Source organism: Agelaius phoeniceus, chromosome 2 (genome assembly GCF_051311805.1).
Source record: "Agelaius phoeniceus isolate bAgePho1 chromosome 2, bAgePho1.hap1, whole genome shotgun sequence".
In the NCBI taxonomy this organism is placed as follows: domain Eukaryota; kingdom Metazoa; phylum Chordata; class Aves; order Passeriformes; family Icteridae; genus Agelaius; species Agelaius phoeniceus.
Genome location: NC_135266.1, coordinates 21,222,940 through 21,511,297, shown reverse-complemented (window position 1 = coordinate 21,511,297; position 288,358 = coordinate 21,222,940). Strand labels below are relative to the sequence as shown.

Below are 288,358 nucleotides of genomic sequence, written 5' to 3'. Positions count from 1 at the left end.
TGTTGCCTCTGCCTGAGCTACTGACATACTATGTCTAGTTTTTCTTTTTTGCTATTAAGTTAAATCTGTAATGGATATGTTCATAGCTGTCAACATCTATAGAAAAAGATGGTTTATTCCTTTCTCTGCGTGTGTGTGCGTGTCTGAGTGGAGATATGTCTTCTAACGTTTTTAAATAATTCTTACAAGTGCTTTCTTCATCAGTTATTAATCAGTCTGACAATCAGTAAACTCATCTGTTGTTCTTCCTTACACTCCCAGAATTACAGAATTAATACATTCACTGAAGGAAGAGAAAAATTGGGAAATTCATTTTAATTGATTACTTTATGACTGAAATAAATAAAGGAAATAAATGCATTCAAATTTATTTATTTATTTATTTATTTGCCATGTAATCACCTCATTGTTGCCCATGTCTGGTTGGATCAGCAGCAGAATATTTCCCTAAATTAAATAAAACTACTCTGAGTTATATACTCTCCTTGCTGCCCATTTGAACATATCTGCACACCAGATTACCTTTCCTACTTTTATGACTCTCTCCTAGTCAAACTGATTAGGCAATGTGACTGCTAATCTTTGGAGGCACCAGAAGCCAATAATTCTTTCAACAGTGTAGTGGTAAGTATTGCAATTGGAAATTTGCTATTCATAATGCATACAACTCTCTCAGAATGATAAGTTTATATTAAACTTATAAAATCCCATCTTCTCCCATTTTGTAGTTCAGCTGAGGAGTGAAAATACTTCAGCCAAATATTTCAAGCTTGTCTCCGAAGCCTTAAATCCACAAGTTAGAAAAAAAACTGCTGAATACACAAAGCTCATAATGACTTCAATAATATTCTGGATTCCTGATAGTTCTTAAGATTTATTTGCAATTCAAAACTTAATTTCAGGCAACTATATATTTTTTAAAAGTCTGTTTTCATAGAGCAGAGTCTGCCAGACTGGCTTGTGACTAAGGTATTTCCCAAAAGGCTGCACAGCATTTGTGCACCAGAAAAAGTTACAAAGCACTTAGGAAAACATGAATCACTATATTTTCACTCTCTTATTTATTAAATCCCATTTCAAAGTTACTGTAAGTCAAACATTTTCTCCCTCATTCTTGACATCTTCCCCTTTCCACCCAATAAAATATTTCCTCTTAACAAGCTTTTTTGTCCTTCTGTCCATATACACTTCTGATTTTTGAGATTCTACTTTTCATTCAGTTTTCAGTTCTCCATGCTGAACTTTCTATGGCAAGAGAAAAATAGTATTTAATATTTTTTTAATTATTCAGGTGGTGGACAGGCTTTTGTTCCATTACTCGCAGTTGTTACAATCTCTATTGCTTTATTACTCTTTTATACAAGATTCTCCAAACTACTTCAGCTTTGTTTCAAAATAGTTTCTACTTACAGTGGGAGCCAGTGCTGCTGGCTCAATAAATCATCAGTCCTATTTTTATAAAATTCCTTAGGCCACTAGATCATGAGTTATTGCTCATATTTATAATATATATGGTTAAAAATTGGACCCAGACTCATTGGGACACCCTAGACATCAGTCATTTATATCGCCAAAAAATTGATGCAGACTCATATACTTTCATATCATAAGAAAAAAAAAAGTTGTTGTTATTGTGTCTTCATCTTATACACTCAAAAGTGTCTATAAAGAGAAAATCAGATTAGATAAATACCTAGTAAATAACTTTACTACTACTACTACTACTACTATTAATAATAATAATAATAATAATAAACATCTCCAGAATCTCCATCCAAATTCAACTGATCAAGTTGTGCTCTTATTTAAAATTGTCTCATTATCATATTGATTGGCTGCTATCCTACAGTTTGGTTTACATGGTTATAAATGAAATTAAAATAAAACTTATATTTCATAGAAACTTTTAAATAGAAATTAAAAAGAGGAATGGTATGTTCATCAGCACAAGAGTAATGATGACATTTGCTTTTACCACATAATACATTGCACATGGATAATAAATGATGTTACTAAAAAAATACACTCTATTTCATACAATCCTTCTCCTATTGTAGATATGTGTATGGCTGCAGTGGAGAAATAGGATATCCAAGAATAACCATATAAGTGAGCCATCTGGAATGGTTAATCTTAAAAAAATCTCTTTTCACGTGGAGTTCGGTAGAAAGCATCAGAAATGTGAAAAAGCCAAAACTTCAATTTCTAAGTTTTTAATTAAAACTTCTTTTGATCAATTATGAGAAATAGAAATCTTAGGAAAACAGCACCTACAGTCAGTCTTTCAATGTCTGTAATATTTTTTTAAATAATTTACTTATTTTTTTCTTTTTTGACCACCATACAATTTTTAGCCAGTATCAAGTACTTTCTGTCATTTTAGATTAATTACCTCACTAATCTGACTGATGTACCTCAGAATATTAAAAGCTTCTTAGAATCAAGTTGTGGTTTATCCTGAGATTCCATTTTAAATCTCCAGTGTACTTTTTCTGTAAGACCTCTGACTCCAGAGAGAAAAGCACAGAAGGATTATAAGTGACAGTTAATCTGATAAATATTTTGGTTTTAATATGATCACATATTTAATATCCATGTGTTTAATTCTGAATTATATTAATATGTAACTTTACTTTCCATAGTGATGTTATTTACTAAAAAATAGTAAATGACATTATCTAGGTAATGTATTTTCTTCTTCATGTCCCCTGGGCTTATGTAAAAATCTAGTAGTAAAGGATTAATTTCATTTCTTACTTTCTGATTTAAAACTGATATTTCACTAAATGGTAAATTTATAGATGTCCCAATTGCATCATTTTCAGCCTCAGATTGCTTATTTTGACTACCTCCCAGTTTCCCAAATGAAGCCATGCTGAACCTGATCTAAAGCCTATTGAAATCAATGTGAAATATGTAATTTATTTTGATGAATTTATTTATAGTAATACGTAGAATGAAAAATACACTAAGCAAAATTTTTCAGTAAAACAAACCCTTCTATGATTCTATGCTTAGGGTTGAGGTTTGGGTTTTTCTTAAAGAAGGAATTAAAATTTTCCCGTTTTTCTAATTATTTGAGAATCACTAGACTGAATAACTTTAAGATTATTTAAATGTTATGACTGTAAAGTTAATCTTTGAAGTAGGGATGTACCCTCCTAGTGAATTAAAAAAAATATTCTAAACCATGTTTTGCATATATATGTAATTTTTCTACTCTGCATATGAGTATTAAAATTTATATTAGGGAATCATGTTAACATATCAGTCCAACAACTGTATACCACAATACCAAATAAAAGCCACTTTATCAACAAACAACACATTATCTGTAATGCATTCATGTGATGTGTATTTATGTCTTCAAGATCAAATAAAAAGTCAGTTTAATACATTTTGCTTTCTATTTCTTCCTGCAGTTTGAACTTGCCAGATGGTTTACACTGGAATAATATCTACTTTAGAATTCCAAATAAAACTTTTACTTATGATTCCATCTTTTCAAATATCAAATATGATGGGTAATTTAATAATTTTCTTGTTTATATCTGCTAGACTAAAGTTGTTTCTATGTCTTTCAGATCTTTATATTAACAGATTAAATTTAGATCTTGTCACTACATGGGCAATGATAGAAAAATGTCATGCACTAGAAAAAAATTAATTTAAAAAATTCTAATTCATGAATGGCATAACTAGTAAGTTATTTCAGTAAGTCACAGAAAGGGAGCAGTGATTTTTCAGATGAGGTGTATAAGCATAGCTTATACATGTTTGCATCACATACAGGATAAATTCTAATTTTTATAGTTATATCCAATGAATTTCATTCTATCAAACATTTTACAGATTGAGTAATAATGAATAACTTGTGTCTTAGCCATGTCTCCTCCCACCTACTGCAAAAATCAACCCTGCTCTGGCTGGAAGCAGAACACCTGCATGTTGTCTTTTCAGTAGCTTAATTTACATGAGTAAGAGGAAGGATTGGAGTTACCAGGGCTAAGAACCAATCCACCATAATATTCTATCACAAATAAGAAAGAACAATTTATCTTTGCCATGAAGACCATTTAGTTTTTCATTAATGTAGCAGTCCAGTAATTATAGATTAGTTGAGTATAGACTGGAATATGTTAACTTATAAACTTGAAGATACTTAATGGAAGATATATGTCTAAATATAGATAAACTATTAAATCAATGGAATTTGCTGCCTCAGTTTACTCTGGGATCGTGCATAACATGTATAGTTAATACATTAAATAGCAGATTTTCTAATTTAAAAATGAAATTTTATTGAAGAATACCTTTTCAGAGCTGTCTTCCAAGATGACAGTGAAATACTCATTTCACCCTGTAGGACACTATTTCTTTTGTGGTGAATTAACTGATTAATTACCCTGTGGTTTGTCATTTCAGCTCTACTCAAACCTAGCTCACTGCTAGAACTTCATGCATGCTTTTAAAGGGAAAGTTCCAGTTCTGAGATGCTTGCAATTTGACAGATATATTAGAAGCTTAGCAAGTCATACCACAAGGCTAAGTTGTCATGGGCTGGATGTTGAATATGTGATCAAGCTATGTCAGTAACAGGATAAACAAAACACATTTTCAGTAAATTAGGAAGTTCTTCCTCTTTGAAAAAGATCTTTCAGGATGATCCCAGTTGTCACTGATAACATCTTTGCTGCATTGTGTAGATATTTTCAGACAACATGGAGATTTGAATTCCCTTATATGTTCATTTTATTGGATATCTGACTCTACATTACCTAATGTTGCATTTTAATTAATGTTGACTACTTTTTCATTGTCTAATGATGGAGCTACTTAGGCTGCAGCTGGGACTGCAGTCTTGCTGCTGCTGCTGGAAGTGGCTTTGGGTTCTCTTCTAAGCTTCAAAGGCACAGGCACAGCAGAGAATTCAGAATTAGTTCTTCTCATTGCAATTACACAGCACTTCAGTAAACATTGCAATTTTTTTATTCTATATTCCATATTAAATAATAAGAAATGCATGTGCATTATTCCCTTGAACAAGATTACATTTCATACACTAGTAAGGTTTTTTTCATTTTCATTTAGGTTTTTTATCATCCTTTATACTGGAACTTTTTTTCACTTGATTTCAACCATAGTTCTTAATTGATTTTAAAGGCGATATGGTATTTTTAGTCTTACTATATTATAGAAAGAGGGGGAAATAAAGAGGGGAAATCTGACAATCTGAGACAGCTGTATAAAGAAAGATTAGTACAGGACAAAAAGTAAAAATATCCTAAAAGGGAGCACAGGTGAATAGCTGCATGAGCATGCATATACTTATACCTCCTTAACACAGGCTAACTCTGTTGCACTGGAATATGTAATAGTTGATATATTTATTCACCTTAGTTGATATATTTATTCACTTCTGTGAGTAAACATCCTGTCACTGAAGTTTATAAATTAAGTTGTTGGTTTTCCTTTTTGTGTTGAAAAGATCTGTGGAATACTGTTTGAACCTCCTATCTTGTGAATATCTTCCACTTGCAGATGAAATGTGATCCTCGATCCTCTAGCAAGTATTAGCAACATTGCTGATCTTGCTTTAATATGTTGGCTATTTTCTTATCATAGTACAACCAGTGTGCAGCTGCAGATATCTCACTGTCTTTGTCTGACACCATTTCTCATGATGCTCCATCCGTGAAATCTCATCCCACATCTCTGGCAAATGGGTCACTTATCTTATGATAAGACACTGCTGTTCCTAACTCTTGGAGAGCTTTGAATCAGTGATGAGTGCAACTTCAATATAAATTGCAGTGTCCATAAACAGTTTATCTTGCCATGATAAAATATGTCCCTGCAAAATTAAAGAATATCACAAGTCAGAACATGATTAGATTTCCATTTTTATGATACCATCTGCAAGTACTCCAGAGTTTTGAAGCAGGGGAAAAAAGAAAATTTATTTCGTTCCTGAAAGTGACTGATTTTTCAAATGCTACAAAACCTGCATGTTACAGGATCATACAATTTAGGTTTCTGCTGCATTCTTTTAGGTATTTCATCTTCTAAAGCCTTGCTTACCTCTTTGGCCTTTGATTCAGAGAATCTTGTGACTTACTACAGCTGGAACTAAGCACATACCATTACTTTGTCTATGATAAAAACTCATTTATATTTCTCTGTTTACTTCTGGAAATGAACACCTTAATACGGTGAAAAATGTGAGCATTGTAAAAGGAGGTATTAGTGCTGCATGAATTAAGCTGAAATATGTGTGTTTCTCGTGAATAATTAAAAGACAGCATCTTGCCCAGACATATCCAAATACTGGAGCTTTTCCACACAAGACCAGACATGGTTGTTAAATCACAGTTTATTTTTCTATTCATCTATCTCATCCCTTGGGCTATTCATGCTACAGTCAGTTAATATTCACCTTTGAAGACTAAACCTTATGTTTCTAGTATGTAATAAAAAGGTTAAGGAAACTGATGATGTTCTGCTGTTTTGGTGGAAAGAGGGTGTTGAACTTTTAAATTTCTTTCAATAATAAATACACAATGACTCCTCATGTGGCTATCTACACAGAATATTGGACAATGTATTATCTCATGTTGGAATTAGACAGTGGAATTAGAAGCCAAGAATTCTTAAAATTTATGTATTGATCAGATAAAATTTACTCCACCTTCACCTCTAAGTCACTTAACTGTTGAATGTTTTTTTAATGTACATCCCCTAAAGTATGGGCAATGGTAATTATTTTCTTCACAAAGTACTAAGATACTGAAAGAGTGTGTTTATTACTTGTTTGCTCATTTTTGTTTTTGCACCCTGTCTATAAATCTACAGGGGTATTTTGAGTGTGATATCAGTGAGCTAAAATTTCTTAAGTTATTCCTTGCTGAGAGAATTGATAGCATGAATGGGATTTTCTAGCAGAAGAGATGCTTTGGGGAAAAGTCCCATAGGAATCAGCACAACAAACCTGTTTAATTCATATTTGAATAAAAAGGAGACAACCTGTGAACTTTTGGTTTCCTATCTCAAAAATTTTGAAGTTGCCCTTTTTTGTTGCTCTTGTTTCTGTATAATCCTTCCATCTTCTGCATCTTGTTTATTTGAAGAAGAGAGTGTTACCCACTTGCTATAAGCTCAAAGTATTTTAAGCCAATATTCCCTCTTTGCCACAGGAAGAACAGTTTAAAGACCAGAATTAATTACAAATCTTGTGTGCAGCATGGATCATGGTAATCATTGTACTACTAAGAAGATTTTTTCACATCCCTTCTTCATTTTTTAATATGTCTATATCTTCAATTGAGACACCTGGACACTTTCATAATAATACTAGGCAAAAATGTCTCTTTTTCCTCTGTACAAATATTCAGTACATCTTCTCTGGGTTTTGTTGTTATTTTCTGCTTACTTTCACCATTTCCCCCTTCATTTTATTACACTTTTATTGTTATCTCCCTTTACTCTTACGTTCTTTCAAATCCTCTTCTTTATTTTTAATATTTTATATTAATATTAATATTAATATTAATCAATATTAAATATTTTTTCTTCTTTCATACTCACAGCTCTGCCTATGGGAGTAATGAACTGAAATATTGAATATTACATTCATCTTGAGGCTGCAGAGTCTGAAAATATCTAGTTATTTTTCCTCTTGTAAGGCTTCAGAGCCCAGGATTTGTTTTTCAGGTGGCCCTGTCCCACGAAGCTATGATTTCACCTTTTAAGCAGATGATTTTATCAAGTTCACCTGGCTCCTTCCAAAATTGTGGAACACAATTTTGAGAAAAGCTGCTTGCATTTCAAAACTCACGAAATCCTATTCATGAGCAGAGCCACCCTGTGAAAAGTCCAAAGATGAATGGAAGAATCTGAGAAATAGTACATCAGTACATGGTAAAAAAGAGAATTTAATAATAGGACCAGGTGGAACAACTTTGAACAGAAAGGGGGCAGATTTAGGTTAGATATTGTGAGGAAAATCATTACTGTGAGGGTGGTGAGGCACTGGAGTGCATTTCCAGGAGAAGTCATGTTTGTCCCATCCCTGGAAGTGCTCATGGCCAGGTTGGATGGGGCTTGGAGTAACCTGGTCCAGTGAGAGGTGTCCCTGCCCCGGCAGGGGGGTTAGAACAAGGTGATCTTTAAGGTCCCTTCCAATCCAAACTATTCTATGATTCTATAATTCTATGAAAACAACACTACTACTGGTTTCTGTACTTACTGAAATATTTTTAAGGATTGTGAGCTCAGACACAAGATATAAGGAATTACAGAAGTCCAGACAGGAATTCGAATGACTGGATCACCACAACCAAAAAACCATCTGGTTTATGTGGTTTGGCTCTTTAATTAATCTCTTCTCTAGTTGAGAAATCCTGGGGGAGTAAAAAGTTTTAAGGTGATGTCATTTTATTTGCTAAGCTGTTTTTGTAATCTTGACCTGTTCTCTAAGACTACACTGAAAGGGTCAGGTTTTTTGGGTTTTTTTAAATCAATTTCTGTCTAATATCTACATTTTAAAGAGAAAAGCTGGAAAAGAAAACATTCATGGTATGAAATAGAGTCCTTCGTTTGGTCAGGAGAAAGTTATTTTTCAGCATGTCCATTGCTCTCCATAGTTAGGACTATGAGCCACCTAGACATTTTGAAATCCAGTGGACCTGGAGATTGTTAGCATTAGGAGGTAATTTGGAAGTAGTTTCTTGTAAACTATCCAGATTCTGATTTTTTTTAAGACAGATTAAAGATTTTCTGCAACAGTTGAGTAGGAGTTACTCCTGCTGTAAACTATAAGCACATTAATTCAACAAATTTTATTGAATAGTCAGTAAAGATCATAAATATACAAATCCTTCAAGGAAGTATTTATATGACCAATCATTTGACAGACAGATTGCTGCAGGATCCTTTCTGTTCCAGTCAGGAAATATGTTTGCTTCAGGAATTGATACAGAGCAAGAACACAGTTTTATACACCCCAATCATAATTTGCAAGCTTAAATTATATAGCTCTGCAGAAATATCTAAAACCTACTTGTTTGTTTTACAAACAGGCAGACAAAAAAACCACAGCTACAGATAACCAGTTCACTATTGTCTGAGATTCTTCAAAGATGAATTATAATGCAAGTCTCCTGTCCCACCACAAAACCTAAATGTCTGTTACATGAATAAGAACCAGCTATTAAAGAAAATAAACCAAAAAGTGCCAAAACCCCCAAACCAAGCTAAACTCAAACTGGAGCAATAGTTCAATCTTCTAAACCCAACATAAGAGGACACAAGCCCTATGAAATTTGGGTACACAGTCCATCAAAATATGAACGAGACCACCCTAAATTAATGTAAGGGCTTGTATAGGACACAAAGCCTATAGAACTCTTTCATATAAAGCTACCTAAAAGATACAAAACTGTCACAAAGTTTAGAGGCATTTGTTAGAGGGTGAAATGGGCAGAGAATGTTGAGTCCTGAATAGCAGAATATTTAAACATGATTGAGCATGCATTTAGATTCAATTGCTACACAGATTGCATTTGCTCATGGTCTTTAGTGGGTAAGGGAAAGTGCACTCAGAGCACCTCCACTCAGGCCAGCTGCTGCAGGAACCTCTCTTCCCCAAGTGCCTGCCCTCCCCCAGCACTTGTGGGCAAGAGGGAATGTCAGGCACTACCTGACATTGCAGCTGAGCTCGTGAACACACCTGAGAGTAATTCTGTCTTTTGCATCTCAAGCAAAAGGGAATAAGTGTCCTGGGAGGTGGAACTGCAGTCCTTTGCAGGTGGGACTACAGCCAAATGCCACAGTTAGGAAAAGGCCATGGTTTGTAAATTCAAAGGATATCCATGCAAAGCACTTCAATTAGTTAACATTTTTGACTGTTTTTTTCTTCTTAAAAATAATGCTGTAAAATCATTCATTTGAATAAATAATTTTTTTCTAATGCATATAAAATTACGTATATATTATGACACCACATTTAATTTAAATTTTATTAATAACTGTTGTGATTTTAAGTTATTTGTTACTGGAACAGCTCTGAAACTAAAAAAATACCAGAACACTTTTAAATTTTTTTTTTACTTTCTTTGTGATTTAATATGTACTGTGAAAAACTATATTAACAGTATGATTTCCAAGATTGTATAGAGTACAACAATATTTAGCTAACATAGCAGTAATTAACAGAGAACAAAACATTGACAGATTCTTGACACATATAGTGCTACTGCTAATGACAATTAGGGATCTGCCAAAAATTACAAGCAGAGGCAGCAGAAAATACTGAATATTTTCTTGGTTCTCTCTTAAATCCACTATGTGGGAGGAGAAAAGCGTAGAGGGACTTTCCAAACTTTGGAATTCGTATGAGGGAGTTTTGTTTGATTATGCACTCTACTTTATCTCAAATTCTTACAGGAGATACTTCTGGAGGATATTTAGAAACACATATTTTTAATGAGCTCTAATCTGTGTTAATAACCATGGTTTTAGGCAAAAAAAAAAATCAAAAAAACAAATCCTTCAAGCTGTGCAGTGAGCATCCAGTATTCTACAGCTCAGGAGAAGGCAAATGGCACTCTTATTACAACTTAAAATATAATCATAAGTACCTGAAATGGTCCAAGGCTTGAAAAGTACTGCGGCAAATTTCTTTACCCACATCTAAATAATCAGCAGGATTATTTCATTAATTATAATTCAAGCATCTGATTGCAATATGCATGCTGAAAAGCTAGTGAACTATGATGAATTTCACTTTAAAATATGCTGATAAGGAAATTTTTTAAATTCATCTCTGAAGGTAGTTTACTGAAAAGACCAAAAAACAGACATCTGTGAAGTGAATCATATCTCCAAGTATAAATGTCTGTAGGATCAGAATAATACAAAACTTACTGGGAGCAGCAGTATAACAGTAAAAGATAGGCCTTCCATATCATAATAGAATGGTCAGAGATAAAACAGTCAGTTCTGAAACAGCCTGGCCTGCCTCTTTGTGTGTATATTATTGCAAATACTGCAATTTTCAAGCTGTTGTCCCAGATATTATGTTTACTTTTAAAATAATTTTTTATGTTTGTGAAATGTCTCTTGTATTTTTAGATCCTGGCTAATTTGCATTATGCTGAAACTTGTCCTCTGCTTAGGATGCAGGGAGGCCTGACCAGTTGACAGGTCCATGGGCTGATGATCAATTTGTGCTCTTTGAGGTGGTAAACAGAAATAAACTTTTAATACTTTCTCTGGAAATCATTACTTTATGTGCTACTTGAAGTGCTCATAAGCCAGGATATGACAGGACAAAAATAATCTGCTGCTACAGAAGAAAAGATTCTGATATATTTTTCTGGGGTAGTAGGGTTCCTCCAACCTTGTTTTAGGCATTAGCAATATAGTTGCCTAGGCCCAAGCATTAAATCTAGCTGACTTGAAAGCCAGCTGAGAGAAACCCTTGTTTGTAAGGCATGATTTATCTGACTTATTTTAGCTCTGTGTGTTGAGATGATTTAAATTTTACATTCCAAGAGGTTTGCCTCTATTTAATGCCATTATATTACCCTGTCATTTTTTCTGTAACAAGAAAGCTCGTAACAAAGCAACAAATATAATATTTCCCATTTGATAGTAAATCAAAATGTTAAAATATTATTTTTATTTGCTGTTTTAGATTGCATGCATATGAACTAACAAATTAGGTTTTCATTGCTAAGAAAACCAGCCCTTGGTTAATCATATGCTCACAAACCTAATTTTGTTTTCTGTCTGGCTCTTCAGTACTGTGGTTTGGTGTGATGAAAGAGAAGTGTGGAAAGAAAATCTTAAAGACTTCTTTTGATGGAACAACAACATTTAACCTACATGCCATGAAATCAAGCTCTATTTTATTCAGAACTGGAATATGTTTGAATATCTGATGAGCTTCGTCACACCTGGTCTTGTTTTCTGCACTCTGCAGACACACATATTTAAATTTCTTTTTTTTCTCTCTCTTTTAAGAAAATGAGAAGCACAAATGCAGCACAAAGTAAAATTAAGGTCCATAGTAAATAAATAAGACATTATGAACTAAAGCTACATTATTGAGGGAAAAGAAGACACAGAAGGCAGGAATACACCTTGAAAGATGCCCCATACCTAACTGATTGCTTTAAGCTCTTAAGTATAACTTTCTCAGACTTTAGGGCATGTATGTAAGTTCCCCAAATCTGTTCTCTCTGAACTGTTAAATAAACTCATGAAATTTACCATCTTAAACAGCTGCAGATGTCAGCTTGCTTTGTTTTTCAGGTTGAGTTGTGACAGCAATGTCTATTTTCTTTGTGATTTGGATCTTCATATGTTAAAGTTAACAATTGTTGGGGTAGAGATATTTAACCATAAATTATTGTATTTCCATTTAAGCCAGTAGAGCTAGCACAACTTAATTTATCTGAGGATTCCCAAAAGTTCATAACAAATTATTACAGCAAATCTGGGGACTGAATTAAGTCTCCAAAGCGTGTGATGAATAGCTATAATCAACTCAATATATAAATTTCCAGGCAAATCAGTTATGAACAGTTTCATATTGATAAAAAAAGAAATGAATATTCAAACATTGCAGAAGCAAAATGAACACAATGAACCAGTAGAATAAAATTAGAATTACACACTGGTTTCCTGTCAAACATCCAGTTGGTAATGGCATCAGAGGGGACAGAATTTTTTCCCTTGGTTTTCAGTACCAAATATCAGCTAAACTTTTACTCTAAACTTTCACATTCTGCGTTGCAGAAGTGTAAAACTTCTTTTGTCAATGTCAATGAAATGTCACAGCAATGAAGCAGTTAAAACACTGCTGGGAATATATCAGTCAGATGGAGCATTTAGAAAAATATAAATTTTGGGGTTTTTTTATATTCTCTCCAGGATCTATTTTACAAGAAATTCTGTTTGTTGATAAAACCACTCCATCCAAGGGACAAATTGAAGCCACATTTCTCTCAGAGTGTAGTTTTGATCTCTGGAAATTGAGTTTTGTAAATAAAGAATAACTGAAAACTTGTCATTCTTCAACAGTAGAATTTAAACAGTTGAATTTCCCTGACAGTGAAACCAAATATTTAAGTTGCCTGAGTTGTCTCTACTCATAAAAATCTCAAAACAACTATTTCCTATTTTCTAACAATGACACCTGGAAAAGTTGTTATTTTGGCACTAAGACCAGAAGTATTACTGCCCTCTTCTAAGTCATGTACCAGAAGCCCAGACATTTTATTTATCCATCAACGAAAACTGATTATGCTCTGGATTAAAAAATGTGAAATGTGCATGTGGTTATCCTGTAACACAAATCATCTACCACATATTGTCATGAACAGTGGCAATTACTTGTCATTCTGTTGAAAAATCTTCCCCTACTATAGAGAGAGAGGGTGAATGAAAGCTAATTAGGGGGTTGATGATGACAGAAACAAAACTGCAGAAGTCATGGCTGCAGACCTTTATTTTCAGGCACAACATTCCCTGGTCAAGTGACTTAAGGATTCAGGTTGCTTTTTTTGTGCTCTTCTTTTTAAGCACAATAGAGATTCTCTGAAATTCAATAAACAGACAGGATAGAATGTTTGTCCAATTTTTAGAACTAATATTCTTTTATGAAATTGGGTCCTTCATCCTTAACCCAATGAATTACAAATCAAAAGATGTGCCTCAATTTAAGCAGATGTGTCAGCTTTAAGCCTTCAGAATTCATACATGTGTGCATGCTTAAACTTACATTAACAGTTAAAATCAGTTGTATGATTCAGAATTTAAAATTTTGGGTGTGGATTCTTCTTTTTCACTAAAGAATTTTTTTCAGATGCCCATCAATACTTGTACCACTGAAAACTAGACAACCCAAGTGAGAAAACCACTTTGTTGTTGTTTGTGAGAAAACCACTAAGCTCCCTTTTCTGTTTAAATATGTTTTCCTGAGAAGAAATGTTAAGCAATACTAAAAAATCCAAACCTAGGAGGCAAATATTTTCCATTCATTCTTTCAAAGAGCCAGGAAAATTAAATTCTCTGTCTTAATGTATGGGGTTCATGTGGCAAGGCTTTTGCAGTGAGGGGCTGGAAGAGTGACTTCTGTGAGCAGCTGCCAGAAGCTTCCCCCACTTCCAACAGATCCAGTGCCAGCTAGATCCATGACAGAGAGACCCATCAGTGGTGGTGTATCTCTGGGATAATGCATTTAGGAAAGCAAAGAGGTTACTGCAGAGAAACAGTAAACTGGAGACCAAGACAGAAGTGAGAACATATGAGTGAAAGAGTCCTGTAGATTCCGAGGTGAAGAAGGCAGAGGAGCTGCCCCAGTGCTGGAACAGGGATCCCTCTGCAGCCCATGGAGCAGGCATCCCCTGGAGAGCCACACTGGAGCAGAGAGCCACCTGCAGCCTGTGGAGAGCCCTATGCCCTCACCACGGTAGGTTAATGCTTGGACTCAAAGATCTTGTCTTTTCCAACCTAAACAATTCCAGGATTCTATTGTACAGACCCAGTTGTGCGGCAGGTGTGATTTAGAAATGGTAGCAATCAGGAGCACTCAATAATGGTAAGATATTTATCAGGTTCAACACTATGTATAAAACTGTGCATTCCAAATAACACTGTGATATGTGACTTGAGATATCTGAAGACATAATAGGGAGGATATGCTTTCATTTCAACAATAACCACTTCCAAGTTCCAGTCAGCAAGAAAAACAGGGAGTTTACCTTTACCACCATACATTATAGTATTCCACTTGTTAAAACAAATGGGCTAAAGGCAAATTATCTAGCTGGAATAACTAAGTTCCACTAAATAAAAAACAAAAGAAAGTACTATCTTTCTTTTTTTTTTTTTTGCAAAATAATAGACCAAGTACACACATTGAAATTTTTGGTACCCAAAAGATGTCAAATTTTTCAACCCCCTGAATGCTAAAAAATGCATGGAGAAGGGGAATTGGTGTGGTAGCATTTAATGGACTTCTCAGCCATAAAACCTGAGTCAGGCCACATTACAAACTAAGATATTTATCCACAGCTGTCAGTCACAAATCCAGTGTAATTGGTCAGGCAGTATAAAGGGGATTTATGTCAGTAGCCCTGAGATCTCTATTGCACTGTATTGTGACTGTTCATTAAACAATCATTTTGAATACCTACCTATGTTATTTGGTTTAGGTTGTTACTATAAGAAGCTGTTCACCCAAATGAAATAAAGCTCATGTAAGAAGATTGTTCTTATTTGTAAGTTCAGCAACCCAATGAGTCTCTCCTTCAGAAAGGCACTTCTCTAGGACATTAAAGAGGAAGAATACAAAAACATTTGCATGGATTCATCTTCTAAAAGAGACAAAATGCCTCCCCACCTTTGCAGCCATAAGGTCACTTCTGGGTTTGGTAAGAATTTGTGTCAAATTTAGCATGATGATAATTCTGTAGGAATCTGGCACCTGTTGCATTATTCTGGAAAGGGTCAAATTGCCTTAAAATAGCCAATTATTACCTTCTATTTAACACTACATCCCCATCAATGCCATTGACTCCTCATGTTTCTAACATCAAAGCAAACAATGAAGTTCGTATTTTCTTTATGACATGTAAGGTCATGAAAACTTAATAATAAGGTTCTGAGGAGGAATTCTTTCTCAACATCACATTTTAGTGTTTTTGAAAGTGTCTCTTTATACAAAACAATGTTCTTTTTTTCTTATTACAGGAAATCAAAAGCTGTAACTACTAAGCTGTGGTCCAATAACAACATCTACTATTTTCAGACACGTATGTTACAGTAAGAGTAATATGCACAAAGAATTGAGAAACTTTAGGTGTTCTGAGCTTTGAAAGGATTCAGTGAGTTATTCTCTGGCAATGTTACAGAATACTTGTTTTTTCTTGGAGCCTTTGAAGTACTCAGACTCTAAACAGGTTACTGTTAAGTCAGAATACAACCTGAATCCTGTCTAAAACACTTTTATGTTTTGCCCACATTCTAACAGCCAGAATAACATCAGTTTAAAACAATCTTTAGTCACAGTTAGTAAAGAAAAGCTAGTCTATTTCACTTACCAAAGCTAGTGAGATTTTTCTTAGATTTATTTTTCTCTTTTACTAATGCTTTAATAAATCAAGTTTAATTTTTTTCCTAAAAATACACACACAAAAATCACTTGAATGCCTCCTTCTTTGCCAAAAGAGAGTCAAGTTTTTAGGGGGAGATTTTAAATCTGTTTTGAGATTTTGAGAATGTCATCAGTAATTTCAGAAATACGTGATCTTCAGAGCATATTAAAGTTGTTTTGTCAGCAGTCCACTCCCACAGAATTTTTCAGATGAGAAGAAAAGGAGAAAATAAAAGTTAAGTGACAGACACAGTAAATCACAGATAAATTTAATATGCAATATCAGTTTGGGGCAAGAACTGAGAAGCAGGAAAACATGATACATTGTGCTGGCGGGATCAATTTATGTGACATAAAGTTTCAGCAGAGTGAAAAAGGACCAAGCAAGGAAAAAGGTTAGAAAGCCAGCTGGAAAGAAATCATAGTCAGTGCTCAAAGAGATAAGGAGTTAAGGAGTTTCACAGGAGTAAAGGAGCAACTGCCCAGTAAAGGAGTTTGAGGATGTCTTCCAGCCTTCCTCCTGACCTTCCTCCTGTGGCGGCTCATTGTGTGGGCAGCAGCAGGAAAATCAAATGTTCTGTGAGTACGGGTCTTATCACTTATTCTCCCTGGCAACAGGAGCAAGTCTTTGACTTAAATTATCAGTGTCATCTTAAACTGATTTCTGGCTAAATGATGCAATGCACTGAACTTTGCTGAGAAGTATTGCAGAAGGAAAGAAACTACTGAAATAAAGAAGTGGGGAGAGAAAATGGAGGAAAAGAATGAAAACAGGTGTAGAAAGGAGGAAAATATAGTTCTGCTATACTTCTAGACAAACAAAACTATAAAAAGGCATTAAGAGAGAAAAGACTCTCCTAAAATGTGCAGTGTATGTCTCCATATCACAGAGAAAGCTTTTTTTCTTACTTGTTTAGGACACCACAACTTTCTAGTGAAAAGTGCTCCAAAAAACATAAATTCTTTTGTGGTTTGCTGCCTCACAAAAGCTTCCACTGAGCAATGATCATAAAGCTGGTGTAAAGCCAGAAATTATACTTTTGTCTGCACAAGGAACAGAAATAAATGAGAAAGAAAAGCGTAAAAGATGTTTCATTGGAGGTAGTATCAGGAGAGAAAAATAACCTGCAAGAAAGGTATGGCTGAAAAGAAACAAAAGTTGTTGTCATGGTGAGAAAGAAAGAGGTAAACACAAGTCAATGTTTTTCCATATGGACTCTGAATGATGACAGTAAAAATTTGGCTAAGCCCATGAAACTTTGGCATGTCCCTATTGTATATCTCAAACATTTTTATTATTTTCCTTTAATTTTTCAGCAGCACTTTTAGTATATTTGTTTGAAGGCAAACATGTAAAATTATTCATAATAGGCAGGATTTTCTTCCTAAGGAAATTCCTTATGTATAACCTATATAATATTTTCAGATTCCTCATTTTCCTCCATTATATTTACCCAGCCCCTCTTTGTACCACCCAGTTTCTTTGTGCTCTCTCACTACTATTAAAACCATTATTTAATGGTTTTAATACATCTTCATATATAAATCCTTTCTGCCCTTCCTCCTTCAGGTGCACTCATCAAATGGTTCCTAGAAAATTCATACTTTCTCATACTGTGTTATGTAAGTTCCATGTGATGCCATCAGCTGGGAAAAAGAGATGGTTTCTATCTCTTCTGAAAAGCACATGTTCTGAGTATAGCAGGATAAATGTAACACATTATCATCAGAGAAACAGAGAAGGGAAATATTAACTTTTCATTGCCATGTCTTTAAGATGGTCCAGCATAATCCAAAGAAGTGGAAAGGTCAACATTCATATTATTCTACCACTGCTATTCTTAGGATAGCTCCTCTTACAGGTTCAAGAACACCAAAACATCTTTTGTGTGATATGTAAATATATCTTCTTACTCTACAGGAAGAGGATAGGACAGGTTGCACTGTAGCAAATTTTTGAATATGCTGATAGTAGGAGAAGAGAGGAAACATAAATGTTAAGCTGTAGTTTGGGGCAAGATTTTTTATTTCTTTAAGAGGTGAATGCATCAAGCCAGTTGTCTTTTTTTTTAAATTTTATTGACATATATATGTTATGTTCAAATTATAACCTTGATTCCTAAGTCTCCGGTCTCAGTTGCAAAGAAAATCAGTGCAAGAAAAGATATCACTAGCTGTTTGGTATGAACTCATCTCTAATCTCATACTTTCTAAGCAGATCTGGGCACCTCGTGGTGCACCTAGAAGAAGGAAGCTCAGATTTCATTATGTTGTGGGTTGTAGAAACAGAGATCAGTTGTTCCAGTCTGGACAAGTAGAGGTGTCATGGGAAAGGTCTTTGGGACACTACAACTTTTTTAGGATTTTCTTGCAGAGCAGTGGGTTTTCTGTGTGTCTGTCTCACAAACTGTGTCCCCAGCACTTCATTTTCCCAGCCTTGGGTAAGAAGAAAGACACCCATTCTTGGGGTATGCATTTTCAGGCTTGTATCCTATTTGTATAGGACCCAAATTTAAAAAGGCATCATGTTACTCAAAATTTCACTCTGTTGCTCTTCTATTTTCAAACTTAGGCAGCTGAAAATCTGTCATTACCTAGCACAATTCACTCTAAAATGAGTGATGGATGCTGTAAGTAATACAGCTATGACTGAATATAGCTCACTGTGCAGCCAAACTTGGCTGATAAACTAGGTAAGAAATCAGGCAGCAAGTCTGAACTGAGCTTCAAACCATCCTAGCGAATTCTGGGGACTGTGACATGGCTCTGCTTTATCTATCACAGCCTCAGGGCTGTACAATAGCTCCCAACCCTGCTCAAAATCTCAACTGTCCTCTCTCTTGTCAGCTGCTGCTGCCTCACTGAATTCCTGCCTCACCTGAGTGCTTCTCTTGCTTCAGCCAGGCACATGACATTAAGAGATTGTAGGAATTCATGTCTCAGAGTGGAAAATTTAAGTGGCTCTCAAGCACACTCAAATATCAAAAGCAGACATTAGATTCCATGAGTGGAACAATGAGTGAATTTGCACTGGGCCATGGAAACTTACAATCACATTTAATGCCTGGAGTTTTTTATGTTGTGACAGCATATAAGCTATGTTGGCACCCTTTTTTTCTTTTCCTAACCTAGATGCTAGAAAGAGACAACACACAAAGAAACAAAGATTAGTGCAGAGACATAAAAAAAAGGTTCTCTAAATCTAAAATATGGCAAGGTTTGAACCCAATCTCTGTTATCATGTGCTTTGTATTCATCAGCTTTCCTTGCATTTACAGTGTCCTTCTGAAAGCATAATTTCCTGAAGAATTTGTTCCTCTTTAAAGGTCAGACAGCTGGGTTGCTCTCACACAAAGAACATTTGCAGAATAAGCTCTAACATTAATACATTCAAATGTCTTGTACATGTGTAGTCAGTTCTTTTTCACAAAAGAGGTCAAAGTAAAGCAAGCTTTCATGAAAAGATAGAAACATTTTATGGAAATATAATTTATTCTATACAATATAATTTATATAATACTCCCACCTGTAATACTGCTTCCCACCTGGATTACTGCATCCAGCTGTGGGGTTCACCAGCACAGGAAGGACATGAATCTGTTGGAGTGGTCCTCCAGAGGAAGGCCACCAAGATGATTAGAGAGGTGGAGAACCTTTCCCATGAGAAAATACTTTGGGAATTGGGATGGTTCAGCCCAGAGAAGTGAACGCTCTGTGGAGACCTTACAGAAACCTTCCCATAAATAAAGGCAGCCTAAATTAGGCTGGAGAGGGACTTTTCTACAACAGCATGGAAGGACAAGAATTATGGGCTTTAAACTGAAAGAGATTGGGTTTAGATTAGATACTAGGAACAAATTCTTTGCTGGAACAGGTTATCCAGAGAAGCTGTGGTTGCCACATTCCTGGCAGTGCTCATGGCCAGGTTGGATGGGGCTTTAAGCAAGGTGTTCTAGTGAAAGGTGTCCCTGCTCGTGGCAGGGGGCTTGGAACCAGATGATTTTAAAGGTCCAGTCAATCCATGCCATTCTATGATTCTATGATAATTATACATATACACTGCCATTAAAGTAGAAACCAGATACAGCTTTGGAATGATCACTACCAAAGCTAACAGTAAATTTAGAAAATGTTAGGAAGAGGGACAGGGGACTACATATCCCACTACTGATTTCATACAAAAGTAGCAGTGATGAGCATTAGTGGGGACGGGGCTAGCATGAAAATGATCTGCAGGAAGAGAAGTAATTATTAAGAAGTAGAGCAATCAAGTTATAAAGCAGGAATGAGCTGGCCTGTTAGGAGTGTGCTGCTGAAAGCCTTGAAGAAAGCTGACAAAGGGAGGAAAAGATGATACATCTCAGTGTGGTATAAAAGTTCATACCTGAACATGTGAGCTGTTCATGCACACTTCTATTTAGCAGCTTTCTGTCTTAATCAAAACAGTCTCCAAAACTGGAATAATTATTTTAGAAATATATCTGTCCACTTAAAAACAGAAGTAGCAAAAAGAACAATAAAACTTCCACTGTCTTTTGTAAACACATACCTAGGAAATTCTCTTGCCAATAAACCAGTCTAGAAAAACAAAAAAGTTTATCATAGGGTACTTTTTATTAGCTTTGAAACAATGAGAAATAAAACTGATAGCAAACCAATATGCATTCTTAGGAAGATGCATAATAAAAAAGATAACCACATGAAAAAAGCATGAAATAGTGTGGATTTATTCCCTGCTTCAGGGAAAAGTTTTCCATCTAAACAATAAAAACCTCATTCACAGAGAAAATACTGCTTTCAATATGCTTTATTTGAGCATATTCCCATTTCATGGTAAATGAATAATGCAAAATATAAATGGGAGTAGTGCTATTGGTTGTTGAAGCTAATTAATTTTTGTACCTTTTGCAGACATCAAGACTATTAGTCTGCACAACTGCATCTACTCTTAAAACTGGGGGGGCTGGGAGGTGGAGTCCCATACCTGTAGTGCTGACTTCCAAGTAAATTCAACTCTTTCTGACACCATCAAAATAATATTTTATACTTTGTACATTTCCAGTTCTGCTGAAAAACTGTTGTTCCTGACTTAAATCCAAATCTGAACCTTTTTTTTTTAACAGCTGGATACCCTTGTGACTAACTACTCAGGAGTGCTATTATTGTGTTCAGTGCCAAACTCCTACAACATGCAGATAGAAGTGGTTTTTATTTCCTTCAGTTTCTGTTAAACTGACATGCATTCCACTCTCCTGAGGCCTTTTCAAGTGGTAATTTCTTTAACAGCAAAGAAAAATCAATTCAAATTAAGATAGGAGTATGAGATCAAACTTTCTCATCATGTATTGCAAGCAATAAATCATTAAAAAGTTAATAACCCTAAATGGCATGGTATTTGGTGATCACCATGGTGGCATTATATTCAAAAGTGTGATAGCATAATCTGTACTCATAGTGCAGGCTTTCATGTTCTGTCTTAGCCTAACCTTGAAACACCTGAGAAGTCTCCAGCACCTGCATGACTGCCTACCTGTCTTCCTGGGCTTTAGGTAGACCTCTCTGTTGGAGCAGGCTTAATCTGCTGCTCCAGAAAATCCTCAAATCTCCTTTATAAACAGATCACAGGTAGCATAGATACAAGATGTGAAGTCTGTCATCTAAGTTAAATGTCTTCTTTTACTGCTACTTCATGACCACTTCAACTGTGCTACAACACATACAGTGAGGAAAGAAATGGATAACAATCAGCAACATGAAATTATTCACAGTGGTGAATACAAATTTTGAATGAATCACCATAGAAACTAAATTTAAAGGACATGAATTCCACAGATTTTAAATAACCATTCTGTGATATCTAAATAAGTACGGGATTCGCTGGAACACAGGTCAGGAAAGGTCTCCAAGTGCAGCTATTAAGCATAAACACAAAGTTCTTCCTAACTAGCACACACAAAGGTCATAGTGAAAGGTGAGTAAGGATGGGCCTCTTATGTTTTTGAGAAAAAGTTCCTGTGTCTTTTTGAAGTGGGAAAACTTGCATCAGCCAAAGTGAAAAAGACAAGCTGTACAGAATATAGACAGTTTCAACATTGCTATCCCTCTGTTATACCTCTGTTAAAAGGTCCCATGTGACTTGGAGATTTCTCTGAATTACCAAGCAGTAGGTTTATGCACACAAATTTCCCATGTGGTCAAAAACATGTCTTTAAATTCTGAGTGAAAGAAAGATTTCTGGAGATAGAATTAGCATACAGTTGTGCTCAGTAAGAAAGACTTCTTTCTTATCAAAGGTATGAATACAACTAAAAAGAGCAAGCTTAGCTGTGGTTGTGGGTTGACCCTGGCTGCACTCCAGGTGCCCACCAAAGCTGCTCTGTCACTCCCCATCTCAGCTGTAAAGGGAAGAGAAAATATAGCAAAAGGCTTGTGGTTGTGATAGAGTCATGGATTTACCCTCACACACCAATTACCCTCATGGGCAAAACAGACTCAGCTTGGGAAAGTTGGTTTAGTTTATTACAACCAAATCAGAGTAGGGAGATGATGAATAAAACCAAACCTTAAAACACCTTCCAACCACCCTTCCCTTCTTTCCACATTCAGCTTTATTTCCTATTGCTCTACCTTCTCCCCGACATCTGCATAGGAGAGGGGGCTGTGGTCAGTTCATCACATATTAATTCTGCTGCTCCTTCCTCCTCAGCAGGAGGACTCCTCACACTCTTCCCCTACTCCAGCATGGGGTCTCTCCCACTGGAAACAGTCCCCCATGAACTTCTCCAATGTAAGCAATTCCCACAGGCTGCAGTTCTTCACCCAGTACTCCTGCACTGGTCCCTTCCACAGGGTGCATTCCTCCAGGAACCAGCTGCTCCAGCTTGGGTCCTCACAGGGTCACACCCAGCAAACGTGATCCAGCATGGAGTTCTCCCTCCACAGACCCACAGGTCCTGCCAGAAGCCTGCTCCAGCACATGCTTTCCATGGGGTCACACACTCCTCTGGGCATCCATCTGCTCTGGCATAGGGCTGTCCATGGATTGCAGGTGGATCTCAATGTCAACTTCCATGGGCTTCAGGGGCACACCAGCCTCACAATGGGCTGCACCATGGGCTGCAGGGGAATCTCTGTTACAACATCTGGAGCAACTCCTCTCCTCTCCTCTCCTCTCCTCTCCTCTCCTCTCCTCTCCTCTCCTCTCCTCTCCTCTCCTCTCCTCTCCTCTCCTCTCCTCTCCTCTCCTCTCCTCTCCTCTCCTCTCCTCTCCTCTCCTCTCCTCTCCTCTCCTCTCCTCTCCTCTCCTCTCCTCTCCTCTCCTCTCCTCTCCTCTCCCAGAGCAGTCAGCCACATGAAATACTTCAAATATTTCTGATAAGCATCTTGTGCAGTATAACTCCACAGTATAAACCTCAAAGACCTTTCACATGTCTTTATAATGTTCAAAGTCACCAATATTTCAGAAATATTTTTTTTTACTTTGTTTAAAAACACTACAGATGAATGGAATGAGGCACATACCTTTTTTAGTAAAATGCTTAAAGGCTTTCGTTTTAATTTTTTTTTTTTACATTAATCTTTATTGCTACGAAGAATGATGGGTACATGATCACAACTGCTGACATGCTGCTTCATTTTTTTTGAAAAGAAAAAAAATGAGGGTTTTCCTAGAATTTTAGTGGGAACATGAATTCTCTAAGTATCTCATAAAAGGCTATACTCAAGCATGTGAGTTTGATGGGACTTAGGCTGAGTTCATTGGCAGGTCCAAAGGCAAATTATTCATGAAAGTACAGCTTTCTAGGTAATTTGGAAGTTTTCAAGGCCATATTTGTCACTGTGCACAAATTTAAAATCTCCAAAGTTTTAAGATCAGATTTATTCTGCTGAGAAATTAATAGACTTCTAATGTGAAGAAAGATTATGTATTTTATAGCCTTTTCAAAGTTACTGTAGCTATTTGGAGTCACTTAGAATCTTGTACATTAGAATAATCTCCTTGGAGAAAGATTAGTAAATGGCATGCCAGAGATACACTCAAGGGCTCCTCTCCAGATCAAGTGATTCTAATGATAATCATCCAGATGTAAAAAAAAAAGGCACAGATATTACCATTATGGAACTATGGACTAATTTCAAGATATTCAATAAACTAGAAAGTTTAGATTATTTTGCTATAGAAACATTTCACCAATGAGTCGTATGGTTCAAAGACTGCATCCTTGACTTTCTTTAATCTGTATGAGTTTGAACTAGCTGAAAATCAGATTCATCAGATTTGATTTCCTGTGCATTCTTGTTCTTGGTTTTAATTTAATTGCTCAGCCATAACATTACAATAAAATAGCTGATCTATAGTAAACCCATTTCTTTTAGATGTGTAGTTTAAATTTTGTTTCCTCTAAATAGAGGCAGCCTTCTCATATAACGAATTCTCATTTACCTCCAATAACAACTAAAATCCATTAACTTCATTGACTTCATTAACTTCATTGACAACTAAACTCCATTAACTTCATAGTCATGTGTAGAACATTAAGCATGTGTATATGATTTTTGCAGAATGTATCCAATTTTATTCTCATTAAAATATAAGAGTGCATTTTTAGAAAAAGTGAAATTGGAACAAGTTTTTTAAACTGCTCATTTTCAGCTGGGATAGAGTTAATTTTCTTCACAGAGGCTGGTATGGGGCTATGTTTTGGATTCATGCTGACACAGGGTTGATAATATAGAGATTTTTGATAATATAGAGGTTTTGATTTTGCTGAGCAGGGCTGGCAGAGCCAAGGCCTTTTCTGCTTTTCCTACTGCCACAATGGGAAGGAGACTGGGAGTGCACGGGAGACTGGGAGGAGACCCAGCCAGGACAGGTGACCCCAACTGACCAAATGATATCCCAGGCCATCTGACATCATGCTCAGTATATAAAGTGGGTGGAAGCAGGAGGAAGGGGGGACATTTGGAATGATGGTGTTTGTCTGCTCAAGTCACAGCTATGCACGACGGGTGCCTGCTCTCCTGGAGATGGCTGAACACTTGCCTGCCCATGGGAGGCAGTGAATTCTTTGTTTTGCCTTGCTTGTATGTGTGGCTTCTGCTTTCCCTATTAAACTGTCTGTATCTCAATCCACAAGTTTTCCTGCTTTTACCCTTCCAATTCTCTCCCCAGTCTCTCTGGTGGGGCAGTGAGTGAGTGGCTACATGGGGCTCAGCTGCTGGCTTGAGGTTAAACCACAACAGTCCTTTTTGGCATCCAACATGATGCTCAAAGGGTTGAAGAGAATAACAGATTCAACTGGGATACTCTAGTTTGTATTTATAGCTGTTAGTGTTGTTTAGCCAGTAACGAGCAGGCTCCTGTCCTTGCCATGGGGCTCACTTTTCTTACTGCATATTCGAGTCTAGGGCTTGTTAGTGGACACTTTTTGCTTTTGCTGCTTGCTGTAGGGCTGTACTGCTGATCACTTACTGAACTGTGCCTGGGAATGTTTTGATAACAGCCATGGCAATGTTTCTGGGCTGGCAGGTGGCCAGGGTGTTGCTGTTCTCTGTGCTGCTTTGCCAGACAGGCTGGAACTCCAGTGTGAACTTGAGCTGAAGGGACTGTGACGTGTGAAGGAGTCCGCATTGGACCAGAGATCCACCTGAAGGCCATGCAGGGTCCCACACCAGAGCAGGTGGATGCCTGAAGGAGGATGGGATTTGTGATCCTGTGGGAAGCCTGTGTTGGGGCAGGTTTGCTGGCAGGCCTTGTTTCACCACAGGGAAAAGTTCGTGAAGAACTCTGCCCATGGGAAGGACCCACGTTGGAGAAGTTCAAGGAGGACTGTGTCCTGTGGGTGGCACCCCACAAGGGAGCAGGGGAAGCAGAGATTCCCCTCAAGCCTGTGGTGCAGACCATGGTGAAGCAGCTGTCCCCCCAGAGCCCAGGGAGGATGAGGATGAGGACCATACAAATGGTGGGCTCCAGCAGGAATTCCCCATTGTTAGTCAGCCTGGGAACAAGGGAGGAGCTCATTTCAATGTTAAACCAGATAATCTGGTCCAAAAGGACTAGGGTGGAGATTGCAATGGAGGGGCCTTTAAATTAAATAAGCCGTGATTTGAGTTGTGTGTTACAGGAATTACCTAATGCACTTAGATATACAACTCATAAAGCACTTGTAGTTTTTAATTTCAGAGTATTTGAACTGTACTGGGAGACAGGATTAGGAGTCAGGACTATCCTACGTGAATTGAATTACCACTGCACTGTGCAGTCTGCTATGCTGTTCAAGACCAAAGGACCTGCACTATTTTAACAATTAGTGCGCTGACAAGGCGGTGTCTTGCTCTCAGTGAGCATGATAACTTGAGATCCAGGGGTGCTCGTGAGTGCCTTAGCCAAAAGTTCTCTTGAATCAACAGGAGGGAAAGCATGTGAATTCTCAGATGCATTGCTGAAATGTAGCAGGATATTGGTGTGGGCAAAGAGGAAAAAAAAAAGACTATTTTTTGACTTGATCCAGATTTGCTTCCAATGTTTTGGGTGTTAATATTGCGTAACAAAATCTTTTCATCTCTCTGGCAAATTACAAAATTTTTAAGTTTTTTTCTGATTCTTCACTGAGTAAGACTGTTTTACCATTGAATCAACAATTCAAAGCTTTTCTCCAGCTCAGAGGTTCAGAGAGAAGTTGAAAAAAAACATTTTTTACCATACAATGACAATGAAAGAAATTGTATTTCAGAACATGGCTTTAAATTACAGAAATACCGTATTTACTGCAGTAAAAATAAATCAGGAAGGAGAGGAGGGAGGAAATTTTCAGTTGCTGATTTGTGCATTACACAAAGGTATGAGTATATTTTAATTCTGTGTATTTTTTATTAAGGGGAGAGAATTAAAATCTCCTTTTATCCAAAGTAATATTATGGTGTCTATGAAAATACAGCCCGAAGGCCAGATAATGCTAAATGAGGATCAGACTTCTCCTTCAACCTCAGTACAGAAAGGTAGCTAGCTTTGATCTTCCAATTATTTACTCAAACTGCCAAGGTTTTTTAGCTCCTTGAAGATGGAGCAGATTTCAGTTACATTTGTGTCAGGGGCCAAGGCTGAGCCTTAACCCCAGATGAGGATTGAACTCCCAACCTTCCAGTGCAAGGATATGTTTGACTCCGGGTCACAAAATTTATCTACTCATCTAGTTTATGCTCCTCAGTCAAGCCCACACAAACTGTAAGATCCAACCCACCTGAAGCTATTTTCACTTTTACAAGACACTTTCTTCCTCAACAGGTATTTTGACTGCTGTATTTTAGAGAAGCCATTCTTTGTAAAAGTTCTCTTATATTTGAAAGCACCCATCAGATGCTCTTCATAAGAGAAGCATAATTTGTTTGGGTTTAAACATTTTTAAAAGGAATCCTCCATTTAATTCCCTGTTCATCATTCTGAATTTATTTCCTGACTAGTCCACCTTAGAAATTATTTATGCAAATCACTTGCTCACTTGTGTGCCTCCTGCTACGATCTCTGGTCAAATGCCATTTCTAATGCCAGACCTTTACGTATCCCAACAATCTCATATTATTCTGGTCTTGCCTGCACTTCCCATACCAGCATATCTTCTGGAGTATACAGGTTTCCAGTTTAGTCTCCATCCTCAAATTCATGCTTCATAGAACCTCTCCACAAAGTCCTGCTGTGTTTTCAAATAATCCAAGTGTCAGGGCCACAAGCTCATGCCAGTGAATAAAATCTCACATTTGCCAGAGTCCAGAAGAGGAGAGTTTGACCCTTGAGGGCTTTGCAACAAGATCAGCAAGAACTCACCCTGACTCAGGAAGGGATTTGGGATGAGTCCCTCAGCCATGTGCATAGCTGAGATGTGTCATGCACTGCCACTCTCAGCAATACTGTGGACTTGGCTCAGTTCTGTTCAAGGAGAAAGGGAATTAATTTTTGGGAGAAAATAGAGTGAAGATACTTAAATGCCTGTGATCAAGTTGATAAATTATATCTGTAAGTATGGATTTCATGGAGCTATTCAGACAAATGGCTATTACTTAGCCATTATATTTTTCTACAAAAAACTCTTGAAAAGCAGTGTTTTGCATTTTTATAAACTGTGAGCCACATTCTGCTATCTTCTTAATTATTTAATTAATGTAATATAAATTAAGGTTTTTCATAATGACAGACCAAAATATAACCTTATATAGCCTTAACTTTCCCATGAACAAGTTTCATTTTTAAGGAAAAATAAATAGAATAAATCCTTTGATCAGTGAAGTGTTTTCCTAAGCTCAGAAAAAGCATTAAGTTACACTTCAAACTCTTACTTTCATGTGGGAGATATGAATGTGAAGAAAAATTGTACTGATCCTTTTTATTAAAAGGAACTATTCATCTAAGCACTGTGTTGCAGTGTCTGAGCGCTGTAAAGAGTAACATTCTTCCCTGTTCAGCTGTAAGTCACAAGCAATGAGGAAAACCTCCAAAGATACACAAAAGATGTTGGTCAGACTGAGTAGGATCATTATACCAACTCATACTTGGTTCAACTGGCAAAACAGAATACTGGCCAAGTCCCACAGATGCCAAGAACTCAGAAAGAAGGCTTTGATGCACAGTCTACTTTTATGATTTTAATTTGTATTTATTTAGGAAATGTATTGCAGTCAGATATGTAGAACACTTTCACAATACTCTATTTCATTAGAGCTGTGTTCTGAAGCTGATGCAATCTGGGCATGAGCTAAAAAGACCATGAAATAAATAATTCGATCGGTAGAGCAAAATGCAAAATGTGCTTATTCAGGGGTTTCTTAAATGGACAAACAAACCATATTTTGGTTGGAAGTAGTGTGTAAATTTCACTTCTTATTAAAAGAATTTTTTTGGTCTTTTTAATCTTTACGAAGCAGTAGAATGGAATACTGTTTTAATTCCATCCATGTGGAAAATACAAATTCATATTTAGAGCAGATGATTCTTGGGATGTTGCAGGAAATGCGTGGCATGTATTCACACACTCAGAATAGATACTTGAATACTTTAATATCAAAACAGGTGAGCAATTTTCAAGTTATTTAAATGTAGCTGGCAATCATCAGAGAGAATACAGCAAGATTCTGTTGGTGCATACTGTGGGAACAGCACAATCACTGGCACAGGATGTAAAACCTCCTCTGAATTTGAGAGCAGACTCTAAGTGGCAGCTATATATATCTGTACTATTAGTACCATTCTGCATCATTCCACAGTACATGGGGATTTCCTACAGTGTTTTCAGATATTAAGAAACTCACCACAGAACAGCAGAACTGAATGCTTCAGAGATTCAGACAAAAATAAATCATATAAAACATCCCTTTGAAAATATCTGTGAATGTGCCATTTTCCCCTAAAAGGATAGTGCTGATGGAACTCATCTAAATATCTGGGCTAGTCCCTTCACAATACTAGGCTTCTGTACAACTGACAGAGAGAAACAACTCACCTAAGATGTGCTCCTTTAAAATAAAAAAAACCAAACCTTAAAAAAACCCATTGAGTCAGATACAATCTCTCCTGAGAGCTTTCTTCAGTTGCAGGTTTGTTTGTTGACTGATTCAAATTTAGAACCAGGTTAAGGTGAGATAAATTTCTGTATGTGTGAAAAACATCAGATACAAGCTCACTGATCAAGAATTATGGTTGTAATGAAAGCCTATTTTTCTGCAGAAATTTTCTGAGAAGGATCAGACAAACTTTTCATGAAATCAGACCCGATACTCAAGATATAAATCAGCTGAGTCTTTAGTTGTTATGAAAACTGACTGTTAAAACACAGTTCCACTGTCTATGTTTCTGATAGTCTAAATCAGCTTTTTCTTTGAAGAAAATCTTTATTCCCAGTTGTTCTCAGTCTGGGACTATTTGGATAGTTTTAAATTTTTCCAGTCCTCTGAATCTCTCACTGGCAATGATAGAAACAGTGATGTGGTCAGAGAGTCTGAAGCTCTTATGGAAGACAACTAATTTTTATTTGTTGTTTCAGCCACCAGTAAGTAAAGCATATTAAGAGGCATTTCTATTACACTTTGATGGTTCAGTAATTTTGTGTTCCTGATGGTCATGTTAGCAGAATGACAAACATCTATGGCAGAAAAGTTTCTGGGTGATATCAACCAAAATGAGTAATTTCTTTTTTGGATTGCTCATGAGAGTTTCACTCATGGGCAATAAAAATAAATATTATCTAAAAAGATAAATTAAGTAATGGCTACTTTGCAATGCTGCTATGCAAAACAATAAGGGCCCTTTCTTCTTGGGAGGCTGGAAAGACACAGCCATTAGTGTTTAAGGTTACCTCATTACATTTCACAGGCAAGTGCATATTAAAATGTGTAGGTAGCAGCAGATCTAGCTGTTCAGAAGAACACGAACAGCACAATTTTGGTCAGAGTTCAAGTTCACTTAAAAAGTTGTCTTTGAATAACAATATAAGTCATAGGCCGATTTCTTAAGGGAAGTGGTTTACCATAATAACTTGATAGCAGTGTCACATCAGGAACATTTGGAAAATGTAACATTAACCAAGAATGTAATTCTGAGATGTCAAAGAATGTTTTGCCTAAGAATGTTTCAAACATCACAGTTGAAACTACAAGAAAAGTGAAAGAAAAGCCTTAGCAAGACTGCTGTCTCATATGAGAAAATGTTGGGGTTTTCCCATTGGTTTTAGCATCAAATGAAATAAGGAATAAATCTCTCATTTATCCTAACCTTGATCCAAAATCTGTTGAAGTCTGAGGGGAGATTGCTGTTATTTTCATGGGTGTTACCCTGGGATTAGGAATCAGGACCTATAGATCACTGCTTGTGTTTGGGAAATCCCCTTCCCATTGCCTGTGTACCAGCCCCTGTAGAATAAAGAAAAGAGAAAAAAATGTGAAGAGCTGGGTGTCATGGCATGCTACAAGGATTGAAAGGTATTTTTCCTAGTGTCAGCTAGCAGATCTCAAATCCTGGAAGAATTGAACCACTCTGTTCTTTGTTTGCTTTTCCTGATGAACACTCTAGTGACTAGAGTGATTAGATGGTCTCATCAAATGATAACAAATTCAGCTGTCTAGCTGTCTAACTGGGACCCTCTGTATATTACATTACTTACAGTATTTACATTGGATATTTTTCCCTGACCACAAAAAGCATAAAGCATTATTACCATTAAACAGAAAACCAGGGAAAAGTAATATAACTCAAAAGAAAGAAATACCCCCATAAAATTCTGATTCTCATTTCAGCAGTGGCCCATAGCTGGGCCACAGAGTCTTTTTTAATGCAATTCTAAACCTACAGCCCTGGAGACAGACCTGGCTGTTCAGGTCTTGCACTAGTCAGGGGTTGAAACTCTCTAAGGACAGAGACAGTACAGCCTCTCAGGGTGACCTTCTCCACTGCCTCACTCCCCATGGAAACACTGAAGAAAAAATTATTTTTATGCCCAGCATGAACCCCTTACAATCTGTATTTGTTTTCTCTTGCCCTCCCACCCCACACCACTGTGAGGCACCCAGCTCCATGTCCTGGATGACCCCTTGTAGATAAGCAGGGGCTATCAGTTGCCCTTGAAGCCATCACTTTTCCTGGATGATCCAGCCAAGCTCTACAGGCCTGTCTTCACAGGAAAAGTGGTCCAGTCCCACTGCCTTGGGGACCATCCTCCAGACCTCATAATTTCTGCTGATTAAAACATTCTCTTAAGGATATTGAATCTCTCCTTGCCCTAGAAGTTATAATATAATTTAGGAAAATCCTTTCATAAATTGTCTAAATTTCTGTGAGTGCTGTTTAATTCACTTAATCCACTTTAATCCACTTAAACTCAACACTGTATTTGTACAAAGAATATTTAAATACCAGACTAAAACACACAAAATTTTTAAGCTATAACATTTAAATATCAAAGTAAAATACAAAAAAAAACCTTAAAGCTTTAATTTATAAACAATTATAAACTTCAAAACTATATCCATCCCATTCCAGGCACAAAGCTTCATCGGAAAATGGCTGCAACTGCCAGTTACACACTATTCCTACACTGTACACTCCCTCAAAATACCTTAAGTTGCTACATTATTTCATTTGCACGTTTTAGAGTAAACCCTACCCTGAAGCTCTTTCATTCAGTTCCAAACCTTCTGAGAAATTTTGCCACTCAACTATAAATAGCTGGCAATTTAGCTAACTGTGAAAATGCTGACATAACGTCAATGTTTGTGGGATAGAGTTAAAATGAGAAAGACCCTGGATAGTGCAATCAGTGCCACTTGAGTAAATTAATTCAGTCCCTGAAGAGCTATATGGTAGCATGTAACTGTGGATTATATTTAAAGACCCAGAAGACAAATCTCACTTGAGAAAAATGGAAAATTCAGGTAATTATAAAAATAGTTAAGGAAAGTTAATTATTTCTACAATTAATGGAGGAAAAATCCCTTCTTGTCGCTGAAAATAAAATTTTTCAATTATTAGGGCTAGGAAGAAATGATAGCAAAAACATCTTTTCTGCTGCCAAAATGTGAAAATTCCCATGGTTGGGTGTATTCCACAGGCTGGAGAGGTGGGTGCATGGGAACCTCATGCAGTTTAACAAGACCAAGTGCAAGGTGCTTCACCTGGTATCAACACAGGCTGGGGATGAAGGGTTCAAGAGCAATCCTGCCAAGAGGGAAAAGGGGGTGCTGGTGCATGAGAGGCTGAATATGGGCTGGCAGTATTCCCTTACATCCCAGAAAGCCAATTGTACCCTGGGCTGCCTCCAAAGCAGCGTGGCCTGCAGGGTGGGGAGGGGATTCTGCCCCTCTGCTCCCCTCTTGTGAGATCCCACCTGGAATGCTGCATCCAGCTCTGGCGCTCCCAACACACAAAGGACATGGACCTGTTGGAGCAGGTCCAGAGGTGGGCACCAAGTTCATCAAAGGGATGGAGCACCTCTCCTGTGAGGAAAGACTGAGAGAATTGGGATTGTCAACCTGGAAAAGAGAAATCTTCAGGGTGACCCAATTTGGCCTTCCAGTACCTGAACGGAACTTACATGGAAGATGGGGCATGACTATTTGCAATGGTCTGTAGTGACAAGACAAGGGAAAATGGGTTTAAAAGGAAAGAGGGTGGTTTAGATTAGGTATTAGGAAAAGAATTTTTCGCTGTGAGGGTGGTGAGGCACTGGAACACGTCGTCCAGAGAAGATGTGGATGCTCCATCCCTGGAGGTGTTCAAAGCCAGGTTGGGTGGGGCTCTGAGCAACCTGGTCAACTGGAAGGTGTCCCTGCCTGTGGCAGGAGAGTTGGAACGAGATGATCTTTAAGGTCCCCTTCCAACCCAAATCATTCTATGAATCTATGGTTCTATGAAATATTGATTAATCCAGCAATCTTTTTTGTAAGGGGGATACCTATTGCAAGCATTAATGATTCTACAGGATAAAAATTTAACCCTGATTTATCACCAGAGGTTAAGGAACACTGGTGTTAATGGAAACAATTACAAGGAGGGTCAGAGGATTTGGTGTTGTTCCAAGAGTAGAAGTCTTTTCCACAGTGGATCTGCAGGTCTTTACTGTTGTGTTGAGCTCAGCAGGTCAGGGTGTTTCCTGTATGTGTTTTTGATCCTCCTCCAAGACCAATTAGTAGAAACATGTTGAAGGGAGATAAACCACTGGTTTTTGTTCCTAAGATGACAATTGAACATGGAAATACTAGGAAATCTATGAACAGCCTTACCTCTCTTGAAAATTCTCTGGCTGTCTTTAAACTGTGTAGACATTGAGCTTCAGTCCTCAGCATTTGCCCTGAAAAGTCCACATTACCTGACCTTGAGAGGGAGCCAGTACCATCTTTTAGAGTTTCCTTTCCTGAGAAATTAGTCACATGGTGGGAAATGTGGGAAATTAAGAAGTCTAGGCTGAAGCATGGAGTTGCAAAGCTCTGGGACAACATGGCCATTAATCACTTTTGCAATTCAAGGAGGAAAGAGCAGAGAATCTATGCTAATCTTCCCTCCAGTCCATGTAACTGGTGATAAATGTGGAAAACTGTCTTCAGAAAGCAGCAAAAATCTCAAGGGATCTTTCAAATCAGTGTCCCGGAGACGGTAAATTCTGCAGCTTAGCCAAGTTTCAACATCAGGAAGTGACTAACAACAACAGATGGCTCAGTTTCTAATAATCAACTTCAGAAATTTCAGCTAGATCTAGACATTTTGTGCAATAAGTATTCAAGTACAAGAATATCTCAGATCTTATCAAAGAGAAGCTGTGAGAAACAGAATCAGTAAGAGGAATATGAAACACTCTCTCTATTCCAGCACAGTATTATAAAAATATTTTCAGAAAATTTTACCAGTAGCATTAGCCTAAATTATATAATTAAAGATATCTAGATAATAAAAATACTTGATTTTAATGTTAAAAGCACTTGAATAGATAAAGCTACTCTTTTATTCTAGATGGGCAAATTAGAAGATGCCATAAAAACATGATATTATGGTCACTATATATAATGCTATAATGTTTTGAAACACTTTTAAAAAAGGCTTCTCACTACTATCTATTTGTCATACAATGGCTAATTATTTTTTGCTCCTATTTCAAGTTCTTGAGATGAAGACGTAGAATGTATCATTCAGTTTCAGCTTGTTTGAAGGAACTTGTTCTTTCCTGAAAAATATGGAGCAATTCAACCAATTTTAAAGGAATAACTTGTATTTAAATTGAAGTTCTCAGGATAAGATTGTATTCAGGAAAAAAAGGTAGTCTTTGCCTTTGAAATGCCCTCAGAACTATCATAGATTTGCTGAAAGTTCATTCCTGTAATATATACAACAGCTATTTGTTTATTTTTTCTTCTTCCTCAAGCGTATTTGTGGGGGGGAAAAAGTAGTGACATTTGTGTGAATGTAGATTTAGATGCACTGTTCCCACTGTTTCTTAGAATCAGAAAAATAAATCCTAAAAGTGTTCTGAGAGATTGTCTTCCCTGTTCCTCTTCTCCAGGTCAGGATAACCAGAATGCACACAATTTCTGCTACGGTGATCGCACTGCTGACAATGTAGAGGTCACTTTAGGATGCCAGAATTCTCACTCAGCACTGATCTGTGTGTCACCAACACTGTCACAGATGGCTTTTCGAGCCATCCTCACTGAAGACACCTCAGATCACAAACTTCAAGAATAAGCTTCAGAACAGACTGAGAATATGAAATATTGACACCAATTATCACAATGAAGAGTTCTCAAATAACTGTAGGTTGAAAGGTATTTGCAAAGCGTTTTGGTCAATGCATTTGTAAACACTTTAGTCTGTTCTCAGCTTAGGTGAGGCGATAAACCTTGGTGTAGTCATTGCTGCTGTGTTCATAGTGCACTACTGGGATGGCAAGATTGATGCTTTAGCTTTATTAAAAAATTCTATTAAAATATTACATCACATTTTTCATGAAAAGTTAGCTGTTGAATCAAATCATGTTTTGTTAGATTTGTTCTTAATGGAATTGTATGATAAAACAATTTGGTGTTCATAAAGAATCTGAGAGTTTTATTTCTTCAGGATGCCCTGATGAAAAAGTTAAGACACAGAAATGACTTCCAAAAATGGACAAAGGTGGTTCATTCTTTATAGAGATAAATAAGGTATGCAGAGAAAAATATCTTTCTCCTATATGTTAAAACAACACAGTAAAATATACTATACAACACTACAAATATTCACAATATTCTCTCTCATTAATAGTATTGTAAATCTGGAACAAGCTTATGCCAAGGACCTTAAAAACCAATAACTGCTTCCAAATGTTTCTATAAAACTATCATTATGTATTATGTCAAAATCAAGGTTAGAAAAGGCAATTTTCTATAATAAAATTGTAAATTGTTAAGTGTTTAAGGAAAAAAAAGAACCACTGGCTATTAGCAAGTCACTGAATATCACACATTCTATGACAACCTTAGGTTAAACTGTGGCACATACCCTCTTGCAAGCTTTAGGCTGTAGCTGTAACTTGCTAAATTGGTGTGATTCTAATAGAAGTTATAATCCTTAGATTCATTAACAGAAATAATGATAACAAATGTGTCAATTGTTGCATTTAAATGCTGTAAACAATGTTTGTATAGGTTCAAAACTTATTTCCTATTTTAGGAAAAAACATAATAGAGATAGAATTTAAACTATTCATAGAATTCTTTAGTAAAACATAGTGGGATGAAGAGTTATTGAATTAAATAGATAAAAAGAAAATCTGGGAAATTTATCCTACAATATATCCTCCTATGTCCCAGTTGAAATCTGGAAGGAAAATTTTACTGGATGATTAATATATAGAAATGGCATTAAATAATAAAAGAGATTATGAAGAAATTTAGCAAGTTTTAATTAAAATAAACCTCTGAAAAATATGAAAATAATGGACACAGAAAAACATAATTTATTTGACAATTGTGAACACAGTCTTTCTCATACACTCTTGAAAGTTCTACCTCAAAAATATATTTTCATTCCCCAAAGAGGTCAGCTTTAATGTTTATAAGGAAAACCCACCAGATATAGCCTATTTAAGTGTCCAAAAGTTATCTATCAGGCTTTTATTATAGGTCATTAGGGAAACTGAGCACTCATTAAATGAGAACCCATTTTATGCATTGATTTATGAATAGTTATATTGGAGGAAAATTACCATCAAAATTTTGTATGCACCTATTCTGTGATACCTGTTATCTATTCTGTTTTGAATAAATTTTAAATGCAAGTGTGGCAGAAGCTTGTATTTCCCAGAAAAATCTTGTTCATAACCACAAGGAATGATATCTAAGCACAGAGTAGTAACAATACATACCTTCTTTGATAAGGTTAGTATACAGTAGTACTTGACCTAAATTTTTGGGGTTTTTTTGTTTTGTTTTGTTTTTTTGTTTGTTTGTTTTTATTTTTAATCTGATGAGCTTTTAAACTGCCATTGTTATTCACAATGTTTGTCTTGGAATGCATGGAAATAAAGCCCCAGTATTCCACAACAAGTATGTGAAGGAGAGTTCACAGCGATCTCCTGTGTCACAGTTACTGTGTTGCTGAGGGTCTGGGCATTAGTGATAACAAACTCCCTCTGCTACCACGTTGAAATGGTATTCAAACATCTTTTATTGTGACCCTCCATCTCCTTTTATTTTACTTCCTTTTTTTCCTTAATACCTCATTTTTTCTGTCCCACTATTACTGTCCCACTTCTCCCTGAATATTCATTTCTGTTCTACAGAGGATCAATTTTTTTTTCCAGTATTTCTTTGCCTGAAAAATAACCCAAATCCCAGATTAAGAAGTACATGTATTGTAGAAACACATGCCAAAAAGCTCTAGTTGCTTCCTCAATTTCCTGACAGTACTGAAAGCTTGGCACTCTGTAGATACAAAATGAGAATAGCAGAGATAATAAAATAGTTATAATTGTTGTAGCTGGTCACTCTTAAGGTCATAGTTCAAGACATCAGCAGTGGAAAATAATTTATAGATTTGTCTGCAGTTTTCATTTTTCTGTTTTACTTAAGCTTTATGGGAAAACACAATACAAATAAGGCTTAACAAAGCATACTAGTAATCCACCAAGGGCTGGAAAAGTAGTAAGTCCTAGCAACATATTAATCTCACAGAAGGGAAAAAAAAAAAAGAAATAAACAGTATCTGTGAAGTTCCAGAACTTACCTTGACATTTTAGGTTTGTACCATACACTTTAGCAATATTGTTTGATTGGACTTTGTCATGCATTTGAGATTTCTTGTTGCCTGAATTTATAATCTTAAATAAAGACTTAATTCTGACTGAGTTGTCATTGTTGCATACAAATTCTGCCATGATTTATAAACTAGCTTTAAAAACTGATTTCCCGTGGATATATCTGTGTTGAATCTCTTCTTGCTATTCAGCATCTAAGTGGATGTAGAAAAAGATGACTTCCAAGACAAAAGAGTGGTACTTCAGAGACAACGATTCAGAAATTGTGGAATTATTTGCTTGTTTATTTTTCTAGTATTATTTTAGGCCTTTTAACTATTGCAGTTAAGGTGTGTAAGCTTCTTAGGAGCTTTTATTTTTATTTTGAGTAAATTCTATGCCTAGTTTCTAAGACAGAGCTTGATACAATCAGTAGCCATCTCATCATTGACTCCTCCATCCAGAAATTCCACATGAGATTTCCTTTCCTTCAGGATACCTTGGACTAAAATAATGTCTCACAAACAAGCTGGACTTCAATTTCTAGTGAGTTCTCTGTCTTCCAAGGCTATTTTACTGGCTATTTGACTCTCAATTTGTTCTGCCAAGTTGAGTACCACATCTGTGCTCTAGAAAGTTGCTTTACTACTCTTGAGTATGGCAAGAGCAAATTATTTTGTCTGCATCTGCTGCTCCTTGCCATTCCTTCCCAGAGCACTCCTAGGCTGTGTTTCTGCTGCTCCTCCTGAGATGATGCTGCATTGGTACCCATGGCACTGCTCTTCAGAAGGCAAGCACTGCTCTGGCAGAACTTATTTAAGCTGCAACATCTGAAGGAGCTAGTCACCTAAAATCTCAGTTAGGTCATTAGGATATCTATCCAGCAAGCCAGCTGTATTCAGCAAAATTTAATTTAAGACTAATCAGATGTTTAAATTTTGATCTTTAAATGAGGTGAAATTCTTATCTGTAATTGGAGCTTAAAAACTATTTTTGTGCACCAGTCAGCATTTTAAATACATATGAAATTCAGAAGAGTTAGGTCAGCATTTATCTAAATTGAGTAAAATTGAGACAGAATTACACAATTGTGATACACTTTTACCTTCCCAAATTACCCTCCCAGGTGGTTACAAGTACAGATATACTCAAACTAGCTCATTTCAAGCTTCAAATTAGGGGGCAGTCAACCGGTGCTCAACCTAAACTGAAAAATCCACTTCTGCAGGATGATTTATTCACCTCTGAGCTCTGCTCTGCTGTGAAATCAGCAGTTCAGAACCAAGGAGACAAGTCAGACAAAGAGACAGATGCTGCAGAGGGGTAAGCAGAAATCCTAGGGAACAGGGTGCCTTTGAAATCTTGCAGCAATCCTTGCTCTGTCTCACTCTTAATCTTTACATGCACAGGTTATAAATGCCCCTGACTGCCAGATGTACACCTCAAATGGGTTTCCTCATTCCCGCACCTCTGCAAAACCTGACAAGGATGGGAATTGCACAATCTGCTTCTGTTCCCAGTTTACCAGAGGTTTAGAGGCAGTGGGGGCTGGATGAGCAGCAGGGAGCCCTGCAGAGAGCCTTGCTGGTCAGATGGAAGGACCCTCCTCACTCACTCTGGGCTCTGTGGGGCTGCTGCCCCAGTGTGGAACTGCACCCAGGGCCACAGGGCTACATGTCTCCAGACTCTTGCTGTGATACCTCCTCTCACAGCCATTTCACTGGGCAGGAATCACTTCTGCTCCCACCTTCCCACACACCTTCCCAGCTAGACCCACCTGTTGCTGAGATACTTGTCCGGTCCGGCTGTCTGTCTCTGCCCCGACACGGGTACGGTGGTTCTTGGGTGGCACGCGTTTCAAAGGACGAGTCTGGACTCTTCAGCTTTTCAATCTTCAGATTGTTTATTGTTTCTTATCTACAAAATTTTCTGTCTGCCCAGCAGAGGTCTGACCTGCAAGGCAGCCAAAGGCACTCTGCCCACCCATGGGGCGGTCATGTCTTTTTATACTAAAATCTACGTACACAATATTTACCTTTATTTCCCAATGCTTTTCACCCATGTTAGCAAGTGCACCTTCACCATGAACCAATCCCCAAGTGCCAACATCATCACAGGAGATGGAGGACAAGAAGAAGAAAGAAGAAGGATGAGACGCCCTGATCCCTCCATCTTGTCTCCATAACCCCCCTGTACCAAGAACCTTAAAGTTTATATTTCACCCTATAAATGTGTCCCTTTTACACCCTTCACTCTAAAGTGATTCTCATGTCCTCAAACTGCTGTCACTTCTGTGGATGGATCAAAATCAAGCCACCAAACACTCCTGCAACATTCCAGGATTTCCGAGACCCCCAAGGGTTCTCTCAGTAACTCTGGACATCCGGAGTGATGTGCTGAGTTCCCACAGATACTGACTCAGCAACTTTCACAGCAGTTTCCAAAGAGGGCATCTGCTCCACTTTTTCAAAATTTGCTGTCTTCACACACCCTCAATATGAGGTTTAAACACTCTTTTATGTCTTTGTCTTTGATCTTGAAGGAGCAAGTTTATTTCTTTATAATGCTCATAATTGAATTAGGTGTTAGGGAAAAAAAAAGGAAAAAGAAAAAAAAGCACAGGTTTTTTTTTCCCCACACTAAGAAATTTTCCCTATATCAACAACTGGGGGACATTGTGAGGCATTTTCAGAGCTGATTTAGAACTGCACAATACTCTATCTTTGAACTTAAAAATTAATCTGACCTGGGTTTTTTTTGCTTCAATGTTGGATGAGCTTGTCCTGTAGGATGTTTACAGGAAGTAAACTTGAAATTCCCCTAATAGCTCCCGATGACTGGAAACGTTAAAGTTTTGACTGCAAAGATTTGCACAAAGATGCTACAGATTGAATCAAATGGGTTGTTAAGCACTGTACCCAAAATACTTTCTTAGTGCACTACTTCAAAGACAATTTCTAGCTCAGAAAGATCTGACTTAGTTCAGAGGCACAGCTGCAAATGAATGCATTCTTACCTTGTGTGAATGTGCAGAGAATATTAACACTAACCTTTGCACTTGACACACAAATATCATGAAATACAACCTATATTAGTTATTCCCCAGCTAAGATGTTAATTATGACCCAGTTGTCATAGGATAGAATTGTTTTAAATATGCTAAAATACTCTTTTATATCTTTCTTGAAATTTCAAGTTTAGCCCAAGAAGTTTAAATTACTATAATATATAGCAAGAATGTTGAAATTTAATGTTTTCTATGATTTTTTCTAGGTAGAATAATCCCTCATTATATGTTTGCATATTGCTCTATATAAGTAAGGCCTGATTTCAATTAGAGTCCTAGTCACTACTCTAATTACTCATAATGGAATCAGGTAAAACACATGCTTTTTGGTGTTTCTATGGGTTTCATTAATGGTATACATTAAATATTTATGTGGGTTCCTTTCCATATCCACATAGATAACACCACCACAAATGAGTACCATATGACTCACCAAATCTTTTCACTAATTGCTGTAATACAATATCCCAAATTCTGCCTGTTTCCAGGTGAATCTTTGTGCTGGAATACACTTGTCATTCTCAAGAAGTGAGCATGTGGAGGGCTTGGATGTCTCTGATGCAGGACAGCAATCCCTTTTACTGAACTGATGCATACATATTTAGGAAGTTATGTTGTACTGATTTTTAACAGAACCAGGAATCTTCAATCTTTAGCCCTCAGAGGTAGTTGAGGACTTGATGGAAACTAATCAAGTGTAATTGGGCTCCTAGTCACATGAGAAGCTGTGCCCAGGTGTTTCAGCTGCTCCTGAGGACAGATGTTTAAGGGATTGTAAAAGTGAACAAATAAAATAAAACTGTATTTATTTTTGTCTCCCTCACTTAAAATGTTATATACTAGTTTGAACCTTTTGTCCAGAAAGTAAATAATCTGGGTTTAGTTCCTGTTTCAGTCTAAGGATATTCAGATCTCCCATCTACTTGAATTAGACATTGCATTAGTTTAAAAAGATAACCACTCTAAAAGAAAAGAAAAAAAAAACAAAAAACAAACCCAGAACCCAACACCACACAAGCCCTCCACCAAGCCAAGCCCCACAGTCTTGGTGGCAGAAACCATGCTGAAGCAGCTTTGTACCTCAGATGAGCACTAATACCCAGCTGTGTCTTCTGGGAGCCCCAGCTCTGTGAGAGTGCCCAGACTGGATGGGGCATCATATCCCATCCTGCATGCTGAGCATCTAGCAGCAGCTCTCCAGTACAGACTGTTCAATGGGGTACATTTCCCTCTCTTTTGGAATTTGCCAAGAACTCATTTGCTCTGTGAACTTTTAATTGCGCATAATGTCATGTATATTGATGATGTTATTTCAAGTGATCAAATTTAATTTGATCTAGAGGCTTTAATTTAGACCTAGCCAGATTTAGGTGAGTGGAAGGGAAACCAGCTTTTGAGGCCAGGCAGCCCTGCTAATGTGTATAGAGAGCTGCAGGCACAGGAGAACTCACTTGCCAGAGAGCTTCCAGTGTCAGAGAGCTACTGGGGAAAGTTTCTCTAGATCATAATTTTCAATGAAAAAGCTTAAAACCATTTTGCAATTGACTATAAGTCACGAAGATATTATTACCAGAGTTACTGTATCAGACTCAGAGGTGCTCTCATTTTTCTAAATGAAAAAAAAAGTGCTTTTATTTCTCCTCTGGAGTGCACATATAATTGCCTTTATTCAGTCTGGTGTCTTTATGCTAGCACAGCATATTTTTTCATTCCTATTTACTCCCAGATGCTTTGTTAATTAAATTTTCTTTGGAACTTATGAAAAACATTCTCCATATTTGCCGAGTCCTTTAGTAGGAGTATTCTCTCTTCCTTTGCCAAAGTATGCATAGCTTAACAGGTTTGAAGTAAGCAATTCATAGTGTTAGCATGTGGTGGAGTATATGATATGTTTGGTACACAAAACAAACAGCAATAAAAAACTGTAGTTTGAAAGTTGACAACAAATAAATAACTTGTTTTAGTAGAAATTCTCATCCTTAATAAAAAACCATAATCTGCTTAAGACACCAAGAAATCAAGTTCACTTTATAATCTCATCTATCTGAATGTTTGTATTTCATATTTTGCTGTTCTTTTTCTGTATAGCCTTGCTAGAAAATGTATTTAAAGTCAAATATTACATAAATATAGCTGAAAGTCTTTTTATATGTTTTAAACCACTTGAGGTTATACTGTTAACAATTCCGTTTTTCTGGATTTTGAAACCAGTCTGACTTTTAGATGCATAATATGAATGGAAGTGTATACTAATTTACATGTAATTAGCATTGACATTTTATAAGATGCTTCTTTTGGTTGTCTGTTGTAAACAATCTTATAAAGAGAGCATTCTGACCTAGCACAGAACATACTGTGCTCCTGGTTTTCACAAATCACATAACTATTTTTTGCCTTGAATCTGCTGCCATCAAAGAAGCACGAACAGAAACAGACACTGCTTTGCTTCAGTTCTACTGGGGCTTTGTACTTCTATCATATGTTGCCCCCTATCCTTTTTGTCATTTAGACTTGGATGAAATGAATACCAAATGCCACTAAATACGAGTGGAAACCTTTCACATTTATTCTGAAGTGGCTACAAAGGGTACTGAACAGTAGAGAATCAGACTGAGATTAAGCTTCTGTTTAACTTGCTATATAAATTCAAATGAAGTATAACTTTTTGAATTGAGAGTGAAAAGGACATTAAAATAGACTTCAAAGAGGGAAAAAGTGAAGAAAAGTTAACTCCCAACTGGAATTTCTGTTATGGCAATCGGTCTTTCTCACTGTGAATCACACCATGAGCATATGTCTCTCAGAACAGCCCTGCTGATTGCTATGGAGCTGTAAGATTTGCATCAGCTTAGGATGTAACCCAGTATTTCAGTGTGGTATCTGCTAACAATTAGCCATGAATTATTTTACACAAACAAAGCCAAAGACATATTATTTTCATTTCCTCCATAAAGCTCCTTTTGGTTGCCTAATAACAGATGCCATTTATTTCCTCTGCCAAAATTGATGTTATATTGGCAATAGAGCAGGGAATCACACGTTCAAATTTTATGTAAAAACACTACTTTAATTAACATCTGGCCACTCCCAGAGACAAAATACTAGACAATATAGACCTCTAGCCAGACTTAGTATGGCAAACCCTACATTTCTAAATACTTCTCTTCATTTTTTGTATTTCACAAGTATACTGAGGACTGTTGGCAATTAATTTTTGTGTTCCACAAAACTAAAACTTGTCCAGTACAGCTAAAAGTCTTCAGCTAAAAGTCTTATTTGCTTTCCTCTAGCTTTTAGTGGGCATCAGAATAAAACTTAAAAAACACAGTTCTGTGGAGAGAGATTGAACACCCAATACATGCAAAAGATGAAATAAAGAAGATACCCAATTCTATCACTACTGAGATCAAATAACAAACACCTGGTTAAGACATGGAAAAGGAGTGTCTCTTGTGATTTCTTCCTTTACACCAGAAAAATGCTGAGGCCTGTCAGGCACACTGACACCAGCCAATCTGGCTATTAGCATAACTGTTATAGTGAAATCATAAGTCTCTTGTGTTTCTTTCTTTTCCAGCCATAAAAAGGTGAGGCTTGGCTCACACTTATATCAAACACTACATTTAAATATTGTAGTTTATTTTCTCTTTAGGGAAATCACCCACCAGGGTCACCAGGCTAATCACAGACCACTTTAAATCTTTGGAAATGGGAAGAAAGTAGGCGTGAGAGAGGGAAAACAGACAGATATATTGTTAGTGACATTTCTCAGCCTTGCAACTTTTTTCCCCCTGAGACCTCTATGAGCTTCCCAGCATCTTAGAAGGAATGATTCTGTGTCCCCTGAGGTCCCATATCCAAAAAATTGAGCCAAAATTTTCTGAAGAAGTTTAGCAATTTCTCCTTCCCTTTTATCCCTGCAGTTCATTTCTGCCTTTCTTTTCTTTCTTTTGTTCCAAGTGGTGTCTCACTGTCTGATCCATGAAAGCCTCCCCTCCCACCTTTTGGCAGTGGGAGCATAGCAACTGAGAGACACTCTATTAATAATCATTCTGGCTGCTAGAAGAACTTGCTTGTTTCTTCCCAGTTGGCAAGAGTAGGAATGTACCCAAAGAGTTTACATCTGACTAGAAGTTTATATGAGATACTGCAAGAAACAGCTAAATAAAAGCATTGTTCAACTGAGACAACAGTTTCTTACAGCATCTGCTATTTTTACTGAACCCAGGTATCAAAACAGCATTGCTCCAAAATCTTCTGAATTGCTTAATGGCCTGGATGAAAATAATCTTTCTAAAAACACACTCTGATTTCCATCCTAATAATTGCAGTTACAGTTTTTACTTTTTCTTGTAGATAATTACTAATTATTGTCTTGGTCTAGAAACACAAATGACTCTTGAGTTCAGTCTCTTTCAGTCACCCATAAGTTTATCCACCTCAAGCAGTATCATAGTCCTTGTCTCAGATCCCACCCTCAATCATCCTGCTGCTAGGAGAGCTAACCAACAGCTACTCCTCCTTTGTAGGGTGCAGCATCACAGTCAGTCTTGAGGCTGTGAATCAAGGTCTCATCGTCAAAGCAGACAAGAGACCAGCCCACAAACCAAAGCAGAAGATTATGCTGTTATTTTGAATGAGGAGCCTCTCAATAACTGCAGTTGGATTTAAATATATGATCCATTAAATTTACATTCTTTAACACAGAGTACCCTTTGATGTTTAACTGGAAGGGATTTTTATGACTGAAATATGACATAATGCGTAAGGGTAATCTACAAAAATGAAAAATGGCATAAACTTAACAAAGAAAAGAATGTAGGAAATCTGAACCCACTTTGAGTCTGGATTTACTTCTATTATCACTATCCTCTGTTTGCATGATCAGGCTAAGATAAAAGCAAAGCTGAATGTTCTTCAGACTTAAAAGATTTGTTCCTCATTTGAAGAAGGAATGATACAAAGTGAGAGATTTTTCTCATGATTAATCTCTGTAGAGGTTTTACTTCTTTGAAGCAAGACAGCAACAAACTTCATGCTATCAGCTTTCTCGAGAAGAATGGTAATACACATTATACCCTGCCTTTGAATGTACCTTCTGATGAATTTCTGACCTGTCTGTGTCCCAGACAATGCCTGTGTACATGGGGTTTGCTTTAGATAGGCAATTCCAATGCTTCTACAATGTTCTGGAAGAGATTTTAGGTGTGTGGCTGTAAATCATGGTTTGCCACTTAGACCCATATTCAGAGAATGATTAATGGCCTGTCTCATTTTGCAGAAAAGATGTAGCCTTCCTCTCTTCGAGATCTGAGAAAAATCTAATTAATTTAAGTATTTTCTTATTCTCGGTCATGTGACTTTTATATTTTGGGAAATTCCTACCCCAGGTCTTTTTCTCCAAGGCAATATGATCTAGAAAGTTTATTCCAGACATCTGCCACACTTGAATGAGCTTAAATCCCTTTACTGGTCTGTTACACCACCTGACTCCAAACAGCTCTCTCTGTATTTGCTGTGTATAGGTAAGTCAGAGAAGTTCTGGCTCCTGCTTCTTTGCATCTTCAAGAGCCAGGTGCCATCTCACTGCTATCAACAGCTCAAGGGTAATTCTTTGCAGATTGTTTTACTGACAATGTCTTGACCTTGACACAGCAGAGAGCTTCATTCTCCTCAAAAGAGAGGTGGTCAGCTCTCACCTCAGAAGTCACCAGAAGCTGTGTGATCCCATTTTCTTGAATGCAAGTTATAATCTAGTACAATAAATGGCGATATTTGAAATGAAATGGCACCGTACAGGAAAAAAAAAGTCTCCCCTTAGTGTATTTCAAATTTGTATATCATAAGTGCCCATTTTTACTTCCAATAACATTATACTTCAATTTTCACAACCTTCAGCTTTGTTTTGAAAATTATACTAAAGTTAATATATTCCAATATATTTTATCATTAATTTATAAAACTCAATATACACAATTGCTACAAATAACTTCACTGAATTATGAGTACTATAAAGGAAAGGCAATTATTTTTTTTCATTCCAGCACATTTTGTTAACTGCAAGTAAGGAAGCAAGCAAAATTATGGCAATAGTAAGAAAAAACATAATTAAATTGACTTGAAGCTAAACCTTAGTAGAACTGATATTTAACAAGCTTCTGTAATCTGAAAAAGTGTGTTTATTTACTATTTCAAATGTTGTATTTAAAGTAATAATAATAAAAAATGTACAAAATTCTTTAAATGTAATGGTATTTAGAGAAGCTGGATTAGGACGTAGACCTAAACTCAATTTCCCATGTATATTTCTGAACCACACAAACATGAGTGTATGTACACATATGTGCACACACATGCAAAATCTCAGCATGTACCAATTCCTCATATAAATTATTCAAACCTCACCTTTTGTCAAGACTCAACTCTTCAGTAGTGCTTATGACCTCTTGTAAAGTTAACATTTTATTCAGAGATACAGCTTAATCTGGTTACACTAATTATGCCTGCTGAAATCCCTGAACGTGAGAATGAATACCTGGCATATCTTTTCATACATATTGCTTCCTTTGCCTTGACAGTTTCAGTAAGGTTTACATTCACTAGCTTTCAATTATTTTTTTTATTATTTTTCACCCTTACACTCTTACACATTCTGTGTTAAACATTGACATGCATGAGATCAAGTAATTCAAATTTTTTGCCAATATCGTGGGAAAAAATATAACACACCTTTCTTTCTAACACTGTTCTGAGACAAATTCAAGCATTCACTGAAAAACACCTTCCCAATCATGAAAATTTTTATTCAGCATCTCAAGTCAGTTTTATCTTAATAAATCTTAGAAAACATCTGTTATTCTCCTGTGTGGATGTTTCTATGTATAAACAGAAAATAGAATGAAGCTTTCTATTTTTTCTTCGTGAAAGTTAAACTCTACTTGCAGTCATGATTTTTCCATTGGCATGCCCTTTTGCATATTGCAGTCTTCTGCATATGGCTGTCCTTATAGCCAATCAGAGCAAGTCAACCACATGCATCCTGAAAAACTTTTTATGATGCTTTAGTCAGTCATTCTGAATTGCTGATGAACTGTCACCATTGCATTCACTGCCATGAAGTTCCCAATCTATGCAGAGATACACTTTGCCTGCATAAAAACATAATTGTTCTCTGTCTCATGACCACCTTGCCAGCTCTGTACCTGTTATACCTGTTATATTTTAAGTAATAAAAAACAAATAATGTCCTTGTATAGAAAGCTAATGGAACAGATCATCCTAAGTGCCATCACATACTTTTCAGGACAGCCAGGAAATCAGGTCCAGACAACACAGGGTTACAAAAGGCAGGGACTGCTTGACCAACCTGATCCTGTGATAAAGTGACCCTCTCTGTGGATGACAAAAAAGCTGTGTACACTGTCTACCTAGGCTTCAGTAAAGCATTTGACACTACCTCCCACAGCACTGTCCTGGCAAAAATGGCTGCTCATGGCTTGGACAGGTGTGCTCTTCACTGGGTGAAAAAACTGGCTGGGTGGCTGGGCCAAGAGAATGGTGATGGGTGCAAGTAAATCAGGTTCTAGTCCAGTCGCTGGTGCTGGGCTCAGTAATGGGGTCAGTCCTTTTTAATACCTTTGTCAATGATTTGGACAAGGAGTTTGAGTGCATCCTCAGTAAGTCGGCAGATGACCAATTTAGGTGGAAGTGTTGATCTGCTGGAGGACAGGAAGGCTCTGGCAGAGGGGCCTGGATAGGCTGGATCAATAGTAAGAGTAGAGCAGCATAAGGACCAACAAAGCAAAGTAACAGGTCCTTTTTCTGAGTTACAACAACCCCATGTGCCATTTCAGGTTTGGAGAACAGTGGCTGGAGAGCTTCTCAGCTGAAAGGGACTTGGGGGTACCGTTTAAAAGCTAGCAGGATAGGAGCCAGCATGTGCCCAGGTGGCCATGAAACCCAGCAAATCAGCGGCATCTTGGCCTGTATCAAGAATACTGTAGCCAGTAGGACTAGGGGAGCGATTGTGTCACTGTATCCAGCATTGGTTTAAACCACACCTTAAGAAATGTGTCCATTTCTGAGGCCCTCGCTTCAAAAAGTACATTGAGGTGCTGGGGCATGTTCAGACAAGGGCAGTGAAGCTGATGAAGGGTCTAGAAAGATTATCCCCTGAGGATCAACTGAGAAAACTGAGCAATTTTATCTGGAGAAGAGGAGGGGAGACTCCACTGCTCTCTACAGTTACCTGAGAGGAGGCTGTAGTGGCCTGGGGGTTGGTCATTTCTCTGTGTCTCAAAGGAAAGAACGAGAGGAAATGACCTTAAGTTGTGCCATGGCAGGTTCAGACTGGGTATTAAAAAAACAGCTTTCACTGGAAGAGTGGTTTCGCATTGGAATAATTTTCCCAGGGAGGTAGTGGAGTGATCTTCTCCAGAGGTGTTCAAAAGGCTCTGGATGTGACACTTGGGGTTTAGGGGTGATTATGATGATGCTGGGTTGTTGGTTGAACTAGGTATCTTGAAGGTATCTTCCTACCTTAATTATGTGATTCTGTGTTTCTATGATTCTGTGAAAGTGTTAAGACTAGAGAAAATGGGATAAACTCATTACATTTGAAATTAACTGAGTAGTATTTGCAGCATTTCTATGGATAGACTACATTAAACTGAAAAAACTGAAAATACTTCCAATTTATTTCAATTTTTTAGTGGTTGAAGCCATTTCTTTGTAGAACTTATTCAGATTCTCTGACTTTTTACTTTACAAGTCCTCTATAAATGCAAACTGTGTTTTTGTGAAGAACTGAGCAAAGTAAACTTTGTTTAAATGAATGAAAAGACCTTTCAGTGACTCACTGTGCCTTCCAGATTTTTCCTTTGTTCTGGCCAGGTTTTCTGAAGAAATCCCTATCCCTACTATCCACAAGAGTTTACTGCACAGCTTTAGATGAGAAAGTACTATTGAATTTTAATAGGAGGTCATATCTTTTTCCAATTATTCAGCACCATCTCTGAAACCATTTTTCTAGATCTTTCTCCAGTTTCTTAGCATTCACAAGCAATGCAAGACCCAGAATACATTCTCAGGGCTCGACTTCTGCCCTAAATGTAGGTTGATGAAGACAGGAAAATCCATCAAAAGTTTTCAGAGGTAGCTATAGGGTAAAGAAATTGAGCTTGTTATCCCTTAGGATCTTCAGTTAAGAATTAGAAAACTGACTGTATCTTTCAGAATGGGAGAAATAATCACAATACAAATTAACATTCATAGTGCTTCCACTAGTGTAATTCAGTTTCTCACTGGAAATAACCATAATCTCATAAAGTAGTCTGAGCTGGGAGGGATCTTAAAAGTCATCTAGTCCAATCCCCCTGTGATGAGTGGGAACACCTCCAGTGAGATAACATTGCTCAGAGCCCCATCCAGTCTGACCTTGAATGCTTCTACAGGTGAAGCAACTACAATGTTCCACCATCCTCATGGTAAAAGTTTCTTCCTTATGAAAAAGTTATTAATAATATCTAGTCTGAATGAAACCCTGGAATCTTCCATAGTGTTCTGTCTCAAATCTGATAAATATATAACAGAAATTTTCTTAAGCCTTTGAGGTCTGATGAGTAATGGATAGGTAAAAAGGAGATACATGAATTCTAGCAGTGATCCAAAATAATCTGGGATAGTGAATTTTTTTTGTAGGTTTGCAGGCTGGCTGATCCAGGAGCGTCATCCCCTTTTGTAATAAGAAACACATCTCTTTAGGGATGGTTTCAATATTATCCAGTGGTTTTTGAAGTGCTTAGTAGATGTCCACATCATTTGGCTTATTAATAATGACACCTTAGAGTATTCCTGCTAGAACATGTCACTTCAGTTCCAAAGAATTCTAGGAATGTTATCTTCTTCATTTCAATTTTCCTGCCTCTGTCATATACAGTTCCAAAAATTACTTCCAATTGCTTGACCTCAGCAAAAAATAACATTTCAGAAGAATATCATGCACAGTTTACTGCTCTGTTTTGTCTTTACATTAATTTTTTCCACACATCTGTGTTGTTTCCCAAGGTGTCTAGAGCCAGCTGGATATACACTTGTTAAAATATATTCATCATTCTGTAAGTATTAACAATCATCAAGATCCCAAGACAAAGCAGTATTTCTTCTGTATTGGCTAACAGTTAAAAACTGCAAGGACCCAGACTGTAAAGAATGATACACAAGGATAAAATTTACAAAAATATTCTCTTTTGAGTCCAGATTTAAAAATTTTAGATGGTATCAATAAAGTGCACGTCGCTGGAAGAGACACAGTGTGCCATCAACCAAACACATGGATGTTTATCCCACGCCTAAATCCAAAACACACTATTGTATACCAGTGACATCCTCAGTACATCCTCAACCCCCAAAGTAACTGTGCACTTGAGTAGAAAGCCAGTCCTTTGTGGAAAGGAATATTTACATCACCTACCGTTATCAAACTGATTAACGGGTCTCAGTCAGGAGGATAGTCTTTCCAGTATCCATACAAAGACACTGAAAAGACATAGACTATTCCAAATATGTTCCTGCCCTGAATCACCATATTTAGAGGAAGGAAAGGGAGAAACCAAGTTAGGTGCCTAAAATTAGGCTGTGGAGATTCCTCATAGCAATCAAAAGGAACTTAGCCTGAATATGCAAACAAACATGGTGAAGTTTCCAATTTAAGGAAAAATTAGATTGGATGAAACTCAAAAAACAAACAGTCTTGAATAATGTTATGATTGAATATGTACCTCTGCTCTTAAAATTGGCCAAATTTTGATGAGGAACATAACAACTCACCTTCTTGCCCTGATTGCATAGTTCCTGCATTTTCTGTAAATTTTGCCTTTAAAATCAAAATGGGAGACAACAATGCAAACTATGGAAAAAGGTGAAGAGGGTTAATTGACTAAAGAAGAACTGAATTCGTAATAGCTGTTCCTTAAAGCTCTTCCAGCTCTGCTTTCAGTCTCCTTAATGAAATAATAAACATATATTTACAGATGTGCAATAGCACAAAATATAGAAATTAAAACATCATCTAAAGCATTGTGGCTTATTCACAAGGAGACATTTGGTGAAATAAGTGTCTAGGTTATAGGAGCGTTAGAAAGAAGAGTCAATAGGGTTTACAAAACCCTGGTGTGTGCAATAATTCAGCATGGGTAATCAGTAAAATCTCTACCTCATTAAATGAAAAACTTCAATGTGTAGTGTTTATAGTGGCTGGTGAAGGAAGAATAAGCCTATTGGACATATATTTTCTTTGTACTCTGTATTTTTGTCATAGGCTTATGTGGTGCTATACTTCTAACTGTAGAAAAATGTTTTAAGGGTTTTCCTAGCTGCTGATAAGGTTTACACGGCAGGTCAAATTATCTCTTAAAACACACAAATGTCCTTCACTCAAGGAGATCTGTAGGTCCTGGCAATCCTAGGCACATCTACAGGCTGAGTGGAGGTGACTGAGAGCAGCGCTGTGGAGAAGAACTTGGGGATGATGGTAGATGAAAACCTCAATATGAGCTGGCAGTGTTTGCTCACAGCCCAGAGAGCCTGAGCTGCACCAAAAGCAGCCTGGCCAGCAGGGCAGAGGAGGGGATTCTCATGGAGGGGCTTGACAGCTGGCCTGCAAGCAAAGCTGAGTAAATAGAAGAAATAACAATTGATGATTTTTGAGTGTATCCATAACAAGGAAGAAGACAAGGCCATCAGCGTGGAAACTGATTAGAAAAGATACATGAAAAGTTTTGTAAGCTAGACTAGGTGCCTAAGTAGATGTGTATACATGTGCATTAAATTTCTGTAAAACTTTTGCCAATTATATTGATGTGAATTGCTTTGCACCAGTGAATATAATAAGTTATTGTGATGTAGTTAATGACTTAATATCATGCTTTCTTAAGAGTATATAAGTTGGAGAACACGCAAAATAAAAAACTTTTTTCTTCTTGGACCCTGATCACACATGTATGTCATGTCCTGCCTAACGGTGACAGATTCTCCTCCTCTACTCTGCTCTGCTGAGATCACACTTGGAGTTCTTCATTCAGCTCTGGTGCCCCCAGCACAGGAAGGGCATGGAAGTGCTGGAGCAAGGCCAGAGGAGGGCCATGAAGTTGCTAAGGGGACTGAGCACCTCCTCTATAATGACAGGCTGAGAAAGTTGAGTCTGTTCAGCCTGGAGAAGAGAAGGTTGTGTGGAGACCTCAAAGCACTTTCTACTATCTGGAGGGGGCCAAGTGGGAAGCCAGAGAGGCTTCTCTTTATCAGGAACTGTAGTCATAGGACAAGTAGTCATGGGTATAAGTTGAAAGAGGGGAAATTCAGGTTAGATATTAGGAAGATTTTTTTACTGTGAGGGTGGTGAGGCACTGGAACACGTGACAGCATTCACAGGGGTTTTCGGATTGGGGAAGAGACGAGGACCTGACTCCATGTTTCAGAAGGCTTGATTTATTATTTTATAATATATACTACAGTAAAACTATACTAAAACAATAGAAGAAAGGATTTCATCAGAAGGCTAGCTAAGAATAGAATAGGAAAGAATGATAACAAGGGTTTGTGGCTTGGCTCTCTGCCTGAGCCAGCTGGGCTGTGATTGGCCATTAATTACAAACATCCAAGATGGGCCAATCACAGATCCACCTGTTGCATTCCACAGCAGCAGATAATCAATGTTTGTATTTTGTTCCTGAGGCCTCTCAGCTTCTCAGGAGGAAAAATCCTAAGCAAAGAATTTTTCATAAAAGATGTCTGCAACAGGAACAGGTTGCCCAGGGAGGCTGTGAATGTCCCAACCCTGGCAGTGTTCAAGGCAGGTTGGATAAGCAACCTTTGAGCAACCTGGTCTAGTGGGAAGTGTCCCTGCCCTTGGCAGGGAAGGCTGAGACCAGATAATCTATAAGATCCCTTCAAAGCTGTAAAATTCAATGATTCTATGATTTGGCACCATTATCCTGGCACAGACTTAGCAGAAAGAGATCTTCTGAATACCTGTTGGATGAAGTAATTTGAAAATTACCCTTTAACTTGCTTTAGAGGCTACTAAGCAAGTTCTTTCATAGGGATACAGGAAAGAAAGACATGTAATTCACTGTTGGGCTAAGAGCTGGGTTGATTTAAGAAATTCAAAATCTGTGGATTGTGGAGAATATCTTTTGTAGATGGGATCAAAAATACCTGATGTGCCTGTTAACACATAAGTACAGATTAGGGAGGGGTTTGAAAAGTAATGTAACTTCCTATAAATAATTCCCTGCACTATGTATGAATGACTTTAGATGCTGTAGCTCTGGGGATAAGAAACATGTTGCTGATGCTGGTCAAAATGCTGCCAGGATGACCATCATCATCTCTACACATTCCCATTTCTACCCTGTATGAAATCTAAACTTTAATTATTCTACCTCTTCTGTGTATCACATTTAATGCATGCTTATTACATAGGATTCCCATATTAATTTTACAGGCATTTTTAATTTTCCTATATTGTTGAAAATCAATTAAAAAAGGAAAAAAGAAAGAAGGATATGTAGTTCTTAGTCCCTTCCTGCAATTTCTGTGGACACTGTTTATTCTGCTAGCATCAAGCAGATCCCAGTGATCTGTGTTGTACAGCAGGTCTTCCCATCCCTTCTCTCTCTCCATTTTTCCTGAGGCATTTATAGCTATTAAGACCAAACAATATCAAGTTCTAGCTTCTGGAGAATACAGTCTCCCAGATTTTCATGTGGCTGTGAGCTCTATATGTTTCCAATGCTCTCTTACCTCTTTCCAAGACAAACCCAAGCTATTTTTTTCTTTGTATTTTGCCTTTCAGATTTCTGTTTGCAGAGAGAAACATACCAACATTTAAACTGTCTCTATGTCTGCATTAATTTCTGTCAGCTGCCAGTAGTTTTAGAGCAGTTTTGGAAACATTACTGTCTGTGTTTGGCATGCTTTACCAACAGAATGCATGGAGACAGCCAGAGCTCTTTGACATGATGGATAGTAGGATGAAATTGAGAAGTGAAATGATTAATTATTCATCAAAATAAAAGAAAAACAGGTCTCCAAATGAAATGACAGGTTTAAAATGAAACATAACTCAGTTGCTGAATTCAGTGTCACAGGATACCATATGGCTGACATGGTGAACAGTTTCAAAGAGTAAAATCCTAAGATAAGCTTCAGCAGAGGCATCCAAATCGAGTAAACAGAATGTCACCTCCACTTCAGAAGATTTTAATCTTGTAATAATCAGAATCTGGGTTATATGATTTGTTGAACAGAGTCAGCAATTCAGGGTACTGAGCTAACAGAGCTTCAGTCTGAACCATGTAGACCAGTTTCATCTTTTTACTTTGCATGCTGTAATGCAAGCAAGTAGTGTATTCTTCTTTTAGAACCACTGTGCTGGGCACTGATCTTTAGCTAAACAAGTCTCCTTTTACCCTGAAAAATGCTTAATGTTTGTATCAAATGGAGAATGTGCTGTGCAGAAGTACAGTTTGTAGCTGTCACTGAGCACTCCTCTCTGTGTGGTACTATGAGCAACCAGCTCACATTTTTGGACCGTCTTCTGAGTCTCCTGTTTGCAAGCTGTGAACACTTTGCACAGACATCAGAAGACAATTCTGTAGGCTTCTACATTTATTAAGAGCAATTTAGGTTTACTAAATTTTTTTTAAGTACCCTCACCTTATTTCCCTATTTATTGCAAAACATCTCCTCTGCAGCTGATTTGTTTCTGAATCCACCTCTATCTGCCTGTTATATTTTCAGTAATTTCTTGTAAGGTTTTTGCTCTGCTCTCTCACACATTTTTAAGTAAGCATATGTTGTTCTGAGTAGGACATAAAATGTTTCTGCACTATGACCTCTGCTGTCAATCTACATCTACGGTAAAAGCAATCTCTTATTTTCTAATCTAAAAATCAAGGGTGCCTTTCTTTGTTCACAGTATAGCAAGAAAAAAAAAACCAAAATGGAATATATTTCAAGTGTTTCACTGAATAAGCCATTACCTTGAATAAGGCTTTTGTAATGCCAATGCACTGTGACTCATGTAATTCAGATGTGAAGCTAATATGCTGTTTGAAAATGTACCCGCTGCTGAGATGATTCCTAAACAGGGAGGCAAAGAAGTGATTATTAGATAGGACAAGACATGAGCTGAATTACTGAAATGTGTGATAAAGAAATCTAAGCCTCTACAATTTGCCTGTCAAAAATGAATCTTTTAATCAATTTAATCAGTGTAACAATATATTAGCTCAGCAGCCTGCCATCTCAGCATGTAATTTTAACTATAAAGAACATTCTGCAAACACTATAAAGCGCCAAAGTGCTCTTTAAAAAGTCTCTACAACAAAAACAAGGTTTTTAATAGCCTGTGTCAGCAGGACTAGAACAAATCACAGGAAGGTAATGAAGAAGGTTTTTCCATTTCCCTTAAAAAAGGATTCTACAGCCCTTGCTAGATACTTTGACTACACCCTCATTCTTCTTTGGAGGCAAAATTTAACCTTGATTTGTCATCTTCTCTCCAAAATCTCCCTATTTTCATGCCTCATCGAGCTACTTATACTAATCTTCATTAGTTCTCTCAGGGTACTGAAGTCATCCATTCTTAATTCCAACAGTATCCTGGCATACACACTAAAACACAAAGGAATGTTATAAAACAGTATTAAGGGCAGTAAAAAAACTCACCTTAAACTGCATTGAAGTGCAGAATGAAATGTCATAGGAAAGTATTACTGTGTATTATCAGTAAGCTGAAAGAACATGAAATCATCAAATGATATTATTTTGTTGTTTTAAAACATTTTAATGATGGAATTACAGTAATTAACTTTCCCTCATGTTTTCAGTTTGCCAGTGTCTCATGGTGAAAAATGCCTCCCCAAGCCTCCCACACACACAAGTCACCATGTATTTGAAAGTGAAGAAAACTAAAGGATCAGACACATACACATGATGGCTTGAGACAAAAAATGGCATATATGAACACATTTCGCTGTGTGACCATGAAAGCCTGCAGTAGTATTTTAATGCACTTGGTCTGCAAAATGAACTTTGGGTTCGTTTCTGTATCATAAATATACCGTTTTCTGTGTCCAGAAAAACTATTTTCTGTTCTTCCACCTTCCAACAGAATAATTATGGGAAAAGGTGTCTTTGGCTTTAAACTTCTGTGATGAATTCTCTCTATTGGAAATTAAACAAGGGAGCAGTGATAGAACCTTCCACAGGAATGGAAAAGTGTTTTAAGAATTGCCCTTCATTCAAGCTGAGTGTGAGAAGAGCCTCATGAAAACTTGCCCCCAAAGAAAAGTATTTGTATCTTTGTTCTGTAAAAGGAGAAAATTAATTCTCAGTTCCCAAAGAAGGAGACAGCATGTGCAAAAGGGCAGCAGCTGCACCATCACATTTAAACCTTAGAAGTTTATCCAACTGGAGAAACAGATGTGAATTTGGAATAAATGTAAGGATACCTCCTCCTCAGTGCACTAGTAATAGGGACAAAAGGAAGCAGTAGATTAAATCCCAGGACTGCCATTTATGCCTAGGCAAAGCATTTATGTGAACCACCACATTAAAGAAGAGGCACTGTAGGACTCTGTGAATCTGTCTAATCAGCAACAGATTTCCTCCCAAATCAGGAGTTTTCAAGTTTAATAGAAATGTTCAAAAAATAAAAATAAGCTTGTAGAGATAAAGCACACATGACCATACATCATAGTCAGTGCACAGGTCACAGTGAAAAAGTATTCCCCTATCAAGATGTAGCAACTGCTCTACCTGTGAAGTGCAGGGGGATCCTGGCATGTTTACTGCCTCATATTTGTTGTGTAACTCAGTAAGTTGCTTTGAGAAACCTCTGATCTTGTCATCTATTTTATAAAATGGGTTTTTCTGGGGTTCCATGAATCCCTGAAGTTTGCTGCTCTCTTGCAAGCAGCTACTAAGAAGTATGGCTTTCATTTTGTTCCTTCTTTCTTATCATGTGAGTACATATGAGAACATCTGTCAACATTGGTGAAAACAGCCAGAGTGCATTTACTTCCATTATATGTATAACCCTTTTAGAGCAACTCACATGTGCCTATTTCATAAATTTTAACAAGGCTGTTTAACCTTGAGCATAATTCACTTCAAGGAGTTTGCATGGTCTACTCTTGTTTCAGAGCTTCGCATTGTACAGCAACAAATACACGAGTAAAGTTCTTATAATAGCCATTATTATGCCATTGAATTGGGTAGTCAAACCAAACAAGATATTTCCTATTTACATGTTGTATTAATTTGATTGACCATAAACAATGTGTTAGCTCTGTCAAAATAGATCCCATAGCATAAAAAAAACACATCTGGTAGGGATTCTAACATTCTAGGCACTATATCTCTTGCAAAATAATCCTTCTATATATCTATCAACAGCTAATTATTTTAGACAGTTAATTAATTCAATTATTAGCCAAATTTTTAAAATCCTTGGCTTAGTAAATCTTTTTTCTCTAACAAGGGGTGCAGTTACACAATGTTTTCTCTCCAGTAGATGAGTTAGCTGAAGTATAGTTCCCCCTCCCTATTTTAGTGTTCATTCTCATGTTAATGCTATATTCATCATCCTTAATATAATCTCTTATGAGACTACAGTGTAAAGCAGGTCACTTAGATGATTTTGAGTTCAAAACACAAACATTGAAAAACATTACTGCATTTCTGCTTATGGTGCAGAACAAGTGAGAATACAAAAGATTCTGGTGGAGGGCAGGAAAGCATTCAGAAAAAAAAAGCACTTCAAGATCCTGGACTACAAACAGACTAAGGAGCTTTAAATATATGTGGCTCATTTCTCAGGAGAATGTTTTTATTACCTGCATGCAGAATATCTGAAAGGAGCCAGAACTCAACCTGGTAAACCATTAGACAAGAGCACAGTGCCAACATGATTGGCAGTGGCAGGTTAGTTCTCTGCTGGGAACTCTGTCCTAAACTGACACAGATTTTTCCACTTTTTCATTCCAGTCACAAAACATAAACAAAGGCAAACTTGGCAACACAGATCTGAAAACACAAATCTTCTTGTTTAACTCAATGTCTAGTCATGAAAGAGTGGGTTTGCATTTTTTTTTCTTCTGGTGTCCCAGAATGGACAGAAAAACAAACACATTTGGGTTTAATGCTCCTTATAAGCACTAATGGCTCCCTACTCATGAGCTAACTTTTTGGAAACTGCCTATCTGAGGAAAAATTCTGTCTTTATCTGTGGTGATTAGGCCCTAGACTAAGTTTCCATTGGACACTTTGCTAGGGCCAGGTCAGTAACTTTTAGATATTTTCTGTTCAAGCATCTGAGTTGCCTTCCTGACTCTTTCTCTATTCTTGTGATCTTTGAACAGCTCAAGTGGAATGAGTTCTAAAAAGAAAGGTCTGAGAGATCTGTTGTTCCCTGAATCCTCTTTCTGGCCATTCTTTGTTGTTATTCTATTTCTAGAGTCCCATACTGTTGTTATCAGATTTGTAAAGTCCATACCTCCTTGGTGTAATCTCATGGCTGTAGATCTTCACAGCACAGACTCCTTCTTCTGTATTCTGTTCTTTCTCAGCTCAGGGCTCCTCCAAGGCTCTCCCTGACTGGCTGACCTGCCCCCTTTTATCCCAGTTATCTTCATTGGTCACAGCTGCAGCCCAATTAAGGACATCGCAGCTGCAGCCCATCAAGGGCAACCAGGACCTCCCGGGGCAAAGCCTCTATACACATATTCAAGTACAATACATGCATTTTTCCATGACTCAAAGGCCACCTCTACTATAATTCTTGTAGGTGGGCATCACATTTAGTAATCTCCAGTCAACTGAAACCTTACCAGTTTACCAGGACTGATGATAAATGATGGAAAGAGCTCTGTGAGAAGTTCCACCAGCTCCCTCAGTGTACTTGGGTGAATCACACCTGGCCTCATAAACTTGTATACATCTAAACCTATTATTTGCTTCTTTTTTACTGACTGTGGAGACATTCTAGAAAACAAGCTCAGATGTAGAGGTAAAATACACTTTTACCTGGTCAAATGAAACCTATTCTCATGACACAGCTTCTATGCCATGTACATTCCTCATTTTCTTTGGTATGTCTTACTATTTTATAGCAACTATTGAGCAGCTACATGACAATTAACCTTGTAAAATTTTTTGACAGGAGCAAAAAAAGAAAGAGAACAAACCCATTTTTCACTTTACACTTGACTGAATTCTTCATTTTGAACTCATGGAGAGTTCAACACTCTAGGCTAATTGGTAGATTGTTAACATATATGTATTTGAAGAACTATATGTCTTTCTATGGAGAGGATTAGACAGATTTAATATGTATTTATATTATATGCCTTAACATACTGTCTTTAAATGCACAAAATCCTATGCATAAGCAATTGAGGTCTTTAAGATTTTTCAAATTACACTATACTGCAGCAAAAATTTAAACCTCTATTAGGCTAATTTGTGTGCTTGCTTTTAAAGAAGGGCCTAAATTCTAATAGGTTGCAGGAAAGCTAATCAATGTTCTTTAGCCATTTAGCATTTCAAAATTTATATATTCTAAATATATTTCTAGCTTTTTTTCCTACAGGTATTCATGGGAATACTAATACAAAAGATTCTATAAGCTAAATAGGAGCCTGGTAATTATTGTCTAAATGCTAGAATCACTGGATTTTGAAAATAGAAATTACAGCTACAGACAAATATGATGTGAGTTACCTGTCAGGGGCATCATGATATAAACAAAGACAAATCTTCAAATTAAGAATCAGAACAGTACTATTCTAAAAGCTAGTAGTTTTTCATAGGTTCTTATGAATCCCTTTAAAACATATCTAGTGGCTTTGGTTTCAATCAATCACATGCACAGCAGTCAGTCAGATTCTTAGTTTTATATGAAAAAGGCAAAAATAAATGGAAAAGCATTACTTTGTCTTAAAATCCACTGTTTATCACAGCTTCTGCAGCCTTGCCATTTAATGCTGTTCCTACAACTTCTGACCATTTTATGACGTGACGCATTTATTCCATCTTCCATTCTATTGAGGCTTCTGAGCAGAGATCCCTCCTCCTCACTGGAATGTGGAGACATCTGTTTTCTAGTGTCCTGCAAAACATTACACAGAGCTCTCCTTGGATCTCTGACTCTATCAAAGTGGCCTGACATTCACTCTCTGACCACGAGGCTCCAGGTCATTTAATTTATAACTGTTCTTTCAGTTCAGGACTTCCTTCTCATGTCAAATCTTTCCTTAGTATAATCTGTCAAAGATGATTCTTGGTTAACAGTTTTGATGAATGTACCAACTGTGTGTATTTTAATGTAATAACAAGAATTGAAGGTTTTCTGTTACGGGGTAAGAAAAACCTAAAAGCACAAACCCCACAATGTCTAGACATTCCTGTATATTTTTCTTGCAGAAACTGCAAATAATGATGGCTGAGCAGCATCTCAGTTAAAATCAGCAATTCTTCAGAATCAGCAATGCAGAGAAAATGTCATTTTCCTTTTACAACAGATACATTACATTTAGCTGCATGTTCATTCATACAGTAGCATGTTCATACATTCTCTGATTATTAATGAAGTTCTATTTCTACTGACATAGTCAATAATTTTTTCATTGACTGATTTAGGAGAAAGGGAAGGAAAGCTTCAGAAAAAAGAAGCAAAGTGATGCCACACATGGAATGTTCCAGCCCCTGGCTGCCCTGCTCCTGGCTGGGCTGGGATGACTCCTGGCTCTCAGGCCCTGCCCTGATTCCTTCCATGGAGGGTCCCATGAGCCCTGAGGTGTCCTGGCAAACTAAATTAATGTGCAAAGAAAATTATTATACTTCTTGAATATAAAGTTTTCAAGTAAATCTTGTTTATATATAAGTGATTAAATCTCAATATATTCGCTCTTGGGGTTTTTTTGGAGGGGGGGCGGTTTGGTTGGTTGGTTTGTTTTGAGGGGGTGGGTTTTGTTGGTTGGTTGGGTTTTTTTGGTTTTTTATTTTGGTTTTTTTTCTTTGGTTGGTTGGTTTTTTGGGGTTTTTTTTGTTTTTGTTGTTGTTGTTGGTTTTTTTTGGTTTGGTTTGGGGTTTTTTGTTATTGTTGTTGCTTATGTTTCAGATGGCAATAAAGCAGAGGAGGTTGCATTGAGAGTTAGGGTTTTTTTCCCAGGCTGGAAATATTTGTGTCTTTTTCTAACAAACTACTTCTACCTTTGTCTTTGTATACTCATGGACATAATGAAATAAGTAATGCATCCATAAATTGAAAAGGATGCATTTAAAAAATTCAAATACATTTTTTTATAAATTTCCATCAAACAGTAAAGTGCATTAAAAATAACGGTTTAAGGATTTCAACTAGAATGAAACCATGAAAATTGCAGGACAAATAAAGCATTCTTGCCAGAATATTAATCAAAAACAACTAAAACACCAAGTTTACCATCACATATAAATTGAACTAAGGATCATGAAAAAGCTTGTGACAGAACTATAATGAAAGCAACCAAAATAATAAATAAAAATATGTTGATATGAATTTTTAATAGACCAATGGAAATATACAATGGACAATGAAGATATACAATTCAATCTGCAACTTGGTCTTCCAGTAGAGAGAAAAATATCCTCTGCAAGCAGGTGTCTGTATGGTGATTCCCAGCCAGCATTATAGGAAATATATATGGATATAAATATATTTAAAGATAACATAATTATGATGCAGTATTTTAGACTTTGCCTTAATGTTTGTCATATGGAATATCACATTATATTTGAGAAAGTATAAACTCATTCAAAAAACCATAAGCTCACTCAAAATCCCAAGTGTGCTTTCTCTTCTGGATTTCCTTTCTAGCAGGACTGCAACCTAATCACATCATATTAAGTAGAAGCATATATGAATCATATTTATCTCTAATTAATATCAAAAATTATTCCCAAACCATCATTCATCACCGACATAAACCACAGACATACATTCTCATCTTAGTTATACATGTAGTCCCAATGTTCTGAGAGGACTCAGAAGGAGGATTCAGAACAAGGACTCCTGTAGCTGTAGGAGAAACTGGCATGACTGTTCAAACTGAGCCTCCTCTAAAACAACCATGGGCACAGGAATTGCCCAGGACTTGTGCAGAGCAGTGACAGCTTTAAACATATTACACACGGAGAGAAAAATGTATATAGTGTCCTTTCATTTTGGCCCCAGCACAATTTATGCAATAAAGAAGTAATGAGCCATGTAAAACTTCCACACCCTCTGTCCTTTCTGGCTTCTTTTTCCCAGACAGACCCATATCTTCCATAAAGACATCCACACAGTTCTAGTGCAAAGCTTAGGTTGCTATTCATATTCAACCCTGTTTACAGAATTTACATCCTAGGCAAAATAGCCATTTGCTTTTTTTTTTTTTTTTTGTTATAAAATAAACACATTTACTTTCCATATTGGATTATCCAAATCCATACTTTCTCCATATGAGAAAGTAGTTAATATGGTTCATAGTATGCTAACAGGAGTCTAGTTAATACATCATGTAATAACTGAGGCATTTACTTTCCTCATGTCTAAATTATTGTAAACTAATTCTGCTGGCAAAATAATAGATTTAAAGAATTCTGTTATGTTTGTTTCAGTATAAATCAAAATAACTATGATGAAATGAAATTAGTTTTGCTGAAGTGAGATGGGTGTGAGTGAACACACAGAGATGAAAACCAAAAGTTCACTTTAAGTAACAAAAGCCTTTCTTTGATGCACATATTTGGAGATAGATAGATAGATAGATAGATAGATAGATAGATAGATAGATAGATAGGCAGATACAAACATATGCATATGTAGGAGATTTTTTACATATATATATGTATACATATGCACATGTACTGATAGGTGAAATTTTTGGCCCAGACTTCTTGCTGGCCAACTACTTCTGATTCTGTTTGAGGAAGTTAAACAACTGAGGAGCAAAGGTTCTTGTAAGAAAATTAAACCTATAGGTCAAATGGGCACACTTGGAGAGCAAAGAATGTTAACAAAAGGAGCACATACGAAGAACTGCTTGCTTTCAGGCTGATGAACCCAAAAGCTCACCAACCAATCCAAACAGTGGGTTTGGAGAGTTTTGGGGAGTAATGTTTATATATATATATTTATTGTTTTATTGTCCCTTATGTATACAGAGCATGTAAAGATATAAAGTTCATCATGGGTTAAAATTACTACCAATTGGCATACAAAATTATATTTTCCAGACTTCAAAAAAGACAGATTACCCTAGAAATTGCACTAACATTTTAAGCATACTTACTGTATACATATTGCAGCAATTAATATGAATGCACCAGTACTATATTAAAATGCATTCCATCAGGCTGGAATAAAGAAATCCCATTGTAACAAAATGGCCATTAAGTTTAAGGGTTTACACACACTCTGAGAGTACAGCCCTCAGAATTGAGGCCAGTCGTGGAGAAAGGCAACAGAGAGTCTCTGCAACAGATAGATCTGGAAAAGTTTGATACATGTCCAAATGGTATAGACTTTTCCTTGGAGACATGCATGGATAACACGTGGGACAGTGTAATAAAAAATTAAAACTTAAGTGCCATGGATAATGAAGCATAACTTATTTTGAACTATTCAGATATGTATACACTGTAGGCTGTTGCAATCATCTGCTAATGGGGCCTAAAGGGAAAAGTATTGAGAGAGGAAATCTGAAGATCTGTCTTTCAGGTAGACAAAATTGAGATGAGTTCTATTCTGAGAAAGGAGCTCTGCTTCAAGTATGTGTCCCATAAAACTGCTAATGAAAGCATGAGCTGGTATTTTTCTCATTGTTATAAACTTAATAGGAAACAGATAGTTTTTGTTAGTTCATTTCAGTAACAACAGTCACCAGAAAGCTACAGATTGTAATGACTTTGAATGACCTAGTCATTTAGTTGAGACTTAAAGAACTGACTAGACCAGGATTTAAGAAATTAAAATTACAATGCACATCTTAGTCACTCATTTTTTCTGATGACTCCTCTGTCTTTAGAACCAGGCTTCAGCTAAAACTGGCATATTACCCACTAGGGAAACATTTGTTGTACCATTTAGGCTGTTTTCTGAAAAAGAACAATTCATGTCTGGCTGATTGGACCACTCTTAGCTACTAATGTTTGGCAATACTCAAAGAATTACATTAAAATAAACATTTTGATAAGTGCTAAGAGGCAGTCATGAAATTTCTTCCAAACTCCTTATCTGGTGCACACATCTGGTCATGAAGAGAGCATTATGCAGGGATAGTTTTGTTAACATTTTACATCTACATGTAACAGTGTCTGACAGATGATATTGGTAAAGCTGTACAAACACTTAAAACATAGCCCAGCTGCAGCAACTATCTCTGTGAAAACTGAAAAAAGACCTGATCAAAATACAGGGGAAAGCCAGCAGCAGCTGAGAGGAGCGAGCTTGAAAGACAGCAGAGATGTACTTGCAGTCCAGAAAGCCAATCATGTCCCAGGCTGCATCTAAAGAAACACAGACACAGAGGGTTGAGGGAGGTGATGTCCCCCCTCTGCCATACTCCCATAAGACCCCACCTGGAGTCCTGCATCTAGCTCAGGAGCTCCCAACATAGGGAAATCAGGGACCTGGTGGAATGAGTTCAGAGGAGGAACACAAAAATGATCAGACTGGAGTCCTTCTTCTATGAGGAAAGGCTGAGCTGAGGTTGTTCAGACTGGAGAAGAGAAGGCTCTGGGGAGACCTTATTGCAGCTTTTCAGTACTTAAAGAGGGCTTAGGGAAAGATGGGGACAAAATTTTTAGCAAGGTTTATTGCAATAGGACAAGGGGTAATAGATTTAAACCAAAGAGTTGATTTAGACAAGAAATTTGAAAAAAAATTTCACAATGAGGAGATTAGAGAAGGTTACCCAGGAAGGTGATAGATACCCCAACCCTGGAAACAGTCAGGGTCAAGTTGGATGAGGCTTTGTGATCTGGTGGAAAATGTCTACACTGATTGTGGACTGAATAAGCTAGATGTCCTTTAAGGGTTTCTCCCAGCTCAAATTATTCTATGCTTCTATGACGATTCTATGATGAAAATGGATTCGTTTACTCCACAGATCAAGAGTTTGCTAAATGAAAAGCCAGTTTCCAAGTCTTACAAACTGTAAAATCTTCCACCAAGAGGTACTGATGATGTGAGATGGAAAATGAAGATTGTATCAAGGGAAAAGTTATTTAATTTCAGCAGTTCCAGGCCTGTCTGTTCCTTCATGCATGAAATTTTATATGTACACTTTTATTATTTTAAAATTGTGATTTCAATTAGATTGGTATCTTAGGGTTCTCGTTTTACTGATCAGAATTTTCAAAAGTCCTGAAATATTTCAGCAAAATATGACCAATTTTCAAACGTAACCAACTCACCTAAGAAGTATTTCCCACTAGAAGTCAAAATGCCATTAATTTATACATTTTATGCAGCACAATTTTATGTGTGTGTCTATGTGTATTTTTCCTACTATCAGATACTTCACCATGAAGTTGCACAAAAAGATTATGTATGTACTATCTTTGATGGTAAAAGTATTGATTTATGTTGTAAAGATATAAGAAACCAAACAGTCATTGCCAAATTCTTTCAAAACCTAAAAAAAATATCATGAAGAAGACAGCTAATATCTTGCAATTGTGTCTTGAAGCAAACATTCCTTCATGCAGATGCTATTGTTATTTTCCCATGACATGACATGATTAAAAGCACAGAAACATTTAAGTGGAATTTATATTTCATATATTAAATGTATTGCCATCACTTGCTAGACTCTGACCAAATCAAAATACAAGATAAATTGTCCTTAGCCATGAATCATTTACAAAGATTACAAAAGTTATTCATGATTGTATCACTTCATGCTTGCAGAGACCTTACTCACATGGATCACTGGGAAAGAAAACTACAACAGAAACTGTGTCAGTGAATATATGTCATCCTTAATCTGCAACTCTGCAAATGAACCAAGTCCACATACTGGTTACAAGCATGTTTTTCAACACTGGCAGGGCTGATGATTTAAAAAAAAAGTTAATTAACATTAAGGAGTACTAATATAAATTACTTCTCTTCTAATATACTGACCGTAGTAAACAAGATTTCCCACAGTGGAGATTTTAAAGCTGAATAGTTGAAGTATTTCTTTCCCACTTTAATCTAGGAGAAGGAGCATGCAGTCAGCTAAAGCAGAGACCTAAAGGCTGGGGTCTGGTAGGGACCACTCAGCTCTGTCCTGAAGCATTTAATTCCCCTGATCTCTCTCCTCAGAGTACCTTTGGTTTGAATTCACCCCAGCAGTCCCTTTCTGACCAATTTTTGCCCTACAACTTCTTCAATAATTTGCTTACCCTTTTTCTCCTTTTACTTTTTTTAAGCACTTAGACAGTTGCATCCTAAAATTTCCCTTCCTGAAATTATACCTGTAGAATGGTGTTGTATGCCACAAAACTAACCTTTCAGTGTGTTTTGCTTCTGGTTCTTTGATCTTTCTTTCACTATTTTTTGGACTTCAATAAGGTTATGAGAGGCATTATAATACCTAATGCAATGCGCCCCAGTTCCTGCGAGTTTACAAGTCATCAGGACTCAATAGTAAAAACTGTGCCCATTAATAAAAATGTATCAAATTTATTATTTTCAAGACTAGGAAATAAAATCCTGGCTTTAAAGGGCTAGCTTTGCAATACATGCTTACAATCAGCTTGACACTGTTGGTCCTATAAAGCACAGCTCTTCAGGGGAAATGCTGGAAAGGTTGTTTCACCAGAGGGAGAACACTGGTAAAAAAAGATTCTTTGAGGAGAAATAAAAAAAAAATAGAAGAAAGAAAAATTACTGAATCACCAAAGTCTTAAAGAAATTGTGTATTTTCCCATATATAAGAATATGTGTAAGAAAAATGCATCTGCTAAATTATGTATGAAACATGTAGGTTTCATACAGAGATCCAAATTCTAGTCTGTATGTTAAAACTGATCATTTTCTTCCCCACCCTTTGATTATGGGGCTTTAGAAATGTATTATGCTGCCAAAGAGGATTAAACTGGATTTGAGATGCCCGATGGTCCTATTATTTCAAACATTTAGAAACAGCCTTTTGTTTTCGTTCAGCATTAAGAAAACTGACAACCTTCAACTTACCCTTCCTGCTGTGGTACACTGTGTAATGTCTGTAGCCTGCTTAGCTGGGGCTGATTTTCATTTTCAACATTACAGAGAAAGACTATGAACGTTCAGTTAAAGCTCATGTAAAATATAGCTTAGTCTATCCAGCAATGTTAATCTTGGCCCCAATCCAGCAAAGCTCTTAATATTTCTTAATATTCTCATTACATTCAGCAGAAGAATTCAAAATCAAATATATAACTAAGCATGGAGCCAGTTCAAGGTTTTCAATATAATCTTTGTTATAACATTGAAAAGAGTAAAAACAAAATAAACCAGAACATTATAAATCAGGAAGAACATAAAAAACATTTCTGATAATAGGTTAAAAAAAAGAATGCATGAGTTTAATTTTTACTCTAATTGATATAAGTTGGATATGGATTCTTAAACTGGAATTAGTCATACACTATTAATACTGATCTCCATTTGAAATGTCCTTCTCTCATCTGGAGAATCAGATGGCTTCCAGTGGATAATGCCAGGCTAAAGTTCTCTCTGGATACCTCTGTACTGCATTTAGAAAAGGGCCAGAGGCTGAGGTCAGCGCTGGACCACATGACCTTTAATGCCTAATTGTTCACAGCACTTCCTGGCTCCTTTTCCTTTTTGGAATAATCCAGCTTGCTCTCTCCAAGACAAATTTCTTACAGAGGTGGCTAGCCCTCAGCATTGTGGACCACAGCCAGCTGGCAGCAGTCAGCCTTTCAGCAAAAGATCAATCCCTGGACTTTTCTTAGTAATATAGATGGAACTTCAGCTTCCACAGTTGGGAAATAGCTCAGTAAATTAAGCTCCCTTTGCAAGGTGCCTTGCTAAAGATCATTCCTTCCCCTGCTTTTTGTCTTCATGATCTCTCTTCCATTGTAAAGGTTATGAAATCTTTGTAGCTCTATTCATGGATTTCTCAGTCTCTCTGTCTTTCTACAGCTAAAATAGGCTATCATTCCTCTGCCTCAGGTTTGATAGAACTCCTGAAAACCTGGCAAAAAAATTACTTTGAAAAGGACCAGTTTAGGTTTTAAGTAGCTCTCTAATTTAAAGGGGTTGATAACCAAAACATAAAATTAGAATCTTTATGCTATCACCAAGTTCAGAAGTTATTTTCATTCTTCCTGTCTTTTTCTTGACTGAGTCCCAAAAGCAGATATCAGATCATGAAACCAGACAAATATTTCAGTCTGGTGAATATTTTGTGTGATATATTCTACAGTCCCAAATAAGTCTTATCTAATAGTTAATGACAAACAAAATTACAATAAATTTTCACATTCTTGATATGAAACACATAAAACATGGTTAAACAATAAGGAAGGAAAAAAATTCCAAAACAAGAAGATAAACTTCCTTGGATGTCTTCCTGATGAGATGCAACATAATTTCCTTAAAGGTATTTCCAACAGTTATATACTAGCTACCTCAGCCTGTTAGGAATTCCTATATGCAGTATATACAGTCAATTTGTGTCTTGCACAGAAAATAAAGCTACTCTCCACATCCAGTTGTGCTCTAAGCTGCATAGTTATGAAATTTGTGAAAGTTTTGCTGTAGTTTTGGATATAAATTATTCTTGACTGTGCACAGGGAGCAAATATCTTCTTCAACTGATTATAATTTGCAAAATAGTTTTAAGGGCAGTGAGTGTACTGAGGAACAGCTGACACATGTCAAAAAAAAAAAAGATAACCCAAAGTTATGGTTCTTGCAAAAGAAAAAAAAGAAAACAAGGACTTTTTATACCTATCACCTTATTAAAAAGGACTTGAAATGCAAGATGGTGTCTTAAATAAATGGAAAATATCTCAGTAAAAGAACTCAGCTATTACTTCATTCTATTGATTGTTTTGTAAGCAGAATAAAATGTTTATCTTTCTCTCACATCAAAGCAAATGAAAGAAAGCCAATATAAATTCTTGCCATTCAAAATGACATAATGGTAACAGTAGCTCTGAAAAATCATGAGAGATTATTCTTGAGCAATTGCTAGAAAATGATGCATGTAATTATGGCAGGTTAAATAAACCAGATTAACACAAGGAGAAGAGTTATATGGGTATCATATGTGAGTGATGACATTACTTTTCCTTAATTTATTGACTTATATAAGATAGCTTGTATTTTATCAAAAGTATACCAATCATGAATGATGTAATATTGACTTTAAATATGTCTATCAACAATTATTAAGAAAACTATTATATAGTACAACTATTGGTGATAGTCTTGAGAGACAAATATTACCCAAAAAAATGCAGTTAAATGAATCAAAAGCTAAATATTCTCATTGCCATGAATTTTGCATGCCAGGAATCTAGCAAAAATAGCATTGTGTATGCATATTCAGGAATTGTTCATGAAGTATCCAAATGAAAGTTTATATGTCAGGACATAAAATGTGAAATGTCAGTCACATCACTGGATGTGAGTTTTGTCTTGCTTAACTGAATGGACAAGTAGAAGCACTGCTTTCAGTTTCTGGCATTAGATACAATTTGCCATGTTGCTGAGGATCTTGGAATATGATATGCAATGTTCTGGACAGTAACTTCCAGAGAAATATTTTATTTTTCCAAGGCACTAAGTCAAAAGGACATAAACACAGCTTATCTACCCTAGCGTCTCAAACTGAAAAGGCACAGCAATTTCATTCAGCCCAGCTGATCAGATAGGAACCACGATTCCTTCTGCAAGGAAGATCATCAGAGAAGTTTAAGGTCAGATACAGTGAGAAAGCCAAACTTCTCAAGGAAAACAAAAGTTTCTAAGCAACATAAAGGGATACTGATTAATCAAGCCGCCTAAACTCATCACACGAAAGTAATCCTACATATACTACCTCAAAGTAATAAATCATGAAATGTCTGGTATTCATAAGATCAAACCATATACTAGTCTTGGAACTCTACCAAAGAAGCAAATATAAGACATAAGTTCAAAATGTTCCTTCAAAATGTTTATACTCTCAATCAAGATGAAATGAAATGATGGCTCCATCTCAGCTCTGTTAGACAAATGTCATCTTGCAGAAAGAACGCTGAATTTTTTCAGGAATGCCTCTGTTGAGCCAAATGCAGTATCATTGTTTTTTCAAAGCAATCAAGATGACAAAGAAAGATTCTGATGGCACAACAGAAAGCAAGGCTGTTGCTGTGGTTAGTTAACTCCTTCTGTGATATTCTGTAACAAACAGAATAACGCCTAAGCACATGGTGTGGGACCAATGACCTGCAGCTTCTATGTGTCAGAACATATGCCCAGTAATCCAGAGCTGAGATTATTGAAATAAAATAGTTTCAGGTTTGTAAATTGTTGGTTTTACATATTAATTTTTAAGAAATTTTTTCACCCATGTTCGCACAACCACTATAATAAACTGAACACGTTTCTTAATTCCTCTTCTGTATTATGATGATTCCTTGTGGGGAGGGGAGAAGGTCAAAGTTCCCTTACCCATCCCCCTCTAGCTGTCTTTTACCTTCCTGATATAGTTGTCAAGCCACCACAAAACAAAAATAAACAGAGGATGAGGGTAGAATGAGAATGGAGCAGATGAAAATGCTTTACTTTATGAAGAAAAGTTGATAACCTAGGAAAACAGATTATGACTTCCCAAGCTCATTTTAGCAAAGCAGATACATAACATATATATAGCAATGCATTTAAATATAAATGCATTTGCCACATGTACAGATTTTCAGAGTTACTGCAGTTTCATATTTCAGAGTTAGGGAAGTTACATATTTCACTTGTGAACAGAAATACCAAAATGGCTGTGTGCAGTTCATACAGACAGGGGCTTTCTCTGGCCCTAAGCATATGAGAAAAACATCTTTAGCCCCTTTAAGAGCTCTTTTTTCCTTTGGTTAGCTTTTTGGACATTGGACCTCTAACCTAAACCTTTCTGCAGAAAGATGCTGTCAAACCCTTCCTGAGTTATGAAACAAACAAGGAAAAAAATTCTTTCTTTAGATTCTGTAATACTTCATTCATCCTATCATTGTTTTCACTCTGCAAAGATATGTTAAGCTTCTTCCAAGGCCCCCAGGCAGCACAACATTATTACAATAACATTTGCTGAAAGGTCTCAGAAAGACCTCCTATACTGCAATTCCTAGTTGCCTGGCACATCCATGAGTCAGTTCTTTTAAATCATGTGTCTCAGCAAGTATTACACACATACTCATTCATAACAAGTGAGCTTATTGGGTTTGGGGGCTCACTTACTTTTATCACAGGTTGACATGTTGTTGAAATTAATCACAAGCTGTTTTCCCTAACAGCTGCTGCAGGGAAGTTGGGTATGTTGGAAATCCTATTGAGATTTGGTATAAAATATTAATGTCAATAGCAGCTGCTTTGTCTTATAATGCTGTGTAGAGTTAAATAGTAAGGCAGTTAGTCACATTAGGAGGTTACCTGGCAAATAAACATCTGATTTGTTATATTGTGATACATTGTATGGATGAGCCTAAATTATGATTTTATTTATCTTTCAAATGCCGGTTTTATTTCAATACGCTTAATTGTTTTTCAGGACAAGCAACTATCTGTGGCTCATGGTTCCTTCAAGGTCCCATGTCCATCCTTATGACCTTTATAGAACCTCATACCAGTAAATCAAACACGGGCTGTTCTGAACTACATTCAGAGCAAGAACATTTACACTTCATGACACATCATTGGACTATTCTGTGAACCAAACTAAACTATTAGGTGGGTTCACACACTAGTCTGATGTATGAAACCTGAATTCTGTCCTCCAGCTGCAGAAACACAACAGCATAGAGCTTCAAGCAGAAATCATCTGGTGGTGTTTGTGTTCATTTACTTTGGTCCAGATGACCTGCTCATACTTGCTGAAGGCTATCTAATGTGGAGAGGAGTGTTAAGAAAGAAACCTAAAATTGGTGTGTCTTTAGAATGCTGTTCTCATCAATAGCTTCCCTAAGCTACCAACGGTTTAAATGGAAAATAGCTCATGCTCCAAGTGAATTAGGGATTCATTTGTTGCATGAAGCTTGGCAAGCCATAATGGTCAGACAATGAGTATTATAACTGATGAATATTTAAAACCTAGCAGGGACCAAGGAAAATAAGAATTATTACAGAGACAAGGAGATGGAAAGTGAGCTGCTAACTTAGAAGTTGAAATTCATGTAAATGGGGCTTTACACACATCAGAATTAATCTGCAGAACAGGGTGCTCTATATACATCTTACTGTTGTTTCCAACACTGAGAAAGAGCAGTCTTTCATAGATCTCAAGCAATTTATAAAGAAACAGTTCTTCCCTGAGAAAAAAACTGAAAAATATCAATCAGACTCCCATTTTTGGAACAATCAAGGAACAGCTTCACCTGACAATGTGTAAGAAGTCACCTATGCTGTACAAAGTGATTATACTTAATATATTTTCCTCATTAAAAATTTCCCTTTTTATGGTTAGTTTTGGGGGAGGGGGACCTGGTCTTTTGCTTGTTTTTTGTTTGTTTGTTTGTTTGCTTTCTTGATTAGATTTTGGGAGAGGTTGCATTTACTTAGCAGGGTAAAAGCCTTACTTTACCATCACATTTTCTCAGCTGAAGAAATCCACCTGCAGAATTAGTAAAATAAAATAACCTGGCAATATATTTTATTGTTACATCATATGACTGCATTTTCTTCTAAACAGGAAGAAACAGCATAGTATAATGTAATGTACTAAGACCCCCAAACGATATTTCTCTACATTGGGAAATTAGAAAAGCAGAAAGCTTCTTGTTGCTTGAAATGTTGCATATTCCAGTTCAAATTAAAACAGCTGAGACTTAAAAAAGTAACCTTTATAACATTCAGATTCATAGTGCAAGTGATGACAGATTTATACTTGGGCTTCTGTGTGTGTCCAAATGTGAGACTCAGATGATTGAGCAATCCGAGCAAAGTACACAAAATGGGCAACATAAAAAGATGTTCCCTAAAACAGACTTTATATGATCCACAATAAAGCATTAGCATCATAATGACAATAATAAGTAGGGCCTAGCAAACTAACTGAAGAATTTATGCCTGCAAATGTGTCCCACATGTCTAATTTTGAAATTGTGAACACAAAATTCCTACTTTGCTTTTTAACAGGATAAGTTAATACCTTGTTCTTTAATGCAAGGGATACAAACGTGGTCAAAGTCTGTGTTAGGTCTCTCACCTCAGTGGCAGAACATTCCATTTTGTCTCTATCTTATCCTGCTTATCCATTCTGACTCTTATCAGACCATAAATCTAAAAAACTGATTTTCAACTCTGCTCCTATTCCATAACAGGCTTATATGCAATGGAGGACTTGAGAAAACAGGTGTCTGTAGTTGCTTTGATAAAACAGAGTTTCAACAGAAAAAGGGGCTTGTCAGAATGGAAATTGTGAACATTCGCCACTGTTAACATGGTGGAGAGAGATATTCACCAGAGGAAAAATATAAGACTGGCTAAACCTGCTGTCACTCATAGCCATTGAAATTATTCAAATCTATAAAGCAAATTATTTTAAGATATAACACAAATGAGAATGATAGTGAGAAAGGTGGGAGTGAATTTTTCAGATAGAAAAGGAACTAAAATTTAGTTTCCCAAATCCTAGATGAGTGCTACAAATATAAATACAGTTAAAAAACTAAACTCCGTTTCTCTATTCTTGTCTGGAAAAATGTTATCTGTAAAATCCCCCAATACTGTTTAATTTTTAAAAAGCATCCCAGTTGGAGAAGGTTCATTGTTGTAAACTCAAAAGAGAAGTTATTAAAAGAAATAGTGTTAAAAAGTATCTCCTATTCTTGATGTTTGCTGCTAGATTAGTTTAGATGACTCCTGACTCACCATGCTGCCAGCTCTGAATCTGGTTCTGCACCACACTGCCCTCATACTCTACTCAGAGATAATATTGGTGCAGGATTTTTTCCTCCATCAATAACCACATTGCAGATAATGTCAAGCCTCATAGGGTTCCTTGTTGTCCTTTGGTAAATACGAGTGTAGAAGTCTTGATAACCTTCAACAGTACACTGCTGATGGGTATAAAAATATTTCATAAAGAGCTGAATGAAATGCTGTTCAGTGCTGTTTCTCCATCAGGGCTTCGTGGTTGGCAGAAGGTCATAATTTGTGAGAACAGAATGCAGCTGCAGCGAATATTAAGTGTTCTGAAAAACATCATTCCAATTATATATACTCTTAGCTGTTTTTCTTGCCAAATATACCAGCCAGCTTCATTGGCCCTATTAATTGCCAGTTGAAAAAAATTATCTCATTACTAGTACTTAAAATGAATTTCTGGATATGACTATGTAGGTTCACTGGAAGACCTGTAATGTTCCTCCCAACACCAATCATTCTATGATTCTAATGTTTATACCTGACTAATATAACACAAACTGACCAAAACTTGTTTGATGGGGGCTATTTCTAGCAAGAACAAAACATTTTTTTACCCAGTAAACCTACAATGGGTTTCTAAAGCAGAAGATTCTCTAATACGGGTGGTCCATTTTACAGGATTTCCAACATCTAGAAGAATCTAACTTTGCTCTTTCCATTTGGAAAGTTACAAAGCCAACATACAGGTGGCCAGGAAAGACTGGACTAACCTTTTCTAATTATGAACTAGCTGGGTCATTGGGAATGCCTGCTGGCATACATTATATTAGGCAACTGTTGGATGGTAACACAACACTGGCCACAGTTGATCTTTAAACACATGTGGATTTGCACAAATCCCTAAGCATATGACAAAAACATACACTTTGTACCAGAACTGTGTGCTATTGGAATCATGAATCATTTAAGTATCTCTGGTCTAATACTGATCATTTGGAGTTCCTGCATATTCTCAACAGGAACTACAGAGTAGCATTTTATATTTCTTCCAACAGCCACCACGTGTTTCCAATAAGAGCAGCAGTCTGCAGGTGCAGTTATCTTTTGCAGTACATAAATTTTAAGGAGACTGAATTCTTTTTCTCCCTTAACAAACACCTCTGAGACTTGCCATGCAGTTGAGGCCTTGCCATTGAGGTGTCACCTCTGACCTGCAGTGCAACACGCTGCAGAAGAAAGCAAACTCCCTGGTCTGCACAGAACACCTGCCTGAAACATCTGCAAGCAGCCAAGTCAGCAATTTAATGAACTGGCCTCCTCACAGCCCTGTGATTGCAATCACTCTGCAAGGATTCTTAAGGAAGCCAAAACTAAAACTGCTCAGACAGTATGATTTATAACACCAAAATGTTGACCTTTTGCCGACTCAGTATGATCAAACCTTATATTTCAGTTTGATGTAGACTGTTAAAAACACTAGTGCACTTGCCTGTTACATGCTAATGCTTCATGTGCTTAGTGGCTTCATTCACCTTTTTACCTACGGACTTGCACCCATTTGGAATACCCAGTGGAGGAAAAGCCCATTGTAAACTCTTGGAAAGAAAACCTCTGTCCACCTGTGACAGTAATACTTCTGTGTGCTCATACAGTGATTTGAGATCCCAGGATAAAACTATTTCTTCTTAAAAGTTTGCATAATCTAGGGCACTGTAAGGATGTAATATGTAAGCTCCAATAAAAACCCACAGATCCGTGTTTTCTATCAAGCTTCCAAGGAAATCCCCTGAGAATAGCATCTTCAGGGGGTTTTTGGCAGGGGAGGTGTTGGTTTGTTGGAGAGGGGGATGGTTCCTGAAAGGTAAACAGAATTCAGTGACACACATTTTGACATTTCAGAAGCATAGTCTACTTGGGAAAGTGTTCTGCTGTGGGAGCACACAAAGCTGCTTTGATATGCTCGTGGGTCACCTCTCCCTGTGTACTGGGGACTATGTACCTACCCCATGTACCACTGTGTGTGCACAATGAAGGAAATGGCACATGTCTCACAGCCCTTCACCACCTGTCTGTGCCTTGGGACAATCTTGGCAGAGATGAGCTCAGTAAATGTGGCAATCACACCATATTCTGAGCAGTACATCTCCTTCTGAAGTTAGTAGTTCTCACTTGCTAAGGACCTGAAGTCACACTGAAATTAAGGAGCAATTCTGGTAAGCAAAGAAGACTGCCCAGGATAAGGTCCAACAGGCCTTTGCTATAAACACAGCATAATTATTCTTCCACTGCATAACGAGTAAAATTTTCTGCTGAGCCTTTGCCAAATCATAGATCTTACTCAGTTATCTAGAGCATCCTAATTGAGTCATTAGCTCTTCCCACTTATCTGATCATTGCTCATCTTATCTTTCCTATTTAGGCACAATTTTTTCTTTACTTCTTTCTACTGCAAGAGTGCATGACATAGTCCATGCCTTTCAACATACTAAGACTGATAAGCCCCTAAGGTTCCCAGGATTTTAAATGTGGCAAGCTTGCCCTTTGTAAGCCTTAGTGTTTGGAGGTCAGGCTCTTTATGTCCTGCAAACTGTAATGTTGCAGAATATAAATTGAATGCCCAGCATTATTTTCTTAGATAAAACATTTTATCTGAATCTTTTAAAAACTGTAATTTTTCCAGTCATCCTCTATGGTAACACCTGTAATGCTGATAACCTGACTGTTCCAGACAAGTCAATCTGCTGAAGAAACTGATGTTTCCTCTCTGTTAACTCTTGAAATTCATTCCAAGTAATCTAAGGTACAGGGGTGGCATAGCTCAGGTAAGAGGCTCAAAATACAAGTTCATTTTAACATGTTGCAATGTCATGGTATGACAAAAGATCACTATTTGTGCTGGCAGGTTCTCGAGATATCCCACTCTATATAATTTGAAAATTATATAGAAATTTGAAAGTTTGCATACTGAAAAACTCTTTAATATCATGGAAGAAGAAAAATCCATTTAAAAAAAATCTGTTATTTACATAATCTGCAAGAGTTCCTTTCCACCTCAGTTTTTAATGTGCCAAACCGTCATGGTTTCTTGTAAGTGTCCCTACATTTTTATTCCTATTGTTCTGTTGTAAGGATGAGTCTAACTTACAACTAAGTAGGAACCCCTTTACTCTGATGGAAAAAATGTGGACATCTAGGGACAGAGATGTCTGAGAATGAGCAAATTTATAGTTTCCCAGTTAATTTCACTGCAGGATAGGTCTCTGCTAATGCCTCTCTTACCCACCCCAGTATTGGGTCTGGTGAAAATTATATCTGATAAATATCCCTAAGAAAAATAACAGAAGGACTGTCTTTCTCAAGTGAATCTCTAGAAAAGCAGTCATTTACAAGAGTAAATAATTAAGATGGTCTGCAGAATGTGTGTCCACTACAAATTATCTAAATAAACATCAAGTACTTCAAAAGAATATAACTGACTTTATCCATATCCATGTCATATCCCCTAAAGGATTTTTTTTCTTCTTTTGAATGGAGGAGTTGTCCATTTTCTAGGACTGAAAAATCCTAATCCTGTCATTAGGACCCTAGCTCAAGGACCACTGCTGGCTCCTATAGTGTTCAACATTCTCTACAGTGTCCAACATCAATGATCTGAATAATGGGACAGTGTGTGCCCTCAGCAAGTTTGCAGATGATTCAAAGCTGGGAGGAGTCCTTCATACCAGATGGCTGTGCCATCATTCGGAGGAGCCTCAAAGGGATGGAGAAAGGAGCAGAAAAGAATGCCTGAAGTTCAGCAAAGGGAAATGCAAAGTCCTCCACCTTTGCATTGTACAGGCTGATTGCAGAATGGCTTGAAAGAACCTTGACAAAAGAAGACCTTTCAATCCAGGTGGACAACGTGTTGACCATGAATCTGTAGTGTGCTCTTGTGGCAATGAAAGCCAGTAGCAGCCTAGACTGCATTAGGCAAAACATGGCCAGCAGGTCCAGGAAAGTGATCTTTCCTCTTTGCTCAGCACTGCTGAGACTTATCTGGAGTGGTGGGATCACTTCTGGCCTCCCCATAAAAAAATATGTAAACATAAAAAAATATGTGGACATAGTGGAGTGAGTGTAGCAAAAGACCACAAATGTATAGTATGTTCCATTAAATGAATGGAACATCCTATACATAAGGAGAGGCTGAGAGAATTGGAATTATTCAGCCTGGAGAAGAGAATGTTCAGGGAGGATGTTACCCATGAGTGTGAATATGCAATGGGGAAATAAAGAGTGGGACAGACATTTCTCAGTAGTATCCACTGAAAGGACAAAGGCATGAACATGAATCTATGAACATCAGTAAACTTTTTAACTGTGAGGGTGATTCAGCACTGTAACAGCTGCCCAGGATGTTGGTGGAGCCCCTGTCTTTGGAGATACTCAAATCTGACTGCACACAGGACCTGCTGTAATGGACTCTGCTTGAGCAGGAAAACTGGACTAAACAATCCCAAGAGACTCTACAATCCAAATTCATCTATTCAGTGAAATTCTGAGTAACCCAGCCTTTTTATGTTAAAATTAAATGTCAGTTCTGGGATCCATTTTCAAATTACATGGGACAAATGGCCAAGATGGCTGATCTCAGTCAGTATACTCTGACCTCAGTATTAAAATCACTGACTCAGAAATGTTAATAGCAATGTAATTTCTCTCTCTGTGCAATAAATTATCTGACTACTTGAAGTATAGCAAGCCAGGTGGAGAAAACACCTCTGTCAGGTTGCCATTTATCCACTCTACTTCAGATGTACTGTAGGGAAATGAGGAAAACAGAATCTATTCTTCAGTTAGTTGAGGCTCATATCAAACCAAGTAGAATTTTTTAAAAGGGCTTTAATATAAAAATTTAAAAATTGAGCAATAGTAGTCTAGCTTCTAGGACTCATATGACCAGAGACATAAGAACTTTTTGGAGCAAGTACTGACATGATAAAGTAGTAAAGCTCTTCTTCCTCTCCAGGCAGCCAGGAGACAATTAAGTCTCCTTGAACACAAACTGAGGCAGAATAACTATGTTGGCTGTCCAAGCTGGTTCTGGATGTACATGCAAGTTTCATATCAGCTTCCTGATCATCAGTTATTAACAAAGTAACAAAGTACCCCTGCCACACCAGTAAGGGAAGTGATACTTCCTTTGGTGTTATTTTAAAAATATATACTTGTTTATAAAAGTTCAGCACGTTAAATTCTCTCTTTACATTTTTAGAAAATTTACAGGTTAAAAGAGACTTTTACTGATGGCAAAGGCTGTGTTTCATTAACCATTATTGTCATGATAAAATGAAACAAAACCCTTTCATAAGATTCATTTCATCCAGTTTACCTTCTTCAGCTTGCAAGTTCTTCAGTTCTTTTAAAATTATACTACATAAAGCAGAAAGAAATAGTCATTGGAAACTAAAAGTATTTCACTGTACAGAATACAGAAATGAAAGACCATATTGTGAAAAGTGTATGAAGTAATTAGCACATTGAGCTGTTCTAAAAGCTGCTGGCACTGTTTAGAGATTAAGTCAGTCTCTGGCATTGCTGATCATTATTATTTCAGAGTTGCACTTTTAAAGAAGTATTTTAATGAAAGGCTATGGGATTAGTAGTTGGGAAAGAAACAGTTTGTATTATTAAGTAGGTTTATAATGAAAGTCCATGTTGTTTGCAATGGCAACAAAAGCAGCATCGCTCTGGTAATGCAAATTGCTGGCTTTGCTTTATTCTGAGCTTTTACCTGAAAGTATGACTTTGAACAGCAGCCAGTTCAGCTGCGAAATGGGAAAAAATGAATCTTTTTCTTTGCAAAAGAACAGAACAAAATAATCCCAATTCAGGTTCAAGATGTAGCTCCAAGAAAGTTGGCAATCTTCTCTTGAAAAGGAGTTTCAGAAAAATGTGTTGATTCCTGGAGACATGCCTCAATCCTTTCCCCGATTCCTCAGTATTTTTTTTCTCTTTGGAATTTGAATGAACTGTTGACATTGTTCTCACCGAAAATGGAATTTTTAATTTTTCCCTTCTTAGTTTAGATATATATGAAATATTCAGCAATCAGTGAGCCTGTTAAAGGCAAAGGTGTGAGTTACCAGGTACAGATTTTATCAGGACAATAACCATTAATATTTGTGAAGCAGTTCATGAGAACAATGTAAGTAAACCACACTCAGAATCAGCAAATTTTCCCTTCTGTTTTCTATGTTTTTTTAGGTTAACATTTTATGCAGCTGTCTAAACACAAATACATATTGAAAAATAGATATTAAAAATCAATTAAACTTGCATAACACAATTTCTGACTTTAGATGTGATGTACTAATTCCCCAGAGTGTATTGCTGCATATTCTTTGTATATCTAGGAAATACTAAGAAATCCCTAACTTAAGGATATTAAGAAATTCCAGATCATCAGAAACTAGAGAATAAACATTAGAAAAAAAATGTTTGTCATTGCCTCATTCTGTCTGGTCATGTTAAAACCAAAAGTTAGCTTTTGGAACACTTTTTTAAATTTTTTTACAGGAAAGTATACAGATTCCTATCAACACAAAAAATCTGTTTCTATGTGGATAGAATTAAATGCTGCTCAACTTTTGCTATTTAAAGAATTCTCTCCTTGTTTTATTCTTCAGATTCCAATAGAGACCATTATAATAATTTGAAATAATGACAGATCTCAGTGTCACCCAACCAGATATTGCAAATGCAATAAGAACTATTTTCCTTTGGGACAAGAAACATTCATTCTGGAGGTATCTTGCAAAGAAATTATTTTCAGGATACAAAATTAAAGATGAAAACAAAGGCTATGTTTTTTCTCTGTTTGATATGTTGCTGTAGGCAATCCTGCAAACCTTGATAATTTTGTAATATTTCTATCACTTTGTTCTCATACCTTTTATAATCTGGTGGGTAGTAAAGCAATTTGGAGTAAGCAAATGCTTTCTGTTTGCTTCTTTATGCCATCAACACACAAAAAACCTCATTCATTAGAGAATTTTATTTCTTATTCAGATGAAGTCTGAGATTTACCATTTTAAAAAAACATATTCTGTATCCTCTGCGAGAATGAGGCAACAGTTTTATCTCTGAACATAAGGTGAGCAGTTCCTTAAAATGCAAATATATGTAAAGAAACACTTCATACAGATTTAAGCCATAAACAAAACTTTTCTATTCATGACTTTATATTAAATCCTTATTAATATGGTAATGTCTTTTTAGGTACAAATGCAGCGCTTAGAATCAAAGTAAAGATTAAATAAAAGTAAATTACTCTGTCACAGCCTCAATCTTTTATAGATACTTTCCAGGTGACTAGTATGCCTGAATGTTAAACAGGGCAAATTTGAACCATTTGGAACTACTTGGAAATCCTTTCATCATTTTCTTAAAAGAAATGTGTCCCAAATAGTTCAGCACATCATTCTCTGGAAACCATTTAACTAATTTATAGAAACAAGACCACTGTTGAGAGTGTGGCCTGCATCTAACAGACATAATGATGCTGCCTTATGTTTTGTTCCTTCTGGAAACAATCAGTAACACACGTGCCAGGGATAATATTTACTACATGTTCAAAAAGTACCCAAACACCAGAGACACATGCATCTCATTGACTAGGTGGGGAGCATATATATAAATCTACAACAACAAGAGAGAATCATATCCTGATATACATAAGATTTTATTTCAGAGGCTGGCAGTTTCAGATTATTTTTATGTCTAATGCATCATAGTTCAAAAATACCATGGAGATAAAACACATAAGAGAGGGCTGAGAAGAATTGAAAAGAGAAAGCTACAGATAAAAACAAAAGACAAATAGAAGACAAATTAAGAGTTTTCTGTGACAAATTTTCAGAGCTGCTAGAGATATTGAGCAGATATCAGTTATGAAATACCCCATTTCTACAAATTCAGTGTAATACGCAGCCAAATTATACCTGTTAGAAGATAAAACCAGAATATCTGAGATGCACAAACTACTTTCCTGGGACTACTCATGGGATTAAGTGTACAGTTTTGGGAAATTAAACAAAATCAATTTCATAACAATTTTTTTTCATAAATATGGTTGGCAAGAACTTGCTTCCCTAAAATCTCCAATAAGCAGTTTAGAAAACCAGCCATTTTTTCTACCTACTTCTAAAGCTTTTTCATCTCAATTAACAGAGGGAGCTAGGTAACATTGGTCTATACAAAAGAAAAATAATACTGAAGGCTATATCAGTTGTACCTGATTATAAATATTTTGTTAGTGCCTTGTCAACTGTTATATGTGCCTGTGTACTACAAAATGTCTTTTGCTCTTTAATTTATTCTGCTTGCAAAGAATCTCAGCTCTTGTTGGAACTGGAAGATACTTTCCATTTGTCAGTGATGGACAGGCACAACACACAACATTATTGATAACACTCTCTTTTTCTCCTATCTGATTCACAAGATGTTTATGGGGATACATCTTCCAGTGACAGGACTGGCAGCCCAGCCTGCCTTCTAGCCCTTTGATGTAAGAAAATACATCCCTTTAGTAATGTGATTTACTTTAGTATACATTCAGAATAACTACACATAGGCCAATAGGTTGAAGCAATTGCAAATCAGCATTTTGAGTCAGATTAAGTAGGTGAATTAAACAGCAAAATGTACTTTTACATTCAGGAAATAGACAGAAACCACAACTGACCAAATACAGGCAGGGAACAGAAGTTACAGTCTAAGGGGCCCATGGGTTTTCTTAGCATAAAATCAATGAGGGCTCAGATTTGATCACACCAGATGAAAGGATTAGTCCATCTGAGAAATGTCAGAGAAAACAAGATTACAGTGCATGTGATACATAAAGAACTGAGGGTTAAGTATGCAGAGGGTCTCTGCCAGGTCAGTTTGCTGTATCTGCTCTTTTTTACTCTAGGCAGAGTAACCTACTAGCAAATCTTCACTGACAACGCACTAATAACTCTGTGCACTATGGTTCATCTTAGAAGCATTATAAATGTTATATTGACAGCTGCAGCTTTAAAGTGTGATTAACACAGAATTAGATGTAGGTAAGCTAACAGAGGACTGGATGGCTGTGATAAGATGAGCCCCACATGGCCTAGGAGTGGTTGATCCATTGGGATGATTGTAACTGGCTGCTGCTGGGACTGGAGGATACCACCACTCACCTGGGCTCCCCCACCTTTCCCAGGGCCAGACCAGGGAGGCTGACTCAGCCATGCTGCTGGGAGTCCATCACAGCACTTGCTCTCCCTGCTTCCTGCATCATCATTACTGTCGTGTGGTTTTTGTCCAAAACTCTGAGGAACAGTGAGAGGATTGTGCTGTATCCCACTAGAGTGTTTTTACTGTAAAATGAGGCTGGGGATAAGTGACACTGCTGGAGTTGCTATGTGGAGGGGCACTAGGGTGAGCCAGCAGGGGGACCTAAACAGTGTGGTTTAACAGAGCACCCTCATTCCTTCTTTCTCTTGCCTCCGGAGAGACCTGTCACGGGAAACTTACCCGAACTCTGGGCTTTGTCCCAGGCCTTGCTAGTTGGAGTGATCCTACCTAGGGTAAGAAATAAACCAACAATTAAGTTATGTGACTGGTCAAGCACCTGGCACTGGAACTCCCTACCTGGATGTCTTTCACAGCCATGGAGCCAGCATATGCATCTTCATTGCAAAGCAATTCTGAGCATATCCTGCCAGAGAGCTTAAGATGGTTTTCTTACCCATCACAGAATGGTTTGGGTTGGAAGGGACCTCTGGAGGTCACCTGGGCAAAGCCCCCTGCTCAAGTAGGACCATCTAGAGCTGGTCATGCAGACTGTGTGCAGAGGCTTTTAAATATCTCCAAGTATGGAGATTTCAAAAACTCCCCAGGCAACCTGAGCCACTGCTTCATCACTCTCACCATGAAAAAGTATTTTCTGATATTCAGAAGGAAATAGAGTTTAATAAGTTTGGGAGATATAATGGAATATATATTTCCCTCCATTTACAACACAGCATAAAATTCAAGCAGTATCTCAATCTTGCACCCTTCTAACAGGTGCATCAGTCACTAAGAACTGTTTAACATTAAAGAGGACTTAGTTTAATATATTAGCACTTAAAAACCTTATGTCAGATGAATTCTTTTCTCAGAAATATTTGTGATAACATAAGCAACAATAAGTTTGCTCTAGTTTCACCTGGAAAATCTGCTTTGGTAGCATATTTTAGCTACATACAAAAGTAAGACAGTCTTCACTTTTCAATTTACATTATTTCTATATTACTTAAAAAGAAAAATAAAATTTCAAAATCAATGGCACAAACACTTAATATTATATTTAGCAGTTATTGCGTGCATATGTATATCCCTTATGGTATGCATGTGTACACACATCCATAGATATAGATGTATATATACTCCTGCTGTTTCTAGATAAAGTAAGGCTTTATTGATAAACAACAAACATTGTCAGGGGGAATCTCTGACCTGGGTCAAGCTGATGAGGTAAAACTGACAGGTCATGAATGTCAAGACCTCTTTCAATTAACCCCACACCATGTGAGTGGTATTAGGTAATTACTGGTTTAGATGTGTCAGGGGGGATTAATCGTGTCTCTATTAGCATTTAGGCACTGAAGTAGTTGTGATACTTACAGTATACTACTACACTCTATGATCTGTAACATGGTAAATACTGATACTAGAAATATTTTTAAGTATGTAAATTTTGGCTTTCAGGCAATAAATTACCATGATGGCCAAAACACTGTAATCAGTCAAATGAACATCCCTTCAAGGCTTCAGAGCTAGGGATAAGCACACTACCATTTAATTAAAGACTGTCTACAGACCCTTCTCCAAAGAGAATGGAATTCAATGACTGATGAGAACATTACCTGATGAAAAAAATATGCGTAGCCTTTGAAATTATTTACAGACAATAAACTTTCAACAAATGCATATTATTCATGTAAAAATATAAATTTATTCAATCTAACATCATAACTAGTTTTTTGTGGCTAATTTGTCTACCATTTCAGAATCCATCAGCATCTTGATTTTACTTAAGAGAGAAAACTTATGTTCATAATTCCAACATTTACATAAGCTTTATGAGCAAGACTACAAAGGTAATTTCACTGAATTAGGGCTCAGATTTGTTTTACTTCTTTCTCTACTAATATTCATTGGTTAAAAAATTTTAATTTGCCTATATTAAAAAGTGTGTGTGGGGGGGAATAAACATGAGAACTGGAAAATGGGAATGTTTCAAAAGTTTTGCATCTTCTTGGTGCTCATAGACTTTGGAGGCACAGTAGCTGGGTAAACACAGAAATGTAGTTGCCAAACATTCAGGAGCATGACATTTACTACTGGCTTTTACTACTTTTTTACTACTACTTGATCAGAAAATTGTACTTCTATTAGCAACTACCATCTAGACCAAAAGGTTATTTTTGTATCCCATTTTCAATATTAAGTTATAAAATATCAAGGCTATTTATAACTACAACAAAATTCAACAGTCTGTATTATCACACACAAAGACTACCGTCTTGATTTTGGCTCATTTTCTTCCTAGTAGCTGGTACAGTGCTGTGTTTTGGATTCAGTATAAGAGTATGTTCGTAACACAGTGATGTTTTAGTTGTTGCTGAGCTGGGCTTACATGAAGTTCTGGACTTTCCAGTTTCCCATGCACAGACAGTGAGCAGGTGCACAAGAGGCCAGGAGGAAGCATGGTCAGGACAGCTGACCCAGACTGGCCAAAGGGATATTCCAAAATTCCAAACCATAGAACATCAAGCCAGTACATAAAGTGGGGTAGTTGGATGGGAGCTGCCCATCACAGCTTGAGAATGGGTGGGACATTTGGCACTGGGAGGTTTAGCAATTGTATTGGGCACCACTTGTCTGTCTTGGGGGTTGTCTCCCTCTCTTTTTTATTACAATTATTATAAGTAGTTGTAGCAGTAGCATTAGTGTTGTCATTATTATCTGCTTGTACTTTGTTTCAATTCTTAACCTGTTCTTATTTTGACCCACAAGTTCTATTTTCTCTTCTTCTGTGATTCTCGTCCTTATCCTTTCAGTGTTGGGGATGGAGAAATGAGTTCAGTTTAATGTGGCACTTAGCTGCCAGCTGGGGTTAAGCCACTAAATTGCTATAAGCAGATCCCTTTTGTATGATGGCTTTCTCCCAGTTATGACCTCTGAATAGTAGATTTCAGCCTCTTCAGCTGTCCCTGCCTCTGCTCAGGAAAAGGAAAGCTGGAGTTCATCTTTCCCTGCGAGTAAGTTCCTGGTCCAGAAGCAAGCCCAGTTGTGGTATGACACACCAGTCAGAAATAGGCTTTCTTTCACAGGACAAAGGAGAACCCCAGTTAGAAGGGGTAGCAAAAGTACCCTACTGATGGTTGTGTGCTTTGATAACAGCAAAGGATTTATAGCCTAAGACCTGGAAAATGAAATGCGAGAGAAGAAAATTCACAGTGGGTGAAAAGATGGTACCTCTGGAAGAGAAGAGAAGTGGTTTTGTGCAGGTACCCAGAAGAAATCTGAAATTCAAAGCTCCACTACATTTTGGAGCAGGTCTTCCCCTCTGAGCAGCACAGGGCAGAGGCCACAGAAAGGGATCACTTGTAAACTACTACTTCTTTGAAAAAGAGAATGGAGGTTTTCATCAGTTTCACTAACGTCACTGAAGTTACATCCGTGACATTAGCATCCCTTAGTAGATGTGTCCTCACGAAAGAGTTTACCAGTTTGTAGGAGGAGAAGAGTATTCGTCACCTGGAGCAGACTTAATGCTTTGAGTTTTTATAACACAATAAATTAGATTGAAAGACTCGATTGTTCAGAGCACAACAAAAAGCTTCTGCTTGGGTTAGCTCCCATTCAGTTTCTCATCTATATGCAAACACCTAGTGCAGAAAAGAAACAAAAGCAGAAGCATGAAAAAGCCTCACAAGACACCTCCATATCCATCCCATTCTGATTTTCTGGGTTTTTATCCTGTACATCAGGAGGTCGCTCTCAATGGGAATTCAGGTAATATGTTTTGCCTAAAAAGGGTTCTACATCTAACATTTTTGCACCTGAAAACACCAGTTAATAGAAACAAAAATCTTTTCCTCTGAAAGTTTGAATTTCTATGTATCTATAATAAAACTGTTTATCAAAACCAGAATAAAATTGCCAGTAAAAGAAACAAGGTGAAGGATTACATCACAGAGCAGACTTACAGCTGGGTCTCTATCATTGCAAGGAAGTATTTGAACAATAAAATTTTCTTTTTTATGGGCTGGATGTCTGCTTTTCCATGGCCAGGCTTGTTCCCTTGTAGAATAAAGTATGGAAGTTCTCCAAACAATCCTTATTTTTTCTGGGTAGAGGATTTGATGGAGTGAGAGAGAAATTGTGTTCCCAGTTTGAGCTGTGCTTTACTAGCTACACTGAAGTAAAAAATAATCTCTTTCCCAAAACACGTGAAGAGAAACAAAGTGGCTTATAACAATCCTTGCCAATGTTTTATTGGAAACACTAATGCAGCAGCATTATTGACCTCTTTTGACCTTTTGACCTTGGTTAACTACATTTTTAAAAAATACCATTTGCTCCATGAATTTTTCTCCATTAATGGCAGTAATTTTTAACCTTGTGGTATTTGTTCAGCATAGTTCAAACAGGAGTAAGGAGGAAATAAATGTTGTAAGCATTGCTGGTGGCATTATGAATACTGAGCTTTATCATTGAAAAAGATGTTTACAGACAGTATTCTTTCCTTTTTTTTAACTTTATATTATAAAAAAATATTATTCTATCAGTTTGAGAAGAGAATAAAAGATTGTTATTTCTAATTTTAAATCATCACAATTTTCAAACAAAATTGTAATCAGAAGTATCATTAAAGTATATAAACAATTAGTCCATGTTTTTTGCTAATCACCTAAAATGAAAACAGTATGTATGTCATTAAGTATGTGACCTTTAGGAACACAATCTCTTCTTTCACCTAATGTCCCAGCTTCTTGCTTAGGTGTTGGCTTTAGTGACAGAAAGCACAAATTTGATGACAGAATGAAAGGCTGAAAGTACCTAATTAATTATAGCCATAAAAAGGTTCATATTTGTCCCTGCACACAGTGCATATACTTATATTTTAACGGAGACAGGATCAACACTTCCATGTACTTTTAGACATCAGAATTATTTTAGGAAGCAAGTTTCCATTTCAAAGCTTTTCCTTTTTTCTTCTAAGAGCATGTCACAAGGATACATTTCTCCCTGTCCAGTTCTTTACACTAACACTGACTTTATCCACATTCAATCACATGGGGGGGTTGCCCCTTTTTTCAAAGCCAGAGAAACAATACTCTGCTTTGGTTGCACTGCTCCTCACAGAAATTCTTCTTTATAATAACACAATATAATATTCCATTAATCTAGGTCTTAATTTTTGCATGTAAATATGTTGTCTTTGCAGCCTCAGAGCTACAGTATCCTGAAAGGCAGAAGTGATAGAACGTGGACAGTGCTAGAGAAACATCTCCATTCCAGTCCCATTGATTCACTAAGCTGTAAGGGGTACTAAGTGTCCCAAGTACAAGATTAGTTGCAGAAGATATTAAAGTTATAAGGCTATATTAAGTGTTTATTAAGGTTATAATGTTATATTAAGTGCTTTGTTCTAAGAGCAGTACCAACAGAAGGCTCAGATGCATTTGTGTCGTTAGAAACCACAGATTTTCTGCTTTCATTACAGTACTGATAACATCAGAGCTACCAGGGCCTATGAAGAGCAATATAGTTAATAGTTAAAGATTTTTTTATCTGTAGCAAATGATGTACATGGCCCTAATAAAATGTACTGCTTCAGAAATGGGAAATAATCCATCACATATTTCAGTGTAAAACAAAGCCTCAGGTAATTTGAGATTTTACATCAATCTAATGGCATTCATGAGCTAAACAGATATTTAACTAGAGGAAAGAGTTTAAGAAGGGATAACACACCCACATTTGGAGGTTTTTTCAGTCAAAATTGTCTTTCAGATGTAAAGCGAGATAGAAGATACTGTATACGGTGGTACTTTAACAACTGATGGACCAAAACATTCTTCAAACAGATATTTATCTACCTGATAAGACTGAGGCAGTTTTGGAAAAGTATTCAATTCTTCTATAGACAAAAGTGTTTGCTCTATCATGAATTAATATTAATTAAATCACTCAGTATCTCCTAAACATTGGTTGCCTTTTCAAAAAGGAAGGGGGGAAAAAAACCATTGTTTTGCATTAACTAAAATGTAATATGATTTGCCTGATATTTATGAATTGTATTGCAATGTGATCAATCCATTCCTTCCAAAAATATTCCAAAACTCCACATGTCTATTCCTTGGATTAATAATTGTGTAGGAAAATAGAGGACAAAAAGGTAGACATTTGAGAAACTAAACTAATCAAAGTGGTTTCTTTCAAAATTAACTTGATTTTTCTATACCAGACCTTAAAAAAATTAACTCCCATCTACCAGGTGTGCACATTTAATGCTGTCTAGCTTTTTTACTGAGATACCAACAAGCAAGACATGCAACCTTAGTAATTACAAAGTACAGTGCAGCAGTTTCTTGTTCTGATTAATCCTGCTGTATTGGTATGTTGCTATTTGAATCCACAGGCCATGCCTTGCACTGAAATTCAGGTGGATTCCTTAACTTTTTTTCTAAAATACTGCAATGCAGAAATACTGAGATTTTGTAAGAAAATCTTAAGCTCCTTCAATGCCATTCGAATCATTAAATCCTAACCTCTGCGTGGCCTTTTTTTACCAGTTTGAGAAGTGGAACTAGACACCTTCATTAGCCTCTCAGCTAAGTATGCAAAACCTGAGTTTTAGCCAGTCTTCCCAGTACAGAGCACCCTTTATGAATAACCTGGGAAATATTCACAGAGAAAGTGGGCCTTGCTCTCAAATCATTCCAAAAATCTTCCCTTGCACCATAAAACCCCTGGGTTCCTCCTCAGGCTGCTGCAATTTAGAGGCTGCTTCAAGGATTCAGGGGAGAACAGTTATTGATTACTGCTTTCTTCTTTTATTTTATTTTCCTTTTGCCCCTCCCTTGGGCTACGCAAAGCAATAATTTATAAGAGAATCTGGATTAAACAGCTCTGGAAAATATCCAGTTCACAAAGTGCAATAGCTATGAGAAACCATCATATCATTAATGGCCAGGAATAGCTATGTTATATGTTTATTTTGAAATAGCAGCAGCAAGTTACATAAATGTTTTCTTACACGATTAATACATTAATCTATTATGTAATGAATGTCTGTGCTCACACTCCAATAGTAAATATCCTTATAGTAACCTCTAAAAGTGGTTATAATGCACATTAATATCATTTGAGCATGTTTAACTCCTTATGTTATGGAAATATCCTGAAATATCACTACAGTCAATACAATGATTGTAATTCTAGAATGATTTATAGTAGTTAAAATACTGTTTTTTATTTTATTAATATAGTGAACAGGGGTTGTGATATTGCTCAAAGATAGCACCTGAAGTCCTGCAAATATCTGTGCCGTTTTTTGCAACCACCTGAGTACCACTTTCATGATAGCAAAACTGACTTCCAGCCTCACTAGGTTGATTTGACCAATGAGCACACCTTTAGCATTTAGCACACCGCTTTTGCTTAGATTCTGCTGAATAAACACTTGGCAACAACCTTAACTGGAAGGGGATGTTTCTCACTTCTACAGTTAGTTTGCCTACTGAAGGTAAGCTTCTTATTTAATACTCAGTGATGTGTATTTTAAGAAATTCAGTCTCTAGTCCACCAAAATCTTACAGAATGCACACTTAGAAAGGGGGGAGGGCATTGTCACAGGCCTGGAAGCTTACTTTAGATAGTAGTTCAAAGCATTTACATCAAAGCCCTAAATTTGTGCCATTTAACATTGTGGAGCTGAGTTTGGCAGACACAACATCTTCAGTTCGAAGCCAAAGGAAAATGTATATATCTGTAGGCATGTTCCATTCATGTTTTCATTAGTTCCAAAATAAATCTATTGCTTTATGCTTACTTTATATTATAGGTAATAGAATCACTTCAGAAGAAGTAAGAATTCTTTAAATCATCCACAGAACTATCTTAAATAAGACAGAAAAATGTTGTGGTCCCCATTTTTTCATTAAAAAGCCCTTCAAATGTCTCTTTGTCTTTTAGAAGGAGAGCAGTGCAGCAATGCCCTCACTGGTAGAAGATAGTTTGCTCAGCAAACTAATTTCTACTATTGTGCTCAGCAGTGCTGATGGTACTAATTCTCCAAACTGTTCTGTGATGGGTGTAGGAGTTATGGAAATGGAAGGGGAAAACTGCATGGAGATGAAGTGATTTTAAAAAGAAAAATATTTCAGCATTTCTATGGCTCTAGACTATAGTGATTTTTTTTTTTTTTAATAATTTCTATGTTTGAACCAGACACACCTGCAGGGACCCATATGGCCTCCATTAACAGTACTGGACTGTCAGTGTCTCTGTTGGCTCCTCAGCTCTTTGTGAGAAAGGACAACAAAAAGAAAGACATTGGTGTTTGTTAATGTGGGAGCTGCAGTGACAAATATAAAGGAATTAAGAAAATAAGAAAAAATAGCAAGGAAAAATAATCTATATATAAACAACTATTTGAACATTCAGGGTAACAATATTCATTTCTTCAGGAGGAAAGGAAAATCATAGATTTAGACAGCCTTATTTTCATATGTTTCTTATACACCATTTGTAGAATACATTCTAACCAACCAAACTTTGGTTCTGGTAGAGAGGTGCCTGTTAAAGACTGGGAAGTGAGGAAAAAGAGAAAAAGTAAATAAGGAAAAATCCTCTCCTGGGTTACCTTTAGCATAAAAACCTTTAGCATTTGGGGTCCCAGATGATGTGGGTGTCAGCTTTGGAGAATCATGCAGCATGAAACCACCTTTTCAGAAAAAACCCTCTTCCAAAACCCTAGCATAACTGGGAAACCTCCTTATCCAACATGTAAACAGAGCTGCTGTGCAACATTTGTTGGGGCAGCAGTCCCTCCAGCTGGAATGGAATCAACATGCAGTCACTTCAAAATGCACGGAGCACTGATGTGGTATTTACTATTTGTGCTAATAGTACAACTTGTAAGTGAAGTCTGAGGTACCTGGAATCATACGTGGTTGCAAAAGTTTTGTTCACTGGGTTTTCAAAAAGCTTGGTGTGTGCATATGTAACAAATCAATGAGTTTAACCTACTCAATTATTTATATCTCTACAAAAGGTAGACACCCAGACCAATACTCTTCCTTCAACTTGAATGGAAAGATAACAGGGAAGCCAAATTTTTTGGTCATTTCACAAGCATTAAATTATCACTGCGGTTTCTCAAGTTCCAAGGCCATCTTTGCCTTTACTAAAGGCTGCTCTGTTTCACATATACACAAATTCTCAAAGGATGAAATCTCTGCTTGTGCTTCTGGCAAAAAGGAAAAGCTTGTTCATTTGTGGTGATATAAAAGCTTAGGCCAGAGTTTCTAAGCACACAGGACAATACTCTCAGTAGTATTGTTAACCACAGAAAAATCACAACAACAAAGAAGAAGCAACTCAGTAGGGTAATGTAAACACATGCTGGGGAAGAAAGGGATGCTTTTAAGAAATGAAAGAAGTTAATGTTTTGGGTTAATGATATTTTTCTGTAAATTCTTGGGAGGTCTAACTGTATTCTGAGATCTTTGGTTTCTCATGATTGCAAAGCTTCTGAATCCCCACACATACACACAAAAAGCTGGTGGTATGTACTATATAGCTGTGCAAAGAAGTGAAACTCTCTGTAGGAATAGCTCACAGTTTTCTCTGCATTCCAGTGAAGCCACCATTGGAATGCCATTGAGGTGCTGGCATCTGTGTTTTTAGTAGGTGGTTGGATGGAAAAAAAGCCTTTTTGGAGGCTCTACCCAGAAGACAGCTGTAGCAACACAGGGATTATCACTGTCAGCATTGCACATTTGCCTCACTCCACCCATGCATGTGCATTTACTAATGGAGTAATTAATTATTTTTTTTAAAGATGCACTCATTGCTTGGTTGGTTTCATAATCAAAGATCTGAAAAACAGAAGTTTTTATATGATAGGGTTTAGATTATCTGCCTTTATGCTTGTTTTCAGTGCTCTCCCTTCTCAATATCCTATTAATCCTGTTTGAATCCCTCACCTCCTCTGCCCTGCTTTTGGTGCTGTTCTCCTCCCATCTTTCACCATCCTTTGTTTGTTACAAATAAAACATGATCATAGTTACACACCTGCTGCTCTCATTTAATGATAACATCAGAATACTCCTTTCCCAGCAATGTGAAACCAACAGCAGTCAGAGCTTTTTGTTGCATTTTTCTTCTTTTTTTGCACATCTTTTTGAATATTTGACAGCAAGTGAAAAGCAGTCTCTTACTTGTACATTACCACTGTTTTGAACAAGCAAGGTTTCTATTCCTTTGAAGATAAGAACAAAAAAATCTACTCTTTGGGTGCATCTTTGCTATTCTGCTCTATAATGATAGTATTGACTCTTCTCATGTCATTAGATAATCTACCTTGAGGCCAGGGCAATAAAGATGCTTAATTTGCCTCTCACCTAGCCTTGACATTTATCTTAAAATATGTGATGTGTTATAGCAGAAATACATATACCATCATCACCTCCCTTCATTTCAGATTATCCAAAATGCATATCCCTGCTCATGCTACCTTTACCCCTCTTTTCAGTAAGTTATTTCAGAGTTGCTTCCTCTATTTAATTCCTGACTACTGGAAGCTGATACTTTCTTTGCTTTTAGTTTTGTTTGCTCAGCTCTACTCTAATTCCTTGAATATACCCCATGACCATCCCCTTCACCTTGTTTGCGCAGTTAACAGTGTCAACTCTCTATTTATTCCCCTTTCTTCAACCCATTTTTCCAACTGTTGCCATGCATTTGTTGTTGCCTGCTACAATTACATCTCACTTAAAAAACTCTCTGTGCACACCTGAGCTGTAGATTGAGAGTCCTTTTTTTGGTTTGTTCATAAGTTTATTTACTTTCCAAGAAAATGGAAAAATTTCCCGATTACTTCCTCTTAGTCTCCATTTTGCAAGGTGGGAGAGGTAAATTAGTCTTGGGTAGAAATATAGAACCAATTATGTTATTGGTGCTAAACAACTTTTGCATATATATTTATTAACTTTCACAGAGATACATATTTAAGTGTAACAACCATAAAAGATTTTCACAGTTCCTTACTTTGCTTTGAATTAGGCTTTCATGTTATCAGCTATCATGTTATCAGTATCTGAGTCAGAAGTTAACCTGTTGCAGCTTTGGGGTAACTGCATAATGCTAAGATTACAGGGAATGCTATTACCATTTGCATGCCCCTCACATCAATTAAATAAATGAAGCCAATGAAACAACAAGCTAAGTAAAATGTTATAATCACAGCAGATTTTAGTCACGATTACATACATAAAAATCTGAAATACACTGCTTGGACCCTGAAATAATCTAATTGCCTTTGAATTTGCATTGGTAAACCTCAAGCTGTAAATTAATTAATTCTCCATGCAAGGAGAATTATATCATATCTTGGCAAACATGAGTGCTGTTTATAATAATTTTATGAATGGAAATTAATTCTATTGTGCATTTGGCAAATGCATTAGAATATAAGATGGCTAAATATGTGATAACTTCACCACCACATACTAGAGAATTATTAGAGTGTAAAATATTTTTGAATATGCAGTCTTCAATACTGAGAGTATTTTCTATTATTGATATTGTAATGCTAAATATGTACAAATTCATTTGAAAAATTAAAACTCTATGATCACACTTTTACTATATATATTATAAATAAATATACATATCCTCAAGTCCAATATTGTACACTTTCCCCTTTCCTGAAAAGTTTTTTTTTTTTTAATTAAAATTCTGGTGTAACCTACTTTGGTCCTATCCAGGGAAGAATTTATCCCAAGAATCTCTAATGTGGAAATAATTCAGACCTGTAAAAACATACATGATGGAAAAGACTTCTTATCTATCCATTGACTATAAAGAAAAATTGGGAAATTCTGAATAATTTTTTTTCTTTAACCATCTGTCATCAAATTTCATTCTTTTTTTGTCCTGTGACCTAAGTTGTCTGTTTGCTCTAATGAAGCTGAGCCATTCTGGGACACTGCAAGGACTGAAATGAAAGAACATGATGTCGTCAAAGGTTCTTATTTAATAAACCTTCATTAACCTCCTTCATGTTCCTTCTCATTACATTGATTCAAGTCTTAGGAAAGATTTAATACTATATTCAGAGAAACTGCCTGCTGTGGAAAGGTTTGGTTTGTGAGCAATGTGGTGGTATGCCAACTCTTTCAGCATGGAAAGAGAAAAACTAAGAATACTTACCAATTAAGGTAAAGTAATTCAGCAAGCCAGAGCCAACTGCAAAATAATCCTGCTAAGAGTGAAATCATGTAACAGCAACATAGGAGTGCAATCCTAGCAAGGATTTATGAGAATCAGTTCCTATAAAGCAACTTTACAATAAAATTAATTTGTGGCTGAAGACTTTCACCAAGGAAAGGAATACCTGGGAGGAAAAGAACTGTCTCACTCTTTATGGTGTGACCAGATAGCATAAACCAGTAGAGACTAAATAAAACACTACTAAAGTCACTATTGAGCAAGAGGACAATGGAGTCTTGCAAAAATACACTTTAATTGGTAGCACCTTAGAGTCAAAATAGCCATGTTGATTTACGGTAGCTGAGAAGGTAGAGTTTTATCTTCAAAGAACTCCAGTTGAAGGAGCTTTGAATTATATAGGACTAAAGTAATATTATTTCCCTCAAGACAGCTTCTTAGTATAGGGACACTGCTACAGGGTGAATTTATTGATTGCATCTTTGGTGCTACAGGCTAAAAGGAAATGGCACTGTATTTTCTTATTTTAAGCTCAATTTTAAGGACTTCAACATCAGTGCTCTTGCCTTATGGAATGAAAGATGAACTTGTTAACTTGCTCTTGACCTTGAGGGATAATGGTCATAAAAAACATTGTCCCCCATACATAGATTAATATTTCTCCTGCCTTTCTGATTTCTAATGAGAATGCAAACTCTTTCCCAAACAGGTCATGGCAGGAAAGATGTGTCCTTTTCTACCTTTAGCATTCAGTTCAGCTACAGTTTTAGATGTTTAACCCAGGTATGCTTGCATTCCTCTTTGGCTGAACCCAGTCTGTGAGAAACTCAGATATAAAAACACAGTTCTGTCTTAATAACATTACTGTAGGTGACAGTGAATATTATGAGCATTATTGAAGGAAAAATGTCTACACAGACTCTGAGAAGCTCTAGTAGCTGTGGAAAGGTTAATAATATTCCTGGCCTCCCAAATATTGGACTTCCACATCAAGCAACAGAACTGAAAGAGTTGAAAATACCTGTGACATGATGAAAATGTTAATCAGGGCTCAGAACAAAATTTTGCTGACCAGCTACATGTCTATTGAATTTCTGAATAAACAATACTCTTATTGTCTTTTACTTTCATGTTTCAAACACAGCTCTAATCAATCCAAGGTCCTCAAACATGCTATGTTCCCTCTGTATTGATTTTTCTTACTGTTGCCTGTTCAGAGAAAACAGTTTGGGATTGTACATTTGCTTCATACATATATAATTTTGTGAGAACATGTACTTCTTTCTCCTCCTGAACATATGCAAAGGGGGAGGACACCAGCTGTACTGTATCCATAATAGTAGGATTGGTGAAGAAACTTGGGAGGGGAATCAGCAAGCAGAAGAGAGAAAAGATGACCAGAAGGGAATAATTTATCATGTACTATAGATTACTTGTCCTAGTAGCAGGCTTTAATTATCTTATTAAACAAATTAAATTTGGATTTTTTTAAAATATCCTATAAAGTAAAAAATTCTAGAGTACAGAGTGAATACTTTTGAAATTTCCTGTCTTTATTTTCTACTAAAGAAACACCTAAGAGCTTGTGAATATATTTATTGATGCATTATAGGATTTTAGGTAAAAATAAATCTCTAGTCAGACAAACTTCTACCTAAATAATAACCAAGAAATTGCTGTTATCTATATATTCAGTAGGGCAAAAATCAGGAAACAGCAAAATTCAGTGATTTATTTGCCAAAGTTTATACAGTACATTAATGCTTTGAATGAAGCCCAGATTCCTGTGTCTCTACCCTCAGAAAGAGGTGAGCTTTGCCTGCTGACAGGGCCAGTGTCTGGCAGCACTTCTGGTTTTACCCTCTGCAGTAGGACTGTGCTGGGCTGCAGTCCTTTGACTACACCCATTTCTGCAGTGCAGCCTAAGGGACACAGCACTGCACAGCCAGGTGCTCGCTGCTTTTTCCATCCAGTCAACAGCATTAAGGCAAAGGTCATATGAAATAAATTGCACAAAAGTGGTGAAGCATCAAGTGGAGAATTATCTAGTAATAGTGGAAACTCCTAGTCAGTACTGACCTTTCCTCAAGTGGCAATATTTCTAGGTGATGAATAACTGCAAACATACAGTGCATATATATACACATGACCAAATCTTTGACTTTCTACATGCTTTTTGTCTATTTAATCATTTTTCCTCTTCCACTGCATTTTTCTATTAAAAGATACAAACTGAAATCAGTCTTTTTTCCCAAAGCTTTACTTAATTTACAAGAAATTTTAAAACATTTTTTACATAAGGCAAATAATAATATACGACCTCCTGAAACATCAACTTTACATTCTGAGGTGATAAACAGTTTCTAAAATACATCTGGTATCTTTCATCTCTCAGTCATAACTTTGCTTCAAAACCAGTGAAAATATACCATGACCTGCTTAGATAACATTCCTGAAAAAGTATGGTAAAAATGAGAGTTGACTAAGGCTAGGATTTCTCAATTTAACAATAAAATTACTCATGGACATAAGAAACTCATGACTAGATATCTATATATGTAAAAATTATCTTTCCATGCAATCAAAAACACCAAAGAAGCTTTTAAGTCTTGTACTCTAACACATCTGTTACACCAGTGCAATAATGATGCAGACAAAATTCAGTTTAAAAAAGCTACCATACATAGGACAGGTTCCTCTCGAGATCTCCATTTCATACTATGATGCAGTTTTACATAAGTACTCTATATCACTAAAGTCAAAGGAGCTGCTTTTAAAAGTAATGTGATCCTATGACCCCTTTCAATTTTAACAGCAGTCCTCTTAAAAATAAGACCCTTTATAAAAGTAATCAATAGCAATCTTGCACCAGTAACAGTATTGTTAGAATTATATACACTGCTTCACCTATTTTCTGAGAAGTATAATAGTGTACCCAGAGCTAGGAATTCAAGTTCTAAATAGAATAAAAATTCATGTAGGAAGTCAGTAATTTTTGATTTAGCAGTAAGAATTTCTTTGTTTCAAATAGTAATAAATATTGAAAATTGAAGAGAATAATTTATTTTAATCCTTAAAGAAGGGCTAATTCCGCAGTCACCTACTTCAGTAATATATGAGTTATTCTTTTTCCCTCTGCATTTGATATTCATTCTAAAAACTTCAATTTTCAGAATTTGTTTGACATTGCATTCCAATCCTGCCCATGTCAATTTCCATATAAAGTTACCTATCATCATTTTGCATTGAATAACTACAATCAGTTCAAACTTGGCAAATTGTGCTCTCCATCCTGCCATTTTTCCTTCAAGTCCTTTGGGAACAAATGAGAATAGCTTTGCAGTTTCTTGAAGAACGCTCTAAAACATTGCGGAAAAGATACGGAGGCATTTATGAGAAGAACTCGGAAAGCTTTTTTCAGACAGGGTGTTAACCTGCTTTCAATTTTCTTTCTAAGTGAAGAAGACACAGTGATTTCCTTGGATACTGGACTGAGAACTGGTGCTCCACTGGCCAGGAGCACCAGATGCAAGAGGTAATGGCCACACTCAGGCTTCAGCTGGGAACTGGAACAGGTCTGGGAATGCTCTTCAAGGACACTAAGTTTGAACAGTGAAACAGATTCCTAAACTTTGAAACATGCAGCACAATTATTGAATGAAGAGCAATGTGTCATGGATGGGACAGAGAAAGAGCACGCGTAGCAATCACAAAGCGTGTGCAACTGATAGCTTTGCTGCTTTACACTGAAAACCAAAACTGGATGGAAAATGAAAGTCACTGCTCTAAGGTTAAACAAAAAAAAGAGATGATTAATGCAATAAAAGCATTTTCATCCTTTTAGGAATGATACACGTAGCAACCACTGCATGACTATTAGGGAAAGTGTAATAGACTGGCAAAAAAAATTCCCTTGAAATATCTGATCACATTTCTCGGGGACTTTCTCACTGTCCATTTCACTTGTGCTGCATCTACCCAGATATCCACCTCTCCTGAAAAAAAGTCTTTCAGGAATGAAGTAGGAACCTAGTCCACATATTTAATGCTGGCTGAGACTTTCTAGCATTCCTTTTAACATTCACTTTCCTGAAAAAAAAATGAAATTAATAAAAATGGCTGTAGTTTCTTTCAGTGCCTCTTAAGCCCTGGAGACCACATAGAATTGCTTCAAGGCAGGTTCCCTAGTGCTGTATTTTCTCCACTAATATAAAATACTTCTCAAATACTTTGAGTCCATTAGGTATTCATTATCCTGCTTCTGCATTAGTCTTCAGCTTGCCTGTTCTGAGCAAACTTGGGTTTGCTATCCTTCAATTATTAATGCTGCAACATATGTCAAACACCCAAGAAATTTTTAATCAACTAAATGTCATCTACAGCAAAATGTTGCCCACGTAATCAAGCTTCTGCTTCCTCCTAGTTAATCCCTATACTATCAAATATATTCGTTAACCAACCCATCCTTCTCTTTTTTTGTCCCTTCTCTGACCTTAAGGTAAATGCTTCTTTTTTGCCAATATTTAGAATTTTTTTAAGGGCAGAGTATCTCTCACCAATCTGGTGAGTTTTGTGAACCTGTCTCAATAAATCAGTAAACTAGAGAGAGAGGTGCAGTTCTTCTTTGTATCATAGGGTTTATGGAACATTATTCCATGGTCAAGGCAGCTGACATTCTGCTGGCAGCACCATCTGTTCGCAGACATATTTATCTCCATGTCACATCTGTCCCTAACACTCAACCTTTGATCAGCAGAATTAACAAAAAAGCCACCTGAGCTCTTGACCCCTTCACCTCCCCATTCCAGATCCTTACAGTAGCTTCTATTCTGTGTAAGCCCATTCCCAGTAGTGTTATAAACACCCACATGGAACACAAGCAAGGAGGAGTGTCCAGAGGGTTGGAGGAGTCATGGTGTTATTTCAGTATCAGCAAAGATTTGGGCTCCTCAGAGAGAACATGTCTCCTACAATGTCAAGCCACATCATCAGATGGGTCACATTGTCAGGCTCATCACCACTGCCATTGGCAAGTCCTATAATTTCACAACAAAAGTGGTGTTAATTGGTGCTCCTCATTCAACCTAATCCTTTACATTCTAACTTCATGAGAATTTCACATTCCTCTCTTCCAACCTCTCTCTCCCCATTTCTCTCACTCTTTTAAAATTATAACTTCTCTATTTACAGGGAAAAAAAAGCTCAAAAACATAAATATTGACTGTCAATAAACCAGAAGGTAAATTAAACTGGGAAAAAAAACCAAACAAACAAAACGTAACCTCATGTTTTCTCTCTTTAGTACTATTTAAAGCATATATGAGTTTGGTTATTCATTTGATTATTTCACCAATGACAAATAAAAGTACCATAGAATAAAAGGATCCAAACTCATCTATCCTTGGGGGTAAGAGGTTGAAGAGAAGATAAAAGTCTTTAGTTATAATCTTTTGCTTTAGCAAAACCTCTGGTTGAATTCCTATTTTCTGAAATAGACTCTTTTAATAGACTCTTTCAAAAAGTCCAAGTTTACAGTGAAATGAACTATACACATGGAGTGCAGTCCATACACAGTGTCATCCTTCAGAAACACTTTGAGGGAAACCTAGTATAATATCAAGTCAATCTTTTTGTGACATACTGATTAGCTGCTGTGAATATGTTTCTTTCTTTAATTCTAGCATAAAAAATGTAGTGGTGTATAAACAAGAAATTGAAAACTTTGTGACTGAGGTATACATGACAGCATATTTTGTAACTGGAATTTTAAAAAACATTTTGCAGCTACTAATTTGTACTTTGTCTTAAATGAGTAATGGAGAAGCATCACTGTCCAATCCAGGCAAAGTTCAAGATATTCAAGGAAAAAAAAATAGAGGAACAGCAGTCAACAAAAAGAAAAGCAAGCTCCCTAAAGAAACAAGGAACCTATAAAAATGCTTTTTAGAAGAGTGGACATCCCATGGCAGAATTATGGCTCTTGGGGGCAAGGCAGAACACAGAGAGAGGACAGAGGCTCAGAAAACAGAAGCCGTCAACATCCAGGATGTGCAAAGGAGAAGTCAGAAGGATTGTCTCTCAAAAAGAAAGAATTAGAAAAATTACCAAATAAAGGGTAAGTGGTTCACAGAACCAAGGATCTGTTTTCAAAGTCAACAATGATAAGCAGGTTTTGTTTGTTGGTTTCAAATCTGGCAGTGCTACTATTAAATTTAAAATGGATTTAAGGGCAGAGGCAACTGTGATTTGTAAAGAGACTTTGCAAGAGATGATCTCTGGAACCAGATGGAGTGGTTACAGACAGTACTCAGTAGCCCTGGGGACACAGGACCTGCCTTGTTCAGTGCAGAGTCTACCTCAGTGACACAGGGAAGGCCTGTGCCTTCAACAAACTCAGCACTAATAGGATTCCAGACACTGAAGCCCTTAACTAAATCATTGTCATTGAGGAGATTAAAAGCAATTGGAAGAAGCTTGGCCTAAATCTGGAAATAATGGCCTAAAATCATGAAACAAGGGACCTTTTTTCATGCCTTTTGCTTATGCATTTTTGCCATTCTTTCTGCTCATCTGGCTAAAGAACATGGAAAGACCAAAGCAGCAATCATTACTAAGCTGACAATGTAGTGGGCCTGCCAGAGCTGATGTTAGTCGTCACTTAGCCAAGCCATATATACATTTCTTAACAGCATTAAAATGTGTTAACAGTAATACAGTGTTGGTAAATAGCTGCAGTACTCCAAAATGTCCAACCTCACTGAAATGCTGCAAATAATTGCTTCCAAACATTGTACAGCTGTTTTTCTCATTCCCATGACACATTAGAAACATATTTCACAAACTGACAGTATAGAATTTGCAGAAATGTTCTCTCCAAGTTTCTGACAGATTTTGTCACTTCATTCTTTATATATTTCCATAATTTCCTGATGTCTAAGTAATATCTTAAAGAAAAATAAGGCTCTTTGAATCATATGATTTCACTTTTTACCTCATTAAAATATTTCTTGCTCCCCTTTAAGTCATTTTAATATAAGTATCTTCCTACAGTGACTTCAGAAATTATCTTTTCTCAAGATACAGATCTGTTCATTTAAAAGATAGCTAAGTACTCCATGGGAATATATGCTTATTCCATATGTATACCACCAGAGAGGGTATTACAATAATGATGGCAGCTTGACATAGACCAGAAGCAGCTTTTTTTGTTCTTTGCACAGCACTGTCCTATGTCAGTGGCACAATTATTGTATTTGTGGGCAGCCTAGCTATACCTCGAGCAGTCCAAATGCACAGCAAAGAGGTGTGCAAGGAGACCAAAATTCAGACTTGTCTTGCTTTGACTTTAGTCCCATTTAGTACCCCAGCCATGGTGATACTCTGCACTGAGGTCCCAGAGTTGCAGCTCTGCATCTGCAGGTGGCTGGGCTAATAGCAAACAGGTATTTCAATGAAACTTCCATGGCAAAAAGCCTGCATGGATTCCAGCATGATGGGATTTGTGCCAGTCTTCCTTGCATTGTGTCCACCCTCCCTCTCTGAGTCTCCTCAGAAAGGCACTGTAGGGGGTGTGGGGGGCTCCTCTCTGCCCTCACTGTGGACACACTCTGCTCCAACAGCAGGGGCACCTCCCCGGGACCAGGATGGCTTCACAACCTCCCTGCTCCTTTTGTCAAGGCTGTGCTCATGCAGTCATTGCACCTCTCCCAGCCTGGGTTAGTGGGCACCTCTGGGCTGAATCTCTCTCCCCTTCTCACTCTATAGCTCTGCAGCAGGACAAGCGGCCTTTCCACAGCATTCTCACTGAAGGCACTCTCTTTCTGTTCCCAGACAACCTCCCCTGCCTCTCTAACATCCCCAAGCTTGGGGACACCTGTGACACAGGCAGAGCCAGCTGGGTGCTCAGCACACTCTTGTTGCCATTATATTACAAAGGCTCCATATTGTTGTCTCCTTATTGCTAGAGTTTAGTACCTCCTTGATGTTTCACATAGGCAGCTCCTCTAGGCACTGACTCTTCCTCCTTCTCACAGCACCCAACTGGCTCCAGTTCCTCTCAACCAACCAATCCACTCTTTTATAACACTCTTCTCATTAGCTACAGATGTGGCCTGTTAAAGTCAAGCCTGTTCCTAATCTCTAATAATTGGCTCAGCTGCAACTCCTTAGGGGGTAAGGAGTTTCTATACTACCTTTATTTTCTTATATTCTATCCCCCTACACACTCTGCCACAGCAACCTGATGCACTCCCTCCAGCTGAGCTGTCCTGAGCCCTCAGTGGTCTCCTCAGAAGCTCATACACTGCTAAGAGAAATGTGCTACCTGACCAAGGAGTACAAATTTTGGTAGCTGCAGTTCCTCAAACCAACATTAGGTATATAAAAGAGGCAACACAAAAGGGCCATTGCCATCATCAGTTTAATATTAAAAAACTCATTGAATGTTGATGTGGTCAAATACCACATGAATCCTAATTCACACAGTTTTGCAAATTAAGGAACCAGTAAATTCTCTAGAAACATGGCTGATCAATTCTCATTTCTCAAGATTTGAGAGATAACTAATGTCTGACAAAATAAAAATATGTTGAGAAGTTGCAGGTTTCATTTTCTTTTAGCTTTGCATTCCCAGGAACTGTGTGCAAAGGGTTTAATCACAAACCTATTGAAAATAAAAGAATGTATAATCTTTTTCTTTAAAAGAATATTCTTTTTTTTTTTTTTTGTAATGACAGGCCCATAAGACAATTGAATTTGTTTATGCCACAGTTGTTTTTTTGTTCCATACAATTTCCTTGATATTTAAGATGTCACTGCTTGCCTTACTGTTGGTTCACAAGTAATTAATGAGAGGATGTGGAATCCCCATTCTTCATTATTTCCAAAACATGAAAGGACAAGTCTCTGAGCAACCCATCATCTGTGACAGAGATGTTCTAGAGATTTTGAGATTAGCTGAGATAAAAGAACAAGCCTCCTAGATAAAGTCTGGAGCTAATGAAAACACTGATTATGTTGTTTGACTCATAGTTTCGCAACGACTGTATATAAAATTCTGAAATAATTTTTTTTCACATATTTTACAAAGTTACTAACAAATGTTACAAAATCACCTACAAAATAAATAGGGGATCACCTTAGGATTTCATCAAAGTTTTTCAAATGAACTAGGATCCATTTTAATCAGTGTGACATATTTAGTTAACCTGAACATAAATTATTCTTAATGGCCTTTATTAATGCAAATGTGATTTACATCTATGCATTTAATATTTAGGTATATGTGCTCACCACAATTTCTTATGGCCAGCATGGCCGATGTGTAGAAAGATAGGCTTTCTATTCTACAAACAAAACCATATTGTGTACATAATAATTTAAATGAGATACAGCTGCAAAATTTCTTTATATCGAAAAACAAATATTGCATTGCTAACAAGGAACCTTTTACTGAAATCTGCTCTAAATACATTAATATATATTATCTTAATGGATTTCTTTTCTATTGGAAAGGTATAATAAACTTAAATCTTCACAGCATTAGGCAGTGAAGAGAAACATGCTTGCAGTGTGCCATGTAGGACTAAGAATAGTAACAGAGGCAAATCCTTCACAACAAAAGTAATGCACACAGATCCACTATAGAGCAAAACTAAAACGCCCTTCAAGTTTAGGTTAAAAGAAAACAGAAATTAACACCATCTTCAATCAAATAAAAAAATACAGGGTTCATTCACTAGTGTAAATCTTCTGTAAGCCTCTGGTGACTCAGCCATTCATGAACACTTTCACCAATTAAATGCTGTCCTTTGTGACAAGAGGTATTTCCCTCAAAGCACGGGAAAAATGTGTACGGATCTTCTTTGTCTACAGTACAATTCAATAAACACCAAGCAAAAATAACAGTTGTCAGTAACTGCTCTGAGATGCCAACTAGCCCTCACCAGATTATTTATTTCTTGAAAATTCCTGTTTCATGGTTACATTCTAGCAGATCTTGCAGGCGCGTTCACTGAAAATCTGAAATATTTACATTTCAAGCAAGTATTGCAGCATGTCTCAGAAAAGAAATTTAAAATATTAATTTGAATGTTTGCAGATGACTATAAATACTGATATTGATACTAGAAATTGGATGTTGGCACAGAAATTAATACATCAGGTGAGCAGAATCTTTTTGTGCCACCAATGCTCTTCTGTTCCCAGTGCCTCCTCTACCTTTCACTTACATAAAATGACAGCATGGAAATTCCAGCTCATCACTCTGCATCTACTCACAACTGTGCAGTCTAAATCAGGCAACATTTTCTAAATAAAATATAAAATTATGACAAATATGTTGACTAATCATTACTAATCAGCCAACTCAGAGCTACTGTGAAAGACTGAAAATCTTTAACCTCTTGCACACATATTAATGCTGAACAGCTTGTGCAAAAGACAAGCAAGCTCTATTTGCTGTACAAATACATTTGCACACAAATATAAGGGGATATTTGTATGCAGCATATTTGCCTAACTCTCCTGAAAAATGACAGTCCACTGCTTCCAAAGTTGATCTTCCATTGAGAAGAAACAGACCTGCTGAATGCAGCTCATTATTAAGTAACATGAATAAATCACCAGCATAGGTAAGGAACTGGGTACAGAAAGCATTCATAAATTCTTTAGTTGCTGTGCCTCACAGCACTCAGTAAATGCTTATAGCAAGGTGTGTATTAAATATTCATCTACACTCCTGCCAGCACCTTGAACAGGAGCAAGAAGGAAATTAAGCACAGTGCGAAGGGGACACAGCAATTCCCTCCTTGCACACTGGCTCTGTTTCAAAGCTTTCATCCTCACTGCTCTCCCTGGTGCTTCTTCACCCTCCAGGTGCTGCACTGCCACCGAGGGCTGCAGCCACTGTTTTGGCCCAAGGCCTTGCTCAAGGAGGCTGGCATAGATCCAGACAATGACAATACAACACCTGTAATCAGAAAATAGAAATGTGGAGGATTGGTTTTGTACTGGAACAAGCTTTATTGTATGCAATTTTTTTTATGAAATGGAATCTTTTGAGTGTATTCTGGTTTTAGGTGCACAAAAGCCAGGTTGTAACACCCCCAAAATGATGAATGCTGTTCAATATATAGTAAATTTGCTTTATTTCATATGCTTTATTTAATCCAGTCATTGTGTCCTTTAATCCAATGTAGAATAAAATATTTCTTTGAGGACATTGAAAGAAAAAATGAATTGCTATTCTGAAGTATAGTGTATAGAACAGCTCAACCATTTATTTTGACAACTTACCAATTCACCTATTCAGGTGATATATCATTCTTATCTGGATTTACTGAACCACAACAGCAAATATTATAGAAATAGTCCTACTTGCAGAAAAATTTAAAAATAGGAGTGTTTCTAAGTATTATTTATTTATGTAAGAAGAAAATCAAAACTAGAAATGTAAGCAGTTATTCTAATGAGATAGAAATACCAGGAAATTTTGGAGGTTTTCATCAAGTTAACAAAAAAGAAATGTTTATTAGGTAAGTCAAGAGGTACTCAAAGGTGCATCTCCAAACTAAGGATATTGCACCTGAGATTAACAGTGCATCTATGAGAATTTGAAACAGTTAAATATTTGTACCAAGACAGATATTTATATTTGTTAAAAATACAAAATTTAAACCATGGGATACTGCACTTTAGTACAGAAAACACTCCAAATCTAGTGCATACACAGACTCACCATGAGTTTCACTCATTAAAATCTTGGTTTGCAGGATCAAGCCACTGGCAAAGATCCAACAACTTAATTAATTTAAGTTAGAATAACAAAAGTATCAACAAATCTTCACTGTGAAGTATCCAGTTAGGCTAGAGAAAGGGCAAGCCTATATGCATGACTTTTTACTTCTTCTAGTATTGGTTTAAATGTAAATTACTCAAATCATATTTAATTTTATTTTCACAATATTTTGAAGACTATCTAAAGAAAACAAAATGTAGTAAAGAGAGGGTAAAATGGTATGACTTCAGACACAATGAAATTTAGATGAAGCAGAGGTACTTGGTATGACACTGATTTTTCTTAGATGGCTCTATCTCTTCGACTCAAGAAAAGCAAAATTCTAAATTCTGTATGGAGGAGATAATGTACCAATATTTTGATGTAGGATAGTTTATTACATAAACAGTATGTACAAATTCTAAACATGAAAATAGTGAGTAAAAGAAATCAGACTCTATTTACATTTGTATTTTTTTACAAAATGTTTTTACAAGTGTATATTTTTTCTCTAAATAACAGGACAAACACATAAGACCAATCTTTTTGTATTACATACATAAATAAATATTGACTTTAAATGACTGTTATAGGAACATAATTTCTACAGCCAATTTGGGTAACAGAGAAGCGTTTGTTACCTTTACTACAATATAATTAAGTAAAAAGGAAAAAATTTACATATAGAGCTCTGTTAATTACTTTGTAAATAGTACCTTACTAATATATCAGTAGAGGTGATACAGTCGTTACATTTCATGCCCACAACTGAACAATGAGTTTTGGCATGCAAACCCACATATAATCATCAACATCTGCAGGTATCCATTTACATTTTTTTAAATAAAGGGTTTTCTTAATCATTGAAAACTACATGCAACAGATTATTAGTAGCATATTCCTGGTTAAAATGCACAAGTTTTGCATAACATTATTTTTAGTAATTGATGTTCACAGGTACTGATCAAAAGGGTAGGAACATACTTGGCACATAGTATAACAAAATGAATTAATAAATAAGTCAATATCACTATGACATTTACATATACACAAAAATAAAAATTTTTATGGTGTTTTACACAGAATTTAGAACTGTCTGGTTACCCCACTTTGTTTTACAAGGCCCTGATTTAAGACATTATTCAAACAAACTCTGACATCCATGCTTGATGCTCGATGTGGAGCATCACTAAAGCTCTTTCTTAACTGCACAGGTTTATTTCCACACCACTGACTCCCCTTGTGCCAACCTTCCTGAATCAGGACCTGCTTATTAGAAACTCCCCCTGACTGCAGGTGGAAGCATGGAGATGAAAGTATTGTGAAATAAATTGACTCAGTATTAAGGTTTCTATACAGTTCTGCTAATAACAATTAGGAGAATTGCCAAATTCTCACTCACAGTAGAAATGACTTCGTGTGTGACCATGCCAAATATCAATGTCAATGTCAGCATTGCCACATCAGGTCCTCAGCTCCTTCTGAAGCCACTAAGTTGAGGATGTTCAGCATTTAAAGAATCAGACTTCTTACTTATCTGTGTGCTATATTCTTAATGAATATTCAAGTTGATACATATGGATGACACAGCACAAGTTCTGTCTTATTTTCTCCTGCTCTATAAAATACTCAAAGAATGGTCAAAAAAAAAAAGATATAACAAGAACAAACCAGTTTCTTCTTATACAAAAATCACCAACAAACAAAAAAAATCACTTCACAAAGCAGTTAGCAAAAATAGCATAATCTTATAACTCTCCATTAAGAAATAAAGATAAAAAAACCGCATCCTGAATTCAACTGACAAATCCATCAGAATCGTACACAGTAAATAATACATTAGTGTAAAGGTGCAGAGTATCTTAAAACATCCCAATATCTCTAATATCCTCCCAATATTAACTCTGAATTACACAACATCATTAGAGAAAATAAATCTTTAACTAGGGAATTAAGTAGCAAATTGCAACTCTATTGCTGAATTAAATGTTTAATGTGGCTTAGTCTAGTAAATTAGGACAATACCCAGTGTGATTCAGCAAACAAAGCTTTAGAATTAGGCACTGAAAACTTCAAACCTGTACTGCTAATTAAAAAAAAAAATCAGAAAATCACTCAGAGCTGGGAATTTAACATCCATGCATGAGCTTTGTTGACTTTGTATTTCTCATTTTTGATTTGGAGGGTGACTTAAAAGGTGAGTTGATAAGATCATTTGTAGAAGGAAAAAAATAATTTACATCTTAGTGGACTCAATATAATACACTTGATCACTAGATTTCTACTTTCAACTTTTGGTTTTGATCAACCTAGTTCAGAAGGGGAAACCTCTCAGTGTTCTTCAAAAATACTGTTACTTTGAACAGAAGAATGCCTGAGAGAGAATGGCATCAGCAAACAGTAACCATTTTGATTCTTCTCAGAAGGATGATGACTCAGGGGGCTTCTAACTTACTGCTTATCACCAATGAATTGGCATCATTGTACCAAAGAGCAACAGCTATGCTTTACAGTGTCACTATGAATGAAATGTAATTTCATTAACATTACTCAAGTCACTGTCAATTTGATCCAGCACAAGTAGAACAGACTGTGATTGAAAGGTTTGGACAGAATTCTTCAGAGAAGACTGAGGTAATGACTTTCCCTGATGCTGCTGGTCCAGCAAACACCACAAAGATCACTTCTAGACTCTATCTATGCCCTATGCAATCCCTATGCAATGTGAAAGCAGTGCTGCACACCAGTCCCAATGCAAATTTTGTTTTCTTTGTAAAAACATACACTGAAACACTCTCATCCTTACAAAAATATCTCAGGCTCTGGCATTCTAAAAAAAAAAACTGAAAAGAAACCTTTATACTACAGATTTTTGGAAGAAGAGCTCATCTGCTGATTTGCTAATGTATTTTGGAAAATAGAGGAAGAAATTCAAAGCACCATAGCCTTCAATATATTTTAAGCTATTGTTAAAAGCCTTTGCAAATCATGTAGCAATAGAAAAAGTCTGGGAAAATTCTTGGTCACTAAGTGTATATCTAAAAAGACAGCAACCAAAATAGAAAAAGAATTCAAAAGAGCCCTTTAAAACCGAAGGTAAAATTGTAAAAAAATTGTAATGAGCAAATGATCAGAAATTAATGTCGTTTCCTTCCCCCCGGTGGTATAAATGCTGTAAACTTCAGTACAGACAAACTGAATATTTTGTGAACATTCTACTATGATAAACACAGCTCTGATCTCCTGTGTCAGATAGATATTTCTTCATATTTGCTTTTTCACAAAACAGTTTGTCATCAAGACAAGGGAAATAAATGTACCACTAATGTCCAAGCTCCTCTTATTGAATATCTGAGAAAAATATGAAGCACAGATGAGTCTGTATCATCTGCTGGTAGGAAAAGTGGCCACTTTGTCCAGTTGGAGTCAAGTTTTGAGGTACATTAGTCTGATGTGATGATTCAAGGAGCAATGGAAACGGTGCCGAAGAATTCAGGAGCACTTTGAACATCTTGAACATTAAGAGCTGATTATGGGTACTTGTATGGATGTTTATTGGCAGATACTTTCCACCCTCTCAATAATAAATCCAAGCAGTTTCTGTTTACTATTGAGACATGTGTCTCTGTGTGACAAATTATTCTAGACAGTTTATATTGCACAATAAGGCAATATGAATTCCCTTATGGTTAAAAAGGGCACCCTTCTGTCTAAATTTGAGAAATGAATTCAAATAAACTATAAGCCAATGTTTTCCAGATGCCAGAATATTGTCACATAATTCTTTCTGTAAGCAGAACAGCAAAATAGAGCCAGTACTTCCATCCTTCTGTTCTAAAGATCCACAGGGAAAAGAAATATGTGCGTCAAAATTCAAAGCCAAAAAGTAGCTATACAGCTACTATAATAATAAATGTGCCCCAGAATTTTAGTTTCTAAAACTTTAATGTTAACTATTCAGATTTTTAGAAAATTGGTGTTTGTATTCAAGATAATATTATACCCTGAAATATTATGTATCAAAAAATTTTAAGCAAGATTTTAAAAGTTATTTTTCTAGGACCTATTAATTAACTGCATTCATTGCCATAAGTTTTAAACAATTCTATTAATTGTCATTTGTTTCTCTACAATGGTGTTTCTACCCTGTATATCCTTTAACTATTAACTATATTAATAGAAGATCTACATGATAGAACATTACCACTTTAGACCAGATGGGTAATACATATATATCATCATCCTCCTCCATGGTGGCACTAAAATTATTAAAAATTGGGTATTTCAAGGTTTCTGCTACTGTAATCTATTTTACTTATGTGCTTATTTCAGACAAATTGATATATTCTTTAATAGCAAGACACACTAGACCTTAAATTGGTGACAGGCAGGGCTTTAAGTAAAAATTGATAGTTTAGATCCATTAATGAGAACATCTTTCAAAAGTATGTATACATCACAGGACCTTGCAAATAGTAATATTGAATTCAAGAAGAGAAAAAGCTGTATACACTGCACCGTTTTAAGCTAGTTTAAACACAGGATATGAAAACATTTTAATGAACAATATAATGAATACTTTCTCACAGGTGTTGAGTTGGATATGGTCTTCAGTTTGTTGAATAGTGCTGGTACTGAAATGATACTTGCTGTATGATTCATCCTGGTCATGGTGCAAACATAATTCTTCATGTCTAAACTACAGAGAAGTAGATACAGATCGTACAGGATGGCAACTTCCATTGGAAAACTGGGTTCACTGCTCCAACAGATGTGCTATTACCCAGCCCTCAGTTTTTTCCTCTCAGTTATTTGTATAATCATCTGAAACAGTCTAATATTTCTCTGGGGATGGCTTGTAGTGATGTGGATGATGCTGCTTCAGATGAGGTCCTAAACAAAAGAACGGGAAATTATGCACATATAAAAACCCTGAATATGTAATGCCAACATTTATCCATCTGAAAAGGCTTTGTGAGACCTTCAGCTTTCAATCCTTCAGCTTATAAGTGCTGAGTTTGTGCTGGCAACTATGTGTATGTTCAGTCCAGGCAACTTTAGTGGGCCTTTAAAAGGACAAAAATATTCAAGCAGACAGATTTTGAACTACTTGTATTTTTTACTTGGCTTTGCAACACTGAGCTGTATTTTTCAGAAACACATGAAGTGCTGGAAATGGCCATTAGGAGGTTTGCCTTGCTTTAGAAATATGTTTAAGCTCTAGATATGCTGGACTGAGTGAACCCAGAAAAATCTAATCTTGAAAGCTATGTAATCCTCCAGGCTGCACCTGGAGGACAGACCAACTTTGAATCCCAAGTGCTATAGGCATAAGCCAAAGATCCGTGGCTGCAACAAATGGCAAATGCTAGACCACAGAAACTGAGTGAGAGAAAGACTGGATTTGCTGATGAACAGTCATCAGGGGAAAAAAAGCCAGTATTTTCACACATCTTAAGTTTATGGAATGCTACTGGAACCAGTAAAAGCTCTAAGGCTCGAGAAAGGCTTCCACTCTTTACATGTGGAAAACTGAAATTCTGTAACATGTCACAAGCATATTTCAGAAGAGTGCAGTGCTTACTGTGGGGTGCAAATGGAGGAAGGTCGGGCGTGCGGAAGGATTTAATCGTGGCTGGCCCTTCCCCACCAGTCGTCAGCACCTGAACTTCCAAGCGGTACAGCATGGAGGGCCTCAGGTTGGGCACGGTGAGTATGTAGTGATCCTAAAAATAAGCACATCCCTTCAATTCCCAGACCATTGAAAAATAAAACATAGCTGCTCTGCTCACACACATCAGTGGTTTAAAGAGGTTCTAGCACTGTCAGCAGCCACAAATTATTTTCATAGAGTTCCGTTAAAAGGATTTAACTTATGCATAGCTTTGTTGAGTGAGCATGTTTTGAATTTTTTGCCTGCCAGTCCCTTTGAACAGACACATTTTTAACCATAATACTATGGTTTCATGTGTACAAGGTCCAAGTTGTTACAGACTTATATGGAAATTGTGATGATCACTAAAAATGTGCTCATCACTAAAAAACGAATCAAAATGTATTTTCCTAACCATTCCTTTTAACAAACATGTTCATTACATAAACTTGTTTTTATTTTGGATTTGAAAGTGGATTCTACTAATTGGTAATTAAAGTAGTGGCTGGCCTGGGTCCACTTCTGCAGCTTGTGGGAAAAAAAGGGTGACCACACTAATTTCAGATTTGTCCCAATTGCACCATAAGAATTTGCCTTTTGCTCTTAAGGCATCATTTACGGCATGATGGATTCACTTTTCACTGTTTCACTGCTCCACACCTTTTGTGGTCACTTAGACATGTGCTAAATAATTTCAAAGTAATTTCATAGAAACTTTCACATGGGAATACATCTAACTAAAGATTCACAGACATTAAGGAATCAGAAGTCATTCATCTAAAACAAAATCAAAACTATATATCATCTGCATTAAGTTGGAACAAATCACTCTTCTTATTCCAAGCTGTAAAGGCCCAGGCCCGGGAAGGGGATGGCTGGAGAAGTGACGCTGGACAGTGAGGACAGCAGGGTGTTCCTGCCACCAGCCAGGCTGGTCTGGCCAGGAATGCACAGGACAGGTGATTCTGCTTGGCACTGTACCCACCCCATGTGGGGAAGCCAAAGCACATTGTGGGAATGACTTTGGTCATTCCTGTGGGATAATTTGCTGCTACTGCCAGAGCAGACAGTAAAAGGGAAAGGAGAGAGAGGAAAAGTGGGGGGAAACATGTTTTCCTGGCAAATTAGCACATATTCTGGGATGGGATTGCCTTTAACAGACCTGGCTGAAGCTGTTCCAAATCATATAAATTCCTGCATGGGTAGGGCAGAGAGAGGAGTGCATTCATTGCACTTGTACTCTCACTCTGCTCATTCAGCAGCTCCAGCAGTTGGGCCCTGTGCATTTCAGCCTTGATTGTGTAAATACTACATTTTCAGTCAGAGTGAATGGTCCTTGGTATAAATGCCCTAAATCTTGGTGGTTTCTGAGGGACAGAAGACACTATTTCAGCTCAAATCAGAGCCTTCTGCAAGTTAACCAGATGCTAAAAATAGACAGATACATACAGTGATAGATAATTAAAGGCATCTCCAGGCTCTACAGTTTAAAATGTTTGATGTATCATCAAGAGGAGTAACTATGCTTTGTTATCTCCATCAAGGAGGAAAAATTAAGTACTTCCTGCTCCAGCTTACCTGCAGAACCAGTGTTTGACATCTGTATCACCACTAAACGTTACAAATGAGGCACAGACACACAAACTTAGGGAGCCACTGGCAAAAGAAAGTAACAAACAACTTACTGCTGGCAGTATCTGTGACTGGGAAATGATGCTGTTGGGTAAACTGTTCTGCCGGCTCTCTGTGGTCACTTCTGCCCAAGTGACCTGAAACCCTGTCATGGGCTGCTGAAGGTCTGCCTTAGATATCTTCCAGGAAAAATGACCAGTGATGTTACCTTCCTGAACAATGAAAGACGCAGACAGATTCTCGGGTTTGGCCAACACTTTGGGTAGAACGGGCACTACAAATTTGGAAAGCAAAAAAAGATAAGCTGAACTTTTACAGATTATCTTCAGTAATATTCATTTAATTTCAGAAATCGAGGCCAGGCAAAGTTTTATTTCTACTGTTACACATGATGCAGTCAGCTTTCTACCACATTTTCAGTGTTAACCAAAATCCTATGTTTGATATATTCCACTGACATTTGGGGCCAAACTTAAACTTCAGATAAAATGCTCTCAGCTGCAGGTACAGAAAAGAAAGCTATGGCTTATAAAGACCTAAGTGCCTCATTCACAGGGAGCCATTCTCCTGATCCTCATATTTCTGAATAGCTGAACTCAGACTGGAAGTTCTGGGGCCACAAGAAAATGCACAGGGTAGCACAGAACTCCATAGTTCAGCCAATGAGTAAAAGTCACGCACTAAAACTGTAGTACAAGTTAATAGGGGCACTCTGATTAGGGCAAAGTTATACCTGAGTTACAGTTGCCCAGGAAGGCTGTAATGCTGGAATCTGTCAGGACAGCATTGAGGAAAAGGCAGTGAAGGCCAGCAGGGTTCTGGGTGACTTATGGAGCATGGGAGTACCCTTAGGAACAGGAGGGACTCAAGGTGAGAGGGCTTCCCTCCAACCAGAGAGAGAGGTATCCACACTTGGCAGTGCAAAGCCATGGCTGACCTGAGCCAGGACCAGCTGACCACAGAGGTCCTCTCCAACTAATGTCTCCATAATTCTGCAACTTCCATAACCCTCTAGTTACACATTGTGACAATGCTGGAAAAGATATGAGGGCTTGTATTTCTTATTTGAGAGCAGAATTAACCTAAACAAAATCAAACTGAAAAAGCAGCTTGCATCTGCAGCAAAACATTAAAAAGATGGGTCACACCACCATAAGCATGTTTACAGTTATCTTCCATCATTATAATAAATACAATGGGAACCATTCTTCCTTAAAAAAAAAAAGGTCAACCATGCCATTACAGATATTATTGCATGTCCACTAGGATTACTCTTAATTGACAAAACAGTAATAATGTACTAGCCAAAATCAATGCTGTTGTGTATGTCTGTTGATTTTCACATAAGCATTAGTGATATTTTTATTTGTTTTAAATCTCTCATTTTCTATCCTAAAACTGCTTTTTAAGACTCTCATTTGGTGATTATAAATGCTTTTGGAACTATTCTCCAGATCATGCCTTACCTCCTTCAGCAGGACAATTAATGCGCTTGTGTTTTTTTTCTTTAAATGCAGAGCAAGGTGGGGTAACAAAGAAGGTACTCTCAGCCTTAAAACGACCTTTAGATTTTGCAGGCAGAACAGTTACTTTGTATTTGCATGAAAATGACAGGTCCTTCAGAATAATGTAGTTTTCCTACAATAAGAAAAACAAAAAGATCACATGCTGCAAATAGAGCCCAAAGGAAAAAAAAATATGAACAAATTGAAAAATAACTTTGGCAAAAGATGAAAAGTTCTCTCCACAAAAATATTTTCCTGGATGCTTAACACATGCCAATGTGGTTTTAACTCAGAGAAGAAAGCAAGTATTGTCAATGTCATGATTATTTTCAGTAGTAAAATATATTAGCATGGTATTTGAATATGTCCTTCAATTCTACAGAGTTCCTTCGACACACGGCATCAAAGCAACTGACTTCTAATATTTAGAACAGTCTCTGTGAATGATGGCAGTGGGGGTAGCAATGGGATGATATAAATGCTAATCGAATTAAATAAATGTAAGACAGCTGAGTTAAGCTGCTGCAAATGACAGGCTTCATCTATGTTTAACTTTTTAAAAGCACATTTAAAGTCAGCATAGCATTATGGATGCATTTTTTTCCACTTGAGTACATTAAGTACCTCTATATTCTTATCAGGAAGAAAAACTCCACAGCTAAATACAAAGCAGAAGTCTCTATTTAAGGACAATGAGTGGAGAAGAAAACTTTACACAAAGTGTAAGTGTCCTTCTAAATTCTTGCCATTGTCTGAAGTACTTTTGAAAATTACAGTCTGAAAGCTTTAACACAAATCATATACGGAAAAAAATGTTTGATTGGCTGGCTTTTATCCCCAAAAAAATCTCTAATAATATGTTACTGGCTAAGGTCAAAAGTCTTTCACTACCTTTTAGATCCCTAATTCCCTTCAGAATCGCTAATTTCCCAGGTTCTTCTGCATAACTCCCTCTTTTGTCTAATTGCAAATTAGTCTAACCTTTACTTGGAAGGTCATTTTCACGGGACATACAAATTGGGCTGAGACTGAACTCCCTGCCTTCCACCTGCTGGGAAAGTGCCCCAATAGGTTTGATATCTCCTTAAAATTTTGACAGGACTATTTTTATTTATCATGACAGATTGGATGAATGACCATAAAATGACTGGAAATAAGGAAAAAAAGGAAATAAGTTCATTAATCCCACAATGCACTTGGATAGATGTCCAAAGAGTCTTTCCTGACCTCTAGTGGAAATGAACTTCTTTAATGCTGTTTCTCCTATCTCCATAAGATTATGTCAAAATCATTTTTTAAATCCACCTCTAATTTGTGCTTTGCTGATCCCATGAAGCAGTAAATCTCACAAGCTAACACCATCCTGTGTGAGAAATCATGTCTTTTGATTCCCTCTTTTACATGACATTAACACCCCTGAACTGATGGGTGGTGTTAATGGGGCAGTACCGATCAGGGTAAGAAGGAAAGGTGAATTGTGATTTTGTCCATTCTGCATAACAGACTAAACCAATTCTGATGCACCAATCACATTACTCTGTTGTTCAAATAATGTGTTATAGCGACAGATGACACTAGAAATTTGCCATCAAATTGAGTAGGAAGTACTGGCACTGAAATGTATATTTTCTCCCCATCTGATATCTGTCCAACTTCCAGATTTAATATCCAGTATTTGTCACCTACAGTTCTTCTTTTCTTATCTATTATTCTCCTCAGGGAGAATAATCACCTGAAACTCATCGGCATGTCTAAAAGAAAACATGGTTTATTAATTACTAGTATTTCTTTTCAGTATTTGCACTGTGCTAAAGTCTTACATTATTAATTGCAGATAAAGCTCCCATATTCTATATCCTGCAGAGTTATAGAAGTACTTAGTTAAGAAGTTTATCTGGTCTCATTGTCTAAATAACAACAAAAACCAAATAAAATATTTTAGCCTAGTGTGGATTTAGGAAATCCAAGAAATCCAAAACCAGCCCAGATACATAATTTTTATCTTTTGCCAAAGAGGGACATAAAAAAGGAAGCATCCTTACTGATCTATGAAACATAGGGGTATAACACATATTGTGTTATGTTACAGAACCATCCTTCCTCTTGCTGCCTAGGAAATACTCAGTCAAGCAGAGGGCTGAAAGGAGACTTACATAAGTCAGCTCTGTTACTTTCCTAAGTCCTTTGGTGTCATTGTGTGCACAGGACTCCAGTAACCAGTGCACCTGGAATTGATTCATGCTGATATCTACATGATATAAAAAGAGAGGAAAAGACATATAAGTTTGTTTTCACCAAAAGGCATAAAAGTACATTTTCACCATTGCAACTTTTCTCGCTTCTCCGGATAAAAACAGAAGGAATTTTAAGTATTGTAGAGTTGGTAATTCCTCACTAAGGAATCTTTAATGTAATGGAGAAAATATGGTACACCAATGAAATTTAAACCTTGTATCAGCTAAAGGAGATAAACAGTGACATTTCATTTTCAGATTTGTTACCATATACTGCTTACATTAAAAAAAAAAAAAGAATTAAAACTGAGCATTAAAAAAAAATAATCTCAATGCTGCTACTTCTAATCATCCTGCAAGTAATGAGACAGACTTGGTGTCAACTGCCTGACTGTTTATATTGTTAGAGCATTGCAATACTGCTGCCTGGCACTGCTTGAGAAATCTGTGCCTGAAAATATGAGAAAATGCCTGTAAATCCTCAAGCTTTCTTCTTTCAGGATATGCCATAAAACCTTTAGTTCAGTATCTCTCCAAATAAAATTCTAGTCTTGACTCTTATGAATAATACTGAAGTCTTAAGTTTACTCCCATTTAAATCAATGACATAACTTGCTGCAGTACCAACAGTATAAGCTTTCAACTTATTTTCAGCTCTTCTAGCTTTTTGTCTAATAATGCCTGATTAAGGAAGCAAAACAAAGAGCAAAAAAGAATTGACAAAAGAAAGAAAACATTAGGTAGTGCAAGTAGCTCCTGACATTTTTCTGGATTTCATTGTCTATATAGGGAATGCAAAATTATGTCTGTTATTATTAATTAGCTGGGTATGACAGAATCACTAATGTGCCTGACTATGGGTTTCAGGAGGGAAAACAAATATCTCTGATGCCTTAAGGGCTGATCTGGTATTAGACTGCTATGAGCAGTTTGGATTCAGAAGAAAAGGATTGTAAACTAAAGAGAAAATTACTACTGTAGGAAACTAGCTGAAATGGCCCCTTGAAATAGATTTTTGCAGTAGCTGTTCTTCATAACAACATATATGCTAATTATTTTTGCAATTTCTTTGGAAACAATACTTCTTTCAAAAAGAAATCCATTAAAAAGTACATTTCCTGCTTTGTGATTTTCCCTCTCATTTAAAATAAATAAAGAAATGGATGTGCTTTTGCATATCTCTTAAAGTTTTCCCACCTCATGTGCCTATTGGATAAAGACAAAAACTCACAGTGCATTTGTAAGAAGGTTTCATCTGATTTCATCTCTTCCAGTTGACTCCATTATCAAATATCACATGCTCAAAGATCCTTAAGATCTCTTTTGACCCAAACCATTCTATCATTCTCTGATTATTTTAAACTATCTTCTTGGGTGGACTGCTCTTTGCAAAGCTACAAAATGTGTATTTTTGCTTGTAATACTTTTCACTTGAAATCTATAAATAAATCACTCTCCTTTGGCTAAACATTTATCCAATCCAATTAAATCTTGTAATTGTCCAGCAGTCAGGGATTGGACAAAACACATCCCTAAGGCAGGTCACAAAATACCACTACATGGGCAATTGGGAAAAGACAAATCCCAAGCACAAGACCTTAGAAGAGCTCAGCATTCAGATATATTGGTGTAGAGGTTTACTGGGCCTCTGCTCAGAAATGTAATTCAAGGTAGAATCACAGAATCATCAGAGGGTTTGGGTTGGAAGAGACTTTAAGGATCCTTCAGTTCCAAGCCCCCTGCCATGGGCAGGGACATCTCCCATTGGCCAGGTTGCTCAATGCCCCATATAACCTGGTCCTGTACACTGCCTGGGATGGGAAAAATATGTATTTCCAGCCACTGGCACATGTATTTTCAGGCAGGTCCACATCCATTAATTAGATGAGCTTCTACTCCTAGACAGTTCTTCTCTTCCTTCCTTCCTACTTTTCTGCATTAGCAAACCCTCAGTAACCCATCTGTAAATACCTGTGGGTTTCTGATAACTTCTCTACTTGAAGAAAACAGAAATAGGTCAAAGAAGAATATAGAAAATTAGAAATACATTTTAAAAACCTATCAGCTTCTACTGTATATGTAGGGTGAAGTTTTTCTTAATTCTTTTTCTAATTTTATTTGAGCTAATGAATCTTAAATTTGATAGTATTCTGGTAGTCTGATAACAACATACACTGAAATAAGGGATTTTTTAAATTTTCAGTATGTAAACCTTATTTGAAAAAGGTTTTTGTATCACATCTACAAGTACATCAGCTGTTATAAACTGGAAGGCATCATGTCAGCCAGCAAGACTAAAACTTCTTCAGTTCTCACCTCTATATTTATGATTGCTGCTATTTAAAAAACCAGAAGATACACAGGTTAAATAACATGTGTTAAAGAGAATGTAAAATGTAAAAATAATTCACAACAAACACCCTCCAATCTTCTTCTTTTAAAAAATCTGTCCTGTCAGTGTCTAAAACCTGACTAATACCATGCAATATAACAGAATAAAGTATGAAATACAATAAGGAAATAGCTACTACTTGAGACAGAAACTTTTTAAAAATAGGGAAAGGTGGGAACTTTTGTGATTAAATAAAGCTAGAAGCCTGAAAAAGTCAAAATGTATATGCATGCATGAAGTATGCAGATGAAATGACAAGATTGTTTAAGAAATTAACTTTAATATTTTTAAAAGCAAAAGAAGATGAAATGCATGAAATTATATAAAAATCCCAATAAGAAGCTGAGAAAAATTATGAAAATATGCCTTTGTCTTATAAAGTTGCTCATCAAGATCATGACTCTAAAGTTTTATGAAACATTAAACAGCTGATTTTGTATTTACCACAAGTGCAAAAGAAAAGCCTCTCCCAGTCCTCCTTTCAGCAATGCACACTGTCTTAGTGAGATCACTACTATAAATTTTACTGAGATTTTTGGGTTTAGCTGTCCAGTGCACACTGAGGGATGGGTACTGGATGAGCTCAAGCTGCATCCAGCTGAATGTCAGCCACTGCCTCCAGAGCCAAGGGTTCTGGATCAAGCTCAGCTAAGGTTCACACACTGAGCCCACAGCCACATCTTTTCCCAAAAAGCCATTTGAGTAGCTAATATTAACAGAATATTCATTACCTAATGGGACTGATTTTGGAGAGTTTTACCAGAAAACTCAGCCATTCCTGCTATAATAAGTACAAAACACTGTCAAGAAATTGCCAGACTGCTTCCGTCTGCCTCCCTGGTATTTCAGATGTCACAGTATCAACCTCCTTCTGAATATCTGGAGTTTTCTTGATTCTAAATTTTCAATTATGAGTCTTTAGAGAGCTTTTTAACTTCATTGTTCTCATGGTTAGAATGTCTATCATTTGATACTAGAAATAGTGATGCTTGCACAAACAGCAAGCATTTGCATTTCCCAGAACTCAAAATATTTGTATAGAAACAGTGAACCTGAAGGACACAGTAAGTGCTAGCACTCATTTCAGCAGCTCTAAGATTGTGAAATTAGTCAACAAAATAGCCACTTAAGTACAAACAGCTGACAGCTTATTCAAATAATTACTTTATTTTAAATTTATATAAAGAAAAAAAAAAGGCAATCCAGGACAATTGCTTTAAAAACCTCTTAATGATACTGACATGGAAACTATCTCCAGATGCCCAAGCTAAAGGTTTTTAGGTCTGTAAGACAAATGCACATAACTAATCTTTTCAAATAAATTAATAGTTGATGTTAATTACTTTGACTGTGATTTTTAAAGTAGATTTTCTGAAGGATAAATTGACTTTCTAGACTTAAGAAAAATGGCTGTACAGACGCCACATGATCATGTTCTTAAAATCCCATGCACTCTTAGCTCTTTTGCTCAACAAGGGTATGCAGCGAACTTTGTTGGACATAAATCTGACATCTCTAATAAGAAATGTATGGATCAGAGAATGCTCTAAAGCATGGGGCTTTTTTAAATTTACCCCAAACTGCCTTTATTTTCACACGAGTATCTCCACTAAGCTCTCTATTAATAGTGTTTGCAAAGATGTTCTTCATCAGATTTTTGTGCTTTCTCCCCCTCCCTAATTTAAATGCTTTAGTTCAATTTTAATAAAAACAAATAAACTTCTGATTTTTCTGGATGGAAAATGTGCATTATTCTATATCTTCAAGCTGTAAAAACAGCTCAGAATTCTAATGCCAATGCCAACTACATGTGTTTGCCACTTGAAAAACTTCAGGTTCATATGCAAAATTTAAGCATCTTAAATTGATAGACCTCAACATAGCCTAAGCCAAGGATGCACAATAGTTACTAGGAATACTAAATCACCTCCCCACAGAATTTAAAGCTCTGAGTATCATTCACAAAAATAATCCAACAAAATTTCAGGTAATTCTGCAAGTTCTCCTAAATGGAACTTCTGGTTTAAATGGTTCTACAGTTTATTTAAAATAAACTACACATTTTAAAGGGTTTTTTTTTCTTTTTCTCATCTTTTTCAACCTCTTCCATGTTTGTTTATTACAAATACACTGCTGCCAGTTATATGAATAATTTCATCTAATGTGGTTTCTTTTTTTTTACCATTCTATTGCAGACAGCTACTTTCTCTGCCTCAAATACTTTTTCTCCTTTATATTGCAGTTACTGTTCCAGGAGGGTGGAAATTGACTCTCATAAGGAGTTGAAGCTTTGTAGCTGAAAAACTGGCAGAGGAGGGGCATTTCAGCAGTGAAATTTGCTCATGCAGCCCAACACCATCAATATGGAGCTACCCCAGAAAACCAGATAAACAGAGATTTTATTTATTTCTTTGTATCCTGTGATCCACAGCAAGAAAATTGAAGCAGACTGTGTCAGGAACTGGGGAGAGTTCTGCCACTGGTTTGCTTGAGGTCTTTAGGCAAAGTACTGCATGGCTCCTTATCTCTGCTCCACCCCTGTCAAGTATCAGTAACAGTGTGTGTTGTAAAAGTATTTCAGCTCTTGCATGTTATTCTGATGTGGGTCTCTGCTATTTGTTACAAAAATGCCAATTAATACCAGCTGTGACAGCACTATTATGCAGGCAACCAAATTACAAAAAGTTATTAGAAGGAAAATCAAATGGGATTTGCTGGAAAACAAGGTTTCACAGCAGAATTGTTCAGCAACAGCAGCTCAAATTAAGGTTTAATTACAATAAAAATATCTGGCATCAATAAACATGGTAACATCAAGTCAATTTCTGCGTCATGACAGGATTGAAAGTAATTAACATGCAGTGTCTGATAGATTTTCCCATTAGAATAAAATAAGGTATAAAAGTAAATATTATAAAATAAGACATATGGAAACCTTTACCTGCTAGCATAAAATCAGTAATTTAATACAAATAACTAGAAGCTTTGATATAAGTATTTCATTAAAAAAAAAAAAAAGTTCTGTATTTTTTGTCACAATACCGCAACAGAGTCTCTCCAAAATATATACACATAATTAATATGCTAACTGTATGTCAAAAGGAGTTGTTATCAAAGCTTGGAAGATAATGAGCCATATGTAAACCTGTTGTCTTCATTCAAATTTCTTCAAACAGAATGCCATAAGGAGGATGAAATATCTCTGAACCTATTGAGTAAGAAAATTATTGAAATAATTTGTTCTGTGTGCAGCTAAAACTTTATTATATTTTGTTAGATTTGATACTTCATCTAGCAAACCACAATGATTTTTTGTGACTGGCCACACGTTTTCTGTTTTTCTTTGGTGGGATTGTTCTTACAAGCTTCTGAGCACAGGGGCCATTATTCAACAAAGCACTTGGGCATATGAACAGTTGTGTTAACTTCAATAGTTAAGGGTAGCTAAAGGATCAGGCCAGAAAGTTTAGAACCTAGCAAGAACAAGACACTAATGACCATCAAAACTATGGTTAAAAGACGGTCTTGAACATGTCTTTGATGGTCTTAGACTAACAGGAAGAAGGAAATATAAAAAAATTAAGTAATTTCCCTTCTGGATTATGTGTCCTGCATCATTACTGCTCTAAAAATAGGCTAGAGCAAGGGGAAAATATTTTATATTTAATATCACAACACAGGGCAGAATCTGCTCAGGGCACATGAAGTACATGTGTCAGTATCTACAAGCTTGATTAATTGATTCTACTGTAAAGTCATAGTGTGATTTTTCAAAGTTCTGTATAAATCCTGTGTCAGAACCATCCAGGAAAAAATATTTACCTCACTGTATTGAATGGCAAAGCTGTAGCAATGGTAAATGGTGAAATTAATGATGCCTTGCATAAATCAAAAGATATCATCAACTCTGAAGTGCTCAAACACTTGTACAAATCAAAGCCTTCCTGAAGAAATGTTCCTGCTCTTTCTCCTCCCTGTAAACTTCTTTACAGATGGGCATCTATTACAACCCAGCCCTTATTCCAACCCACCACTCCAGCAGAAGGATGAGCAGCAGTGTCTGCCCTGCAGCAGCAATTGCCTGCATTTCCACACCACAAACTAGAAAGGAAATATTTGAGATGAATGTGATGAAATGTCTGCTGCTCTCTCAGCCTCATGTTCATCTGTTTATTGGACAAATATTGTTTTCCATGTCTACACAGACAACTAATATATGCAGTTTTCCATCAATGCTTTTTCTCATGAAATTCATTTGCTGGAGAGGTGCTGAAAAATATGCAGGGAAGGCTGAAATATGGTCAAAATCCAAGTGAACAAATGAAGCAGTGTTATTTACTACTAGTTCCTTCAGTTTTGAAGACATGATTAGTGTGAAGTGATTCACATTGTATTTTTTACATTTAAATAACAGCATGATGGAAGACCAGTTTGGGAAGAGATATCTCAGTGTACTGCAGAGAAGCAAAATATGATCTCAGTCAGTACTAGATCATAACACTTATTCATTACTTCATATACTGGTTCATGAGCCATTGTATTACTCTGATTCATGGTGTCCAACATTTGCAATCTGAATCTAATGATAGGACAAGAAGAAATAATATAATAAGAAGTACTATTTTACTCATGGTACTTTAGCAAATGCAAAATGAGGTAAACACAATTTACCTCCAACTAATGTTAAAATGCTGCATTGATGTGCTAATGTATTGCAAGTCTCTCTGCACTCCCCTTTTCCTTGTAAAAACCACTTGTTTTGTCACAGGCGTTTTAGGTAAATTCTCTTGAAAAAAATTAAATTATAACAGCTCTGTGTTTTTTGCTTTCTCGCATTGATTCACCCAATGGTGTAAAAAAAAGAAAATCCAAAGTTTTGTTTGGTTATGAAATTCACAGTACTCACGACACCTCTTGAGAAAAAAAGCTTTTTAATAATCACCTATTCAAGCAGTATGTTTAAAAATAACACCAAAACCTTCAGCTGACATTTAAACTTCACTCAACAAACAATTCTTAGCAAGACAAACTATACTGTTTCCTGCTTTAACATGGAATATAAGCAGTTTCGATTAAATTACAAATATTTTGTTTCTCACGTTATGCCATTTAAAACAAACTTTCTTTCTACAGAACACATTCTTTGTATAATAGAATAGTAAGCCTTTCCAAAAATGATATTAACAATTACTGTGTAATTTAAAGACAGGCCTGAGACACAGTATTTTTGTCCATATCTAGACCTAGGAAGCCTCAAGGTTTGAAGATGTTTATATTGAGGGATTTAAGCCTGGGATCATCTCTAAGCCGGATTACCTCTACCCTTACTTATTTTCCCACACACAACATCCTATACAAAGCAAGTTCAACAGTATCTCATTCTGGTTTTCCATTACAAGGAAATTTGCCTCTTGTAAGCTCCAAGTCTCACAATAGCTGCTTGTAGCCTGAATAGAGGCTTTCTACATTATTCCCTCATAGCTAGATTTTCAAAGCTAGCTAAGCATCCCAGACCTGAATTTAATGGAAAAGAAAAAAACCCAAACAAACAAGTCCAAGGCTCACCAAGGTTATACATACACTGAAAATGTCACCAGGTACTTTACCATTAACTTTAGCCTTCTGTGTAACTTTGAAAAATGTGGACAATAATTTAGACAAGCAGACTGTGAGGGTAAGTTCACTATATTGAGGGTAAGTAATCTTGGAATCTCTCCCGATTCCAGAGTCAAAGTACAGACTCATTTTGCCCCTAATTCCACAGTGGGAAGAGAGGCAGTGACGGACCAGCTATTCCCTTCTCTTTCAGACCTCATGCAAAAGCCATACATGGGTAGGTTTGCATGCAGTGATCCATGGAGTTCCAAAACTGGACTCTCCTGATACTCATTGTGGAACATCATACCAGGATGTTGCTTTGCTGAACTGGTATTCAAAAAATTTATGGCATTAATTTGCAGTTTCTACATCTGCAGTTTAAGATTCATGTATCTACGAGAAATAGAACACAGCAAAACCAGGTTAAATATCTATAAAATCATGTGCATACAGACAAGGTAAACAGAGCAAGAATTAGGATTCATATAAATGTGGAAGAGTTGGCTTCAAGACAAAAAAAAGTGTTTCTGCATAGAATGAGCACTTAAAACTCAGGAACTCCATTGTTCAGGATGTTTCAGACACCCTGAAACTTGGTGACCCTCATAGGACACTGGATATTATTGTGAAGATAAATGCATGAGAAGTGAATAAATACAGTGAAATAACAGTGGGCTCAGGAATTTTGACTAACTAGAAGTTGTCTGAAGCTGGGACAATTATATGCAAAAATATGGTTACACTCTGGATTTGCTTTTGGCCACTGCCAAGGACAGAACACCTGTTGTGTAGGATTTTTGGTCTAGACTACTGTGGATGTTTTTGCATCTAATTTATGGTCCCAGGAGCAAAAGAAACTGATATTAACAACTCATTATCATCAGCAGCTGTATATATGGGTCATCTTAAAAATTAAATTATCATTTCAGAAACCCTTTGTTTTTGTTTCTTTCCCTCCAACTCCAGCTATTCCTTCAAATAGTCCAGTTTCCTTCTCCTATTTGTAGTGTTTATGCGACTGGTTTTATGGCCACCTTATAAACCAGCTAATTAAAAATACATTTAAAAGATGCACATGGAGGAAAATTGACCCAGTTTACAAGAGGACACTCATTAGTTTAAACCACCTTCACCATAAGCATGATGACTCCCTGCTGACAGGTTAACCTCCCCTGGATCATAAGATCAATGCTTCATCTGCTTCATCCAGAATTTAGGCAGGCTAAGAGAGCACTCATGAGCAGTTATTAGCCCACAGCTCACGAGAAGCATCCTGCAAACTGCTGAACCTCAGTACCTTTTACCTACAGTAGGAATGGTAGGATTGCTCCAGGTATGAGAGTATAAACCTGTGAGACAGAGCTTTGACTTAATCTGACCTAGTGATACAGTTTGGGGAAAGGAGAGGAAGGCTCAGCTGGTCAGAGCATGGTGCTAACAGTGCCAGGGTTGTGGGTCTGATCCCCATAAGGGCCATTCACTCAAGAGTTGGACTCAATGATCCTTCTGGGTCTCTTCCTACCCAGAATATTCTGTGATTCCATATTTGGATTGTAAAAAGTTTGCCATTTTACCCCTCAGTTATTGAGATTGACTCACATCAGACATTGCCATTGCCAAGTTTAGTGATACTATATATGTATGCATATATATATATATATATATAGATATAGATATAGATATAGATATAGATATAGATATAGATATAGATATAGTACTGTGTTTGTTGTTGAAATAATTAGCTTTATACGCTGTGTTAATACTCAGGAAGTAATTAGAATTTGAGAAAACTGTACTAGTCAGACATAGACATATTGAAGGCACATAAAGATGCTGAAAATGCATTTTGAAAAGGCATTTTTTCCTGGAGAATTAAAAATCAGGCGAGAGTTTATTAATTAGTTGGCCAGTTAATTTCTTCCGCGCCTTCAAGTGGATTAAGTCTTGATAAATGATTTTGCAATGGAACCTTGAAAGTGTATCTGCAATCTGACTGTAGGTATGCATTTCAGCTAATATGGTCTATCTTTGGATTGAACTCATGAACCAGATAATTTGCAATTACATTTCTATTTAAACTTTTAATGTAAGTTCAAAAGAAATCAGGCTTCAGTTTCTACCAGTTACTAAATTTAAGAATAAAAATAAGACTCCTTTTAAATGCATAAATTAAGTCAAATTAAAAGCACTTTCACAGTGACTAAAGATGTTCTCGATTATGATTCAGGTCATACTGAGGACTTGTGCACAGCTCACACTACATAAATTTTAAAATTAAGCAATAATTTAAAAATTGTACAAATGTACAAACCAGTCCAGTACCGCCTTCAGCAAACATCAGCGGGTGCCTGTTAAGTAAAATCAGTGTCTGTGCTCTGGGAACACAGTGTGTAGTTCTGATTTGACTTGTGATTATTTGATTTCCTGGCAGACTTTGAATCAATTCCAATTACATTTCTGAGACTAGCAGTTGGACAAACTTGCTTCTAAATCTCTCATACCAAGAGCTTTAACCACCCTACCCAGAAAGGTCTGGAGGTTTGGAAGCAAGTACAAGGCAACAAGTAATGGTTTTCTGTTCTGCCTGTGAAATCATGAAGAAATGCACTGAACTGTCCCTTTGAAAAGACTTTCCAATATTGTCCCATTTTCAGGGGAGATGCCACTGAGGTTGCCATCATTCTAAATGTAATTTTAAAACTTTTTAACTGGCCCCACTAATCAATTGCAGACTATTTGAGAATTTGAAAACCATCTGCTCTACCAAATTCTGTTATTTGTGGTTGATGTTTTTTATGACTCCCACCAGTAACATTTTAAGTATTGTAAGTATTTCACATTTGGACAGAAACCAGGGTCCTATAGGCACTTCATAAAGTAAAGCAAGCAGAACTGGAGATGGTCAGATGTTACCCTTTACATCCTTTTAAAAAAGGCAGAGAGATTTTTTTCCTGAAACTACATTAGGACAAAGTAAAGGAGAAAGGCAAAGTTAGGGAGGGGTAGGAACCACACAGATACTTCTGACAGGATGTTCTTTTAACTCCAGAATAATTTCCCATGATAAATAAAGCTTACAGCACTACCTATCTCCCCAGGCTCAATGCTGTGGAAGCCATAAGATACAGACATCTGAGTCAGGAGTGGCACATATGGAAAAGCAAATTCTCTAATATCTACCAGTGCATTTCTAAAGAGGTGATTTAGTTGAAGAGTTCTGTGCTTAGAGCCAGCTTTACTAATTAAATCCCTAAGAACTAATGCACATTATGCATACCCACACAATCAACCACTGCTGAGACAAAGTCCCTGTATTCTCCTGGAAGTCTGAGGGCAATATATTAGTTTATACTTCACTATAATTAACAGCCAGGTCATTTTGTTGAAAGAACCATCTGGACCATAGCGATATCTTGAAGTACAAGTATTTTACTGCTACAATATCAATAATTAGAATAGCTGCTCAAACACCAATCTGCCCAATGCAACAGCTAGTACCAAAATAAATAAGGCTTTAGTGTTCAGCAAGTACTGCAGAATTCTTTACAGTAGGAGCTGGAAACTCCAACTGCATCTGAAGGATTTCTTTACTTTCAATGGCCCTAGTGCCATGAGAAAGGACCATTTGACATGTGTTATCAATGGGAAAGCTTTCACTTCAAAACCTGCCATATGAAATACCTTATTACAAACAAAGAGTCAGCGCACACAGTCACTTCATTTATGTCCCTAAACTAAGTGAAAGTTAATTTTGTTTTCCTAAGATCTGGGCTTAAAAGCATTTGTGTTAGCTCTCTGTTTGCTTTGCCATGCCTTGTATTTTATTCTTTTCTGTAATTTAATTCATTATTCTTGTTTGGTTGATTTATCAGACAATGGTAGATTTTCTGCCTCTTCCTGCCTTAAGTATTCTTTTTTCTTCTGCTTTAGCATTTACAGAAACACAAAGAAAGAAGCCTGAAGCCAAGTCTTAATGCATTTTAAATATTTGTCTTTTTAAGCAAAACCAAGAGGCAGATATATTGATTTTGAATATCTAGAAGTACTTAAAATGTTTAATTTAAACAGGGGGAAGTAAATGCACATAGACTTAATTCAAAGAAAAGGAAGCTAAAGCTTTACCTGAGCAAGGAGAGTTGTATTACACTCAAATAACAGGCACTGAGAAAATGGTAGCAAAGGCAGAGTAATGACTTAGAAAATATTGTTGCGACAAGCGCTTTGGAAAGAAATGACATTCTGATATTTTAGTGCATTATAATTATTGCAGCAAGTGATGAAAATTGATGCAGAGAGTTCATAAAAGGTGGGATTTTTTTCCTTCTGTCTGGACAAAATTTTATTTTCATACACAAATTTGCAGCAACTTGAAGGATTTTCAGCTGAGTCCAATACTCAGCTCTCTAGTTGCCCAACCACAGAAAAACAGAGAAAACTTCAGCATTTTTTATTTTCACACTTTCAGTCTTGACTACTGCACAATACACTGAGGTTCTTAATCATCCCCAGTATCTAATCCCTTTAAACAGGGGTTTCAGAGTGCATCCATTTTTGGTAACAGATGGTACTCTGTGACCTCAGCACCAAGGAGTTAAAAGTGATTTGTTTAATTTGATTCCACTACTTGGTGATTTCTAATTTCACACATCAAGATGGCCAAAATATCTGGCCATGGAACACATTCTACTTTTCATTTACAAAAGGGGGATTCATGCTGCTTAAGGAATGCGCTGTTTCTCTAATCCCAGGCCTAAGTGAAAGGCAGCAAGGAAAAGACTTTTTTTCCTTCAAAAAGAAGCTATTGTATTCATATATAACATGCTTTTGGATGACTCTGTCTAGCAACATCATGTGCACTTGCTAAGTACCTTGTACTGCTTGAAGTGTGGAGGTATTTTTGCTAGCATACATCCTGAAGTGATTATTGTCATCATACCAAAGCATGCAAACTGAAAGATTATTTCAGAAAGAGCAATGTAAAGTCCAGATTCTACATTCCATTCATGCCTTATGCTTACTAAAGTTAATGGGACTTGAGAAATGACACTTGAAGAACAGGCCCAGATAAGTCTTTCCTTCTTACCAAATTGTGGCACATTATGATGCATATATATGGAAATCAATCCCCTTACTTGGACTTTTATTCAAACACTGTGTTCAGTTTCTGAGTACTGATATGCAGTCACTCCTTTGCTGTATAACAAACTCAGCAATAGTTTAGTTTAATAATAGTTTGCAACCCTCCCTCTGATGCAGTTGTTGCACAGGACAGAGGTCTGATGAATTCTGTTCAGAAGGATGATATAAAACTGAGAGCTTCAGCCCTGATGGCATCACTGTGGTCTTTTCACTGCCTTCCCAGAGGCTCATCTGCAAAGTTCACTGAGGAAAACATCCTCAGTGGAACTATCTTTGAATAGTCAAGAGACATCACCATACCTTCTGTAAATCCTGCACATTGCAATAAACCTGGATGGCCTCTGCAGGCTTGTATTGATGGAGGATGAATTGAAAAAACAGTGACAATATCTGTTCCAGGGCCTTACAGACAGAACTGAATAACTTGATTTAACTTCACAGTTAGTTTGACTTTGAGCAGATGGTTGCACCAGCTGCCCTCCAGAAGTCCCTCCTGCCCATTTAAACTCTTCTATGACTCTGACCTATATTTAGCTCCTTAGACTGAGTAAAATGATTCAAATTCAAAAGCAAAATAGCTTCTCAGCAAAAATGGGACGAATAAAAATAAAGAAATCATCTAAAATAACCTTGTTTGTGTTTCTTTAAATGGTATAAGTGATCCACACAGGTCTTTCCTTCTGTTTCTGTAATCTGTGGTATCCTGTGAGGCTACAGTGTTGAGACACAGTAAAAAAACTCTTCTAGAGAACCATCTTAGTTTAGGAGGAAATTTTAAAAAATTTTAGAAAATCTCTGGTCTGCACAGAATAGTATGACCACTGAATTAGGAATACAATAAAAAACTGAGAAGTTATTAATATAGAAAAGTAATAACTGTTTTTACTAAGAGAAAGACTGCTGTTATAGCAGCTATTAAAGTTTTCATTACAGCTAAAAGAAACTATTTCAACATAACAAGGGCAACTGTAGGGTTGAACAAAGTTCTGTAGATTTCAGCAAAGGCAGGGTCCTGCACCTGGGGAAGAACAGCCCCCTGTGCCAGGACAGGCTGGGAGTGACCTGCTGGAAAGCAGCTCTGTGGAGCAGGACCTGGGGGTGCCGGTGGACAACCATCTGTCCATGAGCCAGCAGTGGATGCTGGGGGCCAAGAAGGCCAGTGGGATCCTGGGGGGCATTAGGGAGAGCATTGCCAGCAGGAACGTGATCCTGCCCTCTGCTCAGCCCTGGTGAGGCCACATCTGGAGTGTCCAGTTCTGGGATCCTCAGCACAGGAGAGATATGGAGCTCCTGGAGCTGGTCCAGTGGAGGGCAACAAAGATGACTGAGGGACTGGAGCCTCTCATGAAGAAAGGCTGAGGTAGCTGGGCCCATTCAGCCTAGAGAAGGGAGACTGAGAAGGAATCTTATCAATGCTTACAATTGTCTTAAGGATGGGTATCAAGAAGATGGGGCCACAGTCTTTTCAGCTGTGCCCAGTGGCAGGACAAGGGACAATGTGCAAAAATTGAAACAGAGTAAATCTAAGTTCATCTAAGTGATGGTGACAAAACAGTGTAACAGGATGCCCAAAAGGGTTGTGGAGTCTCTTTCTCTGGAGATACTTGAAACCTGCCTGGATGTGATCCTGTGCAATCTACTCCAAGTGAACGGACTTTAGCAGAGAGGTTGGACTAGATCATCTCCAGAGGTCTCTTCAAAACCCAGCCATTCTGTAATTCTGGGATAATAGACTGGTTTAAATCTTCATATTAATAAAAACCCCATCCAAAATCTAAATAACATTTTTTTATTTCATCATCTCTGCAGCCATCTCCTGTTCATGTTATGAAGTCTAACACAGAAAGTCCAAAAATACTTGAAAACTATACAAGACAAAGCAAAGACTACTACAACCAATTGAAATTTGATCAATTTACAAATGCCCAACGTGTTTAATCTTGAGACATTTATTTCTTTAATTATTTTTTTATCATGGCAAATCTTATGCTTATCAACCTACTTATTTCACATGTTTCCTGCTGGCGTCTTAATTTTTCTGTTTTAAAGTTATACATTCTAATTTAGGACTATAGAATGGTTGTGTTTCTCCACCAAAAAAGGTTTTGATTTTTAATAGCAAACTACACAAAAATGATAACATCAGTGCAAACAACAGAGACTTAAATGTTCACCCACTATGTAGGAGACAAACACATCAATTTTTTTGTCAGGAGCTATTTGAACTCTAATTGCTTACCTGCAATAAAAATAGATGCCATGCCACTGAGCAGGCTCAGGTAAGGTCTCTCTCAGTATTTCCTATTATGGTTGCTGCACTCTACTACCTCCTACAACTCCCTAAACACAATCTAGTGCAGTTCATAAAGGTGAAAGATGCATGGGTTCAGTTCCCAGCACAGCTGTCTCAGTAACTAATGTTTTTCATGAAGACAATGTGATTTTCCTGCTGTGTTCCTTGCACAGCCACACAGACCTGCTCTGCAGTAAATTGTTACTAGCAAATTTACAGTACCTCATCCATGCACTGCATAATCTCCAAACCCTTGCAAGAGCTTATAAAAGCTGCTGGCTCCTATATTTCAGTTCCACACAAGGCAATGTTCCTGCTGAGTTACTGCCTGTGCTGTCACTAAGAATACTGATATTTTCTTTTTTAAAAAGACAAAAAGGAAGGTAAGAGTGATGAACTGCCATATTCTGCCTCTCTTCACACACCTTTGCTATCGCTGCTTATTCTGCAGGAAAAAGGAAGGCATCTTCCACTGCAGGGCTGGGGCATGTACCCCAGTGCACCTCACAGAATTTGCCCCCTGCCCAGGGCCAAAATGGGTTTCTGGGTGTCCCCTTTTGCCACTGGATGCACACAGCTCCACACAAGATGAGTCACCATACACTCAGCAACTCAGTAACTCAGCTAGTACACCCCTGGCACAGGGCAACAGCATGAAAATCCATGCCATTTTTGACAGGTCTGTGACATAGCTGTCTATGACATTCTCCAATTCTGGAAATTACACCACTTTGAAATTCCCTTATTTCCAAACTTTGAGTCACTATAAGGATGCTGACTGCATTATTTCTTTTTATAGACATTTATAGCCTTTAATACAAATATTACCTCCAGGTATATAGCAGACAGTAAGATTCTGCTCCAGATTTAGATGGAAACATTTAGGTTTCTATGGTGCAATGCCTCCAAGTTCAATAACTATAATACCATTATAAATTGTGGCCACCTAGTTCAAGATATCTGTGTTGGAACAAGATTATTGCTGTTCTGCCCAGGATTTTCTCTCCATTAAGTATAACTAACTTTGGCAAACTATCCACAAGGTGAATGTCAGTAGGGGTGCTGGCATTCTGGTCACAGGACACATGCTCTTTCTTCTGGCAGCAGGCTGGCAGGAAAACAGCTGCAGCAGGATTGATTGTTCCACTGGGCTGAATCTGCAGACTGTGAGTTGCACAACCCTGTCTGATGCCTCTGGGAGACATCATTGTCTCCTCATCTTTGAATCCTGCCCCTCATTTTTTTCAGCACAGACTGCCAAGAATAGAACCTCAGCTCACAGAGAGACATGAGGCATCTCTAAGCTTTCTACAAATGAGCTGTCTAGGCTCCCCTCTGTTCTCAGTGAAGAAGAGAGGCATCTCCAGAGAGCAATTCTGCTGCTGTGGGGGATGAAGTGCTACAGAAGTCACCTGCTTTTCTTTTCTAGCAATAAAAGAAGCTTGGACAATGAGTTGACATCTCACTTGCAGAGGCTAAAGTTCAAGGTGATCAGTCCTGACAAAGCTCAGAATATATAAATCTCACTTTGGGTAACAAAAACCACATTTTTTTTGTAAACTGAACATTCCTGATTAAAATTGACTCAACTTTTATTTAAACTTTAAATTGTTCCAGCTTTCCATGAAGCAACCCAAAAATGAAATAAAATGGGGAGAGGAAGAAAAAAAAAAACTAGCATAGCCAAGACAGGGACAAATATGCAAAATGTGCACGTACTCAGCTGAAACAAAGCTTGCAGGTTTTAGGGAGGAATAAGGATGGATTTGAAAGTAATTGGCACAGCAGGACCTGGAAGGTCACCATTTAAAAAGGCAGGCAAAGGATAAGAAGCAAAGGACACCTCTCACAATCCACAATATCCAGTGTGACATACTCCTGTGTTACATAGCATAATTGAACATTTATAAAGCCTGTCCTCTTTCAGGGTGCTGCCACACACATCTAAACCCAAAAGCACTTAAATATTTCTGAAATTCTTTGAAAAATTCAAGATGACAACATGACTATCCACTTTGTAGCCCTTGATTTCAAGCACAAGAACTGAATGGATTTAATTTAGTGGTATTGCTACACATGTAGATTGATCCAAGTTAAAAAATGAACAGTGTGAGCACATTTTGAAATAACAGCATATGAGCCTTTATGGCTGAACTGGAGCAGCCTATATGCTCTTAGACGACAAGAAAGGAAAATCCCTTTTTTGATTTCTGAATATGAATAGACACTATAAATTTGTGTCATTTTCCTTTTGACTGACTGGAGAACTAAACCATAAAATTGTTGTTAAGACTTTTCTGAAAACCAGAAGGATGCAGCCTAGAAGAAAACCAACTTCAAAATGTTTTCTAGCTGTGACCAACTATCCATTCTGTTCTAAATCAAGGTGACTGATAAAGTTTGGCATAAAGCTAAACATTCATATGTTCCTCAGAACTTTTGTGGGTAATGTCAAATTCTGCAATTTAAAACTTTACAAAGGTAATTCCTACCAAAATAAAATTTGTCTCAGCTCTGTGAAGATTCAGTGTCCCAGCATGACTGACTATAATTTTTGGATAGCTGACCCATGTCATTTCCTCCTGTAAGACATATACACAGACATAGCACAAAGAGGAGAGGCAATGTTTCCCTCCAATGTGAAGATGAAGGGATGAAAGGATGGGTGTAGGATTCAACTATTAATTACTTATAATATTGTGATAATGTTCTACAACTCTGAGATGGACGGGAAGAGTCCTCCTTAGGAGAAAATAGTAAAGCAAAATTTGACAAACCTGTCTTCTTCCAGTAAACTTTGACCTGAAGTTGATTGTCCTGATAGAAGGGAGTTCCAATTTTAAGAAAACGAGTGGTTTTCCTTCTTTGAAAGGCTGGGTAAGGATCTACCAGTCCTTTCTGTGGTTTCCCAGCAGGTGTCCGTTCCTCTGCAATACACAGAACAATCAGGAAACTATTTAGTTAACTACAGGGCTGTATAATGGCTGTACTAAATTTGGTGTAATTGAGAAAATAATAGTATCTTTATTCCAAATGATCTTATTTCCATTTCTTACCTAAATGAAATAAATATAAAGAATTAACTGTCCATAATGGTTGAAAAATCGCTCATTTGAAATTCAGTCAAATTTAGAAAGTAACCAAAAAAATAAATATGTTTTCATAGGGAAATGTCTGTAAATTTTCTGAAGAGTAATGAGGAAATGGACTGTATTTATATCCCAAAGAACAGGAAATGTTAACACAATGATTTTTTAAACAGTCACAGTATCTACCAGTAGTTCTCCCCAATACTTCACAGTCTTTATATTCATGCAGTGTTTGAACATGCACAAAATCCAAGGACAGCACTGAACGTAACACACAGAGTGCCACATGTGGTTACTACATCAAAGTAAATATAGCCCTCTGGTATGCTATATATGAACATTGTGGTCAGATTAAAGATCTGTCTTGCCCACTTTCCTGTTCCCAACAGTGAATGGTGAAGGCTTAGGAAAACATTGCAAGAGCAGAATTTTCTGTCAGCAATTCCCTTGGTGCTATGTGCCTTGCTTCCAACAAGCAATTGCAATTGGATGTCCTTCATCAAGCGTTTTGTTTGGTATAAATTTATCATCATTTAGCAGGGTTGACAGTACTTACAGATATTTTCAGTTGAAAAGAAAGAAATGTTCATTCAAACTGCACTTTTCATTGCACACTTGCAAATGTATCTGATCTAATTAGAAGGATCAGATTATAACCAACAAAAAAAGCTGTATTTAATTCAATATTACACCTAAATTAAACTAAAGAGTCCAATAATAAGGAAGTGGCAAATTATTAACTACAAACTTGAGAGAAAGAGGGAAAGATTCAGGTTTCAATAATTGCCAGGAGTAATATATAAACTTGAACATTTTGCCTTATATGCAGCTTCAGTTAACACTGACTTGCTTTATGGCCAAGTTTTACTTTCTCAGCCCTTTGCTGAATCTGATAAGATTGTTTGTTTTCTTTGTTTGTTTTAAATTAAACTACCAAACTTAACTGAATTCTTTCTTAAGGTAACCATAAAGTTACTACTACCCAAATGAAAATGAAAAAGTTATAGAGAGAAGTACAAATTAAAATCTATTAGGTATTCCTCAATTTAAATTAGTTTAGTTTTATTAAATCTCTCCTTTGCTATCCTCTGTCTGCTCCACTTCAACAAAAAACCAGGACACCAATTTATAATATTTCTATATAAAGATCAAGCAAGAATCTTGTACATTTCCCTGAAGTGAAGCACACAAATATAGTGAGGCAATGCCTTTCTGAGTGTGGGGAAATGGAATGCCAGAGGGCTGAGGTCAAAGCTCACAGAAGTGTGTAGGACTAAATTACTTCAGAGGGGTACAGGCTATCTCTATTCTGACAATAGGACCTGACACCTAAAAACCAGAGCTTAATTCCACACAGAGCTGAGTATCTGACAGTGGGACTTCAGCAAAATTGTCATGTTGCTTCTGGAATTATTTCCCAAAGTCCATGGAAGTCCCAAAATAAAGACAAGCCAAAGATGTCATGTCCTAGATAATATTTCAGGCAATTTTTTTTGTTTCTTTTTCATATGTCTCCATCTGCTTCTGAGTATTCTCAAAATTACATCAAGCAGGACTGGCTATGTACCTAACTAACCTGAGTGAGATATAGAAGATGAACTTGCATCTCCTCCAGGAGAAGTTTTTACTTGCTTTTCTATGTAAAATATCATCTAGCCATTTAAAAAAATGTCCAAAAAGTCCTAAATACATCTCTCATTGATAGAGTGCTCTATCAATTAAAGTGAGTGATATCAGTGGTTTAGGTTCAAAGAATCTTGACTCCTTTACCTCATGGCTTTAAGAGAAGGGATGTTCAAATATTTTCTATAAATTTATTACTGAAATACTCAAACAAATATGTGTTTTACTTGGTACAACAAGCACTGATTTGCAGTTAAATAGAAAATACTGCTCATTAAATAAATGGATGTTCATAATTTGAACAGTCAAAATTCTTGAAGTAAACAAGATCAAAAAGATATTGTTCCCAATGTAGTTTTACTCTAGTTTAAAATACAATACAACAATTAATGAACCTTTTAGTACAAAAAGCAAAATAAAGCAGAAGGCATTAGAAAGTCTGTACTGATTAGACATAAGTAGGTAGCAGATCTTCACAAAAATACTGATGGTCTGTTTTCTGAAGCAAAACAACCATGGAGAGGGCAGGGTATCCAAGCAAAATCGTGGAAGGAATTTAAATCTAGTTGTGACAATGAAATGAACGAGGTTCCACTGCAGTGGACAGAAAATGATGAAGCAGTGGAGTCACATATGAGGTATAGCATGTGATGATTCCCCACCAAATGAACTCCATTTGGTGGGGAATTTATAAGCATTAACTCAGATGTGACCTGTATCAGATTCTGAAAACACAATGGCTTGAAGAAGGAAAACTGAAACAAAGATTTTCTCCCAACACAAACCCAGAGGAGATATAGACCAAGAGAGTCAGAACATTAGTGAGGCCACAGAGAGCTAATACAGACCTACCAGTGAAAGGATTTCTCACAGTAAATATGAAATGACATGCAAAAATGACATGCTCGTATCTCAGTTACTCACCTTCAGTTTAGAAGGCTTTTGTTATATGGAAAGTCTTTATTACTATCATGTTTAAAGATTATGATGGTCTGACCTAATGTCAGGAGTACCAATAACGCGTGACAAAGGTCAGTTGATTAATTATCTCTGCCCCCAAGATGGAAACACTTATAAAGCTATACTAATAATAAAATGAGACAAAGAACTTAAAAAGTTTGCCCATTTTCTCTTTGGCTACTTGTATCCAATAGCATCTAGAATTTTCTCCCACTTAGCAGGGCACAGACCAACCTCAGACAGATAAAACCCCACGATCAGGATTCTTTGATTTAACATAAACTCAGCTGTGAGTTGAGTTCTTATTTAAAGCTGGGATGTCGTGGTGATATGACAGTCAAAATGACTGCACTGAAAACTAAAAACCTTAAAGTTAGCACCAAGAGCCAAACTTCACAGAAACATTATTAAAATGAGCAGGAAATTGGGTAGGGGGACAGTGTGTAAAAAAAATTTTGCTTCTTTATCTATTGAATTTTGGGGTGGAGAAGAAAAAAAAAAAGCAGCAAAACCCACAAATAATTCTTAGAAAAATAAACAGCAAAATTTGAAATCTCTCAAACACCAATGACACACTCCTAGCAGATCTCAATGGCTCACTGTATGCAATTAAACAGCCAGTTCCCACAGCTATTTTTCCCTCTATTACATCTCCTGTGTGCATATAGGAAAAGATGGAGAACTTAATGTGATAACTGCACTATTTTGATACCATGCACAGTCCTGCAAACGAACAGACAGTGGAGATTCAAGCTGATATTCTGGTATGGATTTGAAGTACAGACTCAGTGCATGGAAGAGATGAAAACTGGACCTTCTGCTGTCTCTCAAGATGACCCAAAAGAGTAGTAAAGATTAGTTCAATATAGGAAAAAGAGGGATGCTTCAGCTTATTTTTTCTTCTTGGTCCATTAATACCAACCACAGACAAGAAGGTCTGTGATAGCTAACAATCACATTACAATATTTTATGTAAGCCCAAACAGAATATGGCAACAACAGCAGTTGATTAGTGAGGTTGAAAGTAATTACAGATCTCTTATGAAAATGGCTACAAGTTTAAACTGTGAGTGTACTTTAAAGAAAAAATGTAAATGAATACAAAATGAAATGGAGTCAGGGCAGAATAATTAAAATCATATTCTTTAACATCTTATTTTCAGAACTCTGCTGTATTAGTTAATCAGCAATTGGGGCAGTAACTCAGTATTGTACTGTAATTGTATAAATAGCATTTGAACAAGGCTAAGAATCATGGTGCTCTGCCAGATTCAGATACAGTTTGCAATTACATTACTTAGGATGTGAGGTTCTAAAGACCTATCATCTGAACACCTTGAGATTTTAATTTGAATGTGGGTCCCATGTGTGCAATATTTTGAGAAAGCATGGTTGACAGACATGGAATGTTTCAGATTCCCTAAAAGAAGAGCCAGTGTTTTATATATCAACTCATAGTAGACACAAGCTTTTGTGTTCCAAGAATCTGACTTAAAGGGCTACTAAAAATAGACAGGATTTTGGAAAACATTGCAGGTTAATAGTGTCCAGTTAAGACACACAAAAATGGTTTTATTCCATCCATTTCAAAACACAGTCAGTATCTATAGCTGTATTGAATCTAAAAAATATTAACACAACAGTTATGCAAAGGCTTCCATTTTCTTTGCAACTGTTTATTTTAGGTGAGTAGAGTCTAAGTCAAAGAATTAGGCAAAAATTGTCACCAATTTTTAAATAAGAAATTTAACAAGAAAAGGTTACTCAACTTGACCAGGAGATGATCACTGTGCTGTGGAACAGCCTACTTAAAGAATTTATTTTTTTTTTAAGATATCATTATATAAAACATTCAAATTCCAGATAAAGGAGAGAGAAAGCATTCAGGTGTTTGATTACTCACTATTATTCCTGATGTCCTGAGTTGTGCTAAAATGGAGAGACACCTTAGCACTTTTTAGGCGTATCTGACCCCAACGTGTCACTGCCTGCAGCTCCACATTGTAGTTGCTGTTGGGTTGGAGCCCCTCCAGGACCACATAATTTTGGGCCTATAATAGAATAAATATACAAAGCAATTATAATATTGCTGAAACACATGCCTTTATTAAAAGCAGGCTTGTTATCTTAGGCACACTACCTTTCTGAAGTTAGAAAACTCATATATAAATTTCAGAGCAAAATTTCCTTTCTGCAAAAGATTTCTTTAATTGGACTCTGTTTTTCTGTGTCATTTTAAAAATACTAACCTACTTGATGTTTGCATAATTTTGGCAGTTTCTTGGCAATTCCAAACCTATTGTTTAGGCAAAACCAATGGGGCTTTCTTCTATAAAACAAGGTTTTTCTCTTATGCCAAAATCATTTTAGCAAAAGGAATTTAAGCACTTAATTCCACAATTTCTGTGTTAGTAAAGCAATTGAAAACTTTTTTCTAGAGACAGTCAGTCTGAAGATAGCTAAAGTCCAACATTTAATAAATTTTTCAATTCATTCTATTTGTTTATACTCTTGAAAATAAAAATTTAAAAAACACGCATCACCCAAAAATACCCCCTTATTGGAAAGAACACTTTTTCTTCTGTAGAATGGAAAATAGAACAGAAAAAAACCAATTTCCAATGTCATGGAAGTGTACAAAATGGGGAAACAACAGATCAGGTTTATCATTCTCCAGTCAAAAACCCATTCATTAAGGCAAGGCACATGATATTGTAAAGAAGAGTCCAGCCTTCTCAGTCTTATATTTTATTTCACTAGATTTAATTATAAAAATATCCTTCTAGTCCATATGCCAGGTTGAAGATATTTTTTCTCCATGTTTTTGTTAGAATTTCTTGTGCCCTTCAAGTTTGACAGTCCATATAGAGTAAAAAAGATAACCATGTACCAAGGTAACCACCCTATATTTAACATTTAGGATGATAAAAGGAGATTGCCAAAAAGTATTTAGTATTAATTATCTTTACTTGTTTAGTGCTGACATATTGATTATAACTTTTGATTAACAGTCTCAATATTGTAGTCAAACTAATTCAATGTCTACCTGGAGTGAGCTCATATGGAAATCAGTAAGAAATTATTTGGGTTGGGCTACATCTAAAGGTAAGAACTGGACAAAAATAATCTTCAGTGATCTTTAACAATTAAGAATTTTCCACCTTTCCTTTTTTTGCTTTTTTAAATGTTTGTGTATTTGCCATTCTTTAGCCTAAGAGTTGCTACAATATTCAAATGACCATTGATTAGCAACATCATCTGGAATGTCCTGAATCTCACTGGCAGTGCTGTGCAGTTTCATGACATGCTGCAGAAGAAAAAGCACAAGTCAGGAGTAATATGAGACATATTGTAAGAACCTGCCTTTTCTATAAAATACACCTTGTATTTCCCTATACTCAAGGTCAGAACTCCATCCCAATTACCCTAATGTTCTCATGAACCTAGTTTAGTATTATTTGTATGTAGGAAGTACTCTACAGAAAGGTCTTAAAGACCCAGCTCAATTTTAAAATTCTCTGGGGTTTCTGATGTCCTGAGAGAGAGAAGCTCTCTGTACTTGTAGAGAGAAAGCTCTCTGTTATCTTTAAGCTGAAGCCTCTTTCCTGAAGGTCTTTACCCAATGTAAGGTTCCTTGAGGAACACAAACTTTTCTATGGAGCACAGTCCAACCCTACTCCTATCCTGCCACAATTATTTTTTTAAACAACAATAAAGAACTAACCTTCCTTTCTGTGCAAATTGACTTGCATGATTTCATCACACAGCCTTCACTGCCTTTATTTCTGTCAGGGTTTGGTGACTGAGGGACAGAGGGGGAATTGTGTCCCTCTGACTGTCACTCATCACAGTGGAATGGGCAGCCAGAGCCAAAACACTGTGTTAACATTGACATGGGGCCAAAGTGTCACTGTCAAAAGCACTGAGAATCAAGTCATGTCTAACTGATTTCTGTAATTGCTATCGATTTCTATTAATTGCTTTAAAATAATATGCAATATCCTTAAGGATATCACAACAAAAAGTTTCCCAGTAAAGCAATATTTAACATATTACTCAAGAAACCCATAGGAACTTGCTGCTAAGGAAATATTGCCAGATCTTTGGTACAGCAGTTTATTTAAAGAGTTTTGTGTGGTTTTCCCTCAGACCTACACTGACTGTTTAACGATTACTCTATGACTGTGTCACAAGTTTTACTTGCATAGTGAAAGAACAATGTGACAGACAATGACAGGCTTTCAAATAAAATAAACACTTTAAGAAGCACTAACTGAATAAGCCTAAATTTAGACAGCTAACAGCATTTAACTTTTCATTCATCTTTCCTGAAAAATCTTATTGTATTTACCTGTATTCTAAGGCAGAAGTTTATTTCTCTCCCTGACTTCAATGTAAGAAAAGGATTAAGAGATCAAAATATTCTATGGGCTTCGTGATACTAAAAATTAGGACCATTACTTTACCAGTGGCTGAAATCACTGGAACTTATCACATATTTTATACTTACACTCTATTTTGCATAAACATAAACCATACTTCTGTCCCAGTTACTGACTTCTTTCTTACCCCATCAGTAATCTTCCTTCTCTTTTTTTTTGCTGGAATTACATATTTGCTGTATGTCCAGCTCCAGAAGACTTTGTAGTGGTGCACTGGGATATCAGGCTCTTCTGGAAGATCCCAAGTAATCATTGCATTTACACTCCCATCATTGTTTGCACTGATATTGGCAATCCTGATATTAGATGGAGCTGGTGGAGCAGATGGATCTAGAATTTAGAAAAAAATGAAAATATTCTAAGGGAAAAATTATCTTCATTAAAGTAAAGATTATCTTCCCCTCATGATTTTATGAGGCATTCATAAACTGGATTAAATACTCTAAATACATTGAGGAAAATCCAGGCAAAGACATCCTGTAACTGATATGGCTTCTTGTAAATTCTAGAAATTCAAACTCTACTGACATAAAAATTATTGGTTAGCATCTAGTTTGTCATTATTCTGTGGTTTTAGTAGTTCACAAACATTATGAAGCTTTTATCAAAATGTACCAGATTATCAGTTTTCTTTCTGTCACTCACTTTAAATATTCAGTGAGTGTAAAACATTCAGGTTCTACAAGTGGCCTTGTAGAGTCACCACAGAGCTGCATGGATGAAACACTGAATATTTTTTCATTGCTAGATAATTCTCAGATGATGAAATTATGCTTTGACACATTGAATCTTTCTTCAAAATTCTAATATTGATATCTACCACCATGGGACACAAACACTTCCTTGGACTAAATGTAATTAAAGCATAATGATATATTACACTGTGGTAGAAATCTATAGGGGTTTTTTTTTAGAATGTCAAAAAGCAATTAGCTACCCCTTTGATTTATTTCACTATTCTGGTTCAATTCCTGGTCAATATCAACTGAGATAGTATTCCTTGAGTTGTCTTTGTGCTGACTCTAGAGTCAAGGACACACAATAGTCAGAGTTTGAATAAGATTAAATATTGAATCTTTTCCAATATTAAATTTAAGACCTCCTTGTGGATTCACTATATAATATCCTGGTCCCAAGTAATGTGAATCAATGAAGATTTTGCAACAATGCTTCTGAAAGACCAATTTGTTGTTTACCAATTCCTACCTTTTAATTCCTACCCTTTTTTAAATGTCTCTGTCAGCAAAAAATTGATGACAAAATACAAGGAAATTGCAAAAACAAAATTTACATAGAAGTAAGCAGTGAGACTAAAAAAAATTAAAAGCGTATCAGAAGAATAAAGGAAATTCATAGCAATTAAGACAGGTTATCAATATATAGCCACATGAGCCATCACTTATTTGCCAGAAATAAAACTGGAGGTGTGAGGAGGGGATATCATTCATTCATTTACTGTATGGTTTACCTGCATTATTTTAAATTGGTAAATGAGCTGTTAAATAAACATTCCAGACATACTTAATTCATCAGATAATCCCTATGACAAATGGTCTCACTGAAAAATTGTATCATTTACTTTATAAAAAAGACACATTCAGAATTAATAGACAGCATTTCCCTTTTAAACATCAGCATATGTGAAAAAATTACTTATTCTTGTTATTAAACAGGACTTTTGCTGCAATAACAATGGATACTCCTGTTTCCTCACACATTCCATTTTAGTTAAACAGTAATGGGTGTCCCTCTTTCCTCACACATATAATTCAATCTAACTTTTGGCCATAAAAGTTCCAAAGCATACTTAAGAATTCTGGAAATTGAACATAATTTCCAAATAGTAATAATGCCTCACTTCTCACTTGGGTTTTTTAATCCACTAGCAAGTCAGTTGTGTGTATTTTTTCTGGCTTTGGAGAAGCACTGCTATTACGCTTATTCCCTCACCTGTGAAGCTGACAACCACTCCATCTTAAAGTACAATAAACTATTCATTCCAGAATTAAAGAAAAATTTAGCCAAATAGTTTGTACTATTCTCTCATACAATTTTTCATTTACTTCTGTTATTTAAAAGGTAAGTATAAAATGTAATTTAGGTAAACTAAATATAAACAGAATCATGATTCACATATATAAGACATTTATTAAGCATTCATCTCAATTGATTTAAAATGTTAGGGGCTTTTATATGTTATATGACATTATATTAGGGCTATAAAACATTTATAACCTGAAGTGCAACATGATCATATTACTGTAGGTGAATTATTCAGGTTATCTCCCAGAAGTGCTATGCATCATCTATTATGTATACAAAACATATGGGATAAAATAAAAGTGTTTCAGAGAATATATCTTCCCAAATGGTCAGATATAAGCAAAAATAATTCAACTTATAAAACATGCTTGTCCTCATTCTGCATCTACAAGAGATAGAGAGTAATTTCAAAAAAGATTTAAAAAAATGAAATAGCTCCTTGGGACAAAGTGTATTACATGATTAAAAACATTTTGAAGTTCTCTTCACCAATTTTTTGTAGGTCTAAAAACTAATGACCAAATTTAGGGTTTTTTTCTTTTCAAATGTTTATATGTCCATTCCAGCAAAAGAAAGCAGTTAGAAAGAACTATGTGTGTACTGAAACCAATAGATAATTTCTTCTAAATTCTACACCACCAGTGTATCTGTACTTTCTATAATTGCACAGATTATTGAAAACATTATCAGTAGAATTTCTTCTGTGCTCACGAGACACAGTCCAGGCAGCAGACAAAATGCTGATCCACATTTGAAAGAAAATCTATGAATGTTTCTACTTTGCTGTGTGAGAATAAAAACATTGCATTAAAAATCATTGGGTAATTACAGTTAAGGATAGAAAAAATGTCCTCTTAGAAGGAATATGTATGTGATATAATACAGCAATAGCAGATATTTTCCTGAGTGCCCTCTTTCTTCAAAGACTCTTTTGCAAGCCTCTCAAATGACATCTATAAAAATGCCTTTGAACAAGAACAGTGGTGGTGGTAGAAGACAGAAAGGAGGAGATGTGCAGCTAACAGACATGAAAAGGTGAGACACTGAAAGTAACTCATTTTCTGTGAGAGCTTTATTAAAACTAGTAGACAGATTAAGAAAATAATTAGCTCTAAAGATATAAAATATCAAAGATAAACAAACTTATTACAGTTTTGCATTTAATCAACTGAAAAAAAAAATCCTGTCTTTTTGTATGGATGCAACAGTAAAATATTTAATGGCTTTGAGGTGTATTACCTGAAATATTAAGACGCTCAGTGAGCATTTTATATCAGATTAGGATCCATTTCATATCAAGTATTTCAATACCACTATGTAATTTATTAATCTACTTTGATATATTTCTGTGACACTCATCACTATTACAAGTGACACAATTATCATTTTGTAAGTTAAGAACCCAAGAGTATTAATTATTTCTTCATCTGAAAGAATTTAGTTTCACCAGCAAAGCAGACAAGTGAAAAGGAACAGCAGGGTAAAATAATGTGATCTCTGTTTACAGGAAGAAAAACCCAACAAACCAAAAAGCCCACATTAAACAAAGAACTCAAAAAACCCCAACACCCTTTAGGCCTCCCAAAAAAACAAGAACCCAGAAAAAAAAAACCTGTGACATGTTTATGAGCATGTTCCTCTACAATGCATGCCTGCCAGTTACCACATAACAGATTAGTTGTTTTTTCTGCATTATTGAATGGAAAAGTCATGCTTCTACAAGGTGGTCTGTTATGCTTATGTCCTTGTAGACATTAAAAGCACTATACAATTCGTGCTAAAATACTTCAAGGTCTAATAACTGGTACTGAATCACAAAGCTGACTACATAAGGTGTTTGTTAACCTAACTATAAAGCTAAAGTGACCTTCTGCTGACTATAAAGCCATCCTACTGTTAGTCTTCATATACCTGTGATCCCTTTGACTGACTGCCCACATGTAGAATTCAGGTACACAGATGTAAAATTACTGGAATGAAAACTGCTGCCAGTTTTTCAAATGCAAAGTACTGGTAGTTTATATACATGAATTTATCTTGAGTGTTAAATCAAATTCTTTGGTTTGCAGAAAGAGTGATGCTAGTTGCAGCTTTTCCTTTGCAGTTTATACAAATAAACTACAAGCCATTCTATATATCCTAGAATTTGGCACAGACAGCTGTCCTCAACTCCTAAAAAATTCAGGTCTCAGCAGCCTGACAAGTAAATCGCTTCTCACTGCTAGAAATGATAGCTTCATTAGGTCAAGGCTGAAGCTGCTGTTCCAGCACATGGGATAAGTACTCCACTTGTCTGGATTGTGTTTGGCTTGAGTATACCCAAAGGACTTAAATTCCTGTCTTGCTGGCTACTCAGCCATCACAAGCAAAATTCTGTCTCCAGTCCCCAAAAGGGAGGATCTCTTGCTGCAAATAAAGGAAAGAAAGAAAACACTCACATCATCACCATTTCAAAATTAACATCTCATATTTGTGAACATAGTAATAGTTTATATTTTCCAAAATTCTTTAAATCAATAGCATTTTCAAACACCTTTGCAAAACCTTAGAAAACAGTGTGGACAAGCTAAACACATGAATACACTGCTTCAGTGCATCCACTTTGTCTTTCAATGTGGCAACTGGAGTGAAAACAGTAAATGATTTGGAATAGGTGTCAGAGAGGGGAATAATGGCATTGGAATCAGAATTCTCATTCTGAGCTGTAAAAGTGAGAGCAAGTGTGATAGCAATTTAAAGCATTTTTTGGAGCATTTTTCTTGACTTAAAATAGATCTCCCACTGCTATCTTTCAAACATGAGACCTTCTAACTCTAAAAGTCTGCTGAAGCTGCTCTACAGACAAGTTTCCAGCCATTAAACAGTTCCAGGGTGTAAGCAGGAGGACTGGCTCTGCCCGATGGAAATGGCACACATAAACCAGCTGTGCAACAGCATAAAAAAATCATTGGTCTCAAAGGAGCAACAGAAAGAATTTTAGTGCCATGAGTGGATGTCTGTTCTGGTTTTTCTAACACTCAGTAATGTATGCATGAAATCACATCCAGCCTGGTACTTATGTGCTGTGAAAACAATGTTGTCTGCTTCCTTTTGCTTGACAATCTATCCAGTGTATGCTGGCAATTGCCTTCATGGTGAAGATAAAAACCTTCAGCAGAGGTGGAAGGGTCAGATGGTTTGGGCTCATTGTGTTGATCTTCTTGTCTCTGGAAAAGGCACAGTACCTACCTACAGACCAGTGAGGTAATATATGACACAGAAATGCCTAACACTGAGTCCCAGAGTTAACTGAAGTCTCTGGTACTGAGAGTTCATTCTCATCAAAAATTATAAAAAGCTAGGGAAAAAAAAGACTAGGGACTCTGAACCAAATGCAACAAATTAAAAATTGTATTACTAGTGCCAAGCAGCTTCTGACCAGTTAGGTTAAGCTATCCAGTGCCTGCTTACTGGAAGAAAAACACAGGTAGTTTTCATCCAAGGAGACTAATTTATGGATTCTAGGAACACTTCTCTCCTGCTTCCAGAAGAAAGGAAACAGCTTGGAAAGAGCCAGTCTAAATATGAATAGAAGGATATTTGTATCTTCATGGATCAAAAATGTTCTGTCAGGTATTCAGTTACCTTTATTTACTGCTGTTATTGGAAATTGTTGCCACTCAATTAAAGATAAAAGGAAAGCACACAAAATTAAAAAACCCTGAAAAAAGAAGTGGAAACCACAGCCAAAATAGCAGAAAATTTTGATCAATTTTAGTTGACAGTATCAATGTAAAAGTCCATCTGCACAGTCCCAGTCATATGAAAGAATCCACTCTCTAGGTGCAATATTCACTTAATTTTCCAGCCACTCCACCACAGACTATTCCAACCTGTGTTTCTTGTAATTTTGTAGTCACATTTTGGCAAAACAAAGCTTCACTTGTGAAGGGTCATGTCAGACCAGTACATGGAAACCCTTTGTTTCCTTTATAAAAAATAAATAAACAGAGTTAAAAAAGGAGCTCTGCCTAAGCTTTGAATATTCCAGTAATTCTCAGCCATGTCACTTTATTTACTATTTACAAATTAATGCCAACAAATTAATGTTCATCCTAGATGAACACACGAGGCAGTGTAAAACAGCTAATAAACCTTCACCTCAAATGTTTATGGCATAAAAGCATCCAAAGGTGCAGTAGATCAGACCTCAAAACAAAACACAATTAGATGAAGAATGGCAAGTTGAAATGCTTGATGAAATATTCGTGTTTTTCTGGTTTTGTCTTTTTCATGACTGAGAAATTAAATTACTTTGGAAAATGAGGAGTGTTATTTAGTGATAAATAAGTTAATGGTAATTACCTCAGAAAACTTAACATCATTTTGAATAAAACAAAACCTTATTTTGCTGTGTCTACTTAGAGAGCATGTTTTTTGCATTTTCAAAAAGACAAAACAGTATAAAAAGTATTGTGGTAACCAGACAAAAATTCTTTCTCTGAGTAATTACAGCACGTTTTTGAATATTCCTCTTAACATCTTAAAATATTTAGTGACAGAGACTTTGTGGTGCCATATTCTTCCTAGAAGAAGATTAAATATCATATTTGTCCCCCTTTAGAGGAAAAAACAAACCCAAATGATTTTCTATTCATTACTATTTATGAGCAATTGGTAAAAGTTCAGTATCTTGTGTGAGAAACTGTCTTAGGAATTACTGTCATGTTTCCTGATCAAAGGGTTTATTTTTGAAGAAACCTACTGCTAAGTTTGACCAAGATAATAATCTTCTCTTAGTCTTGGCACAACAGGGTGAAGTGAAACACTGATGTGAAATTCTGTCCACACTTCACACAAACATAGCACAGACAGGCAGCAAACTTCCAGAGGTGATGTGCCAAAATCCACTTTTCTTTTCCAAACTGGAGGTTAAATGTGCCTGTAGGAGCTCAGCAGGGGCCAGTAGATGCTGGCACTCAAAAAACTAGGCACATCTGAGCAGCAGTTTCTTGCCTCTCTACCAAGCAGGAGCTGTCATTTCCCACTGAGCTCCAAAGCAGTAATTAAATGTTCGTGTGACACTAACTGCTACCACTCCGATGGCTCACCTGGGGATATAGAGGCTCAAAGACACCAACAGGAGCATCCCAGTATCTCTCCCAGCAGTCAGCACCCAGCAGCACCTTCATGTGAGTCACCTGGAGTGACTGCACATTTCATCTGGCAAACTCACATCTTTATCACAGCCACTGGCAGTTCCACAGCCCCTAGAATGGCCAAATGAGCTGCCAGCATAGGCTGATCTGGGCTAACTGAACTCCCTGCTGCTTGTCTGTCAATTCACAATCCTCTGCCAAGGGCTAGAGTTCAGATGTGAAAACAGTTATTTTGAGAGTTACAGAAGCCTTTTGAAGAATGCTGGCTACATGCTGCCATTATCAAACTTTTGGTTTATTAGGTAAGAGCATGCAGAGGTACTGCTGACTCCCACTGCCCTCATCACAAACTCTAAAAGTGCTCTCCATCTCCACTAGACAGCCATGAGCAGTTCTCAAGGAGAGCAAGTGCTTCAGGGGTAGCTGCAGAGACCACAAGAGGACTCTGGTATTCATGTAATGATTTCAAAACCACAAGTTCCTGAAACACAAATTACTGCCAGCTGGGAGACTATTCTGAAAAAATACCCCTATTTGCTTATCCTGATCTTACATTGTTATCCAGAAACCCACCTCTGGCTGGGGTCAGATTCTGGGCTAAAGAGACCTTCAGGATGATTTACCATGGATATTCTTATATTCATTACCAAGGATGGTGTTTTGAGCATGGCTAGCACACTCAGTAGGGGGCCAATTTTTCTGAAAGTTATACAAATCCTGCCTGAAAATGTCATGTTCAAGCCAAAACCTCAGTGCTACCATGACATACCTTTCTGTAATTGTAGTAATAGTGGTTTCAAGCAGAATAGCTGGAAAATATTTACAAACCCAATAAAACAACTGTCAATGATCTCAATTTAAAAGAAAGTTGGTGCCAGATCCAGCAACAAACTGCTGTATCTGCTGAAGTGCTGTTCAAGAAGTAAAGAGAAAGGTACTGCTGCTGAAGAGTTCTTACAGTAAACTCACAGCTCGAAGGAACTGTATTATTTTATGTTTCTGAAATTGTATGCTACTTAAGTATTATAGTTCTTAAAATAATACTTCTTCTATGCATGAAAAGGTGGGTGGTCACAGAAGTAACAGGACAGCTATGCCAGCCAACCTTCCCACCACAAGTACAGCTAGGGCACCAAAAAAATTATTAAAGCTAACATATAGTTATTCAGTAAGAGATTAAAACTTCCATACCAGCAAAAGTATTTGCATGCCTCTATAAATGCACCACCAAAAAGATTCTTTTCTAGGACCGACTATGGCCAAACAATAAGCTAAAAGCCAGCACAGGAACTCAAAGATGGCAACTGTTTGTACTGCAAGATAATTCAGTCTGCAGAAAGAGGAGGAAATACAATCCTCAAAGTATGTAGAGTTATACCAGTGTAAAGATTCTGCCACTGCTAAAATAACAACAAGTCTTTCTATTAGGAACTGCTTCTATTAGTAGAGTGAAGAGTGCTGGATCTCATTCTTTGGCACTAAAATCGACTAGTGTGGTCTGGATATGCCCACATTATTGACTGCCTTTAAGAGAGGGTGACCACATCCAGATCATCTGTCTAATGGGAATAGTTTCTGGCCTGTGCTAACCCCTATGCTATGCCTAAGAGTCATCTGGGAAAATTCTTCTCCATGTTGGTGAAAAGCACACCACGGAGAATGCCGGGAACTTTACAGGATGGGAGAACTGTTTCCATCTCCTCCATCCCTCATGTACCATTTACTGGTACAGAAATACTTCTCAAAGTTGTTTTATTGCCCTAACAGTTGCAAAACCAGAACTATCAACAAAAATTCCTTCAATACTTTGTGGATCATCAGGCATGCCTTTGTAATGAACAGAAACATGCTGCTTTGCATTTATGCTCTTTTTTATTCTTAAGCACTTACAATTAGTGCTATGAAGAGGAAATTATATTAAGAGGGTACAAAGTTCCATCAAAACAATGCTGCTACAATTATTTAGATACAGGCCATAAAATATTCCAGTACTCTACTAAACTTATGACAGTAACATATTTACCATAACTAAAAAGAAAAAAGATAAACCTCTTGGATTAACACACTGAAACCCAAGTTCTTCCGTATTTCATGGTCAGGGTCGTGTAGTTTGATACCAATCATGTGGAAAATGTTTCAAAGGAGTTTTATTCATAGACACCCTTGCTGATAAAAGAATAATGACAGTTCAACTTTTAATTTGTTTGCTGTCTTCAAATAAATCTCCATTTCTAAAGTCAGTGGCAAAACTACTCAAAAACCCACCCACTGAAAACCCTCTGCCACAAAAGCAGGCAGGTGAGGCTGTGCTGCAGGTGGGAGTGAGAGGAAGGCGAGTGGCAGACAGGAACACTCACCTCTGGAGGAGCGGAAGTGCTTGCTGGGTGCAGTGAAGCCCCGGGTGCCGTGCACGTTCACAGCAGCCACGCGGAACTGGTACCAGCGGCTGGCGCGGGTGTCCGGCAGCCGAACGCGCTCCTCCGTGGTCTGGTGGGGAAAATGTCACACTTACTTACACTGCTTGTTCTGACAAGGTCACCTGCCATCTGCTGTGCAACACCCATCGGTCTGCCTGAGCACACACCAGCATCATGCATGCAGCCACCTCACCTGACCCATCACTCTGCACTGCAAAGCATTTACAGCTGTGAACATAATGATAAAACCATCCAATTTTACAGTGCATTGCAGGTTTCTTCTGGAAAAAGTAGCCTTTAGAAAATAGGTGAAGTGCTGTTAAATTCACACAATTAGTTCTGCAGTTATCACAACCTTCACCAGTGTTTAGGGTCTCACTGTTCAGGTGATATTTCAGGGAACTCGTTGCCCCAGGTGACGGGACTGATTTCCTCAATTCTCAATTCTCAGAGAATTAGGGGTCCAAAATAGCTTAATGAAATCCAGTGCTGTGAGAACCCACTTTTTCTAGTTCATAGGAAATTCAAAACTCTCAGATAATGAATGTAAGCCTTCTTCACATCTTTGGCACTTAGGTCAAAAAGACACTTACAGCCTTAACTCTTCCCTGAAGACTTTTCTCAGGTCATAGGAGCTGACCTTTTCTCCAACAACACCTACTGAGATTGCCAGTGTCATGAGTTCAATTTCCAAATCCTAAGGGGAGAACCACTGAAATATGGTATAAGCATAGATACAATCTGAACCCTTTCAGTAGGAAGTGCTTTGCACATTCTTATTCTGAGCCCTGTTTTCTTCCTTTTTTTTTTACCCCATTAAACTTTTGAAGAACTATCTTTTGCATTCTTTCTTTTTTTTTCTCTAAGGTACAAACACCAGAACTGAACACAGCCTCCTGGTAACCACTGAATCACTTCCAGCTACAGAAGATGTGGCATTTTTGCAGAACTCATCAAAAACATATCCACTTGGAAATTTTACTTTTTTTAATTACCTCTCAATTATCCAGTTTTCAATTTACTTTAGTATGTCATGTTTGCTACATTTTGGTTTAATTCTTTCATCAAAGTAACACAAGAACCTGAACCAGATATCATATATATGTCTAAGTATATTATACAATCACCACTGATTACCATTACTGACCAAACATGCAAGCTCATTAAAAATGTAGTTACACCAATTTATTTTTACAAGCTCTGTTTTATACAAGTTCAAGAAGTCACCTTTCCTGTATATGATTCAACATTACTTGTAATGATACTAAGTAGCTCCCAAAAAAAGGCAAAACATAATTTCCGCTTCTGCTCCCTTACTTCTTTCTGTGTAAGAAACCAGAAGTTGCTGACATAACTCAGATAATCAGAAACTGAGGAATTTGCTTCAGCTCTTCAGCAATGGCCTTTTAAAGCCCTGATAAATAAAATTTGTAGGTGTTATTCTCCACTTGTCTCTTCATTTGATGACAAACAAAATTTAGGGAAACAAATATCTCATTTGTGTGTGCATGTAAGGAAAGGAGACTTTTTCTAAACCATATTATTGACTCTCTCAGACTGCTAAGCATTGCAGACTCTGAGTCCATCACATATTGCTGCTCCTCAGAGTCCCTCTCCATTCAGACCACTCTCTTCTCAACTTAAGCAGGGCTAACTGTCCTGACAGTCTACCTCATCTCCTTTCCCTTTTTAACCTTTATGCTACTTGTAGAGGGAATTATCCAAGGTTTGCCCCAGGGAAGAAAGAGCCTACCTGAATCAACTTTTGCAATTATTTTTATTTTATGGAGTACTCAAATATCCTATTTTTTTCCAACAGCCAGCTCCCCTATTGCGGCAACTGAAAACAGGTTCGGGTATTTAATCATAAATAACTAAGTACAGTCTTCTGGGCTTTTAAAAATATGTTTTCTGAACTTTGTAACAAGGCAAGCATAATCTGAATAAACTTAATCCCAAATTCCTCAAAGGAGTTATTTGTCACTGGCATCAGCTCATATTCTGTTGATTAAAAGAAAGTATTTCAGAAAAGAAAGAAGTGTCAGTTTCCCATGGCAACCACGAAATAATGTAAAATCAAATAAACTGTCAATCCATAATGCCAAAATTATTTCAACTTATGAACATGCCTTGGGCCTATTACTTTCATAATTCATTTTGTATGCCAAGCTCCTGCTAAGCTCAATGGCATGCAGGAGGTCTACCTCCAACTACCATGATATAAACCACTCTGGCACCTCTAAGTACCTTTTACATAGAATTAATAAATTTCTAGAAATAACTAAGTATTGCTGAGATATCTTACACTACCTTAATGCTATAACTATTTTTTTTTTTGTTTAATTGCTTTAGTTTAGTTAGTTCTCACTTCTTAAGTATTTTTGGAGCTGCAGTCATAATATTCAGAGTCCTTTCAATATCTTTCACATTAATTTAAACCCACTAAAAGCTATGCTGAGTAGTACCAAATAACTAATGGTTAAATTTCATCACACACCTAAAATTCTGTCTGAATATGAAAGAAAAAACCAACACTTTTAAAGAATTTTTAAGAATCATAAATAAAAGACAAAAACAAAAGATCACCACTCAAATCATTACAGAATCATAATTACCATTTATTTGGCATTGTTTAGTTATAAGATGAATGTTTGGAAGGTAGCTTCAAATTCTAACAGGTGTTTTATTTGGAATAAAATAATAAATTAGTCTCCTCAAACAAAATAACTGGCCAACATGTCTGCCCTCAGTATCATGCAAAGTTCAATGAAGACAAGGGAAAATCCCTATTAACTACATTAGGATACAACTTCATATAAGAGCAGCATGTAATCTTAATGACATAAGCTGGACAATACACATAATACCTTGGCATTACTTCTCAAGAGCTCATTTTAGGTCCAAGGGACAACAGGCCACCTCCAGTAGCCAGAAAGCAGAACAAGGTTGGGCTTTCTGTGAGAATTTGGCCAAGACTTGCCCAGAGCTGCTCCATTTAGGAAGCACTAACAATTCTACTCCTCTTCCAGCAGCTCTTAACTGTTTAAACCCTGAGCCCTTTCCTGTAAGTAGTCTCCTCATCCTGTCCTTCAAAAGGTGATTATCTGTTATTGTCTTCAACATGGCTACAGAAATCTTCCTCTGCTGCTCCTACAACTGAGCAATGATCAAGAGCATCCCAGAGCATGGATGACCTATCTTCAATTCCATCCTTTGTGTGAGAGACAAGGGCAAGATATTCCCTAGCACCCTGGATGTTGCATGCTATCTAGAACTGTAACATGTTATATATATTTACATGCAAAACTGTTCCTTGGAGAAAGAAAGGCTGAAAGTCAGAATTTCTTGTAAGGGAAAGGTGGGATTTACTACAACTGGGAGGAAGAAGAAAGAGAATATCTGGCCCAGCAGCATAGCAGTTGGACCATTCAGGTGGGATTCTTGTGTCAACACTCCAAACAGTGAATATATGTTATGTATGTATGTTAAAAATTGGTGCAAAGAACTCTTCACAGCAAAGACTTGTACAGAGGACTCTATCCAAGGATTACAGTAATCAATGGACTGTTTCACTGTGCTCATTCCCCACTATGAATCTTGGACTCCTCTCTGTAGCACAAATGTTTAATAGAAATAGGAGAGTACAGCCTTACCCTGCTGAGTTCACAGCTCTACACCTTTGGAAACAACACAATGATAAAAGAATTTGCATTTCAAAAAGTGAAGGGATACCACCTAGGGTATCAGAAAAGCTGAGTTTCTATTTCCTCTGATAGAAAAGAAATTCTGAGTATTGTATCCACTACTCTAACAAAGGACAGCAGACCTGCCCTACTTCATGTGAATACAATCCCACACAAGGTGGGCTCATTTCCCTGCTTACCAAAGCAAGCCCCCCCCGGGAGATGGAGAAAGAAACCTTTAGTGTACAGGACTGGTGGTTAGGTCCAGCAGGTATTTCTCACTGTCATGGGCTGAGAACTTCCTTGTGATCCTCAGAACCAGAATTTTAGGTGTTTCAGAAGCTTCATTTTCGAAGATTAGCTGTCCACAGAGTTTAGACAATTGCAAGGTGAAGCACTAAGGTCAGTCACAATCAATCTATCAGTAAATACGTCCCTTATTTGTTTTAGTAATGGACTAGACTAATAAATGTACTTCATCACTGTCTGCCCATATGTATATATATGTATATATGTGTGTGTGTACACATTACATCCATTCACACAACACAGACATGCTCTGTCTGAAAATAACTGGTCTGGTATATTTTAATCAACTTTATTATATTATAGTAATATGATTAAATAGCTGAATTTCCAATGTAAACAATAATGCTACTATTTTTAGAGAGAATTAGTACCAAATGGAATGGTAAGTCTGTTCACATGACATGCTGTATTTCCATAGGATAATGCAGCAGGTCCTGCTCAGCTGGCTGAATCTTAAGTTACAGTACTGTAGGAAACTTCACATAACACTTAGGACAATCTACATCACAGCCAGCTTGGCCAACTAGCATCTTAGTTACCATAGTTTTTATATTCACCAATGGAAATTAGTCAAATGGTTAATCATATCAAATTTTCCCCAAAATACGCAGTAAAAAAACTACATTAAAATCCCTTCCTCCAGAAGTGAGAAATAACTAGAATTGTTTTCAATGTGTTTGCTTTCCTATATAATTGGAGAGCAAAATAGTATACTAATAGATTGTGCCTTCTTCCTTAAAAAGAAAACATAAAGATGACACAAAAAACATGGCACAAAAATCACCAAACTTTTTCAAAATTATTGTTTCAATACAAAGTAAAAATTTTGTGTCAAAAATGAGAAATTACTTGTGAATTAGCTCTTCTGAGGGCAATAGAATACAGCAAGTTTTTTTTAAAAGTTAAGCCCCTTAAATTTATCGAAAATTATAACCCCATTTGTTCTTGGACATACAAAAAATATTAGAGAGTAACTCTGATGAAATATTATGAAATTTCTTATAAGAAGATGCAAACAATAACTTTGTTTATGCTACATACGGGTACAAACATAGAGAAATTCAGATCCTCACCCACAGCTTTTTTGATCTTTGATTACTCTTTACATGGTCTCTACCTTAAGTTGCAGAGTAAAACAACAGCCAGAATCATCTCCTCTGGACAGAGATGCTCTAGGAATTTCTAGCTAAATGGCTCAGCTCTTCTCAGCCTTTGCCTATAATTAAGGGCTCATACCTCAATGTTTTGGAATCATACAAGAAAAACATCTCAGTTACACAGACAAGGAAAGCCTGGAGGCTGTGCACACAATCACTGGAGTCAAACTGGATATCCATCCTCGCTGCTGATATTGAAAAATAAATTCTATCACATTTGGCCAAACAAATTTGATTGCCTGGTGGGATGTCTAAAACTACAAACACCATAGGAGGAGGTACACTACTCTCTAAAGACACAAATTCTGGTTGCTAGCACCCCTCAAGGGTGCCCAGCCTGCATGTCCCATAAGGTCTACACAGTTCACAAAGCCAGTCAGGCATCCTGAAGCGTGCTTTGAACTGACATTCCCAGTGGGGTCCACCACACAATCAAATTCGTGTGTCCTGTGATGCAGAAGGGACAGTGAAGTTGTCAGAAAGATGTCAGTCTGAGGAGGCTTCTCCTGCCACAGTGATTAACTCAGCCCCTTCTGCCTGCATTCACCAGACCCCAGGAAAGGCAGCTGTCAGGCTTCTAATTGCTCTTATTGCACAGGAACAGTGTTTCTGAAACACTCTCCTGCAGATCCACTGCAAGGCAAGGGCTCATGTATGTTCAGCTACTGTGGAGCATCTATAGTGCATGTTCCCAGAAATGTGCATGAGGTCTGGGATGAGAAATAGCAGAGCACTGTGCTCCCTTTGCAGCCTGGATTCACCAGCCACAGCGCTGAGCTTCTACAGTCTATCACAGACACGTGGTTCAGTAACAGTGAGGAGTAATTCAGATCTGGCACGTTTTTACTACTTGCTATTTTCCTTGCAACAAAGGCAGGAGGTTGTTTCCTGGAATGGAGAATGCAGGTTCAGGACCTGCACCTCAACTGAGAGATCATAAGCCACTGTAACTTGATCAGTTTTGGACATGCTCTCATGGGCTTGCACAAGCAAAGTTTCCTGCCAGGGTCTGCTGCAGGGGGCTTTTCTTGAGCAAGATTACAACATAGTGACAGTTCCCTCTAGCACCATGCTGAAACTAAGAAATTCACTTCTGAGTGTTCAGCCTCACAAGCTTCATGTTTTTGTAAGACAGCATTTTCCAACACAATCTGAATTGAGAATGAGCACAAATTGTCACAGAATTTAAATCCCTTACTCTATTTTGTGGATGGTTCTACTTATTCTCTCTTTCCTTTTTTTTCCTAGCTATAATGATATTTTGCAGATCTTTTCAAAATCAGCATTTTATTTTTCTTGTCAGCAGGGATAAGGGTGAAGCAGTAAGATAAACGATTGGAACTCTGCCATCCAGGTGGACTGTCAGCATGGTAAAAAACAGATTGAAACTGGGAAGAAACTAAGTGAAAATTTATGCTCTGTTGGCTGCTTCTCATTAAGAAACATTCGCTCATGAATCTTACATTTTTAGTCTGGATTGCACTGAGTGATAAGAGCATGACATCATAGACTTTTCTGAATTGGGAGGGTCACACCTGAGAAAAACAAGTTTACAAAGAATAAAGGTTTTAGTAAATTTTTTATACTCTGGTGTTTTTTTTTTTGTTTTGTTTTGTTTTTGGTAAGTTTTTTTGGTTTTTTTTTTTTAATAAATAGCCTTTTCACCAGCTGGGTTTTTTAACTTTTGACAAGAATCAAGCCACGCCTTGGACACTGTGCAGTGAGTCCCTAAACTCAGAAGGACTATGTCCCTAATGTACTTCCTTGAATGGATTTTGCTCTCTAATTCTACATTTTTCAAGAGATTTGTGACATTCTGAGACCAAATCCACATTGCTTACAAAGAACTAACCTGTGCCACAGTTTGCCAGTTTGTAGCATCATCCTCACTTGGATGGATCCCTTGATTCCACCTCCTCTGAACAACATAGATCACAGGCTCAATGGAAATATTGAATTTTGAAGACCACTTCACCTCCAGGTCTCCAGACTGATGTTCTATGAATTTTAATTCTTTTCGGGGTTTCAGTGGAACACCTGTAGTAGGAATGCACAGATAAAAATATATGAGTAATTTACAATATATGCTTAAGCCATTTGTAGATGAAGCTGTATAAAAAATAATTGAAAAAAGATTGTTTGCAAGAGAAAATGCCAAAAAGGGAGGAATGATAAGCATGGAAGTTTCAGGACTGTTTCTAGCTAACCCATCTCTGTTAACATGAAAATTTGTTTAAAAAAAAAAAATCTTCAAAATTATTTCTTTATTTCATTAAAAAACTGAAGGACATGAAAGATGTAAACTAAAACTGACTTTACAGAGAACATTTGCCCAATATAACTGGGAGAAAGACCCCTTTGTTCCCAAGCAGATTCAGCTGTACCTAATGTTCAGTTTTTCACCCAATTTATCCTTAAACACATTTAATACCAAAATTTCCATAGCATCACATAGCAGTCTATTTCACTACTTGTCTATCCTTGCTACAAGAAAGCTTTCTCACTGCCTTGTTTAGTCTCCTCAGCGCATCATAAACTCAGAAGTGGTCCAAGATGTTTGTGGATCATGGGGAGATTCTCTCTGTTATCTTTGGAGAAGCTTTCCATGTACCACAAGACTTTTATCATGCTTCTGAATGCTTTCTTCTTCAATCTAATAACCACAGTGCACTCCATTTCCCTTTAATTTCAGTATTCCTAGACCTCTGTTTACTCTTGCAGTTGCCTCTGGAGATTCTCCAGCTTTGAGCCCTTCTCCAGAGTCAAACCTAAAACTGGACACAGACTGTGTCTAAGCTCTTAGCAGTGCAGACCAGTGAAGTGTGATTATTTCATACATCTTACATTAGTCTGATGTACTTTAAAAAGCTGTTTGCTTCTCTGTGGCTGCATGATCTTACTGACTCACATGTGGCAGCTTTACTACATGATCTGTCCCTCCACTCTTCCCTAAAGAGCTAGGAAAGGTAATTCCAAGACATCTTGGAATAGATATGTTACTTATATTGTCAAATTGTTGCATTTCAGAGAAAAAAGATATATTTCTAAAATATTACCTTAATTTCTTATTACACAGTGACACCAGAAGATGCTTATTTATGTTGTTATACTGCCAGTAATATCACCTTTTTGAAAACATCTGCAGTAGCTTGAAGGAAAAAACAACTCTTCAAATTGGACATCTTTTGATTAAATCAACAAATCAAGTGTTATCTACATTTCTCTAGACACACATCAGGAATATTTGTATTTTAGTGTGCAGCCTTTTTTATTCACTTGAGGATATGTCACAAATAAGATCTCTGTGTGTTTACATATAAACCTTCTTAGCAAGCTATCATATGCACTTTAGTTATTTTGTTGTTTCAATGACTGTCCACATAAGGCCACCTGCATGTATTGGTTAGAGAAATTGTTTGCTACTCAGTCTGCCACAGATGACTTAGTACCAAAATTTCCTCAAGTGAACAAACCACTTTTACATTTTAAGGGGTGTTCTTATAAACCTGAGTATACAAGGACCTAAAAGTAAATGAAAATCATCTTGTAGATCTTCAAGAAACCTAAAATCCACCTGAAAAAAAATACAGTACCTAAATGTGGCTATCATAGCAGCTTAGACCCTGGATATCCTTCAATAGCCTAATGTCTTAGTCTAACATAATGAACATGACTTTGGATTTTCACATTTGCAAATCCTTCTTTAGTTATGATACACAATAATCCCACAATTTGCATGTTCAGAAAACTTCCATCTGCTTTGCATTAGGGGCAGTTGGATTCACTTGATTTCAAGGATCTCAGTGTTATGTAATCGTGTGCAGATGGAGCACGGCAGCACAAACAATGAGAGCACGGCACAAGTGCACTTTAAAATACTTCTGTGGAACCAGCACCATCAGTTTAATATCCAGATGTGAAGATTCAATTACTCTTCAATGTGTCTTTTACTATGTAAATGGTCAGCCCCTTTTTTCGTGCTGGAACAAATTAGCTCTCAGTCTGCAGTGCTCCAAAGTTTGCATTAGTCCAAAGTCTGCAGTGCTTAACCAAATAATTCAAATCACTGATCACTGTATGTGTGCCATAGCAGAGTCCAGGAAAAAATAGTTCTAAAGGTGTCTTTCAAACAGCACATGCATCTCAGTGCCATGAAAATTAGCTGCACATTGGTCTGTCATGAAAAGCTGTATCTTAAACATTGGTTCCCCCAGAATTCAAAATGTTTCCATTGGAGTGCCTTGTAAAGGGTACATCCATGGCATCAACACAATTGGAAACACAGTTCTGCAAGCACTCAGAAATGAGCACATTTAAAACTGTACACTATGTTTATAATACAAAACTATTTTGCTTTAAGCATGAAGAGTCATAAAACTGTGGGTGATCATCTGACCCCAGTTATCCTACTATAATCTTGCCTCATCGTCAGACCCTGTGAATTTCCGAATCTTCCCTTCACAATTTACCTTTTTCTACACAGATTTGCAGAGACACTTTCTCAAGTCCTTCAGTAGTTGAGACAGTGTAAAGATGGGGGATGAGGCCAGTGATAGAAGAGTAGGAGAGAACAAATGGTATCTACACTAAAGGGATATAAATATGTGAAGATTACATAACCAATTAGTAATATTCCCAAAAGAGATGCAAATGTACTTGTTACATTAATCCAAAAACATTTGTAATGTGTCTTTGGTGGCAGTGTACTTGCATTAACATTTTTTTTTAGGATTGGACTTTAGCACTCAGTACTAGATGGGAAATTCAGTTTGGTAATCCAGCAAATCGGACGGGAATTTTACATCTACTGTTGTAACTAATCTCCAGCAATTGATCAACAGTAAAACTATGGAAACTTCTGCAGACTCTTAGATTCAATCTGAGTTCATTTTCAAGCTGTGAGTGCTGTCAAAATGATAAGAATAAGTACTGAACTTATTCACTAGATCTTAGTCATGCTTGCAGAGTTTGCTCTTCCTTAGTGACAGGAAGGTCATTTACCCCTGGAGGAAATGAATAGCGAGGCTGCTCCACTTCTATTTGTCTTTTGTTGCAGTAAGACAGGTTGAAGAGGCTAATTAGCTGAATTCATCAGCTGAGAAGGCAGTAGGGTATTGAGCTTGCCCTTCCTCTGCAAGACATATATGCTCTTACAAGGCAGCACCTCCTGCAGATCTGTGATAAGATGTTAGGGAAGGTTAGTTCTGCTCCCATTTAATCAGGCCAAAGAGAGGAGACCTTCCAGTGTGTGCTTACAGAATGTATCATAGCCTGTCATAGGCTGTGTCAGCTCCAGGAGCATCTAACCGTGCTTTATTTGCTTGCTTGTTTTTAGCTTTCCCAGTTGTTATATTTACTGGAATGCTTTGCAGTTGTGGCATGGAGCTTGAACGTGTAAATCATTACACACACACCATGAATGCCTCTTTACCACTCTGGTCATTTGTCTTAGTAAGACAAAAAAAAACACAAATAAGTGATCCATTTTAATAACTTTCATTTTGAAAGGTGCTATGTGCTGGTGTGTACTAATTCCTTATAGTTTTTAAGAGGCTGCTCTAAAGCATCCTGCAAACAAGACAGTTTCCCTTCTGAACACACTGAAAAAGATTTATAATATTTTAGTTAAAATAATGAACTTGAAAATAAATTCACCATCTTCTTAACCCATTTTATATGTTTCCATCCACATTTGGAAATAAGCATGGATTCAAACCTAAGCCTGGAGCTTAGATCAGGGTTCTGCTGATTAGGCTCCCACAGAGAGCCCATGCTATCTGATTAATAAGTGAATTACTGAATAATATTTATTTTTTATGACTGACATAAGAATAATTGATTCTTTTACAAAAACACCAACCGTGTGGTAAAAGAATATTCTCTTCACAAATGCTTATTTTTCTGCATTAGGAGAATATTTTTCAAATATTTAAGTGTATAAAGCTTTTTTAAATTCCAGTAAATTAAACTCTGGAATTTGTCTAAGTAAAAATTTTCTTAGCTTATATGTTCTTTTTGAAGGATGTCAAAGAAAAGGCTTATTCACAGAATCTCAAGACTCAATTAAAAATTTCTGAATAAGATTGCCTTAGATTCAAATAATGAATTAATATATATCTGTATGGAGATATTATAATCTTTTCACTATGTTGTTCCGTGTTGATTTTTCTTTTATTAGATTATTTCACAGTTCCTACTTGGTAGTCCCATCCACTTGGCTTGTAGACATAAATGTTAATTCTGATTAACAGGACCTGAACTGTTTATCATTAAATATTTTCCTGCTGCATTCTCTCTTATTGGCACCAAATTAAGAGAGATTTCACCTAAACTGGCAAAGTTTGATCTGCTTAAGGTGACTCATAATAGCCACAAATGTACATTCCACAGATTTCCAGACATGATCTTCACAAGGGGGGGAAAAAAATCAGAAATTTAAGCAACATTTCTCACTGGTTTTCCACCCTTTCACTATGCAGCCACATCTCTACAGGTACCTCTCCTTTTTCTTCCCATCCATACAAACTCCCAGCAAATAGGAGTCCTGGTTTACTAGGAGACTTCACTATGGCCTGAAGTTGTTAGCCCAGTATGAGTACATATTAATAATCTCTACCTTTATAGAGATTTTTTGGAATTTGGCACGTGTGACCACATCCATTGGAACAGCATTTCTTCACTCCAGAACATTCAATATCAGCTTCACAGCTTTCAACACAGGCAGCTGCAAAACCACTGGCCTTCTCAGGTGCTGGGCAGTCCCCTTGCTTCACAGACAGGATGTACTTAAGGAATTCACAGCTAGTTAGGCATTCATAATTCTTCTTGGGGAAAAGAGGCTAAAAGGAAAACAGAAGAAGGGTATGTTTTCAACAGGAAAAATAAAAAAAAAAAACAACCCAACCAAAAAACCCAACCAAACTCCATAAAAAAAAAGTTATAAATTTCCCAAGACCTCCTAAAGGATTATACAGATTTCCAGCTTTTGCAAGACTTGCAAGACTATCCCTGAATATTTATATATACAAGCCACTTCTGAAAAAGAATTCCAAGTACAGAATGATGAATTCCCTCAAGTAAGACCACCATATTTAATGGAACTGTGTTGTTTATATCTGCCAGCTTTCCCTTGTTTTCCTCACATTGACTGGCTATAAAGTTGCTCAATGACAGATTAAAAACACTCCCAAAACAAAGGGGAAGCAATGGTCAGACAGTCTGCTGTTTTTGGACTACCCCACATTCTTTCCTCTGTACTTTGCAACACTTTCCCCACAATATCTGATGTAATGCCATTCTAGATAAATAAGAGAAATCTTGTTTCATTATACTGTTTGAACTAAGTTGGCTAAGAGAAGATTTGGCAGCATCTTTATGTTCTTGCCAGCATATTAGTAATTGTATAATTTTTCATGGAACTGGAACTGCATTTATGATAAAATTATCAGCAGAAAATAAAAATTAAAATAAGCTTTAAAGATATTGATTAAATATCAAAGTGAATGCTACTTACTTGAGAAATCTAGTCCTAGATATTTAAGAAGATGCTTCAATGCACAGACATTTTACAGCATATGTTACACCCAGAGGTTGGCAAGGTCCACTTTAAACAGTATTTAAAATAGCTTCTACAACCCTGGGAGAATATTACAACCCACTCTCTATATCCAGCTAGCCACGTAACTTCTGAAACTTCTTCCATATTCAAATGTTTTACTTTCTTTTTTTTTACTCTTCTCATATCTCTGATGGAATGAGGAAGCCTTGGCTATTGCAGAGGCCCAGGTGTTTCACAGACTCTTCTCTAAAGTTGCTGCAGCACAAGAATGTAGCCCTACATTACCTCTCCCATTTTTCATACAGAACAGTCCAGGATTTTGAACCAAGCTTTCAGGCATGGATTTGGGTGTTACAGGCTTTAACCAGCCTAAATGCTGCAAAAATGAGCAGTCTCTTTGCCTCCTACAGACCCCAATGACTCTTGGACATGCACTCCTGCTGTTCCCCACATTGGAATGCACCTGATGCCATGATTAACCAATTAAAAAGCTAAATGAGTAGGAAACTAAGTTAAAGCCAAAAACAGAAACAGGGAATCAGATAAACTGTCCTTCAGACATAAGGTTCCCTTTACCATTGAGTAATACACTCATTTGGTAAATAAGAAGTAACACATGAAGCAGGAACTTTGAGAAACACAAAGCTAAATTGTTCCTTCCAGATTTTTTACAAAACGAAAAAAGATTGAAAACACTCTCACAGCAAAACAGCCTCCTTTCACTCAATCAATGTCTATGGAGTATGCATGAGTCTGAGATAAAGGAAAGTGGTCCCGGGCTTTTGTGTTTGAAGCTAATTTCAAATCCTAAAACATCACAAATTTGCAGCTACTTAATTAAAAATGTTATAGCTCCCTGAGGCATAATACGTCCTCAAGGCTTCTCCTCCTCACCCTATTTCACAGCTCATTTTTCAGTTAGCTGCTAAATGTGCTGCTCCTCATTATGGGCCTTTGAAGTTCTAAATTTAGCTTTAACCACAAAACACTAATCAAAGAAGGATGCTCACTGTTTTTAACTACAATAGAACAGTGTTCTACAAATGTTTTCCTTTTAAACCAATTTTATACAAATTTTCACCCATATCTGCAAACATATAGTCTGAGTGAAGAGAGATATACAAGAACAACACAAATTAGATCCACTGAAACTGCTTTTTTACAGTACTCTAGAATTTTGTATATTCGAAAATAGCAAATAATCTGAGATAAAAAATTCTTGCAAGGCTTGGTTTTCATGAGAAACTTTTATTTTGTCGTCTGTGGTAACTACATAGATCAGTAATTTAGTAATCCCTATTAACACATTGCTGCTTCTAACATTTTTTTAGTTGAAATTACAGCTTTTTCTAATCATCTCCATGATGCTTAAAATAATTTAAATGTAGGACATTCTCTTATACCAGAAAAAAAGTGTCCACAGTAAAGAGAAGGAGTTAAATCTGTGTACCAGTAAGATCAATATATCAAGTAAGGTAATTAAGGTAATTTCTGTTTTTTTATAGGAAAAGATTAAAATCTTCCTAAGAACTCACTTCCATAGACTTGAATATATTTGAACCTTTTTTATGATAAGGCAAGTTTCTATTGAGCTGATACTTCCATTTTGAACTAAAAACCACTTAAGAACTGCAACAGATCACTTCCACCAACTCAGAGCCATATTTCAAATCCAATAAAAAATCTCCTTCTTTGTTCTAGTTTGACTGATTCAGGTTTGCTTCTTCACAGATTATACTGATAGATGGTTCAAAAATAGTTTTCAAAACATTTGCTCTTGAATAATTCCATATTTTGATATTAGTCTTCTGAACTTCAATCCAGTTACTCCTGGGGAACTACTCTTCTATAAATCAGACTGACTTACACATAATCATCTGTTCTAGCTATCCTGCACAAGGATTTTTCACACAGTAACATTTTATCTTTTAAACAAAGATTGTCTTCCTTACAGATGGTAAGAAAAGATAGAAGGACAAGTGGTAGAAATAGCATCTTAGAGGAGGGATGTCAGAGCACCTCCTAAGAGATGCTGTGTGACTGGATTGAGTCTTTACAAGTCCAGATAAATCATTTGGTCAGAAAAAACCTCTTTTTTAACTCAAAATTAATATGGCTACATTCTTAAATGTGTATCCTTTCAAATAAAGGCAAATGCTGCAAAAACACAATGGTTTTCACTGTCTCCTTGAAGCCAATAATTTAAATTAAAGAGGCTGCTAGAACAAAGTGAGAAAGCGTGCCCTTGGGCTGACCTACCTCACAGAAGCTTTGGCAATGGTTTTTCTTCAGGTCCCAGGACTCTTTGCAGGGCTCCAGGCACTAGGAAGAATCATCAGGCAGAAAAGTGTCAGAAAGAGAATGAAATAAACAACCACAAATAACCTTATTTCTTCTCCAGTTTTTCAGCCCACAGGAAGTTAATAATCCACTTCTCATGGGGATAAAATTGTGTCATTGAGTCATGGTGTCAAAACAAGGTCATGAGAAGTCATGGTTAGATCACAAGAAATATTTTCAGTATTTCTTACAGTACAAGGCAATTGACTCACTTGTCTTTTATGCCATCCTACTTTCCAACTTACTGGATGTAGGTCTTAATACCATCTAACACCATGTTCCTGGATCACAGAGACAATGCCAAAAGCACTACTCTAAGCTACAGAAAGTGAAATCTTTTCCTCACTGACCAGCCTAAAGTAGACAGGCACATTTCTTTCCCAAGCAAGAAACTATTTCATCAAGCTATGGAGTAAACTCAGCAGAAGTTAAAATACTATTTCTGTATAAATGGATAATGTTCACTGGTGTGTTAGCAAAATCACTTTATTTCAAGTACCATATTATCATTATTTCATCTTCAACCTCTGTTGCAATGGTTATACAACGAGCTGAGATACAGAGCTAAGCTTCACACAGCATAAAGAAAAATCACACTGTTAAGAGCATTTACAACAGCTGAAACGTAAGTTCAGATTCACATCCAGAAACCTTTTCTCTTCCTTTGTGGAACCTAAAATGTTGAAAAATACTAGCATTGTTGGGAGCTAATACCTACTCCTCCTGGTAATAGTGGAAAGATACTTATTATACCAAAACTAAAGGCCTTTGACATGCAATGCAATATTTATGTAGTTTCCTGTTATGCACAGTATTTGATTGGATATATTTATGCTATTCAAAATCAAACATGAATACATATAGGCTGCACCTCAGTGGTGCACCTGTATCATCAATAAAAACAATAGTGTTTTAAAATTAAGCATTTTTCTTACTAGCAACAAAGCCTAAAAATGTAATAAAACCGTTAGTCACAGAGGCTAAATATTTCAGAAAAAAAGATACCACCTAAGTATTTTCTTTATATATATATTAATATTTTAGACTCAGTTTCTAGCTCTTCAAAATTCATGTGTTGTATACAGATTAATTAGAAGGATACATTATAAAATGTCACTGAAGTCAGTAAATTCAATTAATTCCATAGTGTTGTTCCTCCTGTGGTATAGATACTGCATATTTGAGCTCAATTCCCTGTCATGTCATTTTACAGTTCTCCTGTTCAATGAATTTAGTCTAAAAATTACTGAGGTATAAGTGGTTTAAACAGAAAATGAGAGACATTTTGACCATTCTGTGACTTTGTCAGTGATGCCCGAGACTGCCAGGTTTGTTCAAGATGTTTCTACCAGTCTGTATCTCCAGTGCAAGTCAGGCTCCAGCACCTGACACCTCCTCTGGCTGTCACTGTTTCAAAAGCCACTCAGGACAGCCCAGGCTGATTTCACTGGGCCCCAGCAGCTCCTGCCTCAGGGCAGGCAGAGACAATGGGCATCCTCAAGGGAAGATGGACAAGATGAACCAGGGCTGAGCAGCACCCTGCAGTCCAACTGCTCTCAGAATATGTCTAGGAAAAGAGATGATGGAGCCTGTCATAAGGCCTGCATAGACTCTTACAGACTCTGGTTAGGGTACACACTTACCTAAACACTTACATAAACAAAAATAATGTCCCTACTCCTGCTGTATGAGGAGTCCCCAGAGCACTGGGCTAGCCTGGCACCATGGGCGGCTGCAGAAGCCGGCTGCCTGCCTTTAGTGCAGCTGTACCACTGCACCATGTTGGGATGAAGATAGGGGAGCTGTACCACTGCACCATGCTGGGTGAGGATAGTGGAGCTGAACCACTGCACCATGCTGGGTGAGGATAGTGGAGCTGTACCACTGCACCACATTGGGGTGAAGACAGGGGAGCTGTACCACTGCACCACATTGGGGTGAAGACAGGGGAGCTGAACCACTGCACCATGTTGGGGTGAAGATAGGGGAGCTGTACCACTGCACCACGTTGGGTGAGGATAGGGGAGCTGTACCACTGCACCATGTTGGGTGAGGATAGTGCAGCTGTACCACTGCACCATGTTGGGTGAGGATAGGGGAGCTGTACCACTGCACCATGTTGGGTGAGGATAGGGGAGCTGTACCACTGCACCACGTTGGGTGAAGAGTAGCTGCTAGCAGACAAAAAAGGTGCCAAAATCTGGAAATGTCTTGCTGATGAGATAGCTATTAACCTTGCAATAGCAGAGGTGAGGACACATCACAAACACAGGTTTGTAGGGGGATAGAACATAAGTAAATAAAGGTAGTATAGAAAGTAATCTTGCCCCCTAAAGAGTTGCAGCTGAGCCACTTATTAAGGATTAGGAGCAGGCCTGATGTTAACAGGCCGCAGCTGTAGCCAATAAGAAGAGTGTTATAAAAGAGTGGATTGGTTGGCTGAGGGGACCTGGAGTCAGTTGGCTGCTGTAAGGATAAGGAAGAGTCAGAGCCTAGAGGAGCTGCCTACGAGAAACATCAAGGAGGTATGAACCTCTAGCAATATGGAACCCTTGTAATGCAATGACAATAGAACTCTTGCACTATAATGACAACACAGGTTTGTGCATTTATCCTCTTGACTAACCCGTTATGAGGCTTCCCTGAAGTGGGAAGTAGAAACTTTGAAAGCTTGGCTCCAGGTCTCACCTTTGAGTCCTTGACTTAAAATGTAAATGAACTGGGATCCCTCCCACTGCCTGGTGATCTGATTCAGGATAAGGAGCAATCTGGGCAGAGAGCAGCTGGCAGCTGGTTTGGGCTCTACTTTATCTAATACAAAATACCTTGCAGACATAGGCACCTGGCCACAGAAGCTAAGCTTAGGCATGAAGATGGCAGGCCTCCAGCAGACAGCAGGGCTGTGGCACAGGGAGCATCCCAGCCATCCATTTGGCAGGTGCCACTGGTCTCTTGGAGCACCACCCACCCTGCCCTGGCACCACACCTGGGCTCTGCACTGCTGAGACAGGGTGAGATGTGGGACAGTGGCGCTGGTCAGAAGATCATGGGGGTCAATCACAGCGGCCTTGATAACTCAGATCCTCCTAAAGAACTTGTTTCATCAAACCCAGTGCTTAAACCTGGAACTTGGAAGCTTTATTTCCTCATCCAGACTGCTGCAGAGAGATTATTTCATACTAAGCAATTGTATCAAAAGCCAAAACAATTGCTAACAGAAAGCACCCCAGTATTTGTCATCCCTCAGAATTTGGGGGGGGTGGGAGGGTGAGCACACACTCTCACAGGTACAAAACTATGCATAATATGACCTGCTGATATTTAGACTGCATAAAGTTAGAAAAAAAGAGCAAAATACTTTCATTCCAAGAAAAAGGATGGTGATTGCTTTAAAATATTTTGGATTGTGTTTTTTATTTCATCTTTCAAAAAAAATGTATATTTAAGGGCCATGTTAGATAATTCTTTTCTGTTCTAATTTTTAATCTATAAATAAAGCAACCAGGAGATTAGCATATGATGCATGTCATTTACATTAGTTACTAAAGGGGTTTTCAAAATAAGTCTACTAACACATTTGCTTAGGAAATGATGCCTTTGATCTGAATGGAAGAGAACTACACCAACAGAGCACTTTTCAGGATCTAATGAATTGCAAAACATCATTTAAGTACTGAAATACATATGTATTCAATTACTATATATTTATTAAAATATCAAATTTAAATTAAATGGCTGCAAATTGCATATTTTAACTATTTATACAGCAAAAAAAATATTTATGTCAGAGTAGAAGAAACTATCCACAATATTTTTGTCTAATAAGACTTTTTCCTTCATCAGAGTAGAAACTAAGACATATGCAATCTGTTGTAAAAACAATGCAATCTAAGTATTACAGCTGGAATATAATTATCCTTTTCATTATCATTCACAATTGCCACTGCAGCCAACAGCAAGGTCAGAAATTAATGGCTTATGTTTACAATATACAATGTAAGTGCTTTTCTGTCCTCTGGAACTTAAATATATGGAACTTAGATGGTTGGGAGAAAAAAAAAGACACAAAACAGTTTTCACTGAACAATCTCCTAATAGCTGGCCATGCATGAGAACAAGTATCTGAAAAATGCATTTGCTCACTATCAGACACTACATAGAGAACAGAGTCAGGAATTTACCCAGAGTCAAAGGAGAATATAGTGTTCATCAGTCCTAGAGAGAATTATTTTGTGATGGGTACATTTAAATATACAATTGCAGTCAATGGAACCACGAGAAAAGTGATTTTTGAATATGGAAATCTTAGCACAGCGGAAGTAAACAGAACATAAAACAGAAACAGGCAGCAAGTGAGAAATAACTACTTTGATATTTGGGGGTTTTTACACATCTTTAATGTTTTAAAGATGCTTTTTAAACATCCGTTTCTCAAAAATCAGATTGTGAGATGTCTGAAGAACAGTAAATGGACATTTACCTAGTTCAATCCAATGAACAGCATGGTAGCTTGGTGAAAAATATTAGGAGTCTGGATGCCCATTTGAGGAATGTATATCATTTTTTGTCAATTCATTTTATTAAAGTCTATTTACACATTTGTCTCTCCTGTCCTCCTAAACTTTTAGATGGGTATAAGATGAACAGCAAATTACTTGTATTCGGCATATTAAAAAGAAAGAAGTGTTTGGTTCTGAAGGTGAAGTTAGACACACTTTATATTAAAGATCCCTGTACTGTTTTTTATAATCTGCAGTTTAAATCTCTTCCTCAAAAAACATAGGTGTGGCTGTATGTAATAAAATTAAAAGCTCAACAAAAGGTCAACAGGACTATATGCAGTGAGAATTTGAAGAGTGAAGAATCCTACACAGGCAGGCAGGTGAATCTCATTGCCCCAGTGGATCATTCCCAGTGCTCTCCAAAACCCACTCTCTTGGGCAGCTCAAGTGATTCAAAGGCTGCACATGAGCACTGCTCCATGTGAGTGGCTCATGGTGTTGCACTCACCTTGTGAGCACATTTCTTTGAGACCAAGTGCCAAAGATGAGGCATTGCAGCACTTCAGCTATTTCAGCAATTTCAGGTGCTCATACACCCTATCAGGTCAGGCACCTCCTAAACACATAAACGATTAGAAGTAAAGCTGACCTAAAAAATCAGCCAGTTGCTCAGGTTGAAAAAAAATCCATGAACCCAGAGAGAAGGGTTCAACTGCAGAATCAGTAGGTGCCATATTAGCTTGCAGGTTGATGTATGCTGTTCAAGAAGCCTCTGAGCATTTTGTGAGATCCATTTTAGGCCGAGTCAGCCTCTTGCTTCTCTCTTTTCGCTCTCCTCCCTCATAAGCCAAATGAATCATCAGAGCACTAGTCCTCAGCTTTCTAGAGCTCAGTGTGACATTGTGTCATTTTAACTCTGAGCTGGTTTAAGCTGGGACAGAGTTAATGTTCTTTACAGTACTAATATGGGATATGCTTTGGATTTGTGCTGGAAGCAGTGTTGATAACAGGGGCATGTTTCTGATGCTGCTGAGCAGTGCTTAGAAATGCTTACAGCATCAAGGCCTTTTCTGCTCCTCACCCCATCCCAGCAGAGAGGGCTGGGGGGTGCAGGGGTTGGGAGGGGACACAGCAGGAACAGTTGATCCCAACAAACCCAAGGGGTATCTATCCTAGGCCACAGGGCATTGTGCTGGGCACATAACGATGAGGGAGGAAGGAAGGGCAGGGCATTCAGAGGGATGGCCTCTGTCCTCCCAGCTGTTACATGTGATGGAGCCTGGCTTTCCTGAAGGTGGCTGAGCACCTGCCTGTTTATGGGAAGCACTGAATGAAATGTTTTGCTTTGCTCAGATGCACAACTTCTACAATTTTACCTATAAAACTCTGTTTATCTCAAACCACAAGTTTTATCACTTTTACTCTTCTGAATCTCTACTGCCATCCCATCATGGGGAGAACTGACTGAGAGGCTGTATGGGGCTTAGTTGTCAGCTCAGTTTAAAACACAATCAACTCCTAAACTTCAGTTATACAATGTAGACTGGGAGAGGTCTACATATCTTTGAAACTTTGAAAGCCTAATGGAAACAACTGTGAAACATAATCTTTTTGTGTAAAATAGTAGTTTCATGTGGCTACCTGGAGTTACTCCTCTGTTTATGTTAAAAAGGTTCTCATGAGAATTACACTAGTAATATATTTCCCTTGTAGCTGAATAAACAAAAGGGTTAAATGACAGAGAATGGTTCCCTGTCTGTGTTGCCTGTTTTCTCTCCTGTAGGTCAGTGAGCATCACGATTTGGTGAAAAGGAGTGATTTTGTATTCAAGGATCAAGTCTTAATTAAATTAGTTACAGTTGGGGTTATTCTGTGACATTATCATGTACACTGGGAATCCAGCTGATACTGTCTAAAAGTATTGCTAATTGTAGAGCTGGTTTTGAATGAAAGCCAGGTCCTAAGTTTTAAATAGTTGGGGGGGTTCAGATTTCTTGAAATGTGGTTTTTGTTGTTCTGTATCGATGACATCCTGATGTGGATTCTGGTAGGATAGATGATAAGGAACAGGTTGCTAATGTGGAATTTATCATCTGCAAATACTACTTTACTCTTATTAATAAATCTTTATATACATATATAAAGAAAAGGAAAAATCCTTCATTAGTAACCAACATTTAGACAGTCTAATCTTATGTTTTAGGGCTAATAGTGATTGTGTTGTACTTTTTAGAAGTCGACTGCTCAGAATAAGGAAACAATAAAATGGCTGGCACAGAAATGAAGGGAATGGTGTCTCAGTTGGAGGTGCAGTTACAGCTACCTTAACTATTCTGAATCCTCAACGACTGTAAGGTAAAACAATGAAGCACAAACCTCCAGGGTCCTAGAGCAGCAATTACGAACTGACAGGGACAAGGAACAGCAGCCACATGGCCACCATCACATCAGATTGTAACACACCACACAAGGGTGCACCTGCAGGTTGGGATTCAGCTGAGATGAACACCCCAAAAAACTTCCCTGGTTAATTCACATGGGACCTCATGCAAAGCAACTTGGCGTTAGAAGTACCCAGGGTTAGGTTGTAGGAATACAGCATTTTGTCTTGAGTTCTAACATCAAAACATAAGAGGGAGTATAAGCTATTCAGCACTGACCTTAGTCAAGAGGGTATTTCCTGGCAGATTTTGCTACGTCCCTTATGAAAAGAATAACAAAACTGTATAACAGAGACACAAAACATATTATACATCCAAATGAGATTTATTTTTAATAATTCTTATCTAAGGAGGATGACATATACAATCTGCAGGTGAAATACAGAACTTAAGACATACCACTTGGATAAGAAATACTCTTTAAAATTGCATTTCTAAACCAGCATTAAAAAGTTTAACTCCTGTTTTCACATCCAAGAAGTGTGCTCTCAACAAACAGGAAAGGGTTTCTGCAGATGGGACTGTCAGTGTCTCATAGCAGTCCACTACAACCTTCACCTCACCAAGCCATGCAGAACATACCTATTTGTATTTTCCAATTACAAAATTCTGAAGGACCTAGGAAAAAAAAATGTTCAAAATAATATCCAGATAAGTAAGAGAAGGACAATGTACTGACACATTTCTTTGAAGCTCTATTTTACTACTTTAGCAGAGATGTAGTCAAAACCTGGAGTACAGCTCTGCTCACTCAGCCTCATACAAGGCTTAGAAACACAGCTAGTGAAACAACCTACAGCAGTTTTAGGTGCAACTGTCTCCTGTCTGTTACCAGCAATTTAGAGAGTGGCCTGGTAATTCAAATGATTATTTCAGAGCAGAATGGAGCATTTCTGAGAAATTCAACTGGGTACAAAGCTGAGCAGCATAGTTTAAACTTCTATAGCAAATAGCTGCATTTGGTGTGTATTTATTTTACTTGGGTGTGGAGGGACTGAAAGCATACACAGAGACAGGCATTACCACTCTCCACAGTTATGCAAACTTACTAGTATCAAGTTAGGACTTAGAGTAAGGGAAATATTCAGAAGAGCCAATTGTTGGTTATCTAACAAAAACATGAGCTTGCAACATTTATTTTTCTTAATTGCCCAGTTCATTTCAGTACACAACATCAGGGTGCCAGTCCCACAATATTAATTGTTAGCAATTTGAGTTACTGAATACCTTCAATACCCTAAGCAAATAAAGGAAGCCTTATGACCTATAGGATCCGACTAGGAACAGTACCAGTATTTCCTGGAACAGAGATAGGGAAAGGGCTAGTCACAGTATATCAGTTAAGTCTGTCAGACCTTTAAATATACAAAGTAGCATTACAGGCTTTGTTCCTAAAATTATGGCACCAGAAAGACCAAGACCATTGCCAAGAACTTCAGGTCAAATATTCTAGAAGTCCATGTAGCCTTTGTTGTTAATTCCCAAAATTAAACAGAAAGTAAAAGGTGCCAGAAAAGTTGTACACATACTAAAGGCAAGAATCACTGAAAGTGTTGAAAAAGGAACTGTTTTGACATTAAATATTTGAGAAGTAAATTACTACTAAAAAAATAAATTAAAAAATAGAAAAAGAAAGAGGGGAAGTCATACCATCACACTTCAGCTGAAATGCAGCACTTTCAACCATAATCCTTTTAGAATGAAAAAAACTTTCAACTCCGACAGCTTGGTATCTATCTGTATAGCTCAGTTGTCTGGCATGTCAAATTTTGCCAGCAGAAGTGTTTGTTTGAAAAGACAGAATAATCCTAAGACTCATTTCTATGTTTCTATTCTTTGTTACCAAGTCAAAATCATGGCCATCGATGTCAACAGAAAGTTGGCTCCCAAACATTTGTTCATTCCTGACCAGTTCTTGTCAAAATTTGTTTACAAGGTTTTGTTCTGCCTCATAACCTGAAGTTTAACAGTCAGCAAAGAACAATTTCAGCTCTTATTTTGCCTGATTTTGAAACATGGAATTCAACTCAAATCTCCTACATTCAAGATTAATCTTCTAAACATAGAATATTTGATGGAGCCTTCTCTCCCCTGTTGAAGTTGTTTCCTCTTGTAGAAGCAATGAGTTCTTCTCTAGAAGAGAGACTTAAATGTCAACCTTTCACCATGAAGAGGTATGACCTAGCAGCATTCCTGATCCTCCTGGAGTTCTTTTGATATGCAGTAGAATAGGTACAAATATTTTGGCTCTTTCTCAGGGCCATAGCTGTTCCACCACCACTTCTTTCCTACAGAGATAATACTCTCTTACCCTCTCTTCTTTTTTTCACATCTTTGCTTCATCTACCAACCTACTATGGACTTAAAACTGTTTTTCTAATTACCCCTACTCAAACTGTTGCTTCAAAGACAGTTCCCTATCCTTCTGTTACCTTGCTTCTATGTGCTGCCAGCTAATTCAGGGGTTTTTTTCAACCCTTTCCTAGCCCTTATTCTAAGTCTCCACATTCTGAGTTTTCACCTATCAAGATATAAGGCACAGTATTGGCAAAATGCTATGAAGCAGCAAGTCAAGCCTGGAATACAAGTGCACACACAAAATACATACTGCAGCCAAGTGCATAACTTAATCTAAATCCAACTAAGAGTGATACACTTTAAAAACATTAAGAAGCTCTCTGTAACAGACTCCTTCTGATAGTGTTAATAGCTTTAACTGCTTAGTGCCTTCCTGCTTCTTTCTGTGCTATTGCTTACATACAGACTACTTTGGCAGTGTGGCTACTGTATTAATGAACAATGAATTGAGCTCCCTGAATTAACAATATTAGCAGTTTTGCTTCTCTGTCCGAATTTTCTTCAGGCTGCAGTCCTGCAGTGCAGTTTACCAATAAACTGATTTGCCATCTTTGCATCTGTTCCACCAATCTGTCATAGATCAGTCAACCTTTCCCTTTCTGCTTTTAAAGCTTCTCCGAGATTACATCTGGAACTAACGCAGTAAGCAACACAACAGAAACTTTCCACCTGTATGTCCCTACTGTTTCTAGGCCACTGTTCCCTGCCACCCTCCCATACAGACAGAATAAAAATAACAGTAAGATTTACTGCTACAAACAACACAAGGCTGCAGAATGTAACAGCTTTTCCATTCCAGACATTAGAATTGTGGATGGACTTTCACCAGTTTTTTCCAGCAGCAGTGATGGTGCTCAGATCACAGATAACTTCACGGTTGCATTTGATGATCTTAAAGGTCTATTCCAACATAAATGATTCTATGATTCTATAAAAAGTAAGCTCATCTTATGTACTAAAATGTCTCTCTAATAAACTGCCTTTTCATTTTCTAATAGTTGACCATTTGCTTTAGTGATTACATAATACTTTTAAAGTAAAAGTGAGCATAAATATTTTGACATTTTATATATGTAAAGAATTTCCATTGAGAAAACATCATTCTTTTAATTTTAAACAGACAAGGGAAAGCCTCTTCAAGCTGGCACTTTCCCCTTCCAATCTGTTACAAGGCAGCTTCAGAAAGCCACACACAGTCTTGTTATAAACACCATCTTGCTGTGCAACTAAAAGTGTCTGTCAGAGCAGCGCTGTTCTCTCCAAGAAAAGTCAATTTTTTTGTTGCCATTTTATAAATGAGTTAAACTAGTGAACTCTTCTGATAACAGATGACTTGCCTTATACATCACCCTGCAAATTCACACATACATTTCTGAATGAGGGAGCCGCAACTAAATGTTCTTTTTGCTTGTATCCACCACAGTTCTATGGTTTTATAGACCACCGAACAATCAGAGAGGACAAAAAAAAAGGGAGGCCCTCTTTGTCTAAATCGTTACTTTGTTTCTCTCCCCTGGCTTTCCATTTCCCTCCCAGCACTACCATCACCATCAGAAACGACATATTCCGCATTACTAAACAGCAAGAGCCATGGGGCTTTTCACTTCTAATTTCACGCCACAATAAAATGCAGTGGTTGTTTCACTGGGGGACCTGAAAAGCCTTCCTTTGTGGGGCTGCTCTGACGGTCAGCTCCAGCATCACACGCTGGCAGCAGGCATCTGTGCGTGCCTCTTCACGCAATTATGGCAAAAGGGGGAGGAAAAGGAACAGAAAAATTAAAAAGGAGTTTGTCTAGAAAAAAAAAAAAAATATTAATCCCCTACTCTGAAGTATGCAATTCACATTCTACTGCCTGGCCTAAATAGTTTTAACTATATCTCTTGTCTACCTCATCGATAGACCAATCCTTCTAATAATAGTAACTCCAGAAAGTTTTCATTGAACTCAGAAGTTATGCTTGTTCTAATTAAAATCTATTGACCTAAAGTAGACTGTTGATCTGAGAGGAAGGAAAAAAAAAAATCTAAGGACAATAAATTTGGATATTTTTAAATTTCAGAGTAAACCAGTGAAGATGATCAGCAATAACAAACAAATATGGTGCTCTTACAGGTACTTTTAGAATTGCATTCTATTTATGTAATAGAAATATTGCCTTATGCTATAAAAGTAGAAGCTATAATTCCATTAATCCCAAGTACAACAGGAAGAAAAAGGCACAAAGTTACAGGAAATTCTGACAAGTTTTCCACATTTATCTTGGCTTTTTTCAGATACATTCCATCTATACACTGAATGTTTTTCTGTCCCATGTTTAGAAACCCTATTGTATTCATTGAATCTTTTATCAAGAGACAATGTGAATCCTTTCACAATAATCTCTTCATGTATCTTAACACAGTCTAATGAAATATTAAAATTACTAAAATTCTTGTTGTTTACATGATGATTCATAAAATAAACACTGCTTGGAAGTACTTTAAAGGTTAGATAGTTTCACATATTAGTTGATGGGGAAAAATTAAATCTAAAATAGCTGTTTTGCTTCTAATTCTTTTCAAGTTATTAAAAAAATGCCTTCTCTCCTATTATTTTTCAATGCATGCTACACATGAGCAAGGAAGGCTACAGATCCATACTAAATTTCTTTATCTCTAATTGTTACAAGTTTTTTAGGTTATGGTTATGTGATGAGCATAAACAAATCTAAATCCAAAATGCCATCAAAACGGGGGCAGTCCTGAACTGGGACTAGCTCCTATTAGCCTACTTCTTTTGATGTAAATGTGCTAAAAGAGGCATTCTATATGAAAAAATGACCAGTTTTTAGGTAAGCAAACTTCCCCATTCAACTCACTTTGTAGTCTCATAAAAATCACGTCTGGGTTGGGGACTTGGGCAAAAGGGAAAGAGAGGAGTCTGTAAACACCTCTTAACTGAGAGTCTGAACTTAAAACAGCTTAAGCCAGCCATAAAACCACAGTCTAAAGACCAACTAATATCTGATTTTCCCTCCAAGGCTGAGTAATGAAGGTTAACATTATGGTGCTGAGAGGTAAGCAGGACAAACTGGCAGCTGAGTTAATAAATAAATAGTTCTGATTAAACTGTCGTAGAACATAAACTGTTAAATCAAACTTCAGCCTTGTGCTGGAAGAAGTGAGCTGGATACATTTTCCCTGTCAATAGTCTGGGACAGGCTACTGGGTATTTCTACTTCCATTTCTACTTCCAAGGCAGAAGGGAAGACAATTTGGCTGTCCAGACTGTCACAGACTGTCTGTACTCCTCAGGAGTACACTCTGCTTTCAGTGCACATGAATTTCATAGTTACCTCTGCAGCTCAAACAGGCATCACTACATTTCATCATTGTATAAACTTAGATTGATAACTGGGCAAACAAAATTCTTCCAAAGCTTTTCTTAAATTTGAAATTTAGCTGATACGTATCACACATCATTCCTAAAAGTCCTCTAGAATTGTGACTCAATAGGTATGGGATTTTTTTAACTTTAACTTGGAAGCTGTGTATTTTAACTAATTATCCACTGATTTCAAATGTTATTCAAACACACTGATCTTTCCTGTCATGAACTGCAATATATAAAGGCAAAGAATGAAAGTAATAGACTTCTGGACATCCTAAAGTGAGCTATCACAGTGTGCAGATGTAAAGATGATGAAATTATCTTTAACACTCGAACTTGATGATCTTTCCAACCTAAATGATTCTATGACTGTTTGAAATGGAATATAATTGTGATAAAGCTGATGCTGTAGCACAGTAAAAAATTGTTCAGTGGGCATTTGGGATATGTAATGTTTCACCTGGCTTTCTGGCATTCATCTGAACAGGACTCTTGAGCAAGGTCTCAGAGGAATCAGAGAGTAAGATTATGGAAGCAAGTTGGCATTAAGCCCCCAGAGAACAACTGTCTTGAAAGCAGCACATAGCATAGCACTGTGCTGGCAGACGAAATGGATAGCTGCCTTTTTATGCAAATATATGCAAGGAAAGGCACACTAGTTAATGAACTACAGCCAAAGAGTCTGAACCAGAAGTCATAATTCCAGATTAAATCAGCACAGATTGCAGGTGCCCACCAATCTCAGGAACTGACTCCTTCTGATTGCTCAGAGGCATCCTAAATCTCACATTAAGGCATGTCTAGATAAGAGTACCAGAGTGCTCAATGTAGTATAGAAAGCATGTAGCTGTGACCTGGCCTGTAGTTACTGTCATTGTAAACTGCAAAATTTGACAATCCTGAAAAATCTTTACTTGAGAGCTCTGGAGTTGCAGCGCGTCTAACTGGATGATTTTTTTTACCACACATCTCAATAAAAAACAGAGTTAGGTTGGGCAGGAGTGATAAGATGACAGGTTGGAGGACTCCCTGCAATTGGAAGAAAGAAAACAATGGCACAATTGATGAGGGAAATAGAAAAGGGGAGCTGAAAACACAGTCCTGCAAACCTTTCTGTGTGAAGTCATCTGTAAGGACTGCAGTACATCCTCGAGGGAAAATTAATGTGTAAGCAAATACTGCAGCTTTTCACTCAGTCAGGTGAGTGAACATTACCATGTTTTTTTATTTTCTAATAGCTTTGTTTTCTCTATAGGTCTTTTAATGAAATCTTCTAGGGATTTTCTTTTATTGGTTAAATTCTCCATTTGAAACCAAACATCAGGAAAGAAAGTACCAAGGACCATTGCCCATTCACAGATATCTATACCCAATATAATGGGTAGCTTCCAGCTGCTGCTCCTGAAAGCCAAACTTTTTCTTAGGTATCTCACACCTGCCAGCCCCACATGGAGGCCTCGAGAACTCTAAAGAGGCTCCAATGGAAGCAGGTGCTCATGTGTAAAAAACAGTATGTCCCTTCTGCAGGATTCAGTCTCAAATATCTAAGCTGCATGAGACAGGTGAGACAGGGACTGAACTTGTCACTGGCTGCTGGGGATCTCACCAATACAGTCAATGGCATGTGAGAAACCACTCAGTGGATGACACCCAGGTGTTTCCTACAGGGCAGGATAATTATCTCTCTGGAGGTTACTAATTTGATCCTTGTTGACAACAGTCTGGGTATCTCCATCACATAGTAACTGTATAGCATTCAAGATTCAGGTGTCTGAATCTCAAATCCTATCAGTGATCCAAGTACTGTTAATTTGATGGACATGGTGGAATTATAGTGTTGAGTAACCACTTCTTACCCAGCAACTGTAATATTCCAGAATATTCCTGAAAACAGAATACTTCTGTAACAACTATTTCAGGCAGACATTTATAATCTTGTAGCTATATTCTGTTTCTTAAATACAAGAACACTCAGAAAAGTAGATAGAAAGATAGAAAACTTCTCAAGAAGAGACTTCTGCCCAAGACATAAAATATAATCTGTTTCACCACCAGTCACATGATTTTAGATGCTCCATGATTTTTCTCATACTTATTCCCTCAACCAAATTTTAATTCATATAATTTAATATTGCTGTAACATTTCAAATATGTTTAGGTTTATATAAGGAGCCAATAAGACACTACTTTTTGTTTATTCAAGCAAATTGTCCTCGTCTTTTTATTTTTCCACAGTACTTCTTTGGGCAACTTGCTGGAGGTTAATATATAAGCACCTTAGGGTAACCATGTTATATTTGTCTGAATAAATGCATCAATTGATAATGTATAATAAAAACTAATTCTCTATTTTCACTAACCTCAGTAAAAGTTAGATAAAAGTTTCCTACTACCATGAAAAATTGTCATGGCCTAGAGACAAAACTACTACTGAAAATGTTTATAGAATTACTTGTAACATAAAACAGATATACAGTCTGTATTGTTAATGCCAATTGTTACAAACCAAATCAGGAAAAAACAACTCTTTTAGGGAACAGCTCAAAAAGTTTAACTAGAGGTTTTAGATACATGAGAATGAAGAATATTTCAGGATTTGACAACTAAAAACATCTGAATAATGCCTGAATGAAGAAATATAATCCCTCTGTTCTGCATTTTACAATTGCCTAATGGAACGCTATAAAAGTCTGCATGTATCTGACAAATGTGCTCTTCAAGTATCCTAAAATTGCTTACACATTCATATAGAAACAATCTCAGTATCAGAGACCTAATTTTGTGCTTCAATTAAAACATGCAATCTTCATTTAAATTAGTAGAAGCTGTCTAGGCAATCAAGGAGACAGATTTTGGCTCAAAGTATCTTAAGGAATAATTTATGTATTTGGCACAAATTCCAAAACAACATTTAGGCCAAGCCACTTACATAAACAATCTTTCTAGTCATATTCTTACAAAAGGCAAGAGCAGTAACAGCTGTCACAGCTCATTGTCCAAATACATCCATCTCTTTTTAATTTTAACCTCTTAGACTAATCTATACCTGAATTTTTAAGACACTTCAAATAATGTCTTTTTTAGTTTCCTTCTATGAATATAATTTTCCTTCAGACATTAAAAAGTGGCTTAAAGATTCTATTATTCTAAATTGTGGTCATTACAGTAGATTTACTTACATCTTTCTCACTCCTTTCATGCATTTTCTTGCTCAGTGTAACTACCACAGTCCTTCCCAGGCCTGAAGATGACCAACAAAGATGAAGAAATACATCAAGATATTTTCAATATAAGTCCTATTCCAGCAAGGGAGCATCACTGTAAGCAGACATGGACTTCATCTGTGTTAGAAAATCTAAACTTCTTGAGTATATCTCAGGCTTTATTTTGGTTACTAAGACACATGATACACACAAAGTCATTCTAATCTAGACAAATCTTACAATACCATAAAATGTGCTCTTAAAGGCAGAGCCTATTACAGTTATGTTGAAACAGTCTGTGCCAGTAAAAGCCCTTTTATGCCATTGTAATTACATCCCTGTAAGTATTTTAATAGAGAAGTATTGAAAAGCTCTAAACAGCCAAACCAGCTGCTGATAAAATTCTGTATTTGTCTCCTCTCCTGGACCTGACAACAGTATGACAAAGGTATGGTGTTAAGGCCATTCAAAGTCTTTAAAGTAGAACACTTCTAGCCAAAAACCTCTATAGACCAGCTCTGGAAAAATATCACCATATCTCTTCAGGCACAAATCCAATCCAAGAAGTTGAAGAGAAAAAACATACCAGCCTCATCTGTAATGCATTTTAAGTTAATTTATTAGCACTAACTGTTCTCAAGTAACTGACTCGCACTGCAAATACTATAATCTAAGGCTTTCTTTCAAGAGCTTTATTTTATTTCCTTCATGGATACCTTTGGCACATTTTTCCCTTTCCCACTGTAATAGTAGAACTAAATTTCATTTACTCTGCAAACTTCCATGTAATATCTCAGAAGAAAAAAAATACTCTGAAGTTTGTTATGCGCCATATTAATAACTCAAACTGCTCCAGATATTCCCAGGAAGGACAATCAATCATTACATTTCCTATATGAGTGTCCAAAAGCTATTTCCCCCATCACAGCATTTTACTGTCTTTTTTCTAAATGACTACTACCTTACAACAAGATTTCTTTTTAAAAAATAAGCAGAAATGTAGCTTTGAAAGGATTGCTTTGACTAATATAACAGAATACACAGTATAGAAGATAGGGACGTTTCATGTTTGAGACATGTCTTCAAAAACACAGGAAAGCAATAGCAGACTAAGCAGTGGCATTTACTTTCCAAGTCTACACAAGGAACACATCATCAGTCCAGAATACTTACCATCCTCTCCCTATATATAAATATGCTTGAGAGTGTGTATATGCTAAAGCTTTTCAGTGTTTTTTGTTTAGTTCCACACACACCACCACCATCATCACCACCACCCCCTCCAAATCCTTTACAAAAGCATTATTCAATTTATGCAGATCATGCACAGCACAAGACCTGTAGTGGGCTTTACCTTCCAGCGCCTTGCTTCTTGTAGAGCCTTTCCAACCAAGCACAAATCAAGTGATAGGAAAACAGAACAACAGTGCTGTCCAACTCATTTAATTCAGTTTGGGAATGAGAGATGGCGTCTTTACAAAGCAATCAGTGAAGGTTAAGTGAGAGGCATACAAAAGTTTTAGTCAAGATGAAGTCCAGAAATGGCATTCTCACCCCCAGTTGTTAATACTGTAAGTGAGAGGAGACTTCACTGCCATTGTCCTTTATACCCAGAGTGAGCAAGCAGCTGGCAGAGATGAGCAGGTGTGGCCCAAGAACAGCATAAACCAAACCAACTGTGGGCAGCAGCTCTGCTTCTGTCCTCCTGCTCTGTCTGGCTGCTCACTGTGTTTGCTCTTTAGTACTTCAGTATAAAAAGTAAACACACTTTTAGGCTGGCAGTGCTGAGAAGGCTCCAGGTGCTCATCTCCTCTGCTTGAGCAGCTTCCAGGCAGATGTGTGAGCCCACTGCCAAGTCAACATAAAGCACTGGATGGGACCAGGAGCTGAGGACAGGGAAGACTTTCTTTTCACACATCAACTGATACAAAAAACAGCCTTATGGACGGCCAACCCCAAAATGAATTGTGTCTTGGAAATTTTCTTTTTTCCTCATCCTTTTACTAAACAAAACAAAACAAAAAAAATTGGGATTTTAAAGTGACCATTAAATGAATAAAAAATGAAACACTAATGCTTTTTTCTCCTGCATTTAGAAGATGTGAACTGCTGCCATAATCCTGAAAGAAAGGAGTATTGTATTTTAAAATAATAAAGCATTATTTGCCTTATTTTTGCTCAAGTTCTCAAATACAGATGTGTAAATTTGAGCAATCTGAGAGTTAGAAAATGTATTCACAAAGAAGACACTAATGTCACCATGCTGCTTATGACTGGTCCAATAAACAAATAACCACACAGAAATTAAAATTTATTCATTAAATCATTTTTATACTGTTTAAATTGCTAGTAATTCAGGCAAAAAGCTTATACACTTTAAAGCTGGACAATAGTGTTTGGAATAATATATATTGCATATATCTCAACTTCTTACTTTATTTTCAATCTGACACTTGTATTAAGGAGCAAAGTCAAGCTTTTTATTCTAATCTCACATGTCCCCTCTGAAAGCAAGAAGTTATGAGAATTTGAGACTTTACCAGGTTTCAATTCTGGTCTCCATGTCTGTAGCAAGAATTTCCAAATTTCAGCCAAGCTGTGAATTGTCCTTGCCTTTAACCACTCTACAATATCTCACCCTCCATGCCAACTACACAGTCTTTGCTCTGCATCTTCACAAGAGTTTTAGGCATATGAAACTGTTTTCAGAAATTCTCTTTAAAAAAAGCTCAAAAGTTTCTCAAGTGCTTCTCAGCAACATGAAAAATCCAGTCTGAAGGAGAGAGAAAAATAGCTCATCTTTCTTAAAACTGATATTTTGGTAGAGAGCAAAAAATATAAATTAACAGATCTTTATCAAACACTGAAAAGCTTAAAATGGAAGAAATTAAGATATATCACTGGCCAAATGAAAAACAATCAGAGGAAGGGCAAGGAATTTCATTCTGAAAAATCTATCATAAAAATATTTTTTTTAAACTGAAAAAGATAATCACAAGTAGCCAATAAGGCTTAGAATCAAAGTCAACTGACATCAATGATATCTGCATTTACTTCAGCAGGCTTTCAATACAGCTATAATTGCTTTAATTGAGTCTTGAAAGATAACTTCTGATCATATCATACATATCATGATAATAGATAGTCGAAAACTGAGACTATTAATCACAAAAGGTCTTTTTTCCTCCACTCATTTACCATCTCTCTTGTTTAATGAATTAATCTTCTGCAAATACCTATCCAAGTTTGCATTTTTTCATCAGCAGATTCTAAAGTAAAAGTTTTACATTGTTCAACTCTCTTTATGCACTTGTTTACTCGAGGTGTGAAACAGTTTGCCCTTTAAAGAAAAGTTGCAATTTTGTCTTACCATTTCTTTCCAGTGCAATTAGTTTTACATTTTATCAGTGAAGGATTAGTAGATCATTTTTTCCACAGAGGAGCACATTTTCAGCATAATGTCAAAATATGAAACATTCAAAACTTTGTTTACTAAACTTCAGCAATTTTAAAGCAATAAATATTGTATACAAATGTATTTTATCTTAAAAATGTCTATAAAATGGTGATTTTATTATCTTGTTTCCTCATAGTTCTCTTCTTCACCTTTCAACATGTACCTAAATTATTGCACAGGATTTAACAGTGAACTTTGTCTGCTGAAGCTTCTTAACAATGCAGAATACAAAAATTTCTACAACTTCACAACTGTTCTGGTTTCTAAACCTTTTTACCACTTTCAAAAATATTGTGTTCAATTACTAACATTGTCTGTTAAACCTGATAGTAACTTGATTAGCATAACTTCTAGGTGTTGCATTCACACATTTATAATAAAGAACTGTTCACAGAAAATGTGTCCAGCTCAAACTACAGTTCTTAATTGCTGAAGTAGATCCAAATTAGCATTCACAGGCTGCATTTCCCTAACAACAGGCTTTCAGGCTGAAAATAATTTGTAATTCAAAAAGGATTTTGGTCAATAGATTCTAAGCATACAAAACATGTTTGGCACTTAAAAATTCCAAGACCTGTTGAAAACTTAACTTATGAGTTTACATTTTCTTTTTTCCTGTTATTTTTCTGCAAAATATTGTAAAATGGTTGTACGATTTGATAAAAGTTGGAATTATTCCCAGACATTCAATTTAGACTAGGTTTATTGATAATATCCGATGAAATCTTAATCTATATTTACAACAGTTCCTTATTTGACTCCAAATGATGTAATGTCATTATAGTTTAATAAACAGGAAAAGATGTTGAGAAAAATAATCTTATGTAAATTTGAAACACACCATACCCCTCTTCAAAATTCTTGTCTGTACATATATATAGATTATAAAGAGAGCTTCTGGAATATGTTGATTCCAGCAACAGATGCAGGAAAAATTTAGGTTGATACACTGATTAATTATATAATTAAGTTGTGTCTAGTACTGAATGAGCATAAATTACATGCAATTACATTTTTATGAGGATTTATGTTATATAGCAAGCAGTGGGATTTTTAAAAAATTAAAAAAACTTTCTTTTTACAAAAATAGAAAAGCACATACACAACAGTTTCTATTTTCCCATGTTTCATTGTTTTTGAAAGTCTAAAATATATAGAGATTTTATGATGGAGCAATATGTGGTATTAGTACTTCTGCACTGCACCAGCACTTTTATAGAAAGTGCTGAAGAAGCTCCTGAAATAGCTCTCAAAGAATTTAAAATGTGATTTCCCCTATGAAGTCAGTTTATGATTTATTTGGGCAATAGATGACTTCTCTTGATTTGCACTCAAGAAGAAGGAGAGTGAACCAACAGACCTGCCAAGTTACTGGGACACAAGAGATGCCCACCAGTCTGGCCTCCACCTCAAGTCCCCTCTCCTTCCCTCTTTCCCCTCCAGCCTGCCCCTGCAGCTCGATGCCCTCACCCAACACTCCTGCACACCCATCAGCTTCTCCAGCTGGATCTGCCTGGTTGGAATCAGTGCTTGCTAACAAGATTTATGGGATGCAGGGAATCTGACATTACACGGCAATAGAAGCTCCCTGCAAGAAGGAAACGTGTGCCTGGATACAGACCTGCCTGTGTGTCTGCAGAGAGACTCTGCAATCTCAGGGAAGAGAACACACATGAAGAACACACTCCAGAAGATTCTGCTGTTCTGTGCCTTTCCCAGATGAAATATGTTCCTCTGAAGGGTACAAGTGCTTCAAATAATTTCCCGATCGCATGGAAACAGATTCAAGTATTATCTCAGCCCTGAGAACAAATTAATGCAATGTCCTAGTCTGGGATTTAGGACACAGCAAGAATTTCTCCCTGAAAGCTTGAAGGTGTCACTTTGTCACAGCTACAGCGCCTTTTGTGCATCACAAGGCACATAAGTTTCATCTGTATTTTTATTTTGAATTTGTCTTATTGCATATTTTTGTTAGGCAGGCAAACTACTGCTGCGTTAATTCTGTCTGTTGAGTGAAAAAAAACATGGAAAATCATGTAAAGAAACTTTTTAGTCAATTTTAGTATAAATACTTTGAGACTGAAACAACAATATATTAACTTCACTTCTTATTTTCTGAGTCATACAATATGTTTTGCATATTGCCATAATTTTAGGAGACATGCCATCTAGGAAAAAGCAAGATCCACAGATCAAAGACTTGGCAGACAACTTTGTAGATTATTTCATTATGTAACCACCCTTCTATGCTAACTCCAAAAGCAAAAGAGCCGCTACAGATGGGTTCTGTTGTCAATTCTTTCCTCATCATAATTGTAAGACACATTAGAACAATTGACAGCTTAAATAATATCCAGCCAGGCCAGACCTGTTTTGCTTTCAAAGAAAATTAGAAGAATGATCATTATGGGCTTACCCAAATCATTCCCCACCTTGCATATTTTAAAAAGTTAGCTATGATTGTTTCCCACACTCAGCTGACATATAGGATGCTTCAGTATTAAATTATTCAATCTGAACTCTAAATTAGATTTGTCTCAGACTCACTCTAGCTCTTCAGTCTCTTACAGCTGATTTAAATATGAACATGAAAGCCAGTTTTTTACTGAAGCTAAGAAAACACAGGTGAACAACATAAAATAGAGCAGAAGTTTTAGTTTCACAGGGAAGAGAAGAAAAGCATTTGATTTCTTATGAACCTTATTACTGTATCTTTTACATTCTGGGTCACAATATAGGAAATAAACACTATCCCTTCATAACATTTCACAACTCTATCATCAACTTCAACCACCATCACTAAAAAGACTGGGATGATTTACAAAGCAGAATGTGACAGCTTCAGTAAGGATGGCAAGGACTTATACAGAGGTGAAAGCAGGAAAAATACTATGTAGGCCACCAATCTACTTATCATTTTCTTATTCCATTATGCCAACTGCTTTCCAAAGACATTACACCCATAAAGTGCAAGAAGTTCACTGTCTATTGTTAGCCATGTAGGAGTCAACTACAATCAATACAGTCAATGCTCATAACAGACAGGTACATATTTTAAATTGAAATTAACTTATCAAATATTATTAAGAAGACATTAATTTAAAACAATCTTTAGAACAATTGATGATATGTAAGAAAAATCAAGCTCTTTACCTATCTAGCTGTAGTGCTTGAAGTAGAAAAACAAACTATGGCAGATTTTTTTCACTCCTATCAGTTTCTCATGGTGTCAGTTATCATCCAAAAGAAGGGGGAAAAGCCAGAATTAATCCAAAATGCAAATCTAGCCAAAAAGGAACATATCTTACATTATAACACCTGGAATAGTCCATAAACATGCCACTAAAGCTTCCACTTTGGGAAAGCCATTTATACCATAGTGTAATTCTTCACCTACTTAGCACAATAAAATGTAAACACTGATATAATTAGAAGAAACTGTGAAAAAGGTTGATGATTTTCTTGGTAGAGAGTATAATGAGTCTTTTTCATTGCTGTGTTATTTGCTACTCTTTCTTTCTTCCTTGTACTAGACCAGCTGCCATGAAAAATGATTATAAAATTCAGTGGTATTAAATATCCAAGAAGACACTAGTGACCAGCACCCTACATGCCGGCATATGTAGCCTAAAAATAACTTTCCTGTCTTATTCTTACTTGGGGAAAAACACCAAAAAAACAAAAAAACCAAAAAGTAATAAAAGCAATATCAAACTAGGAGTAAGATTTGACGAGAACTTAAGCCTTCCTTCCACCAGAGCTGCCCTTGGATGCTATTCTGTTAATGTGTTGTGTACTCGTATTTCTTTCTTTCCTGTCTCTCATTGCTGATTTACATAAATTCATACCAGACTTGAGCTGGTGCAGACTCCTAACAAAGACACTGGACAGTATAGGCTTCCTATGTTCACTGAAATACTTCATTCTACAAAGAATGGGAGGTATATATTATTCCATTTTACAGATCCAGGGAAGTTAGAGAACACAGGGAGCACAGAACTTGCCAAGATGACTTAAAATTTATCAGCAATAAGAATGTGCATTTCTCAACTGCAGGTAAATCAAAAGAACCTTACTCCTACCTGAGTTACAGTCCCCTATGAGCAACTCACCATTTAAAATAATCTTCTATCCCTGTGTGACAGCACAGACATCCCCAAGGTTGAAGCACTACATTCAGATTTTGCTGTGGTGATCCCCATATCCCACCTCTGTCTTCTATTCTGCTCTTTGCAGAATAGAATACTGTATCCTGAGATTTCCTCAGGCAGGTGGGTCTTTTGACTTTTTCCAATCAAAATTAAGCTGCTTATCAAAAACTGTAAATTTGTCCAGATTAAATTCTTTTGACTGAAACAGGTTAGAATGTGCTCAGTGGAGCAGCAGAGTGAAGAAGCAGTAATCATGGGGATAGTGCAGAGTGGGAAGAAATGATAATCAGCTGGGGGACAGCCACCTCTTCATGTGGTACTGCAAGAATCCCAGAAAGCATAGTGCACCAACCAGAACCTGCAGTCCAGCTTGAAGGAAAGGTATGGACTGTGCTGGAAGGAGAATTTACCTGGTTAGCACTGCACTAACCTGACCTCTGAACGACTGCCAAGTGAATGCTCACTGTGAGAAAGCTCAGCCAACTGAACTACAAGTATGGTAAGAGAACAGGTTGAAGGTAAATTACAAGTTTCAAAGGAGAGGAGAAAAAGTGATTGATTTACTTCTTATCCATAGACTTGAGGCAGCCTCTCACAAGTAAGTGTGAATTTAAATCAAAAACACAAGGACATCATTTAGCAGGGTAGCCAGTGTGCAAATTAACACTGGCATAAGTCTCTGTAATTGTAACAATATGGTCAGATCACAACTCAGTTTAGAGTAATTAGTATTTTTTTCTGTATTCTTCTTACAACTATGAATTCCAAAAGTGCAGTGGTGTCCCCTTGTGAATAAAGTCACCTGCAATCATAAAGTGACCAAATAACTATCAGTCCTCCCTGCAATATTCCTTACTGATGTAGACTGCAAAGAATTAAATGATACTTTCTTGCAGCTCAAAAAACAGCCCGTGCAAACCTAAAATTAGCACATCCCTCTCCTCCAAGGTGTTTTATCCATTCCTTTAAAATATTCACATCAACCTGAATATGAATTAAATGCGGCTTCTCTGATTTTTCTGCTCTTAAACAAAATCTGCATTTCAAAGGAAACAGACATTTTTATGTTGGATAATGAAGAGAGTATCTGCCTACTCTTCCTTTTGTGTTTCAAATTTCTTATCATCTCCTCTTTTCAATTTTTCTTCTTAAATTCCTTAATTTGGCTGGTAAGAAAGGTGTTGTCCAAATAAACACATATTATAAACAATCAGAGGGTTTGTTTTCTAATTTTTATAGTACTTCAAGATGATATCTATAGCTACTTCATGGAACAGTTAAAGCTGGAAATAATCTTTGGAGAGGATCTAGTCCAAATCCCTCTGCTCAAAGTCCACTAGTTGTTCCATATAGAAAGAAAAGACTGCTGCTATTTTATATGCTTTTATGCTACAGAGAAGGTCATTCTTTGCACAAAAGCTCCATAAGAAACAATTCCTTTGTTTCCCATGCAAATAAAAATTATTCAACAAAAGACTACAGCACAATACATAAAAAAGTTACTACAATTACAGATATGCTCAGCCTTCACAGAGTGTCTGTTTCACCACAGAACAGAAGCACCAGAACAAAAGTAACAGGAGAGATAAATTAAATGATACTGTCATAAAAAGCCACCAAACTGCTGTGTTTTAATGGTTGCCCAAGGCCATGATGTGGGAATGCTTCAGTGTAGGTACACCTGGAACAGGCACTACTTGACATCAATTAGATACTGGACAAAAAGATAAATAAAGAAACATTAGGTATTTAGTAATTTTTTTCTTGTAATTCTGCCTAACTAGATATATCAGTTACTAACAGATATTTAATCTATTTTATAAATAGCAACAACAACTTTGGTGTCATCCTGGTATTTTAGACAGACATAATTCTCCAGTAAGATAGAGTTTATACATGCATAGACATTTTATCTAGACATTCTTGCAAATAGCACTCTACAGTTTCTAGGAGCTCAGGCTGTAATCCTCTGTAGTATTTCTGCAACAACAAAGAAACACAAGTCCTGAAGTAATAAGAACTACTCCAAGTAGAGCACCACTGTTCAGCTTCAGAATTACACTATCTGCAAAGATGGTACTGCAAGTCCAATGAACTTCAGTGCTGTTACCACACTGACACTTTCAGAGAAAATTACACTGACTTCCTTGGGGACTGGATTTTTACCTGAAAAACACAGTAGAGAAAGTATGTACAAGTATCTCTAAATTGGGGCTCCAGTGGAGAAATCTGACGGATGATTACAAATTTAACAGATTTCTAGTTTTTTACTGCAACCTGCCACTGTACAGTCTCTTTTAAAAAAAGTTTTCTCTCATAATATCCCAATGGCTGTCATTATTTTGGAAGCCTTATTACATTCAAGAGGAAATATGGCCATTTTGGACATATGCTTGACTGGCCATGCTTTATAAAAACATATACTCTAAAATAAAAATGAAAATCAGGATGACTCGCCAACTGGGTTGCAAGCAAAAAAAAATAAAGTTTGAAAATATTGTGTAATTGTAAAGAAACAAGCAGACAAAAACTTCACAGGAACTAATGTATTTGCCAAGATGAGCAGTTTGTTTTACTCATTTCAGAAGCTCAAAGAGAGGCAAAAGTCCCAAACATTTTTCTCAGTGCGCCACAGGCTATGGTCCTCCCTAGTATAAAAGCAACATTTTGGGAAGCAGCAAAAATAAGAACAGATACAGGGAGAAAACAATAAATTTGCACTTAGAACCAACTAAAAAAATCACAGTTTTCAAACAAAAATAATTCCCTTCTGTGGAGAAAAGGATGCCTCTTACTTATCTGAATGAAATACTGGACTCAGGGAAAGGCAGTTAAATTTTTTCAGGGAAGTGACACCAGAGAATGGAAGCTGAAAGATTGAGTTGAGATGATGTGTAGGACATCTGCAAGCAGAAAATCCCAAATGTTTGTGCTTCTTTTCTTCCTTTTCACAGCAACTCAAATGATCAAAGGCACATGCTTGTAAATGCTGGCAAAGTCATGACAAGGGTTAAGACTAATCCACACAGTTGAAGAATCAAAAGATTCTCCAAACACACAGCCCTTTAAAATTAGAATTTAAGCAAGTGGAAATTAGAAAGCAGGACAGATTAGCATCTTTGAGAATTGTGTATTCCTACTCAAGTAGATGCTTGTTCACATAGATAACACAGCAGAAATACAAGGGAAAATACTTTATCTCTCCCAGACACCAGTTTCAACTTTATGTTATTTGTTAAAAGCTCAGATATGGGACAAAACAACCAGACTTGAAATATGAATTCCGTATAAAACCTGGTATTTGTTAAAAACATCCACCACAAACCAGTCACAAAGAGTGAATATGTATGTATTATCCCAGCTGTAGCCTGACACTTCCAAATGGAAAAATTGCGAGTTTGAAGCCCATGTGCAAAATTTTCAATTAGAAAGATGTAATTCCTGGAGGAAGACTTTGTATGACTGCAGTTTCTTGAGTTTCACCAAAATTTTGCCTGGATACAAAGTAAGGAAAGACCCAGGAAATTGCTGTGCTGGATTTGTTTGCTGGGATGTGTGACCAAGCAAAGGCCTCTGGATTCCGGTCTCAACAAAAGCTTCCTAGGCCAGGTAATTGAATTTCACTGCCAATGTCAATTCACTTGCTCCAGGAAAATAAAAATTACTTATTTTCAAATAAATATCTAGATACATACAAACAGCATTGACAATCTGCATACTGCATTACAAATCTCAGGCATTAAATTAACAATTTCAGAGCATAGAAACTTGTGAAAAAAGCAAGGAAAGTTTCACCGCTCTCAGTAAAAGTCAGGAACTTTGGTATCAGAACAGATTTAGATAATTAGCATCTTGAAAATATATCACATTATGATATGTTTTCCTTATCATTACATTATCAGATCTAGGGATATCTGAAAATTCTGATATTCCACATAAAGGCTGACTAAGGGAGTCAGCCTGGTCTATCTACACTTGGACTGAAACTCTTGTTTGTTTCACAATTATCTTTCAAACAGATTTCTGACAAATTTTTATCATTTCTGTCTCTATAAATCAAGCATCATTAATGCACTTGCCACATATTCTGCACATAGAATATAACAGGAATAATAATTTTAAAAAACAACCTTTTTGGGAGATCCAACTGCATGTCCTAATGTTCTCTACTGAAGGGCCCAAGCAAAAAAAAAAGAACCTTTAAGATTCTTCTAAAGAAATGAAAAGAATAAATCCCCTGAAGGTTGTCTCTTAATGTGTTTTTCCTTAAATTAGTGGTAGAGAATGTTGGAGGAGAGCAGTGTTGTGTCCCACTCACTCCTTGTTTTTCTTTGTGGGAGCATGCTATTGTACAATAAAAATGTCTTTTCAGTAATTTGTCATCTGCTTTGAAATCGTTCCTTTCAATATAACCTTTTGTTAAGAACAAGGCAATAGAACACATCTCCTTCTGCAGAAAGGCACAAATTAAATTTCTAGTACACGCTGGGTGGATGAGTTCTACTGCCAAATTGTATTTCATTTACATTAACACAGAGGACATTTGACACACTTATACCTTGTATAAAAGTCTGAGTTAGTACAAATTCTCACGTTTGTATTCTCAAGCTTAAACTCAGTACCACAAGCTCCTCCTAAAACTGGTATAATTTGACAAATGTTAAACTTCATACTTTTACAAAATTATTCCTGCTTATTCCCTTTGTGTATATATATATATATGTATTGAAGAGGAGAAAGCAAATAGAGCATATTTTGACTTAGAACCTAAAATTGCGTCTTCACTTACTCCAATGTTCCCTGTGATGTGGCAGCCCTATCATAACTCTTACTTCCAAATAATTTCACATTATTGGAAGTCCTGCAAAAACAGACACTGCAAGCTTGGACTTTTATGACTGCCCTACCACCCATATTTCACAAGTCTGAAGAAAGTTTAGAAACCTACTTCTTTACAGAAAAATGTCCCTCTGCTTTTCATGGTCAGATCTTTCAACTACATCTCGTGTCCCGATGTGCAGAGCCCATGCTGCTAATGCCTACACTTGTGCATATAAATCTCTAATCTGTCAATCCAGTTGTCTGTGAATAGTCTATTTAGGTTGGGTTTAAAGCAGTGGGAAGTCGACCTACACGAGAGAGCTCCCTTGTAAAATGCCCGGAGGTCAGTGTTATTATCTCTGTGGGCTGCCAATGGTGCATTTGTTCCACCCTGTGTATGAGTCACTCATTTATAATAAGCTCCACTGCGCTTTGAAAGCTCTGGGAGGGATGGGTACAGCAGCTTATCTTCTGTCAATTGGCTGAAGCATAAGACAACTCCAAAAAGAGATGTCCTCAGTATTTAACTGCTCAACTAGAAGATGATTTAACTTTGTTATAAATAAATTAGAGACCTTACACCCAAATCCCAGCAGAAGTATGCTGTAATCCCACTTTCTATTCAGACTGCCACTTAGCCATGTACTTCCCTCGCTTCTGAAGTTCTTGTTGTTTATAAAAACCTGCTGAAGATGTGTATAGCCAATAGCAACTTCCCATTAAAAGCAAAAATAGTTACTAAAGCCAGTCTAAGCAATTAAAGTACAACTACATTATGCAGATGTAATTCTAGATCAAATAATTTCTCTTTCAAACATACTATTTAAATAATGCAAATTAAACAAGCTCAGTAAAGTAAGATATGTACAGATTCAGGTTCAAATTTTCCAGATGCAAAACCCCTATGTGGTTTCAACAGAGTAGAACATTTCTCTTTTATAGGTTTCTTGAGGGAGTGAGAGAGGGAGGTGAAAGGAAAACACAATAAAACAAAACTATTTCTGCATTCCTGCAATCACTGACATTTGTAAATGGCTGTGAGATTCATGCAAAACACCGTTCTCGTACTCAACATATTTGTAAAACATATTTACATATAGCCATGTATAAATTTTAATACAGAACTATCATTTAAATGTTTCATACACTCTTCTGATGAGGCAGTCTTGTTAGTCTTGGAATTCCTTCCACAATTTAGCTGCTGCTGGTTTTTTCCTAAATTATTCCATCTCTCTGAGGTCTCTCCTTAAAAGACTATCTACCTGTTATCTTTATAAGTTGTGGCATTTTTAGATAGTGGACTATAGACTGAAGGAGAAGTTAGTTAAAGCTTTCTTAACACAAGAGACAAAGGTGTCAAGACACATATATTTCTGTGGCTTTGTCTTGAAAAGATACATAGCAATACAACTTGTCAGCTTGACAATTCTTCCAGGCTTTGTTTACTGTTCTTGCAACATTCACAGAAAATGAGATCACCAATCAGACAAGGTCAGAATATCATGCTATCCAAATGCTGGATAAAATATAGCACCAAGCATGCAAAGTGAATGTCATACATCATTACAGTGAGCTCAGATTACTGTAGGCACACAGTACCATGCTTCAGTAGTAGTTGGATTTAATGCAACATCTACCACTTTGACAGACCACCCCAAAATAACTAGATATATAATTCATTTTAAGTTTTTAAAAAAATTATTTCCTTTAATAGTGTTATGGAGCCATGAAAAAAATGCATAATCATTTTCTGAGTATCCATCTTTTTCATTTTGCAATACATTTCTAAAACTTATTCATGTCCTTTCCTTGTTATGTGATGCCTCCTTTCAATTCAAGTACCAAATGTGAAGTCATTTGCAAAGCTGAAACAGTAGAATACAAACAAGGGGCAGAAAGGTCAAAATAGGCCTGACATCTTTATAGGCCTGTCTTCTCACTGACAGATTTCCCAAAACATACTGTGCTTCTTGTTAAGCAAGTGTCACCAGTTTCTTTATTGTCTTCTTCCAAGGTGTTAAACAGCTCTGTACTGTTTGATAACCTGTCATCACCCAACAAATGTTAGCAATAAAGAAAAAATGCGCTAGCTTTCTGTGACAGCATAATAAAACATACTCAACAGCTTTTGCCTCAACTCACTATTTGATAAAACTAAAATAAAAAGTACAACTAGATTGAGGTTTTTCAGCCTTTCCCCAGGATAAAAAACCCAATAAACGAAACTATAATACACTTAAAATGGCACCCCAGTCTAACTGATCAATTAAGAGAGTTTCTGTGCAAACATGAAAATACACTTGCCACACACGCAATTGTTTGAATTGCCCTGACCTACCCAGAAAACTGACAAGTGTGGGGATAAAAAAACCTTCACATTATTACAGTATGGCACTTTCTTTCTTTCTTCCTTCAATTCCACGGTGAACAACTTCTTTTTTTTAATTTTTTTTAATAAGAGCTAGACAATTAAAACCACAACTCCTTTTTCTAAGAAGAGGAAGGTGTGGTAGGCAGATGGCAGAGGTGCAAAAAGCCTCCACTAGGATCCTGCTGGCAGGCCAGGAATGGTCCCTGACATTTGCTGGTAAAGATGCAAGTATGTGATCTGCCTACACTACTATGCTGCCTGTTCATTGCTCTTTCACCACCCTTCTGTGCCTTTATTTTTTTTTTAACAGAGCACCATGAATGTCTTTAAACATTTTTATTTAATCTGCCCAAAACAGAAGTTTAAATAGCCATTAAGTGCACTTACGAGTCACTAACCCTTTTAAATCAGTATTACATCTGACAATCTTTCTACCATAGAACCAGTAAAAAGGGAGAAGAAAAGCTGAATTTCTAATTAATTCAATCTTCCCCTATTAGTGATTAAAAACATTCATGTATATGAATAGTGTTTGCAAATCTATTTTGCTGTAGTTGTTGTCAGGATAAAAATCTTTAAAGTACTGCCTATAGATACACCCACTTCCTTACAATAACTACTTTCAAGTGTATTATGAAGTTAATTTGCATAATGTTGGACCCCAGGAATAATGAGGACAAATAAGCCTTTCCCTGAAGATGATGATGACCTACTTACTTGCCATTTAAGGAATTAAAATCCTCAATCTGCAATACTTTCAAACACTTATTAAACCAAGAAAACGGGAAAATCTGATGATCTCCCCTACAGATGGATATTACTTGAATGAAGTGCACGTTGTGATTTTTTGCACCACTATTAATATTTAACAAAAAATGTATCTCCACAATAAAGCTACACCAATTTAGTTTTCCTGGTTTCAGTTTATTTAATGGGAGGGATAGAAATTGAAAGAAAAAAGGAAGGCAAGAAAGCCACTAACTAAATATATATATATTTTTTAAACCACTCATTTGTTATTCAAATATGTTATTTAACTATAGATTAATTTTTAAATATTCAGTTATGATACAGAAAGATTTAATTCATCTTTTGGAGAATATAAGCAATTAAAAGGAGATTCTTTTATGTATCATGGCCCCACCAAAAACATAGGTTACAATTATCATAGGAGTTGTATTTGACACAAATTGAAACATGACTTTGGATGAGGAAATTGTACAGCAGGAGAAGCTGAACTCTAAAGAAACACAACACTTCTGTCATGCAGATATCTTCAAGAATAAATAGGAAAGGAAAATAGAACACTGAATAATATATGAGCAGAATAGATCAGCAGTGGAATGGTGTTGAGCATTGAAGAAACAATGTTTCTTTAAGAAACATTTGCTGAGCCCGGTTTGGTAGTGTCTTCAATGATTTAAATAGTTACTCATCAGCTCTATTGTCTCAGTGCTTCTTTACAGATATAAATCCTAACATTTCAAAAATCTCACCCAAAAAACTGCAATTCCCTCCCTTGTTCCTGGCTCTTCAGGAGCTTTGGACCTGCCTCCAGGAGAGTGAATAATGATATCCTCAGATATCACTCAACAATATGGTCCAGAACCAAACAAATTTAACAATTGTAGCCAGACTGAGCTCTGCCTGCTGGGTCTGGCCATACCTCCCATGAGCATTTCTGCAAGCAAACCAGGTTAGTTCTCCCCCCAGAAAACTGCATGGACCAAGCCAGGGATGTGTCTGGTGCTTTGCATTGTGTTCTCAGGCCAAACTGAAAGAATTCCAGATTTAGGGAAAGCACACATGAGAATCCATGTAATGTTAAAGCCTGATTTAAGTGAACAAAAGTTGAAAAAAAAATTATTAAGTGGTAACTACTGTTTAACCAATATTTTGTTGTTTACTAGGGTTAACAGGGTGGTCATATTTATGTAAAACGAAAAAAAACATTAAGTCTATTTCCCTCCTGAGGGTGCTCAAAGTTCAGTGAGTAACCATGCAGGTAAATGTTTCACATAAATAAAAAAAAATTTAAATATTTCATTCCTACTATGAAACCACTTTAAAACCTGATTCTTGATTCCTAGCTCTGGAAAATTTCTACTGTTTTTGGAGGGTGAGGTTCAAATTCCCAGTGCTGTAACTCAGTTTTCTTTTCCTGCTCATACCCTGACTTATTGTGGATTTTGAAATTTAATGGATTTTAGATATAATGATATCACATCTATGGGAAAAATAAACATAGTCAGCTGTATTTTTTATTCAAAGTCAAGGGCTGCAAACTCTGACATTCTTTGGAACCCATGGGTTTTGCAACTTAAAGCAAACAGAGTATTAGATATACTGGGGAAAAGGTCCTTGTTCATAACTCACTCTTCTGGTTCATACTCCAAAGGAAAAAAATTCCTTTACAGATTTAATTACAGCAATCCTTTAATTTCTAAATACATTAGCTGAAAACACCTACCTGAAAGAAGTAGTTCATTTGGTACACACATACACCAGCATCAAAACAAGGCTGAATAGTTATCCATGTCTTCTTTCATTTCAGCATAGGGGATCCTGCTGGCATTCCTGCATGGGCAACTCCTTACACTGAACACGAACACAAAATACTGCTTCACATCTTCCATATGGATTAAATGCATATGTCAACATTCAATAAATATGGCTATGAATTTCCCTTTCACTTTACACCCCAAGTATTTGTTCACTAGTTTAAAATGAGGATGCAAACCAAATGTAAATTAGACTGCAGGAAGTTGCCTTTAGAACAATTGCAGACTTCAGAAAGTTTCTGGTATCAGAAAAAAGACCAAAATATTTTCCTGTCAGTATCTGCATATTGGGACTTCTATCTGTACTTCCACTGTACACTTAAATTCCTCAGGCCATAGAAATAGCTAAAAATATTTGATAGGACTAATATCAGAATGTATGCTTGTAATCCATATAGTAGATGTGAATATTATGGAAGAACTGTCAGAACCAATTACCTTTCTGACCCACTCACCTGAGACTATACCCTGAACTGACTTTAAGCAGAACTTTTTAAGGAAACTCAATAAGGAGATCTACTTAAAATTCAGAGCACAAAACCCACTCTTTAACACTGCACCCTTTCAGAAGCATTTTTGTCTGTTGTGCACAGAGAGTTATTCTAATATACAGTCAGTGCTAAATGGCAATTAACTCTTCAGCATCTGATTAAATATCACAGTTAGTGTTACAAAATAAAACCTGCAATTTCTGTTTAAGGACAGACCATGCCTCTGTGCTCAGACAGCTTTCCAATTCTTTGCAGGCACTCAAAAGTAAAAAAGAGTCATAGCTCTCACTTCCAGCTTAATGCTTTCCTTACACTTCAATGAATGTGTGGAGAAAAAGGCACTTGCATCCCTGCCTGTCTGCCTCAAAGACAGTTGCCTCCTTCTCAGCACAGTAACTCCATCTACCCAAGCACACTTTTATATCTCCTTCAATGTTAGAGTAATGCAGAAACTCCAAGGGAGGTCACTTGAAAAAGCACAATCTTAACTTATAGATGGGTATAAAGCTTGTTGAAAGTCAGTATTCCTTACTTCAGTGGGTTTTGAATAATGCCCTGGTGCTAGTCAAGCAAAACTCTTTTTGAAGTCACAGATAAGATACAGACATATGTCCCTTTCCAGTGGCTTGAATGTATTTTATTACAACATTAAAGGTCAACGCAAGTACATTTTGTCTTTGTCACTTAACTAGAGCTGTATGTGACCTAACTCTGCAATTGTCTTCCACAAAAGGAGAAAAGGACCATACATTTGAACAGTCTATTACAGCCTGTTTTGCACTAAGAATTAATTAGGTAAATGAAATGCAATGTCATAAAGTAAAATTAATTAATTAAAGTTTAAGATAAAATTAAGATTCTCATCTTAACTGCAAATTTATAAATTTTGTACAGATTCTCTGACATATTTAAGTTATTAAAATTTCCTAATAGTAATTCAGGAAGTTGAGCTTTGGAAACTAAGAATGTATTTGGGAAATCAAAATCTCAAATACACTTTCATGTCACATATTTCTCTCTGCATATAGCATGGAAAGTTATTGAAAGATGGGAAAAAAATACATACAAGCTTTGAGCAAACTGAGTGGTGAAAGACTTGGTAAAACTGAAGATTTTGGAATACAAATCTGTTACTTGTTTTCAGGAAGATTTACTGCTAATTCTCCTTAATCTCGGTAGTAGCATCTGTCTTTACTGTTTGACCAGTGTTGCTCCAATTATAATCATCCTTCTGCTAGTTGCTTCTTAATCAACTGCTTTTTAGATGACAAAAATTTACAGTTGATTAGACTGAATAGCTGCATTGGTATTTCAAAAGTTTCTAGGAAGGGATTATTTCTGTGCTCAAATACCTCTAAATAAAGGATTCTGCAATCTGAATGTCCTTGGATTTTGAAGTGTTCACTGAAGCAGATAAAGCTAAGTTAAAGAAGCATTTAGTGCTTCAGCATGCCAGCTTCAATAATATCTGTTGTGTTTATATGTGCACACCCCCATGCACACATTTCTCCTTGTAGCTGTAGTGTGTCTCTATTTACCACAGTGCGTGCAGATTTAAAGTCTAAAGCCAGCACTGGCTTTTCTGAGAACAGACTTGAGACTGCTATGCTATTACTCTCAAAGCCAGTGTTGGCACAATTCAGTCATTAATGACAATTTTGTGTCCTTTCTCTGTGAAAGAGGGTTACTTAATCTTCAGCTGGTTATGCTCAGCACTGGCTCCGTTTGCTCAGTATTCAGGAGTTCAAATTTCAAACAGCACAGTGATCAGAGTTCATTATCTCTTTAGAACAGATACAACTGGCCAAAAGAGCAAGCTCCAAAGAACCAAACTTTTCCATAAAGCCACGCTGAAGATCAATGAGAACCTCAGCATTCCTCATTAACAAAACCTGAGCTACAGGGACATGAAACCAATCTGATCCTTTCCCTCCCTATCCCTCATAAGGGCTCTGGCAGTCATGATAATCTTTTAACAAGGGAAAAAAGAAAGTAAGTTGATTCTAACAATTTTTACTAGAGACAGAAAGTTATCAGCAGCATCATTCAGAGTCCAGGCCAAGCAAAACACCTTCCATAAAGTCCTGAGGTCTGTTCTTCCAAGGCAAAAAAAATTCAGGTGCACAAAACAGCAAGCAGCAAGAGCTGAGAAGCCAAAACTAGCATCCTGAAAGGGATGTATTCTTTAGGTTGCACAGTATCACACAAAAACAAGTAATAGGGTTTAAGGAAGTTTTGTTGTTTTTTTTTTTTTTAGCAGTAGGTTATTCTAGACCTACAGTTTTACTTATCTATTGAGTATCCAGGTGGTAACACGTGTGTTAGACTGGAAGGATGACTGACATGATCCAACATAGCAACTATAAAGAACATGAACTTCATGTTCACTTATTCCATGTTCACTTCATGTTCATTTATTTCATGTTCTAACACAACTGTTTTTTCAATATGCAAAAAAATAAAACTTGATATTTACAAATATAGAGCAATACATCAGAGTATTACAGAGTACTGCAAATATTGTTTGCAGTATTGTTGTTGATTTAAATTCTGTTTATTTGCCAGTTCTCAAGGCCCTTAGGAACAAAGAGATTCCTGTAATCACAAACACTTATACACTAATGCTTTCATATAAACACAAACACTGAATCACAAAGCTCTTTCTTCTATTTCCCCAAACACAAATATCCAGAAACTTCAGTCACCCTATTTATTACCTAGTACAGCTTTAATCATCTAACCACTATGGTTCTCTCAGTTCCCTATACCTTTTTATAGCTGAATATTAAAGAAATCAAATAATGCATGAGAATGCAAACTATAAATATCACATCTGCCTTATTTCTTATATGCTCATGACTTTTTATCTATTTAGCAGAACAATAATCTTATTGATCAATTCTTATGAACTCCAATTCTATTAAATGGTTTTACCTTAGCTTTTACTAGATGAAAGAAAAAACAATCTGTCTAGCAGATCAAGAAAGAAATTTTTATTCATTCCATCTTTTTAGACAAAAAACCAAAACATTCATTATCTCACCCTTTTATGGGTGCCACTTAAATCACAGTACCACTATTCCTGCTAAACTTTACAAAGCTATCCCTATCCTGCTCTAGCTTTATTGTGTAAATAACAGTGGCTCAACACACTTTCCAGCAGAGATGTGAGTTTCTGGCTAAGAAACCTAGAATGTTTCAGCTACTTCAGGCTAATGATCTCTCAAATGCACACTAATATGTTTGATAGAAGTCTCTCAGCATGTGTGCGCAGAATGCTTAACATAAGAATAACACTACTGTGGGCAGGGCAAATCGCTGACACCGTTTCAGGCTGAGTTAGATGCTGGAGGCACAAATTAAAACTGTGAGCTTTCATTTCAGTGGGCTTTGACAGATGGAACACTGCATCAAATCTCTAATTGTTTAAACCATTAACTCATCTTTCCACCTGCATTATCTCTGGAAAAAGCTCAGCTGGAAGCCTGAAAATTGCTGGAATACGGAATTCAGGAGTGTATATTACTCTAAATAGAAAGTAAACTGTCTTTTTGAGATAGTCAAACAGTATGTTTATTTGGCTGCAGAATTTGTAAATTGTTTATCTTTATTTTCACATTTTCCTCTCAGTTCTGAAAACTCATGAAATAGCCTTTCAGCCTTCCCACAGAATCAATCAATCAGGGACCGCTGCCTTGGCCACTGGGAACAAGAAAGTTGTATTGCAATTCACAGTGTGTTATGATGATCCCCATTTATCTCCAGTCCTTGGTAAATGCCACAGCACATGCAGCTCTAAATTATGCCTGCTAGTCTCTTGACTTTCAGCTGCTGACAAAAAAAAAAAACCTTCTGTAAGGAGCTGTAAAAAAAAAATAAATTATGCCTACTTCGCAAACTCTTGAAATGCCTTTCCCAGTCATTTCATCACCCTTGCCCCCCCACCTTAGGTCTAAAATACATTTTTCACTAAGCCAGCACCAATGCAGAACTCCGCCCTTTCAGGTTACTCTCAGCAGCAATCAGCTCTGTTGTTTTTATAGGGAAGCACCTGTTATATGCTCAGCACTTCCAAGTACTTGAGAAAAACAGGGCTGGAACTGTGGAGCTCATGCTGTAAAAACAAACCAGAAAAATGGAGCAGGAACAGCAAAAGCTGTGCATTCATATCCAATTTAACAAGAATGGCCACTGGAAGGCAATGGGATTTTAAGGACAGGAGCTTTGCAAATGGCAGTAGGAATGAGTCATTTGGGGCTTAGAAAGCATAAGCAGAAAAGAAGAATACATTGGGCCAAGAATTTCATTAAGGGGCTGGAGCATCTGCCATACACAGAGAAGTGCAGATATCTCTGGGACTGATGAGCCTGGAGAAAAGGTTCAGAGGGATCTTACTCATGTTTATAAATATCCATTGAGATGCAATGAAAAGGAGCAGCCAGGCTCTTCTCTGTCATGCCTATGGACTAAACAAGAGGCCATAAGCACAAATCACAAAACAAGAAATACCAAAACTCTTTTACTGTGAAAACACTGAGATAGGCTGCCAAGAGAGGTTGTGGTCTTTACGTATGGAGATACTCAAATTCCAACTGGATGTAGTTCTGGACAACCTTCTCTAGTTGACCCTTCATTAAAAGATGTAAAAGGGTTTTCCAACAACCTCACTGATTCTTTGATAGATTTTTAAGAAACAGATCCATAGGTACACAGAATAGTGACACTAGTGGAGAGAAAGAGACAAAATGTCACATAAAAATTTTTAGAAGGTAAGTTAAGGAGAGGCAAAAAACCTCAACCCAGGAATTATATACGGATGTGAAAGTTAAATCCAAGAGCAAAGGTCAAGTCAGTGAAGGAATTCAAAACACAACATAGAACCCTTTATTGCTATTTACAAAAAGAGCAAACCTCCAGTACAAAGTTATTACCCTTGAAGTACTTCAGTCAGCCTTGCAGATTATTTTCTCAGGCCAGGTTCTGATGGTATTTCATCTATCCAGTAGTTCTTAAATCCACATATAGCAGTTAGGGAAAGATTGATCAGCAAATTTAATGGTTATTGTAATGCTTTAACCTAGTTAGTTAATCAGTGATATGAAGAGGCAGCCTGGGATACAATGTTCATGGACTAGTGAAGGTTACAGTCCTGAGGGATATGGGTCTGGAAAAGAATAAGGTCAGGACCCTAAATATTAGGAAAGTAAACTTCCAGCTCTTCAAGATGTTAGTCAACAGGACTCCCTGGGAAGCTACTCAAGAGGACAAGGGACCAGAAAAGAGCTGGCAGATCTTTAAGGACATGTTCCATACAGCAAAACAACTCTCAATCTCCAAGTGTAAAAAATCAAGAAAGGATAGCAAGGGACCTGCATAGATGAATGGAGACCTTCTGCTCAAGGTAAAGGGCAAGAAGAAAATGCACAGGCAGTGGAAGTATGGACACCTATCCTGGCAAGAAGGGTTGGGGAGAAGGCTGAGGTATTCAACATGTTTCCTCTCAGACTTCAGAGACAACCTTTTTTATCCCCATGCTTCCCAAGCATATGGGCTGCAAGAGAGGGACTGGAGGAGCAAAGTCACTCCACTTGTAACCAAAGATCAGGCCCATAACCACCTGAGGAACTGGAACGTGCATGGTCTATGGGACCTGAGGAGATGCATCCCAGAGACCTGAGGGAATTGGCTGATGTAGTTGCCATAATATTTGAAAAGTCATAGCAGACAGGTGAAGATCCAGGTGGCCGGAAAAAGGGAAACACTACACCCACTTTTGAAGGTAGAAGGAAGGACTCTGGGAACTATTAACCTGTCAGGCTCATCTCTGTGCCTAGGAAATCATGGAACAGATCTTTCTAGAAGCTATGCTAAGGCACATGCAGGATAGCAAGGTGATTTGAGATACACAGCATGGCTTGGTTTAACCAGGCCTTTAACAGGCTCTCTCACAACATCCCTCTCTCCAAATCAGAGAGATGGATTTGACAGCTGGACTCTTTGGTAGAAGAGAATCTAGCTGGCTGGTCTCATCCAGAGGGTGGTGTTCCCTAGAGGTCACCAGATCCCTGGGCATCCATACAGCTTACTGTTGTCATCTGTGGCACGGCAGGACTGAGGGGGCCCTAAGCAAGACCCTCTGCAGATAACACCAAGCTGTGTGGTGTGACTGACATGCTTGATGCCATCCAGAGGGCATTGGACAAGTTAAATGTGGGCCCATGAGAATTTTATGAGGATCATCAAGTGCAAAGTGCTGACCTAGGTGAGACCATCCTTTGTATTAATACAGGCTGGGGCATGAAGGGATTGAGAGCTTCCCTATGGAGAAGGGCTTAAGGGTAGTGGTGGGTGAAAAGCTGGATATGAGCCCACAGTGTGCACTTGCCCTAACTGCATCCTGGGCTGCATCAAATGCAGTGGCATCAGCTGACTGAGGGAGGTGATTCTGTCCCTCTACTCTGCTCCAGTGAGACCCCACCTAGAGTGCTGCTTCCAGCTCTGGGCTCCTCAGCACAGGAAATATGTGCCCCTGTTAGAGCTAGTCCAGAGGTGGGCCACAAAAATGATCAAATGGGAGAAGAAGCACCTCTTCCAGTAGCAAAGCTGACTGACTACCTGTGTTGGAAACAAGCTGAATTATGTTTTAGATGAAATCTATACATTACAGACACTACTTCATCCTGTATATGAAACCTGTACCTCATAATGCTTTAAAATAATCACTTAGGTAAGTCATATCATAACAAATATGATTAGTTGGATGGGAAAAGGAGGAATAAGCCCAAAATAGGTTATATTTACCTACCTACAGGCCTAACTCATGTGAAAATATTATTTAAAGACAGTCTGAAGATGACAGGCATGAATATATTTTTTGCACTATTTTGCCGAACGCTTGGCTCTGATGGAAGATCTTAGGCCAGATGCATAAGAAAACTAGATCCATCAGTTTCCAGCTTTAACTGTCTTTCCCCAGCCAGACAATAACCTCTGCAGAGGTTCTAATTTTAATTCCTCTGCTGAGCCAGTTGGCAATAGGAACTGGAGTTTTATGTAGTCATGTATGGGGAAAAAAGAAGGGAGTGTCTGTTTGTCTCGTTCTCTCCCCAGATAAGCTTTTTGCCCCTGTGGTGTCTAGGAATGAGTAGAGCTGATGAGATCCAGGTGCTGGTCCAACAATTGGGTTAAAAAACACTGAGCCCAGCTCAATCCAGCCCACTTTCTTTTTCAGCCTCACCACTTTGCAGTTCTACTTCCTCATGCTGTTGTTTATGAGTCCACCTTTGCATTATGCAGCAAGTCTGACAGGCTGCCAGCAACCTACTGGTAAAGTAAAAGAAATGCTGTATTTTAACTTTCATTGCCTAGACCAAATATGAATGGAACCTCAGTACACAAACAATTCTATACCACATAGTATCAATCCTAGTGAGCATGTCAATGCAAGTGGAAACATTTATGTGGCTACTGGGAACATGGAGGGCTGAAGAGTATATGTGAAATGCCTCTACACAAACACAGTTTGAGTCCATTCACCTTGTCCCAAAATGGCAACAGGGCCACAGCTTTCTAGCAGCACAGTGGCTTCCAACTCCTCCTGTCTGCTGCCCACACTGCATGCACTGGTGTAAAGGCACCTCAGCTGGGCTGTCAGCCAGTTGCCTTCCTAAAGGAACAGCCCTTAATTCCTCTGAGATAATTCTCTGGTGTTTCCCTGTTGGTTTCTGCTACATTAGGAATCCCTGGTTCGTCTCTGTAAGACTGCAAGTGCATTCCAGTGTGGCCAGCACATTTCAGAGTCCCACTGGCAGAGGGTCCTCTTGCACACTGTCCCTCTAACCTTCACTTCTCATCCCACAGGTCACCAGGCACAAAGCTGATACTGTCTCCCTCCCCTATCACGACTAGTTTAAAGTTCTATCAATGGGCCCCTCTGGTTCCCAAGCAGCAACTCTCCTCCATGAGAAAGGTGAGTCCTTACTGGTACGAGCATGCTTAGACCATTCCATGGTGAAAAAACCCAAAATTCTGGTGGTGATACCAGCCACAGAACCATGCCGTAATAGACTCAGCCCATCTGTTTCTTCCAATGTTGCTGCCTTCAACTGGAAGTAGAGAGGAAACAGTAACTTGTGCCTCAGATTCCCTTGCCAAACATTCCAAAGTCCTTTTTGATCATCCTTGGACTACGTGTTGCCACTTCACCATCCCCTATATGGAAAATCAGTAATGAGTAGTAGTCTCAGGACCCCTCCAGATTAGGAAGTTTCTGGGTGACATCCCTACCCAGGCCCCCAGGAAGGCAGCAGACATTCCTATGGGTAGAGTCTGACTGACACAGCACTCCAGATGTGGCCTCACCAGGGCTGAGCAGAGGGCAGGATCACCTCCCTGCTGGCAATGCTCTCCCTAATGCCCCCCAGGATCCCACTGGCCTTCTTGGCCCCCAGCACCCACTGCTGGCTCATGGACAGATGGTTGTCCACCAGCACCCCCAGGTCCTGCTCCACAGAGCTGCTTTCCAGCAGGTCACTCCCAGCCTGTCCTGGCACAGGGGGTTGTTCTTCCCCAGGTGCAGGACCCTGCCTTTGCTGAATTTCACACAGTTCTTCCCTGCCCATCTCTCCATCTGTCAAAGTCCTTCTGAAGGGCTGCACAGCACTCTGGGGTATTGGCCACTCCTCTCAGCTTTTGGTTGTCACTGAAGGAGGAGGCATCTGCCCTCTCATCCAAGTCACTGATGAAAAGAGAAACAATACTGAGGCCAGTATTGAACACAAGTGACAGGCCCCATCAGACCCTGTGCCTCATTACATCCCTCTGCAATTCACTAGTCAGTCAGTTCTCAATCCATACAGTCCTTCCTTCCTGAGTTTGTTTCTGAGGATATTGTGAGAGAGTGTCAAAAGCCTTGCTGAAATTGAGGTAGAAAATATCCACTGCATTTCCCCATCCACCCAGGCAAGTTGTTTCATTGTAGAAGGCCATCAGGTTGGTCAAGGACTACTCCTGATAATCTACTTGTCATCCATGTGGAGAGGGACTTCAGAGTGAGGCACTCCACCACTTTCCCAGGGATTGAGATGAGGCTGACTGGTTGGTAAGTTCCCTAGATCTTCTTTTTTGCCTCTTCTGAAGGTTGGGGGGGACATTTGTTTTCTTCCAGTCCTCAGGCACTTCCCCTGATTGCCACAACCTTTCAAAGGTGACTGTGCGTGGCCTACTTACTTTCCTACTTACAGGTCTCTCAGCACTTGTGGGTGCATCCCATCAGAGCCCATGGAGTCATGGATGTTAAGGGTTCTCTAACCCAATCCTCCCTAACCAAGGGAAAGTTTTCCTTACAACAAACACTCCTTTACCCAGATCTCCTGTGTGAGAGATTCCTGAGGGCTGATCTTGTCAATGAAAACTGATGCAAGGAAGGCGTTCAGCAACTCTGCCTTCTTCTTGTCCTCTGTTACCACAGTCCCCATTCCATTAATTCCAGATGTGTCTTGGCCTTCCTTGCCTCATTTCTACTCACTCTGACAACCTCTCTGCACTCATTCCAAGTGGCCTGACCCTGCTTCCAGCTCCTGTGTATCTCCTACTTACATTGGAGAAATCACAGGAGTTCTTTATTCATCCACACAGGTCTCTTGCCCACTTTGACCAATTTCTTGCTCACCAGGATGCATCATTCTTGAGCCTTGCAGAAGTGATCCTTAAGATCAACTAGATCAATCCAGCTCTTCTGGACCCCTCTTCCCCACAGGATCTGTTCCCACAGGATTCCTCCAAGAGCACCCCAAAAGAGGCTAAAGCTTGCTCTCCTGAAGTCCATGCTTACTTGCCCTGCCTCCTTCTTGCCTTATACTGAACTCCACAATCTCATGGTCACTGCAGCCAAGGCTGCCTCCAACCTTTCTATCTCCAACAAGGCCTTCCATGTTAGTTGAGTAAGGTGGCCCACTATTCCTTGTGGAATCTTCCAGTACCTGTCACACACATACAAACCTCCTCCTCCGAGGTGCTGAGAAATAAAAGGAATTTGCATTTTTAAAAGGGTAACTGAATTCCATGCATCACTTTGAAAATTTTAGCTAGCTAAAGTAATTGTTTAACTTTGCATTGCAAAACACAAATAATCAAAGCCATGCTGAAAAGACAACATTATGCTTAAGTTTAGCTCTGCTAACAATTTGGCCAAGTTTACATTTATTTATTTTTCTAAATATGGCAAAGCTGCTTTCTTAAGGAAAATATATTACCTTCCTAAGAAAGAATGAAAAACATAGGGTAACATAACTGCAAAACACATTTTAAGTAATCTAAAACTTAAACTATCATTATTTTGTAATACAACATAATATTAATTTGTAGCATTCTTACACTGGTTTCAAAATACTGATTCAATTTTAAGGTAAAATTCACGTCAGCTTATATACGCCTTATGTGGATTCGATAAACTTGTGAGTGACTCAGAGAGATATTCTTATGACCTCTGCCCTGCTTTAAAACCTAGACTACTTTTCTTGTGTGATTCCTTCTTTGTCGGGCAGACACAAACCATTGGAAAACCCTTCCAATTACTTACCACAGTAGGCTTTGCAACTAAATTTTTTAAAAACTGTATCAGGATCACTATGGAACAAATGATGGGTCACTATGGAACAAGGCCCTCAGGCTTTCCTGAAAAGGCAATTCAGTTATCATGAAATATGTACTTTGCACATCTGTTTGGGGTTTCCAAGAAGAATTTTAAGGATGATAAGATTTCCTTGCAGAAGCGAAATCCTTAGCAGTGTGACACAGCTAATAGGAAATGTTCCATTCCATCATTTACTTATATTGACGCTGTTATACCCTGGATTTTAATACTGATAAAAGCAATCAACTTTGTTTTATTTACCTGCAACAGAACAGTCAAAAATTGGCCCATTTCCAGTCCCTTTTATGTCAAGAGAAGCTAGGTCAGCAAACATGCAATCTCATTCTTTAAATGTACACAAGAAATCAACATGTGTTAAAATCAAGGGTTAGCATCAGCATTTAACATCGACTGCATTATTGAAACAATACAGAACAACGCTACTTAGATTTAATTCCATTTTCAGTACAACCTTCTTGAATAAAAAGGCTTAAATTATTGGAGAAACACATTTTTAGGACCTTTAGGCAAATTTCCAGTGAATGCATCTTCCATGAAATTTATGAACAGTCAGCAACAAATGTGCAATTCCACTTGAGCTAAACCCGCTACAGCTCCCAAACTGTTGTTGCTTCCATCCAGGCACCATACAAAGACTCTTGCACAGGAGAATCATTTGACAATTAGCCCATTTACCCTTTAGGTTTCCAGGGTTTGAATGCTAGAATGGGAAAGGGGCATCAGTAGAGCCACTGGGATTTGTGTCAAGAATACTTTCCAAGAAACTCAGGTTCAAGATAAAAATTAAATACCCAAACTGAACAAAATGTTGAATGTTGAAATACCCTTGTACTGTTGGAGGAAGATTTTTAAGTTAATGACGGCTTTAATTTCTTCTTACCAAAAATACTGAAAAAAACCACAAATGAGACACCAGTTTCTAGCCAATGTAAACTTTCTTAAAATGACAGAATTATGTTGGCTTAACTATGCTTGATACATATCCTGCAACACGGTTCCTTTGTCCCGAAAGAGTAAATCACTTTGTTTTAATTTTTGATATTTTATTACAGGTTGAGGTTTCCAAATAAAATATAAACAGACACTTCTGAAAACAGGCTAAGAAGAAAAGCACTTAATCTACAGACAAGAGACTGAAAGCAGATAGGTAACATAAATGAGAGAGGAAAAAGCAGACTTACCTTTGAACACTGTTTATGATTCTGGCACCAAGCAAGTGACCCATTGTTCTGAAAGACAAAAGAAATGTACATGAATGATAATATTTCTTTCAGGCTAGACATATTCACCCTAACATATTTAAACAGAATACACCATCCAGTTCTGCTCAGACGATATTGTGCCACAGCGTAAGTACCAATCCTGAGTCCTGCTCCCTTCTGTGGAGTTAAAGGCTCACAGAAGTGTAAAGTGAACATTAAAAAATTAGGAAAGCATTTCAGCAGGCACGTTTGGTGGAAAATTGAACAAAGTCATCTTTTAGTCCATCTTGGTAAACACTTGCTGTCTAGAATTGCTAAGTAGTAGACAAAGGTAATACTTGCATTTAAGAAATTGATATAGATTAGTAGTGATTCATGAAAAGAAAAGTCCATTAGTTACATTTCAATATTGCACAACATTTAAAACAAATTGTCAAGCAAAGATAATGAACAACCTTTATGTAAATGGAAAATTCAATTAAATGCAATATGAGTTTCCCAAAAGACACCTGTGCCAGTTTTATTTTATATTTTTGATAATAAAGTGTGTTTCCAACATAAGGAAACAGTATAGCTCTGATTTATCCTGACTGCAGTAAAACAACCAATACAGTATAACATGCAAAATAATAACTTAAGCTAAAGGAAAAGAAAACACAATGAGAAGAGAAAGAGAAGTATGAAACTGGCAGAGGGACAAACAGCAACTTGTTATTCTTCTAGAGATGTTTCTGAAAGGTCAATATTGGAAAAAACTCACAGCTCAGAAGTGTATGTTTGTGGTGTTAAAAGATGAAACAAAATAATGATTTACTTTCTGTATAGTGGAACATTGAAACAACATCAGGAAAACCGGAATGACTGAACATGAGAAATTGGGTATAAACCCTGCAAGACATCTGAAGTCCAGGGTAAGGACATTATATGTATATACTTCTTCCATCATTTATAAATCCATACTCTGGAAACAGAATGGCTGAACATTCTGGTAAATCTATTGTTCAGAATTAGGCTACAATTGTCAATCTATGAGGGAGTAAAAGGACACCCTTTCATAGGAATTAGGCAAGGTACTCCCACAGGGAATGTGACTGCAGTATTCTGTCACTGTTGGCACCAACTATAGATCTGGAAATCAGTTTCCAAGGAGGAGGAATTCAGGTAGGCCAGAATGCAAAGTACTAATATAGCACCTCTATATCTTTTTCTCTTTATCCTTTTCTTCTTTTTATTAAAAAGTGATGGAAATAATGGAATGATATACATATGTTACATATGTTGGTTTCATCTGGCATAATTTTTTTCACCGTAGCATGGTCTATGCTTTGGATTTGTGCTGGAAGCAGTGTTGATAACATGGGGATGTTCTTGATACTGCTGAGCAGTTCTTACAAATGCTCACATACAGCACCAAGGCCTTTTCTGCTCCTCACCCCATCCCACCTGGGAGGGCTGGGGGTGCACAAGGAGTTGGGAGAGGACACAGATGGGACAGATGATCCCAACTGACCAAAGGGATATTCCATACCATATGGTATCCTACTCAACATATAATGCCAAAGGGAGGAGGAGGAAGGGATGGATATTTGGAGTGATGGTGTTTGTCTTCCCAAATCAGCACTATGCATGACAAAGGGGATGGCTGAACATCTGGGAAATAGTGAAATGATTCCTTGCTTTGCTTGTGTGCATGGCTTTTGCTTTACCTATTAAACTGTCTTCATCACAACCCATGAGGTTTTTCTACCTTTACTGCTCTGATACTCTCCCCAGTCCCACCCACAGATCAACTGGGTAAGCATATGTCAAGCTTAGCTGCCAGCTGGCTCTTAACCACAGCAATACAAAACTTTCTATGTATAAAACTCACACAGATAAAATAAAAATTATTCTGTCAATATACAATTCAGAAGGAGAAATAGATACATTAGAATCAATGTAATGGAGACAACCACAATAGTTTTTCAAAACTGCAGCATTGTGCTCTGATCTCAGCAAAGTTTGTAAGCTTGAATACAGCGATGTGCTACCACAACAATGAAGCCTATGGCTTTGAAGCCGGATCTCTCTTTGTGAATGTTTAAAAAGATCATGTTTGTGCACACCTTCACACAAGTGTGTAGTCATATGTTCACAAAAGTTTCCAAGACATGGCCAATAGGTCAAGGGAAGGGATTGTCCTCTTTTAATCTGCTCTCATGAGCCACACATGAAGAACTGCATGCAGTTCTGGGATCCTCAGGACAAGAAAGTCAAGGACCTGTTGGAGCAGGTCCAGGGAAAGGCCATGAAAATGATCAGAGGACCAGAGCATCTTTCAATAAAGGCTGAGATGCTTGGGGTTGTTCAGCCTGGAGAAGAGAATGCTCCAGAGAAACCTCATTGCAGCTTTTCATTATATAAAGGGGACTTGCAAGAAAGGCAGAGAGAACCAAGGCCTGGAGGGACGGAACAAAGGGCAACAGGTATATTAGAATCTTTTATGATCCAATCTAAATCTGCCTTCTCTGCAAACAGAGAGGGCAGATTTAGATCGGATCATAAAAAATTTCTTCCCTAGAAAAGGGTGGTGAGATACTGGAACAGATTGCCCGGAGAAGTGGTGGATGCTCCATCATTGGAACTGTTCAACGACCAACATGATCTCATGGAAGATCCCAGGGCAGGAGGGATGAACTAGATAATCTTTAAAGATCCCTTCCAATTTCCATCATTTTGTGATTTCAACAATCTCCACAGTCAGAATCACAGAATGGTTTGGCATTCACCACAACTCTTATCTGAACTTCAGAAAATTCATGTCTTTTTTTCATATGAGCTGAAATCCTAACAATTTCTAATCCTACATTACCAAGGAAGCTATGGGGATAAAAAATATAATGATATATCCACTCTTTTTCACTCCTTCCACTTATTTGCAGTTATTTAAGAGCATTTGAAAACAATCAGTTCATACAATTTAATTTCAATATTTTATGAAAATTTATTTTATCTTCCAGCAGATTACCATGCAATACTACTTAATTTTATACCATTTTTATCTGTCATTATGGTAAAATTTAGCTAAAACTGATTCACTAGCATAAGATTAGCCAACTGTGAGCACCATCTCAGGTCCAACCCCTTTGGAAAGAGACATAAATAAAAGAAATAAAACTTTAGAACAGCTGTAAATAACATAAGCTAGTGGGAATTCTTTAGTATTACTCTCAGTGGTGTATTAGGATTTATTATTTCCATTTACAAATCTAGCCAGCAGCAATGTTAAAACAATATTTTATGTGCTAGTTTCAATTTATCCCCCTTTCTTCTTCACATAAAATGTGACAGAAGTAGCTGATTGCAATAACAGATCAGTAGCAGCTCACCACTTTGTTTCAGTTATGCTGCTACTTTCCACTGAACTAGAAAAAGCACCTCTGCTTTTAAATTAGATTTGTTACTTGAGATAATAAAGCCATAAATGCCCAGATGTTTGGTTCCCCTACTTGATAATTTCAACATCTACAACTGTTTTTATTTCTCTACTGAAACCTATTAGTACTTGAGTTAAAAAGGAAATCTATCAAAATGTAAAAATATTGTTTAGCAACTTCAACTTCATACAAACTGACATGATATGAATGACCTTTCATTGTATAAGGAAAAACAAATTCTACAGGCTTCCTTTGAAAAACAAAGGTAGCAGAGCAAGCACAAACTCTAAATGAAGGCTCCCCTCCATTCTGCATCTCAACACATGGTTAATCACAAACATTCAGCTGTGATTATTGCTCATGCCAGTGTACCTGGCTAAAACCGTAATTCCAAATAATCAGCAAATTGTATTTTTATCTGTAGCATTTTACATGATCCCACATTCCATTCTCACTTCCCTCATGTCTCTTTTTCTTCAAACCCAATTCTGACTTGACTTCTGCCGGTTTTGACTTCGTCTTCAGTGGTGGCTTCAACCTGCAGCACAGAAATGGCCTCAAGGAAGAGTTAATACCAGTTTTCCTAGCCATCTATAAGCCTTGCACAGCCTATCTTCAGGGCAACCTTGAAGCATCCTAATCTGCATACTGAAGAGAGCAAACTGCACTCAACAGGGCAAACTCCAAGCATCCCATCTTCCCAGGCCTGACACATCATATGGAAGATGTCAAGCAGAGGAAACTAAAGCAGTCTGCAACAGCACATAGGAGATGGATTAGAGGAACTCAGGCCACCACCTCAGCCCCACACACTTCCAATCTGCCAGGAAGGAGAGGGCAGACAAACTTCAAGAATCAGACCTTCAAAGACCAGGGCTGTTTGACATGTACAAGAAAAATAGATTACAAAAGCAAAAACGGGAGGGGGAAAAAAACTAAAACAAAACAACAGATAAATATTACAAGACTCGCAGGATTACAAGATCATATTACAAGAGTCACTCCAACAAGTATTTGTGCACACTTGATTTCCTTTGTTAAACTACAAATGCCCTTTGTCCTGAACAGTTAAGACAAACGTCTATATTCTGTGCCTTGAAAAAAGGAAAGCTGTGCAGCATCTCTTGTAAAAAAAATACATGTAAAGAAGCAAGAAAAATCAATCTTCTTCTACCTACAGTAGGCCCCATGGGGGGGAAAGAAGTTAATAACATTCACAAGCAAGTACAAACTGGTCTTTAATTGGAGCAATGTCAAAAAAAAAAAAAAGGTATAAAATTACTTAATTTGCATCTCTGTCCACAATTATGCCAGGAGATACAACCCTTCTTTTGAAATGCCAGACATGAGCTACGAAAATTAACTAGCCACTTCATCTGCTATGACAGTAGCTGCATATCTATTATCAGTTTTGGAAGTCTCTTCTCCCCTGCCCAATCTTCAATCCACATTTGTGTGAAACCACTGTCTCTCAGAAGTGGCCTCTCCTGACAACCCCACTGATTCTTTCAAAATGACAAAAAAAGCATAGAAATAAACCTTTCAAATAACAGTACCCACTGAAATAAAACAGAACATTTGAGTAGACAAATCAATACTGCTGTAATGATGAATTTAAAAAGAGGCTCCCAATATATATTTTCTGTACCCTTTAAAAAATCTCAACAGCATGAAGTTAAAAGTAACAGTAAAGTATAACTTGTGCTTAATATGCATTTCCTGACTGCATGGTCACTGTGGCACAAATTAATACAGGTACTTATCTATGTCAGTGTTGTGTGTCCCCAGGCCCAGCTCTGAAATGTGGAACTAAGGTGAAAAATGGAATCAAATCAAACTAGGCATCCCAGCTCCCAAATACAAAAGTATGCACTCAGGAATGAATTTCAGATAAGTCTGTACACTTAGTGGGGAGAGATATCAAAAGCAACAGATAAGAAATGCCAAAGAGAAATTTATTTCTTGAAGCACTATCAAGAATAAACACAAATTTGTAGTAAACGTATGGGCAGGGGAACCACAGTACCACCTCTCCTGGTCTATGGTATTTAGTTATGCTTTTGTATATAAATAACAGGAATGGATTTTTCTTTGAAAATAATGCAGGAAAATGAAAATAGAAAACCCTGTTACACAACACCAAGACCACCTGCCCCAGAAGTCTTTCACCAAGTTACAGCAAATTTAAGCCCTTATGCACTTCGAGATGACTCAGCAACAGGCTGGAGTAGAGACTAAAACCTGGCCAGTGAAACCAAACCACTCTGAGGAAATGCACAGGAGACACATGGAGCTGCAGGTGGTGAAGGAGAAAGTTATGAAGTTCAAAAGCAAGGTCTACACCTCAGAAACAAAACTGTCTCTTTCAAGGGCAACTTACACAAACATATTTTTAGCATTGTTTCTACTACATGCTTGTCCAGTGTATGTCAAATTTGAAGACCATCCACTGGAGAAGACATGGATAGAAGAAGAGCAGTATGAGATTAAAATGGCCATAAGATACAACAAAATAGCAGTAATATTCTGAATAGTAATAGTAATATTCTGGTTCCTTGGCTTCTGTTCAGAAAAGAAAGGAAGGAAATACAAACAACTGAAATGAGTACATTTTGCTCTTTATATAGTTTCTGATTTCATTGTACATTGTATTTTACAGAAATAATTCCTTAATAAGGTATTTCTGTAGTCTTATAGTGGTTCTAATAAAGAATGAAACTGAAAAAAGTAAGCATCAACTAATAATAAATTGAATGTTACTGTGTAGCTTTGAGCCATTCCCATGTGTCCTGTCAGTAGATCCCAGGAAGAAGAGATCAGCACCTTCCTCTCCACTTCCCCTTTTCAGATAGGGAGCAATGATGTCGCCCTTCAGCCTCCTCCTCTCCAAACTAGACAAGCCCAAAGTCCTCAGCCACACTTCTCAGGACATCTTCCAGCCCTGTCACTGGCTTTGTTGCCCTCCTCTGGGAGCATTCAAGGACTTTCACATCCTTATTACATTGTGGGGCCTAGAACTGCACACAGCACTCTGGGTGAGGCTGCACCAATGCTGATACAGAGGGATAATCACCATTTTGAGCAGCTGGTGGTGCTGTGTTTGCTGAATTCCAGGATGTCATTTTCCCTCTCGGCTCTTTGGAACCCTGCTGATTCCTATTCAGCCTGATGCTGATCACTCACCCCAGATCTTTTTCTGCAGGGCTGCTCTCCAACTCCTCCTCTGCCAGTTTATACTTGTGCACAGCATTATGCAGAATCCAACATTTTTTACTTGTCAAATTTCATCCTATTAACCAATGCCCAATGCTCTAACCTATCTAGATCCCTACACAAGGCCTCTCATCCCTCAAAAGCAGCACCAGCACCTCCCAATTTGGTATCATCAGCAATCTTGCACTAATGGTGCACTCACCTGCTGCACCAGAGCACTGATAAATGCACTGAACAGAGCTGGCTCTAGAACCAAACCCTGAGGAACACCAGTGATGAACAGACACCTGCCAGATGTGCCCCCATTCACTACAGTCCTTGAGCCCTGACCTTCAGCCAGTTCTCCCAGCACACCATGAGCCCACTCACCCCACAGCTGTCCCTGGCATTCCCTGAGCCTGGCTCACCTTTGGCCATGCCTGAGGCTGTTGATGACCCTGTACCAGCACCCAGCTCTGCCCATCCCTCAGAGGGGCCATAGCCTGCAGTGAGGTCACCCCCAGCCCTGGCTCCCCATGCCCTGGGAACCAGCCCAGGCTGACACTGACAGCACAGGACTGTGCTTTAAGGTCCAAAATAACATCTTCGTTTATTCCTGATGTGTAAGTAATGTCCTCAGACTTTATTCTAGTTAGCAAAAGCACAAAGCAAAATTTCAACACCAAAACCAAATAAAGATCACCCAAACAAGAGAAAACAAAAAAGCATATAAAACCTACAAACAAAACAAAACAGCAACAAAAAAAATACTGCATAGAACTATAATGTGAGAAAAGGTAGGAGCTCAAACAGCACTTAGCACCATATTAGTGACACAGTTTAATATATTACTATCAGATAACTTTAGGACTGTGTTATACAAACACATGTAGAAATTCAGCAATAAGCTTAAATATGTACATATATTTCCTCTGCCATCTTATAATGACATACAACTCTTAAAAAAAAAAAAAAACAAAACCACCAAGCAACAGTATCCCAAAAAAAACTGACACTGAGGGCAAGAACATATTTTGGAACAAACACCTAAAGTTATTTTGTTACTGTAACTAACCACTGTGATTCCTCACAACTAAATCAAATGTACAATGCCCTTAGAGGAAGCCATTTTTATACCACAGATGTTTAAACCATAGAAAAGTCAATGCTGGTTACTGGTTAATCCAAAGTAATTAAGTTAAAGAGATGACTGAATGCAAGAAATACTTATAAAACTGATCATCCTAAAAACTCATTCTCTGAACTTGCAACTATAAACCAAAATTAAATTATCATGGGCCACAGTGTGACTCACACTGCCACCTAATTTTAAACATCTGGATTTGACACCAGAAAATAATTTTTTAGAAAGCCTTAGTCAGATTCTCTTTTGGATTTATGTTGACATTGCCATCATCTGTAATGTGCAAGCTCCTATCACAAGAAATGGTGAGTCCTCCTGTAGACAGATGGCTACAGATAGAACTATATTGACCTAAACTTTGTGTTGATATTTGCTAAACAGTTTATACAAAGTCAACCTTTATTGCTGTTACAGAGCAAAACATTAAAAGATACAACTTCATATACACCAAAAACATTAAAAAATACCAGAGTAATTCAGAAATAAATTAAGAAAATCACCAACCATCACCTATATCATGAGACACAACACTATTTGTTCTTTGGCTGTCATCATTAGTAGGTTCCGAGAAAGACAATCATCAAAATCTAAAGGCCATTACCAATGAAACAGCAAAAGAACAGTACTTTTGAAAATAGACTATGCATTGCTTGGATTAAATTTGCATCTCTAAGTATGGGACACCTTTCCTCTTTTTAGAGCACTGTCTTCTCAAATGCACAGAAAAACTACTAGACAAACACAAGCTGTAAAAACAAATGAGCACAGGAATCCTGGTGTCTCCACACACTTGTGAGTTATGACTGCCTTCTTGTGGTTTCACAGACTTCACTCTTACCACTTCTAAGACTGATCTCAACTGAGGTCTTATTCTGTTTAGCAGAAGTCTTGACCAATCTGTAAAAGAATCCAGATGAAATAAACTTCACTTCTCCCTGAAACAGGAGGAATTAAATACACAGACACCAACTTGAAGCTATTAAAGTAATATATTGAATCTCAAACTATATTTGGGCCAAATTTCAAACACATTTTTTGATATTAAGTAATCCAGTTGAAGTGAACAGAAACTAGTCTAACAGCATTAATAGGGAGGCAAAAGATAGCTTGTCAACTACTTGTTCATAGGCTCTATTTCAAAATCCCCACCCTTTTGAAATGCTAATGCACCTCTTCTGTTGTGTCATAAACTTGATTTTCTACACATATGAAATAATGAGATAATAAAAGTATGTGCTGGCTCAAGGATGTGACAAGTGTAGCCTTGGGAAATTAACAACAAAAGAACGAAATATGTTCTAAAAATGTAATGCTTGATTATGTAAAATACAACATAAATGTAGATATATACAATTTACTTTGTATTTGAAAAAAATACAACTGGTTCTCAATATAATGTAGGATATTGCATGCTGCTTTGAATGCTGATTTGATTTTATAACTGAAAACTACAGTCCATATTACTATTCTGTATATTTCTAAGATTACTGGTTAGTTGGGTGACTCCCAACAGCATGTGATGTGGTATGTTTATCACAGGCTGCATTTGCCTCCACTGCCTACCAACAAGGCAATCCAGAATCACCTACAAACTCCCTAGGAAGTCATGTGGAGCACAGAAACACATCTATTGAGCAGAACACCTGGTCTTGATGGGCTTGATGTATGCACTACACATATTTCAATTTTCCCCTTTCCTTCAACTAATTCTAGTCTGGTCCCACAGACACAATGCCCATTAGTTGCTAAAGCACATTACATCCCTCTGGATTATCTCTCCCAGATATGTTAATCCAGAAGAAATCCAATGCGTGAACTCTCAGACTGGTCCATAATGAGAAAGAAAAGGTAATCATGATACTTAAGAGACTCACTTCCATAACAAACTGATCCACATTAAAACACTAATGTGAAGTTGCATCTCAGACATTTCTAACATCTCCCAAACACACAAGAGTAGTAATTCAGTGCGTCCTATTAGACTACATTTTCCTCAAAAGCCACAGTTTCACAGTCAGTCAGGGCAGTGTTGCTTTCTGGACTTGCAAAATGCTTAAGGTTCTGTTGTCTCACATTCTTAAGAAACTAACCCCACACACACACACAAAAAGAATAACAACCATGCATTTTTATATCAACTAAAATGTCTATTATAAATAGGCTAGCCATAAACTACACAAACACAGAATAGTCCATGCATGTTACATTGTCATGGAGTAATTTCTGATTCCAAAAGCTGCTAAATGCATTGTATTGTACCACATACTGGCCATGTGAAGTTTCATTGCATTTTCTCCTATTCTGTTCTGGCATCTATGAGAGGGACATCATTATATACCACACTTGTAACTTTGGCAAGAGTATGGATACACACACCTGTCCTTCAAACGTAGGAGCTCTTCAGCAGCCATGTTACTGTGGCTCAGTCAGGTACCATCAAATTTTACACTCACATTCTTGGGCTTAACAGGCTATTTATTTCCAATACAATGACATGAAATTCACATGATAAATTTCAGGAATGCATTTCCTTTCTGTTTAGCATGTGTTACCAGTTTACAAGATACTAAATATTTCAACCCACAGTAGCAGCCATATCCCCACAAGCTGATGAATACATATATTTTCATTTTCCTTTTAAAGGAAAACAAATGAAAATATACAAATTCCACGAAGCACCTTTCTCAACATAAAATATTTGTGACAAGTATCTCCTTATTCCTATTGTCTTGATGTATTGCTATAAAATTTTCCTCTTTGAAGGAAATAAGATCAATAAACACAATTGCCCATATGCCCATACTGTGTTTCACTATCTTTTAATACTTTTAAAGCATGTAGTAAATTATAATCTCAGCAGTAAAATTTAGCACCAATAACAATCCTAACAGATGAAATATGCAGTCTAAAATTTAACCACAATTATTCATTGGTAGCTCCAGAGACCTATTAATATTTGTAACATTTTTTAAACAAAAATAATGTTTTGGAGGAATTATTAAAATACATAGCAAAGCTCTCAAAAGTAAAAAGTATAAAATTTAACACAGTCCTTGGAGGTCTAAGAGTTGTGTAAACAGTCTTTGGGGATTTTTGTTCCACTTTCCACAGAAGACCTGTCTCAGTGAGTGAAGTGCACCTCACCAGACCTGGGATTTCCTACAAACATTTGCAAAAGGGTTGTGGCCATTCAGGAATTAGAGATTTTGTCAAATAAAAATTACTCTTGGACTTAAACAGAATAGCCTATCTGCAATCTGAACCAAACCCACAATATGTTTAGAAACCACACACAAAGAGTCTGTCACCACAACAGTTAAAGCAGCATTTCAGAAAAAAAAAATATTCTTTCCCTGATATATTTTAATTATTAATATTTTCATACATCTGCCTTCACTGTAGATGTTGCAGAGAGACAAAAAAGATGTAATGGGTGCAGTTTAATAACGCCACAATTTATTGTTTCACCTCAAAAGCACAGCTCAACAAAAATCTTATCAGACAGGTTAACACTCTTCTCTCCATTGCTCCTATTTTTTTGGTCCTTGGCCTGTCCCTTCCCAACCTAGCTCTCACTTCTGCAGAAGGCCAACACACAGGGCTGCCAAATCAAACCTGTCATAAAGACTGGGAGATGCCAGTGGCATCTGCTCAGATACCCACATCCCATCCCATCCCATCGCTTACTGAACGTCCTCCTCCCAGCACTGTCACACAAGCACAGGAGCCATGGTGCCCTTCTCCAGACCACTCAGTGCTGCTGCCTGTCCCCAGCTCCAAAATCCCTGTTGGTGTTGGTGTGCAGACCACATGCTTATTCCTTTCCTATTTTAAGGAATGCTAACAGATTGCACAACAGCAGAAGTTGCAATGACATTGTGGTGACCATGGATGAAAAACAGGCCTCATGTGAAGGAGCACTCTGAAGGGTGGGTGAGTCTTTCCCTTTCCACTTAAAATTTAACTAATCTGCTAACCTGATCCTAGCAGAGACCCATTGGCCCTCCAACACTGACAGTATATTCCTGAGAGAAACACCCTTTTAATACAAGTTACAATAGATTCTTCCCATTTTTTAGGGGCTTTTTCCAGTTTAAGAACTGTATGCTACAAGAAATGTATATTCCATGGGACAATTGCTGCAGTCCAGTGATCTAGACCACCTTGCAAGCAACCTAAGACTGTGAAAGGACAGATGAGAGAGAGAAGAAATCAACATTAAATTCTACTGATAACAACATACTAAAACTACTCATACAATTCAAGATACAGGGGTATTAACTTGATCTCTCTTCACTGACAATCTTCAGTGGAAAATTTATGTTGCTTCCTCACATTGCCATAAAATTTCCCACAAACATAAAAGCACTTCATATGTCAGGTTTTTAGAATACAGTCTTATAACTAACTAATGAAGACATACCATAAAAGGAAAATAAATCTCCCTTGAAGGCAGAACTGAAGCATTTGTCATTAACACATATGGTTACCAGAGATGTAGCTGTTACGCAGAACAAGCATTTGCTGACAGGTCCATCATGTTTCAGACCTTCCTGGCACCAGGTGAAAGAGCTAAAAATTAAATCAGGTTAATTTGCATTGAAGTTATTGAAAGGCTTGTAACATGAGAGATGTCAAAGCACAGCCTAAGTCCCTACCCAAGCCACAGAATTTTAAAGCCTTCAGCTAATGTAAACAATTGGATATGGAATTTCACAGAATTCCACTGCAGGAATCACACCAGTTGTGAAGCCCAGCATTTGCTTTTATATCTTTAATCTAAATCAACAGCCACAAAAGCAAACCATTGTAATATATATCCTTAAGCTCATAAAATGTGGACGACTGCAGTTAATACCAGTTGTCAACAGCTTGTACTATCAGCAGGCATTTTATATTAAGGTTCTGTTTCTCTTTTTTAAATCACCTTTTTCTGCAGAACTGACAAATACTTCAGTTGTTTCTTTTTGGAAAGTTGCTGATACTGGTGGTATGCTCCAGGAATTCTGTCCCAATTATAAAGTTTCCTTCCATTTTACTAGCCTTGTCACCTGTGTAAAGCAACTAAGAAAAAAAGACGGTGAAGGGGGTTCTGGCACTACAAGTAGATTGATAATATTCAAGTTTCTTTTTCATTGGACTGAGGAGCTCTGCTCGATTTACTTTCTCAGTGGGAAGTTCATGGGTGAGAACAAGTTAACTGAGGCTCGATCTATACCAGATGGATCTCCTAGGTATGACTAAGCATCTTAGAGGCATAAAAATTTGACATCTGCTCCTATTATTAAGAGAACAAGCCATGCCTGTTGATGAAACTTAAAAGGGATACTTTGGAATCACTGGAGTCACCTAGATACATGGAGTAATAATCAGAAATTGGGCAGTATCTAATCTTTAAAAAAAAAATATTTGTATACTGTCTTTAGAGGTATTTAGCTCTGGTTACATTAAATTGCTTCTACCTTCCCTTGTCATCTGAAAGAATCTCTTCTACAAATATTTAAAGGTGCTTTACATCTAGCATATAACTGGCAATTCAGTTTTACTTTGTCCTAATGGCGTTGTTATTTGCTACCATTGAATTGAAAAAAAAGATGTCATGATACAATAAGATGGTATTTAACAAATTGAAGTTAATTGCCTTTAAACAGTATGCTGAGAACTTTCTTGTTTTTATCTATAAACTCTAAACAGATATTTCTATTATATTTTCACTGGCCTAAGCTTGTTTCTGTTGAAACTGTTGGATGCATTACTATCAAATGCAGAGATATCAGACTCAGCCCAGAAATAAAAACCTCCAGAAAAATCCCATCTTAGGCTATTAATTATATAAATGGAAGAACCAATGAGTAACAGTCAGAAATCTGAAAGATCCCCAGTTAAAGTAAACAACATGAGCCTACCCTACATTAATTTGTAAAGCTCTTCAGTTTTTAAAACTAACCAAGTCTTGTTTTCTATTCCAAAGTCAGCCAGCATATATCCTTTAGGAAACTGCAAATGTTCACTTTTTTATAATTTGGAAAACAGTTGAGGTTAAACTTACCTTTCAAACTTAGTTCACACTGCTGCTCTTTTTTTCTACATAAGGAGAGTTTAGAAAACAGGAAGACTTGAAATAATTATTGTTTGCTGTTCCACATCAATTGCCACTGAAAATTCTGGCTTTGATGCTGTCCAGTGCTCAAATGCACGGGTGTGAATCTATGAATAATCCAAATCTTTTACAAGATGAACTAATATGCTGCATATGCAGTATGTGTGCATTTCCACTCCACTTGGTCGGTGAGGACCCACTGGACAGAAAACCCATGAAACTTACCAGAAAGCTCCTGTCTTTCACATTGTGTATTCAACTTTTTAACCCAAAGAAAAAATCCAGCAATAAGCTCCTAGCTGTAAAAACCTACATCTTCTTTCCTTATCTATCCTGACAAACATGTCCCATAGCTGCTACTAAGTACTATATGAAGTGACATACTCTTCATTAATTGGATTATTTTTACCTCTTTGTGTCAGTTTGTCTAAGCCCAAATGTTTCTTCCACCTACTGCATATCCAGACTGACCAATGTTTGGCTAATTCTTGATCTCAGTTCACAGTTGCATAGAAGGAAATTTCAAAACAGAAGAAAGCCTCAAGCTCTTTTAGTTCCAGTTCCCTTCTCAAAATTGTTAGGTACAAATTAAATGTCAACATATTTTGTAACTCTTTGTAACTAACTAAAATGGGGGCAGATAATGGTGTGATTCATTATTGTCTAGTTGTAGTTACACATTAACATGATTTTGTTGTTGTCAAAGGAGCTACAACCATCACCTAATTGAAAAAGAAAAAAAAAGCCACACACTTGAAATAGTTTATATATAGGGATACAAATTCTGGGGAAGAGAATGACAAATAGTCACTGTATTAAGACATCATCATCATAATAATACATCGTTATCACCCCTTCCTCACTATTTGCTGCTTCACATATCTGTTCAGCCATGTGCTAAATTCAAAGGAAACCCAAAGTCTTACAGCACCAAGGTCAAAAAAATGAATTTGTAGTGTCTAGGTCCAAAAATGCCCTGAGGTATGACTGGAATGTTCCAGTCATTAGCAGTTAAAAAATATGATCAGTTAAATACAAATGACATATTGCTCTATGTGCACGGCCTAAATCACTAGCTGAGAAATCACATTCATGTACATGAAATGAGATTGCTTTTCTTTTTATATTTTTAATATAAATTACTGTGAAGATAACTTCCCTAAAGAGTAATATATTAAAAAAAGAAAAACAGAACTGTGCTTCTAATTTCTCATAAAAATGGCAGGGAAAGTTGAACTACATTTGCACTAGACTAAATGAGTACATTATTCTCACCCAATCTTCACTATCAGCCTCAATTTCTGGCTGTCTGGACACAAGACATTTGCTCCAAAGCAATCCTTTTTCCCTCATATTATCTTATTACAGGATGCATGACAGCTAGATTCACAGGCAGAAAAAACAGGCTTCACTACCTTGGCCAGGTCTGCAGTTTCAGCTGTGACCACTTGAGGAATTACAGTGGCAGTGAATCAAGGGTTCAAGTTTGTCTGAGTTCTGACATGAAATACTACGTCAGCTAGAACTTTGTTGTGAATTTTCATAATAGCCTTTCCTGTAACTGACCTCTACAATGAAGACAAAAGGGTTTTCAAAACATGTTTTCAAAAAAGAAAAATTAATTTTTTTAAACCAAGTAAAATTTCAAGCAGCTGAGAAAGGACAGAAATAAAACATGTTCCCAAGAAACAGTTACAAACAACTCTTCCTACAAACCCATTACATCTGTTCTCTGCTTCCATAATTCCTTAATTTCAATTAATTGTGTCCCAGGAAATTTTACAGTGCCCTCTAGTCTCATATAAATTCTCCTTCCAGTAATACAAGCCTGATAGAGTCCACCTATCTCCATTCTGAGACACTGTCCCTTTTCCTGCTTCTCCTACAAGTTCTGAAGATATATGCTCCTCAGAAATCTCAGCTGCTTACCAGGGGAGTCCTGTCCTTTGCAAGTTTGAGACAAGTCTCTTCTTTTTTAAAGGAATGTAATTGCATATGTGTGTACACAACTTTGATGTCACATCTCTTTGACAGTCTAGAGAGACACATTGGTGAAAATGTTGTTCACAGAAGAGAACAGAAATGCAATTAAAACTTTAGAGTGGGGTTGTTCCCCAAATCTGGAAATATCTGATATTCTTTTCAGTGGATGGAAAGAATGTGTGCTTCTTTTTAATCAGAGATGAAAAGAACAGTACTCTACTTTCAAGTTTAAAGGGTCCACTTACCTTTCAACACCCCCAGCTCTCCATCTCTGTGTCCTGCGACCTCTTGGTCATTAAAAGACTGAAAAACAGATACAACTGGAGCTGGGACACCCAGTTCACAGCACTCTACTTTGCTGACTACATGGACCTAGTGTTCACTCATGGACCTGATCCAGCTGAAATCAACAGAAGGCTTTTCATGGACTTCAAAGGTTTTTGAAGTATAAAGCCTTATAAGGCTCGGCTGTGGGAGAGATCAAAAAATGAAGATTCTTGGTGTAAACTCCTAGGCAAGGAGTTTTAGTGCAAGGTTTACATTTGGTAGGCACCAGCTACTAAATATCAATACAGATGTGTCTGTCTTCTGTAGGATGCTCCTGATACTCAGTCATTATTCCTACTTTCAATCTTTAAAGACATGGATGCTAAATTATACCACTCTCTTTTTCTGTTTACAAAAGTTGGCTATGTACTACAATCCAGCTGGTCGGACAGAGTAAAAATTCACATAAAATGGCCAGGGGAGACGCAGGTCAGAATGTGAAGAACAATCTCTATTGGCAAACACAAATTCAGCACTCAATCTTAAGATGCCCTTTACAAAATGACAAATAATGAGCAAATAATAATCTGGAAAATCAGTCTGCTTTTCAAGCTGTCTCAGAAATCTAACATTTTGGGGTTTTTTTCCTTATGCAACACTTACTAAATCAAATACATTTAAATTAAGTTCAGAGCACTTGTTCATCACAGAGACAACTCATATTCAGACAACAAATAATGCTTTAATAATAGTTTTAATTTGAACACTACCCATCTGAAAAACCTTTTGCTCTGCATTAAGTGGCTGTATCTTCCAATGGAAAAAGATTTACATTTTAGAACTGACATTGTTTTTCTTTTAGAAGTTTTCTAATACTTTTCAAAAGCAGCATTTCCTCCCCCTCACCAACATGACTGCGACATTTAAACTACTCTTTGCCAATATTTTCTATACCTAAATGTCTGCTTTAAAACCTATTAGTAATTCCTGTTGGGTTTATTGCACCTGGTATCCATCACATTTACCAAATTAACAGTTATTTTATTTTTACAAAAATAAGCATAAGGAAATTTTTTTCTTAATATGTAAGAATACACAAGTAAATGTGAGAAAAATATCTTGGCAACTCCCATTGTTCAGTACAATTGCTCACCCTCTCTTTACATTTTCATACAGTTTACTTGATTTGAATTTAAACTTACACTTGAGACACAGACAAGTATTTTAATTTAGGAAAGCAATGAGCAAGTCTGAGTCATCAAAGCCACTAGAAAACAATGACCAGGCCATGTAAACCCCTGCACTCATATCAACTATGCAAGCATCCACTGAGGGCAAAGAGATTTGGGTGTGGTTGTGAGAAAGTTAAAACTCCCACTTAGGGAGGTTCAAATCAGAAGTCAGGGAGATTCATACCAGACCAGGTTACAACAGCAAAGACTAACTATGCCTCAATTACACAATACAGTGAATAATGCAGCTGTTTTCACTAGATGCAACCATTGATATTCAAAACAAACCTCTCATTTTCACGGGTTTTACCCAAGATTCTGTTAAATCTGTGCACCTTTTGCTCACAACTGAAGATCTTGATAATCAGGGCACACCAAATGCCAGAATAATTACCCAGATCATATGCCATATGAACATCAAAAACAGGAGAAGGATTGGGCCTTTAATGAGTTTTGAGAAAAACAAAGTAATGACAAATGCTACAATTTGTCTGTGGAAATAAATTAGAGCAGAGTGCTTTGCAAGACACATGAAAGTCAGAATTACTTAACACAAGGGCTATTTTTGGAAAGGAGATGAGTTCTGAAACAGCAACAAAAACAGATGGCACACATCCTCACATTTAGAAAAGGTTGTGAACATGTCCCGAGAGAACTAAGCAAACTCAGTGCCTGGGCAGCCTGTCCATTGGAACTGAAACATTCTGGGAATAAGACACTACATATCCACCATATCTCACTACAGAAGTACCACATATCTTTTCATTTAAGATTTAATAAAAAACAATTTATCGTTTCAGAGTTATTTGAGAAAGTTACAATAAATGGTTTCTTCACGATTTCCAGCCTCTCTACAGCAGAGCACAGAGAGACACAAGCATCCTGGACTTTCAGCCTGGCCACCACTTTCCCAGCTGGGACCCATTGCAGATTATGGCAGGTGCAGCCACTTCAGAGTTACAGGCAATTTGAAGGCAGATGTGCTGGCATTGAGACAACTAGCTTCCTGACTTGTAGGTGAAATCTGGTATTGCTTATCTAGAGGTAATCACTTGCACATTATTTGCTTGCAGATATAAAATCTGAGAACCTTTTATTACTTACTTAAAAGAATTGCCTGTTTTTCTTCCAAAACTTCAGTTGTCCTGAAAGGCAAGAGTCCTTCTACAACACTAAAAACAACCTCCTACCACCATATAGTTATCAGTCATTCAATATAACAAACTTCTAAGGCCTTACTCTTCCCTTTTACAGCTACTAAACATTATGCAACATATGGCTCTATTAGCTTAAAACAATATTTTTCCATACTTTCAAAAACAATTTTGAGTTAGCCTTGGCTCATCTAGCTTAGTACTAATTCCTAAGTACTAAATCATAGTATACTACTATTAGATTTACACTAAATCACATTTACAAGAGCTAATTTCTCTCTAATTTCCTTCCATATATCACAAAACTGGCTTACCACTTGAAGGACGTCTATGTTGTATCAAAATTTTCAGCTACAATTCATCCACTTCACAAGTAAGTCAACATGAACACAGCACCCCTATGTGACCAAAGTCATCCACCATGTTGCCTGTATGTTTCTAATCAGTGCCCATTTAACGAGTTTAACCAATCTCTCATGAGCCTGTTCAAGCAGCAATCACAATGCTGGATCACACAACATGTACACATCTCCATGTACCTGGACTTTCCCCTGATGAATAAAAAAAATGGATTTGCTAAGATTCAATTTACTACTGAAGATTACCCCCTCAAAAAAATTTAAAACTATAGTGAGATGTACCAATATCTAAAGGGATGGAAAAAAATTTATTTAGTGTTAGCATTGTGGTTTTAATGCACTGATAAAGGGTCATATATGAACTCATGTAAGAAAATCTAAATCATGAAAATGAATTTAAAAGCAAGTAACAGTATTTAGCAGGCATTATATCCTTAAAATGCAGCCAATCCTGTTCTCTGTTCTAGTCACTCCTCCACACCTGGAGTGCTAGATCCAGTATTGGGCCTCCCATTACATGGAAAGAGATGGACTTAGTGGAAGGAGCCCAGAAAAGGAATAGCAATATCTCTCACATGAGAAGATGCTAAAAGAAATGGGAACGTTTAGTCTGGAATAGAAAAATCTCAATGGTTTCTCATCAATATTTGTAAGTACCTGATGGGAGAGAATAAAGAAATAGAAGCCAGACACTTCTCAGTGAAGCCCAGTAACACAACAAGAGGTGATGGCCAAATTTGAAACATGGGAAACTGCATCTGAACATGAGAAAACACCTTTTTTTTTACTGTGAGGGTGGTTAAATGCTAGAACAAGTTGCCAGGAGGTGGTGTTCAACCTCAGCATACACTCTGTGAGCATATGGCTGTAACCTCTCCAGTGACACCACAAACACACCACAACCACAGGCAATCTTACTGGCAACTACTCCAAATTCCTAGGACATGTTCTACCACCCTCTCAGCTTTTGACCCAGTAAACAAGACTGACCAGTCCTGTGTCTTAAGTAAATTATCAAGTTGCACATATTACGCAGGAAGACACTTGAGCTTGAGAGGTCTATAACAGATCCCAGCTAAGACAAAGATCAATGAGTCCACAGGTCAAAGTAAAGTTTGCTCACTATAATATTTTTAGCCTAAGTAGTTACAGTGATGTTCAAGCTCTTATTCACAAAGAAAATTTTAATCATACCAGTTTTAAAACACGTCTCAGATGGCTGGCATTAGAGATTAAAATCCAAATTGCTTTTTCACTCAACTTGAAAACAAAACACTAAAAAGGTCACTGCCATGTCTGTTCCCCCAAAATAAAACAAGTTCATCCTCAACTAATATCACAAATTGGAAAGGCTACACCCACAAATGGCAATGCAAGGAGTTTAGTCTCACTCCACTAAAACAGGCAGGATATGCAGAAACCTCTACCAAAACTAATCTGAGCATTCAGGCCTCTTGTCCAGCAGGCTGTATGAGGTCCTGGTTTATACCCATACCCTTTTCAAAAAAACCAAAAACTTGTGCAGTAACTGACCTCATCTTCCCACAGTGAGTAAAACCTCCTCATGGGGTTTTACCTACTGTACTAAATTACTATAAAACTAGATTCACAAACAAACTTTGAATACATCAAATTAAAATATGTACCTTTCTCCTGGAGATCAACTCAAACACTGAGACAGAAACCGCCTTAATAAGAAAATGTTGAGGAAAGAATATATCCAATTACATCACTGTACCACTTCTGTCCCAAAAATAGTATGCTTTTTTCCACACAGGATTCACAGTCTTGGTGTTTCTTATGGAGCCAGACACCTTAGTCCTTCCTGTCATTTCAGCCTAGAGGAGGAATTGCCCTTCCCATCTTATAAGGGCACCATACTAACACCCAGGCATGCTCTTTTAAGATAACAGCCAAAAGCACACAACGCTGATTATTGATATAGGACTTCAAGGTTCAAATCTACACCTTCTCCTCAGCAGGCCATTTGATGGTAAAGCTCCAGCTTACTGGAAGAGCATTCCTGCCATACTCCCCTGTTCAGGTGTTTTAGAGAGAATTTTGTCAGAAAAAGAAGCACAGCACTAGGAACTCTGCTGTATCAAGGCAGTGACCCAGGAGCATGGGCAGGTTCCAGTGAATGCTCCAATTACTCCCTCATACATGTTTTGCAACAGTCAAAGTAAAACTCTAGTGTCAACACCCAAAATGGCTTTAAATAAGTACTCTGAACATAAGGCTAAAGAGATGAGCTCTCTTTGTCCTCACTCTTTCTGGTCACAGGTCAATGAATGCTTCATTCGGTGCTGTTCAGGGGCCTAAATTAGACAGTTGGGATAAAAATGCTTTCTCTCATCTGCAAAATTTCAGAGAAAGTTAAACCCCACTACTGAACACATTTCAGTAAGACAGAAGTGATATGTTGGAGTCCCTTCATTTAGAGTTTAAACATCATTCTCTACTGTGAATGAGCATGTAATCAATAACTTCTTATATAAAAGAAGAATCCACTATGACCCCTCCTGATTATAATTTTTTGTTTGATTGCTTAGGATGAAAGGCCTTTGTGCTAGCATGCTCTCTGTGAAAGATCATGGCCCTAGATATCAAACACACACATTTCATTGGGTCTAAGACTCATGTGGTGCATAACTCTCATAATGATCTCATGTATCTTTTGGTATAACCTCTACATGGAACTTCCCAACACCACCAGAACTGGAAAACCCCCCTAGCCATGGAGACTTTATAGGAATAAGCAGGAATCCATGCCCCTTCAACAAGCATTCTGAAGATCAAAGATTTTTTATTTAGGTGACCAATTCTTCTTCAAGCCCACATCAATAGTCTATATGGAATAAAAAGATATATTATTTGAACTATGCTTCAGTTAAAATAATTTCTACTGACATTGTCTACTCACAATGTTCATTTAAAATAGGCTTAGAGTTGCTTCCCAAGTGTAAATTAACAAATTGGCTTTTTAGAAATAATACCTCTCTTGAAACTTTAAAAAATAAGGACAGTAAAGAAAAATGGGTGAAACTTCTCAGGGCTGGGGGGGTCAATTAAAATCCCTTGTGAACATTTAAAAGTTGGAAAAATATTAGCTGCCATTCAAACAAGAGCCAGAAGGTAAAGAATTAACCCAGACTTCCTATTCATACTACCCGAATCTCTTTTAAAAGTTGTTAGTGATGTGATTTTAGTACCATAAATTATGTGAAATTAACTCTCTGTGAAGTTTTGGGGACATCATCTCTTGCAAAGCATGTCCAGCTGCTGTCTCCCTAAGTCCCACCACTGAGGCTGCATCTAAAGCAGGGTTGAGAAATGAGTGGGTCAGTCTTTCAATTCTTGCTTAACTGGGAGACACTAGAGTTCCTTCCTGCTCTGATTGGGAAGAGCTAGTGTTTAGTTTGCTTCAAAGGTTGAATCAGATTACAAGATAAGTGGACATCTGAAATGAAAAGAGCTCCAGAAATTGCTACCAGTTGAGATGAAAAGGGGAGGGGAATGGCTAGGAGGGAGAGAAGAGAAAGGAATGGAACATCATACCCTTTAGCCCACATGGAACTGTCTGGCCCAAATTTGCACATCCTACAGCCCACACTGTTTTATCAGTCTCCTGTGAGAACACTGGATGCCTGATGTACTTTAAAACTCTCCTCCTTTTCCTCATTATAAGACAATGGAGAGCTTAACTTTTATAAACGAGAGCACTTTATCTTCCAAACATTACAGTCGTTTCATGTCTAACAGGGGTTTAATCCGTAGTAATTAAGATAAATTACCACGTGCTTTAGCAGGTTGGGGTTAAAACTCTGAGATTTTCAATTGATTACAAAAAAAACAGCCCGTTATCAAGTCCTAACTGAGTAATTCTCGACTTATTTTACTCTAGCTAATTAAAATGTAATCACGATTGTGTGCAGTGTGCATTCTGTCAGCAGTTTTACGTTGAAAAAGAAACCTTGCCAAGAAAACACACAAAAAAGAAAAAACAAAAAAAAAAGCCTTTCACTGTGAATTGACTTGATCTAAACTGCCTCTTTAGCCACTGAAACTGTAAAACAAGTAAGTTACAACCGCTTGACAACGCAATAAAAAACAGTGACCGCTCTCTGGGATAATGAACTGTATTAATGGGTATCCTCCTTTCGGGCCATCCCGGGATGCACGGAGCACGCTGACAGCGGCCAGGCCAGGCAGGGCCGCCCCTTCTCCAGCCGCCTCGGGTCGCAAGCCCGGTCCCTTCAACCCAAACCCGGCTGCAGGCACCCAACCAACTTCCTGCTGCCTTTACAACGCACACACTCCGCTCTCCTTTAACATTCCCTCTTTTTTTTTTTTGTCTTTTTAAATCGGTTATCTTAATCACCTCTGAGACCTGCCTTTGGTGCCAACACCTTTGTCCCGAACGCAACTTCACCCCAGGCGCTCGTCCGGGCGTTCCCGGTTTCTGAGGGACCGGCACGCTCGGGGAGAGCGAGCGGCGCGTCCCCGAGGGGCCGAGGTGGCTCCCTCCGCACCGAGCTGCCCCCAGCCCTTCCCCAAAGGGGCTGCGGCTCTGCGGAGAGAGAACGACTTAGAGCTCGGAAGGGTTTCCGTCATTTGGATGAATTCGAGTAGGTTTAATATTTGCGCAGTGAAGAACAGGTGGGGAAAGGGAAAGGTGCGTGTGTAACTAGAAGAGGGGGAAGGACGGGCAGACACCCGCTGCTCTTGCACTAGCTCCGCACTGCTGCCAGCTTTCATTTTAAGCCCCGCAGGTCTCCCGACACTTCAATTCCATTTCTCCCCACTTTATCCCTATTTGTCCTGTTAGCCAAAGATGTGCCTCTCTGTCCCAGGGGGAAAAAAAAATAAAATTACAGCGTTACCCCCACCCTCACCTTCCAGGAGGTCAGAACCAAGTATAACACGTTCACGATTATCGCTCTTAAAAACAGGCTCAAACTTTCCCACCGGGCGAGCCACCTGCGGCGGCTGGCGCACCGGCGCGCAGGCAGGCGGAGCCCGCGGGATCGCCGCCCGCCGCTCGGCAGGACGGGCGCACCCCCGGCCCGGGAGCACCGCGCCGCGCCCGCCCCGGACACCACCGGAGGCAGCGGCCGGGAGCGCCGGGCACCTGCCGGGAGCCAGGGCAGAGCGTGCCAGGAGCCCCACGACCCGCCAGGCGAGGAGCCCGGCCGGCACCCACAGGCACCGACGGGGCTCGGCGCTGCCGCGGGGCCGTGCCCACCTGTCCGGCGCCTCCAGGTGCCGGCCATCCCCTGGGGGCAAGGGCCCCCAAAATCGCCAAGCCCCAGCCCCGACCCCGGCCCCGGCCCCTTTCCGCCCCCGTCCTGCGCCCCGGGGGACACCCGCTCTCCGGACGGTGGCAGAGGCTCCCTGCGCGGTGGCATGACCCTACCTGGAAATGCTTGAAGAAGGCGGAGATGCGGGTGATCTGGAGGCTCAGGCACCTGGAGGTGCATCTGGCGGCGGCGAAAGCCTCGTCCTGCCTTCGGGCGGCGACGGCAGCGCCCGGCCCGTCGGGGCTGCCGCAGGCGGCCGTCACCCAGAGGAGCAGGGCGAGGGACACGCCGGGCGCCCTCCGCACCATCGCTCTGCGGGAGAGGAGAGCAGAGGGGCGGCCGGGCGGCGCGGGAGGCTGCGGGCGCCGGGGTGAGCTGGCTCCCGCTCGCTGGGCTGGTGCCGGGCTGCGCCGGGGACGGACACCTCCGCGCCGCAGAAACTACACAAGAAAGTTCAATCATTCAACTCCCCTCACCCCCGTCCTCCCTCCCGCCCGCCCCGGCCCACGGCCCTCCCCCGGCGGCAGCGGGCGGGCCGATGCCGGCAGAGCCGCGCCATTGGCTGCGCCGAGCGCCGGCGGCGGCGGGCGGGCCCCGTCCGTGCCCGCGGGCAGCTCCGTGCGGCCCGAGCCTTCCCTCCCTCCCTCCCGCACGCCGCCACCTGCGGGGCACGGGCGGCCGCGGAGCCGCAGGACCTGTCCTACACACAGGAGGGCTGCGTGGGGGTGGCTGGGCGCTGCTGGTAGCCGGTCTTAACACCCTGGTTAAGTCTCTTTTATTTCTTCTTTTAAAAAATCAATTTTTAAAAAGGACGGGGAAGCAAGAACGGAGGGAAATCACTTTTTGAAACTCGGTGTTTCTTACAGAGTAACGCTGCTGTGAGCGCTAGTCCCAAGGTGAAACACATACAGGCTCCTCTGAAGAGTTATTTAAAAATGAAAATCTACAAGTCATTAGTGCAAATATCTCTGTGTAATAGCTGCAAAGATTAAAACAGCACCTTGAGCTGTAAAATGGCCCCCATACAGTAAATATCAGCCCAACATCCTTTCCCTCTTGCCTTCAGCTCCGGGGCCGGAGCGTGTGCCGCAGGATGTAGCACAGAGGTTACCTAGCACATTCCTCTCCCTGTGCGCCCTGCGTGGACTCCTCCCGTCTCAAGTATGTGCTGCCAGAAAGAGCAAGTGGATCATTTCTCACCGGAGCCTGTGGATTGAGCCTCCTGAACTTGAAAATCCCACGGCTGTATGAGCTGAAATAAGTAACTTTTAGGCTATTTCAGGAGTTAGGTCAGTTACTACTATAAGTAGCAGTTTAGTATGGTTATCAAACCCTGTATTAAAAAGACTTCAGGAGGCATCTTTACTGGAACAAGTTCAAGTATAAGTGTTCACTAGAAAAGTCATCTAAAAATCTCATAAAGGTCTGCAAGATCTTCAACCCTTCTGGCTGGTACTAATTTTACATGGCTATAATTTTTCTATATACAAATTATTATATAATTTCTCTCTATATAAATGTGAAATAAAAACATATTCCTCAATGATATTATTCTCACCAGGCTCTATGTGTACACCTTTTATGCACTTATATATCAGAAATTCAAAGTATAAAAAAGTCTGCTACATCCCAACTAGGAAGTCACTTGTCAAATTCTACCAGTAGATTCTAGCTATAGTTTTAGTGTTTTACCACAAAATTAAGGCACAGATCAAGAAAAGATTTCTTGTCAGAAATATTGCTAACATACAAATATAACAAAAAGCAAGGCACATTTTAGTTTAGATGTTACTTTGCAGCTTGTGGTCTCTCTTGTCAGCTGTCAGAACTCTTCACTTGAGAAAAGCCAGCAGGCCAGAGTCAGCCCTGCCAGTGTTACCAAGTGGAGATGACAGTTTGTGCCCCTGGATGCTTGAGGGAGCACAGCTGCCAAAAGGCGAGGTCACCTGCCACATCCTCCTGGCACACACACACAAGGTGCCCTGCTGTTTGCACTGTTCACCACACTCTGCCAGCTACTTTGGAAATGCCCTGGTTGATCAAAGGAGACCATCTCAGCTACACCTCTTGAAGGGGCATGGGTTGGACTTGGTGATCTTGAAGGTCTCTTCCAACCTAGTCATTCTGTGAATTCTGTCAATTCTGTCAGTTTTGTGTAGTTTCCTCATTTCTGCAGCTGGAATCATTACCTTTCCTGTTGTAGTGAGCAGACATCATAAGGGGTTCACAAATGCTTTTATTAATTCTGACTGATATCTCACCACTAGAAAACTGGTTACTCTGCCTGATCCAGCATCTCTGTATTTACAAAGTAAAAACAGCACGCGACAGAACAACACAGAAGTCAATCCACAGTCTTAGCAATGTTATGACAAATAGTGGTGACCCCATTCAGGCCTCAGTATTAAGTTCAGGACTTCCCAATTTCTAGCTGGATCTTTTAAATAGTTTTTCTTAAGCCTTGACTAAAACTTTTGCAACTTTTTGCCTTGAGTCATGAAAAGAAAATTGCTTTGCTGATTCATAGTGTTTACAGGTACACTGAATGCATTGAACTTTTACCATAGATAAAAAGAACTGCCTGGAAAAAATATGTAACTTTCTGTAAATCAGATGCAAATCTAGAAAAGCCAGAAAATTCAGTAGATATATCCCCTCCATGTTACTACTAATGCCTTTTATGTCATGTATTATAAACCCCAGCTTTAACTAAAAGGTATGATCCCTGTTTCTTTTGTTTTAAAAAGTCTGGTAGCAAAGGGGGTAGAGCCCTTAATGATTAAAAAGTTAGTGAATACACAGTTTACTCAGTTACTTTTGTTTGAAAGTTCATGGTTACAGAGATCATCAGTGTAGTCTCTAAATTCCTTCTCAGTAAGGGCTGACTTGGTTACCACACAAAAGACTGGCTGTTCACTTCCAGTAAAACTGTAGTCACACAGGTCCTGTTCCCCTATGTGGAGATTATGAAACAGGCTCGGTAGCTCAAGAATTTAGTTGGTAATTAAAACCCACTGTGGACTAAGTGTCTGCTAGACCAAAGGGGTAGATATGCAAGTTTGTAAATATACTCATTTTAAAGACGTTAATAATTTGGCTACAGAATAAAGAAAATTGGAAATAAATTATGTATACATTTCAACCAACCTGTAAATATAATTATGGTCTTTAACCAGATAAATAGATGCATGGATACATTCATATGTTTTGCTCACTCTTTTTTTTGTCAATAAATTACATTAAATATTCTTTTTGTATTAGAAATAGTAGAATTAGTGCTAACAAATTTTTGCGAGTGCAGAGTATTATTTTTGTGCTAAAAATATCCGCATTGTTTTCCTGCCTGTGCTTCAGAAGAGTCTGACAATGTTCAAATGAGGTTTTCCGCAAACCAGGGGCTGTTTTTTCACAGGAGACAGCGCCACATGCTGGCATTGCGAGGCGAGAGCCACCGGGCACTGTGCCGGTTTAGTTCTGGTTAATGAGTTGGGTTTAATCGATTCTGAATTAAGATAGCTTCATCTCAAAGAATTGCTTCTTACTCTATAGGGAAATGCCAACATCAGGTTCTAATTTCAGGCAAAAATAATAAAAGAGATACTATTAATGTTAAAAATATTTATTGTTTTCATATAAACCACTGTATTCTAGCTCACGGATTTAGTTTATTGTATTAAATCATCCTGATATGCTATTTATTATTCAATTGTCTTTAGCTTTAACTGTGTTACATTAAAAACTATCATAGCTCTGGGTACAACATAGTCCCCCAAATCCTCTTCAGGAACTCAGCATGCAGGGGTGCCTCTCCAAAGTGCCTATGGAGGCAGTATGGGGAGTAAAGACAGTGAGTCAGGGATCCATCTGCAGGGCCAAGATCTTGTCAGGACCAGGGAGACACGGTGGGATGGCTCCCGTGGCTGAAGTGTTGCCATGGAAGAATGTTTGTCTTGTATGAAGGACAGGGGGAGGAGGAGGAGTTGCCCATTATGTGAGAGGTCAATTGGAATGTGTGGAGCTCAGTCTGGGGATGGATGGAGAAGGGAGCTGAGCACATAAGGGTTAGGATTAACCCTTATTACCACATAAGAGAGGACAGGTAGAGGTGATGTTATAGTGGGTGTCTGCCATAGGCTACCTCACTAGGAAAAGCAAGTGGATGAGACCCAGTACAAGCAGATGGAAGCAGCCCTGAGTTCTCAGGCCCTGGTCCTCATGAGGGGCTTCAACACTGGCTGGAGGGACAAGACAGCAAGGCATAAGCAATCCAGGCACCTGGAGTGTGTTGTTGATAACTTCCTCCTCTGGGAGACAGAGAAGGCTACAAGAACAAGTGATCTGCTGGACTTCATACCAACATGGAGGTGCTTGTTGGGATGTGAAGGTCGAGGGCACTCTTGGTGGCAGACACCATGAGATGTTCAAAATCCTGAGGGCAGGGAGGAGAGGAAAACTGAATTCAAAGCCCAGGACTTCAGCAGAGCAGATTTGCCCTCTTCAAAGATCTGTTTAGAAGAATCCTATGAGGTAAGGTCTTGGGGAGAAGAGAGACTCAAAAAAGTCATTTAATATTTAAGGATCACCTTCTCCAAGCTCAAAAGCAATCCATCCCATGAACAGAAAGGAAGGCAAAAATGCCAGGAGAACTCTGTGGATGAACAAGGAGATCTCAGCAATGCTCAGACACAGAATGGAAGCATACAGAGGGTGGAAGCAAGGACCAGTAAGTGGGAAGAATACAGAAACATTGAGAATCCAGGGATCAAGCTAAAGCTCAAATAGAATTGAATCTGCCCAGAGATTTCAAGAACAAGAAAGGCTTCTATAAGTACATGGGAGACAAACGTGAGACTAAGGAAAGTACGGGACCATTGCCTAATGAGACAGGGGACTTGATTGGACTGAATGTTGCCTTTGCCCCAGACCTTATTATCATGACCAGCCTTCAGAAATGCCATTTCCAAAGAGCAGGATGAAGGTTGAAGCAAGAAATATGTCACCTTGTCAGAAGAGGATCAGGTCAGTGAACATAAAAGTAGACTGGACATGATTAAGTCCATGGAACCTGACAGGATGCACCCACAAGTGTTGAGAGAGCTGGCAGATATCATTGTGAAGCCACTTCTGGTAATTTTTGATCACTCAGAGAGAATGGGAGAAATGCCCAAAGGCTGGAGAAAAGCAAATGTGACTCCTATCTTCAGAAAGGGAAGGAGGACAACCCAGGGAACTGCAGGCCAAGCAGTTTCACTTGGATCCCTGGGAAGGTGATGGAGCAGTTAAGCCAGAAATACATTTTCAGGCACACTTCCTTAATTCTTAACATCTTCTTTAGTGACTTGCCTGGTGGAGTAGGGTGTACCCTGAGCAAATTTGCTGATGACACAAAAGAGGGACGAGTGGCTGATAAACCAGTGAGCTGTTCTGCCATCCAGAAAGACTTCAACCGGTTGGAAAAATGGCTGTCAGGAATCTCATTAAGTTCAACAAGGGGAAGTAGAAACTCCTGTACCTGGGGAAGAACAGCTCCGTGCACAGATATAAATGCTGAGGACCACCCATCAGGAAAGCAGCTTGATAGGAAAGGTCCTGGGGGTCTTGGTGGAGTTCAATATGAGCCAGAAAAATGCCCTGACAGAAAAAAAAAAAAAAGGTGAAAGATATTCTTGTCTAGGGCAAAGTATTGCAAGCAGATCCAGAGTGGTCATCCTTTCCTCCCCATCAGCACCAGAGAGACAAGGACATAATGGACAGCATCCAGTAAGGGCCCTGAAGATGCTGAAGAAACTGGAGCATCTCTCTTATGAGGGAAGGCAAAGACAGCTGAGGCTGTTTGGGCTACAGAAGAGAGGGAGGAACTTTAATGTATATAAAATCCACAGGGACGCTGGCTCTTTTCAGTGGTATCCAGTGACAGGACCAGAAGCAATGAACACAAATTGAAAACTGAGGACCTTTCCTGTGAACATCAGGAAATACTTTTTTTTTTTTTCTGTGAGGGTGGTCAAGCACTGATGCAGGTTGCCCAGAGAGGTTGTGACATCTCCATCCTTGAAGATACTTCAAAGGTGTCTGGACCTGGTGGTCCTGGTCAACTGGCTGTAAGTGTCTCTGCTTGGGCAGGGCAGATGGACCAGATGACTTCCAGATGGCCTTTCAATCCATCTGTGATTTGAACAGTACAATAATTGAACAAACAAATGTATTCTTAATTACACTTCCCAAATGGAAAAGAAATTTAAATAAAAATGTTCACTTTAAATGTTTGCCTTTAAAACTAATTGGTGGCCCTGGTCTTCACTGAAGTCTGCAGGTACCTTTTTTGAGAAGTACTTATTTAATGCAGAAGTACAACTGTGTTTGAACATTATGGGCCTTTTGAATATCTGTGGTCTATTTGTTTTGTTAATGAATTCATGGCCAGAGATTAAAGACATTTTTATATGTCCCACTTACAGTGCATGTTTAGTTCACTAATTCAGGACATACACAAGAAAGGCAATAAATATATAAAACATATACAATAATTTAGTTGGAATTTTAGGTATATTTTGAACTGCACTTATAAACTTAATAAAATGTTGGGAGATGGCCAGGTCACCTATGATGTCTTGATTATTTTCTTGCTAGCAACAGTTCAACAAAGAAATTGTAATAACTAGAACTCTGATAGACACCAGTCCTTATTCTTCTTTCTGAGCTTTGAAATCGGCCTATAGTTTCCTATAGTTTTCTGCTGCTGAAGGGAAAATTGGAAATTACCATGGAAAATAAGGGACTTTGAAAGATGCTTCCACAAAACCATTTCTTTTTTCAAGTAAAACAATGGAAGCCAGCACAGACATTGAAAAAATTAATTTGTGCCAGAAATTATGCCATCTGAGGACAAACACTCATGCCTGTGAATGGGAGGAGGAGAAATACTTTCTTATGGCTTTGAACATTTCTTCAAGGTTTGAATACAACTCCATTCCTTTGGTAAGGACTGCATAGAAACTCTTTTTACCCCAGGGATTCTTATGGGTGGCCTATATCATTCCTTCTTCATGTGATCCCTGAAGTTAATGACCTTCTCCAACTTCTTTTGAGAAATAGAATTCTGCATAGTCCTAGGTCAAGCCTGTGAGTAAATTCCAGAAATCCATCTCTGTGTCTGGTAAAGCTGAATATTCTTCATTCATAGATTGAGTCCTTATAATAATACTTTCTCCTGGGAGCAATTCAATGGGAATTTTCTGCATCACCACTTCCTCTTAACCAAGGAAAATCAGTAATAGGTAGTAAGAATATTAGTAGTGCAGTTATCAGTCATAGTGGATGGCAGGATGAAGTGAGGATACACTGTTCTGAAAATCTCATCATTTGTGTATAGAGCAAGAGGAAATAGATGTCTCTCCAAAGATTTTGAGGAAACAGGAAACCAGTTAGGTAATTTTGAATATGTGGTAAGTCTCATATTGTGTGTTTGAGACACACAAGAGCAGTCAGGTCTGTGGAGGGGTTTGAAGCAAAATGATGGGATAGTTTTAGTGAGATTATTCTCAGGTGTAAGAAACATAACAGAAAGCATAAAGATGCTTATTTTAAAATTTAGGAACGAAAAATAATTGCTGATATCATCAGTTGTCTCTAAGAAGGATTGAGTTTTTCAGTGTTGAGCTACAACCTTATGGAGTGTGTCTTCATGCAGTGCAGAAGAGAAGCAAATTCAGAAATACAAAGAGAGACAAGATAACTCAAACAGAAGGCTTGCCTGCTGCTGGCAAATAAATATTTGCTACTACATCAAGAGCAGAGAAAAGAAGTCACAATGGAAAATTATAGGAGTTTAGCTCCATGGATGAATATAAAGGACTGAATATTAGAGACATTATGCCAAAGAATTCAGATTTAGACAAACTTATATTCAAGAAGTGAGGATCAACCCCTTAGACTCCAAGATGCTTCTCAAGTGATGATCCTGAATAAGGTTTCAAGCACAACACTAAAGAAAGAAGACTAAATGAGATTAATTAGGAAAATGTTGTGCTTGAGAAGCCCATAAAGAAAGGTCAGAGGCAAACTGCTATTAGTTGAATGAACATACTTATTTCCTCCCAGGGACTCTCATCTTCTTCAGGGTCACACAGAATAGGGCAAAGCCAAGCTGCACTCATTCCAAATCTGTGTCTTCAACTAGTTTGCAAAAATAAGTTTTCCAATAAAAATATATCTTACTGGCATCTTCCCAGCTGCTTCTTGTCACTTCAGTCATTTGATCTGATTTCTGGTTTCAAACAGTCTATAATTCTTCATCTTGTGTTTTGTATATGCCTTACTTCTGATTGTACTAGAGCATATTTTTAAACAAGCACCCTTTCTCTCTCTTTATATTAGGAGATAAAACAATGTAAAAAGCAGCACATCTTTAGGGAATTTTTTTTCTGTTATTGTCTTAAATTAAGAATGTGTACCTTATTTCTAGTCTGACTGCAGTATTTATTAATGTTTGAACATTGAACTTTTTTTTTCCACCTTTTGGGTAGATGTAGACTTCCTTTCACTTTGAAATCCCCCTGAAGATAGTCAAGATGAATCTGAAGCTAAATCTGGGATACAAGGGAGGTTTCCCTGCAGACCACTATTAACTTCTTTTATAAATGAAACAAACTGAAATTTCTTTGTGAAGTGTTTGCTGCATTGCAGATTCTGTAAATCTGTTTGTTTCAGAGGCTTTCCAACCTTGGGGTGTATAAGGATTGGACATTTTGATCCTAGTAATAGAGCCAATAATACCATACAGATGAAATATGGTATCTATAATCTCTTTATTTGTCTTCAACTTGTGCAGTTACGAGCTACATTAGTCTTAGTCACTGTATTTTGCTGTGAGACGAGATGAGATGAGGCTCATGTTCAGTTGGTTACTCACCAGACCCCAAAGGCTTTCAGAGACAAAGGCTTTCCAAGAAACATTTCTATCTGTGAGTGTGACCTACTTTCTGTGTTCCTAGATGCACAGTCTTGCATATGGCAGCATTAAAATGCATGATGTTTAAAAATGAATTCAGATTACTGAGTGATTCAGAATTCTGCATATATTATTTATCACTTGAGTCAATAATCATGTCACATGGAAACTTTGTAAAAATTGATTTTATTATGTGTTTCTAATCACCAATACATAAACTAAATAACACTGAGTCCAGAACAGACAACACTAAACTCATTAATTTCTTTAAGATTTTTCATTTCCAATTAGTTTTGGAGAGAGTATAATTATAAAGATATTTTTCTGGTCTACATAACACAAATGTTTTACACTGATTGTTGCTGAATGTCAAATTTTAATTAGAAAATCACATAATAAGTCACATAATAAGACAAGTGACATGCTTTTGACATTGCCTTTGCCAATCAGATTTGTAATCACCTAAAAAGACAAAATCAGATTTACTTTTTATGTGTATGAAAATTTTTTCCATGCATTTATTAATGTAATTTGTTACTGTACTTTCCATTATTGCTTTTGCCAGGGAAAGACAGACCTATTGATAGACCCTCTTGGGCTTGAAATCCATCAATGGATATGTGTGGTGTCTGAAAAATTGTAATAATTCTTTTTAATTAGCCTCACTCCTAAGCAACCACCCAACCTATTACATGACACGTATCAGTTGTCAACTGATTGTCAACTTTAGGATTTATTTGCAAATTATTTAAGGAAACATCATTCCAGATACCAGAACTGCGACATAATTAATTGATCCTTTTAAAACATACCTAGCTAATAATAATGAAGTCTTTATATTCCTGTTCAATGTCTGCAGCAGCATTTTTTGAACACAAAATAGTTAAAAGAAAGGCATGATATATAAAAACATTGTGTTCCCTTGAATTAAGAGGAAACCTTTTGATGTGCTTGAGAGGTTGTTGTTTGTGTACTCTGTCCTTCAACTAAAATAACACCAGAAGTGAAAGAATGAAAAATGACAATAATTAAGAAGAAGCTGATCCTTCAAATTTGTTTTTTATGGAATTTCCTGCTCTGTGTTGCAAAGGCTAAGATTTAAATACAGACTAATTCAGACTATTGTTCACAGTCTTTTCTTCAAGGTTAATTGATTTTGAAATTAATAGAAGGAAAATCCATAGCAATTTTTTTGCCCGTATACCAAATAATTTATTAATTGTACTAAAAATGATTAAGTATGTAACTGTGCTACTGCATGTGCAGACAGACACATATGAGAAAAACTCCTAAGTGTATTGAAGGACTCCAGAAAAGTTGCTTTCTTTGCCTCTTTTCAATTGATAATAAATTTCAGTGGTGTTGTTCCTCATACCACTCAGAAGAACAGAGTCTGGTGAGAGTTGTATGACTCCCTGTCATACCAGAACTTAGGGGGATGTGACCAAACACAATATAAACAGGAATATCAGGACTGTGAGAGACAACTGCTCACTTTGAAAATTTAAAAAGGTTTATTAAACCTTAACAAAAATACCACAAAGGACTACATAAGGAAAAAGCTGCAGTGCTGGGAACTACCCCTTGTGCACACCACGCATTTGGTTCATGTTCAAGATGGATGCTCAGTCCTTTATACCCCTGGGGGTTGCACCAGCCAGCCCTGGCCCCTCCCAAAGTCTGTCACTCAGCTCTTCTTTGCCATTTATCAGTGCAGACTGCTTTCTTGTGACCTGATTGGAGGTCAGGTGTTGCCATGCTGCACCCCCTGAGCACTCCCAAGCTTTTCCATTCCCAGCTGCCCCATGCAGGGGACACCTGTGCAGCTCCTTTGTACCTGTGCTGGACAGCCCCGGCTGTCTGATGGCAGCAATACAGCAGGGAAAGGGAACCATGGGGAGAACAGAGGGCATCTAAACTACAATAACATAACTATGCAGCACTAAAGCTTTTCTTAATATTCACACAATAGTTATTTAATTGCTAGAGCCAATCATCTCATTATTCATCTATAACAGTACTGATATGCAGCCTACAATGTCTTTAAATATTATTTCATTATAAGAAAATACTTCAGTGATCTCTGCCAGTTTGTCAGTCCTCAGCATGTGTTGGTGCCTGGGATTCTTCCTTTTCAGGTGCAATGCTTGTTTTATTTCTTGAGATTCCTGTTGGGCCCTCCTCCATCCTGCCTGAATCCCTTTGGATGGTGGTTCTGCCCTTCATCACATTTACTGTTTTCCCAAATTTGAGGTTGAGGTCACTTGCAACCTTGGTGAAAGTGCACTCCATTACCACCTCAGGTCACTGATAAAGCAGTTGAACCTGACAAGTCCCAGTGCAGAGCCCCGTGGTGTCCTCTTGTCACAGGCAGCCACGTGGAGTGCTCCCCCTGGCCACCCATCCCTCACCCTGCCCATCCAACAGGACTTTTCCCACATTCTTCTCCAGCCATGGGCTGTGATGGTCTAATTTGGCTAAAAGAAGTAATTAGTTATGGCATAGCTAGACATGTGAAATGAGCCTGTCAAATGTTAAAAATTCATCCCCTATTACAACTAAGCAGAATAAGCAGAATTCCTTCTGATTACCTCCAAGGCTAATTTTGAACTGTGGCTCTCAAGCAACACGATTGATTTGTCTGATTTGTCTTTACAAATGTCACTGAGCAGATGCAGTTTGGCAGCTTGTCCAGTATCAGTGTCTGTACTTAAGGTATTGGGTACTCATCAGGCCATCAGTAGCAAGAACTATTAGTTATAGGAACTTCCATTTTCTCTTGGCTAAGAGAAAAAAACCCCTTTTTTTTTTCCCCACAAAAACTCTGAAAATTTGGTTCAGAGTTTGAAGTAGTCAGAGCTTAATAGTGAAAGAGTGATACAGTGCTGTGGCTGTGCCACAACATACATTCCAATGTTTTTAACATTTTGTGCAGAGTTGATGCCACTGCATATGCAAATTAAATAGAGAAACAAAGAGTTGTTTACAGCCAGCTGAACTGATCAGAATTCTTTCAGGTAAATGTATGTCATTGAAAAATATGCTTTTATATAGAATGGAAATGTTTTTGAAAGATTTAATTTTAACTAAAAGTTTCTAGGCAAAGACAGCTTTGAAAAGAAAACATGAAGCAGTTAGATGCTTACATTAAATAATCTCCTGTTAGGGTTTGTAATGAAGTGTTTTACACTGGGGAAAAAAAAAAAGAGGACCAGTGTTTGAAAAATGCCAGAATCAGTTTAGGGATTGATTTAAAGAAAAATAAAATATTTCAATATTTTTTCTTACTGTCACATGCCAGCAGCAGTGCTGTAGGCGAATATCCTGCTGCTTATATGCCATGAACTAATAAATATAATAAACCCCCCACGCCACATAGGATAAATTTTGCAAATCTACCAAATTAACAAAAAAATTATTACCTCAGCTTGTTTTTTCATTTTAGCTAAGCAAAAATTACCTCAAAATTATATGTTTTCCCCATTTCTGTTTCTAGGAGGATTTTTTAAGGTTTAGTTTTAGTTCCAAATCAGAATAAAACCTTTTTTGAAGTACCACAATTACAGTTGGAATTAGACTGCCAAGAATTTAAAAGGCCTGTCCTTAGTCTTATCAAAAGCTGTTTAATAGTTTTAATATCTAGGAAAAGATGTATTGGTGTCTGACATTTCTGATATCCTGGTGATCTGAAGCAAGATGAGGCCCCTCAGAGAATGTTTGAGTTTTGTACTACTCTTTAATCTTCTCTAATTTAATTGAGAAGTTGGACTGATATTGCTCTGGGCTGGATGTTTAGCATTTTTTTGGACACCTTTATCCATTTTTATCTGGTCTGTTCACTCTAGCTGAAAATATCCTTCCCTACCCACAGCTCACATAACAAAGTCAATCACAATTTTAATGTTTGCTACTGCAATGACAAATCCTGTTGTATTATATCATGGCCTTGACAGGAAATCCCATTTTTCCTGACCTTCAGGTTATTTGTGTAGTTTTCCCACTTGTGTAATGTGCAGCCCTGTTTAATAAGGCCTGTCTGATCATCTGTATTGCTATGAAGACTTTAAAAGCAGAAAGACAATGTGCTTGTCAAATGTTTTATCCCTACCAAAATTCTATGGTTGTCATGGTAACTATGGAAAGGAAGAAAAAAGGAAAAGCAGGTTGTGATTTTCTTAAAAGACAGTATTTCATGGTTGTTAGAAATAAAGTTATGAGAAAATACGGTGTTTTCTTCAGTGCTTTGTAAGGCAAAAAAGAATTGTTCCTAATTTTTACAATTAGGAAAAAAAAAACCCAAATAATGTTTTATGCTCATTAGAAATGACATCGAATCTTCCTTTCCATTTCAGTCTTCCTAGCCCGGGGCATTCCTGACAAAATAACAAAACTCAATTCAACCTGTGTATTTAATAGCAGAAAACCTTTTCATGAGCATTATAGTTTTTGAGAGCTCTTTTATTATGTTTTCCTACCTTCTTTATCACCTTTTCATCACAAAGGTGATATTTTTCACCCTCTTAAAATAAAATATAATGACTTTGAGTAAGCTAGATCTCTTCTTAATGACAAATTGCATTGTGTTAAAGGGCTGCAGGACAATTTAGGAGACAAACCATTCTAAAAACCTATGGATTTTACTGAAGATTTTTTTTCAGAATTGGGTAAATTACCCCTCATTTCCTAATTTACCTAGTTATTCTAAAATAAGCCTACTCAATGTGAAATGAGTGACAGGATCAGATTACAAAAGAAAAAGTTTCTTCCCGTTTTAAATCTAAGGAAAGCTTTTTATTTTAAAGTATTCAAGTTCAAGTAGTCCATTTATTTTTACATTCAGACATACAGTTTCTTTCTATGTTGCCTGAGTCTTTTCATCTCCAAAAACTTCTTCGAAATGGTCATATGAAAAATCTATGCAACTGCTAAATAATTGTACCGTTTTGTCACTGTTGAAGAAAGGTTTCAAGAGTCACACTCAGAGTATTTGGAATATACTTTCATTTTGACATAAAGGAAACTGTAGGAAAACTGTCCTAAAGACACAGGAAGTCGAGCTATAATGGTCTGTATGGTTCTTAGTTTCCATGAAAAACATCTACCAGTGTAGCCCAAAACTGTTTGTGAGTTTTGAATGAGTCATGTGTCTACTTTAACTACTGTTGGAGAGGTGTTTTCATGCCAATTTGTTGCATCACACTGAAGATATTTAATTAGTTCTTTGTGGGAAATGGATTTGTAGCGAATTCTCAAAGCTGACAGAAGGCTCACATAGTGTGCATCTCTATGCAGACTCTGAGATAAGAAATGCTGACTTAGAAATGCCATGGAATAGAGCAGACATTGTTGAGAGAGAAATGGAACTAGAAATAAGTTTCAAAAGACGGCCTTGCAAATAAAACTAGATACTTTGGAGAAATAGAACTATGAAAGATACATTGTAGTAGGACCCACGAGGGGTAATTTTAGATTGTTGGCTTTAAGGGATTTACAGCATAGTGTGGCAAAAGCTGATAAGCCAAGAAATGCTTGTAATTTATTGTAATTGAGAAATAGTTGTCTTCTGATTGTGAATTATAATACCTTTATTGTCTCACCCTTCACATGAGACTAAAAATAGAACAAAAGTTTTGAAAATGCCTCTCAGTTGCCCCATCTCTGTGTCAAAAAAATGCTCAATCCAACAGCTCCTCTTTGCATGCTGCTCCCCCCTGAACTCAGTGGATGGAGGATTCAGTCCTTATTGACAATGGCATACACTGCTGTGACTGAATCTGAGAAGTGAGCCACTTGCCTGGAATACAGTATTTCTGCAATTCCTGTGATATATTTGTGTAAATATTTGAATGAATGATTCAACTCTTTTAAAATTGAGGTATATATATTTCCAATAGAAGATGGCAGCTTCGTCTTCATGGTTTTTGTGCACTACTGGAGGGAGAAATCCTGCGGAAAATGTAAGTGAGATTTGATTGCACAGCTAAATATGTTAGCATGATAATAATCAGAAATGGATACAAATAATTGTCAGGGTCATTTTGATTTTTGCAATTTTGATTTTTGTAATTCCTAGTTTAGAATGCTTGAACTTATGATTTTAATACCATTGGTTTTAGATAGAGCTTTATGGCATGTAGTGTATTAATATCTAAAATTCCTTTGCTCACTAGGTGTCCTGTATCTTCAATAAATACTTTTAAATAGAATTTATAAAACATGGATGTAAAATGAAGTACATGACACCATAAGAGTCATATTATAAAGAGGCCTTCTGCAGAAAAACTTGAATCTAGTAATTCCCATCTGATCCAGTTTAAATGTGAATCTAATGCCCTTTGAAGTCTCTGTGTATTGAGAGGCAGGGTACATTATCCCAGGTGAGATTTATCCCCTATATAAGATAAGGAATTTAATATAAGAGCTGGCTGTATGAAGAAATAGTTTTGGAGAATATCATGGGAGCTGGAAAAGGAGCTAGGGCTTTAATATGTGTCACAAAGTACTTCTGTGTGTCCTTGAGATTCGTTGTTGCATGTTTTCCCTACACTGTAGCAAAGCTGTTGTTTCTTAACGTCTTTCCTCCTTTCCCTGCCCAGTTCTCTATTTCCAGAACTAAATATACGTTTCAGTCACTGGCTTCTAGAACTCCAATCCCTGAGATGATGACTGTCTTATACACACATGCTTCATTAAAAAAATAATTTTTGTTACCAAAATAAAAACTCTGTGGAACAGTCAGAGACTTTACAAACTTAGGCTTCTTTTCTGCTGAGTTTTGTGCTGTGACCCTGAGTAATTCTTTTAACTGTCCTGTCCTTCATTTCCACATCTTCACAAAGAAGCCAACAGTTCTTTCTAATCCACAGAAGCTGTATGAAGAGAAGTGATGATATACAATGTGAAAAATCTATCCAAGGAAGAGTATATTCATTTACTTGCCTGTTTAATACATATGTCTATTTTTCAGCTGCTCGTTTCTTGTTTTCTTCATGGTCATTGGAAATAAAGAAGTATGTCCAGGGCACAACTTGTCTCATCCTAAAGGCAACATTGAAAATAAGTGAGCTGAAAAATGTGCCTGTTCCTCTCCACTGGTTGCATAGGAAATCCCAGGTGTAGGTGTGCAAATGTCTGTAACTGCAGGTATTTGGTCAGATTACTCAGTGAAAGAACTCCAAGTTTATAATAATATTGAAGTCAAGAGAGCACTTGCAAGTTAAATCAATGCCTATCACAGAATGAGACAAAACGATCTGGAAGAGACTTCAGGAGGTCATCAACTCTAAACTTTTGCCCACAGGCAGAATCAACTGTACCTGCCAACTCTGATAGATGCTTACCTAACCTGTCCCTAGCCTTAGAGATTTCCATGCAGATAAAGTTACCCAGGCAAAGACATACCATTGTCTGAGTGTAAGTTAAATGCCCATTACTAAAGTTTTTATCTCCATAGAAGTCATATGTTATAGACATGTGGAAGATTCAATGTGTTTCAGTATTTTGCTCTGTTTGTAATGGTGAGGGAGGCAGCATGGCTTTCTATGCACACCTTGAAAATTCAAACCCAACTGTCACCTGTAGTCTTGAGAAAATCTATATAAGATGGTTTTTTTGGTTTTTTTTTATCAGAAAAAAAATTGTGGGTTACATTTTCAGCCAGGAGCTCTACTCCTTTTATGCATTCCTATTTACTTTCAAAAAATCAGACATCTCTGCAAATGTCTTTCTGAGAAGTACTTTCTTTTATAAATACCCTTATTGAAGTCATGAGTGTACTTGTAGATTAAATCTCTGCCTATCACAGAAAGAGAGAAAAACAGTCTGAAAGAGACCTCAGGAGGTCTTCTACTCTATGCTTTTGCCCACAGGCAAAATCAACTGCACCTGTCAACTCTGATAGATGCTTACCTAACCTGTCCTTAGAGATTTCCAAGGACTGCAACTCTAAAATCTCTTCAGACAATCTGAGTGTTGTCATGATCCATGTTATTAGAAAGTTTTATTTAATATCTATCTTAAATCTTCCAAGCTATAATTCAAAACCATTAATTCAGTTTCCATCTTCTCTAGGCAGGGAGAACTGATTGTTTTGTTCTTCATTCCAGAAGTATTTTACATTCTTGCAGATCATAACAGTACCATCCTCCTTTATCTGTTTTTTTGTTTTGTTTTTTTTCCTTGAAGCACTCATAGTGGTACAGTTTTTCAGTTCCTCTTTCCAAGGTTTTTGGTTTTGGGGTTTTTTGAAAGTGCTTTTGTCCATGTTTTAAATAGAAAATACAAGGGCATCCTTCCAGTGTTAGTGTTTATCGGGGTAGTTCCCAAGGTTTTGGGATCAGGAGGGGAGCTACAGGGGTGGCCTCTGTGAGGAGACCAGGGGCTGCCCTGTGCTGGACACAGCAGTTTCCAGCTGGAACTGTAACAAACCAACCAGGGGACAATGCTGGACCACCAGCCAAGCTGATGGTGCCCTTAGCAAAGCACACATAATGAAGAGCAAAACACCACATAGCGATGAGGAGTGAGGGAAAAAAAAAAAAAAAAAAAAAAAGAGGTAAAGGAAGGGAAACAGGTACTGGAGCACATTCCCTTGTGGCCTGTGTAACCATGCTGTTCCTTATATTGACACTGCAGCCCATGGAGGACCCAATGCTGGAGCAGGTTTTATCCTGAAGGACTGCAGCCCATGGAGAGGAGCTGTTCTGAACAAGGGAAAAGTAGGAAGTGGAAGAAGCAGCAGACAGAAGCTATTTTGTACTGATCACAATCTCCATCACCATTCCCCACCTTCCTTGCAAAACCTGGTGAGGGAGGAGGTCAAGGCATTGGAAATGAGGGAGGAAAGTTGAATCTGGGGGGAAAAAAGTGCCTGGGAGGAAGGGGTTTATTTTTGTATCTCACCATCTGGTTAAACTTTTAATTGTTGAGGAATTAAGTTATTTTTTCCAAAATTGAGTTTGTTTTGCTTGTGATACTAATTGGTAAGTGGTCTCCTTATCTTTATCTCCCCCCATGAGTGTTTTAAGGTTGTTTATTTCCCTGTCCTGTTAAGGAATGGGAGCAAGAGAGCAGCTGGGAGGGTGTCTGGCAGTTACCCAAAGTCAACACACCATATTCCCCCTACAGGATAGTCTTTGATATTAAACATTTTTTCTGATTATTAAGTACATTTTATATATTTAATGTAAAAAATGGAAGTCAAATAATAAGTCCTTTCTAATCCTATCTTTCTACTGCAACTCCATATTTTAAAAAAATACAAAATATAATTCAAACAACTGGATTTTCCTATACAGAACTCAAAAATTTAAACCAACCATCTAAAACCCTAAAAGTTCAGATCATCAATGATTTCACCTGCAAGAAGCAAGCCAAACAATGCTACTTATTTTAGTTTAGAAAAATCAGTCATTACTAAAAATTAGATTATAAATCCATCCCTCTCTCCCAATGGTTATATTTCTGATTATGTTAATTCAGAAGTGTCAATTAACGAAGATGTCATTTCAGCCATCCATTTAGAAAGGAAATAAAAATGTTCAAAACAGTAGGAGTTTTACTTTTTTTTACTTTATTGCTTTATTTATTTTAGAAAGAAATTACAAAATTTTAAAGTCAGAAAGAATTTTGCTCATATACCATACCATAATGATAATGGTATTATATTGTTTTAAAAAAGCAGTCAGCCTTCAGTCACATCTTTCAATACAACTTCAGAGTCTAAAATGATGCTTCAAATCTGAAGTTCATTTTAAGCATTTTATCTTTTAAGTGTATTGAGATTTCATAAAACAAGTAAGGAATTTGGCTACAAAGAGAGAAATTGCCTCATCATTCATCCCTCATAATTAGCATGGTTGGATTTTATAAATTAATATATGCATTCCTGGCTCTCCTTACTTCAGTGTAATAGTGTTGAGAAAGGTGACAGATTTACAGTGGGGAAAAAAAAATTGTAATACAGTTTTTTTCCTGTAAGTTATTTATGACAAGGTAGTTAATATGAAGCACTAGGAAGTGCAATTTGTATGGGTTTATTGATTAAAGTAAAATTATAGCACAGGGGCAGTAGAGTAAGACATTTTATTGAGAAACAGATGATGAACAAGATCTGTGACAATTTCTGTTTCAGTCTCATAATCAGTCTATTGAAATATGTTCCAAAAACTCACAAAAGACCCAGGTTTCTCCATTACATTTCTGGTGGTGTTACAGTCAGCACTTCATAGGACCATGGAATGGTTTGTTTGGAAGGGGCTTTTAAAGGTTGCAGACCAACCTCCCACCATGGGCTGGGGCACCATCCACTACACCAGTTTCCTCAAACCCCATTGACTGTGGCCTTGAAGTTTTCCAAGGATGGGGCACCCACAACTCCCTGGGAATCTCATTCCAATTTCTTACCACCAACTTTTTTCCTTGTGTCCAATCTAAACCTACTCTATTCCAGTCTAAAACTGTTGCCCCATGTCCTGTCTCCACAACTCTTCCCTGACCTCGGTGCCTGCAGGGCTGTTCCTCTCACACGCTCCCACTCCTGTCTCCTGGCTGCTGTTGCACAGCAGATTCTCAGATATGTTATCCCAGTCAGATTCTTAGATATGTTATCCCAGACATGCTTCCACTGTCCTTGATGGACTTGCCTTGGGCAGCAGCAGGTCCATCTTGGAACTACCTGGCTTTGGGTCTCTCCAACATGGCCAAAGTTCCTTGGGTTCTTCTCACAGAAGTCACTCCTGCTTCCCCATGCTATCAAACCTTGCCATGCAAAACCAATACACAACTACTATCCAATTTCTCATCCAACAGTATCCCCAAGTCCTCTGCAGGGATGTTCTCAATCCTGTCATCACCCATTCTATGCTGGAGATTGCCCTGACCCAGGTGCAGGACCTTGCACTTGGCCTTGTTGAATTTCATGATGTTCATGCAGGCCCACCTCTCAAACCTGTCAAGATCCCTCTGGAGGGTATCCCTTCCCTGCAGCATACCAACTACACAAATCAGCTTGGTATCATCCACTACTTGAGGAAAAAAATTGTTACAGAATGACAGAATCACAAAATGAGTAGGTTGGAAGGGACCACTGTGGGTCATGTGGTCCGATATCCCTGCTCCAGCAGGGTCATCCCAGAGCACATTGCACAGAATTCCATCCAGATGGGTCTTGAATATCTCCTGTCAAGGAGACTCCACAACCTCTCTGAGCAACCTGTTCCAGTGCTTGGTCATCCACACAGGAAAGAAGTTCTTCCTCATATTCAGCTGGAACTTCCTGTGCATCAGTTTCTGCCCATCTGCCTACTGCCTGGCACCACCAAGCAGAGCCTGGCTCTGTCCTCCTGGCATCTCCCTGCAGATACTTAGTGATGAGGTTCTCTCTCAGCTGTCTCTTCTCAAGGCTGAATGGGCCCAACTGTCTCAGCCTTTCCTCATAAGAGGCTCCTGTCCCTCAATTATCCTTCTTGCCCTCCACTGGACCAGCCCTAGGAGCTCCATATTTCTCCTGTGCTGAGGATCCCAAAGCTGGACACAGCACTCCAGATGTGGCCTCACCAGGCTGAGCAGAGGGCAGGATCACCTTCCTGCTGGCAATGCTCTCCCTAATGTACCCCAGCACCCACTGCTGGCTCATGGACAGATGGTTGTCCACCGGCACCCCCAGGTCCTGCTCCACAGAGCTGCTTTCCAGCAGGTCACTCCCAGCCTGTCCTGGCGCAGGGGGCTGTTCTTCCCCAGCTGCAGGAAAAAACTCTGCATTTGTCTTTGCTGAATTTCAGACTGTTCTTTGCCTTGGCTGAACCTGCTGTAGCTGGGTTTTTTTCCATTGGACTGCAGGTGCAGTCTGAGCAGTTCTGTACACTGAAGTGGAGGTTTAGGCTTAAAATGAGTGCATATAAGGTTTTGCTGTTAGTTTCAAAGGCTTTTTTGGTTTGCTGCATCACTGTTTAACTTATGCCTGACAGAAGAGTATCAAAGAGCATGATATTAAATTGCATTGAATGTTAAATTATATAACTAATAATTGTGAAATTCTTAATGAAAGCTTTACGGCTGGATTTTTGTTTTTATCACAGAATAAAAAGCTTTGCTTTTTTGGGATCCAGTCAGTCCAAAATATTCTCTGAGAGAATTCATTCTGCAAAACATTATGCCTTCATCCTATATTACTTTAGAAAGCTGTTTTTTACCTCAAGCATATATGTCATGATTCTCTGCTATGTTCTGATCTAAGAGCACTTTCACAGCCTCCACTGGGACTCCACTAACTTCACCATTTCAAGTCCATAAAGAAGATTTAAACCAGATCCTATAAATTCGAGTGTTGTACAATGGCTGTCTGATGGCTACTATTCCAATTCTCTTCATGTAGTGTAACTTAGTAAGATGATTGTAGCCAAGGGTAATGTTTTTATGCAGATAGAATCTGAACCTGGGAGTTAGTAACCTTATTCTCTGTTCCCAGATATGTTTCAGATTTACTGTGCAGCCATAATTAGATGTGATGTTCTGTCTGTGCTTTGGATTGCCGTTTGCACAAGGACAATAATGCTTCTTTACCTTGGACAACCCTTCAGAGAAATATGTGTAAAAATTGTTAATCTGGTGATTACTAACCTTACTTATTACCTAAGTGTAGGATAGCATCACCATAGCAGCCATCTATTACATTAAGATTCCATGGCCTTTTAGCTGCCTTCTGTAGTATTTAGGAGTGCTCATGGATTTTGCTTTTGGAAGGATTTGGTATCTTCCAATGGAAACAACATTATATGCTACAGCTATCATAGCTGCAATATGAGATAGAAACCCATGTTGGAATTAAAGTTTTTGCTTTGTATGCTCCAGGTTTTCTGGTCTAATTATTCATATCTGTCAGTGCTTTCTGCATGTCAAATAAAATCTTGTATCAAACTGAAAAGTTTTTGATGTGGTGTGTTCCTTTATTGTCCTGTCCTAATACAGTTCTGCTCTTGTTCTGTGGATTTTGTTGTGGGTACAGTGATAATTGGTCTCTTCATATTTCTTTCGAAGTACTTCACCACATGCTATTTCCAGCTATTTCATGCTGTATTTTATATTCCTTTCTAGCCAGGTTAATAGGTCTACTCATAATAATCTTTTAAACTTACACATAGTGCCTATATTTGGAACTTATATTATTCCTTTTGTCAATGTCTCCTCAAGCATACATTGTGTAAAGAAGCTGCATATCACAGTTAAATACTCAAGCACTTTCTGAGCTACCTCTGCCTACATTTATCATGTTTTTTCACTTCCTTCCTTTAGCATTAGTATCCCTACGGTTTTTCCTGTTGTGTACATAATTATCTGTTCTGTTTTTGAAATGCACATTTGAAGTCATCGTTTGCAGTGACATTTAAGATTTTGCAAAGTTTTCCTATTCTGCAAATACAGAATAACAACATTGTTTCTGCCGCAATGCTTTGGAGTAAAGCCAGTCTTTTGGATGGTGATCACTGGCATTTTATTTTACAGTTCACACAACTGCAATTCCTACAGTAGCACACCAGAGCCCAAAATTAACTCATAAATATGGACTGATGCTACCCAGTATGTTTTTTCTTCATTACTTTTGATATTTAAGAGCTATGATGCACACTTAATAGTTAAATTAAATTAAATGGTTCACATTTTTGGGTACCTTTTGTCCTTTGTTCCAATAGCAAAAATATTTAGATTCTCTGATTTATTAAATGGATTTCATCCTTCATGTACAGAGAAGGAGCACTTCTAACACACAGTGAGCCACAAATCCTGCCTCTCTTGCAGTTATTGGGCTTTGGGAAGATGCCAGACTGGGAGCAGAGGTGTCCAGAGGCAGACTTTCAGACTCTCTGTACATACCACATGTGCAGAAACTGCCCTCGGGCTCTCCTTTGAGGGGTGCAGCTGGCCTTGGACACTCAGAGAGCCTGCAGGAAGGCCTGGAAGGTGTCTTATATGGTGACTCTACTGGACTTTTGGGACTACTATGGATATCTACAGCAAAGGCAGAGACTATGTAAGGGAGATGGATTACCGAGGTAATGTCCCCTACAAAGATTTTATTCCCTTGCCTCTAACCCTCCAAAGTTAAACGCCTCCATCTACAGCACTTAGCCTTCAACTAATAACTCAGTCAGAGCCAGAAGACCATGAACACCAAAGGATGAGATATCTTTTTAAAAGGACATTTTAATAAAAAAGAAATTAGGTAAAGCACAATTGCTATGCCCTTCATAGGATAAATGGGGCAAATGCTGCAATGGCACAGGCAATCCAGACTATTGGAAATGAAATGCTGTTCCTACATTGCTGCACATGGTTCTTTATGGTTCCAGTGGAGGAACGTGGTAAGCAGCAAGAGCTGAAAGTTCTGCATTTAGTGGATCAGAGACCTTCTGGATAAGGAAACAATTTCTATTAGTGGAGTGAATACCTTTTATTTGAGCACAAGATTGGTCATCCCACTCCAGTTGTTCTGACTGATGAGAATATAACATACTCCTAAGTGCTGATCAAGATTTATCCAAAGGTCAGGCTGAATTCTTAAAAGAAATGCTGCATCTGTTTGGTATCAAATTATCTGTACAAAAGGCTTGGGAGTCTTTCTCATACAGTTACTATTAAAATATGGCCTCAAAACTAAATGAAATAATGTTCAGCTTTGTGTCTGAAATCATTAGAAAAAGAAAACCATAGCAAAAATGGAGGAAAGGATAATCTATCATATGTTCTTCAAGATGAATGTCATATTTCTCCTTAGCTGTAAAGTGGCTTATGGGATACTGCATTGTCTTCTGCATTTCATTAAAGCACTTTTACAGCAGTCTGAAATTCACCTAGAGTTAGTCCTGACAGGGAGTTCTGACCTTTTGATGGATGTAGTTCTGCCTGTAAAGTAAGCTAATGGTTAACCTTATTCCCAGTGGGCAAATGTCCATAGTGCAAAGCCCAGCAGTCCTCAGCAAGTCTGGGTCAAATCCTCAACTGGTGCAAATCATCGTGGGTTCACCAAGTCACTATGCATCAGCTGAAATTTAATTTAGCCTCACTAAAGGCAATAATGAAACTCATATTGCTACCAGTGAAACCAGGATTTTACGCTTCAGATTCAGCTAATATCAAGTCAAGATAGTAATACTATTATAAAATAAATTTTGAATTTAAATGTGTAATATGCCACTTAGAGCAGACTAGGTGCATTCATTTGGAAAGCACCTCTATCTCTACTGTGTAATAACAGGGCTTTTGTGCAGAGATATTTGCATTCTCCCATGCAGCAAATGCTGTGTATGACTTGGGCTCAAACCTAATAAAAAAGGAGGTCTTGAACCCTTCTCCACTTATAACAAGTCCATGGTGGGGATGCATGGTTGAAATCACACAGAACACATTTTCCAGTGACTGTCTGGCATCTCATCTGTCTGGTTCCTTGGTTGTGACCCATCAGTTGAAAAATCAGAGGAAACCTTGCTGCTGCACTTCCTGCTGCACTGGCCAAGTGCTAGTGTCCTGGAAGGGCAACAGGACATGGGGCAAACTCTCTTCTCCCTCTTCTTCTCCCCTGTCACTGGTGACATTGATTTTGGGGTTTAGGTCTTCTCATGTTATGAAAGTAAATGCAGTCTCTTCCCCAATACCTATTTTTTATTGCACCTTATCTCTTTGTCTACTGTTGAGTCACTTCTCCAAACTGTGTTAAGAATTTGCATGAAAATACTTTAACACAAAAGACATGTAAAGTGGTATGGTTTTGAAGTGCTTGACATTTAGTGCTTTCTTCTGCATTTCTGTTTATCTCTTTTTGCTTTCCACAACAACTAGCTCCTTTTCCCTCCAAATGTCATTCTGCCAAACATCTTGAGTCGTGACCTTTATGAGTTAGACAAACTGAGCAACCAGAAATACACACCCAAATACAGTAACTTTTAGATGTATGTACATACACAGAACAGTGCAGCTGTAGAACACTTACAATGAAGTTTGATTGTTTCTATATATTAATATAGACCATATCAGATCAAATGTTGAAGGCTCTCCAAAATTATATTCACTGCAGCCCACATATGTGCAGGTGTTGCATTAGTCTAATTAGAAGTAAGGATGACATAAAATGCTGGACAGTTTTGCAGGAATAGCTTAAATTAGTAATGTTTAGACTGAATTTTATCATTATAAATATGTTTGAATATATTTAAGTTACACTGAAAAGAAATCCATATTAATTAATATTTCTTCTCTGATTTGACTAGTTCCAGAGAATCAAGCTAGTTCCAGTATAATTATGACTAATTTTTCAAATACAAAACCTGGAAGCTTTTGTAGGAAAAAAAATGAAACAAGCTAATAAAGAAATTAATTTCATAAAATATTTCAATTTTCCCCTGTAAAGTTTCCCTGAATGATTTGCAGTAAAGCAGTACCTAGTTTTTCAATCAGTAAGAAATAATTTTTATCTTTATTGATTTTTCTTTTTTTTTTCTTTGTTGCCACTGGATTTAATTTAAAGTATTCTGTGGGATTATATATTTTCTTGTTGAAAAATGGGTGAGAATAATTTACTCTTTATAAAAGTTCCAGTACTGAGAATATTTTGAAATATTATAGAGCTGGGAAAGGGAACAGAAAAATGAAAGAGGTGAGTAATTAACATAGATTTCAATGAACTGACAGCAATAAAATTAAGATTGATGGTATAAATGTTCCAAGATTAGATTTCTTTGTTGAGACTGAGAAATAAAACATAAATTTTAGCTCAGACCAAAAAACCAAGATTTGTTTAAGAGACTGAAATGACAAATGAAATTAAAAATAGGGGAAAATATTACTTGTCTATGTGGGTTTTTTTCTTTCTAGCTATATCATGGGTCTAGTAAAATCTATTTCCCTTCCGTACAAATTTTGACTTCAGTGAGATTAATGATGTCTTTCTGTTAGGAAAAACAGAACCAACAAACTTTTCAAGAAAAACATATTTTAAAAAATTATATAAAAGTACAATCTACATCAAAGTTATGAAGGGAAACAACCTCTTCCATTAAAATATAAAATCAACTCAGAACTAATTACAGTTAAGAATTAAAATAATGTTCACAGGATTATTACACAATACTGATGATAAATTACATGTAAATACCTGGAATTCATCCCATTTCTGATGTATGAATTTCAGGAAGTCCTTAGCAGTCAGTTTGTCAGATTTTCTTCTGAGGTACTGCTTTTGGAAAGTAAGGATTCCATTTTCATAATAATTTCTGATCATCAGTGCTTCAGATATCATCTGCTTCAATCCTGCTGGGAATATCTCAGACCTTTAAGACTACTCTAAAAAGGACTTTTATGGTTCAAGGTATACTGCAGACCTTTGTGACCAAGAAAACCAAAACAAAACCAGCATCATGATGATCACCACATCACAGTTAAGATCTGACCACTGTCCCAAAATATAATTTATTCCATATGTACAGAGCACCTGGACTGTAGCACATAACCGATATCTGTGACTTAGAAAGCTCAAATCACATATGCTTGAAATAAATGTCAGACAAGAGGAAAAGCACAACTTCATAATTTAATGATAAAACACAAATGCAGCAGGTGCATTTAGCAATCTATCAGTAATTCCTCCCCCCAACAAAGCTTGGTTAGTGGAAAAGGTCAGGACCATTCCCTCATGGATTTGTAGGTATTTGCTGGTCCCTCCTAATGACTCATCAGAACATGTTTTTTTTTTTTAAATATCATTGCCATTTAAAAGCAGAATTGCATTTTAAACACATGCATTTCTAACTGTTACAATCTCTCCTTTTTACCTTTCAAGTAAGATGTGGTACTTTGCAGTCATGCATTTCTGTGTCTGTTACATGCTGCACCATACATGTATCATATATCATCTAAGCCATATCAGAGGCTGTATCAAGGGCCTCAGCCTGATCTTCATCTGCATTGCTGAGACTTAGGTGCCCTTGCCATCCTCAGCAATATGTAATAAAAGTGATACTTGAGCCCACAATTTCACTTCCTTTTACTTAGATCATGTTCTACTTTTTAGATTGGGATTTTCCTGAAAGTATTTTTTCTGCAAATTTAAAACATGAGGCCAAACTGAATTATTACTTTTGTTGCTGTTGTTATTGTATTATCTCAAGGTTGCATCTCATCAAATTCATAAGTAAAAGTTAAATTCTTTTTTATAATATTTTTTTGTCCTGAAACACTTTTTTGGTGTTTCAACTTGTTATTTGTAGGTAGAATTAAAACAATTTTCATATGAAAAATTATTCATTTGAAAAATGAAATCCATTTCTTCACAGACATTTTAGCTATTTTTCCTTAATTGTTGCTATTTTCTTCTTAATTTGTGCTATTTTTTTTTTTACTTATTGTTATTATCTGGATTGATTGAAATGTATGTAAAATATTATTCTTGCTTTAACACATAGTACATGGTGTTGTTTACTTTGCCAAAAATAGTAATGGAACAGAACTGATAGCTGAAAAAAGATTAGATAATAACTAAAATTGCAAAGCAAGCTGACCATCCGTGTGAAATAATTTACTCTGAACTTGAATTTTAATTATAAATTATACATTTTATCCATGAAACTGATGCTGCCACACTGATTTGTAGACTGAGGAATTCACCTATTATCAGAGGGGTTACATTTACAACCATATTTAGAATAATGAATGCTGTCAGCTTGTTGATAAACACAAACCTCCCAACAGCCTTGGGAATTCAAGCTGTGGAACAAAATCTTTCATTGACATTAGTGGAAGCAATTGAGCCTGTGCATTGGTATTTTCAGAGAATTTTACTCTTTCTTAGCATTCCAGAAGTAATCAAGCCTTCAGAAGAATCCAAGACCTGTGGAAACTACACTAAGAAAATGTTCCTAATACTGCTTTATATAACCCTTTGCAAGTATCCCTAATGATAGAAGCTGTTATTGACAACAATACTAGAGAGCTATGAACATAATATTGAAATATCTTCATATCTATTATCTCCTTACTCAATTTAGCTGCTCATCATTTTTGCAAAAAGAAGGGATTCCCCTCAGTCAGAGAAAAAATGGAATTTACTGATACATAAACTGCAGTTACATTCCCAGGACCAATCCTTCTCTCAGAGGAGAGAAATGGTGTTAATTACACATGAACTACAGTGGATTTTTAGAGTTATTTTATTCTGAAATTATTTCTGCATTCCCAAAATGCCTAAAGCTCTTAAATAAATTTTCCCAGAACTGCATTAGTATTCTCTAGTGAAAATGAGGAAGAACTCATGTTAGCAGCTTAGATACATTACCAGAACATAAATAGCTCTACTAAGGTAACAGAAATTAAAGAAGTAGTTATAAAAGAAGAGATGGCACTAGGCAAAATTATCTGTCAAGGCAAAATCTGTCATAGTAGATAAATAATGTACAAAGGTGTTAAATTCTAGCATAGTACTACGAGTAGGGAAAAAACCCCAAATTCAGAATCCTGTAGATGTTGATGGCAATGGGAAATACACCTCACTCTTTATGAAGGGTGTTGGTTTGTATGTGCAGCAAGGTCTCCAGTGGCACCTCATTCATACAGTTTTCCAGATACTCAAATCAGCCTTGCAAACCTACCAATTCCATTATTATCTGTCCAAGTCTTGCAGAATTTAAGCACTTTAAATTTAATTGCTGAAGAGTCCATATCTGACATATCTTCAGCTTTCTAACCTTTTATTATTGTATATGTAGTATTAGACATATCCAATAACATATTTTGGGGTTTTTTTGATTTTCAATATGAGAAAAAAAAAATTTGAAGCAAGTCTCTTAAAATATCTGCAGGATTTTGTCATTAAAATCTAGTTAATAGGTAGGCATGTCTAAAATGCACTTGAGTTGATAAGGCATATTTGAATTTAATTGAAATGGGAGGAGGTCCATGTTAAGGAAAATTTTTTTTGCCTTATGAAATATTTAGCAGTCCTTGTCTAAAGCGGATTGGAAAACAATAATACTCAATTTATGATAATAATTGATATATACTGGCCACATAATCTATAGCATTGGCCCCATCACTGCTGGGGTTTTTCCTGTTTTGCTGGGTCTTTGCTTTAATGCCCTACATCTCTGAACTGTGAGCCCTGATACTCCAGACAAGCTGCACAGAATAATGGTTGGTTCAGTATACCCTCTGCTGTCACACCAGAGTATCTCAGATTCCTCTTTTTTAAGACACTATGCTTAGTCTGCATTTTCTATTCTTTTTTTTTCCCCTAAGTATTACTTTCAAGAAGACAAAAGAACTTTGTTGTCGTCATGTCTCTTAGAGGTAATGTAAAACTAAGCAGTTTGCAGGGTTTTCCACTAATCTGAAACTGCCAGGACATCAAGATTAGAGAAAGGCAGCTGTTGTGTTTCTTTTCTCTTATGAAATTAAAAGAAGATGGGAGAATGATAGTAGTAGAATAAAATATCTAAAATGGATTGCATTATACATTTAGTTTCCCTCTGTTTGTGGTTTTTTTTTTTTCCCCATTGTAGGGCAGATAAAGAGACATTCATATTATTCCTCAGAAACAGTTCATTATAACATGGTGAATGAGTGAGTGAATGAGTGAATAGGAAACAGTGACCTTAATGGAAGCATAATCCCAAAGGTGAAATTAAGTATTATCTAGTTATATGTTAGGAACTTCTATGTTTATGAAGTTTTTTTTCTGAACGAACATTTAGACTCCAAAACATCTTGTCTCTAAAGCCCTCAGGTCTCAATTCACACAGATTGTGTTGGAAAGGATATAGAGAATTTTTTGTGGCAAACAACTTTAAATGAGTCTTTCTTATTTTATTAGAACCAGAATCTTTGGTGTCCTCTGGATACATTCAGAGTCAGCTTCTGTAGCAAGCTAAATACTGCTGTCAATTATAGTTTAGTATTTTCTATATTTTTGAAAAATTTGTGTCAGAAGAATTCATTTTTGGTTGAAATTTCTTCTTTGTTTCTGTAACTGTTTATTTTTAACCTCACTGCTTTTCATCCTAAAACTGAAAGACTGTACATTTCTTAACTGTTGTCTCCCTAGGGAACCCCTTTTCTCTTGTTTCTTTGTCACCATCCCATAAGCTATGTTAATAATGAAAATGAAATTATATGGGTTAAAAGAGTTTTAATAACTTTATATTACATATTTTATATTTTAATATATTTAAAATGTAGCCAAAGCTTATTCCAAGTAAATGTTTAGAAATTCAACACCAATGCCACTTGCATGCTTTCTTTAGTTTATCCATCAAGTATTTTTTCGTTGTGTGCCTTGAAAGTATATAGATGGTTTGTCATTGCTATGAATTTTCATTGCCCATTTCAAATAATAATTACTCTTCACAATTCCCTGATAAAGAATAAAAATTTTCTCTTGTCCTCTATTAAAAAAAACCATTGTTTTATTACTTCCATTTACAGCAGCAGGTGAGTAAGTAAATTCCATTATCAGCCCTCAGAATGTTAACAGCCTACTGACAACCTTGATAGTAACCCCTGATTCCATTTCAGTTTTTCTAACCCATGGCTTTCTAATCATGAAGATTATTCTTCTTATAGGTGTTGAAAACAGAAACTACTTCATTTCAGATGCCTTGAAAATCCTCTGCTATTTCTCTATTTGAAATAACTGAGAAATTTCAAAGGGAGGTGATAGGGAGCTTATAGAGTTGATCCTCAGTTCAACGATTTTACACAGCTGAAACTCAGCTGTAAGTCAACCTATAAAAGTCACTGACTATGTCCTGTCATGAAACAAGCAGCCACAGTATCTCATTCATTATCTTTCATTAATTGAAGCATCCATTCTTATTATTTCTCTGCCTTTATTTCTCTATCATGCAGCAAAAAAAACAAAAAACCCAAAAAAAACCGAGTTACCCCTTCTAATACACAGAGAAGCATGCAAATAAGAATCAGCATTTTACCTATTCAGAAAGGTACATTGGGAGAAACAGTGCATGCAGAAGGTACAGAAAGATTTGTTTGGGGTTTTTTGTGTTCCATTTTCCCTTCTCTAAAAAAGTTTATCCACTTTACCAAGTAGGCCAATGACCGTATCCATTTTGATGCTCTTTCCACTTCATTAATTTTACCCTGTTAACCACAGTTACTGCTGAAAAGAGGTGCATTAAAACAAAATGGAAGAAAGGCCAAAAATGCCACCCAGAATGAAAACAAGTTCTTTGAGATGGCAATCCAGTATATGTTTGAAGACCAGGAGTCCAGAGACATTATTCTGTGAGAGAAATTAGAATATTGTTTCTGTACATTAAATATCTTGAGTTTTCTGATTTGAGTCAAATGACACTTACAGGTTATTTTAGGTATCACTCAGAACCACCTTCAAAAAACCTGAGGAGCAAACACAGCTGTCTTTGATAGAAAATGATGTCAGCATTCCATTTGGGCACTGGAGCATGATTTGCATGGGGGACTCTCAGCAAAGCCAGGAAACAGACTCTAAAAGACCACCTAACTTTTATTAAACTTGATTTTTCTCCTCATTCCCTGCTTTAGTCCCCAAACTGCCCCACAAGGAAAGCACACATTCTTCAGCTTCCCTGAGGACAAGGGGTAGCACACAGCTGCACAGTGCAGCTCTGCTGAGATGGAGGTACAGGAACTGTTGTTCTCCTGACTGGGAACCTCAAAGACTCTCTCTGCTATGAATAAGTACAGATAAAACAGAAGGAATTAATATTGTTTTTCATATCTACATTCATGGATGTATAAGTGAGCACTGTTGTTTACCCAGGCATCTCTGAGGTTCACTGTGTGACCTGAGGTGGGTTTTAACAATTTTGTTGGTTTGTTTCAGTGGTCAGATAATAGAGCTGGATATTTAGGCTAAGAAATTTGGACTAAGGTATTAATTAAAACATTTCTATATACTCTGAAAAATACATCTTTTCAAATGGCCTGATTTTATTATTTTGTAGGGGTATGTAAACGTGATACAGAATTTTAATAAGCTTCTGACTTAATGCTACATTATAATTTGTGGTGTATCATTAAAGCAAGAGTAACCCTAAATATAGTTGTCAGTGAAGCTTCACTTTTTTGTAATAGAGTTTTATGTGGTGTTTTGGTGGATTTGGATGTATTTTTTTGGCTTCCAGTCACATTCTACTTAAAATGTTTCATCATTAAAACTTTCAACAAATAGAGTGGAGTTTAGTATAGAAGTTTGAAATATTTCTTTTCCTGCAATCTACACCATATGTAGATGCTGTCAATTTCATATATAATATATGGGGTGACTAAAATATTTACTGAAAATCTTCAATATTTACTGATAATCTGATATTATCAGTAAATAATATCTGATTATTTACTGATAATATAAGTATCAGGTTGCTGCTTTATTTAAGTGGAAAGGGAAGGTTTTCTTTGAGCGTAAATCAGTGTTAGGAACTTCTGTGAGTCAACATTCAGAAAACAAGATAAAATGCAGAAAAAATCCCTCTACATCCACATCTATTGGGTTTTTTGCCATATTCAAATCTGGCAGACTGGGTTTGGGGTGGTGGTGTGTTATTTCATTGATTTTAATGGAAGAAAAAAGAGCTTGTAAATAAGATTGGGGCAGAGAATAGTAGAACAGAGCAGTATTTTATGTGTTTCTGTGCTAGGTAACAGCAATACTCAAGGAGAACAGAGTAGGAAGAACTGGATTTGCAAGTGCAGCTCATGTACAAATCAAGATCTTTTACAGCATAATGAACTACACATATGTATATTTATCTTATATAGACTAAAACTGAAAGGTACCATAGTTTTGTGCCAGCTCCAAAAGGAAACCCAAGAACATAATTTTGCAATTAAAAAGAGGAAGCGACAGTTTGTTATTGAAAGATCTTTGGTTGGATATGGAGTATTTTTAATTTAATCTTAAATCAGAAGAGGAAGGTGTTCCTGGTGGCATAAATCCAACTGAAAGAAGCTAAAAGTATTATGTTTTGGGGGTTTTTTGTTGGGTTCTGGTTTGTTTATTTATTGGTGGGGAGGGATGTTGGTGTTTTTCATAAAAGTGAATTGCATTTCAATTCATTCAAAGATGCAAATCAACTGTAGTGCAAAACTTCAAAAATCATATAGTGCTACTATGCAGAGGGGAGGGGAGTGGGGACTCTGGGGAGGACATTGGGTTGTTGTACCGGAAAAACAAATGCCATAAAAATTAGTCCTTGCATTGGAAGAACAAAAATGAAGTTGTGTCAGAACTTCACGCAGTCTCCTGTGGGTGATGCATTGCAAACCCCAGAACTGGGGCAAATACCTTTCCTTTCTAGGCACACAGCACTGTCCTCCATCACCATTCCCATGACTGCTGTCACTGAAGCCAACTTGGTTGTGAGCCAGGGTCCCTTAGCTCATGCATGGGTGTTTTCCCTTGACTTCAGTGTCAGGTCACTTCTTTGACCAGTCTGTATTTCCTGAAACCATTGATACACCTCATCATTCTTAACAGATAACATAACTCCAGAATTTTAAATTTCTGGATAAATTAGAGGTGCTATTAAACCTCATCTTCTTTTTGCTCTCTCAGCTTTTTTGGAAATAATTTCCAAGCAATTGGATCCTGCAGTCACTTGCCCTTTTGAGAACTGGCTTTGTTAAGTAGAAAAATTGACATTGCTGTAATTCTTAGCCTGTGGAGAGAGATGACCTTACATAAACCTATAAATGTCAAATTCTGGCAAGAATAGAGGCAGCTCTGTGGGATAGTTTGAGTCAACTATATATGTTATTTTAGAAATTCAGACTAAACATAGAATTGGAAAAAAATGCAGTCAAAAAGAAGGGATTTGTCTATTAAATCTTATTACTGGATAGATATAATTTGGTAAAATGTTTCAATGTGATTATGACATATAAAACCTAGCTTGGACTTAATAAAAATAGGATAAAGAGCTAACTTCCTGAGTTCAAGCACCAAACTGGGAGAGAATTTGTAGATTTCAGCTGAGTAAAGATGCAAGGTAAGACATTAGCTGTTGCAGTGAAACAAGAGTGGAATATCTTCCTTTATTGCTCCTGTTTTCTTTTCATGGTCAGCAATTGCCTTGATTGTGACAACATGCTTTTAAAGTGTGTAGGGGTAGACAAGAGAAAAGAGGAAAGTTTCTTCTGTCAGGATGTTGAAGGGAAACATGAAAAAGTATGTGAAGAATGAGCACATTCAAATTCTTATTGCAGGCTATTCAGTGCTTTTCTATCAGTTTCTGAAATATTTCTGCTTGTAACAAAAGTTATAATTTGGGTATTTAATTCAATTAACGTAAACTCTGGCTTGCTTTAACTCCTGTTAGTCGGAAGAAGTTGCCATAATTACTAGTTTTAAATGTGTCTAATTAAAATTAGTTATTCAGACTTAGGGACATGAAATGTTAACTTGACATGCTGTACAATTTGACAATATATTACAGCTTTGAAGCCCTTTTTTAAATTATTTTTATGCTGATGTTTTAAGTTAATTCTATTCATATAAGAATATGATCTTTTTCTACAGATTATTATAAGTAAGGTTTGAAAATATTTTCTGTCTTAAATATCCAAGTGCTGTTTTATATCCTGGAACACTAGCAATAGAAACCATTTTTTATTTACTTAAAGTAAACCATTTATCTCTCTTCTTTGCTGTTAATTGACTAAAGTGAAAATTCAACTGAAAGGTTTTATGTGTTTACTGATGACTTTCAGAGAATGCTTATAATTGCCATTCATTGAAATGAGGATGCCATCCATAGTACCAGCAGATTTTCCCACGCTGTTTCTGACCTGCAGAATCCCTGCTGCTCCAGTGTTTGGCTTTTCTTAAGCAAAGACCACCAGTTGTGTTAAACTATTCTGTAGTGTGTGTCTGAGGAATTATGTTGATTTCTGTGCCTGAAATATATCCCTCTACATTGACATGACTACATAAATCTTCCACCTAATTTTTTACATGGAAGCTCTATTTTGAAAAGAAAACCTTCTAAAATCTTGCTTCCAAGCAACTTGTTTAATAGAATGTGCTGCATTGCACTTGTTTAATAGAGCATGCTTGGTTATAAAATGTTTGCTATATTTCTTCCACTATGTTTGCATAGGAAAAACAGTCACACAGTCAAATAAACTTTAGAACAAGTATCTTCATTAATACTGTTTTACAGACAGCAGATTTCATCCATTGATTTTAATGCTAAAGTGTCTTGACATGGCCAAACCCATGAAAGCCATGTTACAATTTCCATGCTGCTTAAAAGTCTACTTTAAGTGTTTAGAAAGGATCTGATCTCACATTTGAACTTATGTCAGTATAAGATAATAACATATACTACTGCTGCTTGTCATTTCTGTCTAATGAATAAATTTGTTTGAAGACACCCATATCACCAAAAAATATAAAAATCCCTATTCCTCCTTTTTAGGAAAACATGATTAGTATAAAGAAATTCATTAAAATTTCTATGAGGTTATTTAGAGCCTTAAGACTCAATTTCCAAAATAACTGCTTTTCATTTTCTCATTCAGCATATACTTGTTTATAATAAGCTGTCTAGGTTTTCACAGCTGTTCTGTATTTATAGTCTAAAGGGAAATTCACTTGTCAGGGATGGTATGACAAATAAATGTTCCATATGTGCATTTTATTCTTAGGTGTATTTTCTTATTAGCCAGCAAAATGTCAAGAAATACAGTTCAAAACCATTTAACAGCACACAAACAGAGCCTGTAGGGTTTTGTTTGGTTTTTGGTTTTTTTTATGTGGCATATCTCAACCAATTGAGAAATGATCTGCAGTTTTCTTAAAGAAGTGTAAAATTTTACTGACCTTTCAGACCTTTTGGGACTCTTTACTCCATTGCTGGAACTCTTAGAGTGGCCAGATGGAAATCATCCACTTCAGTATGGCAAGGGAGAACTGTAATAAATCTTCTACTTGTCATCAAAATTTTCTGGGCAGCATCTTCAAGACAATGCATGAACTTCTCTGTTTCCTCCTTGTTTTTTCCCAGGATAAAATGTACACCACATCATAAAGACCTTGTGAGGAAACTTTAACCTAATATTCCAAAGTTCCCAAAGGACTGAGGCTCTCCAGCCCTGTTTTCAGAAGGGAAGCTGCAATGAGGAGTGTGTCTCTGGAAGCCTCTGCTGGGGTGGCCTCTGTGCTCAGGTTTGCTTTACTGTGTGGGCCAGGCATGGAAATAAGTGAAACTCTTGGTATCATTCTTGCTTTTTGTAGGCACAGAAAATGAGCCAGCATATTACAGCAGAGATATGCTGTTGACAGAGATTCCTAGAGTAAATGGGACCTGGAAAGAATTATTCATGGCCTTTGACATTTTTCATATACATCTTTGCCTATCTAATATATTATCCATAGTAATAAGTTCCTATTACATGGCCAAAAGGCAGTCATAATGAAAATGGCAGTTTTATTTTAACTTACCTTAGGGCTGCCAGACAAGTACTAATTACTGAGACATTTATTGGTGAATGGTTTTGATTGGTTGCTTTTTTTTTTACTAGAGAGTAATGTAACAGCAAAATGAATTACACATTATTTGTGTAAGCTATAATAGAACCAGCTCTGAACTGACATGTGTCTTGCCAGTTATGAAAGATAAAAAGCCTGGCAATATCCACTAAAAAGATCAAACTTTATTTCCTAATTTTCCTTTGGCAAAAGATGTGGAGTGGATCATCTTTGATCAACAGGGAAAGCAAGAAGTACAACCCCCAGGAAAGCCACATTAGCAAGTAATTATCAGGAGTACCAAGGCAAGCCAGGTCCCAAATAGGAGACTTCAGTGTTAGGCAAAACTTCTCTATTATCTAAAAACTAGGATAGAATTGATTTTTCTGCCCTGGTTGTCTCTAATGACTTTCTCTCCAGAGGTGTTTATCTTCCATTACAGTCAATAAATAAAATCTAGGTAAGCAAAAGAAAAAGGCTGAAATTAGGTGAGATGAATCTCAGTTCAGCTCTCAAGAACCTAAGTGCTCTCTACCAGCCTTTCTCCTGTGACTTGTTACTGGACTATCCCTACAATTACGTTGAATAAATAAATGTCATCAATGCATAGTGGAGAATAAATAACTATTTACAGTAATAGGTAATGTTTCTGCTGCCTGGAAATGCACTACATGGAAAGTTACCCTCTTGCAGTAGATACCATAGGACTAAACATTGTTAGTGCCCAGTACTGAGAAAAGGTACTTTGTAAAGAAATGTTTGGATATTTTTGCCATTCCCTGCCTAGAATGAATGTCATTTACAAGCAGCATTGGCAAACTAATCTCTACTTGTATGAATTAAGCTGTGAAAAACTCAATTCTATTGAGCTGACTCCTTCCAATTATTTATTACTACTGAAATAAATTAAATAATATATTTAAGCTTTTGCAGTTTATCTATAACCATCTCTCTGCTGTTAATAGGCTCCCCAATACAACGTCCCAGATATACCAGTTACAAGCACAATTCAAGATTCCTAAAAAACATATTTTTATTTGGCATCATACACAATGCTGGTGGAAGTGTATCAGAGAAGAGTAATTTTCCAAGCATTTAAGAACACGTCAAGAGAAATAGTCAGAAGTGTTTAGATTAAACATTTAAGTTACAGCTTGTGTAAGTGAGTGGCTAAAAGTTTTATTGGACTGCAGCAGCTATGATGCAAAAAAACCTGCACAAACTCCTTGCTTCCTTAAGAATTACTCTATAAACTCATTGTGTGGTCAGCTGCTGCCCAGACCAGTGTCCTGTGAGCAGGCAGCTCCTTTTGGCTCCTGCTGGGGAGACATTTCCATCCCACCATGGCTGAACATCGTGCCCTATGGATCTGATTATTCAGAGTGTGAATCCATACCAAAACCTGGCTCACCTCCAGCCCAGAAATGTCCTGACATCTCTTCTGCTGATCCACGAGTTTGCTTTTGGTGCAGGACAGCCAGAACCTTTCTGAAGGTCAGTGACCAAACCTTATTCATTCTTCAGTGAAAAGTTCTGCACCTTTGCTTAAAACAATTGAAGAAGGAAAGGAGTGGGTTTCTTGAGGGGTTTATTTGTGGAACAAGTTTCATAGAACAGTCAAACTGTGAAAGAATCTTAAGCACAGATTATTGTCAGGGTTGACCTAAAATGTGATTCCAGTGAAGATACGTCCTCACATATTTTTATAATGTTTTTATAATGTTAGTCATCAGCAAATACTCCACCTCCCCACACAATGTAATTAAACTCTTTAAAATGTGATATATTTACAGCCTGGCAAATACATTTATCTTCTCTTCACCACTTACCTGACTTGCTAAAGGTTTTTAATAATGCCCAAAGTAATGGGACCTGAATAATTCATGTCCAGATTAGATATGCATTAATGATCCCAGTGTAGTTAACTGGAAAACTAGGATCTAGCTTAGTGTATGCTTAGAGCAATAAAACACTTTGAAGGCTACTCTGACTGTAACTGCTAGGCTCAATAAAGCTGAGTCACTGAAAAGGAGTGATTTAATCTTTCCTGTTTACCTTCTCTGAAGTACACTGCTTGCAGAACTGCTGCATTAAAGGAACACTTTCATTTACATGGTCAAATAATCAGATTTTTCCTAACATTTGCAAAATGCAATCATTTAATCATACCTTTCCCAGCAAAACTGATCACGTACATTTTCTGTAGTAGATTGCATATCATTTAAAAAGTTTGATAATTTACCTATAGATTGAAAATTAATCAGGCTGTAGCTTTCTGAGCATTATCTCTAATTTTTCGCACAGTTTCAGCTGTGAGTTAACCAAATCCAGATAAGGCTCTCTTTGGAATGAAAGGACGAGATTTATTGCAAGCAAAGGAACAAAAAAAAAAAAAAAAAAACACAAAAAAAAAAAAAACCAAAAAAAAACCCAAAAAACCCCCCACAAAGAATGACAGCAAGCCCCTGCTGAAGCCTGCGTGCGCTGCCGGCTGTTGTGGCTGCAGGTGGCGCTGCGCCCCCGGCTCTGCCGCGCCGGCGCTGCCCCCGCGCTCCTGCCCGGTGCTCACAGCGGGGCAGCTGCCAAAGGAATTCACGCTCAGCCTTAAAATTCTGCTCGGTTTAGTGGCCTGGCCTTACTCTGTCCAGTCACAAAAACCTCTCTTTTGTTCTCCTTCAGCACTGTTGACGATTTCATACCATGCTTTATGGTTATAAACTTGTATAGCAACAAACCTGTCTGACTGTCGTGTTGTGGCTGCACCATCACTGCGGTGAACCTGTCTGCTATTTTTGGTTGGAGTAGAATCAGTGTGGGGCTCTGGTTTGGGTCTGTGCTGAACACAGAGTTGATGATATAGAGATATTTTTGTTATTGCTGAGTGGTGCTTACACAGAGCCAAGGCCTGTGCTGATTTTCCTACTGCCACACTGGCAAGGAAACTGAGCATGCATGGGGAATTAGGAGGGGACACAGCCGGGACAGGTGACCCCAGCTGACAGGAGGGATATTCTAGACCATATGACATCATGCTCAGTATATAAAGTGGGGGGAAGAAGAAGAAGGAAAGGAGCAACATTAGAATTGATGGCATTTTGCTCTCAGTATGAAACCTTTTTTTTCTCAGCCCACAAGTTTTCTAATTTTTATGCTTTCCACTCTCTCCCTGATCCTAGTGGTGGGGGAGTGACCAAGTGGCTCTGTGGGTCTTGGTTGCTGGCTGGGGTGAAACCATGACAAAATCTTACCACATTTCTTTGTAACAATCCTGTATACTCTAAATAGGTTAATTTATCCCTTCTTTACCATTTCTGTCCCTAAGTTTGTGAGCAATTGAGAGTCTATGACAGTGGCAGACCAAAATATATAGGTGATAAGCAAGTGTCCCATTTTGCTTGTATGCAGCCATTTTCACCCTAAGGCAGCCCAAGTGTTCAGAGCAGCCCAGTGTCTGAATGAAGGAGCAGATGGCTTGTGTCAACACTGCAGGGTCCAAGCAAGGGCACTAAGGAGCCAGCAGAAGGCAGTCATATCTGTCCCTTCTAAATTCAGTTTGTTCTTCACTCCACAAATAATATTCAGTATCACATTTGACATTGATTCTGAGCACTGTAGCCTAAATAAGAATATGAGGGGTAGTAATAAGGAAGAAAGAAGAAAAAAAAATATACAGTATTTTTCTCATTTTTATGTCTATACAGTAGTGATGCTAAAATGTTTCAATCTGAAATAGTTCTAGGTTGCAGACAATATAGTTATAATTTTAATATGTAAAACCCTAAAATGGGTGGCTGTGTAAATTTTACCACAGCAACAGGACAGCTATAGAGTAATGAAACAAAATAGTTGGGAAGGAACCTCTGAGGTTTCCACTCAACTCCCTGCTCAAGGCTGGCCCAGCTTACACCAGCTTGCTCAAGTTCTTGCACAGTTGGATTTTGAGTACCTGCAGGAATTCAAATTTTACGCCTTCACTGTGCATCTCTTTCCAGTCTGTGACCACCTGCATGCCCAGGCTGCAGGGCTGACTCATGATCAGCTTTGTGCACCAGGTCTCCCTGGACAGTTCCCAGCCTGTGCTGGTGCAGGAGCTGGCTCTCCCCAGCCAGGGCAGGACTTGCATTTGCCTGTGCTGAAATTCACATGATCCCTCTCAGTCTACCATGGTAGCCCTGCCTGCTGTGTCCAACACCACCTCTAATTTACACTCTCCTCAAAATTTCTGAGGGTCTCATTGTCCAGATCGTGACTGTCTGGTTTGAGGGATGCACCAAAAATTCACTGGAATAGTACTTAGGAAAGGTGAATTGAGGGGTGTAGCAAGTGAGTTAAGATGCCCAAGAAGGGCTGTTCAGAAAAGAATCATGCTCAGATGGCAGAGAGGTGGCTGACAGTCAGAGAGCAGAGTGCAGATTACTGATCCTAAGGTTCAAGAGGCAAACAAATGGTGAGATCTGTGCCATTGGAATGAAAATAGATGGGCAATGGTTGGAGAAGGTTTTACAACACAGGTGGGAGAGCACTGTACAAAACGGGAAGAGGAGGCAAGTATTTTTACATTTTTAACAAAGGAAATCAGTTCATATTAAACCACTCAGTATTTGTTGATATTTTGGTTCAGTTAATGAACTAAAAGTATTGTTACTTTCTTATTGTCTATGTAAAATACTAGAGTGTGTCAGTATCACACAAACCCATAAGGGTTAAAAAAAAAAGTCTCTTAAAGCCCTAGATTGTTCACATTTCAATACTGTGACTGGGTATCCTGTATCTGATAAAAGCAAAACATTCCTCTGGAAAGGAATAACCCTCCCTGTCTTGGTAAATGCTAAATCTGTGTTCTGTTTCTTTTTAAAATGTAGCCAAATTCTTCAATGAGATGGAATTTCAGTTCACTTGCAGCAAATGTGAAGCAATACTCTGCTCGTTTTTTCCTTCTAGAGCCAGTATTACCAATGAATTTTCTCCCGTTACAATATGCTAAATTTGTGTTTTCTCCATTGGACAAAATTATTGCTGTAGAGATATTGAGATTCCCGTAGGTCTATGTGATTTCTAATTACTAGCTTTCTTTTAAAGAGACAAGAAAGTTAAAATACAGAAGAGCACTGTCCTATTCCCAACCTTAGATCTGAGTGATAGGAAGTTACTGGGCAAGTAAATGAAAGCAATGATTTTAGCTCTACCACCATTGGGCAAAATTTGTATAGAGGTCACCTAAATAGGGAAAAAAACATTCAAATCAGATGATGGTTATAAGTGGAAATACACACAGATTAACAATAAGAAGGGAAGACAGTTCAGGAAATCCTCAATTTTTTGCTTTGAGAGCATTGTTTTGTCTCTTTCCTCAAATTTTTCAGTTTCTGAACTTGACTCAATCAATTATTTAAATCAGAAATAATGTGCAGAGAAAATTGCATGAGCATAAAAAGAAGAAAGCCACTGGTAAATCCAGTTGCATAAAATAGTAACACACTGCTTTAGGACCTAACACTATTTCCTAATGCATCTAGACAAAAGTCACTTTCTTTGACCTGAATTTCTCAGTGGGAACTCAGATCCCTAAAAGCCCTTTTTTGGCCTCATTCAACACTTTTCATTGAAACTGTTAAGGATCAAATGAAGCAGCTAATTTCAATTATGATTTTAAGTTTCTAATGATCTGACATTTGAAATGAAACCAGAAATCATGAAAACAAGGCCTGAATGGGTTTCTCTCAAATCTGTTGCTATTCACCAATGTGAGGACTGAATTGGGCCCTTAATTCACTTTACTTTACTATAAAATGGACAAGACTGTCTCACAAGACATTCTTGTAAGCATTACACTGAGCTCTCTGTCCTACATACCATATTAACCTATATTACATTCCTCTGTTCATTGATGAGAAGAAAACTGCTTTAAGATTTTTAAACATCAAGTGTACTTTTACACCATCAAATTTTAAAAACACAACACATCAGGAGGCAAATGAAATTTATCTGAAACCTTCATGACTTTTGAATTAGAACTTCTTCAATCAATATAATATATGTAATATATTGATTGAAGACATTCACCAAATAGTCCCAAACTGCAGACTTGAATCTCTGTAAATCTGGCATGTGAAAAATGAAGCATGCTTTTGTCTTAAACTAAACTGAGCTGTTCCTGCACTGACAAAGATTAATATTGAGTTGCAAAATGCTGCCTAGATTGCTAGGCTATTTGTGATGAGATCTTGATATCTTAACTTCAGGAATAAGCCTCCTGCTCTAATTGACCTTTCTTTTGAGCAGAGGTGGGACTAGAGGTCCTTTCAAAACCTTTAAATCTTGTGATCAGTTTCAATCATGTGAGATACATTTTGTTACTGTTCCAGGTGCCTTCTTTATGCACACACTGAGGATTACCATCCTGCTTAATGACTTTGGTTGAATGGCATCCTTACCCTCTCCTCAGTCTCTTTACAGCCTCACATATTGATGTAACCAACTGCGATGCGTCCTGCAGCTGCTCCAGCTTCCTCCAGCAATGATCAGAGCTCTTCCTCATCCATCTGTAAATAGAACATCATAAGATTACTGTTGGCCAAGGATGAAAGGGACAGAAGTCTCTTCAAGTTCACCTTACCAATATCTTCTCTCTTCCCTGCCCATGTTCAGTACATGTGCCAATGGCATGCTTCAATGTCATCGTTTATCTCTCATTGCAGAATCTTTATTTTGGCACTGTCTGGACAGTTGAGTAGATTTTCTGCTAAAAGATATTAAGAATTATGCTACTTGGTAACAAAACAGTCAATCCTTCTCAACAGCACTGCCCTGAGACAAATTATATCATAATATTTTTGCACAGAATATGAGCCTTATTATGTATTAAAATCTGTGTACTAATTGACACACTCAGACAAAATCAGTTTTGGTAAGTCAAAAGTCTCAATAACACCAGAAAAATGATTGATCTAAACCATCACATTTAAAAATAAAAAGACTGGAGCAGGTTTATTTCAGTGTTCATAAGTCAAAGTCAATGATATTTATTGAAGTGCCATAGTTAGATAAAGCTCTCAGATTTAACAGCATGGACTCCCTTTCCTGTTGTCTTGAAGATTATTATATCTTCAAATATTATCTTCAAGAATACAATAAATTAAGAACTGTTCTGCACCAGACATACATTTTAATGGCCACAGGCTTGTCAGCTCAGGTGTCCAGGTACCTTTGGAAAAGCAATTGTTGGAATGACAGTTTGCATCCTATATAGTGTCATATGGCACAGCTTATTTTTATTAGATTATAGACAAGTGTTTGCATTCTGTGGAACAATTAGCAATCCTGGTGCTTGCTCTCATTCCTGTGTGGGGACCTGAAACCTCCGGCCCAGTGGGCTTCACTTTGAGACCATGTTATAGGAGAGAATTAAAACCTAAACAATACTAATTTAGATGATAATTAAACCAACAATCTACTGACTGGTGATATTGTAGTCTGTTGCTTGGCAACTGCTAGGAGCTGACAAATGAATTCTTTCTTTTAGACTGATATTAATTGCCTCATTTTATTAAGTTAGACAAAAAAAAAAGAAATAAACAGCATTACAATGAATTTAAAAGTTAAGGCAAGAGAAATAATCTGAGGAGAGATACAGGATTTAATCACAAAAGGAAAACAGAACAAGGTCGAGGAGAGGAGAGGAGAGGAGAGGAGAGGAGACAGGATGCCTAAAATATGTTGGTCTTCAGTGTGGGAACGTTGATGTAGCAACCATATTGGTTGGTTGATTGGTTTGGTTTGGGGTTTGGTTTTTGTTTTTTTTAGTCTGGAAAAGCTACCTTTTGACAAAATAGAACCATTTTGATCCAATGATTTTCTTTTCTTAAATATGGGCCTCAATTTGCATTGGTCTAGTATTGAAGACCTTTCACAGTAATGTTAAATACCCTAAAAAATCCCAGTAAGAATATTTATTTAAACTATCTTTGAATGAACAAGGAAATGTAAATTTAGGTACTTGCTCTAACTAGAGTAGAACAAAAACTTGGATCTGGATCTTCATCAATGAAGTGTGATTTTATCCCACATTGCAATAACATCCTCTCCTGCCTTCCAAGGCTTTAAAATGTTGCTCTATTTCCAAAATTACTTTCTGCATCATTTTTCATGCTGCTTATTGGAGAATACCAAAGATCACCTTCTGCAGTGAACAGGACAAGTTGTAATTAGCTGAGATGATGAACATGGCTAGACTTTGCCAAAAAAGAGCAGCTTTCATATAGCTCAAATAATTCATTGTAATTAGTTCACCTGATTATTTGGGTTAAAGGAAAGAAAACAAAAGCACATTATAGTACAGGCACATTAACTACAATACAATTAGTGTAATTGTAATGTAATTACAATGCAGTTGCAATTTGTTAAAAATTATTTTTGCTAATGTATCTGAATTACAAAGTCTAATTGAAGTTTACTTGATAGTTTCATCTTCTGTATAACACAAGAGACATTCCTTGTCCATTACTTCAGTTGTCTCAGTTTTTTTTGGTTTTGTTTCTCTGAAGAAACTGGGCAAAGATCCCTGATATTCCATTGATACTGAGTAAAGATTTCCAGTCAACTCCTTGATCAGAGCATTTCTTTGTATGGAACCAGTGATTTTGTCATGAGAAGGGGATTTGGATTGACCTTCTCTTCTACTGCATAAAATGTGTTCAGGTTTAGTGAGCCCAAGTTATGTTGATTCCTTAACACAACTTTAGGTGATTCCTGATATGGCTGGGAAAAGGACAAGGATGTGCCAGTGCTGAACACCACATTCCTGGATCAGTTCCAGGGGCCAAAGTTGCAGCAAAAGCTGAAGGCCAGTCTACTGAGGGAGTGAGGCAGGAGGGAAGGCAGCCTCTCTGCTGCAAATAAATGTTAGCTTAGTGTCTCTCACCTAACCCTAGAGCTAGGCAAGGATGAAAGAAGGCGCTTAAGTAAAATCAGATTTCATGCCTAAAATGATGTCTGGGATTTAGATGCTCCCTGGCTTACTCTTTTTCTCATAGTGTTGCTAAGGGGAGTTGCTGTCACTCACCTTTAGACAAAATGTCTTAACTTGATTTGAGGTGAGCCAAATGAGCTCAAGTGATCCTTACTTGTGTTCCAAATGAGCATCCTAAGTGCTGTAAAGAATTCCCATCCTCTCTCCACTGCCCTGCCAGGCAGGGCAAGGGAGCACCAAAGGAGTCTGATCCCACTGCCCGCTGGAAAAGGCACTCTGCTGGGAAGAGGGAGCAGTGAAGCCCTCTGAGAGGCTGCTGCAGACTTTTCCCCATGGCTTTTCAATGGAAAAAAAGCCAAAACAGTTGTGGGAGCAAGAGCCAGGACTTCATGGATTACATACATCTCCAGTGCAGCTTGCTAGAGAGTGTTATGCCTTTTCCTGGAGACAGCAAGAATTGGAGCACTGCCTTGAAAGTTTAAATACCAAAGGAGAGCTTTGGAATAACCTGCACAAATGAATGAACTCCCAAGTTTCCATGAGAAAGGTGCTGGAATGCATCTTGAAAGAGATGGGTTTCTATCCTTTTCTAAAGCTCCTGACCTCAATGGTATCTTGTGAAAAAGAGAATTGCAAGAATGCAGGAGAAGCTGTAGTCTGTCAATTCTACTTAGGTCTCTGTAGGTGGAATTAAGTTACTAATTAGGGTAGGGAGCCATAAGAGAAGTCACATGCTCTTTTGGCCTGAAGATCTTAAAATTAAAAATACTTGAAAAGACATTCTTAACAAAGAACTGGGAACTAATTTGTTGTGGTTGTACACAAGGAAGCGTTCATTATTTTCAGTTTGCAAAATATCTTTATCCTTAGTATTTCAAGATTCTTGCTAGTACTTAGTTGGAAAAATATCATTAAAAGTAAATAGGTTATACTGAGGGAATTTTTTAGCATGAAGTACTCAATCTCTTGCCAGAACTTAATGAAATTTATGATGTGAGAATGACTACCAGCAGGAAAAAAAAAAAAAAAAAAAAACAAAAACAACTTTAACCCTAATTTTTTTTCGGCTGTAACAATTCTGTAATAAAATAACCTTTGGCGTAGCTACGTCTGATTTTCACAGGCACCACACACACTATGCATTGGGAAAGGACTTGCTATATGTGGGAGACCTGAGATCATTTTGCTGTGTAGAAGTAGCTGGTCCAACCTTTCTTTGACTGTTGTTCCCATCTTTATACATGGAGTGCATCTCTTAAACCTAGCTGAAAATTCTTTGACTGGATGAGTAAAAGCCCACAGGTGTTTAATGACACTGCCACTCCACTCCATAGGACAGCAGCTTCTGTTTGTGAAGAGCACTTTCTGTGCAGGCACTTCAGCTGATGTGGTCCTCACAGAAATCCCCAGATCTTCCCAGGGACTTGGGTGGATCCAGCCTGGAGCAAGGCACACTTCCAGGGTTCTGAGCTGAGGTGGGCACCACCTGCCTTCCTGGTTTCAGTGAGGCATGAGCAGGCCTTGCTGCTCAAATAGGAAAAACCTCAGGAAAGGGCATTATCTAGATGATCAAGAAGAATGAATCAGAAATGTGGGCTTTGTCAGCTGCTGTGAAAAGCATATTCTTCTGCATGATGAAGAAAACTCAGTATATGGAAAAATATTATTATTTAATGAACTCCCATTGTCATTCTCATTTGAAGTTGCTAATGAGGCTGAAGTCAATATCCTTCATCTGTTCAGTAAAGTAAATTCTTCATCTTGACAGTCCAAGATTGCCAGTGGGTAGACACAGATTTGTGAGAAGAACTAAATGGTGTTTACTGTGGTGACTGATTATCTCCTGAAGAATCGTGTGTTTTTCTCCAACAGTAGAGGATATAATTTAATTAGACTGTTATTTTAAATGTTCTGACTTTTTTTAATGCATTAACTTATGGCCTGTGGCTGATAGAAAAGAAATTAACGCTGACTCCTTTGAGTGTGGAATGAATTGCAGTTTGCAAGGGGAGAAAATTAATTATAAATGCCTGCTATTTAAGTTTTCCAGATTCAGATGATAAATGAAGCAATTATTACATGTCAAGTATATAAACAGTAATTCGTCAACATTTCAGCTTATTAATTCTAACATTTGCCATTCCATGTAGCATATTTATCATGTTTTATTGCTTGTTGATGAAAAATCTAGCTTAGTTCTCTCAATTATCTTTACACAGCTGCATAATGAAGCAACAAAGTAAGGATGTATATCACAGTCCTGAATGCCATGAAAGGGCTCTTGTTTGTCTTGACTTGATCTCAGAATAAAGCACTGAGACCTGAGCCTGGCCCAGCTACAGGTGTTCCTCATTTCAACTTCCCAGCCTTGCTTTCAAGGTGCTCTGCTGCCATGCTCCTGATTGCACTGCAAAATCCATTTCTTATCAATAGGCTTGAACCTATTAATATGTGGCTCAAGAACCACTGATTCAGTCTGCCTGGGTGCTCCTTCCTGCACTTTCTAATTCCCATCTCTGTGGGTTCCCCCATCCTTTCTCTATGCCTGCAATTACATAAGAGCTAGGCTGGGAGAGCTCCATCATTTTCAGATCTGTCTCTGAAATCCTGGTGCTCTGCTGCACTCCCCAAAAACTCTGCATTGGCCTGTGTGACCCATTTCCTTTCACCCTCCATTCTGAGACATCTGTCTAATCCAGGCTTCTCCAAATTTTACTTTATGGACTGAAAACAAAGGCTTAAGCTCCCTCTTGACTAAGACAGAGATGTTTGTTAATGATCTATTTACGGAGCTGTTGTAAAATCTTCCTGTTCTGCACTGCTGCTTCAGTCTGGAGGCTCTTCTGGTTCAGGGTGTCAAAATGCAGAAGCATGGCCATGCAAGTCAATAGGTCACAAGTCAGACAGTCTGGTTTCTAACAGCTTTTTGCTGCTGTGTGATATGTGATTAATTGTTTTATATCCCAGGGTGAAATTCTGACCCAAGTTACACTGGTGGAAAAGTGCCATGACTTTAACCCCCAGTGTTTTGTTATTCTTTCACAAGATTAGCCAAACCAGGTTTTGGGCTGCAAAAAACACAGTAAACACATGCCACATGCATTTCAAGGAAATGGAAAATTTAAAAGCACATTTTACAAACCAGTCACTTTGGGAAAGGCATGTATGCTGGCAGTTGCTGACTTGGCTACCATAAACTCATTTTAGGCTTACCTGTAATCAAGTGTCTTTGTTAATAAACTCTAAGTCTTCTAGCCTTAAGGCTGCATCAGCCTCTAGGACCATTTATCCACAAACACATGGTGCATGTGCATTATGGTATAAAGCAAAAACCTGCACAGAAACACACATTTGTACCAGGCACCTTTGCACCAAGAGTCTTGATCTTATTCCTGTGTTGACAAGACTGAGGCTGAAGCAGACCATGGATGACCAGGGTGATGAATGCAGCCAGTCTGTGTTTTGTCCTGGAGTCACACAAAACCCAGTTCTGCTGGGCCATCCACCCTCAGAGCCATGTGCATGGCATCTCCCTCTAGACTTATCTTATGGGTCTTAAGTCCCCCCCCTTAAGAA

General features: G+C 37.4%; 1 protein-coding gene across 1 annotated transcript; it reads right to left on the bottom strand.

Moving 5' to 3' along the window:
• Window positions 1-108,794: 108,794 nt before the first annotated feature.
• ANOS1 (anosmin 1) lies at window positions 108,795-239,841 on the bottom strand. Its single transcript, XM_054654768.2, has 14 exons — window positions 239,473-239,841; window positions 215,189-215,236; window positions 169,542-169,604; window positions 166,341-166,563; window positions 161,577-161,761; window positions 154,516-154,645; window positions 145,105-145,307; window positions 142,439-142,586; window positions 137,641-137,790; window positions 119,361-119,455; window positions 117,169-117,340; window positions 115,756-115,976; window positions 114,002-114,143; window positions 108,795-113,310 (listed from the first exon to the last, which is right to left on the bottom strand). The coding sequence occupies exons 1-14, from the start codon at window positions 239,662-239,664 to the stop codon at window positions 113,252-113,254; spliced, it is 2,031 nt and encodes a 676-aa protein (XP_054510743.2). The 5' UTR covers window positions 239,665-239,841; the 3' UTR covers window positions 108,795-113,251.
• Between the last annotated feature and the right edge of the window lie 48,517 nt (window positions 239,842-288,358).

Excerpts from the sequence above, each read along its gene's own strand:
- ANOS1 (XM_054654768.2), bottom strand. The coding sequence starts at position 239,664 with ATGGTGCGGAGGGCGCCCGGCGTGTCCCTCGCCCTGCTCCTCTGGGTG. Across the intron at positions 169,605-215,188 it reads ATCATAAACAGTGTTCAAAG|TGCCTGGAGCCCTGCAAAGA; the intron begins GTAAGTCTGCTT and ends GATTCTTCCTAG. Across the intron at positions 145,308-154,515 it reads GCACTTCCGCTCCTCCAGAG|ATCCATCTGCTCCACCAGCT; the intron begins GTGAGTGTTCCT and ends TCTAAATTCTAG.